This window comes from Peromyscus eremicus, unplaced genomic scaffold (genome assembly GCF_949786415.1).
Source record: "Peromyscus eremicus unplaced genomic scaffold, PerEre_H2_v1 PerEre#2#unplaced_300, whole genome shotgun sequence".
NCBI lineage: Eukaryota > Metazoa > Chordata > Mammalia > Rodentia > Cricetidae > Peromyscus > Peromyscus eremicus.
In genome coordinates, this window is record NW_026734536.1 from 21,906 (window position 1) to 310,263 (window position 288,358).

At 38.3% G+C, this 288,358-nt stretch overlaps 2 protein-coding genes across 3 annotated transcripts; both read left to right on the forward strand.

The window, feature by feature from the left end:
• Nucleotides 1–48,990: 48,990 nt before the first annotated feature.
• Tfpi (tissue factor pathway inhibitor) lies at nt 48,991–86,084 on the forward strand. Its single transcript, XM_059252845.1, has 8 exons — nt 48,991–49,131; nt 63,193–63,315; nt 66,845–67,042; nt 68,628–68,666; nt 74,348–74,524; nt 75,073–75,165; nt 84,369–84,548; nt 85,445–86,084. Exons 2-8 carry the CDS (start codon nt 63,195–63,197, stop codon nt 85,534–85,536), a joined length of 900 nt encoding a protein of 299 aa, XP_059108828.1. The 5' UTR covers nt 48,991–49,131; nt 63,193–63,194; the 3' UTR covers nt 85,537–86,084.
• A 7,423-nt stretch (nt 86,085–93,507) lies between these two features.
• Calcrl (calcitonin receptor like receptor) lies at nt 93,508–189,792 on the forward strand. 2 transcript variants are annotated; one of them, XM_059252846.1, is made up of 15 exons: nt 93,508–93,743; nt 112,425–112,492; nt 142,207–142,297; nt 144,729–144,815; nt 146,972–147,113; nt 149,929–150,039; nt 150,269–150,381; nt 151,729–151,820; nt 167,514–167,640; nt 171,398–171,551; nt 172,967–173,027; nt 173,111–173,177; nt 180,556–180,774; nt 181,504–181,545; nt 186,635–189,792. In XM_059252846.1, the coding sequence occupies exons 4-15, from the start codon at nt 144,762–144,764 to the stop codon at nt 186,857–186,859; spliced, it is 1,407 nt and encodes a 468-aa protein (XP_059108829.1). In that variant the 5' UTR covers nt 93,508–93,743; nt 112,425–112,492; nt 142,207–142,297; nt 144,729–144,761; the 3' UTR covers nt 186,860–189,792. The 2 variants fall into 2 exon arrangements, with proteins under 2 accessions (XP_059108829.1, XP_059108830.1); XM_059252847.1 differs by lacking the exon at nt 112,425–112,492.
• Nucleotides 189,793–288,358: the final 98,566 nt, after the last annotated feature.

Below are 288,358 nucleotides of genomic sequence, written 5' to 3' on the forward strand. Positions count from 1 at the left end.
AAAGACTGGGGTAAAAACCTGTGAGCTCAGAGGGTCTGAGCAGCAACTAGCTGCTCTCCTTGCTGGCACCTGTGGAAGGCCTGCGCTTCCACTTCACCAAACAAAAAAAAGCTTGGCCATTCCAAATCCTTCCCTACTACTTCCGGTGCATCTTTCTATCTCTTCCAGATGCCCTCTGGTGCTCTATGATTACTTTCTGTCAACTAGTTGCTAACTCAGCCTCCTGACCCATGGCTAAATTTTATTTAATTAACATAAATGCAAACTGTGTCTCACAGTGTGATCGACTATTCCCCAACCGCCTAGAGATAGGTGAAAATCCGTAGTTAGCCTGCCTGCTTCCCTGGCTGGAGTGGTATGTGTGTTTCTGCAACAGGATTTTGCTATGTCTGGTGGTTAATACTATTTCCTTGGCAGGGTCTAGAATCATCTAGAAAGCAAAACTCTGGGTCTGTATGTATGCCTATTTCTAGATTGAGTTGAGTGATCTGGGAAGACCTACCCTAAATGTGGGGATACCGTCCCATGGCTTGGAGTGGAGCGCTTCTGCTTCCTGCCAGTAGCCTCATGGCCAGCTGCCTCGATTTCCCCACTGTGATCCAAAATAAATCCTTAAGTTGCTTTTGGCAGATATCTGATCACGGCCCTAAAAAAAAAGTAGCTAATACACCATATAACCCAGGCTGGTCTCAGACTTAGCACGCAGCTTAGATACCGAGTAGGCCTGGAACTTATGAACTTCTTGCCTCTGCCTCTGGAAGGATAGCATCTCTAGGCATCTGACACCAAGCTTCCTCCCCAGCTTCCTATTCGGCTCATCATTATTTCTCTGATAACTAAAAAGAGAAGTAGAACGATCATAGCCTGTGGAGAAGGAGTTTACTTCATCAGTAGGCAGGGGCGTTAGTACACCTAAGGGCTCTTGTTAAGGATGAATGTCAGGATGACCCTGACACACAGCATCTTTTTTTTTTTTTTTTAAATAAATAACCTTTTGCACAAGGAACAGTTGAGATTTTTAAGATAACAGATCCTTTTTTGATTTGGGGGAGAGACACCAAATTTGGCTTCTTTGAGGAATATCACCTTTCCTTGCCCTGAATTTTTTATTCGGTCAATAACCACTGCTTGTCGGCTACATCTTTTATTTTGAGTCAGGGTCTTTGCTCCCCTTCCCTTGATCAGAGCTGGATGGGCAAGGCTTTCCCGTGCACAGGACTCGAGGCAGGATCCTGCTGTGTACCCTAGACTGGCTTCAAATTCCAGCTTCCTGAGAGCTGGGATTACAGTTTCATGTCTTGAAGCCTGACTTTATTTATCTTGGAAGAAGAAACATCTCATTATTTGCTGCTATTGACGAAGAAAATTCCATGTTAGTTCAAGGGATATAGTTCAGAGTGTTTGCTTAGCACACAGAAGGCCCTCGGTTGGATTCCCTGCACTATGGTATTCCATGCTTGTGGTCCTAGCACTTGAGAGATAAAAGCAGGGGGGTAATAAGACTGAAGTCACCATCTGCCACATACTAAGTCTGAGGTCATTTGGGCTACATCAAACCTTGTCTCAAAAGACAAAACAAATAAAAAAGTCCAGCCCCCCCCACCCCCCGCAAAAAAAAAAGCTCTCACAAAACTCCACAAACAAACTAACAAGAAGCCTCCCCACCCCAAGACATGAAGAAAGAATCCAGGAAGATGTTAAGGAAGAAGTGAGGGGCTCAGGGAACTGGAACTTTTTTTGTTGGCAGGAGAGTTGGGACAAGGCAGTGGCCCCAGGATCCCTTTCATTTTCTGACTTTTTCAGATTTTTCTCTCCTGTTCCTTTTTTCTTGTTCCAAGTTGCCCATCAGATGCTCTGCAGAAACTGGAAAATCCCCAGAGGGAGTTAAAGCTTTATGGTGTTAACAGAAATCTGAACCACGGGGAAAACAAGCTCTTTGGATGTTTTTGGAGACGGTTCTAAAACTAAACTTGTTACATAATTCTCTCCCAAACCTTCATGGTCTTAGGATCTTGGATGCAGCAAGATAGCAAAGTCATAGGCTTTGACGTGAGCTGAAAATCTGGCTCTATCAGTTACAAACCGTGTCAGACCTTGGACAGGCTGGTTTCTCATTCCCTCGTCTGTGCAACGGGCACTGTGTACTTACAGAACTGTGTGCACAACAAGCTTCACGGGACGCCCAGCATATAACATATTCATTAAACACTAGCCAGTAATTATTGTTGGGAAGGTTCCCTCTTCAGGCAGCAGACATGTTTGATTAAGTCCTGAGTCTTGTAGAAAGCAACACAGTTGGTATTCTTTTGATCAGCTGCTACCTGAAATCTGAAATCTAAGGAAGTGGTGAACTATGGGTAAATAAACATTCCTGAATCTTTAATGGAAAAACTCAGCACCAGGCGAGGCCCAAGGTTTGATTCCTGCCTACAGGCTAGTTGGGAAATGAGATACACCTCCAAATAACAGTGATGGCCGAGCCTGAAGGAATGTAACACTGAAGGAACAATTCAGCACCTTCCCAGTGACGAGTATGCTGGTGAATACATGAGCCCCTCAGAGAGGAGGACTCACAACCCCCCCCAAAAAAAACAAACAAGCAAGCAAACAAACAAACAAACAAACAACCCAGCATGAATGAGGGAGCAGGTGTTGGGCAATGGTATATACACTTCAGTATCAGAAATGAAGTGCTATCTCTTATTTGGGACAATATAGATGTGGCTCCCTGGCCAATGTGAGGCACTAGAATGTGAACATGATCATCAGAAGAAGCTAGCACCAAACTAACTTTATGCGTAAGTAAGAACATAGAAGAATCTGCACATACCTCCCTTGCATTCCTCATGAGCCAGTTTTGAGCTCTAAGGTCTTTAGGGAAATAATGCGAAGCATGTGCCGCTCCTAGGCACCCCCGTTCTCATCTTATGACTGACCCCAACTTCAGTCATGAGACTAATTTAGAATACTATTTATTAAATTTTATGTGTATGTGTGTGTGTGTGTGTGTGTGCCTGAGTGTATGTGTACCGTGTGTGTGTGCAGGAACCTGAGGTGGTCAGAGAGAGGGGTCAGATCCCTTGGAATTGAAGTTACAGATGGTTGTGAGCTGCCATGTGGATGGTGGGAACTGAGCCTGGGTCCTCTGCAAGAACAGTGGATTCTCTTAATTGTGGAGGCATCCCTCCAGTCCTGAGGCTGACTTTTTTTTTTTTTTTGTCTTAGGTTTTAGAGCAGTCTTTTTCTTCCCTGGGTATTTGACCCCTGGCTCATCCTTGGCTTAAGGTTATGACCTTGCTTCCTGGGGCATGAGAATGTGTCCTGTCTCTTCTCTGATGCAGACTCCAGTGCCTGTCTAGCTCCTCAAGACCGGAAGAACTCAGCGGAGAGCACATCTGAACACAATACTGCCACAGAAGAGGGAAATGATGGTAAGATGGAGTATGGCATGGGTGGAAGGACCTTGGTCATGCCTTAGGTGACAGAACTGCCCCTTCAGGAAGTGGCTGGATGATTAAATAGAACAAATGTGGCTGGCTTATGTTAGCAGAGACAAGTTGCATCATGCAAAGATGATTCAGAAGGTCACAGGAGTTGTGACTAATGATGTCAGGGCCCAGGAAGATGGAAGTACAGATAAAATCAATAGAACTGTGTCGCTGATACTGGAAGCACACCTAAATTCCTTATTTTTCAGGCTAATATATAAAGTACTGGGCTCTACCATGGGATCCTCATGTATACTTGATATTGGTTATTCCTCTTCCCCCACGCATGTCTCCAAACCATCTGCCTACCCTTTGCTTGTCCCCTACCACCCACTGCTCTTCCACGTCCCATATTTTCTCTGACCAACTGCCTCCTCCTCTTCCTTTCAGTACAGTGTCTCATGTAGCCCAGACTGCCCTCAAACACACTCTACAGTTTAGGATGACCTTGAACTTTTGATGCTCCTGCCTCAGTTCCCCAGTGCTAGGATTATAGGCAAGGGTCAGCAAACCTGATTTATGCCATGCTGATGATCAAATCCAGGGCTTTGTGCATGTGAGGCTGGCATTCTACCAACTGAACTATATCCCTGGCCCTTAGCTTCCTTAAGACATTTTGCCCCTTCTAATGGTCCCATTTCTAGTTTCATGGCCTTCACACAGACAGACAGACAACAGACAGACAAATGGATGGACACAGTCATACACATACTCACACACAAATGAGATAAAAGGTGATATTTTCTTTCTGGGTCTGTGATTGTTTGTGTAAGATAATTTCTGTTTTCACCCATTCTCTCTCTCTCTCTCTCTCTCTCTCTCTCTCTCTCTCTCTCTCTCTCTCTCTCTCTGTACTCATATGAGACATGTCATGGTATGACTATGGAGGTTAGAGGAGTTGGTTTTCTTCTTTTACCCTGTTAGTCCTGGGGATGGAACTCAGACCACCAGCCTTGGTAGCAAGGCTTTTACCCACTGAGCACTGTCTCCAGCCCTGGTTTCATTTTTCTTTATGGCTGGACAAAATTCCACCTTATTTCATTTTCAGTATACATCCATCTGTTGATGTGCTGGATCTATGCTGGTTCTAGTTCCTGTCTATTGGGAACAGTGCAGCAATAAAGAGGGACATGCAAGTGTCTTTTTGGTAGGACTTGGAGTCCTTTAGCTATATAGTCAGGAGCCGCACAGCTGGGTCGAGTGATAGCTCTAATTTTAGTTTTTTTGAGAACTCACCACACTAACGTCCATTGTGCTTGTACAAATTTGCGATTACACCAGGAATTCATAAAGCTTTCTCTTTCCCCATGTCCTGGCTGGCATTCATTATTATTTATTTTCTTGATGGTCATTCTGACTGGGGTGTAATGGAATCTTAAAACAGTATTAATGTACATTTCTCCGATGGCTAAGGATGTTGGACACTTTTTCAAGTATGCCCTACCCATTATTATTCCTTCTTTTGAGAACTGCTTGTTCATTCATGGGCCCATTTATTGATTAGAAAAAAATTTAAAAATTTTGCAGTTTACGAATTCTAGATGTTAGCCCTTTGCCTGGGGTGTAGCTGGCAGTGATTCTCTCCTGTTCTGCAGCTAGCCTGTTCACTCTGCTGATAGTTTCCCTTAATAGCCTGTATCCCTTTTTGTCCCAGAAAGGCTAACATTTGGAAAGTGGGGAGACTGCTATAAAAATGAACATCTGGTATGAATCATGCTAAATCTCCCAGAATGTTGGTTTTTTTTTTTTAATTAAAAAAATTTTTTTTTTGGTCCCAGCACTTAGGAGGCAGAGGCAGGTAGATCTCTAAGTTCTAGGCCAGTTGGTCTACAGAGTGAGTTTCAAGATAGCCTGAGTTACACAGAGAAACTTTGTCTCAAAATAAATAAACATATATTAAAAATTATGTGTATGGGTATTTTGAACTGTATGTATGTCTGAATGTCTGTGTATCACATGTATGCCTGGTGCCAGAAGAGGGTGTTAGATCCCCTGTAAATGGAGTTACAGAAGGTTGTGAGCTACCCTGTGGGTGCTGGGAATTGAACCCTGGTCCTCTGGAAGAACAGCCAGTGTTCTTAACTGTTGAGCTATCTCCCCAGCACCCATACAAGTTTTAGTCATAGAAGGGTTAATTTTTTTTTTGGTTAAGGGTTAATCTTTCTATCATTTTCTTGTCTACACATTATGCCAAGTTTATATGTTAATCTAAAACCAAATTTAGATTCCAGGACTGTCTGATTCCATAACCAACATAATTGCTGTTTCATGTAATTTTTGTTTTTACATAACCACATTTTTTTCCTGTCTTAGCATTTTGAAAGAGAAATATGAGTTTTGGGAGCATAACAGAGTGGCCTGTGGGGATGGTGTGATTGCACAATAGGCCCAGTCTACGTTCAGGCACATGCCATCTCTCAGTGACTGCGGGACTTAGAGGGAAAAGCATGGTGGACCCTGGGACTGAAGTCAAGACACCTCAGTGTTCCTCCAGGCTTGCTAATCTTTCCCCATGGAAACCACCAGTTCTTTGAGACTTTATCTATCTTTGCTAGCGTGGCTTCACAGAAACTTTTCTCCACTAGATAAAATAATAGAATTATACAAGTTGGAAAATTCCCGAGTGTATGCTGAGCACTAAGTAAAGTCATGTGAAAAGTGCACTGTTAACACTTGTTGACATTAAACCTCTAACCCTCATAAGCTTTCCTAGAAGATAAGTAATATTGACATTCATTTTCAGATAAGAGACCGTGATTGCACAGCTGTATGCAACAGAGCTAGTCCTGATTTTAGTCTGGCTATTTCCAAATCCCATGCTCTGAACTGCAAAGTTAGAGTGCCTCCTTGAGGAGAAATGAAACCAAGGACATTGGACAAGGTGACCAGATCACAATAGCCGTGCTCCGTGCAGACACCACAGAGGACCTCACAACGTTCAGAGTCTAAACTCAAGACGGGCTTAACAAAATAACTTAACAGGTTATTTTGGTTGTCTCTTGCTACATAAGGAATCTCCCTACATTTCATTTGAAGACTACGGTAATTGTTTCTCACAGTTCTGTGGGCTGAGAATTTATGCTAGGCTCAGGCTGTTCCATTCTACATGGGGTAGCCTGGTGGTCATTCCTGTAGCTGCAGATTGCTGATGACAAGGTTGTCCTGTGACCCAGTGATTCTCTATGTGGCTTGCTGGACTTCTTCACAGTATGGTGGTCTCAGGGTGAGATTCCAGGATGGAGAGGACTGGAACAGGGCTTTGTGCAAGCTGTGACAATCTTGCAACTGACACATTATTGTTTCCTCAAGTTCCAACTGGAGTTACCAGATAAAACATATGATGACCAGTTACATTTACATTTTATATCAACAATAAGTAAGTTTGGGTAGAAGTGGGTCTCATGGAATATTTGGGGTGTATTTACACTAAAATGTTATTTTAAGAAGTGAAATTGAAAATAAACAGGATATTCTATAAATCCAATTGCTATCTCTAGTCACAAGAACAATCTGGATTCAGGGACAAAGGGAACAGACTTCCTCTGGTAGGAGTAGTGTGTGTCAGAGAAGGTCCTCTATGGATATCCTACCTTGCCATAAAGAAGAATGAGATCACCTTGTTTTCAGGAAAATGTGGAGAACTACTAAATGGAAGTGTTATCCTAAGTGATCTAAGCCAGGCTCATAAAGACCCAGATCACATGCTTCCTCTTATTTGTGGGATCTGAGTTGAGAAAGTAAAAGAAGCGTGTTATTAGGGATGTGGAAGTGAAAAAAACGGAGAGGGAGAGAGGTATAGAATGACAATAGAGAAGATGAAAATGCTCAAAATACATTGTATGCATATATGGAAAGGTCACAGTGAACCTCCTGCTTTGTGAAACTAAAAGTTTATAAATATGAAGAAGAGCAGCTGTTATTTAGGCAGAATTGCAAGTGAAGATCTAGTTAATGTTATAGTCTTACTTGGCCAGAGAGCCAAGGAGAAAGAGCCCCCCCCCCCCGTTCCCACCCTTGCAGGCCCCTCAGAAGACCACACCCAAGGGAAGACCATTTTAAAATATTGCCCTTGTTTGGCAGAGTGGGCCAGTTGTCCTTTGGCATTTTCTTCAGCTTGACCTTGGAAACAAGGCTGTCACACATATTTGATGTATTTTCATTTGGAAATCCCCCCTCAAGTAACAAACTGTTAGCTCAGCTTTATTGTGTTCCCAAGGTCCTAGTCATCCTGGGACCTGTAATCTGAGATTAGTGTGGCACAGAGGCCTCAGAGAGGAACAGGAGGCAAGAATGCAAAGTTCACCACGGAGTAAGTACTGGGTTGAAGTTGAGGCAGAGAATTCCGGGCCTTGAGGACAAAGGCCAGTGAGTCTTTCTGGCTTGTGCTTGCTGTAAAGTATGCTTCTCTTTAGGTTCCTTGACCGGAGGGGTTTGCTTCCTGTTATTTTGTTTGCCGGTCTTCTGTGTCTCCATGGCCTTTGGGGGGAATTTATTATCTAAAGGAAAGGTCTTTGTTAAGGAAGTTGTCTCGTTTTATTGAAAAAATAGCCTGATTGCTAAATTCCTACGTCTGAGTAGAGTGTTGAGGTAGGGATGTGTCAGAGGTTTCCTGGAACCTGTGATGATGGTTGAGAAAGATTACCCCAAACCTATAAATAAGGCCAGGAGATGATTCCTGGGTCACCCTGAGGCATGGGTTGATGTGTTTGTCTGGTTCATTTTGACACGTATTGGTGATGAAGTAGTTAGACTCCGTGAAGGAGGAAGTCTTGTCTCAGAGGGGTTCAAGTTCAGCCATGCTATTCAACTCAACCTGCCAAAGTTCAGCCATGCTATTCAACCCAACCTGCCAAATCTTCCTTTTTAACTTGCATCACAATTTATGACAGTCAAGTTTTGTTTTCTTCTCACTTTTCCATTTATGGTGTCTAGACTCTTAGCCCTGTGCTTTTTCTTCTTGACAAGTGATTCATAATCTGAAGCACATCAGGGTCTCTGGACGTGGGAGTTGCAGCTAATCGGGTAAAACACAAGAAACTTACACTTTTCCTGTCCTCTGTGCATCTGGCTACTTTCTGTTGCTATAAGAGAATGCCAGAGACTAGGTGCTTGATGAAGAAAATAGGCTGATTCATGTGCAGCTCTATCAGTCCAGTTTCTGGTGAGGATTCCTTTGGCGACATGACAATATGGTGGGCAGCCTGTGAAAGAACGATCTCAAGGCAAGATAAGAATCTAGAAACGGAGGAGGGGGCTAGTCTTGACCTTTTTGGTAACCTACTCTGCGGAAACTAACCAGATTTTCACTAGAGCTACATGAATCTCTTTGACACTGTGTGAAGACAGTGACTTACTGCTACTATAAACCACAGTACAGTCCTTGGTTATTTATTATAGTGATTTCATTGCTGAGATTCCATTCTCTTCCACAAAACCAAATGCTTCTGTGTGTCTCCTGTGTTTCATCTCCATCAAGGACCATTTCTCCACTGCCATCTACTCAGAAGGGCACTGTTCCCAGAGAACCTTACAGGGAGAGATGAACTGGTTGGTGGTGTTCTTGCTGTTTGACTTTTTTTTTCTTGAGACAAGGTTTCTCTGTGTAGCTTTGTGCCTTTCCTGGAAATCACTCTGTAGCCCAGGTTGGCCTCGAACTCACAGAGATCCGCCTGGCTCTGCCTCCCGAGTACTGAGATTAAAGGCGTGAGCCACCACCGCCAGGCACTGTTTGGCTTTTAATGTTCCTTTCTGTATTTGGAATTCCCTCCCCTCCCTCCCTCTCTCCCTCCCTCCCTCTCTCCCTCCCTCCCTGTCTCCCTCCCTCTCTCCCTCCCTCCCTCCCTCCCTCCCTTCTCCCTCTCTTCTCTTTCTCTCTGTCTGTCTTTCTATTTTTTTCTTTCTGACACTCACTGGTGATTCTTGCAAATGCTCCCTCCATATGACCCTAGCTGCAGCGTTCTGAGTCGGTATGAATTCCTCATTAGATGCAGCTACTTGATCTTGAATGCTTCCAGACTTGTGAGCTAAGGAAACTTCACTTCTTTAGGATTTATCCAGTTTCTGGTATTTTATTCTAACAACACAAAATAGACCGAGAGGTACAGCAAACACTGGTAAGAACAATAACAGAATTTGTTTATTGGAAATAGTTTACAAGGATGTTACCTTGCTTTATCTTTGTATAAACCTCTGAAGTCTGCCAAGAAAACTTATGGTCTCTGTATTGTGGAGGGGACACCGGAGCTCAAGGTGGTGACATCATTTAGTCTGGCATCATGTCTGGTCAGTGGCACAGTTTGCACAAAATCAAGAGCTTCCAATTTTGGTGTTTGCTTCTCGTGTGCCAGCCTCCCTAAACTCTTCTCGCTTACAGCACATGGACACACAACATCCTATTCTGGGCCACAGAATCTTGAATGTGAGTCTTCTTGAAAGACTCCTGCTCTGCACTCTAGCAGCAGATTCCAATGACATGGTACCTAGTTATTTGCTCTCCCCCCCCCCCCCCCCGACACATGTCCTCTGGAGGAATGGGGTCCTGCTTGTCAAAATGACTTCAAGCCTTCTGCTGAATCTCAAATGAACCCATACCCGGTTCTTCCTCCTGTCTCCTGTGCTTTGTGCCTTTTCATTTCTTTTCCAGCTGTCTTTAGCCCAGTACATTTCACAACTTCAGAGGACCCCAGGTGTGCTGCTTGTCTTGCTGGTGTCGCCTCCTGGGACACACTGGTGATACAACTGAGACTTGCCCTTTTGACTGGCTTGGAATGCTTTTCTGTGCCAGCCTCTTTCCGCAAAGTGGTTGCTCCCGACTCTGTGTCCTGGCATCTGCAATGTCTTCTTTCTGTCAATGAGTTGCTCTGGCTTAGTTCCTTATCTTTCTATCAGGTCACAGGCATCTGAGCCCTGCCAAAGTGTTCCTGAGATGTGGTAGCTCTTTGCTTTCTGTGTCTTAAGAATCAGGATGAAAACCTTCCTGTCAGAAAGACTTACTTGCATTATGTAAGAGTAACATGGCTTGCAAAGCTGGAGAAATCAAAAGTTCAAGGTAATCCTATACTGCCTGAGATGCAATCTCAACCAGACAACCCACCAACAAAATTTCCTAGAAAATAGATACAGAAACTAAGTGTGTAGTCAAAGAGCTTAGGACAAAGGAATTAGAGAATGTGAGATGAATACTTTATAGGAAGGCAGGAAATGACACAAAGGTACCATGTATTTATGAGGTGCATGATGTGCTATGTCTACACGAATGCTCAGCATCCATGACATCTTACACAGACATGCTTGGGTCCATGTGTCATCTGTCTAAGTTGTTTATATAAAACATGTGGCTGCTCACAACACTCGGGTGAGCAGGCATTGTAGGCGTGGCACACTTGTATACTTGTACACTTGTTTCTGTAACTCTCTGATGGAGGAGGTGTTGTAGGCCTGGCACACTTACACACTTGTTTCTGTGACTCTCTGATGGAGCAGGTATTGTTGTCCTGGCACACTTGCACGGTTGTTTCTGTGACTCTGTGATGGAGGAGGCGTTCTTGGCCTGGCACACTTGCACACTTGATTCTGTGACTCTCTGATGGAGCAGGCATTGTAGGCCTGGCACACTTGTACACTTGTCCCTATAATTCTCTGATGGAGCATCTGTTGGTTCCAGGTACCTTCTGTTAACACTTTTCATTATCTTCAACTCAAGGTTCTCATGTTAGCAGAAAAGCAGAGAGAGAGAGAGAGAGAGAGAGAGAGAGAGAGAGAGAGAGAGAGAGAGAGATTTTGTGCAGGGTCAAGACAGAATGCTCTTCTCGCTTGCACTTTTGTCTAGATTTGTCTCTTTCCCTTAATTCTCTGTTCTTTTTCTGTTTTCAACTCAGCAAGCATTTGATTTATGCGTTTTAACTTGATCCACAGTCCTTTCTGCTCAGTAACCTCCCCAATGGCACACGTGGAGCCTATTTTGCACCAATTTGTTCATCTGATAAGTAGCATCAGGTCTTATCCAGCTGTGTTTTTTTGGGGGGGGCACTTGGATGAGGCATCAGGGTTCCTGAGTCATTGAATCTGTTTAGCCCCCTCTTCCACCATGTTCCCTGAGCCTTAGCACTGTTTAGTACCACTTTTAATGTCACCATTTTGTTGTGGCTGCCCGGGTGTTTGTGTGCTCTCTGACTGGATTCCACTCCACCATTTCCACCCACTTCTGGCCTATTGCTCAGAATGTCAACTTCTCACACTTGTCTCCCTTTGCTCCCTAGGTTCTTGGGTTCCATAGGAAAAGATGTGGAGACTTGGAAGGAACAAGAAACTTGGGGCTGAAGAGTTGGCTCAGCAAGTAAGAGCACTTGCTCTCCCAGGAGGTCACAAATTCTGTTCCTAGTACCCACATGGCAGCTCACAACTGTCTGTAGAGAAAGTTCCAGGAGAGTCAATCATTCCTATTCTGGTCTCTGCAGGCATCATAGTGAGCATGCATACATGCAAGGAAAACACTCACATGGAGAGAGAGAGAGAGAGAGAGAGAGAGAGAGAGAGAGAGAGAGAGAGAGAGAGAGAGAGAACTAACAACTCCAAGAAGAAAAAGGAAGAGACTGGCCCCTCTTTAGCTTTCTGACTCAGGAGAAATCATTGTGTAAAAACCAAAGGCTTGCCTGGAGGGAGACTTGTGTATGTGAAGAAACGTCTGTCTTTAGACTTTTGGGTCCGGGGTGGAGCCCCGGCATAGAGAGACCTGTAGAGCATTTAGAGAGGACAGAGGATACACCACAGACAGATCCACCAGCTGTTGTGAAGGGCTGGCCATCCCACCTACATTCTGACATCACATTCCTCTTCCTCAGTGACCCCACTCACTGTCACATTATAATGTCCAAGAGTGTGCTGAGTGTGAATGTCTGTCTTTATTGTCAACCTGGCTGGCTTTGGAATCACTGCATTCTCCCTCCACATGTATGAAACGTTATAAGGTGTCTGCCAAGGTGTTAACAAGTGTTATCCTGGCCCAGGGGACTAGGATAAAGCTTTCCCTTTCATCCTTGGTTTGTGTGCATAAATTCTTTTCAGCTGTCGTGTGCGTACTCTGCCAAGTTTCCATTTCACTCTCTCAACAACCCAAGGGTCCAAACGACCCACCTATCTCAGGTGAGGGAGACATGGTGACTACTGAAACCGTAGAGTAAATGCTGGCAAAGCCTGGCCTGGCTCAGACAAATCCCGGAAACAGAGGCTGACGAGTGTAAACAGGAGCAAAGACTGTGGAATGCAGGCCGAGAGGGGAAAGCAAATGTCTGTATTTATTTTAGGGGGCAGTCTCTAAGGGGGAAGGCACATCTGTGCATTTCACTTTCCCGGAGTTCAAGTCAGTAATTGAGTTGGTATAAACACAGCATTACTTATGGGGAAAGCGCAGTAAAGAGACTGTGGCCGCTGGGGCTGCAGGGAAAGCAGAGACCTGTGGCGGCTGGGGCTGCGGGGAAAGCAGAGACCCCGAGACGATTAAAGAAGGAATCTCCAAATGGGATTCTCTTAAGACTCTGAGTGATGAATTTGAGAGTCTTAACTTTCCTATTTTCTTCTTGAAGGTGAAGCTAACTAATCAGGTAGTGTTTCTGTCTGGAGAGGGACGGCAGTGGAGTCAACGTAAAATACAGGGCTCCAGGACTGTAGACATAGGCTGTTTCGAGGACAATTAGACCTTTCAACAGAAGGAATGAGACACATTGTGCCAAATGTAGAGTCATTTGGAATGGGTGTGTGAGTTCTGAACTAGTTTTAGTATTCAAGTTTGGTTATTTGCACAAAGGATGACTTTACCTTTCAATGGGCTGTTGTCTTCCTTCGGTATCCACTAGCCAACTGGGAATTCATTTATTTCTAAAACAGTACAGGGCTCTTTGGTTTCACCTACAAAAGTGAATGGGCCTCTGTATTTCAAGGTTGCACATTTTTCTGTTTAGTTTAGGCAGAGATAAGGACTCCAGAGCTGCTGAATACAATAGGCTATTCTTGTAACTCAGATGTAGCTGGGCACTGTGAGTAATCTCTGTTCTTGACCCTACACCCACCTTGAAGCAGAAACTTTGTTATCACATTCCCCCAAACAAACCCATTGCAACAAAGGATTAATGAATAATGACAGTTTTACTGACTGTTTCTTGAGGAGACAGAAAAGGTCTGTATCCTATGGAGATAGTTTTGGTTTATGACAAAGTCTAATAAAACAGTTCATGAGACACACATGCTTTTTTCCCCCAAAGGGAAAGGTTTCACATTCTTTTTATATCTCATTTTATTTTGGCATTCTTAAGCAAAACTGACCTAATTCTCCCATTTATCCCTCTGCCTGGCCAGTGAAGGGCTTTGCCTTTAGGAGGACTGTAGGCTCTAGTGTTTGGGGGAAGGGTCAAGAAATTGCTAATTAACCTGAAATCTGCTAATAAGTCCTGATGAGTGGAGGAATGTCCCCCACCTGTGGCATCCCCTTATCTTGCCAATATTGTGTTTCCTTTGGGCATGGGAACCTCTTTTTACACAATATCTTAAATTTATTCTTTGGTAATTTCATAAAGGTATACAATGTATTTTAATCATATTAATCCCACACTTTCTCTATCCATTCATCCATCCATCCATCCATCCATCCATTCATCCATCCATCATCCAATGTTACAGAACATCCACTACATTCAAGGGAATGTTGAAAATAAGAGATGAACAAAATCGACAAGATTCCTGTGTTCTTGTGATGGGAGAACTGAGTGACTGTCACTTCGTAAGAATATCTATGGGTGACAAATTCTTTGAAAACAATTTTGTTATTAGGTAAATAACAAAGGCCTTCTTAATGACATGACCTTTGCTGACTTAAACTTTTAGGGTTCACAAAGCAAAATTACAGTTAACATTTCCCCCACTTCTCGAAACTCGACTTTTGGGGTCAATGTACTAAAGTACTTCATTCAACTCCTGTGAGAGATAAACAGGAATCTAAAGCAAGATGGCCAAATTTCTTCCATACAGGGACAGACAATACTGATGGTTAGCTTTGTAGGCTATATGAGTTCTGTCAAACTACAGAGTTCTGCTGTCTATCCTACAGAGGTGGTCACTGTGTTTATATATATCTTTACAAAAATGGGGGTAGCCTGCATTGGACCTACTAACTACAGTTTGCTGACCTCTGAACTAGGTTGCATTTTCTCTGAATTTCCTCCAAGTGATACTGGTAGCCATTTTCCTCCATGGGCAAAGCCTCCTTCTGTAAATAATCTTTTACTTTATTATCTTTTTTCTTAAGATAATTCAAATTACAGAAGTCTAATCTGGAAAATTTATATAGGGTATGTGATAGTTAGTTTCCATTGTCATATTGACACAGTATGGAATAACCTAGGAGGAGAGTGTCAATGAGGGACTACTTAGATTGCCGGAACCTTGAGGTAAAACAGACCTTGTCACCCCATAAATTGCCTTTGCCAGAGTGTTTTATCACAGCAACAGGAAGTGAAAGTGGTAGTTTGAATGAGAATAGTCCCCAGAGGCTTGTGGGTTTAAATACTTGATCTCCAGTGGTGGAACTGTTTGGGGAGGATTAGGAGGTGAAGCCTTCCTGGAGAAGGTGTGTCACTGAGAATAAGCTTTGAGGCTTCAGAAACCCACACATTCCAGCTCTCTCTCTCTCTCTCTCTCTCTCTCTCTCTCTCTCTCTCTCTCTCTCTCTCTCTCTCTCTCTCCTTGCAGATAAGGATGTCAGCTCTCAGCTACTGCTCCAATGCCATGCCTGTCTGTTGCCATGCTTTCCACCATGACAGTCATGGACTCACTGTCTGAGTGCATGTAAGTTCATTGTAAGCCCCAATAAACTCTTTTGGTTATAAGTTATTTGTCTTGTGGTATTCTATCATGGCAATAGAAGAGAAACTAAGGCAGAAACTATGACATTGGTGCTGAGAAGTAGGGCCTTTGTTGTGATAAACCCGTGACTTTAAACCTTGTGACTTTTAAACCATTGGAACTGTTTTGTGTCTGGAATGTGGAAGGGTTTGGAACTTTGAGTTAGGAAAACCCTTGCATTCTGGAAGCAAAGCTTAATGGGCTGTTCTGGTGTGAACTTGGAAGACAAAAATGCTGAGAGAAATGTAGGCAGTGGTGGGTGGGTCTAGTTTATTCGATTTCAGAGGGAAACATGGGACTGAGGAACTGAGCAAAGGGTTATTTATGTAATGTTTTGATTAAGTGTCTGTATTTATTCTGCTCATGTCTTGAGATCCTTAGTGAATTTGAATTTAAAGATAATGGACTGATTTGTTTGGCATAGGAAATTTTGGGAGAAGAGGGCATTTGTGCTGAAGAAGCAGCTAAAATTGACAGAGAACATCATTGTAGAGGAGCTTCCTGTACTGCATTGAGACAAGAGGAGAGTGTGTCCTCAGGGTCAGCACAGAATTGATACAGCTCATGTCCAGTAGAGCTGGGCTACACTCCAAGCTGGCTGCAGAGCTTGGCAATGTTGTAAGCATTGTTCACATGGCACCAATTTTTGAGGACATTAAAGATTCAAGACTAAGTGGGCCATGGAGATCAGCTGAGACTAGATTTGTGTGTCAAGCTCCTGAGAGAACAACTCACGAAACCGTGAAGTTGCAATGGTGGCACCAGGATATTGGAGATTCCACAGCCATGGGCTAATCCACCAAGAAGAGCTTCAGGTGTGAAATGGAGTAGGTCTAACCCTGAGAGAGAAGTTGTGTATGCCACAGATGGTAAAGCTGGGGAGGTGGGGCTACCCAAGCCCTCAGGAGAGTGGTTGATTACCTTATCAACTCAAATGCTGGACACAGAATCGCTGGAGTTTGGTTTTCTTTGGTGTGATTGTTTTGTTTCCCTGTTTTTCCTATTTTAGAATAAGAATGTTTACTCTGTGCCATTATTTGTTGGAATTATATAACTTTTCTTTATTTTGTAGGAGCTTATAATTAAGAGACTTTGGACATTTTTTTGTTTGTTTTTTTGTTCTTGTTTTGTTTTTCTTTCTTTTCTTTTTTTAGTTTTTCTAGACAGGGTTTCTTTGTGTGGCCCTGGCTATCCTGGAAGTCACTCTGTACACCAGGCTGGCCTTGAACTCAGAGATCTGCCTGCCTCTGCCTCCCCAGTGCTGGGATTAAAGGTGTGTGCCACCACCACCCATCTGAGACTTCAGACTTTTAAAGTGTTGGAATTTTAAAAGACTAAAGGGACTTTTAAAGTTTGATTGTATTTTATATTATCAGATAAACATGAGGATTTGGGGACAAGGAATGGAAGATTATGGCTTAAAGTTGTGTGTTTCTGTGTCAAGTTGACAAGGGGTGGGGCTGTGGGGACTAGTTTGTCAGCTTGTCACACTAGAATTGCTGGGAAGGGAGTCTCAATGGAGGATTTTGTAGATGAGGTTGGCCTGTGCATATGCCATTGAGACTGTCTTAACTGGGTTAATTGAAGTGGGAAGACACACCCTGGATGTGGGCAATGCCATTTCATGGGCTGAACTGAATGAGAAGGAGATGAAGAATGGTGCATTTGCAAGAAGGTATATAGCTAGAGTTTTCCTGCCTGGCCCACAGTCAGGACAAATCTCTCTCACCTGCCAGTCCCACAGCCACTCAGACCCAACCAAGTAAACACAGAGACTTATATTGCTTACAAACTGTATGGCCATGGCAGGCTTCTTGCTAACTGTTCTTATGTCTTAAATTAAGCCATTTCTATTAATCTATACCTTGCCACATGGCTTGTGGCTTACCGGCATCTTCACATGATGTTTGTCATGGCGGCGGCTGGCAGTGTCTCTTTCTGCCCTCCTGTTCTTTCTTTTCTCCTCTCTGTTAGTCCCGCCTATACTTCCTGCCTAGCCACTGGCCAATCAGTGTTTTATTTTATTACCAATCAGAGCAACACATTTGCCATACAGAACATCCCACAGCAAAGGTATATATTCATTTCTTCTGCTCTTGACTGTGAATGTGATGAGCTGCTTCTGTCTCTCCTGGAATTGCAAGTAAATAACCCCCCCTTTCTTTCTTAAGTTGCTTTTACTATTATTATTTTTTAACCACAACAACAGGAAACAAAACTAATGTAATCTATAAGAAAATGACATGAAAAGATGTGAATAACCCTATCCCCTTAATTATACTCCAAGAGCTCGACATACCTGTAACCCTGCAATTAAGAGAATGAGGCAGGAGGATCACTGTGAGTTGAAGGTCAGCTTGGCTTACACAGCAAATCCCTGCCTAAAAAGTTAAACAAAACCCCCAAATATCCTTCAGGAATAATCACTGTTTACAATTGAGATTTATCCATTTTATGTGTATGTGACTGTAATAAAACACATATTTTATTTTATATATATGTGTGGGTATGTATGTGTGTTTATTCAGGAGAGAAGTGTTCATCTCCTTTCCTGACTTTTTTTCTTCTCTTCCCCCATCTTTCCTTCTGCTTCCATCTTGCCCTTTATCCCTCTTTTCTTTCTTTCTAGCATACATGATGTCATGCTGAAGGACTATTCCACAGTTTTCTTTTCCACCTTTAGTTACGTCATTGTACACCACTTTTGATTTGAGAGGCCCGTCTTCCACAGTGGGTGTACTGTTGCTGCTAACTGTCGTGATGTTGATCATACCTACCTACCACATCCCCGCTCCAACTTTCCCTAAACTACTCCCAATATGTCTTCCTCCTAATGTCATGTCCCATTTTTTTCTTTTAAAATCACCCATTGAGTCTAATGAACACACCTCTATGCCCATGAGCTGGAGCTTGATCCTACCAGAGGCCATACTCCAAAAAAGAAAAGTGACTCACCCTCCCCCCCTTCAGCACCACCAACTGCTAATGGTCCTCAGCTAGGGGTAGGGCCCCATGAGGTCCTCCCCTGTTCATGTTGGAATTTTCAATGGCTTGATCTTGTGCAGGTAACCACAGCTGGTGTGAATTAATGAGTGTAATGACTGCAATGTTTGTGAGACAGTATCTCATGGCATTCTCCCCATTTTTCAGCCTTTACATTCTTTCTGATTGCTCTTCCATGTTCCCCGAGCCTTTGGGGATGGAGGTAGGGATTTGATAGAGATGTTCCATTTATGAGCAAGAACTCATAGTCACTTATTCTCACCATTTTGACCAGTTGTGAGTTGCAAAAAGAAGATCCTTGGACTAAGGTTGAGAGTAGTACTGTAGGGAAAAGGGGCTGGCTAAAGAAACCCACCATGACCCTAGAGCCCAGAACTAGGGAAAGATGGCTCAGATCAGGGCAGAAAGAAACACAGTTTGGCTCAGTCAGATGAGAGCCATCTCTGCCCCTGGCCAACTGACTTGTGAAACCAACCAATCACAGAGCAAACAGTAGAACCCTGGGCCCCAAGTCAACCCCTGGTTGACTCCACCCCCAAGACATTTTGTGTAAACTGCCCTGCCTAGTCAGTTAAAAAAAAAAAAAGGCTGTTCTCTCCACCCTGATAGATGCAGCTACTCTCCTGGACTCCTCCTTCCCAAATAAATCTCTTTCTCAAAAGAGTTTTGGATGTGAAGATCTTCATTCACTGGCATAGAGAAGATCCTTGCTGACACATCCCTCAGTGGACAAAACAAGAGAGAGCTGAAAGAGCAGAGCAAGGAGGTCCCGGACACCTTCAGGGCAGAGCTGTTGTTCTGAGCAGCTCGAGGTGTCTGGGATACCTCGCCCTCCAGGACTGAACTGTCTCCTTGCAGTTCCAGTTGTCAGAGCTGTCCTAAGCAGCTCAAGGTATTGCCTGACTCCCCAGGTAGTCAGGACATCTTTCTCCAGAGTTGTTGCAACCAATTTACTTACATTGTTGGCACCAAAACCTGGGACCAAACCCACAGAGTTGCAACCAATTTACTTACAAGTACTATTTTATGTACATAAATATAATTTTTAAAAAAGGCAGTTTGACAGCATGACCACTTAACAAAATAATAATAATAAGTTCCCCTAGAGTCCATGACCTTCTCAGGTATGGACTTTAGACTAGGTTTCCAATCCCAGGCATGAATTCTCTACTGTGGAGCAGGTCTTACTTCATATCCATTTGTAAAATAGTTGGTGATTCCCATAATAGTCATGCCACTGTTGCAAAATGTGGACACATTTTGCCTGGAAAGTTGATATACTGAATTTTGAAATTTATTTATCTGTAGACTGATGTAGGAGTCTATGTGTTTATATGCCATTCTAATGTAAAGTAAAGCATTAAGATTCTTTACTCTTAAAATACTGAGAAATAAGACATCCTTTTACATAGCCATAACTATATAATCAGTCCCAAGAAATTTGACTTTGAAATATTCTCATTAATATACAGTCTATATTAACATAAAATCTACCCAATAATGCACTTTATACCCATTAATTTAAATCTATGACCTTTCCTCCCCCACTGTCCTTCCTTCTCCACATTTCTGTAATGGGGATCAGATTCAAGGGTCTCACAAATACTAGGTCAATTCTCTACCATGTAGCTCTTTTCCAGCCCTATACAGCTCTGTATTTGCTCTACTTTAATTAAAAATTTAAAAAATGATTTGTTTTTATTTTATGTGCATTGGTGTTTTACCTGCATGTATGTCTGTGTGAGGGTGCCAGATTCCCTGGAATTGGAGAGACAAACAATTGTGAGCTATCATGTGGGTGCTAGGAATTGAACCCAGGTCCTTTGGAAGAACAGCCAGCGCTCTTAACCACTGAGCCATCTCTCCAGCCCCGTGCTCTACTTTAATTAAAAAAAAAAATTTTTTTTCAAGACCGAGTTCTTCTGTGTAACATCCCAGGATGCTCTGGAACTCACTTTGTAGACCAGGCTGGCCTTGAACTCATAGAGATCTGCCTCTGCCTCCTGAGTGCTAAGAGAAAAGAAGTGTGCTGCCATGCCTGGTTTTAAAATGTTTTTCCTTTTTAGACAAAGAAAGTTTTTAATAATCCAGATCAGTGGTTTTACATAATGCATGATTTATGCTTTTCCAGTTATGTATAAAGAAATTTTCTACTCACTCTACATACCACCCACAGATCCCACCTCCTACCACCTACCACCCAGCCCTCTCTCCCAAGCCACCCCATATCCCCACATCCCCCAAATCAAGGTCTCCCATGGAGAGTCAGCAGGACCCAACACACTGAGCCTAGGCAGGTCCGAGCCCCTTCCCACTGTACCAAGGTGCCACACCACAGGCACCAGACTCCCCAAAGCCTGCCCATGCACCAGGGACAGATCCTGATTCCCCTGCCTGGGTACCCCCCAAACAGTTTGAGCCAAACAACCATCTTCCATATCTAGAGGGCCTAATCCAGTCCCATGAGGGCTCCACAGCCACTAGTCTACAGTTCATGGGCTTCCACTAGTGTAGCCGGTCATCTATGAGTCTTCCCATCATGATCTCGATGTCCCCCGCCTGCAGAACCCCTCCTGTCTCCCATTGATTGAATTTCCAGAGCTCAGCATGGTGCCTGGCCATGGATCTCTGCATCTGCCTCCATCAGTCACTGGACAAAGGCTCTTTGATGACAGTCAGGGTATTCACTAGACCGATCACCAGAGTAGACCAGTCCAGGCATCCTCTGGACCACTGCCAGCAGTCCAAGGTGGGGTCATCCTTGTGGATTCCTGAGAGCCTCCCCAGAACCCTGCCTCTTTCTATTCCCATGATGTCCTCATCTATCATGGTGTCTCCCTCCCTGCCCTCCCACTCTGTCCCTATTCCAGCTCAACCCTCCCATTTCCCTATGTTCTCATTCCCCACTCCACGCCCTCTGCCACACACCACCCCCAACTCCTAGTCCACTCATGTAGATCTCATCCACTTCTCCTTTGCTGGGTCATCCATGTGTCCCTCCTAGGGTCTTTCCCTGTTAGCTAGCCTTTCTGGAGCTGTGGGTTGCAGTCTGGCTGTCCCTTCCCTCACATCTAGTATCCACTTATGAGTGAGTACATGCTATGTTTGTCCTTCTGAGTCTGTGTTACCTCACTCAGGATGATATTTTCTAGTTCCATCCATTTGCCTGCAAATTTCATGATATCATTGTTGTTTTTTTTTCCTGCTGAGTAGTACTCCATTGTGTCTATGTGCCACATTTTCTTTATCCATTCTTCAGTTGAGGGGTATCTAGGTTGTTTCCAGGTTCTTGCTATTATGAATAATGCTGATATGAACATAGTTGAGCATGTGTCCTTGTGGTAAGATTGAGCATTCCTTGAGTATATGCCCAAGAGTGGTATAGCTGGGTCTTGAGGAAGACTTATTCCCAATTTTCTGAGAAACCACTATACTGATTTTCAGAGTGGCTGTACAAGTTTGCATTCCCACCAACAGTAGAGGAGTATTCCCCTTGCTCCACATCCTCTCCAACATAAGCTGTCTTCAGTGTTTTTTATCTTAGCCATTCTGACAGGTGTAAGATGGTATCTCAGAGTTGTTTTGATTTGCATTTCCCTGATGACTAATGATATTGAGCAATTCCTTAGATGTCTTTCAGTCATTTGAGATTCTTCTGTTAAGCTCTGTAGCCCATTTTTTAATTGGATTGTTCAGTATTTTGAAGTCTAGCTTTTTGAGTTCTTTATGTATTTTGGAGATCAGCCCTCTGTCAGATGTGGGTTTGGTGAAGATCTTTTCCCATTCTGTAGGCTGTTGTTTTGTCTTACTAATAGTTGTGTATATTTATATTTATCCAATTATCAAATTATGATTAGACCAAGGAAAAGTTTTTTTGTTTTTTGTTTTTTTTCAAGACAGGGTTTCTCTGTGTAGTTTTGGTGCCTGTCCTGGATCTCATTCTGTAGCCCAGGTTGGCCTAGAACTCACAGAGATCCTCCTGCCTCTGCTTCCTGAGTGCTGGGATTAAAGGCTTGTGCCACCACTGCTGGACAAGGAAAAACATTTTTGGCAAAAATTCTAAATAATCATCTTTCTTACCCATGAGACCCAAAATGTCAGTTTGTCCCATTCCTGGTTCTGTTTATTTATTTGTTACGTTGATGTCTTGTCAGTTTCATCACTATTAGATATTTATTTCTCTTTGCAATTAAATAAGCAATCTATGGGTGATATTCTGAGACTGAATCCCTGTTACCCGCCTCTTTTACTTGGATCTAGCACTCATCAGTTATCCTAGCCTGGATCAGTCACTATCATGGTGGTTCTCATAAATCACATCTCTTAAACTCTAACATCTCCAAATAAAGCTGTTTCTAATTTTTCTTATGTAATTGGACAGTCTTCAGGAAATAAAACATTAATTTAGTCACACACACTACATTACTTATCCTAATGGAGGTCTTGGTAAATCACTGGGAATAAAATTTAGAGTCTATTTGACCTATTTACTGAACGATCTGAAGCCATGGGACTTGAGTAGTGCTGGCCTGGAAGAAAGGCTCCTGGGGGCAAAGGCTCCACAGCCTGCTCTTCTTTTAGGATCTTTATAATTCAGTAGGTGTACTGTAAGACTGAGGCAGTTTCTGCAGTGCCCCTTGACCATTCCTAACAGCAACCTTTGAAGTGTCCAAAAGGATGGTGAGGCCCCACACTGATGAATCCACCTGGATTATGGTAATGCCACTAAGGTTACAACCACCATCCAAAGATCATCTTTGGACTACAAACTGCTCAGGACCATTTCAAAGCTGTTAGCTAAGATGGACCTGTTGTGGAATATTTGTTGAAGATGTGTTACATTTGTTTATGCTGTGGAACATTTGTTTAATGATGCAAAGATGTGTTGTATTCTTTAATGTTGCATTTGTTCAACTCTATGAAGCTGTGTTACTTTGCCTGTTTAAAACACCTGATGGTCTAATAGAGAGCTGAATGGCCAATAGCTAGGCAGGAGAAAGGATAGGTAGGGCTGGCATGCAGAGATAATATATAGAAGGAGAAACCTGGGAAGAAAATATTGAGGAGCAAGAAAAGGAGGAGAGGAGGACATCAGGAGCCAGCCACTCAGCTACACAGACAGCCACGGAATAAGAAGTAAAGAAAGGCATATAGAATACAAAAGATAAAAGCCCAGAGGCAAGAGGTAGACGGGATAATTTAAGTTAAAAAAAAGCTGGCTATAAATAAGTTAAGCTAAGGCTGGGCATTCATAAGTAAGACTAAGACTTGTGTGATTTTTTGGAAGCTGGGTGGTGGGCTCCCTAAAGAGCAAAGAGCCAAAAGAGTAAAAAAATGAAACAAAACAAAAACCAAAAACCAAAACAAAACCAACAACATGGTATGGTCGTATAGACTACTCCAATTAGGACTTCAGATAAGCCCTGCACTTTCCCATCAAACCAAGACTGGATAACAGATAGCTCTCCTAGGACTTGATCCTTTTTTTTTCAGAGCTGAGGACTGAACCCAGGGTCTTGCGCTTGCTAGGCAAGTGCTCTACCACTGAGCTAAATCCCCAACCCCCCAGGACTTGATCTTTATCTCAATTTTTTTCAGGGTCCTCTAAAGATGCCGCCACCAGACAACAGGAAATAATTTTAAGAACTTGATGCTCATATTTCCAAGAGGGGGTGGGTGGGTATTTTTTAGTCATTCAGTGGATGTTTGTCATCATTTAGGGAGTTGGTTAAAAGTTGTTATTGGTCATGGTCAAGGAGAAAACTAAGCAAAGGAAATTAGATTTAGGGATCTTGTTCTGAAAAGAAAAAGGGCAGATATAGAAATAATAGGATAAAAGGTAGATTATTGAATCTACTATCAAACTAAAAAAGCAACTACTAGTCTCAAATATTTATGTCGGTATGGACTTTCTTATATTGATATAATTTTGGGGTTATTTTTGTTTTAACGTATATATGTTTCTACTCTTGCTTAAGATACTTTTGTATATTGATGTAGACAAATTTCTAAATGGTCTTAATAAATAAAAAACACGGAGCCAGAAATTTGGGTTAAAGCCCAAGAGGAATAGAACAAACCACACGCTAACCTCACCTCACCAACTCCCCAGCTTCCAAAGAGAGCTTCTTCCTGTATACTCACGTTTCTATGTGTTTTCTGTTCTGTTCTCTCATTGATTCTCTTAGCCCAGCTACATCACTTCCTCTTCCTACACAGCTCTGTCACTTTCTGTCTGTATAGACCTCCAGACCTCTATGTTGGTACTGGGATTAAAGGCATGTGTTACCAAGCTTGGCTCTGTTCCCTAGTGTGGCCTTGAACACACAGAGATTCTATTTGCTAAGTGATAGGATTAAGGGCGTGTGCCATCGCTGCCTGACTTCTTTGTTTACTTATAATGGCTGGCCTTTTTCCTCTGATCTCCAGGCAAACTTTATTTATTAAAGCACAAATAAAATATTGCCACATATTGATGCAAATTTAAGGCTATTTTTGTTATACTGTATTATACTTCTCTTTTCTTATTTAAGGTATTGTACCTATACAGCTCATTTAAAAATGTAATGTAATTTTGGTGCCTGTTTTGGATCTCGCTCTGTAGACCAGCCTGGTCTCAAACACACACAGATCTGCCTGGCTCTGCCTCCTGAGTGCTGGGATTTGTCTTGAAAAACCAAAAAAAAAAAAAAAAAAGTAATGTAAAATTTTAGTCCTTATTTAGGATAATAAAGAAAGAAAGGTTAGCAGTTAGTCATCTACAACAATCAAATTTATAGTCATGCTAGTATGTTTTCATGGTCAAACAGAGATATATTTTAAATAGATGGTCTTCAAACACACAAGAGACTTATAGAATATGGCATTTAAAATTATTTAATAACAAAGCTTTTTATGACAGTGAGACACATCTGCTCCTGGAAGAACCAGTTTACTTCAAAAAAGGATGATGAGCATCAAAGAATCCCCATACAGAGTTTGCTTTCAATGTGGCAAAGCTAACCATTTGGGCAAGAAATTGCCCTTGCCTCAACTGCTGACAGTATACTGTTCAACTGGACAAGCAGGACACAAAAGAAGGTGATTGCAGAACTTTTGCCAGGACAAGGCAGGACAGTCCTTCAAAATTTTCTGCTTCACAAAAAATTCTGTCAGAAATTATAGTCCTGGAGTTTGAAGATGGATGCTTCAACATTGCAGAGGAATCTTTGGCGACTTTCCAGGCAGGCAAATGTCTCTGTCATTTCTATAGTTTTGGAAGTTGCTTGCTCTGCACTTCCTGTTTACTCATGTAATATTATATCATTCTTGGGTTTCTGATGGGGTTGAGGACTAGACAGTTATAGTTACAGTTTTCCTTAGTTATGATAGAAAGTAAATTAGGTACAAAACTTTGGACTCATCAAGAGATAATAGGTAATGGAGTATTTTCTCTGAATTTGCCAAATACAAATGGACTGGACACTGTGAATGTAATTCTTACCTGGTGATTGTTCTTATTGTATATAGTTTCATTTTGTTAGAGTTAATATATTTCCCTTTTATTTACACAATACTTGATAATTGTTCTTATTGTGCACAGTTTTACTGTGTTAGAGTTAAATCACTTCTTTTTTATTTGGACAAAAAAGGGGAAATGTTGTGAGAGATTTTTTTGTGTTGCTGCTCTGAGACTGCCAGTGGAATTGGATCTTGGTTCAGAGGGCAGAATCCACAAATAAGATGGCCAGAGTGGACACTCAGGAGGAAAAGGAGGGGCCTAAGGAGATTCGAGACCTTTTGATTAGAGAAGGTGGAAAAGACAGCAGATGATTGTTTCTCTGTTGCATGGTGGACATCTCAGTTTCATTTTCCAATAGTTAACTCCTGAGTTTTATTTTTTGATAAAACAATAGAAGAAGTTGCAATAATTTAAATAGATCCATATCTATCACCGTGCACAAAACTTAAGTCCAAGTGGATCAAGGACCTCAACATAAATCCAGCTGCTCTGAAACTGCTAGAAGAGAAAGTAGGAAGTAGTCTTGAACACATTGGCATAGGAGACCACTTTCTAAATAGAACACCAGTAGCACAGACATTGAGAGAAACAATCAATCAATGGGACCTCTTGAAACTGAGAAGCTTTTGTAGGGCAAAGGATACGGTCAACAAAGCAAAGCGACAGCCTACAGAATGGGAAAAGATATTCACCAATCCCACATCTGACAGAGGACTGATATCCAGAATATATAAGGAACTCAAGAAATTAGACATCAAAATGCCCAACAGTCCAATTAAGAAATGGGCTATAGAACTAAACAGAGAATTCTCAACAGAGGAAACTCAAATGGCTAAAAGACATTTAAGGAATTGCTCAACATCCCTAATCATCAGGGAAATGCAAATCAAAACAACTCTGAGATACCACCTTATGCCTGTCAGAATGGCTAAGATCAAAAACACTGAAGACACCTTGTGCTGGAGAGGATGTGGAGCTAGGGGAACTCTCCTCCACTGCTGGTGGGAATGCAAGCTTGTACAACCACTTTGGAAATCAATATGGCGCTTTCTTAGAAAATTGGGAATCCATCTCCCCCAAGATCCAGCTATACCACTCTTGGGCATATACCCAAGGAATGCTCAACCACACCACAAGAGCACTTGTTCAGCTATGTTCATATCAGCATTGTTTGTAATAGCCAGAACATGGAAACAACCTAGATGCCCTTCAACTGAAGAATGGATAAACAAAATGTGGTACATATACACAATGGAATACTACTCAGCAGAGAAAAACAATGACATCATGAGGTTTGCAGACAAATGGATGGATTTAGAAAAAATCATCCTGAGTGAGGTATCCCAGACTCAGAAAGACAAACATGGTATGTACTCACTCATAGCAGGATACTAGATGTGGAACAAGAATGACTGGACTGCTACTCACATCACCAGGCAGGCTACCTGGAAAACAGGACCCCAAGAAAGACACAGGGATCGCCCAATGACAGAGAAATGGAATGAGATCTACATGAACAGCCTGGACATGAGTGGGGGTAGTGAAGGGCGAGGGTCGAGGAAAAGAGAGCTTAGGTGAGTGGGAGATCCCAGCTGGATCAACAACAGAGAGGGAGAACAAGGAATAGGAGACCATGGTAAATGAAGACCACATGAGAATAGGAAGAAACAAAGTGCTAGAGAGGCCCACAGAAATCCACAAAGATACCCCCACAACAGACTGCTGGCAATGGTTGAGAGACAGTCCGAACTGACCTACTCGGGTGATGGGATGGCCAAACACCCTAATTGTCGTGCTAGAAACCTCATCCAACTACTGAGGGATCTGGATGCAGAGATCCATGACTAGGCCCCAGGTGGATCTCTGGGAGTCCAATTAGCGAGAATGAGGAGGGTTTATATGAGCGAGAATTGTTGAGACCAAGGTCGGATAAAGCACAGAGACAAATAGCCAAACAAACGGAAACACATGAAATATGAACCAATGGCTGAGGGGTCACCAACTGGATCAGGCCCTCTGAGTGGGTGAGACAGTTGATTGGCCTGATCTGTTTGGGAGGCATCCAGGCAGTGGCACCGGGTCCTGTGCTCATTGCATGAGTCGGCTGTTTGAAACCTGGGGCCTATGCAGGGTCCCTTGGCTCAGCCTGGGAGGAGGGGACTGCACCTACCTGTAGTGGGTAGCCATTCCAGCTTTGTTCTGGAAGTTCCAACCCCCATTGAGACTTCGGCAACTATCACGCCTACAAGGCGGGGCCAAGGGAGGCGCCTGGGGACCCGAGATCTGGATCGGTGAACACTCTCTTGGTTCCAGGACCCTGGATGGTGGAGGTGGACAAAGCAGAGCTCCAGAGAACACCGCTGGACTGTGATACACCTTCCCCAGACCCCGCGACCTACCTATCCCTTAATTTGTAAGTTACGCCATTAAATAAATCTCCTTTTAACTACGTGGAGTGGCCTAAATAAGTTCACCAATATCTGGCGCTCACGTGGGGCAAATTCCAAAAGCCTGGGTGAGTTCGTGGCCGCCAAGGTAGTGGTGGCGCACGCCTTTAATCCCAGCACTCGGGAGGCAGAGCCAGGCGGATCTCTGTGAGTTCGAGGCCAGCCTGGACTACCAAGTGAGTTCCAGGAAAGGCGCAAGGCTACACAGAGAAACCCTGTCTCGAAAAACCAAAAAACAATACAAACAAACAAACAAAAACCTTCCAGAACAAAGCTGGAATGGCTACCCACTACACCTACCTGGACTGAGTCCACCAGGTTGATCTCAGTCTGTGGGGAAGGCTTTGCCCTGGAGGAGATTGGAATGGGGGATGGGCTGGGGGGAAGGTGAGGGGGGCGGGGAGGGGGGGAGAACAAGGGAATCTGTGGCTGATATGTAGAACTGAATTGTATTGCAAAATAAAAATTAAAAAAAAAATAAAAAAATATATATTATGTATGCACATATATAAAAAAAAGAAGAAGTTGCAATAATTTACTCAATCTTTTCAGGCATGACCAGAGGTTAACGAATTTCTTCCAGATCTTTTTAAGTTGATGATTAAAAGCAAACATCCTAAGTCAGAGTGTTTGGAAACAAATTTTTTTATTTTGTGGCATAGATAGTGCTTTGGAATCTTTTTGAAGACACATCAGAGTATGTTTTCATTGTCTTCTCAAACCTTGTCCTCCTAGGCTATAAAATGGAAATAGTAACACCTAAACTTCATAACATAATTGGGAAAAGTGTCAGGTTAAATGGAAGTATCTAATATAGTAACTGACATATAGTATTTGTCTGATAAAGACTAGTTTCATCCTCATTTCTTTAGGTAAAACTATCTCTGCCTTTATGGAGTTTGTAGGATGTATATTAGTTAGCTAGGCCTCCAATAACAAAAGTTGTGGCCACAATCTGCTATAGCTTAAGCAATAAAAATTTACACACAAGTCTAGAGTCTGGAAGTCTAAGATCATGTGGTTTATAGATAGTTGATTTTTTCCCTTGTATTCCCATGGTGACATTAAAAATATTTATATGTATGGATGTTTTGCCTGCATGCATATCTGTGTACCACATGTGTGCCCCTAAAGACCAGAAGAGGGTGTCAAATCCCCTGGAACTGGAGTTACAGACGGTGGTGAGCTACCATGTAGGGACTGAGAATCAAACCTGAGTCTTCTGGAAGAGCAACCAGTGCCTTCTAACTGCCAAACCATCTCTTCATCTCCAAGGAGACATTTTTGATTGCTATATCTTGGGGTACAAGGATACTGTTACCTATGTGGAAGAGGCAGATGTCAGAGATACTGCTATATACACTACAGTGCTCAGGATGGCCCCCACAACACCTGTCCCAAAATGTCAAGAGCCAACATCGAGGAACTATGTTTTATTGTAGACAACTTCCTTCTAAGATGCGTTGGCCATAATTTAGGGCCACCTATAAGAAAAATGAAGACATATGTTATCCTCTTGTTACATTGATGCTCACAAAAAATGTTACTAAAAGTAACAAAGAAAGAGAAATGGATGTTGAATAGCAATAAAGGAAACTTCAGCTGCATCTTAGATCTATGCAAGCAGGCTTGCCCATGAAAGACACCAAGCCTGGATGGTGTGTAAGAGATTGCAAGAGAGCAATGTCAGGGCCACAGAAAAAAGAAACTATAGCAACTATTTCTCAGAAACTGATCAGAATCAGCAGAGAGATAGCCTGGTGGTAAACTGGTGACTGCTTGCTGTCTGTGACTCAAGTGTCTTATTTCCATCCAGCCTAGGGCTCTAACATTGAACATGGCTTAAAAAAGAATCCTGAAAATGGATTGGGAGGTTCAGTGATTGAGTTTAGTCTTAACTAATAAATCAATGAACTGTTTAAGCCAGGCAGGCTCCTTTTTGGGTGTTACTTTCTGGGTTTTGCCTATATCTTTCCTCTTCTTGTTTTTCTTGGGTTGATGAGATTGTCTTCCCAGGGTTTCTGTTACTTATGTGCTCTTAGAACCTGCTGTGCAATTTGTGAGCTCTTGTTTAAAAATGATTAAGGATTTCAACAGGGCTGGGATGAAGTTGCTGGTGTGCTTGTTGCATAAGCCTGAGGATCTGAGTTAAGATTCTCACTACTCACATACAAAACTATAAAAAAAAGTAGGGTGTGCCAGATGTGCCCATAAAGCCAGCACTGGAGAGGCAGAGACAGAGGGATCCCTGGGGTTCCCTGGCCAGCTAGTGTAGCTGAATTAGTGAGTGGTAGGTTCAGTGGGAATCCTTGTCTTAAGAAAAAAAGGTGAACTAAGATACCTGGCATTGATCACTAGCCTCTGCATGCATGTGTGTACATATGTGTGTGCCCATATACACATGTACAACACACACACACACACACACACACACGGGGGGGGGGCTGTGATGGCTAGGACTTTATAGGGAGGCTATGGAGCATGCTCAGAGGGACATGCAAGAGTAGTGACAGTGGAAACTTGTCTCATTGGCATTTAGTAATGATGATTGAAGATGGGGTGCGGGATGGGGAGCACCTGGTTCTGTGGGCTGTTCTAACACACTGACTGGAGACACAAGTGACAACAGGATTGTATCAAGGCACTTGGTGGTAATGTTTCAGATGCCAAGGGATAATAATTGGAAGAACAGCCATAGGGGAAATGGGATCACAACAAGATGACTGTGTGAATGACATTGTACTTCTTACTATTAGCGCTGAAATGAGCATGTAGTCGAGAGTGCTCTCTATACTCAGTAAAACCAGGAAGCTTATGTGGTTTAAATAATGGCTGAGAGGAACAATGCTGTCTTTCTGGATAGGATCACCGCACTCATGAACTCAATTATGGTTGCTTGCAAAAGACCTACACAAGATCAAGCCAGTCAAAATTCCAGCCTAGAACATGGAGAGGTATGTGAACCCCACTGAGATGATAGCGGCAACTGATGGCTTCTGGGGGAGGAGAGTCAGTCTTCTTTAAGGGTGTGGCCCCTGGCAGGTCTACCATGCTCCAGTGGATGGCCCCGTGTCATTGTATATGGGAAACACAAATTAGACTGTAAATTCTCTCTCTCTCTCTAGACATTAAGTTGGTATGTGAGTAGATCTGAGAGGAATTAGGAGTGAGGGGGTGAATATAAGTGAAATATACTGCATGCATGCATGAAATTCACAAAGATTAATAAAAATATCATATTAAAAGAAGAATGTTTCTCAAAATGACTCTGAGATTCCATCTTACACCTGTCAGAATGGCTAAGATAAAAAAACACTGTTGATAGCTTATGTTGGAGAGGATGTGGAGCAAGGGGAACACTCCTTCATTGCTGGTAGGAGTGCAAACTTTTACAGCCACTTTGGAAGTCAGTATGGCAAATTCTCAGAAAATTGGGAATCAATCTACCTCAACACCCAATGATACCACTCTTGGGCATATATACCCAAGCGATGCTCAATCACACCACAAGGACACTTGTCCAACTATGTTCACGGCAGCATTATTCATAGTAGCCAAAACCTGGAAACAACCTGGATGCCCCTGAACTGAAGAATGGATAAAGAAAATGTGGTATATATACACAATGGAGAATTACTCAGCTGTAAAAAAATGACATCATAAAATTTGCAGGCAAATGGATGGAACTAGAAAATATCATCCTTGAGGTAACCCAGACTCAGAAAGTCAAACATGGCATGTACTCATTCATAAGTAGATACTAGATGTAAAGCAAAGGATAATCAGACTAAAACCCACAGCTTCAGAGAAACTAGGAAACAAGGTGGACCCTAAGAGGGACACATGGATCACATTGGGAAGGGCAAACAGAGGAGATCTCCATGAGTAAACTGGGGATGGGGGTGGGAAATAGAGGGCATGGGGGATGAGAACATGAGGGAACAGGATGGTTGAGCTGGGGGAGGGACAGAGTGGGAGAGCAATGAAAGAGATATATTGATAGAGGGAGACATTATGGGATAAGGGCTGCTAGGGAAATTCCCAGGAATTCATAAGGATGACCCCAGATTAGACTCCTAGCAATAGTGAAGAAGGTGCCTGAACTGGCCTACCCCGGTAATCAGATTGGTGAATACCCTAACTGTCATCATAGAGCTTCATCCAGTAACTGATGGAAGCAGATGCAGAGATCCACAACCAAGCACCAGGCCGAGCTCCGGGAGTTCAGTCAAAGAGACAGAAGAGGGATTATACGAGCAAGGGGGGTGAGGGTCAAGATCATGATGGGGAAATCTACAGAGACAACTGAACCAAGCTCCTAGGAACTCATGAACTTTAGACTGACAGCTGTGGAACCTGCATGGAACCAGACTAGGCCCCCTGCATATGTGGTGATATTGTGTTCCCCAATATATTGTGAACACTAATAAACTTATCTGGGGTCAGAGAACAGAACAGGCACTAGATATAGAGGCCAGAAAATGATGGCACACACCTTTAATCCTAGCTTTCCAAAGGCAGAAATCCGTTTGGATCTCTGTGAGTTCAAAGCCACACTAGAAACAGCTAGGCATGGTGACTGACACATGCCTTTAATCCCAGAAAGTGATGGCAGGAAGCAGAAAGATATATAAAGTGTGAAAAGCAGGAACTAGAGGCTGGTTAAGCTTTTAGGCTTTTAGCAGCAGTTCAGCTGAGATCCATTTGGATGAGGATACAGAAGCTTCCAGTCTGAGAAAACAGAATCAGCTGAGGAATTGACGAGGTGAGGAAGCTGTGGCTTGTTCTGCTTCTCTGATCTTTCAGTGTTCACCCCAATACCTGGTTCCAGGTTTGTTTTTATTAATAAGACCTTTTAAGATTCATGCTACAGGAGACAGTTGTGTAGTTTGGTCTGTTTGAGGGGCCCCTGGCAATGGAATCAGAATCTATCCCTAGTGCATGAGCTTGACTTTTTGGATCCCATTCCCTATGGTGGGATGCCTTGCTTAGTCTTGATGCAGGGGTAGGGGATTGGCTTTGCTGACTCTCCATGGAAGCCCTTACCGTTTTTTGGAGGAGGGGATGAGAGGTGAGCCCTGAACGGGGCGGGGAGCGGGGGTGGGGGTGGGGAGGCTGGTGGGGAGAGGGAGGAGGGATGAGAGGGGGATCTGTAGTTGGTATGTAAAAGTGAATAAAATTTTTTTTAAATTAAAAAAAAAGAATGTTTCAAAGGCATGAGATCATAAACATGTACCTTTAGGCATCCTGTCTCAGAACACTGCAGAGAAAGTGGAAAAATTAAGAAACAAACTAAGAAAGATGAAGATCTTAGATATATCAAGAAGGATTCAAAGAGGAGGAAGGAAAAGGAATTCTCATCCTGAGAGCCAGGGAGAGTCCAGTCCCCAGGGAGACAGAGTAGCAGGGCCCTAGTGGGTGTGCAGCTGACAGAGAACACTGAGTGAAGATTTTTGTTTTCTTTTTTCAAGACAGGGTTTCTCTGTGTTGTTTTGGTGCCTGTCCTGCATCTTGCTCTGTAGACCAGGCTGGCCTCAAACTCACAGAGATCTGCCTGGCTCTGCCTCCCGAGTGCTGAGGTTAAAGGTGTGCATCACCACCACCTGGAAAAAGAGGAAATTTTCAGTTCTGTTTGGAGATAGTTTATGCACTAATTGCAGGTGGATACAAAACTAAGCAAATGTGGACCAAGGCAACTGAGAAAAAAATTCAAAAAAGATGTATGATTATAACACACCAAATGACTTAGCTGTAAATCACATTTTTATAGCTAGTGATACAACATTAAATATTAACAAAGATTTCTACTATGACTTTATTGAGAGTATAGAAATACAGTGATAATGGTGTGATCTGTGGATTAATACAGATTAATACAGCCAAACTTTGTTTTTCTGAAGTCAAAAGTTAAAATCTTGAGAAACTGCTTAGAAAACCTGTGAGCATATGACCTAGAAATATGATAAGAAGCAAGAGGAGAAACAAATGCTGGATTTGAAAGTGACTGTGTAAGTGGTTTCTAGGCTGAGGGAGGGGTAGGCTGGGGAGGCTTCTTGTTTTAAACCTCCTGGTATTACTTAGCTCTTCAAAATGCACAATAAAGTCTTTGACAGTAAAAATGAACTAAATATAAATCAGTATGGTAATGAGGTGGTGGCATCACAAACCACTTCTGTCATCAGTTGGCTTCATGGTATGGCGATCACAGGGAATGGCCTAAAGGCTGCAGGCATTGTCAGATGGAATGTGGCTTGTTTTTGAAGTAGTCACAAGCTTATCATGTTCTCTCTGATGGACCAGAAGGTCTGGGAACCGAGAGCCTCCCACTGTCCATTTGAGCGTAAATAAATATGCAAATACTGCACACATATTGGGTTATTCCACACACACACACACACACAGAGTGAGAGCGAGGGAGAGGGAGAGGGAGAGAGAGGGAAGGAGGGAGGGAGGGAGAGAGAGAGAGGCAATGGCTGAAATGGGGGAGAAAGGTAAAAAAAAATTTGTGTGTGTACAAGGAGACCAGAGGACAAACTCAGGTGCTATACACCTTTTTATATTCTATTTATGTAGTGTGTGTGTGTGTGTGTGTGTGTGCGCGCGCGCGTGCTCCATGGTCTGCATTTCTCCTTCTACTGTGTGGGCCCTAGGTATTGAACTTAGGTTGTTAGTCTTGGCAGCAAGCATCTTTACCCAATGAGCCATCTTTCTGACCCTATTCACTTTGGTTTTTGAGGTATTCACTTTGGTTTTTGAGGTAGCATCTCTCACTAGCCTGGAGTTGATGGCTGGGGAACCCTAGGGATCCACTTGTCTCTGTCTGTCTAACTCTGGTATCATAAGCTTATGCCACTATGCTTATCTTTTTGTATTACTATGTTAATATAATATTTTAAATAATTATTGATAATTTTGTATGTATTTTGGTCATATTCCCCACTAATTTCTCTCCATAACTCCTACCAGAGCTACCTCTACATTCCTGTACATCCTCATCCTACCAACTTCATATTCTCTCTCTTTTTTAAACAGTCCAGAGTCCAATTTATGCTGCCCATATACTCATGGGTGTGGGCCATCTATTATCCAGGGTCTACACCATTAAAGAAAACAGACTCCCTTCCCCCAGAAGCCACCAGCTAGTTTCATTACCCTTTTAACATGGGTTCTGAGGATCAAATCCTGTGCTTGCAACTGAACCATTTACACCAGCTTGTAGTCACATTTCCCTGTGGTTGCTTACATTCATTATCCCCAGTTCTTTTCCTTGTGTTCTCTTTGAACCTACTCCAGGAAGCTTTCATTCCTACCACCCTACACAACCCACATCTTTCTAAAATCTTTCCCAATCATAATTTAGTATTCTTAAGTTATTATTATTGTCTTAAAATCTTACTTAATGCACTGGCAACCTTTGGCACAGTTGAATTAGATTTTCTAAGACAACGTTTCCACTGGGAACCCTAAGAGCACGTTTTCCTACTTTTTTCTTAAATCCACTGCTCCTTCCCGTCTTGCTTGTCAATTTCTTCAGACCTCTCTCATCTCAATGCAGAAGTGTTCAGAGCACAGGTACTGGCCAGGATCACTTTTCTGTCTATGATTTCTCATTCCAGGTACTCATAGATCATCGTGCAGCCTTAAATATAATCAATAAACTGACGAAATCTAAATTTCTATCTTTATTTTAGATATTTCTGAGAATGTCAGGTTTATGAATCTTGATCTTCTACTCAGATGTGTCCCAAAGGAAATTTATTAGAACTATAATTAAACCATTTATTAATTTACTAAATCATTGTTTTGCTTGGCAAAACAGCTCTTCTGTAGACTTTTCTCAAGTGAGTGTCTGGCTAGTCCATCCTCCAAAAGATTCAGGCCAAATTTTGATATTTTTCTCATCTTCTTTTTGGCATCTCACATTCCATAGTCAGTTAATAAGCTCTGTTGTCTGTACTACTTGATCGTAGGACCTTCTTGCTGAAGACATCAATCACACACTTTGTGCACAAAACACAGAAAAATCAAGCTGTAACTGAATTGGAGACCTCCTCTCTGCTGGATAGCTTTTATGGTGCTGGTTACGAGGGTAACCAACTGCTTTCTGATTCGATTGGAGGCCTGCACTGTCAGAGGGAACCGGTGGTTGCTACTGTAAACCTGGTTAAGAGCCTGGTACTGTCAGCCTGGTTAAAGCTGGGGAGGTCATGTGCCCTAGAGGGGACCTCATTACCAGTTTTTGCTGTTAGTGAGCCTTCTAATACTCATGTTCACAACAATAGATTAGTGTTTCTCCTCGCCATTGTCAGAGGAGCTTCTTAGAGCTACAGGTGGAGGCTGATGCGGAGGCTCATAACTGGTCAAAGTGCCAAGAAGAAGTGATGCTGGGATGATTGGCTCTGAATAGGACATCGACATCACTCTCCCAGGCTCCAGGAACATGGAAAAAGAGGGATGGGAACAATGCAAGAGCCAGAGGAAAAAGTGGTGTGCTGCAAAAAAGATGTCTGCTGGATGTGCAATGGTTATTGTGTTCAAGGGCTCACTGCAGCTGTGTGTTGGAATACATTGCTGGCTTGTTAGAGGTCTCAGTCTGCCATAGCCTGGCAGCTTTCTCTAAGTTCGGCAATAAGGAAACTCCCTCCTTCCCCAGCAAGGCTTCCTGCTCTCTTCCTAGCCTTATTTGGAGGATGACCCTGAGCCTGGAGTGCTGACCTTATCTGAAAGCTGTCTCTAAACCAGATGCTTTTCTCTAAACCAGATGCCTGACTTATCTTTAGCTTGAACCCTGACAAAGATTCCTGCTAGAAGGCTCCCTTGCTGCACATATGATAACTAAGACTTGTGCTAGGAGCCTTATGATAGGAATGTGCCACTTAATGCAAATTAGAGTTTGTCCTCAGGCTTCTCAATCCTTTATATTCCTTATACTCTGGAGTAAAATTGATCTGATTCACTGAAATCTGTTTCCCAGACGAATGTCTCTGTTTGTGCTCATGGGCTGCATACAAAGCTTCCTGTTGCCCCTTTGGCCAACAGGACCTCCACCACTGTGCTTCCCTGCACAAGATCTGCACGTGGTTGGGCCTGTCAACATTTCGGTATGGTTGGGGGAAGAGTGCACGAGGCCCTGTCTGTTCCTGAGAAAGTTAGTCCATGGTTGCTAGGGAGAAATGGGAGTCATTTTTCTTAGTGGTGTATCCACTGAAAAGCAGCCCATGCACCAGTAAATATCATCCTGCCATGCTTGTATGTAAGCAGATATCATGAAATTCAGTGGGTCACACATACATAAAAAGACATAAAGGTTAAAGGGGGGCTTCTTGTGAAAAAGGGCTTTAGCAGTAGAGGGAGGGGGTATGACAGAGGGTAATAGAAGTGAAAATGAGTAAAAAAAATACTATATATATGTATGAAACTTTCAAAGAGTAAATAAAAAATATGAAAGAAATTAATATGTTTTCATCTTTTTTCTGCTCAAACGCTTTGACTTCAAAGTGGTTGTCAGTTTTTCCTTAATTTTGTGTGTGTGTATGTACATGTGTGTGTGCATGTGTGTGCATGGACAGATGGATGGATGGACAGATGTTCGAGCACGCACATGGAAGACAAGGTCAACCTTTGGTGCTATTCTTCAGGTGTCATGGACTTTTAAAAAATTTTTTTGAGACAGGATCTCTCTCTGGTCTGGGGCTTACCAAGTAGGCTGGGTGGTCTGAGCAGTGAGGCCCAGGGAGCTTCCTGTTTTCACCTCCTCAGTACTAGGATTACAAGCATGGGCCACCATGTTTGATTTTTTTTTTTTTTTTTAACATGGTTTCTGGTCATTGAACTCAGCTCTGCATGCTGGTATAGCTAGCATTTTGCTGACTGAGTCATTTCTTTAGCCCTTTCTTATTTCTGTGAACAGATTTTCTTTATAAAATTTTGAATTCATACATTTAAATTCGTAAGATGTCATGACACCTTATTTCGATGGAGTGAACCTTTAGTGAGTGTAAAATGATACTGTAAAATTTAATATCCTTTTTGGGCTATATAAATCCTATCACATTAGATTATTATCATCAAACATGCTTTCTTTTTAATTTCTTTTGTGTTGCTGTATTGAGATAGCTTCAGCTATGCTGTAGTAACACACAGACCTTCAATTTCTCATCATACAGTGAAGTTCTGTTTCTTATTCATGTGCATCCATGGTGGGATTTGGTCTAACAAATGCTTCTGTGGCAGACAAGGGTAGAAGCTGAAGGATCATCTAGGCCCCAGGTGATTCTCAACCTTCCTAATGCTGTGGTCAACCTTCCTAAGATCACAAAGCACACAAGTGGGAGAACTAGGGTGGTCTCTTGGGGACACTGGATCCTGACTTGGCTTTAGACCCCATTCAGCATTCTAAAGGATGAAGACTTCTTTTCCATGATCTTCAGAGCTCTTTTGGCCCCAAAGCTCTTTGCTGCCCCCTCTCTACTTCTTCCTGTAGTTGCGATCATGTGAAATGTCAGAACTAACCCTTTCTGCTCCTGCAGTGTTAAGATTCAAATTGAGTCCACACTTCCTGGTATTTTACAGAGTCACCCCCACCCCATGCCAGAGCGCTGAGCAAATAGTAGGAACTAGAAAGTATTTTTATTGACTAATATGTAAGATGGGAATGCTAAGAGCAGTGTAAGTAATCGCGGAAGCATGCTCCTCAGTGGATTTCTACAATCCCATGGGTGACTCAGAACGGTAGAGGAGGACAGTGCTGTCACACCTCCTTTACAGTTAGAGGCTTGAACTGCAGACAGAGTAGAGGGATACACTCTCCTGATCCTAATTTTGCGAAGACTTATTCTAGTCAAACACCATGCTAGATGCTGAGATAGAATTAAGGTCTGTAAGACGTGTATCTGAAGTTTGAACCCGGAATTAGTCTGCTTGTAATTATATTTTTCTTTAAAAATTTTTATAACAGGAGCTGGAGAGATGGCTCAGAGGTTAAGAGCACTGACTGCTCTTCCAGAGGTCCTGAGTTCAATTCCCAGCAACCACATGGTGGCTCACAACCATCCGTAATGAGATCTGGTGCCCTCTTCTGGCCTGCAGACATACATGCTGTATACATAATAAATAAATAAATCTTTAAAAAAATTTTTTTATAACAGCCGGGCAGTGGTGGCACACACCTTTAATCCCAGCACTTGGGAGGCAGAGGCAGGTGGATCTCTTTGAGTTCTAGGAAAGGCGCAAAGCTACACAGAAAAACCCTGTCTCAAAAAAAAAAATTATAACTTTTTTTGTGTGCATTCGAGTACGTGTGTGTGTGTGTGTGTGTGTGTGTGTGTGTGTGTGACAGACAGTGAGTGTGGAGGTCAGAAGACAACTTGCAGAAGTTGGTTCTCTCTTTCCACCTTGTGGGTCCTGGGTCTCAGGCTTGGTAACAAGCAAGTCCCTTTACCCGTGGAGCCATCTCTCTGACCTCCTTCTCTCTCTCTCTCTCTCTCTCTCTCTCTCTCTCTCTCTCTCTCTCTCTCTCTCTCTCTCTCTTTTTTAAATAAAGCCAAGTTACACAGTGTTTGCCTTCTTTCAGACATTCCAGTCACTACTTTGCTTAAGAAGTTCTTCCTGGTTTGGCCTTTCTCCCTCCCATTTCAGACATTAAAGAACAAAGTCTTTGTTTCTGGAAGTCTCTACAGATACAACAGCAAAACTGGGTGCTCTGGCTTGTGATAGTTTCCTGCGAGACTACACTTCCCAGCTCCCCTTGTCACTGCAGAAATCATTTCCTGATGGGGTCCCTGCCATGACTGGCGTGGAAACTATCTGATTGAAACCCAGGTCAGTACCATTTAGCAGGTCCTGGGTCAAAAACTTCCAGAGTCTGACTTCATAGTTTATTTTTCTTACACATTTAAACAGTAAAATTTTGGAGAAAAGTCTCCACATGACAGCATCAATGAAGCTTTAGAGATGGCTACACCGAAACTCCTTGTAAAGCACATTTCTACAGCAAAGCACCTGTGACATTTACAGTAAGAATCTCTATTGCTGGGTGTGATAGCACACACCTTTAATCCCAGCATTTGGGAGGCAGAGGCAGGTGGATCTCTGTGAGTTCAAGAGCAGTCTGGTCTACAGAGTGAGTTCCAGGACAGTCAAGGATACACTGAGAAACCCTGTCTGGGGGGGGGGCGGCGCGGGGAGGGGGCGGCGGGGGAGAGCTGTATTGATTGATAAACAGTGCTCAGGGTAAGGGTCAAGGGAGGAAGGATTTAGTCTAGGGTTCTATTGATGGAGGATGCAAATACGAGGGACTTGTTTCATAAAGGTAGGTTCTAGTCACTGAGAGACAAAGCTCAGGATAAGGACCTAAACAGCACTCACAATTTGGGGGGATCAGGTGAAGGCTGGCTCCTTAGAATAATGAAAGATCACCAGGTTGTTAGACAAAATCCACTCCAGCCTTCTGGGCGACCAGGCATCAGTCATTTTCTTCCCTTAAAGGAAAAAATCCCAACTCCGGCACTTTCTAATGTTTTCTGTAAGCTGTGTCTTCTACAGTTTCCTCCCCTGTAAGATGTTACATCTCATCTTCTATGCATTTTGGCCGTCAGCGCAGCACATGAGGGTGATGAAAGTGTCCTGTCCTCCCTCCCCACCGCCATGAATAAACGTTGCGGTTCTACCTAAGGTCGGGTCAGTCTTTTCTTTCTGCCTTCCATGTCTCCTTAGCTGCCTTGAACAATCTAACGTAATGACGCTGAAACCCAGGGTGGGAAATCTGAGCCCATCAGAGGCTCAAACCCACCCATAGACAGACCTCTGGCCTCTCATATAGCCCTCTCCTTTCTCTCAGGGCCACCCGTTCCCACCTTTTATTTTCACTCTCTGTTTCTGCCCTTTCTCTCTCACCTTTCTGTCCCACCCTGACACAGTCGGATCTTCTAGGCAGGAGACCATGGTAGGCAACATAGCAAAACGCTGGGACAAGGGAACCGTGAACCTACTCAGAGGCGTCGTGGTTAGGTCTGGGGTTCTCGCTTTGTTTTTAAGATCTGCTGCATTGAAGGCTCCAGAGATTTTCCATTGGTGGCGAGAAAGTTTGGCTGAGAATTCTAATTCTGGGAATTCTCTACTAGACTACCACTTGATCAACCAAAAGCCTGGAGAACCTCCCTCTGGTCCCATGGTTTCTTAACCCTAGAGTTGTAGAGGTTGGGGATGCTCCCTTACTTTCCAGGTGCATTTGGTCGAGTCAAGATTTAGAGGATGCTCTAAGTGGCTGGATATTGACTCCTGTTTTCACCTTGATCCTGGACCCTGCTATGGGTTCCAAATTCTCCATTCCAAGGCACACACCCTCAGCCTCACTACAGGTTAATCTAAAAAGCTCCATTTGGTAGACCTCGTACCTAGAGTTCATTCCTTCAACTCTCAGCACAAACCTGGCCTCAGCAGACATTGGACAAATGGCCACTGCTGGCCTAGAGTCTTTCGATTTCTAATACCTAAACTGACTTAAAGAATTGCACAAGACAGAATGCTATCATGGTTCGCACCGCCCCCGCCCCCCCCCCCCCCCCCCCCTCCCCTCCCCTCCCCCGCCCCACATAACACACAGTTCTCTTTGATCTTTCTCAAGGCCCTGGCTTACAATCACACTCAAGGCCAGAATGCCCTCCACCTTGGCTGATGACCTAGGCTCACCTTGGAGTAAACAACAACCATCTGGCTTGTGGCCGTCTTGGCTGATGATCTAGCAACTATGTGGCTTGCTGCCATCTTGGCCATTAAAGATAACTGTTAGAGATAACTAAGATATACAAGTTAATGATCAGTCATGCTAAGTACAAATGCAATTTATATGGAGGCAAGTTTGGAGGGACACATTCAAGCAACACATTCCAGGGAACTGTTGACAGTGAAGATTATACTGGATCAACAAATGATCTATAGCAGCTCTATTTTGTAAAATACACTGTTGCTCTCACTTCATCTCTTGATTAATTTCTGCTGATGTTGTTGCTGTAATATTAGTAGGTTTAGTAAACATACGAGATGTTTTTGAACCTCTCTTTGTAGTTCAGTCATCGTTCCTGGTACTGGTAACAAAAAAAGCATAAAAAACAGTCCTTAGCATGGCGAAACAACATGGTCATTCTGGCTCCCACTATAGGTGAGTCTTTTATCCCTGCCGACCTCTGACAAAAGCATTTGGAGTCTGAATTAGCGAGCTGTGGATTAGCATGTAATGTAGTCAGTAAGCAGAGCATCATTTCCGGGTCAGTAGTACTGTGACCTTGTTGCCTCCTCAAGTCATTGACTTCCTCCTCTGTGGGACATCTCTTCCTGATGGGTTTGTCGGCTATCTTCAGGTGCTTTATTTGACCAGTGGTCTCCAGAATGCTGTCCCGGTCAGACGTATCAGAGTGCGAGCCATCTGGAACTCTGTTCATTTTCTGGAAAGACACAGCGTAACCTTGAGAAGCACATCTGGCACTCTCCACTGATTAATGTCTAGCTTTTTCCATTTAACATATACTTTAGGCTGTGACTCCTTTAGGGCAAAAAGCTTTTGGGCAACAGAAAAAGCATTATCTTTTAAAGTGAAAAAGTTTAAAGTTAGCATAGCTAAATGTAACATAGTATGAGGGAGGGATTTAGATAGGTGTATATACTCCCTTTTTATTAAAAAAAATTGCCATTTAAGTATTTGATGGTGTTGTTCCATAATAGCATGACCCTGTAGTTTTTAAGGGATTACAGTAACATGATTGCTATTCCATAAGTTGTAAAATTCCTTAAAGCGTTTGCTAATATAAGCTGGACCATTATCAGATTCTAGTTGTAATGGGAGTCCTAGAAAGAAGAAGGTGCTTGATAAATGATTAATCATATCTGAGGTTGATTTACCCCTGTGAAAAGAAGCAACAAAATGTTAGAAAAAGTATCACCTGTTACATGAACATATTTTGAACGTCCTAATTCTGAGTGCTACCTCTTTGCCAAATGGCAATAGACTTTAACCCCCGAGGATTAATTAAAGAGTTCCACCAGCAGATGGCAGTGGTGTGAAGGAAGAGCCAGCTGGTGAAAAAGTTTTGAGATTTTTGAGCAGTCTGAGAAGAAAAGTATTAGGAGTGGGGAGGAATCCAGCTCATTGGCCTGAACGTTAGTGGGTGTTAATGAACCTGGCAGATTAGAATGAGCATGAATATGAGTTATGAAGAAAGGTTGGGTTCATTGTCTAAAGGGAGAGAAATAGCTGTGAAATAACATTAGTAGTCAGGTGGGTTTAAGTCTTGTAGTTTCTAAAAGAGAAACAGTTTGAGCATAACATGAAGCCTCAGTTAAAATATTCAGTAGCCGGGAGACATCTAATAAGAGCTGATTGATTATGGCGAGTTCAGATTGAGTGTACAACCAGGGGTGGGCACAATTTTTTTTTGTGTGTGTGAATGATGTAGAATTTGTATATAAAACATGCTCTTAGTCCTTTGAAGAGCCATTTTTAAAAGCACTAATAAGCAATATCTATGGGATTTTTAGATGTGTAATATCAGGTAATGTGCATGGGATATCTTAAAAAAAATCTTAAAAAGTGATCTTTGGGATAATGATTGTCCATAGATCCTGAGTAATAAGCTAATGCTACCTGCCAATTATTATTAGTGTGGGACAAATAATAAACCTGCATTTTATTTAGTGGCACAATAATCTCTATAGGCTCTTTACCAGCAAGTTGTTTAAGATGTGTTCTTTCCATCACTATCAAGTCTATAATTTCTTGTAAAGAAGGAGTTACAGACCATTGAGGAGAATTAAGACATCTGTAAATTTCTATACTATTAAGATATAATCCTAATGGGTGATGAGGAGGAAGGAAGGCTAGGTAATCGATAAGGCAGTAAGGGATTAGTTCTATGAGCTACCACTTCAGCAGCATTATTTAATAAACTAACAACTCGCTCTATTTCAAGTTTCCAGGTACTTGTTCCCTATGCAGGAGTCTGCTGTAACAAACAGATAATTACAGTTATCTCACCCTTCTACAGGACTCTGGTACATGGTCCATCCAGTTGTACGATTGCATTCAACCCAGTGCTAATTTTATATTTAACCTTATATTAATTCGTGTTAATCCTGATGTAAAAGGTTTCCTCGAGTAACTATGTCTTAATGTTCCCCACAAAGCTGTACAGTTAATACCTCCTGGCATGTTCTGGATCTTTGTTAACTGTTAAGTTTTATCACGGTCCCCCAGACGGACCTTCTTCTGAGACACTCTAACTGCTGCCCCCTTTCACCCTTCTGTCAGCCTAGAGGCAGTCAATGAAATTCCCCCAAACCCTAGAAGCAGTTTGGGTGACCTCTCCAAGGGGACTAAGGGGCCATGGGCCATCCAACTCATCTCTCTTTTTGCCACTCTGAACGTTGTTATTGGGACTCAACTAAAGCAACTGGCAGCCTCCTTTGCCACGATGAACCTTTCTGTCTCACCCTCTCAAATCGGCTTCACCTCTCTCAGGACCAGGCGCTCAACTCCTTGACTGCTGCAGTACTCCACAATTAAAAAGGACCAGGGCTGACTGCTGGCATGGGATCTGTGCTCACCTCTGTGAACTTCCAGGCCAACACCTCTGTGAACTGGTTTGAGATGGGGCCTAGAGACAGGGACCAGAAAAAATCCAACCACAGCCTCCTATGTGGCTTCTGGTTCTCTCCCCTCTTACTCTTCCCTGGGTCACTGCTTTCCTCTTTATTATCCTCACACTTAAGTTTTCACCCTGCCTTTACAAAGTTTTGCTTACTGAATTCACCCTCTACCTAAACAAAATGTCTTATATAAGCTTTCCCAGTAGCTCTTACCCTACACAGCTCCATTTCTTCCTGATAGGTCTCCAGAAAGATCCTTTAGATGCTGGGGAGAAACCCTGGCTAAATTCTTTACGTGAGTCCTTTATTTTCTCCCATCTCTTCCTTTGTTACTCTGTAGCCCCTTGCCACTTCCGCTAGCTCATTTTGGTGCAGCAGTCCCGGCAATAGAACCAGTCACTGTCACCCTGAGTCAGCTCTGTGCTGACTTTCTCTCAGTGGCCCACTCTGTCTCTCCCACCTCTGCTCCTTCCTACTCCTCAACCTTCCTGGAAAACCTCTCAGTTTTACTCTGTAAACAAAAATCACCTGTTTACAACCCTCTAATATTATTAATAATATTATAAATTAATAATAATTTAATATAGAATACATTAATAATAATTTCTCAAGTCTCTTCAGTAATGCAGAATGACAATTGTATGATCCATTGGAGCTGATCAAGTTAAGACTCTCCCCTTGCAGAAGATCCCCCTCTTCAATGGACCTGGAACCACCCAGTCCAACAAAGACCCTCCTCAGCAGAACAGTTATAACACCCTTGCCCTGTGGGGTTTTTTTTTTTTTTTTTTAATAACCTCTCAGAGGTAGGAATGATAGTTTCCTGCTCAAAGACTACACTTCCCAGCTTCCCTTGTGGACCACAGAAGTCATTTCCGCCCCTATAAGGGGCCGCATCCCATCTTCTTCTGTAGGCATTTGGCCATCTGCACACGTGAGTGATAAAGTGCTTCCTTGCTGTGAATAAACATGGTCCCACCTCAGGTCAGACCAAGCCTCTCTTTCTTTCCTCCTTCTGTCTTTCTACAGCTGCCTTAAATAACCTAATATAATCTAACAGCTTGCATGTGCTTTGAACATTGAGTTATGAGCATGTTTTCAAAGGCTTGAGCATGTGTTTAATTCTTGTATACGAGGGGATACAGTGACGAAACTGCTGACATGACTGCTCCGTGATATGGCTAAGCTTTTTATTGTAGATATGAGAGAGAGAACAGCCAGAGGCATCTGGAGGAGTCCAGAGCAGAGAGAAAAAGATGTAGACAGAACATGGCCAGCAGACTGGACGTGGCCAGAGCTAGGGAAGCGGGAGAGCGGGAGAGAGGAGCGGAGATAGTGAGAGACAGAGAATAGAGCATAGTGAGAGTTCAGGAATAAGAGCTAGTAAACGGATAACAAGAAAGAGTATGGTCAGAATACGAGGTTGTAAGGAGGGTGGGTAGCTGGGATGGGAAGCCAGGAGACTGGTGTGGGGACTTTGAAATGCATAGCAAATACTTATGAGTAGTGACTGAGGGAGCCTGGAGCCTGGCATGGCTTTGATATGCAGCCGCATACAGCTCAATGGAGCCATATGTCCCTCTGCCAGAGGTAAAGGAAATGACAACATTTGGCAGATGGGAACTGGTTTCAAAATTTCCCGAGGTAAAGGAAATGACAACATTTGGCAGATGGGAACTGGTTTCAAAATTTCCAGAGGAATGCTGGCTTATATCTAACCTCCAGAAATCCTCCTATAGTTCAGCTTGAGCTCATTTCTGTATATTTGGACAGCTGAGAGAACTAACAGTCCAGCCGTTTGTTGATGATAAAGGGTGATGTAGTGTCTCTCCTCTGTGGCTGCTTCTCAGCTGGGGAGGGTTGTTGTGGCAGTCTAGGAAGACCGGAATTTGAGTCAAAGGCCAGGATGGGGCGGGGGGCGGGGGTGGGTGGTGGTGGTGGCAGGATCTGGTTAGCTGAGTGAGTGTGGAGAGAGAGAGAGAGAGAGAGAGAGAGAGAGAGAGAGAGAGAGAGAGAGAGAGAGAGAGAGAGAGAGCCCTCACAGTCGCACTGGTTTCACAGTGACTGGCAAGGGATCCCAGAGTACGCATGACCTGTCACAGGTGGATCCAAGTCTCAACCCCCCCAAGTTTACATGAATAGTTTTAAGCTCACAGAAAGAGGTCAAAATTTTAGATATCAGCATGACCACCGTCTGTAATCTGCACTGAAGTCGTCATTGTAGGGAAAGCAGTTAACAGATGTCTGTAAACAGTGGGAGTAGACACACACCTTTGAGCCATCGCGAAACAAACGTGAAAAGTTACCGGCATAATGAAAGCATGAGAGTTTATTTATCTGTAATAAGACAAACTTCTTGGCGGGGAGGAAAACAAAGAGACAGAGATGTCTTTAGCAGAAGGAGAAGCACTTTCAAGTCTATATTTAGAAAACAACCAAAGGAAATTGAAAATTTTGAGCCTGTGACTATGATAGTTAAAAAAGGTTTAGTAGCCAGTGTTTTACCAAGGGTAGATTAACACATCAGAATTCCATTGAGTGAACTTTGATGTCTTAACCTTTGTATCACCTTTAAATTTCATTTTCACATCCCTTAAATCATTTTCCCATACTTGAAATTCATTCCCCAGATCTTTACAACTTGCATAAACTTTAAACTTTTTTTCCTTTTTTTTTTTTTTTTTTTTTGAGACATGTTTTCTCTGTGTAGCCCTAGCTGTCCTGGAACTCCCTTAGGCAGACCTAAACTTTTTCTTATCTGGAAATATCTAATCATTTACCACGAGGCATAGGCACTTGATTACTGAGAAAAGTCACTAAAAAGCAAGCTCCCTTAAATAAAGGAGTAGTAAAAAGCAAATTTTTAGTGATAGCAACAAACTAGCTTGAGTTTGCTTTTACATTGAAATCTGTTTTGTGAGTTTATCTTTCTCAGCATGAAGCGGGTCAGCAAGGCAAACTTGTTTGTGAGCTTGGCTGCCTCAGCTGGAGACCTGAAGTTTAGGAAAGGCAAGGCCTGATTTTAAGTAGGAAATAGCCTTGGGGGGAGGAGCTGGCTAAGGTCAACTTGCTGCTCTCAAACTGATAAAGCTAGGGCCATCAGCACACAGAGATCCCAGAAGGACAAATCTGAGCAGGAAGTATAAACCAGATGTGTCAGTTAAGAATGACGCATTTACCTGCTACCTGGACAGCCAGTATGGTGATGTCAACGGCTTTGTTGGGGGCAAAGGTTGTCAGTGTTTGGCAGCCACACAGGGCAGCCTTAAGTCTTCAGCTGCCACACAGGGCAACATCAGCCTTCAGCCACCAGACCAAGAAGGTCTAAGAGATTTTTCCCGTGGAGGAGGAACTTGGAAAAACTATCTTGGAGAGGCAGAGTTGGGCAGTCAATCCAACAACTTCCATAGTTCAGGCAGGGCCTTGGCGGTGGGGGGAGGCATGGGGCAATTCTTGGCTGCACTTGAAGCAAGCTCCAGGTGGAGTCTGTTGCTACCCATCTCTTCTCCTGTTACCAGAAGCTGGTATTTTTGTCTATCAGGGTCAGTGATCAGGAGTTAAACTTCCGGGTAGGCAGACAGATTGATAACAAACTGGTAACAAAGGTGACCAGTTTCTTCCTGGGTCTCCTAACTTGAGACAAAGGCCTCAAGAATCCCCGCTGGGGAACTGGCTCAGCAAGTTCAAGGCCTGATGAGGATGTGTCACACATATTTTTGGACCAATCAACCATCCTATCTGTCTCCAAAGTGACCAACCCTAAAGTAGGTAGGAAGGCTCTTCAGAGCCTTTAAAACCCCAGGCCTCCAGTAGAGACCTGGGTTTTTCCGGCTGCCGGAGTACCCGTCTCTGCTTCGCGGAGGTATTTTTCTCGGTGTGTCTGCTGCCTGCGTGTGTTTCCTCACCCTCATAGCTACCTTCCTTCAACTGCTGAGTCTGTGAGCGGTGCTTGGGGGCTCTCCGCTGTTATCTGTTGCGCTTCAGATTTTTTTCTGCCTTTTTTTTCTTTAACCGGCAGGAAAACTGAACCCAATCAAGACTTCCAGGCCGTATTACTTCTAGACCGTGTCACTTTGGGGGCTTGCCTCCGGATTTCTTCTGAACACAGTCTAACTTTGGAACCTCGTCCTTGGAACTTTTTGAGGACTATCGACTCACCCAGGTAAGCAATCCAGGAGGGAGATGTGTGCTGGGCAGTCCAGTTGACTCAACCACAAGGCATCCATCCGTCCAGGTGCCTGTCTCAAGTTTCTGTCACACAGTCTCTCTAACGCCTCTAGGCGGGGAGATGCTTATTTAAGAGCCTCAGAAACAGGAACCAGACCCCTGCATTGGCATTCCTGGCCTCCAGCAAGGGCGTTCTCAGAAGAGCTGATTTAGGGAACCTGCCCAACCTCACTGGTTACTATCCCTAGTTCTCATCACAACTTCAGATAGAAGATTGGTCAGACGCAGTGGTACACCGCTAATCCTAGCCCTTGAGAGACAGACAGAAGGATCAAGGTAAGTTGACAGCAGCCTGCTGTATAGTGAGTAGGACGAGCTAGCCATCGTGTGAAGTGATGCTGTGGCTCAGATAGCCCTCCCGCACTGGTTTCTAGTTCTTTGATTGTTCTAAAATATGCCAGAATATTTCAGATACTTATGAATTCTTCCATCTCTAGCAATTCATACTGAATAACTGTACCTTCATTTAAGTTTTTAATCTTTTTAACAAAAAATATTGTTATTCCTTTCCTATGGTTGTTTCTATTTATTTTTTTGCTTGTGGAAGAGGGGGAGTGGGTTGAGACAGGGTTTCTCTGTGTAGCCCTGGCTGTCCTGGAACTTACTCTGTAGACCAGGCTGGCCTCAAACTCAGAGATCGGCCTTCCTCTGCCTCTTGAGTGCTGGGATTAAAGGTGTACGCCTCCGCCTCCGCCGCCTCCGCTTCCGCCGCCGCCGCCGCCGCCACCGCGGCCATTTTTACTTTTTATGTTATGAATAAGAAGTTAGAGCCACAAAGTCTAAAGATTTTAGTATCAAGCCGGGCGGTGGTGGTGCACGCCTTTAATCCCAGCACTCGAGAGGCAGAGGCAGGTGGATCTCTGTGAGTTCGAGGCCAGCCTGGTCTACAAAGCGAGTTCCAGGAGCAAAGCTACACAGAGAAACCCTGTCTCGAAAAACCAAAAAAAAAAAAAAAAAAAAAAAAGATTTTAGTATCTTTATCTCAAGAGCAACCTTCTTTGTTTTATACAACCATTTGTATCAACTACTTTTGTACCTAAAAGAAAAAAATATATTTTAATCAGTGAAATGGTCACAATTTCAAACATGGATATATTATGTCATCAGGGAATTTTATATTGAGCAATTCTCCAGGAAATTACACTTTCCTCTAACTAAAGTCAAATCCAAAAGAAGTTTTGCATTGGATTGGTCAGTCTTTCAGTAAATGGATGACTCAGAGCCAGGAACTATGTTGGGAGGGTTGTCTGTGTGTGTGTGTAGTTTCATTTCTGTTTCGTTTTAAATCACTCCATGTTCTCATATTCATTCTCCAAGTCCAAAATGGTTTGTTTCATTGCTCCCCATATTTAATTTCTGGTCTGGGGAATCTTTAAAAATATGGTCAACTTATGAAGTTATTCTCTCCTTCCACCTTTGCGTTAAGTCCAGTGATTAAAATAGACTTCAGTGTTTGTGCAGCAGAAGCCTCTGCCCGCTGTGCGTGTCCCTGTACCCGCTGTGCGTCTCCCTGTACCCGCTGTGCGTCTCCCTGTACCCGCTGTGCGGTCTCCCTGTACCCGCTGTGTGGTCTCCCTGTACCCGCTGTGTGGTCTCCCTGTACCCGCTGTGTGGTCTCCCTGTACCCGCTGTGTGGTCTCCCTGTACCCGCTGTGCGTCTCCCTGTACCCGCTGTGCGTCTCCCTGTACCCGCTGTGCGGTCTCCCTGTACCCGCTGTGCGGTCTCCCTGTACCCGCTGTGCGGTCTCCCTGTACCCGCTGTGCGGTCTCCCTGTACCCGCTGTGTGGTCTCCCTGTACCCGCTGTGTGGTCTCCCTGTACCCGCTGTGCGTCTCCCTGTACCCGCTGTGCGTCTCCCTGTACCCGCTGTGCGGTCTCCCTGTACCCGCTGTGCGTGTCCCTGTACCCGCTGTGCGTCTCCCTGTACCCGCTGTGCGTCTCCCTGTACCCGCTGTGCGTCTCCCTGTACCCGCTGTGCGGTCTCCCTGTACCCGCTGTGCGTGTCCCTGTACCTGCTGTGCGTGTCCCTCTGTACCCGCTGTGCGTCTCCCTGTACCCGCTGTGCGGTCTCCCTGTACCCGCTGTGCGTCTCCCTGTACCCACTGTGCGTCTCCCTGTACCCGCTGTGCGGTCTCCCTGTACCCGCTGTGCGTCTCCCTGTACCCGCTGTGCGTCTCCCTGTACCCGCTGTGCGTCTCCCTGTACCCGCTGTGCGGTCTCCCTGTACCCGCTGTGCGTCTCCCTGTACCCGCTGTGCGTCTCCCTGTACCCGCTGTGCGTCTCCCTGTACCCGCTGTGCGGTCTCCCTGTACCCGCTGTGCGTGTCCCTGTACCTGCTGTGCGTGTCCCTCTGTACCCGCTGTGCGTCTCCCTGTACCCGCTGTGCGGTCTCCCTGTACCCGCTGTGCGTCTCCCTGTACCCGCTGTGCAGTCTCCCTGTACCCGCTGTGCGTGTCCCTGTACCCGCTGTGCGTCTCCCTGTACCCGCTGTGTGGTCTCCCTGTACCCGCTGTGTGGTCTCCCTGTACCCGCTGTGTGGTCTCCCTGTACCCGCTGTGTGGTCTCCCTGTACCCGCTGTGTGTCTCCCTGTACCCGCTGTGCGTCTCCCTGTACCCACTGTACCGTCTCCCTGTACCCGCTGTACCGTCTCCCTGTACCCGCTGTACCGTCTCCCTGTACCCGCTGTGCGTCTCCCTGTACCCGCTGCAGCGTCTCCCTGTACCCGCTGCACCGTCTCCCTGTACCCGCTGTGTGGTCTCCCTGTACCCGCTGTGTGGTCTCCCTGTACCCGCTGTGCGGTCTCCCTGTACCCGCTGTGCGGTCTCCCTGTACCCGCTGTGCGTCTCCCTGTACCCGCTGTGCGGTCTCCCTGTACCCGCTGTGCATCTCCCTGTACCCGCTGTGCATCTCCCTGTACCCGCTGTGCGTGTCCCTGTACCCGCTGTGCATCTCCCTGTACCCGCTGTGCATCTCCCTGTACCCGCTGTGCGTGTCCCTGTACCCGCTGTGTGTCTCCCTGTACCCGCTGTACCGTCTCCCTGTACCCGCTGTACCGTCTCCCTGTACCCGCTGTGCGTCTCCCTGTACCCGCTGTGCGTCTCCCTGTACCCGCTGTGTGGGCTCCCTGTACCCGCTGTACCGTCTCCCTGTACCCGCTGTGCGTCTCCCTGTACCCGCTGTGTGGGCTCCCTGTACCCGCTGTGCGTCTCCCTGTACCCGCTGTGTGGTCTCCCTGTACCCGCTGTGTGGTCTCCCTGTACCTGCTGTGTGGTCTCCCTGTACCCGCTGTGTGTCTCCCTGTACCCGCTGTACCGTCTCCCTGTACCCGCTGTGCGGTCTCCCTGTACCCGCTGTACCGTCTCCCTGTACCCGCTGTACTGTCTCCCTGTACCCGCTGTACCGTCTCCCTGGACCCGCTGTGCGTGTCCCTGTACCTGCTGCACCGTCTCACTGCCTGAAACATAGTTAAACAAAAGAAGACTCTGGCCTTTGTGAGCTATATGGTATTAATTGTCTCATCACCTTAAATATCCTCCGACTAAAAATGTTTAAAAAGTTGGTTAGTAGCTTGTTCATGAAAGCACAAAACAGCAGTTGTCCGGTTATATTTTGTTCCCCAAAGAAAACAACCATATTAGATACAAGCTTAAATTAATGAGGCTAGTTATTAGCCCCTAGTACCTAAAACACAGAGGCGTGGGTGTGTCAAGGCTGGCCACCTCAGCATGAATTCAGGCTCTTTCCATAACATTCCCTTCATTTACAGTAAATCAATGTGCTTAGAGCCATCTTTCTTAATATCTTATGACAGCTGCTGAGTCACAGGTGTGACATCTATAGAACAAGTTAAAGGTGACTTTGGGTGGTTCTTCCTATATAGTGCACTTAGACGAAGGCACCTTATTTTCAACCCAATAAGATAAAATATATACCTACAGATCTTCCCCCCCTCACCAGTGGTTCTCAACCTGTGAGTTGTGACCCCTTGGGGATTGCATATCAGATATCCTACATATCAGATTTTTACATTACGATTTATAACAGTAGCAAAATTACAGTAATGAAGTAGCAATGAAGTAATTTTATGGTTGGGAGGTTCACCAAAGCACAAGGAGCTATATTAAAGTGTTGCAACATAAGGTAGGTTGAGAACCAGTGCCATACAGATTATCATGTACTGACATCTAACTCAATCACAACTCACCATGATGAGTGTAATCAAAGATTTATTCTTTAGGTATAGGTAGAGGCTAGCCTCTGTGAGCTGATCTGTGATCATATTGATTGTGATGAGTGTCAATTAATTACTGCCTCAATAGCCAACAAAAATGACAAAATTAACATTTAAAAATTTAAAGAAAAATGGCAAAACTATGTCCACATTCTCACAAAACTTATGTATCTTCTCTTATCAAATTATGTATCTCTCTTTCCACATCATTCCCTCCCTCTCCACCAAATAATCTTCAAACATACATTTTGTTGTGAGTATGAGGGCTTTCAAAATTAATATTCTCACCGGGCGGTGGTGGCGCATGCCTTTAATCCCAGTACTCGGGAGGCAGAGCCAGCCGGATCTCTGTGAGTTCGAGGCCAGCCTGGACTACCAAGTGAGTTCCAGGAAGGGAGCAAAGCTACACAGAGAAACCCTGTCCTGGAAAACCAAAAAAAAAAAAAAAAAAAAATTAATATTCTCTTGCTTATTTCCCACATAATCATCTACTTGTTGTCATTACTAATCAACTTCATAGGACATAGCATTCAGTGAATGAAAGTGTCACCATATTTAATACATTTAACAATTTAACATTGTTACAATCTTGAAATCAACATTGCAACAATTTAATATTATTACAATCTTGAAAATTAACACTGCTTAAGTATATAATACTATTTTCTTTGCTGAAATAAATATGAATGTATATTTAGACATTTTTGTAGTATTTAGTTTGTAAGTATACTTTTGGTATTTTGAAGAACTGCAGGTATTTCTGAACAATAAACATTCCGGTGTAGGAAAATGCATGACTTAGTGAATATACTGTAAACCATCTACATGTTTTCTCTTACCCAACACTTTCCAAAGTCCTGCCTATTTTGTCTTTAATTGCTATTTAGTTGATAAAATCCAGCTGTGAGTGTAATTCAAGTGTCTAATGGGAAGGATTACTGAGATTTAAAGGCAAACATTACCTCAAATTGATTGGTTGAGTTCACAAAAGCCTAGAAATCATTTAATGAGGAATGGTTAATACCTTATTTTATGAAGAGAAAACATCAGATCTTCACAGTTTTAAAAGTTCACAACTACTTGTCATTTTGAAAAATCAACTCTCTCTCTCCCCCTCCCTCCCTTTTCTTTTTCTAGAGACAAAATGGTAATGTATTTTTTTTTGTAGTTTCATACAAGTATACAAATGTATTTTTATCAAATCCATTCCCCATGCCCTCCCCTACAACCCTTCCCATAAATCACTGAGTCTAGTTAAGGCTGCCAGTATGCACACGTGTTCTGGGAAAGACTTAGAGTACCATGCCCGAGCTTCCTCCTGTGGAGTGAGCCTTAAAAATCCAATTAGAAAGCTGTTGGTTACCCCCATAACACTCATGCCTCTATTACACAAATAGGTATCTATTGCCAGGCTGATCATTGTTGTATCTCACAAAGCAGCTAGGTAAGACGGCTGATGACCTTTCTCCCTTAGCAGCCTGTAAAAAGGCAGAAGAGCTAGTTCAGAAGGTAAAGCATTTGCTACGCAAGCAAAAAGAAGTTTGAATCTCCTATACCCACATAAAAGCTAGGTGGTCATGGAGCTCTGTCTATAATAACATCCTGTGGGAGGCAGATCAGGGAATCAGCAAGCTGGTGAGACAGACAGATAAACAGTGAGCTCTGGGTTCAGTGAAGATCCTTCCTGGACCTCAAAGGTGGAGAGTGATTAAGGAAACATCCAACATTAACCTCACACTTCTACACACATGCACTTATAAACCCCCACCCGGGCACTCACACATATGAACATGTATATATACATGCATGAAAAACACATAGATATATATATGGAGCTATTTGTCTTCTGTATTCAAACTATTCTCAGAAGGCAACATTTGAAGAGAAATTTGACTATGAAGCTGTGTTTCCATTGTGTTCATGAGATTATGTCAGGACTGGATTCCAGGCATACAGAGGTAATGAGACCCTGGCAGGGGGAAATTGATCAAAAGTTTTTTTTTTCAAGTAAAATAAGTTGATAATGTCTCTTTAGGAAATATATATGTATACACCAAGAAGAAAGAGAAAGGGTAGGGCCAGGGAGATGGAGAGGGAAGATAATATGGGCAAACTAGATAGGAATTATACTATTTATACCTGTGATTTCTACATCTTAGTAGTAATGTGATAAACTTTTCAGCCATGCCCCAAGTTTCACAATGCAAGAATTATCAGAACTTGGAAATCTGTAGCTATGGAAAAAAAAAAACTGGTTTAAGAAAAATAGACTCTCTGACTGGTGATGCGTCGTCACTGGCTCCAGGCAACTGATGGATCAGTGGCCCTCACTTCTGACACAAATTCCTGCTATAGACTGACCTATGTTCTCCTCAGAGTTGTGTGTTGGAGCCTGGCCTCAAGTGTGACGGTATTTGGGAAGACAGGCATTACGAGGCAATTAAAACAAAGTAGAAGTCAGGTTGTGTTTCTCATCCTATGGGGTTGATCGCCTTGTGGTAAGATGAAGGTGCAGAGGTTTATTTTTCTCAGTGTCCCTGTGCACAAACAGAGAAGATGCCAGAGGAAGGCTTAAGAAAGAGGCCGTTTGCAAGCCAGAGGGAGCCCTCTCCGGGAACCAAACTGCCTAGCATTAGCACAGGACACAGCAGCCTATGATGTCGCTGTGTTCAGCTGCTTCAGTGGCTCACTGTGTGGTACTTTGTCATGACAGCCCCAGAGTACTGGTCAGCATCTGTGACTTAGGCTGTAAAGTCCCCTAGTCTTTACCTAGGAAGATGCATTTCAAGCTGTTGTTGTCTGGTTTGGAACGACAGCAAAGGAAAGCCATCCTAAATCGGCCCAATTCCCATCTTCAAAGACTTAATCATCAACGTTGCCGGTCTGTAGTACTTTCTCATTGGGACCGCCAGCTCACAAATAACAACACGGAGGCTTATTATTAATTATTAAAGCTCAGCCTTCGCTTAGGCTTGTCCCACTAGCTCTTATAACTTAAATTAACTCGTATTTATTTATTTATTTATTATTATTAATCTATGTTCTACCACGTGGCTTTTTACCTCTCTCCCATCCTGTGTCTGACTCATGGTGTCTCTCACGCGCCTTAATTACCTTCTTCCTCTCTCTGCCTGGAAGTCATGCCTATTTCTCTGGCCTAGGTATTGGCCATTCAGCTTTTTATTACACCAATAACAGCAATACCTCTTCACAGTGTACAAATATCCCACAACACCTATCTTAAGTATTGAAGGTGTTACGTTTTGTTTTGTTTTATACCCACCAACATAAATTTCATCTATAACATTGTATGCTCAAGTTTCAAAAGAAAAAAAAGGTCCTATGACTTGGTTTGGAATACAGTTCCATTGGAAGACTATGACCGCCTTTTTCAAATCTTCCCTTCTCTTTATAGATTTTTATTTGGCACTCTCACTAAAACAAATCCATTAATTTGCAAACATATCTATAAGAATATTTAAAATTTCCTACACTGTTATATTCAAGGAAAAATTTTGACAATTCATTTTCTTATTTTGAACCAGGATTTATTTCCTGTATAAAACAGTGATGAGATGAGATGAGATTTTTTTTTTTTCCTTAACATGAGCGCAAGACACAAATGAGAAAATCAAGGTGATGCTAAGGGCTTGGTGATGGAAACTGCTGTTTGCGTCACCACTGTTATTTAATTGACAAGCTGTGGCTCTAGCACCTCATGGTAAAGAAGAGCATCTCCAGGACTCCATCTAAACAAACTTGACTCAAATACAGCAAGGTTAAGACAGACAATGCAAAAGCAGATAATGGGTAGGTGCTCACAGGAGGCCCAAACACAGCAGCCTTTGCTCTTTCCAGTCTTCCCTGTAGCTGATTCTTTAATGTGTGAATTTACGGTTTCTGCTTCCAACAAAGTTTACGGAAATATGATACATGGCACATTTCAAGTCTTTCAAAAACATTCTTTTTGTCTGGCTTAGTCTTGTCTGTTTATTCAGGTTTTATCATTGGGCAAACTTCTACACAATTTCCACGTGGAAGAGGCAAATTCCCAGACTTCCTTTCTTTCTTTTATTAATATGGTTATTATAGAACTGGGCTGAAATTTGATTTCTGTCTATATGTGGACCGAGTGATGGGAAATACTTTTCATTAATAAATATAGTTGCTAATAAAGCATAGAGTTTAAATTAGAAGAATAAAACATTTTAGCAATCTTCTGTATTAAAAATGATAACAATAGCCACTGTTTAATTTATATAATTTAATAAATTTTACTTATAGGATTAGCATAGTGGAGAAAGCAGGTTTTATCCTGTTGTAACAGATACAGTTAAGATAATGCTTCAAGAGAAATAAACAGAGATGTAAATAATGTATTTGTTAGTTTTATATTTTCCTGTTAAAATTTGGTGCCTGTTCCATACATCTTAGTTCTTTTAAGAGTGCTGCAGGCAAATGTAGTTTAGGATCCCTTCTGCTTCCGTCACTTCCTAGTCATCTAGGCATTGATATTGGGAAGTAAATGATGTACAGCAAACGTCAGTTCAGTGCGCCTGCCTCGTTAGTTGCACAGCTTTATTGTCAAGATATAGTAACCCAGCAGGTCGGCAATCTCTCCGAAAACATTACATTATGTTTTACAGTTATATATCTTTGGGCTTCTAATACCACTTTTTGAAATGAATGTTTAATCTATATCTTATAACCAGAGTCCTATTTTAGCTTAATTTAAATTTTCTGTCATAGGTGAGCCTGACGCTCACATCTTGCTTACAGCAATGACCCTGTGCACTAGGAATGTGGCTCCCAGGGAGTAAGCAAGGAGATAAATGAGGCCCTGTGTGGCCTCTCTAGTCTGTGGTATGTGGTAAACGTGCCGCTTCTCAGCAATGCTCTCCCCTGGAGAATCACCCAAACATTTACATTCCCACAACGTATTTTTTCAGAAAATACTCTCTTCCTGAGAGTACAAATCTGGTTTGCAGGCTTCTTCCTGAGACCAAGCCGTTCCTCCACTAGGGAATGTGACTTGACAGTCTCATGAAAAAACACTTTTAACAACAATTCATTTCCAGCACCTCGTTATTATGGATGCTTTAGAATTTTCAGTTGAGAATCCTGTTTACGTGAAGTTAATTTCAAAACATGGAAAAGACTGGTCAGGGAAGTCTGTCTCCAACAGCAGTAGCAGCAGCAGCAGCAGCAGCAACAGAAAACAAAAACAAAACCCCCCAAACCCTGAAAATATTGAAAAAAATGAAACAACTATGAGACTAGCTTATATAACTTCTCTCTCCACACAGCGTAGTTTTACACTGTTTTTTTCCTTTCCTCATTTTCCTTGGCATTAGTGTGCTGCTAGCTCACCCAGGAATCGAGACACAGCAAATCAAAAGCCATGTGGCTTAAGAAAACAGACGCCATGGTTTCGTGGGCATGACCCTTGGGCTCAGCCAAATTGTGTGGGTAGAAGTAAGGACCATGAAGAGGAAACAGCATTAGCTGCTGCTGTTGAGAGAAAATTACATGAACGCAGAAGATGTTTTTTTCAGACTGTTCCCACTTCTCTAGTGGTCAGGTTTGTCTCTCATGCCTTTCATTGGTAGACCATAAATAATCAGCCAAAGTAAAATTTCCGTCCTTTTAGATATAGGAAAGTACTCACTAGCTTATATATTTATCATAAAACTTGTTTGTTTATTTGAGCAGGGTCTTACTATGTAACTCTGGCTATTCTGGAACTCACTTTGTAGACCAGGCTGGCCATAGAGATCTGCCTGCTTCTTCTTCCTGAGTGCTGGAATTAAAAACATGTTCCACTATGTCCATCTAGACCATAAAACTTTTTAAAAGACCAATAATGTGTGAAAAATAAAGAAAATACGCACTAGGAAACTCAAATTTACTAGCAGCAAACTTATAATACATGTGCAACCCCCCCTCCTTTTCTTGAGACAAGGTTTTTCTGTGTAACAGTCCTGGCTGTCCTGGAACTTTGTAGACCAGGCTGGCCTCAGACTCACAGAGATCTACCTGTCTCTGCCTCCTGAGTGCTGGGATTAAAGGCATGCACTGCCATGCCCAGCTAATGTGCAAAATTGATGCACAAGACTTTCTAGATAATTTACAGATGACTTAGTAATGCGTGCACTGTAGAAAGCTGAACTAGACCAATGCATGTCTACTAGTTGTACCACGCCTTTTCATGAATAATGTATTAGTGTCCCTGAAATCTCCCCTCCCACTTCCATGCTGATCCCTTAGTCTTGTGGGGAAGGCTCATGATACAGCTATCTCATTTAGAGCTAAGTTCTTTACGGCCTCTTATTATCCTTATCCGGTATGGGTGCCTCTATCAGTCATCATCTACTGCAAAAAGAAGCTTCTCTGACAAGGACTTCCCTTGTTCATTAATCCTGCTTTCAGACTACATCGTTATTTTTTCTTCATTCATTTGGCTTAGTGTACTTAACATGATGGTTTTCCCCTGCATCCATTTTCTTGGGATTGCCTTGATTTCATTCTCCTTTGTAGATGGATAAAACTCCATTATGCATATGTGACATCGTTTCTTTATCTGCTCATACGACATATATCACAAAGTGTGAGGCTTCCAACCTTGCTCTTTTGTGTGATTTCCTTAGCTGTGGTAAATGGCTAGAGTCTCCACATGAATTTTAGGATTTCCCTGTCAGTTCTGACAAAACAAAATCTTTCTGGGGACTGCATAGAAGTTACATGGAATATGTAGATTACATTGAGGAATATTGTCATCTTAATAGTTAATCTTTTGTTCTGGGAGAGATGGGTATATTTTTAACCAATTTAGGTCTTGAACTTACATATATTTTTAGTAGATTAAATACACACCCCTGTATAATAACTGAGACACTTGCAGGTCTCCCTCCTCATTTAACCCTGCTGTATGGTGAAATCAATACAGTTGGGAGGATGTAGATAATACAGAGGAATATGAACACTCAAAAGAACTTCAATTCTCCTATGTTTTCAGAATTCCTTATTCTGTATTACAATCAGGGAGGTTGGTTTGGTGTTGATTCCTGAGTAGCTCTCAAATAACATTTTGAAAGAAAGTTTCTTCAATGAAACATAACATTTAAAAATTCATAAACAATACATATCATCATGTTTACATATGCAGAGCATAAAAGTATATGCACATGTAACAGCATATACAAGTTCTAGATGAAAACACACTGATTTGTTCCAATGGTAGTTTATTTCTGAACAGGAAGAGTCAATGGGATGAAGAAGGAAGAGGTTAGGGTTCTACTTGCATTTTTTTCTATAAGAGTGTTTTCATGTATTTCTGTCATGATTTTCAGTATGTATAATAGTAAATATAGCTATGGCTTCAGTGAAATATTTTTGTCAACATCTGTTACAACAAAACTAAATGACACTGAACTTGAGATCGGAGTGATGTTGAGCAGCTGGTTGAAGTTGAGGTCACAGTGAGGAACATTGGTCAACATTAGGTCATTAAAAAATATTTCTAGGGGCTGGAGAGATGGCTCAGCAATTAACAGCACTGCTGTTCTCCCAGAGGACTGGAATTTAAGTCCCAGCATCCACATGGCAGCTCACAACTGTCTGTAACTTTACTTCCAGTGGATCGAATGTCCTCACACAAACATGCGTGCAGACAAAACACCAATGCATATAAATAAAAATAAATAAATAGTTAAAAATGTTGCTGAATAGATGATTATCTTCCACTTGTAATCAGGTGCAGACTACTACTGGCTCACTGTTTAATGGGGGTGGGGCTATAGAACAGTAGGCAGTGGTCGAAGACCAGGGAGTGGGTGAAGATTCACTGGAAAATACTGAAACTAGTACTGTTAGCATGGCCAGACTATGTTGGAAATGAAATACATGGTCACTATTTATAGTGGACGTTAGAATCAGAGTAGTAAATAAGTTGATAATAGTTAAAATTAATACTGCTTCAAAAGTTCCATTGAGACTGGGCATGGTGGTGCATGCCTTTAAGCCCAGCACTCAGGTACAGAGGCAAAAAGATCTCTGTGAGTCTGGGGCCAGCCTGTTACATATTGAGTTCCAGGCCATTCAGGGTTACATAGTGAGACCCTGTCTCAAAATCAACACACAAACAAGCAAAACTCCGAAACTTCCTACAACACTGAGTACAAATGTATATAAGGGTCCGAAAACTTGCAGAGGGAAGATTGGTCACTCAATGTAACACATGACCAATTTTTTTTTGTAGTTTGTTTTTATATGTTGTATATTTTTAATTACTTTTACTTTTTGAGTAATTATGTAATTGCATAATTTCCCCCTTCCCCTTTCTTCCTTCAAACTCTTCCATACACTGGTGCCCCTTGACTCTTTTGAAGCCATGATTTCTTTTTTTCATTAATTGTTACATGCATAAATGTACATGTATATACACATAAAACCCTCAATACAACCTACTCAGTCTGTATAATGTTATATGAGTTACAAATATCTAACATTGCTGCTAACTAAAATTCAGATATGTTCTAGCACTTTCAATGTGTCATGAGAAACAAGATTACATAGTTTGTCAGTGATTTTAATGATGCTGAAAGCAAAATGGCACTTATTACTTTACTATTAATGTATTAGAAGGCCATCCATGTATTTTTATTTATTTTTTTCTACTTGCCAGTATCCTGATTTGGCACTTTTGGGACTCCAGAACTATGACAGAAATCCTTATACCTTAAAAATTACTCAGTCTTAGGCATTCTGTTATAAAAGTAAAGATTGACTAAAACAATTACGTATACAGTAAATGCTGGTGTTAGAAGGTGTAGCTGTAGAGAGTGCGTTTGCTCTTGACTCTCTGAAGCATCAAAGTCCCACAACCATTGTTTCCTTTCCCCTTGACTGCACAGGGGAAGTCATTTTTTTTTTTTTTTTAAAGCTACATGTTTTTCAACTTCTTTTCCTTTTTAGATCTAGATCTTTCAATCAGTTTGGAACAGGAAATGCCACACTTCCTGCAGGAACTCATTTCCTTCAGGGAGCAAAAGCGTTGGCTCATCACTTCTCCCTAAACTGGGGAAAGGTGAACTGAGGAGTTCAAGACAGGGAGTGGCTGGGATGAGAGATACTGGTACTGTGCGCAGTTACTGTGTGCTTATCTCAGGGAAAACCTGGTTAGGAAATGCGTTATAAAACACATACCACAAGAAACAAGGAGAGGAAGAGGGAAAGAGTAATAAAAAAATTGGAAGTTGTTTTAAGAATGTTAGCAAAAAAAAAAAAATGCTGGGAAAATCAAAACACAATTAGCTCTGACTAAGAAAGAAAAGTAGCTGAGTGTCACGGCAAGTGCGACCTGTTCAGACTGAAACCGTGTTTTTGTCAATTCATTTTAGGTTGCATTTAAAACACCACCCCATTATTCTGCTGTGTCCTCCCCAACCTATATCGAAATCTAGATTACGACTTGAGAGATAGTACCAATCCGACTAACTAGCACTTAGGCATCTCTCATTAGTTGCCTTTGTATTTTCAAGACTAAAAGATGGCCTCCTGTTGAATATTAGCAAATGTACACTGTATGGATGTGATTGTACCTTTATACATTTCAAAGGTGAACTTCGGAATGTGTTGACAACACCACGTGAATATGGATTACATGTGATGTGTTAAGTTCACTTAGACATTTGCAAGATTCCTACTAGCCTACAGACACATCCGCACTGTTTACTTAGGAAGCATGTTTGCGTTCTGTATTTCAGAAATGGCTTACATAATGAAGAAGGAACACGCCTTTTGGCTATCTGTGTGTCTGTTGTTTAGTGTTGTTCCTGAGCTGCTTACTGCTCTGCCCGAGGAAGCTGATGGACATGCAGAAATCACAGGTAAAGTACTGCAAAGTTGATCTGTTTTTTTTTCTTTTAGTTCATTAAAACTCTCAATTTAGTGTAAAATTAATATTTTTCATTTATGCTAGAATTTTTTATTTATTTTTTATTATTTTGTGTGCATGTGTGTTTTGCCTGCTTGTGTGTCTATGAACCATGTGTATGCGGTGTCCTCAAACACCAGAAGACAGCATTAGATCTTTTGGAACTGGAGTTATAGACAGTTGTAAGCCTCCATGGATGTGCTGTGAATTGAACCCTCATCCTCTGGAAGAGCAGCAAGTACTCTTAACTGCTGAGCCATCATTCCAGCCCCCTTAGAATTTTTTTTTTTATAACAAAGTAGTATTTTCCTTAAGACAGTTCTTGTATTAAGTGGGTTAATTATTAGACTATCCAAAATCAAGTCACTGCAGCAAGAGAGACTTTTGTTTGTTTGTTTGTTTTTTAGAGACAGTGTTTCTCTGTGTAGCCCTGGCTGTCCTGGAACTCACTCTGTAGACCAGGCTGGCCTTGAACTCACAGAGATCCACCTGCCTCTGCCTCCTGAGTGCTGGGGTTAAAGGCATGAGCCACCACTGCCTGGCAAGAGAGACATTTTGTGTAAGACAGTAACATCAGAACAAGCTCTGGAATATTGTAAGAAGTAAAGAGCTGAGGGGGATTCTTACCAACACGATTTTATATTGGAGCCAGGAAAAGTAGGAAAAGGAAGAAGAACCGTGATATGAGCTTTAGCCGTCCTCTCCTTCTTACCAGTGTTTTCCAAATAAGAACGTCTGAGAGGAAACTGATGTAGGAATCTGGTTGAGCTGGACATCAAAGGAACTAGTGTGGAAGTGAGTTTCAACTCCATCAACTCTGCCAAAAATGAAAATATCAATAAGTGCAAAAAGAAAAAACTGGAGCAGGCATCATAGAGATTTGTGTATTTGCCCCAAAGTAACATTTTATACAAAACAATTGGTAGAGCTCAAGTTACTGGTAATGGAAAATATGAACAACTCGATACTCCAAATTCTATCTTATTTCTGACATATATACAGAGTTCCACGTATACATTCTCATCTCCAGTGAATTTGTTCAGTGTCTTCCCATTTAATGAAGGCCGAGTAAATACATCTTCTGAGCCTGAAACTGTAGTTGATGGGAGGGAATAATGGTGGCTGAGAGGAAAATCTTAAATTCTCTTAGCTTCGTAGAGGGTTCTCACTGCATAGTCCAGATGGACTCACGAGGTTTTGCTCCTGCCTCAGAGGGCTAGGATTGCAGGCAGGGGTTCTGCACCCAGCTATGGCTTGATTTTATTGTAGACTTGAAGTTTTTTTTTTTTTTAATTTTTTTTTATTTTTTTATTTTTCGAGACAAGGTTTCCCTCTGTAGCTTTGCGCCTTTTCTGGAACTCACTTGGTAGCCCAGGCTGGCCTCGAACTCACAGAGATCTGCCTGGCTCTGCCTCCCGAGTGCTGGGATTAAAGGTGTGCGTCACCACCGCCCGGCGACTTGAAGTTCTTTTGATCAATGAGTTGCAAAGTCTTATCTAGGTTTGCTTTGTTTCTGCTTGTTTTTAAATTAATTTTACAATACCCAGAGGCACACAGCAAGTGGACCCTTAGATAGCAAGTTACCTGCAGACCATAGACTCACGAACAATCTCCAGAAGAGCAATAGCCTAGCAGTCAGGGCACCCCATGACCTTGAGCACCCCATAGTCTACTGAGACTTTTTTTGACATCCAAAGACACAAAGAAGGGAACTAAGATTCAGTACAAGATTTTCATAGGAAAATGATTTCCAACTTTATAAAGTGAATTCTTAGAATGCTATTGAGTGAAAATTACATTATTAAATCTAATTGTTTAACCCAAACACCATATTGGGCATCTCAGTCATACAGTCATGTGATGACAATATTATTCTTATAAAGATTGTGTAATATACCTGTTATAACAGCATGTGAAGGGCAATTCTATCATGAGCTGGTATAAACAGGAGCAACTTTTAGTTAATTTTTGCGATTTTTTTTTGTTGTTGTAAGATGAAGATAGCACCCACATCACAAAGTTGTGATCATCAGATAATTTTATAACAAAGTTCTGGGAAATTGTAATTAGTCAGAAAAATTCCATTATTAGTGTAACAACAGACAGCTTTGAAAAAAGAAAACAACTCTTCTGTGGTACACTCTCACCCTCTTGTGGCAAAATTATCAAATAGCAGGCTGAACTTGGGCTCTGTTGTTTTACACACACACACACACACACACACACACACACACACACACACACACACACACTTGAGATTTCAATAAGCAAGATCTTATATAAATCAGTTAGGGAGCAGAAAGACAAAGTCTGTGCCCAGCTCGCTTTTCCCTTACACTGTCTGGTTACCAGCTCAGAGAGTGGGAGCTAGCGATAGTGGACAGGTCCTCCCAGTCAATTAACCTAATCAGTATTCCCCCACCCAGACCCCGGACCTGCTTAGAAGCCATCTCTCAGGTGACTCTTGATTCTGCAAGTTGATGATTAACTCCAACCACCACAGCTGTCTAACTGTAATTTTATTAGTCCTATAAATGGTTGGGCTGGGGAGAGATTGTAATGTGCTTGTCTAGCAAGACCAGGACCTGAGTTTCATCCCAGAATCTATGTAAAAAATGCTGGGTCTTGATGGTGCATGTTTATAAGCCCAGTAGTGGGAAGCAAGACAAAGGCAGATTCCTGGAACCTACTGTGCAGAGAGCAAGCTGGCCAGCCTAGCCTACCTTTTGAGTGCTTGGCTAGTGAGAGATAGATAGTAGTTGAAGAAGAACAGTCAGGGTGTATGTGCACCTCTTCACACGAGCATACCTGCATATATGTACACAAATAAGTAAGTAGACAAATAAGAAGTAGATAAATAAATGACAACATTCCAATTTCTTTGTTAGAATGTTAACATTATTAAGATATGGCTAGAAAAAGATATTTGTTTAATATAGATAACTGTAATAATAAAATACAAAGGGAAGAAGATATTGGAAAGTAACCTAAATCAAATTTATATAAATATTTTCCAAAAGTTCACATTTTAAAATTGCAAGGAACTTAAAAAATGGATTTATTACTAGATTATCATCTATCTACAAATTTATACTTTGTTTTAAAATATTTTAATATAAAAAGATTGAAGTGATGCCCATTCATATCTTGGTATTGAAAATAATTTTGTAGTTCAAAAGTGTACCGATAGCTTTTAGTTTATCAGAGCACTGCTGCCCTCTAGAGGACTAATTAGTTTATGTCATTTAAAGCTTCTAGCACCTTCTTTAAGGATCATTAATAAATTATCAAAGACATGGAACACATATGCACTCTCAGGTCATTCCTTTCACTGAACTCATAATAATTTATCTTTTCTGTTTCAGTTTTCTTATTTAAAAAACTGAGAATGGAAGTTATACATCTGACAAAATGACAGCAAGGGCATTATCACAGTGCTGGTAGAGAATTACACGTGTGGTATTTTTATTCTTACCGTGTAGGTTCCGAGCGGCCCCCGATGAAACCGAAGCACACGTTTTGTGCCATGAAGATGGATGATGGGCCATGCAAAGCCATGATATGGAGTTATTTTTTCAATATGGCTACTCAACAATGTGAACAATTTATATACGGGGGATGCCTAGGAAACGAAAACCGATTTGACACCCTGGAAGAGTGTAAGGCAACATGCATAAAAGGTAGGTTTCCAGGAAGCCTGTTGGGTTACTGGGTCTAAATGCAGGGTTAGTAATTTTAGAAAAACAGTGCTGTTTCCCAAGAAATCCCATTGTTTACATTTCCAGATTTCCTAGTCAACTGTTGTTTTTGATTTCTTCGTGTCAGTTATCATAAAATTATGACGCCTCGTTTATGATCTTAGAATCTCCCCTACAGTGAAAAGGGAAGGAACCCTGAAGTCGACTGCGGAACTTCATAGGTTCAATGAAATGAGTGCAATTAACTTATGTGGGAGCTGGGTTGGCAGGAAGAGAACTGTTTTTCTATAGACTTGGCTGCGCCCTTAAAAACAATGCTCTCCCAGCACTTTTCTTGGAAGATAATGATCAGAGAGCTGAGTGTTAGGCTCCTAAGATAAGTATATTAACGCATACAAATTTCTGCTGTGTGAGTCAGCTTAGCACTTCTAAGTCTAAGCCTGACCTAGAAAGGAGTCATTCTTATTGGAATTTTTTTTTAAAAGATTTATTTATTTATTATGTATACAGTGTTCTGTCTGCACATATCCCTGCAGGCCAGAAGAGGGCACCAGATCTCATTACAGATGGCTGTGAGCCACCATGTGGTTGCTGGGAATTGAACTCAGGACCTTTGGAAGAGCAAGCAGTGCTCTTAACCTCTGAGCCATCTCTCCAGCCCCTTATTGGAATTTTAATACTGCAAAAAAAAAAAAAATCAAAATTTCATCCTTGCCGTATACACTTTACCTAACCTGGCTTTGGTGTTGATTTTTACTGCTGTAGGACTATAAAACACATGATAACATATTATTAAACTTTACTGGATATTATTACTTTGTAGTCACATCATAATTTTATAACATTTTAACGAGGTTTACAAATTTTATTATTGGTCGTTTTATCTGATGCTAATGCATAGCTGGGGAGCTACAGGCAGCAAGATATTACACATTCCAAAAGCTGCATGGAGTTTTAAAAGGTTTCAACAAAAATAATTGATATAGCCTAATGGTGGTGGTGGTGGCAGTGGTGGCAGCGCATGCCTTTAATCCCAGTACTCGGAGGGCAGAGCCAGGCGAACCTCTGTGAGTTTGAGTCCAGCCTGGTCTACAGAGCAAGTTCCAGGACAGGCACCAAAGCTATAGAGAGAAACCATGTCGTAAAAAAACAAACAAAAAATTGATATATATATATTTGAGGGGGTAGATACATTTAGCCTCACTTAAACATTACTCAATATATACGTGTAGTGAAACATGACATAACACCCTATTACTATGTATAAGTCTACTTTTTCATATATCAAAATAATTTTCAAAAAAGGAAGTGGGAGCTAGAGGTTCAATTCAGTGGTAGATTTTTTGCATAGCATTTATAAGGCCCTATATTTGATATACACCACCACAACAAATAATAATTATAATAATGAAACAAACAAAAATGACTGGCTATAATAAAAGTAAACTTAAGTCACTAAGACGTCTGTATGAGGATAATATTAATGGGATTATGTAATTGTTCTAGTTTAAGTTCATAATATTACATTATAAATGATGGCCGCTAATTCACATACTTTCTTTTACAGGTTATAAAAAGAAGACTGTAAAGACACCATCCGGAGCAGGTGAACTTTCACTTACGTGAAAATTAGTAGCATTTATCTAAGACAGCTGGATATTCAGTTTATATACCTCTGTTGCGGGTTGACTTTGAATCCACATGACATCAGAGATAATGTTTCCTTAAGTGGAAACTTAGACATCACAGACACTGTGAAGTAGGGAGGCTCCACGGGCCATGAGTTTTGTACACAGCTCTCTAGAGTGTTTGTTCTCAACCTGTGGGTCGTGACTCCCTTCAGGGAGGTCGAACAACTCTTTCACAGGGGTGGCATATCAGACATCCTGCATATCAGATATTTACATTATGATTCATAACAGTAGCAAAATTACAGTTATGAAGTAGCAACAAAATAATTTTATGGTTGGGGGTCACCACACCATGCGGAGCTGTGTTAAAGGGTCGCAGCATCAGGAAGTTTGAGAATCGCTGATCCAGAGCCACACAGGCTGTTTTAACAACATGCAGATAAGGATGTAGCCCTTGATTGTCTCATTTTAGTTCTCCAATCCATTGCTAATCTCAGCACTGTGTGCCTTTAGTACATGTCATTGCATGTGTGTATGTTCTTGAGTTGTTATCAGTGTACAAAAGCGAGTAGAGATAGTTAACGGTAATCATTAGTTAGTGTGCATACATTCTTTTTGAAGGAAGATTTTTTTTTTACTAGATCTAACTCTTTTAAAGGACTTGCTATAATAATAGTATCATTGGGTTAAGAGAAACAAGCTCCATTTTTTCCCACCCCTGTTTTGCCATCGATCTTACTATGTAGTCCAAAAGATGTGCCAATCACCAGGTTCAACCTGCTTTAAATAAAGGCCTAAAATGGATTTAACCCAATTACCACTTACGATATTTGCATTAAATAGGAAAATATCCAAAGAAAATCAAGCTGTTTAACTCAAAATACTGAGAAGATAAAGTTATTTAAAGGAAGCAAAGATGCAAAATCCAAGGTGCACTTAAATTTTATACAGTTTTAATTCTCACCTATCTGGGAAACAGTTGAAAATATTTTTTACTAATTGGAAATCTTCAGACATAACTTACCAGAACTCAATTTAAAAATGCATAAAATAGCCGGATTGTCATGGCACATGCTTTTGATCCCAGCACTCGGGAGGCAGAGACAGGTAGCTCTCTGAGGTTGAGGCCAGCCTGGTCTACAGAGCGAGTTCCAGGACAGCCAGAGACCCTGTCTTGAAAGAACAAAACAAACAAAAGGAATAAAATAAACTCAATCACAATTTGTATAACAAATAAAAGTGATTATTTATAATTTTAAAAGTGTATCCCTTCAAATAGTGAATTATCTTGGTAACAATGTTCAGTACTCCAATTAAGTAAAGTCATAGTTATTATTAGTATTCAAGAAAACAGTACATTTATAAAATGAGTTTTGTCTACAAGTGAAAGAAGATATTTTTTGTGAATGGAAATAGCATCATCAAAATATTAAGAGTTCCTTTAAAACACAGAATTAGAGAAAAGTTAAATTCCAGAAAATTTTTATTGTAAGGATAGAATGTAAAAATATATCTTGGAATTCAAGAAACAATCACTTTTAATATTAAATATTAAAAAGATCAATGCTTTGAACATATAAATGTTAAAAGTATTTAGTTGCTTCATTTACTCCATATTAAAAATTCCATCAAATTGAAGTTGATATGCTACCTAGCATTGAAACAGGATTGAAATTGATTTCAATTCCCAAGTTTAATGATAATAACAATATTACAAGATATCAAAAGAAAATCAAAAGATAATGAAGATTCAGGCCACTCTCTCAGAAAGAAAGATTAGTCATAAGTAATTTCTTGGGATGTAGGCATGCATAAAAGTTGGCATTATACTTCTACGGCTTATGAAAGATGCTGTATGGCTTGCATCAATATTCTTATGCAATTATAACTGAGTACCATTTACCACAAATGTGTTGTTGTTGTTGTTTTCTTCTTTTGTGGGGGTCCGCCACCCAGCTCCCAAATAAATCGCACATGAGGCTTATTCTTAATTGTAAATGCCTGGCCTTAGCTTGGCTTGTTTTTTGCCAGCTTTTCTTAAATTATCCCATCTATCCTTTTGCCTCTGGACTTTTTTCCTTTTCTTACTTCTGTATATCTTACTTTCACTCTTACTCCATGGCTGGCTGTGTGGCTGGGTGGCTGGCTCCTAGCATCCTCCTCTCCTTGTTCTCTTGCTCTTTTTTTGTTTCTCCTCCCAGATTTCTCCTTCCATTTATTCTCTCTGCCTGCCAGCCCTGCATCTTTCTCTCTCCTGCCTTGCTATTGGCTGTTCAGCTCTTTATAAGACCATCAGCTGTTTTAGACAGGCAAAGTAACACAGCTTCACAGAGTTAAACAAATGAAACATAAACAAAAGTAATACACCTTAAAATAATATTCTACAACACAAGTTTGTATGCAATTCCAAAAGAATGACACTTTAAGGAATATGGAGAATTACTTTGTTTATAATCCTTCTTTTTTGGTTTTAATTTATAGACCTAAAAATTATTTTACATGTGTGCATTCTCAGTTTTCTCCTAAAATAAATTCATATAATTTGTGGGGGGGTCTCAAGTAAAGAAAGCTTCCATATAGAATTTATTAATAATGATCATTAGCATAAATTATATTACAATTTTGCTTTTAATGTGCAATGTATCTCATTCATTAACTTTTTATGCATAAAATTTGTATATGTTTTTAAAAGATTTATTTACTTATTTATTATGTATACAGTGTTCTGCCTGCATGTATGCCTGTACTGCAGGCCAGAAGGGGGCACCAGAACACATTATAGATGGTTGTGAGCCACCATGTGGTTGCTGGGAATTGAACTCAGGACCTCTGGAAGAGCAGCCAGTGCTCTTAACCTCTGAGCTGTCTCTCCAGCCCCCCAAATTTGTATATTTTTAAGATTACTTAAAATTTCATGAAAAGTTATGTCCTAAAATTAATCAAAGTGAGAATTGAATGTATGTGTTTTCCCCTTAAAATATTAAAATTTACAGAACTGTTTTTCCCATTTCGTATACATGACTCAATTACATATCATAGTGACACTCATGCTAAAGGACAGGAATATGACAGGAAATGATTATACAACATTAGCCATCAAAGAAACACAAATCCAAACTCAAATGAGCTGTCATTTCATTCCTGTTAAATCCATACAGCAATTAGGAAAAACCATATGGATGCTCCTCATCAAAATTTTAAATCAAAAATTGAACTATCATTTAGTATTGTAATCAACCCCACTACTCAGTACATATCAACGAGAAGGGAAATCAATAGGTTGCACATGCCATTCATTGAATTATTATTCTGCAAGATTACTGAATGAACTGAAGTTCGATCTGTGAATAAAGGGATGAAGAAAATGTGTCATATTCCACACAGTGTGAAACTATTCAGCTGTGGAAAAGAAGGAAATCTTGTTACTTGCCACAACATGGCTAGACTTTGTGAGCATCATGCTGAATGCAACTTACAGCATGGTCTCAGTCATGGAGTCTTAGAAGCATCATCTAAGAGTAGAAAGTGGCATTGTTATCACCCAAGACTATGTGGTGGAGAGGTAACTGAGGAGAGTCATCGCATAGAAGGGAACATTCAAAAGATCTACCAGATACATTCATATATATATATATATATATATATATATATATATATATATATATATATACATACATACATACATACATACACACATATGTTTTCAGGGCTGACCATTTGGCATTGGATAGCTAGTTAGTATGCTCTTTCCTGGGGACTATATCTCAGACTCTCAGCTTTCCTCAGTTGCCTGTAGTTCTTTGTGTAGGGTTGAGGACTCACGGTCTTGCCCCCAACCCCTCAGTTCATGTTTAGCATGTCTGTTGTCGTTGTTCTTGTTCAGCTCATGTTGGTGAGACTTTATCCGTGTAGTTTCTGACTTTCTAGGAGCCACAATCTTACAGCAAACTCTCCATTCCCTTGGATCTTGCATTCATTCTGCCCACTTTTCCACAATGATCCCTTAGCCTTAGGTGCAGGATTTGTGTTATAGATGTATCAGTTTGGATTGATCTTCATAAATTTGCATTTCAATTAGGTGTGGGTTTCTGTGTCTCCTGTCTCAAATAGAAGTTTTCTTGGTGCAGGATGAGGATGACACTTATCTGTGAATATTGAGAATGTAGTTAGGGATTATGCAGATTTAGTGGTGATTTTAGGTTCTCATCTAAGATCCATGACTTCATTATCCCTGGGTAGTTGGCCTGGTTTCTGGAATCAGGCATGATTTCTCTCTTGTTTAATGGGGTCTTAAGTACAATTATAGAGTTGTTGGTTACTGTCAAGATATGTGTACCACTACTGCACTCTGTGTCCTTCTGGTCATTTTTATTTATAGTTGTTATAGCTGGGTAGGACTGTTGGTCACCTCACTCCTTTGGAAGCTTGAATGGTGCCTTCTGGTACTATGAGAACTAGTCCTCAGGGAGGAGGCTTTCAGGTCACTTCCAACTTAGGGGACTCTGGGCTCTGTATCTGAAGTGCATGAATGCATACTCTTTTGATAGTAGAGCACTTGTGAGCACCGACTTCCTGAAATATATATATATATATATATATATATATATATATATATATATATATATATATATATATATATATATAAAACAACAAGTTGCTTTAAGACATGGGGGGTATCATAGTTCATTTTGCTACCACAGAAATATAGTTATAGGAGAAAATGGAGGAACTGGAACTTAGTCCAAAATATTCAAGTGCCATAAGACGTTTGAGCATAATACATTTGAAAACTAACTCAATTCTCTTCACAATATGCACGTAGATAGAGATTGCAATGTAGGTCACAATATCACAAATTTTGTGACAGCTGTGTTCAGCCTGCTTTGGAACATGATCAAAGGAAGGGTATTAGACTTTGCAAAGGCCCTTCTAATCCCTGAACATGTATTTCCTTTCTGCTTCTACATTGTTGGTTCAGTCCAACGCTTGGAAGAAGAAGAAAAGAGAGGGTGGGGAGGGCGGGAGAGACCCAACAGTGGAGGATGCCATACTGAGCACAGATATCAATTCCAGCATAAGAATTCAGGAACTCCAAGAATAGCCAAGGCGACTTCCGTACCTCTAGGATCCTTTCCAATGTTTAAAACCTCTATAGCACTCTTAATGAACTAATACAGTACTCCTTCCCTAATGATTCTCAACACTTCAGTAGACCTTTCTTTAATATCAGTGCATTGAACTTAGTAGAATTATTAAAGTAAAACTTACCATAATATTTGTGCTTCTAAAGCAAGGTCATCATATGTCAAATAACCCACTATCCTTTATTTTATTGGTTCATAAAAATGTTGATAATAATTCCCTGTTATCTAATATAAGAAATTTAGAACTGCAATACCAGATAAAAAAATATAAGACTTAGTTTCATCTTCCTTATTCCAAGTACCCAAATGGTTAGATAATGGTTCAGTTTTTAATAAAGTCATTTTATTTGTTTTTAATGAGATAACAATTATCTTCTGGTTTAGCTTTTAAACTTTTAAAATTAGTTTTAAGTTTGTCTTCCAAATAAGTTAATTATAAATGTCATTGAAATAACTAAATGATAATAACAAAAGAAGAATATTTCTTTCTGATGTTTTTTTGCCATTTCTAGAAAAGCCAGATTTCTGCTTCTTAGAAGAGGACCCTGGAATCTGCCGCAGCCTCATTACTAGGTATTTTTATAACAACCAGTCAAAGCAGTGTGAACAATTCAAGTATGGCGGGTGCCTAGGCAACCTCAACAACTTCGAGACTTTGGATGCGTGTAAGAACACCTGTGAGGATCCAGGTGCGTTCACTTCTCATCTCATTTGGGTCTATTAAGAGGGGTCATTTAAAATGAGGACTCTTTGAGAATGTACCCAGATTCTGTTTAAGCTGCACAAACAGATAGGAGGTCTGGAAGAAATTCCCAATTGTGTTAAAAATACATACAGATAATTAGCACATCTCTACAGTTACTCTAAATCTCATAATATTCTCAGATACAATAGTGAACTTTCTTCCCTCAGAGTACTGCAGTATACATTCAGCAAAATGGTAGGACTGCTGAAATCTCTTATTCTTAAAAAATACGAGGGTTAATGGTTACTCATAAAAATAAGAAAAGGAAACCTTATGCATTAACTGTTGCAGGATTTTGGTCACTAGCTACAAAATTGCTAATGGAAATCTTGCACATGTATTTAAAATTCCTTGTTTGCTAATTTAGAACAGCAGGGAACTAAATTGCAACATCTGCTGCTCTTAAGCCAATAGCTGCATTTGCTTGTGTATAAAGATATGAAATTCTGTTTTGTTTTCAGACTGTAATTGCTTATGTTGTTTTTTCCCCAGTGAATGAGTTACAGACGGGTGACTACACACCTGATCTCAATACTGTAAATACCACTTTGACTCCCCAGTCTACCAAAGTGCCCAGCCACTGGGGTAAGAATCTTATTTTTATTATTATTTTATGAATATATTAAGGTAACAATAGAAGTGGATGCATGTTAGAATTATCTTTTTAAAAATAATGATTTTATTATTTGAGGATATGGTAAAATATAGATATTTGATGAATTTCAGGCACTTCATCTCATAAAAGTAATAATTTTTCTTAATGTCTTTTAAAATGTTCTTTAAAGAAGAGCTTCTGTGTATGTAACAGGTAGAAATGTGTACATGACACATTCTTTGCTTGTTTTAATTTAGTCTCATTATTTAGTTTGAATAATCTGTCAACATTTTTCTGTTAGCTTTTTACTTATCCCAGACTTTTAAAAACCAGCTTTTAAATATAAGACTTTCTGTCCACTGAAATTATTCAATGAACAAGTTATCCATGTTCATTGCACAGAATATTCTATGCATTTTTTCCCCAACTGGTATTCACTGGCCTGCTCATCTTCTTGTCTATGGATTCACTACTGTACTGAAGTCTCCCTCCTCTGCCTTTCCTCTGGCTACCCAATCAGATTCATTTAACATGGCTATCACTTAATGTGTTTGCTTTGCTTGAGTTACTATGCTACATGGTTTTGTGTATGATCATTTATCGCCTGCCTCTCTTCCAGCATTTGTCTCAATGTTAAGCATAAGATAGATGATTTACATTTTTTGTTTATTAATTTTGTGATCCACAGTTACAAAAGAAGGAACAAATGGTGGTTGGAAGAATGCTGATTATACTTACCAAGTCTTTTTGAACATCTTCTACATTCACGTACTCACATTTTTTATTTTTAGGATTGGATAGCAGTCTATGTATTTCTTATTACATGTTATCTTTGGGTTTATTTAATAGTTAGATGGTATACTTGATCTTTTTATACTTATAATTAATAAAGTTTTAATATTAACGTTCATGGTTAGCATAGTCTTTTACTACGTCTAACTGGTAAACTTCTCAACTAGGAAAGGAAGACTAATATTGGTTCTGGGTCTTTGGGATAGACTTGACAGTTCTTGGAAAACAACAAATTATTTTCCAAATGCTCATAGCCCATTTTGCTTCTGTACATCATCTCTTAACAGTTGCCTTGGGACTATATCACCTTTATGATATTTTGAAAAAACTCATCTTTGGTTAGACTTCAAAAGCCTACTGCTAACTCAATCTCCAGCACTTGGTCTCTGAATGAGAAAGGGAGCACCTAAGTACTGATCCAGGGCCATACTGCTTCAGGCCGGCCTCCAGGTCCAGGGAGAATGACTAGATATAACAAAGAAGACCTTGTGGCCACTTGAAACTCTCTTCTGACTCTATCTATGACCTAGTGCCGAACTCCACATACACAAAAAGAGTGTATGTTGTCTTGGAAGATATTGATTATATGTAGAGGAATACTGCAATCATGTAAATTTTCTGGGAAGAAACTATCCCCTTACCAACTGAAGAGTTACACACTTAAATGCATATCTCACAAAATCATGAATGCTGTGGACAGTGCCGTAAACCTCATTTCATCAATCAGCACACACAATTTGAAGCAAGTATGGTGGCCTTCAAATGTATTCTCACTGAGAAGCATAGACTATATCTCATCCTACGTATTCCTGCATAGTAAATCTGGTAGCTTGTGCTGACACCCTGGCAAGTTGGCTTTCCATAAATAGAGAGCTTTAGCAGAGCTCACATCAGGCCTTCTACTTCCTGGCAGGAGTGCTGGCAAGAAACAAAAATGTGGCACTTCCTCTGCCAAGATCGCAGCTGTCACCCTACCTACCTGGCAAATCTCTTCACACACAGTTTTGAGTCTAATCAAAGATAATGGTTGTCCCAGACAGCAGAGCCCTGCAGAGAAATGTTTCTCAAACATCAACAGATACTTTTACAAGAGATGAAATGGACAATTTCACTGTGTCAACCAAATTAGTTTAAATGACATTTGTATTGAATAAAATAATAGAAATTTAAGTGTGTGACAATTATAAAGCTACAACAAAAAATAGTTGCAGATTACTACAGACCAAACTACTAACTAGCACTGTTAATTTGTTAAGATTTCTTTTTCTCAAAACAGTAGGAGAATCCATATTGGAATATGAATTTTGTATTGACAGTAAAAAGATAGACTAGGAATAAGAATTGGTTTAGAAAGATCTAAATCTTGGTTCTCGAGTGTCATTTTTCTCTTTAAAGATTGGATGATCTCTGCAGAAATGAAGTGAGAAGGACCCATGATAGAGCCCCCAACTCTACCTTTCACAGCACCACAGGGCTATGTTCCCAGTTTTCAATTATATGAATGCCAGGAGCTTACTCACTGGTATGCATCTGATCACAGAGACAAAGGCCTGGGCTGTGTTTTGTGATTTCTAGAATGAGGCCAGGTTGAACACGCCAACCTAATGATTCCTGCCTTCAGATGTTGGAGAGCTATTTGGCTCACCACTGTTACCCCCAAGGCTGGTTTCCAGCTCTCCTTATTAAGGTTTTTGTTTCAGTCAGGTACCTTCCTCCTGTTCAGACTTGATGAACACTGATTCATACATGTAATGGTGCATGAGGCACATTTAGATTGTTTTAATTGGAGACTGATGGAAAGAAGGGGTTTGGAGATTAGAAATAATGAAGTTTCATAAACTTTGTCTGATAAAATTATTGTAATATTTGCCCAGGAAGTCTAGAAGCATTTTCTACTTAGCTTTAGAGTGATGTCTCATCGTGGGCAAAAACATTGGCTTTATGAGTGGAATCTGAGTTTAACTCCAGTTCTGTAATTTCCTGACTTGTTTTGTACCCTTGAAAAAAAGCATGTGGTTTTTCTCAGCATCCAGTTCTTTCTTTGCTACATGTGGAATGCAACATGTCATAAAATATTTAAAAATACTATAATGGCATGTAAAACTCTTCATCCTGTGTTGCCATTAACAAGAATATTGATTTTAAGACTGGTTTTGGTGATGATGACGCTGACCCAGATTCACCTAAGATACATAGACATAAAAGAAGTAGCTCAAAGATATTGTTAATGCATATTTTATTACAGTTTTAATACAACTAAAGTTGTAACCTTGGATTGAAGAATCTTAATTCATTATAGTTATCTGAATTAACACACAGTGCTTGTAAAATCCCAGCATACTTAACGCAATAAAATTTCATCTTTTGTGCCTCTGGATTTTATTTGTGATCATTGGAGGCTTAAAACACCTGTGTGTCTACCTTTATGACCTGAGGTATAGATTTGTGTGCTTTCTAGTTTAGGTGAAATTTATAAATTTGTGTACCTGGCTGATGGGGATTGTAATAGAATTTGGAAATGGAAGAATGAAAATATGAGGGTGCTTTTGTTCTTTGGAGATGCAATTGCCAGGTAGGAGAAGGCTTCAGTGATGAGTTCTTTTTTATTTTTATTTTTGGTTTTTTCAAGACAGGGTTTTTCTGTGTAGTTTTGGTGCCTGTCCTGAATCTCTGTAGACCAGGCTGGCCTCGAACTCACAGAGATCCGCCTGGCTCTGCCTCCTGAGTGCTGGGATTAAAGGCGTGCGCCACCACCACCCGGCCGGTGATGACTTCTTACAGGCGGTATGGCAGGATAAGCTGAAATTGAAAACATGGGCACCAGTGACACAGCTCACAGGGTAAATGTGCTTGCTGCCAAGTCTTCCCTGGGGGAGGCCACCTTTCTCACTTCTGGATTTCCTCAGTTGTTATAGCTCTATGTATATATTCTAAATCTGTTTTTCCAGTTTTACACTCTACCATTCCGTTTGTTGTGTTCTGTTCTTTAATGAGTCTAGACTTTCTAAAATACTCCTCCAGACAAACTGGAAATATTCTGATTTTTGTGCTCTCGCCCATATTCTATCATTTCTCTGATTGTTAAAATCCCATTCTTCTATTAAAGGTAACCAACATATTCAACAAGCCGAAGACAGTAAATGGTCAGCTGCGCAGACAAAGGTCTATGATACACATGTTTTGTGTCAGCAATCATGGTCTATAGCCTTTCCTATACAAGGTTCTCAATATAACATTTTTAAGTTTATTTACTTCTATTGTATGTGTATGGGAGTTTTGCATGCATGGATGTCTGCATCTCATGTCTGTGTTGCCAGAGGCAGCCAGTATCAGTTCCTGGACCTGAAGTACAGATAAATGGCCATGTGGGTCCTCTGTAAGAGCAGTAGGTGCTCTTAACTGCTGAGCCATCTCTCCAGCCCCTCTTCACAGTAATTTAAGATGAAAATACTAACCCTCGTATGATGGTACTGATTGTAAGTATATTTTTTCCAAACATATATTTCCTAATAAAAACACTTAACTGAAAAAAATATATTCATGAAGAATTTCATAGTTGTTATTGTCTAATGCCTTTTTGTTTTCTGTATTGTTAAGAAAAATTCTTGGGTATAGATACCTTAATGAACTCTGAGTATCGATTAGCCAACCTCTAGACAAAAGCAAACAAATACTTAGTTTCTCTCTTTCCTTTCTAATCTGTATAGGCTTTCCTATCCAGGAAAGATTTCTTACAGTCTGTTCCTATGACCTTTCAGTCTCAAATTTCCTGGCTGCACAACCTCTACATTTTGCCCTCCGACTGAGTGGCCTAGTACACACAGGGAAAGAAAACTAATCCTCAAAGTAATTTCTCAGCAGTCCTTGCCCTCTTTTCCACGTTGAATGAAGTATCAGTTTCTGCTGGTTCAGTGATTGCTTTTCTAGTGAATGGATATGTGTTTTCTGTCAATCAGAGGAGATGGTGGCCTTCCTGTCCATGCCAACCAGAACAAGTTTCAGTCTGCAGCATTTTATTTACCACCTTAGGGAACTGAATTACCTCTAGTCAATTGTTTTTATTGGGTGGTGAGCATTAGAATTTAGGAACATTAAACATATGAAAACAGAGCAGCAGTAAAAATTGGCCATTATCATAGCATCCAGAAGAAAAAAAAATCCCTGTCAATTTGTCAATAAATTTTATTTAACTTGTAAAAAATTCATCTTGGAGCAAATGATTGAAAGACTGTAAGTATCTGCTGGAGGAGTCCAAAAGTCTCAACACAAAATGTTTTCTCTATAGAACTTTAGCCTAGCAAACTTCTGAGCTTACAACCTGATAAAACTATATTTATAGTAAATGTATCACTTATTGCATAGCTTCTCAGTCCTTTGCCTGATGAATAACATATATAATTTTCATTTTTACTTATGTGGGTCTATATGTATGTATGTATGTATGTATGAATTTGTTATCTTGGCATGTAATACAAATTAGCATATTTTACTATTTTTAGGTTACACATTTTCAACCTCTTAAACATGATTGTAATCATGATGAAGCCTATCACTGATAGCATACAATATAGTCAGGTTTTCCTTACTAGTAGCACATAAAATAGTTCATCTTAAAGTCAAAGACATATTAGATTCTGTGATGTTTAGTAGTACAGATGAACTACTATGCATATATTTAAAATGATATATAATTGTATAAAATATAAGCATATATTCACAAGTTATTCAGAATAGTAATAATATGAAGAGTAGTATATAAATATACATTTGTATATACAAATGATTTTGAGAAAAACATTTACCAAATTATTCATAGTAATTTAATTGAGGGAGGGAATTATGCAGGTGTTTTGTTTCATATTTTTTATGTTTCAGTATTATTTAAATTTTTATAAAAATTGTAATAAAATTATGTTTCTCTTTACTACAACTTATAGGAAAAAAAGAAATGACTTGTTATTCAATTCCCCCACCCCCCCAAAAATCTCAGAAAAAAGCAAATTCACAGGTCATGACGTGGTTCATAAATACTAATTTGCTTGATACAGTGAGAAGCTACACAGGAAAGTATGGTGGGAATAAGACATTTCAGTAATGTTTCAGTTCATTAAGCAAGCCCCAAGTTTACTGTATGAATTTTAAAGTAAACTTACGTAAAACATTTTACTTGAAAAGTGGACCCTGGGCCATCACCTTGTGCTTGAGCAGTCACACTAGATAGTAATGTTTTCTAACAACAAAGGAAAGGGAGGTCATATGCCACGAAACCCACCAAAAAGCCCTCTAGATGGAATCCATTCATCTTGTTATTGATGGCGGGATCAAGATAGAATGCATTTGGCTATTAAAGTCCCTTTGGAACATGAGCAGAAACCAGCCAGGTTAGTGTCTTTTTATCCTATCTTAAATTTCTGTCACTAATCATAATCTAGACCAAAGAAATCACACTGTACAACTACTTCAAAATGTGTTTTCTTTTATTGTAGATATCAATGTCTGGAATTTAAATAGGTGAGTCTCTACCTATGTCTAGAGTAAATTTGTTAATTGAACATAGGCAAACTTATCTTTTCATGGAGTACAAAAATATTCCATTTCTCACTTCTGGAAATTTAAGTAGATGCCAGTCAAGGACTCCAAACGTTCAGCAGAAACTGTCTGCTTTACTTTACATATGATTTATGATAAAATAATTAAACGATAGTCAGCATTAAAATCATCTTAAAAACAATGAGTCCACTCGAATATCGTCTGCGTTTTATGTCCTGGAAAAACACGTACCTTATAAAAAGACTTCCAAATTGAAAATGATTTTGTATATTTTAATATTTCACTATGTACAATACAAAGTGCTTAGTGATAAATTTCAAATTATACTCCACTCTGAAAGTAGCATTCTTTCTAGTATTAGGAACACAATTGCTGACGTGATCAAAGGCATGCTGTATTGGATCTGTGTAGACAGGGACTGGTATCAGGATTAACAAAATGAGATAAGTAAACAGCTGCCACTGTTCATTCTTGGGAAGATGCCTCCGAGTGGAGTGAGTTTGTGATAACAGGAGGTGTGTGGTGTGCATCTGCACACTGACCTCAGTTCCTGGAACTGTGCTAGACACTTATGCAGAAGTCACCGTGTACAGGCAGCAGAAATGTGAAGTCTTGGATGGTTAAATCAAGCTTTTTCTGATGCACCTGTGCTCTTAACTGCCTGCTTTCACGTTAGCCCTGCCTTCTGCTGTCCAGTGTTGCATTAAACCCGTTTCCCCTGTCCTCTGAGTTCATTAGTAAATATTTCTGGATTATTAGATGGTCAAAGGAAGAGAGAGGCTAGAGCCTATGTGCCCATTATACCTGTGGCATATACTCTGTGACATGTGTTCTCCTAGAAATGCCTGTTCTGGTTCTAGTTTTCACCTGGGATGTAGGCTTTTGCTTTCTGGTGACATTCTTCCTTCTTATCTCCAGGCTAGGGGCAAATAGTCAAATTAGCTTCTCTTCCTTTTGAAGTATGTTCGATTTTGATTATGAAGCTAAACTTTCATCAGGTCATATGCTAAAGGAGAAGGAGTTACTCTCAGAGAGTGAAAATTTTTCTCTGTCCTGACATAAGGGGCCTTAGGGTGGGCATTGCTATTAAAACATAGTAATTAACATTTGTCAAGAAAGATACAGTTATAGATGTTGATACATTAACATGCATTATCTGCAACTTACTATGGACTGACACATCTTATACAGGAAACAATCAAGTGAAAGTGATGTATACCTTACATATTCTCTATACACAATTCGTTATAAAATATATGTAGTGCTTGCTGGGACAAAACATAAAACAAGTAACAAATTCCTCTGTTTCTCAATTTCATTCAATTGCTTCTAGTCTGCCACTTTTGTTTCTGAACCCGGGTGGTGGCTTTGGAAGTTCAGGAGACAAAGGAGGTGCAGTTGCTAACTATTCAAATCTAAACTGGTGAGTAATGAGAAAACACAGGCTACCCACTGGAGTTGTTGGACACTAGGAGGACCCAGCAGCAGCTTGTCTCTTCTACCTTTAGAATTGCTTTCTCGAGCTCTTCATGACAGAAAGTGCTAGCATCTGGTGGAAACTTTAGAACCCATTCCTATTACACGGTCTTAACTCAGGTTTGTGATGGGGCACATTCATGTTCAAGGATGCACAGTAGCAGAATATAAGCTAATAGTCTAGACACTGTCTGAGCACTGCTTTAGAGATCATAAGGGTTTCTTTCAAGAGCAGTGTTTATGTATTTAGCCAAAGACCTAAATGAAACTAAATATTCTCTATGGGAGCATAAATCTTACATTTTGCATATTACCTTTATAAATTTTCTTATATGTTATTCCATTATCCTCAGTCCCTCTCTAATTTTCCAGGTTCTTAATTACTATGTCAGTTATTATGTCTAGACATTCTGATTTCTACTCATATATCTAGAAGGCAGGAGATGATAAAAATGTGTTTATCAAATTAAGACTTTTCTGTGTTATTTCATCTTAGCTATCTTCTTTTTCAGTCTATTTCCATCTAGGGTTTATGTGCCAAAAGACTGCTGCTTGCTTTCTGCACAACCTGCTTGCCTTTGTTGGCCACTGGATTCTTCAAAGTCATATTTCCTGCCCATGAACATTTATCAAGTCTTCCTCTGCATGTGCTATATGACATCTCACCAGCTGCCGAAGCCACTAAAAGTCTCCCTCCATAGTTCAACTCCATCCAACACCTTACTTGCAGTCTTCATTTATGACTATCAAATAGCTGGACAGCTGAGAAGTACCAGCTTGCCCTTCCTGGGAGAGATCACCAAAGAAATTTAAAAAATGTTACTAAGCTTCAATTATTTTTCACATTAGAGTTATTATTATCACTATTATTGTCATTATTATTCTTGTTGCATATTCTTGGTTTTTGAGTGTTTGTTGGTCCTATTGATAGACAAAGCTATCCATTCCAAACCAGTGATTTACTTTACTATGTAAATATGGAAAATTTATTTCACATATACTAATTGATATGTATTTGTAAATATATAGTTGAAGTTTCAGAAGATGAGTAGGACTTGTTTTGATTGTGTATAACTAATTTGTTCACATAAACACTAACCATAGGCCTTCCTTTTATCAAATGTGCTCTGTTTTGTTCATTGGAGAAAGATTATGGTATTATGACATTTCAATTTGTTTAAGCGAATTCTGGTAATTGAAACTCTAGGGCTTTGTTGTGTATTACTCTTTGTAGGATTCTGCTTTATTCAGAAGACATGCCATAAAGCTATTCTGCAAGGAATACATAATCAGAAGGCTCAGATTCAAGATGCACAGAGCTTACCAAATGTTCTTGAATTTTAAAATTTCTATTTATTTATTTATTTATTTTTAGAATACCACGGCCCTTCCTGGTGTCTTAGTCCGGCAGACAGTGGACTGTGTCAAGCCAACGAGAAGAGGTTCTACTTCAATTCAGCCATTGGGAAATGCCGCCAATTTAAGTACACTGGATGTGGGGGAAACAGTAACAATTTTACTACCAAAAGAGAGTGTGTTAGAGCGTGTAAAAGAGGTATGAAAGATACGCTTCCCATGAAATCACTAATACTTGGAATGATAATTACGTTGAAATTATGAAATACTTTAAGTTATGAAATAACAGATATTTCCTTATTTATAAGAAGTACTGTAATATCTCAGTTGATATTTGTCCTCTCACCAACTAAACTTAGATAACACTAGTACGTAAGCTAGCTATAACTGTCCTTCATACGTATTGCAGAACAGTTATCCATTTCAAATAGATTCAAAATTTTAATTTTTTTCTTTTTGAAAGATTTTTATTTTTTTTATATATGTGTATGTGTGTGCACCTGGATATGGGTATGCCATGTGTATGTGCAGGTGTTTGCAGAGTCTAAATAGGATGGCAGATTCCTTGGAACTGCAGTTACAGGTGTCTATGAGCCGCCTAGAGTGAGCATGGGGAGCTGAAGTCAGTCCTGTGGAAGAGCAGTGCACTCTTAATGGCTGAGTCACCTCTCAGCCCCAGTTTTCTTTCTTAAGTGTTTAAGAGCTAAGAATTTATTTTTAAGAAATATGCTAAAATTCTTGCAAATTCTCTCTTAATACACCAAAACTTTAACATTTTGATTATTTTTCCCCTGAATATAATGATACAATAAAAGAACACAAAGAATATGAAGAGCATAGAAATTAAAGAAAACAATCTGTTACTCTAATAACCACATATTTACCATACCTACCCTTTTATAAAAAAATATTTTTAACTGAATTAAAGTATGCTCACCCAGTTTTGGTGACTCTCACACATGAAAAATGACTTTCTTAAAAATAGATTGTTTTACAGAAATACAGAGACAAATGAAAGACTTTGAGAAAATTTGAGATAAATTCCCATGTGTTGTCTTTTCACTATTATCTTATCATTTGTTGTCCTTATTGTAGGTTTCATCAAAAGAATACCAAAAGAAGGAGTAATTAAAATCCAAAGAAGAAAGAAACCTTCAGTTAAAGTAGTATATGAAGCCATTAATTAGTGTGAAGATATAGCCACATTATTGTTACATTAATTTCACTAAATATTTCTATAACCTATTTTTACTATGACGTCTATTCTTCTACTACAATAATGTTAATGAATATGTTAATAGTTAATTTTCCAGGCCATTCTGTCTGCTAAGGATGTGTTTTCATTAGTGTTTCTTTTCTAATCCAGCCAATGTACTTTTTTAAAGCTATAATTTGTTAACTGGCTACTGTGAATTTTGTCTTGATCCCTTTCAAACTGTTTTCGATTTAATTACAAGTTCTCCTACTCCTAACCACTTGAACCAGTTTTCTCGTTTCCGTTGGTGACCATCTACTGGAAGACATGTTTTCATTTGTTATGATCATGAACATTATGTACCCTTGAAAGTCTAAACCTTCTCAAATGATTTCATTTTTAAAAATGTAAGAAATAAAATATTCCAGCCTGAACAATAAGCTTGACTGTTACACTGGTATTTACTAAAGAACTTGTTACTTATCTTGTTACTTGTTTACAGAGTTGTAAAATCAAATAAAAACCATTGTCCCAGCTTTACTCTGCATTTTTTTTCCTTATTTAGAACTGGTTGATAATCACCTTCAGTTACAAAAGTGCAGTCATACGTTGTGGTTTCTTATTTGTCAAAGAAAGTAGTACACAATGCCTTAAGGATCCATGAAAGGGCAGAAGTGATGAGTGAGTAGCTAAGAGGAGGTATTGTAGGTACTGTCCCACAAGATGTGAACTCATTTCCCAGCACTTATGTTGGGTGGCAGCTAACAGCCGTCTGCAACTCCAGCTCCAGATGCTCCGATGTCCTCTTCCGGTCTCCATAGGCACCCACACACATGTGGCACACACACAGATACACAGGTACACATAAATTAAAAAAAAAACAACTCTAAAAAAGTCTACATAAGCTTTCTATATTTGTATTTCCATCAACCATTCCATCAATTATTGTACACAACTAAACGTATTATTAAATAAAAAATTTATAACTATATATTATATTAATGCTTCCAGTTTAAATTATTTTAGTACACTGGGTCCATCTCCACGTCAGAAGGGGAAGAGGATGCAGAATTAGTCAATTATCTAGAGGGTTTTTATTTTTCTACCAGAAGTTCTTACTTTCTCTTATTTTTATGAAGTTGGCATTTATTTGTTTTCATTCTCTTTGGGTTTCCCATTCTTCCTTAGGTTCTTTGACTTGCACACAGAGGCCATAATTATGTTTCCTGCATCCTCTGTGCAACATAGAATTCCCCACCCTCTCAGGCCCTCAGGTCCAGCCCTTGGATTATTCTAACTACACTGTTTGTTTCTTAGCTAACATTCCCTGGAACATTGAAAAAGGAGGGCTGGAGCAGAGTGGTTCATAGTAATTTGTTTTATAAAAAGGTGACAGAGGAGAGGGGGAGTTGGACAAGAAGGTGAATGAACAGTGAGGAGGAGGGATTTTTACCAAATAAATTCACATTCACATTGATCATTGCTTAATATAGTGAAAAAATAAATATAAAAAGTAAAGTTTAAGCATCAATTTCAATAAACGAATGAGTTTTTATGAAATGCAACATTTTTTTTCTGAACAATCTTGCAGCAAAATAAAGATCAGCTAATCTGATGATAACATATGTACCAAAATCATAAGTAACATGAAGTTTAGTGATCAAATTTTAAAATCATTTTATTAAAATGAAGAATAGGGCCTAAATGCTCTCCATTGCTTCTTCTATTTAACATATACTAACAACCTTAGTTTTATAGCAAATAAAAAGAAAGGATACAGAAATTAGTTGGGAATAGTATACTGTGTCAAATTCTTTACATATGTTAATCATAATTACATAAATCAAAGAAAAGTCCATGGTCCGGGAAGAATGTTTACTAAACCTGGAGGCTGTGATTTCCAGTGGACGTAATGCCCCATTTTTTCACAGTTTTTCAGCCATTTTGGTCTCCAGACAAATAGAAGCACTATAATGCTCTTAGGAAGATGATTAGTTACTGACAATAGGAAAATACCTAGGAAGATGATGACTAGGAGTTGAAATAGTTTTTCATCATTCCCTCAGACTTTTTGTACACACACACTAGGGGAAAGCTTTGCCATTCCCCTGGGCCTGACCCGGGAAAGGCTTTGCTGTTCCTGTGGGTCTGAAGCATTGGGGCCATTGACCTGGTCATGTTCATGTATACAATACACATCAACGCAGGAATTCATCCTCTCCCCACATACACCAAACACTTCACCTTCTACTGGCCAAAGCTCAGGAAACATCAAAGAAGAGGGTGGGAAAAAATATAGTAAGTTAGAGGGTTAGAGAAGTACCATGAAACGCTTTCCTCTGCTCAGAGCAGCTGTGGTTACCTGTGCAAGACCAAGCCAGTTAAATATCCCAGCATGGAGGAGAAAAAGGATCACGATACCCACCCCTAGCTGAGGCACTGCTGACAGTTGATGGTTGCTGGGAGAGAGAAAGTCACTGACATCCCATAACGCAATTCCCATAGCGCAAGGGATGTCCCTTATACTCATGTGCATTTGAGCAGCACTAATCAGACCTAATAATTTACTAAAGGAGAGAGAAAGGCAAAGAGACACACAAAGTTATGAGGATGAAGATGTTTTGGGTGCCTCGAGGGAAGGTGAAGGAATGGAGTGAGGTGGATATGGTGCAATTTAAATTGTATGTGTGTTTCAAATAATAAAGATGTTTACAACAAAATCTCAAGAGCAGAGAATGTCCTATTGGCAAATTTTGTACTCTAGTTGCTGTCTGAATGTTTGACATGGTAGATGATCAGTTGGTTTGTGTTCAGTGGATGGCTGGCTATTCAGAAACCTCTTTCTGGTGATTAAAAGTTTGAAGAGCTGGATCCTGGAGATAATGAATATGCACAAAATATGGTTTTTGTGAAAGGTCAGCTAAATTTTAAGTTGGAGCCATATTATAACCTATATATAGTGAACAAATACGTTTCAAATGTAAAAGAAGCTTATCAAAATGTGCGGCATTTACCGTTATGTTAGGAATTGTTGGAAAATGATATTCCTGATCAGCTGCTTAGGAGTCCATCTACATTGACCCAGTCAGAGGCTTCAGAGCATTGATGTGTGTGTGTGTGTGTGTGTGTGTACGTGTGTATGTAAGAGAGAGAGGACATCATATCTTTTCTAGTTGCTGAGCTTTGTTTCGACACTGAAAACGGAGAGGAGCTGACGCCCACAAGCCACGGTTTATAATTTGAGAACACTAGGTGGCAGGCCAAGACTGCAGATACCCAGTTCCTTCACTATCAAACATTCCATACCTTTCCCCAGGTCTCCAGAGTTCTTCAGAGGATGACATGTTACTTTCTAATTTTGCATTATGTGTATTACAAATTCCTTTATATTTATAAATACTTATATTCTAGAGAAAAGGGTTGTGGTAAATAAAATGGATGAAAATTTGAAGAAAATAGAATAAATTGCAAATTGCTAAAAACTTTCACAAGTTATACTAATGACAATAGTTGAATAATAAAATATATAATAATAATACTATATCGTTTTCTAGTGTTGGAAAACATTAAAACTATTCATTATCTTTGAATATAATGATTAATTTGTTTGCAAATACAAAATCGGTCACTTAAAAAATGTCAAGATGTCAAATACAAATTTAAATACAACTTTCATTTTCACAATTAAGATTAATATTAAAAAAATACAAAGCATTTCACAACACGTCCAGTATAAATTGATATCATGAAATGAGAAAGCATCATTTTCAATGTGATCTAACTCGTTCCAGAAATAGAATTATTTTAAACCTTTCTGGGAAAGGAGATTTTTGTGCCTCAAATGAACCACTCACACACTAATTCTTGTTCTTTATTTACTACTTGTCCATACAGATAGATTCATGGAACAGGAGTGACCGCACATAATTTTTCATCCAAAGAGCAACACTGCTGAGCATGAAAGAGACTGCCTGGAGAACTGAGAAATAAGATCCCTCCACCCAAGAGTGCTGGCAGCCAGAGAACTCACTTCCCCTTGCTTACAGCAGGACTTCCTAAGGTTTCAGATCTAAAATTCGTTCTACTTGTTCTATTTCATGCCTCATTTGCCAGTATGAACCCTTTCTTCTTCCAGGAGATCCTTATGAACACCACCAGGCAGACCATACTAAGTCCCACAGACATTCACATCCACCAAGACATATCAAGAATGAGATGAATAGGTAAATATTTGGTTGATTCTGATGTAATTGGACTCTCTTGAGGAAATACATCATGAAATACTATAAGAAATACTACAGGCTCGTGAAATCACTTTGTGGTTATGTGGATGACATGCACCGACTGCTCACTTCAAATTCCATTTTTGCACTTATAAAAAATCTTATGCAATAAAGCTTATTAAAACATTATTACTTACCTTTAATAAACAATTTGTACAAATGTAATAAAAATCGGCCCTTTAGTTTTAGTAATAGCATATTCACTCTCGGTAGATGTGGTGTTGGGTAGAAATTGTTTTTACCAAATGCAATTAATTATCCTTTGCTTTCGAAAAAGTCCTAACAGCAGTTGCTAGATAAAGTCAACTTTAAAGTTAACTTATTTCCTTAATAAATTGTTTTTTTTTATGTAAGTGTATAAGACTTATCTGTTTCTCAGACAGTGAATTTTTTATAGGGGATGGAGTACATTAGCCTTTTAATTACATCAATGATTTACAGATAAATAATGGATTTTGCGTGATTAAAAATATAAAAAATTGCTAGTTTAGAATGTGATAGCCGAAAGCATTCACAAACTTATTTTTAAATGCTTTCTTCGGCCACCCTTGCACTTTCGCTGGGAATGGTCTATCTATAACATGCTTCATGTCAAAGTATTTTTGTTTTGGTTGTTTTTAAAGAACCATGTTTCAAGGTAGTAGCTACAGAAACTCAAGTGGTCAGTTTAGACAGCAGAAACCTAAATTTGTCACACATGATTTTCATCTAATTTGTCTAACTTGTGGATGTAAGACTTTGATTTAGCATCCTCCTGATTAATTGCTTTGTGAGGCAAGGGCCATTTTGTAGGGTAGCCCATAGCCTTATTTAGAGACTTGTGCGTTCGAGCCCCATAAAGGACCAAAATAGAGGGCCTAAGTCCTGCAGTAAAATTTTGAAGTAGACAAATGTGACTGTTTCTCAGAATGCCTTTCATCTGTGCATCATTCTTCACTTTACAGAAAAGTGGACTGGGAGTGTGCCCCATGGTTTTTGCTCTATGTGGGTACACTAGCAGCATTAGCTACTAATTACAGATAATGTGATTTCTTACATGCTTGTCAACTGTCTTTTAAGTGACCAAAACAGAAGACACTTCTTATTTGCTCTTTATTTCCTAAAACAGAACTACTTTGAGTATTTATCTGAAAATACAAACTCGATCACTACTTATCTAATAATTCTAAGTAGCTGCAGCAGTCTGTTCTGGAAAAAGATCACAATATAAAATACATGTGGAATATTTAAGACTGAATGAATGTACTAACAATAACCCTTTAGCTCAGAATTACCTAATTGATTTCCAGAAACAGTTTTATTTAATTTTGCCGTAGTTATCCAAACATTTGTTGTCATACTAAAACATATATTTGAGAAGTTTCAATCTTTTCACTTGTCCCTACATACCTTGGCATACTCTAGTTTCCCAGAAGTCTTATAGCATCTATCAATATAACGTGTATTAATATAGCATGTATTCATACTTTTACATGTTCCTAAAATAGTAACTCTTGATGATCTGATTATTGGAATGTATGCCTACTTCTCTAAGGAAGACACATATATGATACTAATAAGAGTTATCTAGAATCTCCATGGACCACCGTCATGAGCCTATGCGCCCAACCAATAATTTATTCTTAATACTACAAGTTGTATTAAATTCTCCATATACAACAGCACCTTGTATATCTATCATACAGGAGAATGATCACTGGGTCTGATTCTCCAGGCATCATGTCAGAGAAAGAATTCCTTTACTTACTAAGACTCTGCTATGTTTGAGCAAATCCAATGAATGAGTCAAAAAACGTAAATGCTTTAACATTTACTGGAAATGTGTGTAGCTTTCTCCACATCAGTCTCTGTCTCAGAGGTCAAACATTCTTAGAATGGGATACATGGACAGGAACTGTGATCATTTGAAAGTTAAAATCTAGTTATTTCTTTTACCTTGAACTTTAAGCTGTAAACATCATACCTAAAAATTCCATCAAGATCATCCCAGCGAGTGTGAGCATCTGCACTGGGACAGAATTACTCTCCTTCTTTCCGCCTGGTTCCCTGGGCAGCGTGTGACTTCACATCAGAACTCAGCGGTTTCCACCCAAGAATGTTTTTGTTGCTTTTCTGATTAATGAGTTATTATTTAAGGAGTCAGGAGTGATTTACAGGATTGAATTTTCTTCTCAAGAGCTGGAGGAAACAGCACAACAAAAATATAATTCAACAGTTCCCTAAAGAAAGCAAAACTAAAGTTCTGTACAAAGTAACTCCCCAATTTATCTCATCTGGTTACTCTCTAGCTCCTTAGGATACATTGTATCATTTCAGTTTCATACGTAGCTTTTCCTTTATCAGTGATTGGTTGAGATTGTCAATTATGTCTCTTATTTTTATATGTATATATCCTATTATATATACCTACATAAAATGAAAGATTCTGTAATAAATTTCTTCCACAGATCAACATAGTAATAGTTTAAAAAAGACCACGTTCTTTCAGAGACCTGATATTCTTAGGATCTGTAGCCTGTGTCCTTACTTCCATTATGGATCTGCAGGGAGTATCAGGGCTCCTCAGTGTGCTACCTAGTTGCAGTAGCTGACCTGTTAGTCTGTGCCTCTGAGCTCAATTTGAGATTTCCTTGCTCACTGGAGTAGCTTACCATTGTCTAAACCTTATGAAACACGTTGATCCAAAGTTTAAAAAATGTAAAGAATTCCAGATATTATTTTATTCATCTTTTCCAGTTTGTAGGTGAGAAACTTAATGTAAAGATCATGTAACATTTAGTACTGTCTGGCTTCAGGAGTTATGATTATTGTCATAATAATCTCATAATTTATCATATTATATAAAACCCAACTAACAAATATACCTCAGGTTTACAGTTTTTTCCCTGCTTATACTCAACGATTTCTTAAAATATTTATGATACAATTATGTTTAGAGGTAAGACTTTCAGGAAAAAATTAAAGTTCATTTACTATACAAAATTATTCCATCGTATCATGTTAGAAAATAGCCACATTTTCTCTAAGGTTATTTTGAGATAAAATAATATAATGTTTAGGTTATATACAGTGACATAATTACATCAAATATTTAAAAGTGTGTGCATTGATTTTATACTCTATACACAAATTGGCTTTATGATACATACACATATACTTATGTCATGAGTGAGTAAAAGGAATTTTTAGAAAGGACAGGCTGAAGTTTCTTCATCTCCTTATGCAAAATTGATTGTGGAATTGGATCACGTATCAGTGCTCCAAATTATTGAGTCTGAAGTAATTCTGATGCTCATAATTCCATGTACCTTTGAGAAGAAAGATGTGACAGATAACAGTGTTACTGTTTGTTCTGGGAACTCTAATTTAACACACACACACACCCCTAACTCCTTTGATTCTTTTACACTCAGATCGCCTTCAAATCACAGTCAGCAAGTTCTAACAACTCAGTCTAGGTGAAAGCCAGCCAGCTTTTGCTGGTAACAATGTGTTCATACAGCGAAGGATCTCTGTCTGTTCAGGCTGCTTCTTGCTCTTGTCAGAGTGAGAAGGGAGTTATTGCTGCTTTCCTGGGGTAAGCTATTTGAGAAAGAAAGTAACCTAACACTAATGGCAGGCGGGGCGGGGTGATGTAACAGGAAGCGGTGATGTTTCCCTTCTGCGGCTGATCACTTACAATCTGACAACACTCCCCATCTACTCAGAGCAAGTCCAGCTCTTTCCCGCAGTGAAGTCCTGCCCTAGACCATCAGGCTCGGTTGCTGGAGCTCACCCTGCCTGCAGGACCACATTGCAAGGCTTAGACTTTTCCGCACCTCGTCTGGGGTGGGAAACTCTCTCCTGCGGGATCTCAGAAAATCCAATTCCCTTCTGAGACCGTTTCCCACAGAATTTCCTTAGGAGCTGTGCTGGGGTAAGTGTATTATTCAAAAATATTTATTCTCAGTAAAATTCTCAGGTAGTTTGGCAGTGTTTCTATCAAGAATTTAGTAAGTGGCATTGAAATGATGTTGAAACCGCCTTTTTTTATGCGACATAGGGAACTAGAGAGTCTGACTCCAGAGTGCATGCAGAATCTATTACTAGTGTATAAGAGTATTTACAGTGATATTTAGAAAATAAAATTACCAACTAATAACAACGTGAACGGACTGAAAGGCAAATTTCTGAACAAATATTTTAATCCGGAAACAATACCGTTTACATTAGTTCTACTCTTAACTAAATTCAGTCCCGGCAGCTGGAAAGCATCTGCCCCTCAGGAAGGGTCTTTACATTTTCCACTTAATCAGTATTCTAAGGAAGGAGCGCAGAAGACTCTCGGGGTCCAAGAGTCTTCCTGTGTGGCTGAACACAAAGCAGGACTGAAAGAAAAGCCCCCAGCTTGGACTTCTGTTTGCCTCTCACTTCTATTTACATTGACATCTCTACCTAACCAAAGGGATTCTTGTTGTTCTTTGTTGCCAGATATTTGTAAATACCTTTGTTTTGTTTTGCTTTGTTCTTTTTAAATGTTGTTTGTTTTTCCGAGGGGGTATTCCTGAACTGTTTCCACTGTATTTAGATCATGGGTGTTTTACAAGTAAGGAAAGAAAAACAAAAAACAAAAACAAAAACAAAAAACTCAACAAGACAAAACCCGAGCTGCCCAGTGCTGTTAAGGAAATGTAGCGATTTCTGCCTTATTTCATGGTTTTTCAACTTTGAAGCTTGAGAGTTGTGTAACTTCAGCTGTCTTTCTGCAAACTTGCAGGGAGACTATGGTAGGAGTTCCCAATAGATACAAAAACACAGTGATATGAAAAGTGTATTAACTCGTTAGACAGTTAGCTTTAAACTAGGTATTCAAAGAAGCATTTCTAGAACAACGTTGTGAGGAAACATCTGTAAATGAAACATCTGTAATGCTCTATCCGGCAGTACAGACTGTCCTGAGAATGAAATGCCTAGTTAACAAGTGTTGTTACAGAGGCATTGCAAATTATTGCTAGGGGATGTAAGACATCAGATTTTGGTTCAAATTGTGTTTATTAGCATAATTATTGAATTCTATGTTTTCCTACTTAAATGAAATTCTACAGTACTGAGATGCCTTTCAGTGCTAGCTAGCATTCTGACCCCAGTCACCCGTGGTCTGGCAAACAAACAGTATATTACAAACTCATCCTAAGGAACTCCTCAATGATTTTTGGCTCTGTTCCCATACGTGTTTTTCAATGTAATGGAAATATTAATTCATACACTTGCAATTTTAAAAGCATTGCAGCTGATTTATGTTTTCAGTTTTTTTTTAAATTATTATACCACTGAGTTCTCAGCTGTGTAGAAATGGATAAGGTGTTTTTAAGATATGACTTTTTACAACTACTCATTAAGTAATTGGAGAAAGAAGTGAAGTCAACCCATTAAATAATCTAATGTCATATAGTAACAGAAATTGAAAAGCATTATTCTAAGCCAGATTATTTTCTGAAATTAGGTATTATATTATTAAAATACTGTAAATTAGTAACTCCACAAACTCTTCTGATTTTTGTTCAATTAACACTTCAAGACACATAATCACCTTGTATAATTTATTTAAATATCCTCATCTATATTAACAGCATTGTTTAAAACAATCTTTGTCACCAAAAACCATGACAGAAAAGTGCCAGACAATGAATGTTGGTGGTCATTAGGCACAGACATTATTTGAGTTAATAACTGGAGATTAAAATAAGGATTGATATCATTCTAGAATAAATGTGGCTTTTAAAATGAATAAATAAATGTCTGAGAAGTAAACTATGTTTTTATTATGTTACTTTAACTTTACAGGAGATATTCCTTTTAGCATCATAAAATCAATGTATATGGTCTTAGACAAGTCCTAAATATGTCAAATAAAATACAGAATTCAAAAGTGTCATGTCTCATGTGATCTGAAATATGGTTTACCTAAATTGTTCTGTTTGTAAAGCAGTATATTTAGATGGCTGTTTGCAGCTAGTACAACAATAGCGTGTTACCAGTTTTATCTCTGCTTATATTTTGATAGTAACTATTTATTCAGAATTGTTGGCAAATTTTACAGATAAATTAATACAGTTACCTTTAAAGAATTAAAATAGGTATTCACTGAATAAAATGTAGTTCATGCTTTATCCATGACTTTGATTGACTTCAGTAAAACTGATTCTGCTTTTAGAGGTACGATGATGTCACTTTTCCAGAATTCAGATAAAGCCCAAGTATCTAATTCCCTGTTTTTGTTTGGGATTTAGGAAAGCTTCTAAAGCATTAACATAAGTCATATCTTACAGCGGAGTTAAGGGAAGACAGGGGTCAAGTCTGTAGTACAGCTTAACTCCTGACTCATTCAGAATTCACTCACAATGAAGATGAGTGAATAGCACACAACCCATGAGAGAAGAAACGTCTCTGGGCCCGGTTTGAAAGTCTGGTCTGTGGGTGGACTTTAAACATGAGTTGTTTTTTTTAATGTAATCTTTTTCTACAAAGAACTATACTACAATATTAAATCATTAAAAAATCTTATTTAATATGTGAAAGTATTCCAATGGAATTGTGTAGAGACAAACTTTGCAAAACTACAAAGAAGGTCTGCACCCTGACTAGGGGTGTCAATCTTTTCCCCATTTACTCGTGTGGAAATTCTCTTCCTGCCCCAAATCTTTTACCGACTCCCAGTATCTGTGGTTTATCCATTTCAATTCTTAGGTAACTAGAGAAAGAAGTGGAAACAGCACATTAAATAACTCAATGTTTTTATTGCTTTTAAATTTGTGTGTAACTTTGAATGTATATGATCATAATTGACTATTAAGTGGAACAATAGGTAGAATACAATTAACTGCAAAACTTGGAGAATAAATATGAAGTCATGCTTAAGGAAAAATGAAAAACATGTGAACTATATATCTAATCATACTATAATGTTCATTTGACAGAAAGAAATATATTTTTATATGCTGTTACAATTCTCAGGAAAGCAGAAATTCCTCAATAAATCCAGGTGATTATTTTTTCATGTGTAATTAGTATTAAAATATTTGTCAGTAAATTAGTTTAAGACAAATAATCTCAACACTTTTTAAATTAATTCAGCTTTTAAATTAATGAATTATTTTAGAAAAAAGAAAAAAATTAATTTTAAGGACAAGTTAAACATTTTACTCCCAGCTGGACAGAGGTGGCACACTCCTTTAATCCCAGCACTTGGGAGGCAGAGGCAGGCAGATCTCTGTGAGTTCAAGGACAGCTTGGTCTACATAGTGAGTTCCAGGACAGCCAGGTCTATGCAGAAAAACTCTGTGTAAAAAACCAAAACCAAACCAAACCAAACCAAAATAAAAAAACCCAACTACCACTACTACCACCACCACCACAAAAAACCTAAAACCCAACAACAACAACAAAAATTTTAATCTCTAGTATTATTAAATAAATGTATCACTGGCCATGAACTGAGTTAGGGTCTCCTAGTTTTCTAGAATTATTATCACATGATAAATTTTATTTTTACAGAACACATTTCTTTCATTTTTTCTTCAGTTAGCTTCTTTATGTAACTATATTATGTAACATGAACACATTAATATAACATTTACAAATATGGTCAAAATAGTGTATTAAGGTTTTTAAAAGTAAAGAAGTTTAATCCATACATGGTTTTTAATAAATATGTGGCATTTTCTTGCCTTCTAGTCAATTAAAAGGACAAACTATCAAACTCACCTAAAGTGACATGAGCCAAAGAAACAGAATAATAAATTAACCAATTACTTAATAATCTTATGATATTTGAGTTATAACTTTTTATTTTATTGCTGTCTTTAGGTGGAACCTGTTTTTAAGAGAACTCTTGCTCCCCTTAACACTATACCATTTTTTTTTTAACTAAAAGCAACTACCTTTCTAGAGCACACACAATTTTAAGAAACCTTATCATTATTACTGTATTCAGGCTTAACCTGAGTTAACTGTGTTTAACCTGAGTCCAGTTGTGTTTTGCAGAAAAACTCTAGTAAATCTTCAAGCTGCATTTAGAGTATTAATATAAGCAGGAGGTTGGTTTGCAAGAGTGTTCTTATTACACCTTAGTTCCCTGGAAGACCCTTTATGTGCTCTTGAGTAGATAGGGCTGACTTTAACAATGAAAACTAGTATAAATTTGTCTTATATCCAAACACTAACCTGAGACTGATAGTTATGCAGTTATTTTGTGTATATCTAACTCAATTTAGCCTACCTTCTAAGTATAATTTGAATGAAAAATTGAGACTTTGGCCAAAGAATCAGGGAGGAATGAATACGTTACATTTTTAAATAGGAAATGATAATTAAAGTTGTGAAAAATAATTTCATCAGTACAAAACTGTTATTAATAATTCTTCAGCTATTTTTTTTATTATGAGAGGCAAAAGAGATACCTGTTTAGCTTAATAAATGGAAACCTAATATTAGAATAACAGGTTTAGTATTTAATAAGACAGGCTACCTATGTGCACTCCTTCAAGAACTTAATTTCAATAAAATTTATATTTTAAAGACCTTTGTAAGGACATTCCAAAATGCTTTATTGGCTAAGAGGAGCAACTTATACAATTGCTTTAGAAATTCTGATATGTTATGTCCACACATCCAGCCTAGTAGACTCTATTTAGCCCTGCAACATCCACATGTGAATCTCAAGTTTACCACTTGCTAGTTTTCCTTCATTATCTATAAATATCTATAAATATCACTATGAGTGATATTCATACTGCTTTATAAGGTTTAGTGTAAAGTATGTGAGAAAACACATGGAACATGTTTAGCAGAATATTTGCATACAAGTAGATGCTCAATATATTTCACAGATCATCAGGTCATTTTGAAATACAACCGAAGCCATAATGTGTATCTGTCCAAAAGTTTATTCTTAAAACCAACATTTAGACAATGAAAATACCATCTACTCCTATGAGCAAGCGTAATTTGCAACTGTAGTGCTCAAAGTGATTATCCTTCTGTCCTCATGTAACACGTAGCAGAGCAAAGTCTTGATTACTGTTTCTACATACACTTAGAATTTAGCAAGGCATGAAGCCTTGTCTGTGTAATACCAGCACTTACAGAGCAGAGGCAGGAGGATTACCCCGATTTAGAGGCCAGCTTGGGCTACTGATCAGCTCTAGGATAGCCTGGGCTGCAGAGTGAGATGCTGTCTAAAGTAAGTCAATAAATAAATGTCAAGAACATTTTAGTTGTGAATACTATGACAGCCACAGAAGCTTAAAATAAAAAGGATATTGAGAATGATCCAACAAACTCAATTTATGTAGTTTAAAGTCTTTTTTGGTTATTTGGGTTTTTTGGCTGTCTTGTAGTGGATATTTCTAATTACTTTTTAATGGTAAACACGTTTTCTCATGTATTAAAATCTCTCAAGAATACCTGTACAAGAAGATGGAAAAACACATTTAGATTATGAAAGGATTGAAGACAAGAGTTTGCTTTTGAGTATTTGTGGATTATGACCTTCTTGAGAATGTAAGAGAAACTGAAAACACTTTCTGAAGAGATAATAAACATGCAAATAAACTTCACTCAGAGAGATACCTTTTTTAATGTAATTGCATGGAATTCACAGGACTTCCTGTTTGATGGAGCTTGCTTTCCTGACTTTCCTCTACAGAGGGGCTTTCACATTTGCTTTTTCTGTCCAGATTAAAATCTGCTGTCGTGATGGGGCACTCTGAGGAAGAAATCATTCTTTTTGTTCTTCACATCATGGTTTACTCCCACAGGGAACACCTCTGTTATAACTCATTTGACTATACAGTTATTTCTATTAAGAAAATACTAGGATTAAACTGTGTGGCACTGACAGAGGGATTAAAGAAAGGGAAATTTCACTGTTAAAGTATGAAAGGTTAAAGCTGTTTTAGAATTCCCCAACAAAGATGCATATAATGTGAGTGGTGTAGAATGCGTTAGATTGCCCTTTATTTCAGAGTGATCACCTTTTTATGTTTCATTTACAATCCACAGCTGTCCAAATTAATGCATGGATGCAGGAAATGTCTGACACACCAGGCTCTGATACTTTAGGCAAGACCACACTTACACAACTGACCACTGATCTTGTGACAAAATGAAGAAAGTAGACACATATTGAGTAATGATGACAGCAGCATATATTGAGTTCATATCTCCCTGAATTACTTGTCTGTTGCCCAAAACAGAGGCCCTGTTCCATGTGTCTTTAAAAACCAATATAGGGGACTGGAGAGATGGCTCAGAGGTTAAGAGCACTGGCTGCTCTTCCAGAGGACCTGGGTTCAATCCCCAGTACCCACATGGCAAATCATAAATATCTGTAACTCCAGTTCCAGGTGATCTGACACCCTCACATCAATGCACATAAAATAAAATTAAATAAATTATTAAACAAACAAACAACCCAATATAGGGCTTTCCATGTGATATGGACGTGCTAAGTTGAAAACCAGGTTGACAACTCTTTGTTAATTTTGATGTATTTTATTTGGATGGAATTTTGTTCTTTAAACACTAATATGTACTAACTATGATTAAACTATGTATCATTGTATTATGATCATTTTAAGACTGAAAACGTGGAATATAGCAGAGTAAAATCATTTGTAAAGTATATAACTAAGGAAAATCATGAGAAATTGAAATAACTAAAAATGAGACAAATGTTAAGATAATTAAGGTTTCAACACTGTCCATTGCGTTGCTGAGAATCTTACTATTTGATCAGATCTCATTGGAAAGCCTTCCTCTTCAAATTGCTGAAGTCAAACAGTTTTCAAAGTTTTATTCTTAAGAAAATTGTTTTTTTAAAAATAAAACCAGCATGTCCATATTTAATAACTCATACTTTATCCAACCTAGTTCTAGAAGTATATGCATTAGTTCACAATGCATATAATAAAATTAACAGGGTTTATGTTTGAGTTTGACAAATTTTTAAGAACATTCACTAAATGTATAGTTTTCAAACTGACACTAAAAGTCAAGTGAGTTTACTAAGTGCTGAACTTCAGTGTTTTAAGGATCATGTTTTCCAACTCTTTCATATGACGTGTAACTTCTGAAGTTGCAGACCTGAATACACTTAAGAAACCTACTTAAATGGACTCTTCCTAATTCAGAGATAGTAAACAGCCACCCGATGCTGTGTTTCCTCGGAGGGCTTTGTTAAGTCTAGAGAGAATTTATGCTTTGAGGAAAAGAAGCTAGGCCGGTCCACTCAGAGAAGAGTCAGCTCCACCTAGATTAATTTCAAGTATTGTTCCACATCTGAACAGATACTTTCCAAAAATCTAACAGCATCTCAATCTTAGAACGGGAAAAAATTATTTAAGTATAACATATGAGCTTTTCTATCTGGACATATGTCATAATGTATCCATTCCAAATAGAAAAACTATTTGCAATAAAATTAAATTTGTATAAACACCAAACATCATTTTGTACCATGTTATGGATAGATGTTTATGACAGAACTCAATGAGGGATGTCTTACTGGAGTAAACTGGGAGAGGAAGACTCTTTCCCTGTTCATCACAGATGCATCGCTGCAGCCTCTGGGTGCGAACACTAACCCTACTCCTCCCATTCATGAGTACAGGATTCTTTCCACACACACCTCAGCGTTCCTTATTTCCTTTGTGAAGCTCCCCAGCTCTGGAAAATTGGCTTCATGCTGGTACTTCTAATGTAAATCAGCATGAATTAAAGGGAGATAAGTATGCTATCTAGCTTTCCACATATTTCTTTTAATGAACATAAATGTTCTCCTCCCAGACATCAACAGCCAAAGTTCCTCACCTCCCTGTAGTGTGACTCATCATAGCCATTTTGTGTGAACTCTGCCCAAGTCACTACTTAAAACCAACCTATGCTTGCCCACTACTGTCCTTTCATGCTTTTCAACTATGTAGCACAGCCTGGACTTTTCCTATAGTGTAAGCATCTTGCACCAATGCTTATAATATAAGCATCTTGCACCAAACAATCTGCTGTAGTTTATATAATTGCTATACTTTTTTTGAATCTTGTCTATTCCTCTAACATGTTTCTTTTTTATGTACAAAGGCATTTCACTAACTTTCTAAACTTTTCTAGGAATGTCTGAATGTCATAGATGCTTAAGGTTGCTCGATAAAAGATTAAATGAATGGATTTTATACACTGGACTCTAGGCCACAGAAAACTGCACAGTGACCTCCTGGTTTCAGATGCTGGAGTTTCAGCTCTGAATGTGTTAGAATCTCTGCACATGTCCCAAGAGAAAATGTCCAGAAACCAATGACTCTTTTATTATTCTCAGGTTAATCTAACGTTTATCCCGACACTGTCTTTGTGAGGGGAAATAAACTGGTAAAGTTTCTGTGATGAGCTTGGTGTTCAGGTTTCACTGAATTCCAAGCAATGACCCTTCTTCCAACTAGTATAAATAAGAACAGAGCCCAGTATTTTGACACAAAGTGTTGAAGCCTTTCCACAAGAGGCCCAACAATGGCTGAAACTGGCAGAATTATTGTTGAAACTGGCAAACTTGCCAACTGTTGGCTCCTGACAAAGCCTTACTCCATTACTTACTGCCTTTCTGGACAATGGAGCTAGGTCGTCTACAAAAGCTAAAAGCTTAGCCGTGGAGATGAAAGAAAGTAAATCGAGCATTTAAAAAGATCACATGTGGGAGAATGCAAATTTGGTTTAATAACAAAAAGAAGTTTAGTAGGCATTGAGTTACATCCCTGTCCTCTGTAAGTCATTAAGCTTTTTAATGCCAATCAACAAGTATTTAATAAAAACTGTAAAAAGAATGCTAACTCTCAATGTCCTTCACATGTGCACAGTTTTGTAGGTATATTAAACTTAAAGCCAAAGCACTATTTTATAAACTCAGAATATATATGTACAGAAAGATTCTGATACACACACACACACACACACACACACACACACACACACACACACACACAGAGAGAGAGAGAGAGAGAGAGAGAGAGAGAGAGAGAGAGAGAGATGCTTAAACAAAATCTTGATCTGTCACAATGCTCCATGTTTAACTATCACCAAATGTATCTTTTTAAAAAAGACTTATTTATTTATTTTATGTGCATTGGTGTTTTGCCTGCATGTATGCCTGCATGAGGGTGTCGGGTACCCTGGAACCGGAGTTACAGACAGTTGTGCGCTGTCATATGGGTAATGGGAATTGAACCCAGGTCCTCTGGAGGAGTAGCTAGTGCTCTTAATCACTGAGCCATCTCTCTAGTCGCCCCCAAAGGTATCTTTTGAGTTGATAAAATTCGCAAGTTATAATAATAATAACCATTTTTTTTTTGTAATTTACATTCCCCATCTGCTTGAGCATCATAGACCTAACCATTCATTCGTGAAGAAACATCACAGAGATGTTCACTCTGAGCGCAGATATTTATATAATTCAGAAATACAATAATACTGGGGAGGATAAAGAGTGATGTATTTGTATATGTATATATATATATATATAAATGTATATTCAGAGCATAATGAATGAAATATATATGTATCATAGTTCCTATTTTTTTTTTTTTTTTGGTTTTTCGAGACAGGGTTTCTCTTGTGTAGCTTTGTGCCTTTTCCTGGAACTCGCTTTGGAGACCAGGCTGGCCTCTAACTCACAGAGATCCGCCTGCCTCTGCCTCCCGAGTGCTGGGATCAAAGGCGTGCGCACCACCGCCCGGCTTCATAGTTCCTATTTTACCCTATTCTCTAGTAGCAATAATGACTAATTTTTTAAACCATAAGCAATGAACTGCATTGTACTCATTATACTCTATACTGCTGAAGTACTGCTAAAAATCAAAATTAAAATGACTTCTTGTTGCCCTTCTTTTCTGTCATTTTGTTCTTAAACTTTCTGAATTCATTTGAAGGAGTCATTATTAAGTACTGTATTTATGATTAAATTATTGTCATAAAGAATAGAGAGAATCATGCCTTAACTTTTGAAATTTAATCTTCATTTAATGTGCTTCTAGAATACAAAGATTTCTGTTTGCTTTTATTTTGTAGTTTTCGTGAATAATGTATCCTAAGAGCATAAGTGCTGAAACATACGATAAACAGGACAATGCGATGCTGTGCAGGGCATTTTCTTCATTCCAGGTAGCACATACCAGGAGATAATAAAGTAGTGTGGCATCAATAACATTTTAAAAAAGACAAAATAGCAATAATTTCTAACAGGTGGATTTGATTAAACTGTGCAAAGGGCACTTAAAAAATAAATTACCCATAGGAAAATAAACACTTCAGTGAAATTTCAAATCAAGTACTTTTGAGTGCAAAAAGGATTCATTTCTCAACTGCAGAGCCCACTTCACTTTCTCAAGCTAGCACCCATCTCTTGGGTGACAATTGAGTTTCCCATGTATTCTTGCTCAGAAAAACATTGTGCCAAAATAATGATTCTTTTTCATCTAGATTCAGCAGAGGCAACAAATACTTTTGAGAGCCTCTAACAGAGTACTCCTTATAGGTTGACTATGCTCTATTAAAACGTTTAATACTACATTGCACCTGTGAAATGTGCTGTGCATTTTGAATAGTTCAATAATTACTGCAGTTTGCTCTTCATTGTATAGAGAAACTTTGGTACCGCATAGGGTGGATGGTAAATCACATGGTACAGCATGCTTTGACTCTTCTGTGTACTGGTTTCCCTTTACTCTGTGAAGCATCTCCCTGCGAGTGATTGGCACCAGTGACTGAATAACTGCCTACAAAGTGAAATAGTATCTGAACCAATCAAACAATTGTTATTTATAATATTTTATGAGTCATTTCAAAGAGCTCCTGTTGAGAATTACTCACTTCAGAAAGTTCTAGAAAAGCATGTTTTTTGAGACAGGGTTTCTCTGTATAGCTTTGACTGTCCTGGAACTCACTCTGTAGACCAGGCTGGCCTCAAATCATAGAGATCCACCTGTCTCTGCCTCCCAAGTGCTGGGATTAAAGGTGTGGGCCACCACTCCCCGGATTAGAAAAAGCATTTGAAGCTGGGCGGTGGTGGCTCATGCCTTTAATCCCATCACTTGGGAGGCAGAGCCAGGCGGATCTCTGTGAGTTTGAGGCTATCCTGGGCTACAGAGTGAGTCCCAGGAAAGGCACAAAGCTACACAGGGAAACCCTGTCTCGAAAAACCAAAAAAAAAAAAAAAAAAAAAAAAGCATTTGTATGTATCATAGTTTGGTCAAATATTTTAAAACTCATAAACATTTAACACAACTCAAAGTGTTTCACTTTTGAGGAAATCCAGAGTATCACACTTGCTGCAAGTAGCAATGTGAAAGAAAAGCTTGGAGACTTGTGTAGAAGTTGATGAAAAGTAATGAAAAGAACAAAATTAAAGAGGGAGGCACTACTCAGAACACCTCACCTAAATTAACAGTAATTATTAATGACTAAGTGAAAAGTCTGATATAAAATCAAGTCAGGAATGAAATTTGAAAGTAAGAGGAACTAAAAAAGACAAGAGCAACACTAAATGAACTCGGCAGGTTGAATTTATACATTTAAATGTGTATGTATAGTGTGTGTGTGTGTGTGTGTGTGTGTGTGTGTGTGTGTGCATTTGAGACTGAATGGAGGGAAATATGGAAGGAGGTGTAGTGATAAAAGAGAGGGGGAATGGTATAAATACAATACTCATATATGAGACTCAAAAACTAAATGAATTCATTAAAAAAAGAGAGGAAGATTGAATTAAATGAGCAAAATAACAGGATAAAATAAGAAGCTAGACCAGATAATAAGCTGGCTCAGTAAGACATATTTTATTTGCCACAATCACAATAAAATAAAAATCCATTTAAATGTCATTTAAAATGGGGATATACTAGGTACATGATCATGGATGATAGACCCTGCAAAGTGTACTTTTTTGATTAAGTGTACTTTAATTAATAAGTAAACCTAAAATTGTGTTGGGAAAAAAAAACCTTTGTCTTATGTTTTTGGGTACTTGGAGTTAATGGTTAAGCCTAGAGTTACTACCTGAGATAAGCTCTGAGAAGTGCCTATTAAGTTGTGAAAAGCAAATAGATTTACTGTCTTCTTGTTCTGAGAATTGAACTCAATTGGTCAAGACAATGGCTCCACTTCTATGTGGTGATATCTTAGATCTAAACTGTTGACACGTTCCAGGTTCTTGGGATAGTTTCTGAATAGTCAGTCATCACACTGGAAGGATCAGGGTTGTTTGGTAAAATTTAAGTCCTTTTCACCAAGCCTATCAGACAGTATGAGGTGGTTCAACACAGCCAGAAGTAATGCATAGGTTTCCCAGTGTGCTCTGCAAGTGTTCTCTTTACTGGTGTCCTGCTGATAGTGAGAATATGCTGTATGGATATATTAAGTTCAAGCTCACAATAACAGCACAGGAGGGTAAACAAGACATATGTTTAAATTAAGTGATCATCTTTTAAAAAAAACTACCAAACTCTAAGCATTCACACTGAAATCTGAAAAAAAAAAAAAGATATATGCAAGACTTTCTTTTTTAAGCCTTAGCTCCGAATAAGTAGCATTGTTAGAAATTCTATTTAGAGGTACATTTTCCCTCTACGAATCACTATTAACTTACAAGTATCAGAAACTTGCTATTAATTCAAACTACAGCTTTTCTGCTTTCACTGGACTCAGGAGTAATCATTCATACACACATACACAGGTACACACACAGAAGCAGGCACACAATAGGACATATACATACATGCACACATACACACATGCACTTACATATGCACACACACAAACACACTTGAAAGCATACATTAACTCAAGGGCTTTTCTTTCTTTCTTTTTTTTTACCATTTTAAAAAACAAAAATAAAACATAAGTTAAAACAAAAAACAATAACAAGATTGGACAAGGCAAACCAATAGACGGAAAAGAGCCCCAAGAGAAGTCACAAGAATCAGAGACCCACTCACTCACACACTCAGAAGTCCTATAAAAATACTAAGCTGAGAGCTATAATATATACACAGAGGACCTAGTGTAGAACTCTGTTGGCTTGCTGCTTCAGTCTGTGAGTTCATAGGAGTTTTGTTCAGTTGATTCAGAGAGCCTTGTTCTCCTGGAGTCCTCCATCCCCTCTGGTTCTTACACTCTGTTTCCTCTTCCACAGGGTTCCCTGAGCTCTGAGGGGAGGGATTTGATGGAGACATCCCATTTAGAACTATGTGTTCCAAGGTCTCTCTCTCTCTCTCTCTCTCTCTCTCTCTCTCTCTCTCTCTCTCTCTCTCCATATATATATAATGTCTGACTATGGGTCTCTGTATTTGTTCCCGTCTGCTGCAAGAGGAAGCTTCTCTGATGATGGCTGACTAAGGCACTGATCTATGAGTACAGAAGAATATTATTAGGAGTCATTTTATTGTTACTTTTTTTGGACCAGTAGTACTTGGTTTTACCCTAGGTCTCTGGGATATCTAGTCTTTGGTTCTTTGTCACTCAATAAGTGTTTGATATGGGTTCCATCTCGTGGAGTGGGTCTTAAGTCAAACAGGGGTAATCAGACATTGGTTGGTTAAATTCAAGGATTTTTCATCATGAGTTACCTAAAATTCCATCGCTAGTTTCCTAGAGGACTCAGAAAAAAAGTATGATGTAGATTTTTAAAAACAAAATCAGATGGCTAGAATCAGACAAATAAATCATACTCATTAAATTCCAAGTATACATTTTTTTCATTTAACAATACTTGTGAACTCCCATGAAAATTCTAATATTTTGACCATAAAAGGAAGAAAAAAATTTCAAATTGGATTGTACTATGACAGTCAAAGCCTTCTCTCCTGTATTCTCATCATACTGTGGTGATATTGTGTTCCTCAATAATGTGCACCCTAACAAACTTATCTGGGGTCAGAGAACAGTACAGCCACTAGATAAGGAGGACAGAAAACACTGGCACACACACCTTTAATCCTAGCCTTCTGGAGGCAGAGATCCATCCGGATCTCTGTGAGTTCAAAGCCACACTGGAAACAGCCAGGCATGGTGACACACGCCTTTAATTCCAGGAAGTGATGGCAGGAAGCAGAAAGGTATATAAGGCGTGAGGATCAGGAACTGGAGCCGGTTAAATTTTTAGGCTTTTAGCAGCAGTTCAGCTGAGATCCATTCGGATGAGGGCACAGAAGCTTCCAGTTTGAGGAAACAAGATCAGCTGAGGAATTCAAGAGGTGAGGAGGCTGTGGCTTGTTCTGTTTCTCTGATCTCCCAGCATTCACTCCAATAACTGGCATTGGGTTTGTTTTTATTAATAAGACCTTCTAACAATTCGTGCTACGTCATACACTTTACTTCTATGTTTTGACTTAAAGATTCAAAATGCACAATTCTAGACAGTCTTACTGTGTTGATACTCTACAGAGTTTACTCTCTAAACTTTGTATCTCACTTGCAGATTGTATCTATCATAAATATCCTGTTTAACACCCCTTTATTAGAACCTGGTTTGTCTGAGCATCAAGTTCTTGCCTAACTATTCACACATACAACCCCACCAGGTTCTAGATATTTGGAGATCACTTACTCCTGTTATGACTTTCTAATTAATATATTATTTATCTTTAATGTTTTGATTTTTACTGTATAAAAGTGCAATCATATTTTTTGTGTCAATTGCTTTTTTTCCCCCACATAGCACTGTGCTTTTTGAGGTAAATCACTCTTAGAGTGTGTTGTGTGATATATTATTTAACACTACTTCAGTATTCCGTTGCATGAATGTGTCAGAATGCATTTATCCTTTCTCCTGCTGAGGAATGTTAGAATTGCTTCCAACATTTGACCTTTACAAGCAAGGAAGTTATAAACAGTTCCCCTACATATCTCCTTATACACCTGTATGAATTTCCTTATAGAAAAGATTTATAAGACGTATTTCCAAGCAATCCATAGTGCTGACCCAATTTAAATTCTCAACAATAGTAAATGAGATATTTATTGCACCACAGCCTTTCCAAAACTGTGAATTGCTGTGAAACTTTCTAATTTCGCCAGTCTGGAGGGTGTAACGCAATATCATATTGTGGTTTTGATTTACATCTCTCTGGTCATGCATCATGGTGAATTTGCATGTAAAAAGAATAAAAATTTTCCTTTCAAACATTTGTTTCAAATTAGGTAATTGAAGTAGTCGATTTGGAGGAACTGTGACTAATCTACTTTTTGTGCATCATCTATCTATCTATCTATCTATCTATCTATCTATCTATCTATCTATCTATCATCTATCTATCTATTGTATTTGTCTGTCTGTCTGTCTATCATCTATCAATCATCTTTCTACTATCTATCTATCCATGTATCATTTGTCAATCATTGGCCTATGTATCATCTATCCTCTCTCTATATATTTAAATTCTATTAAATATTGAAAGTAAGTTATGGAGCTTACAAATCATCTGAATATGATGTATCTCTTTCCCCACTGTTGTAATATTAACTTCTTATGCATTAAAACATTATAGAAGGCACTGAGTTTGTGTCTTTCACATAAGTCATAATATGGCAACTACATAATTATCTTTATAACCATCAGTTGAGTTTATCTCATTTATTTCTTTAAGGCTTTGATTTCTACTTAATACAGTTAGGTGTAGGTTTATTTCTCTTTAGCTTAATTATTGACTATAGCAACCTTTCATGAAGAAAGCTTATTTGCTTATATGTACATACTCTATTTCTTTTCTACGTTCTCAAGATTTAGTTCATTTTAATTTAATTATCCAATCAATTTAGACATTCTGCTACTGAACAAAAGCAGTTGTTTCTTTCATTTTTATCTAGATATCTTATATTTCCATGAGGTTTGTATAATAATACTTTTTATGCTTCACATTGGATATTCATCTACTTTTACCACATTATTTGGCACTATATGTTTTAATGTCTCTCTTATAAAATGAAAGTACCTGGTATCTCATACACTATAATTTTGTTAATATGTGCAAGATATTTATCAACCAAAATTAACTTCATATTATTTTTCATTGGATTCCCTGTCTCCCTCTTGCACTTAAAAGCAACCTTGTGATTATACTTGGCTCACATAGATAATCTAGGAAAAAAAAAATCTCTTCATTCCAAGGGTCATTTAACACAGCCTTACTTTCATATGCATCTTTAATTCTCCTGATTTGTGTGCTATAACATATTCACAGTTTCCAAAGATTAGATCAGGGCATCTTCAATGTTCCCACAACAGTTGTTGACTATGTGAACTGATGGATTAGTTCAATTAGATCATTTCACAATGCATACATATGTAAATATTATGTTGTACTGTAGAAAGACAAACATGGTATGTACTCACTTACAAGTGGATAATAGATGTAAAGCAAAGGATAAGCAGACAACAACCCACAGCTCCAGAGAAGCTAGCTAACAAGGAGGACCCTAAGAGGGACACATGGATGGCTTTGGGAAGGGGAAACAAAGGAGATCTCCATGAGTAAATTCAGGATGAGGGGGGCAATTAACTCCGTATTTAATTTTATGATAACCAGTGTAATTGGTTTCATGACCTGATTACCCAAGGGTTTAAAATATTCTTCCATGGCCACTTTGACTGGGATTAAAAAAAATGAAAAATTTAGAATTATACTGAGAAAAAACACTGATGTCCCTCAGCTGTTTCTATTTCCAGTGGCATCTACTAACAAGTTGGGAAAATATTCAAAATAAACTTCAACTTTGAACCTGCTGAATTCCATATGAGTGCCAATAAAGCCTGAGGCTGAAGAGTTTTTATTTTTTTCAAAAGCATTTTTAGAAAAATCCTGATTCTAGATTTAGACAGCTTTGGTTCACATCTAAATAAACCTATTTAATATAACCAGATCCTAATCCTAATAATAGCAATATTAGATTACAATTATATATAGAAATTATGGAAACATGATACATTTTTCTTAATTATAGAGTAATACTACAAGATAACTAAAATAAGTTTTTGTTCACAAAATACTTTATTGCTTTAAAAAAGAGACAGCTGACCCAAGCCAGTGGGAGCTCATGGACTCTGGGGAACATGCATGGAACCAAACTAGGCCCTTTGAATGTGGGTGACAGTTATGTGGCTAGATTTGTTTGGGGAGCCCCTGGCAATGGGACCAGGATTTATCACAGGTGCATGAAATGGCTTTTTGGAACACATTCCCTAGGGTGAGATATCTTGCTCAGCCTTGACACAGCGGGGAGGGGCTTGATTGTGCCTCAATTTGGTATGCCAGACTTTGTTGACTCCCCAAGGGAGTCCTTACCCTCTCTGAAGAGTGGGTGGGGGGTGAGATTAGGGGAGGTGGGGGCGCGGGGGAAGGGAAGGGAGGGAAAACTGGTATTGGTATGTAAAATGAAAAAAAAAACCTTTCTTTTTAAAATAAATAAATTAAAAAAAAATAAGCGAAATGAAAATAGTCTTTCTTAATATGTTTGAATGCTCACATTAGCCTTTGTCTTGACTTTATAGAAATCCTTGACAATGACTTAGATGGTCATTAAAGCATAACAGTAGTAGATCATAGGACAAAATCAACAAAAGTTTCTCAGATCACAATGAGCAGTAAAGACATCACAAAACACAAATTTGACATCTTGAAGTTCAGTAAATTTTAATACAGTGTGAATGTAAAGCAATGAAAACTATGTTATGATTTCATCTTACTTTCAACATTCACTCAACCTGGAAAGATGTATATAAGCCAACATATGTATTTGTTTTATTTAATACTACTAGATTCATTTATTACTAGCACTCTGTGTAAAAAGAGTTCAAGTTCAATTTTGACCCAGCAAGCCTTGGTGTTCTTCTTTGACCAGGTCTGTGACTCCCCCTTGCTTTTAACATTTCCACTCTGATGGTGCTAACCCTCAGAACCAGCCAACTCATTCTCGTGCTGGAACTGTTGATCAAGCCATCATTTGAGGACTAACATTTCCCTAGGGCAGTCACTGCAGCCACCCTCCCCTTACAAAGTCCCTGCTTCTATGCCACCTCCTCAGAGACTTTTCAGACTGTCACAGTCTCCTTTTATTTCCTTTATCTGCTTTTTTTCTTTGTCACACCTATGACTGCTGGACATTTACATAGCTAATTATTGGTAAGCTTTCACCTTAATAATTCCAGAAGGCCAGGGACTACGGTATCTTCAAGTTACAGAGCAAAGCTACACTTAAGCAGACTCCACCTCCTTCTAGTGCTAAGATCTCAAGCAATAGGAAACATCTGCATTCATGTTTTGTCCCCCAGTGACCCCATTATAAGGATATGTTGCCATGCTACAAAGCAAAACTTTTTTTTTTTTAACTTCCAGGCTAGCTTAATGGTAACTTAAATGTGACAGATATATCTCCTCCAAACCTCCAAACTTCCCTTTCAAACATACCATTTAAAATTGTGATTTTAACAGAGAAACACACTAGTTAGCGTATTAAATTAAGTTCTGTAAAATTCCACTTTCTACTCATGTTACCAAATTCACAGGAATGTTCTTTTGTCATCCAGGGCCCTATGATGATACACCAACAACTTGTGCTACCAACTGTCAAAACTTTGGATGGTCTAACACTCAGGTATTGCATATATTTCAACAAGATATTCAAAGTAACATGTTGGATTGCCAATAAAGTCAAGGATATTAAGAATGCGTTAATTATAGGAACAAAACTTTACAGAGTAGTGTACAGCTAACTTTTAAATAAAAAAGAAATCTTCGGTGGCAACCCAATAAATTACTGATAGGGGTAGAATTATGCACACCTGTCAATTCAAAATTATTTTCTCAAGACATTGGGGAGTAGAATTAACTCTATAATTGTGTTTCTTTGGCCAGATGACTAGGAATAATAAGTTAATTTTGAATGTGTCCTATCAGGTTTTTTATTCTAGTGATTTAATGAGGTAAGCCATGCATATATATGTTTATCACATACTCTAGAGATGGTTTTTAAGTGTTATAATGTGGCAAGGTTATTCATTTGAACACACTGTCTTCTTTGTATAGAGTTCTTTGTTTTATTAGCCACATAATTACTGTTACATTATGTGTGTATAAATGGGGTGAGATAAAAGTTTCTTATATTTAGAAAGTAGAAGATACTTTTTTTAAATAAATAAAAGAACAAGAATGTAGGGGGATGAGTTGTTTCAATATTTTGCAGTATTCCAGGTACTATTTTTAGGGATTTCCTAGAAAAGATTGTGAACTTTATTCTGTCAAAAAACAGCCAAGGGCATTGGTGCTTCTAGAAAGACAGATGTGTCCAGTCATTATAGGGCTATGGCAAAGAAAATAATTATGCTTCTATTGATACACGTGATAGTCCCCTCCCCACAATGTTTAATTAGATTTCCTTACCCTAACTTATTTTTGGGCTGAAAGGTTTTTAATATTTCAATGATTTTTCCTACTAAGGTATAATAATACTAATGAAAATAAACTGTACTAATTTGTGTTATCTTAAACTCAAAGCTTCATGAGATGGTTCCTTTTTTTCTGTTTTTAAGCTGTAGACTTTAAAAAAGAATTCCCAAGTTATGCTGTTAGACCCCAAAATAGACCATCTATAATAGTTCTTTGTCCCAGTGCCTGTCTTTGGGAACTCATCATTGTTCAGCCCTCTTATGTGTCAGTTTCCTCTGCGCATTACATTTCAGATGACTCACTGTTCCTCACAGCAAGGTTTTAATACTCCAAATGCCTACATATATGTGACAGCTGCCCTTTTCTTCCTGACATTTCCCAAGTGATGTTCTGCCAAATCACTTCTTATAACACTCCCATTTGCTTCATATAGATAGGGAGGGACGAATCTATAACAAAAGATTTTTTTTTTTAATAGGAAAGAACTGGCTTTGGCTGTTCTTTTTGGCTGTTTGGTGTGTGTATCCATCATAATTTGATGTCAAAGAAGATTATATAATATTTTAGAATATCATTCCAACGTGCAAATTGTAGTGTATATTTAGTAGTTTGGAAGAGCTGCAATAAAAGGTTTAGATTTAAACGGCTGTCTCTTCAGTTGATTCATCTCATATGACTTATTGAGCATGAATCAGACTCTCTCTCTCTCTCTCTCTCTCTCTCTCTCTCTCTCTCTCTCTCTCGCTCGCTCTCTCTCTCGTGTGTGTGTGTGTGTGTGTGTGTGTGTGTGTGTATGTGAAGCTATTTGGTGCCTTTGTAATTATTTTTATTTCTAACAATTAAGTTTAAAGTGCAAATACGTTTAAATTCCAGCAAGAAATGGGTTCACAAAATCATTCCCATGATGTAACACCTAACTAGAAGTAGCAACGGCCTTCCATTACATCTGTTAGAATCAATAGTGGTTTAGTTTTGGTCTAATAAAACAGCCTAGAGCTGAGACTGAGGAGAGATGATGCCTGTTCTTAGCACAGTGTCACTGTTATGGAACATATCACAGTTCACTAACTCCTCCTGGTGCCTATGTTCTAAATCTGTACAGTGAGGAGGTTTTACTGCAAAATTTTCAAGTCCACTCCAGCTCTGAGAGTCTGGGATATCTGATTAAATTACTTTGACCTAAAGAGAAGCTGAGAAAAAAACACCGTATACATATCTTTCTAACTAATAAGAAGACTGTAACAGTTTAGCTCTTCTAATTTCAAGCATTTTGGAATGATTAATTTACACAATCACTGGACACACTCTAAAACTTGACTGATAGGAGACAGGAGGGAAAGAAGAGCATCTCTGACTAGATTGCACTTTGAGAAGTATCTAATTCCATCACTGATGGATGTTTAGTAATCTTGCTCAAAACTTTCTGACTCCAAAATAGTAAAGATACCAGCTTTCTGATACATTTCTAAATATTTCATAGGTACATTTCACATTTAAATCTTTGTCTAATTTGAATTGAACATAAGATATTTCCCCCCAAATTAAAGACAATTGTTTCACACACCTTTTGTTAGTTTATCCTGACCATATTGACGAAGGATTCAGTTTAATGATTATTACTAAACTAAATAACCAAAAGTTTGGATTGTAGGTTCCATTTGACTTACCGGTTTTAACTTGAAGACAAGAATTATTTGTTAATTCCATTATACTTAATGTTATTTTGAAGATAAACAGCATTTTAATCAATCTTGGTCTTGGATATATGAATATAAATATTGGCTCTTAACAAATATTTTATTATTATATTGTTTTCTATCTTGACATTAATCTTTCTGTCAAAGCAGGTTAGATATCTCCTATCAATGATATTAATCTTGACCTAATATTTCCTTCTAAAATTGCCATTCTAGAGTGAACCACCATGTGGGTGCTAGGAATTGAACCCGGGTCACTCTGGAAGAGCAGTCAGAGCTCTTAACCACTGAGTCATCTCTCCAGCCCCCAATAAAGTATAGTTTTGTGCTATTTATTTGTTTATTTTGACACTAGGTGTTGGACCGAGGACCTCACACATGGTAGGAACAGGCTATACAAGAGCTGCACACCTGCCTATCTACAATTCATGGAGATCTGTCAGAGTTATACCTCCCTCAGCTGTTCTTCACTTTCAGCCAGCTTACTCTGCTCTGACATCTTTATAGCTTTTAAAAATTGTCTAATTTTTGTCAACTTCATCTCCTCAGTTGTAGGTGCCTTTGGCATGTTACTTTAATGTATAGAGTCCTACTAATATGTTTAGAAATATTGCTTATATTCCTACTGGTAAGTAAAGACACATACAACACATTTACATTCTGTGTTCTGTTCAAATGAGCAAGTTTCTACTTTAAACATTTGAGAAATGTCTAGATCCTATGAAGAAACAAAAGGCATGTTTATAAAGGAGGCAGAGCTGTTGACTATAGTTTTTACAGGAAGTTCCTGCTGTGGCGAAAAGCTCTTTACTTTCTCAGACTACTATAGATATCTCACAAAGGAAAACCAAACACAAATATTTGCAGCCTTTTATGTGCTGGATCTCAAACCTTCCTGCCAATGAAAAACAGACCTTGGATGTAAAGGAAAGTAAAACTATGATCCAGTCAGCCTGCAGATGCAATTGCCAACCCCTAGCTCCTGGTTCACATTTATAGTGGTTGTTTGGGAAGGTCCAATTTCTTTGCAATCAGGCCATTTTAATGTTCTCTTCTATTATTATCATCTGGGCTTCTACCCTTTTTTCTTTTAGATTTTTTTCTTATGTGTATGAGTTCATGTATGTGCAGTGTGCATGCCTGGTGCCTAGGAAGCTCGGAAGAGAGTATTGGACCCACTGGAACTTGAATTACAGATAGGACCCATCATGTGGTTCTGGGAACTGAACACAGGTCCTCTGAAGAAGCAATAAGTGCTCTTAACCATGAAGCTGTCTGTCTAGCTCCCTAGGATTCTGTCTTTGATATGGTCAAATTCGTCTATATACAGTTATTTGAACTTAGGTTTAATAGTAAAGAGAGTAGCACCAATTCCCTCTAAAACAGGCGGACATTTCATGAGACTTTTCTAGTCTTGTTTAAATTTCCAATACAACACAAAAGTTATCCAGGTCTAACATTCACATTTCATTTATTCTGGGAGGGATTCCAAAAGACAGCATCTCTGGGTTCTGGTGTTATTTTCTTTTGTTGTTGTTGTTTTGTTCTTTAATTTTGCCATGCTGCTTTGAGTAATGTGACTCTCTTAGTTTATTTATATATTAGTTTTCAAGAAAATTTTATAGTTTTACAATAGTTTAAAAATCCAATTGATTCTATAAAATAAATGCACTTCATTTCAGATATAAGAAAAATTTAACTTCAGTCCAAAAAGAATTTTTTCTTTAGTATTTGTCAAGAATCATGTGTGACAAACATATTAATTTAAAATCTTTCTTAAAGCTTTAGTTGGTAGCATATAACTGTTATTCCAGCACTTGGATGGCAGGGTCAGGAGAATCAAAACTCACAGGCAGTCTAGGCTATGCAAGGAGACCTTGTTACAATCAGTCAGTCAATCAATCAACCGATTGATCAAACAAACAAACAAACAAACAAACAAGACAAACCACTCTGTTTCCCACTCTTATGTAGATGTCTATGCATCCATATGTTGGTATGTAGGACAGAGGACAACATTGAGTGTTGTTCCTTTTAGTTTTGTTTTTTTGAGAAAGGGTTTCTCTGTGTGTAGCAATGGTTGTCCTGGAACTTGCCCTGTAGACCAGGCTGGCCTCAAACTCACAGAGATCCGCCTGCCTCTGCCTCCCGAGTGCTAGGATTAAAGGCGAGTGCCACCACCGCCCAGCTGAGTGTTGTTCCTTAAGAGGCCTCTATCTTGTTTTCTGAGATAGGATCTTTCCTTAGCCAGGGGTTTACCCTACAAGGGTGATGATTAGCTGGCCAGTGATGCCCTTCCCTAGCACTGCAGCACCATGCCTGTCTTTCACATGTCGGCTCTGGAGATCAAATTCAGGTTACCATGCTTTGACGACATACACTTTACATGTCTACCTGAGCTATCTCTTAGTCCCCAAATGGGTCTCGTTTAAGAGAAAGAATAGATATTCATCATTACTCAAAATATATTTAGATAGATCAAAATCTGTCAAGTCAAGTTAGCAGACTGAAGGACGGATCATAATCTCTTCATATGGAGACTTTGTTATGGCCAGTAGCAGCTCTTTATCAATGAGTAAATGGAATTTAATATAACATTACAAAATGTTCTTTTAGATTCCTTAGAGAATAATAGCACTTTACCCCCAGTAGTTGATTAGTTATCATCCCATGGATGGTACATTGGGAAACTTGACTTGCTAGAAAAGTCAGAATCAAAATGTTAGGCCAGCCCTACAGAGTAATGACTTTGATTTATGACATATCTGACCTTTCAGCCTCACTCAGAGTTCCTCTTTCTATTTCAACACTTTAGTTTTTGTTTGCCTCTTTTTCATATATGTTATTATAATGATGTTAACTAGATTTAATCAGTAAAGAATTAGGCTCTCATATATTTAGTTGTATTTATTACTAACTATCTTATTACTAAAATAATATACAAATGAGAAATACAGAGTCAGGCCTGGGCCTATAATATTAGCTATTCTACTTGGGAGGATGGGGCAGGAGACTTGCAAGCTTAAGGCCCATGTGACTTATCATGACTCCATCCCAGAATAAAAGAAGGAAGAGAAAAACTGAAGATAGAGTTCAGTGGTAGGACTCTTGCCCAGTACACACAAAGCCTTAGGTTTAACCCTAGTAAAACAAAACAAAACAAAACAAAACAAAACAAAACAAAAAAGTAGGAAACAGGAGACATTCTCTGTCTTTTATATGGTATAGCAGCTCTATGTCATTCAAAATTTGTAGATATTTATAATCAGAAATGATTAGGACAGAAATGTTTCATGTAGCCATTATTTATAAGTTAACCATCATTAAATTTTATATCATGGGTATTTTATAAATTGACAGATACAATTGTATGTATTTGGCATGTATAAAGTGATATTTTGAAGTATATTTGTATGGTATAGGACTGCTAAATCCAGCCAATTTACATATGAATCCTTTACATATTTTCCATTTTATTTGTTTATTTATTTTAGGAGAATATTGTCAGCATTTCTCAAGGTTTCCTTACATTGCCATTACTACCATCAACTTGCTGTGTGATCAATGCATCTTTTGAACTTATTCCTTGTCTGTAACTAATTTTGTGCCCTTTGACCCATATCTCTGCAATCACCAATTCTATCAACTCCATAAAGTCCTTGGGGACCACAATGTACTGTCCAGGTGTGTAAGATCAACTATTTTAAGTTTCATAAGAGTGGGGCCATGTGGTATTTCTCATCCTGTGCCTGGGTTATTTCTCTCAGTATAATGTCCTCTGAGTTCATCGATGTTTTTTCAAAATAATGACTTCCTTCTTCTTTTATGGCTGAATGATGCATCATGTGTGTATAGCACATTTCTTCAGCCAATCACCAGTTGAAGATACTTAATTTATAAACACTGTTGCAGACTTCGTGTTCATAAGATATCTGCACTAGTGTTATAGTTGGGTTATAGAAGAGTTCTATTTTTATTGTTTTAAAGAAATTTCATTTTCCATAATGTCCATATTAGTTTTATTGCCACCGCAATGGGAAAGTGTTTCTTTTTCTCCATGCTGACACATCATTTGTCATCTCTCTTAACTATTCTAACAAGAGGGAGGTGGTAACATGGGGGCAGGATTAGAGAGACACTGATTAAAGAATAAAAATGACATGTAGCTAGGGAATGGTCACAGTATGGGGACTGTAGTTGATGGCCTGTTTTCTTGACATACCAACCACTCAAATTTTTTTCAGCCAATACTTGTTTAAAAAAAAAATCACAGTTTAATGAAATAATGTCAAAGACACAGCCAGTTTCTTGCCACAGACATTATTAGAGGCTGAAACAGCAAGCAAGGTGCCTCTATTCACTTCAGATCTGTATTTTTTCCTCAGTTTATTCAGAAGGGTTTGTTTCCCTTTTGTTTCTCAACATTTTCAAGGCATTCTGCTTTTGTTATTATTTTATTTTGTTTGGTACTCATGGTCTACTGTGATATTTGCTTACCCATGGGCACACTTTTTTTGTTATTTTTCTATTTTTTATTATTAAGAATTTTTTTTTATTCATTTCACATACCAACCACAGATATCCTCTCACCTCTCCTCCTGCTTCCCCCCAGCCTTCCCCCTCAAGGCCACTCCCCCATCCCCTCTCCAAAAAGGTATGGCCTCAAATGAGGAGTCAGCAAGCCCAACACATGCAGCTGAGGCAGGTCCAAGCCCCCCCCCCCCCCCCATCAAGGCTGTGCAAGGTGTCCCACCATAGGCAATGGGCTTCACAAGACCAGTTCATGCACCAGGGATAGATCCTATTCCCACTGTCAGGGGCCCCTCAAATAGACCAACTGTTTCACCCATGCAGAGGGCCCAGTCCAGTCCCATGGAGGCTCCACAGCTGTTGGTCCAAAGTTCATGAGTTCCCACTGGCTTGGTTCAGTTGTGTCTGTAAATTTCCTCATGATGGTCTTGATGCCCCTTGTTCACAGAATCTCTCTTCCCTTTCTTTGACTGGACTTCTGGAGCTTGGTCTGGTGCTTGGCCGTGGCTCTCTGCATCTGTTTCCATCAGTTACTGGATGAAGGCATTCACAAATCTGATCAACGTGGTAGGCCAGCTCAGGCGCCCCCTCTACCACTACTGTAGTCTAAGCTAGGGTCATCCCTGTGGATTCCTGGGAACTTCCTTCACACCAGGTTTCTCCCTACTCATGATGTCTCTGTCTATCAAGATATCTCCCTCGCTCTGCCCCTGTTCCAGCTCTACCACCCCATTCCCCCATACTCTCATTCCCTATCCCCTACCCTCCATTGCTTACCCCTCCCCCGCCCCCACCAGTTTACTCAGGAAATCTTATCTATTTCCCCTTTCCAGGGCGATCCATGTGTTCCTCTTTGGGTCCTCCTTGTTACCTAGCTTCTCTGGAGCTGTGTGTTACAGTCTGGTTATCCTTTGCTTTATATCTGGTATCCACTTATGAGTGAGTACATGCCATGTTTGTCTTTCTGAGGATGGGTTACCTCACTCAGGGTGATATTTTCTAGTTTCATCCATTTGACATGGTCACACTTTTAAGAATTGACTTGAGACATGCTCACTGTTCTCTAGGGTACCACTGAAATTCTCCTTTTGTTTGAAAAGTTCAATGACATATGTGTTAGATTAAGCCCCTGGTCAACTTCCTAACATTTAGAAGACATTTATCTACATTGGTCTGGAGTGGAATTCTCTCCTCTCCTGTATCCCATATTCCATCAGCTAATGAGCTCACACTCAGATGATGCAATGCATCAAAATCTCTTCTTGATATGTTGCCATTAGGAATCTTGCAACTTCATTCATTGCCCCAGGCCTGTGATTTGTGGCATTAACCAAAGAATATTTCAACAAGAGATTTGTAACTAAATCAACCGGTTAATCAATACAACAAAAAGAACATTTGACATTTCATGTTTTCTAGGAGGTTCAATTACTAAATGTACGGAGACAAAAGTATGAAAGTAGTAGATTGCCTTGTTAGCTGCAGGCAGAGGGCATCTTTTGCTAATTTCACATATGTGCTTTGACCTAGGGTATTTTATATTGATAAAAGAGTTTTCCCATTCTCTTATTGGTAGATTGCTGATGATTATGGACTTTTTCAATAGAGAATAGATTTCAAATGAGCCCCTTTTGACTTGGCTGTGGTTTACGTGAAGAAATTAGCAGTAGGCTTAAAATGTGACCATATTTACAATCTTGTTATTTAAAAATTACTATTATGTAAAACAGTTGACTAATATTGAGAAACCCAGAAAACTTTGTGAGTAAAAATGTATTAATTGACTTTGGTAAGCAACTATAATTATACGGCTTTCCCATACTCAAAGCATGGTGGGAAAATTTCCTTCTTAATGGGTCCCAGAGGGTCAGCCCCATATGTAGCCTGATAAACTGGACAAAGGGGTGGTTAACATTCTGAGTTGGATGGAGCAGGACCATGCAAGGCTCCATCATGCTACTCAGAAGAGCTGAACAAGTTAAAAATGTTAATTTTTCTTTGTAATGTTCCATTTGTCTTGGCTGTAGATAACAGAAACCATGGAAACCGAAAGCAATGGCAAGAAGGGACTACTGTTTCTTAGTTTGTGATAAAAAAGATAGCTTATAGCAAAATTTGCATAGAAATCATATAAACACTTATAACACTATTCTCTCAACTTAGATATAACATTTTCTATTCTTCCTGCTGGATTGAAGCAAATAATTATATGCAATATTAAATTTTCATTGTAGTAATAGCTAACATTTATTGAGTGCTTATACTTTGCTAGAAAATGTTTTCAGCTGACTACATGCTGATCTTTCATTTTGTGATCACGTAAATACTATGTAGAACATAGATAGCATTATAACTCATGTTTTATTTATGTGAGCATTGAGCTTAGAAGAGCTAGATAGCTTCTCCAAGATATGACTTTGGTAAGCAACTATACTTATACAGCTTTGGCATACTCAGAGCATGGTGGGAAAATTTCCTACTTACAAAGATATGTACATAAGTTTATATGATTAATCAGCATAATCTAGCCTCAGTCATTATCTATGTTATATTTGGTGCAAATTTCCAGTCTTTGCAAATAGCTGACTCCAGCTTCCTCCAGATCTAGGTGTTGGCAAAGCAACTCTGAATTATCCCCACTGGCAGGCACTGCATAGCTACTCAAACACAAATTACAGTTTTCTCTGCGTGTGTCCATTTCTCACCATCAACACACAAAGCTAGAGCCTGAACAAAAGGAGTATTGAGAGGTCAGGCCATTAATAACTAAGAACTGCTGATGGTATAATAATTTATACTGTTGTCTGGAGTGTTCCAAACCCACTCTTGTCTTTTTAATATGTTAATAAGAATGATTTAAATATTACTAGAGTTTCCTCCTAGGTGAGGATGGGCAAGTGCCGTCAAACTAACTGGTAAAAAGAATAACCATCACAGCAGAGCAGCAGTTAGATAAGCACTGTACTTTTTTGTCCAGGATATCACACTACATACGTGGCTGGCCCACTGGGGCCCGTTAATGTGGTAGGAGCTGCCTTGCTTAGCAGGACAGCAGTCACAGCCGTCACCGCTTGTGTTTGAATTTACTTTATTTTACATGATCCCCAAGGCATAAGAGTAGCAATGCTGTCAATCAATTTCATTGCAGTATTTTGGTATAATTGTTCCACGTTCTGTGTTATTAGTTACTTTGATCCTATTATATATTAATCATGAATTAAACTTTATCAAAGTTGTGTATATGTGGGGGAAAAATCTACTGGCCATTTTGGAATGCACCCCAGGCAGATCGGAGAACTATTGCAATTCAATATTTACTGTCTTTACTTTGCCTTTAGTACCAGATTACAAATTTCAGAGATCCAAGGACACTTATCACATATATTAGCTATACTCATACTAATTGATAGAAAATAATCAATAAGAACAGTTATATGTTGAATTACTGAAACTTAACAAGTAACAAATACTTTGAGGCATCACAGACTTTGAAAACCAAAAGCTACTCTCAATACTTAATTTACCCATTTTATTTTACATTAAGCCGGAGGATATGGAGGCTTGAGTCAAACAAATCCTTATCTTTGGATACCCGAATTATTAAGAGAAGGCATATTTAGAAAACAGAAAGAAGAAGAGAAGTTACACTTTTAAATAGTTCAGAAAAGCGGGCCAACAAATGAAGCTGCGTGGCTACAGTCCAATAATCTACTGTGCTGCGGGTGAGGGGATTCTAGTAAGAAAAGCACAGTTTCTCATTAAAGGAAAAAGCCATCCCACCTATCTCTTTAGCATGGCTTAAGGGGATCCCACCTCCCTAGGGTGGGCGGTTCCTTGACCAGGTGATTGACCCACCCCAAGCAGGAAGTTAGGTCTCTACCAAGACCAGGATACTACTCTCTTGAGTAGAGGAGGTTCCCCACCCCCTTTCTTTCTTTCTTTCTTTTCTTTTCTGGTTTTTTTTTTTTTTTTTTTTTTTGAGTTTTTCATGACAAGGTTTCTTTGTGTAGCCCTGGTTGTCCTAGATCTCACTCTGTAGACCAGCCTGGCGTTGAACTCGAAGAGATCCACCTGCCTCTGCCTCCCCGGTGCTGGGATTAAAGGCATGTGGGTCTTTATTGCTACTCTACCATATATGAGTGAGAGTCAACTTAATAGTAATAACAATGTTTTTCTTTCTCCTTCTTTTCTTCCTCTTCCTCCCTTCATCCCTCTCTCCTTTCCTCCCTCCCTCCCTGCCCCTCCTTCCTTTCTTTCTTTCCTCCTTTTCTTCTTTCTTCCTTCCCAGTAGGTATGTATGTGTGTGAGTAAACATGGCAGTATTAGGACTGAAATCCTGTTTGCATGTGGAACCTGTGTTCTACCAACTTACCCACATCCCTTTATATACATGCTTTTAGTTTTGTATGGATATTACATAATACCAAACTATTGTAGCTGAGTTTGTCTCTATTGTATTGAGAATACCTGTGCTGGAGTCTGGGGAGACAGCTCTCACTGGGTAGGAGCACTTGATGTCCATGCAAAAGACGTGAGTTCTAATCCTCAGCACCCATATAAAGAGCTAGGTATGGCTGCACAGACCTGGAATCCCAGCAGGATGAGGAGTGGAGACAGGAGGATCACTGGGGCTTGCTGGTTCCAGGTTAGTGAAAGGTCAGGGGTCAAAGGAATAAGGCAAAAAATGATAGAGTACACACGTGCACATATATCATACACACAAAAATGTTACCTTGAAAAATCATTTTCTTAAAGTTCTTTTGGTGCAATACTCTCAGTACTTGTAGGGCTATCCAAGTCTAAGAAATGGAGGGCACTATTTCCAGAGGGAAAGAAAAAAAAATAGTCAAGTTTGAACTATAAAGGATCTTCTTTCTGCTCTTTATATTTTTTATCAGTAATTAAAGTTGATTGTTATTTCACAACCTCCTTTCTTTTATCAAATACCAGAAGAAAAATCAATATGTTATTAATTTAGTGTTTTCTCTAGAAATCTCTAGGATGCTACATTAGGAAAAAAGATATTACTTAACTTTATCACACAAAAATTATACAATCACAAAGATTGAAATTCCATATCTACAGTGCTATCATCCCCAAAGTGAAAATATTTAGACTACCGATGCCCTCAGGGGCCATGGATCGTTAGCCTGTCCCCCTGTAAGCCCCTGGCTCCACCTCAGCTCTCTGCCTATAAAACCTTTTCCTATGAGCTATGGGACTGATATTCTTTTCTCAATCAGCACACTTTAATCTTAGCTAAAATTTCATATTTGCCTCTGTGAGGGTCTTACTTGGTTTAGTTAATCCTTTATTCCACTGTCTCCAACATCTCTGTGTGTTCCATGAATCCCATGAGCTCCTTTTATTTTTTTCAACAACTAGTGTTTCAAAAGGAGGGAGCAGACAGAAAGTTATTGCCTTATTTCCATACGCCCAAACTGACCACAACTGCTATCCTGCCCTGCTCTGTCCTAGTTTTAGAAGCTGCTCAGCTAGTCCTTCCCAGTGCTGCTTGGCATCCCATTTTCTCCAGTCTTTGGAGAAATCTAAATGTCTTTTGCATAGTCAAACTCTCTCATTCACATAGATCCTTGTTATAATTGTAAAATGTTGATGTCAGTTCTTTCAAAAAATAAAACTGCACTCCACAGGTCCTCCCACACCTACCACTAAATCTCTTTCTTCTCCTTTTCAAAAGTCAGACTCTTCAGAAGGATTCTCCATTCATATTGTTTTCTTCCCGCACACACAACCCAGCTGCATCTGACTTTTGATGATCCCCGAACCAAATCATTTCTCCTTACTGGAAACAGATGTTTGCAGGTGTTACAGGGCACAGACCAGAGTCTTTGGCAAGTTATCCAACCCTAAGCTCAGTGTGTTCTTTAGGACTCTACCTGCCTTCACAGGCCCTCTCCTAGCCCCTCTCCTTTGCCCTCTGCCCCCATCCTCCTTATGATAGAAGCTATTTGCTTTTGTCTTTCTCAACCATTCTGCAGATGGCTAGTGAAATACCACTTCCTCTGGGAAATCATCCCTTGAGCCACCATATGAGGTCATCTCCTTCCTTCATAGGACTTATCTTCATTTGTAACTTTAAATTTGTGCAAATGTTTAACTCCTGTCTCTACAGAATAATTTGTAAGAAATTCTATCTCATCTGTTTTCATTTCTCATTGTATTACTCATATCCAGTCCTCTATTAGGTGCCTACTGGTATCTCAATAAATATTTGTTGAGTGAATATATCAACCTTCAGTAGAAAATAAAGCATCATGCAATAATGTGTGGATTCTGCTTTGGAACTTCACTGTGTTGCTGTCCTCAGTGTAGACAATCATTCAAATGTGCGACTTTCAAGTCAAATATGGCTGCCAATTCTCTGTTGCTTGAAGTTATTTAAGCTTCCTAGTACTTGAGAAGGAAAATGTCAGAAAATATGTATTTTCTTAAGGACGCTGTATCCCAGCATCTCCTTCATTGTCCCAGAGAGACATCTTTACTCTCCACCAAGGTTATTCCCTGAGTCAAAACAAGCAAGCCCTGGAGGCTGCCTCAGAGGAGGGAGGAAAGGAGTACTTGTTTTGTAAACACTTTCCCAGGGAGATCAAGGCAATTATCCATCATTATTTGGCAAACAGGGTCAATTAAAGGCATTCACATGTAAAATATCCCTTCACAAAACCACTCTCAGCCTTGGGAGAAAGAAAGTGATGTAAGAAAGAGAAAAGATTTTAGACCTTTGAGCAAGAACAGTTGCCAGCATCAAGTAATTTACTTATAAATCCTATAAACATGATTGCCACTTCTTTATAACAAATAAATTTAATACTTCCACAAAATTACTTTAATTACTATCTAGACTGCAGAGAAGAGAAAATGGGATAAAAACGATAAGAGAAAAACTGCTGTGTTATTTTCCTTGGTCTTTGGAGTCTTCAGTTATTACAGGAATATAATTACCTCCTGTGTGTTGATTAAATTACTTCATTTCTTTTAATAAAAGGTAACTGGTTGCTATATGAAAATTATATATGCATATCAATAAGATAATAAAAAAATCTGGATTATCCCAAGAGTTAAAACAAAAACCATTGCAGAAAGCAGTTTATTTTTTTCCCCCTCTGTACAGAGGAAAATGGAGCCCACCAAAAGAAAGATGGTGCCACATACTGACTCTATAATTGTCTTTTAACAGAGACTAGAACAACACACGAAGGTAGGATCATTAAGAAATCATTTGTACCACTCTCAAAAAGCCTTGGGACCACATCTGTCGTCTATTCTAGACGCCATTCTGTCTCCACTGTAATCCCTGGTTTTTTGTTTTTTTTTTGTTTTTTTTTTTAACACACAACTTGTTACTTAGATGCATGTCTATGCTAACGACAGCTGTAATGTCAAAGCTCCACATATTTAATCTAGACTTTGTCTCAGATCTCAGTCCTTACTTTATGCCCAATGATTAATTTTCTAATTCTTTTATTTTAAAATTAGATTTTTCTACTATAATATGGAAGCCAATATCAGTACAAGTAATAGCAAAAATGTACTACTAAAATTTGAATGTACACTCCAGATGATTAATAAAAACAGTCCATTAAAATTTTCATACTCTTCCCATTTGATTGCCATGATTTATTTATTTATTTATTTTTCCTTTTATTGAAAATAGATTTTTTTCCTCGAATAATATAGCCTGATTATGATTTCCCCTCTCTCTACTCCTCCCAGTTCCTCCTCCCCTCCCCTCTCATTTGGATCCACCCCTTTCTGTCTCTCATTAGAAAACAAACGCGTTGCCATGATTTATTATGTCTACTAAGGTTTTATGTTCTTCAAAGATATGAGGAAATAATTTCTTCAGCAAGTTTATTGCTTTTCTTTATTATTTTAAAACCTAACAAAGTGAAACATTTTAGTAAGTCATGCATATGTATAAATGTAAATACGCACACAAAAAATACATCGTAAAAGTCAGCAAACGACATCCTTTTTCAAACAATACTTTCAGTACCAATGATAGCATGGCGATACTGACTTTGAAAAGAGTAGATAAAAACTGACAAATTAATTGTGAATAAAGCTTAGGCTCCCAATACTTCTCCCTGTTTCAGAGCTCCGCTTCTTCCTTCTCCTTACTGGTCCCTTACATCTTGTAAAATCAGAATCCTTCAAGATTTTTCTTGACAAGACTTTTCCACATAAAGTGTGTTTAAAATGTGAATTGAGGGGGCTGGAGAGATGGCTCAGAGGTTAAGGGCACTGACTGCTCTTCCAGAGGTCCTGAGTTCAATTCCCAGCAACCACATGGTGGCTCACAACCATCTGTAATGAGATCTGGCACCCTCTTCTGGCCTGCAGGCAGAACGCTGTATACATAATAATAAATAAATAATTCTTTAAAAAAAAAAATAAAATAAAATGTGAATTGATTATTCTGTTTTATTATGTTTTCCTAGAAATAATCTTCACAAATTAATCAAATGCCCTATGTATAATATTATAGAACAAGAAATTATCTGAAACGTTCTGGAATTTAAAAAGTCATCTAAGATGACAGATAAAGTGATGGTTTTTATTCTTATCAGGTGCCCTCTGCCCCTGAATGGGATGATTGTTGGGTCTGGTGGTAAGTTTCGACAAGACATTCCATGAACGAGGTGATAAATCCTCTCTGCTTCATAGCCACTCACTGGCATTATTTTATAGGAACACATACAGCATTAAAATGTCTAAGATGACGAAAGCACACACACATACATAACGCACACACACACACACACACACACACACACACCTGCATACAGATACATATAGATCTTAAATAGTACAAGTTAGAACATAAAAACAAAATATTAAGTTATTCCCCAGTTCTCAACCTCAAAGGAACCCAATAGACATTCTTTTACACATAAGTGTTACAGGCTTTCCCCCCACTTTGAACTATTTACCTTGCATCTCTTTACATCAATTTCTCTAGAACTAACACCTCCCATTATCTGCAGACCACATTATCTGACACCTCCAATATCACTGACATCTCTCTTTATCTAGGAGTGGATTAAGCTAACAAAAACAAGAGCTGATAGTGTAGACCCAGAGGCCTCTTTCAGCCTGTTGTGAAGAAGCATGGAAGACTTCCTCTCCTTAATAATACTATCCTCAGGCAAAGAGAAAGAGAGGGAGGGAGGGAGGGAGGGAGAGAGGGAGGGAGAGAGGGAGAGAGACTCACACAGAAAGAGACACACACACAGAGACAGAGAGACAGAAAGAGACACAGAGACACACAGAGAGAGACGGAGAGACAGAGAGACATGACATTACTCTTTATTACTGCTCTTAGAGGAGAGGTCTAGTATGTGTTTTCAAAGGCATCAGCAGACAAAGCCAAAAGTAGCTGGGTTATACACACACAGCAAAGTCATTTGATTAGAAACAAAGGACTTGGACCCAATTTTCTTCCTCATTCATTCTTGAATGTCTTAAATCCCACTGTCTTCAGTGGCCCCCAAAGTTTACTTTACAAAAAGCTGAGAGAGTTGGCATTGTTAAATATTCATATATAATTTAACTGAACATTACAAGTCTGGTAACTTGTGACCAGTTGCAGAGTGATCCAGGACCTCTCGTCTTTGCTCTAGGGAGAGACCACCACTTCCTACGCAGGCAGCATTTCCCAGGCACTGTGTGCAGTGGGTGATTGTGAAGGTTATTACCTGCGATCCCCCACAGGACTTACGATGCATATGCTATTCCCATCTTACAACTGCAGAGGCCCCTGGCTGCTGCCTTTGACTCCAGCTAGCAAACATCACTGCAGGTGTCCAGAACCCTAGCCCTTCTACAGGGAACCTGCCGTGCTGCTCACTCTAGTGTTTGCTTGCTATCCCCCCTTTCAAGACTTCTAGTATTATTTTTAATTGGTTTTTAATGCCCAATTGCCATACCGTTTGGATAACCATTTTGGCTCCGGCCCCCAAACCCCTCATAGAGTCTTCCTGCCGCAGTCACCACTAAAATATCGGTTAGATAGTGTTTATCTTGTACTTCTTTCTATCTATTTCCTTTTGAGGTTGCCATTGTTTTGCAGCCCAGGCAGAATTTTGTCAAGGAAACTGTGTGCGAGGCAGACAGACACGTAGCTAGTGACCAAGCTCCATTGCCGTTAGAGAAACGTATCCCCCCAAAGCAGCAGAGTCATTTCGAAACGGCTGAGACAGAGTCAGTATAGTGTGGCTATGTTTATTGATTTTCAGAAACAACAAAAGACATCCAGAAAGTGAAGAAGAGACTCACCAGGTTTATCCAGAAGGACTCAGCACTTGAAAACCAATTCTGTAAATTTGTATTTGTTCGTTTGTTTATTGAAGATATATTTTCTAGACTGCTCTTCATCTCCGGAGTTTAAGAGCTCAGTCCCATTAAAATAGGGCACTGTTTTCTTTTTCTTGTAGGATATTTAAATGTTTACAAGCAGGTTTATCTTCTGTTTTGATTTTTTTTTTCACTTGGAAGACTCTACTGGGGTGTGTAGACTTTTCACTAGAAGGCTTCCTTGACTGAAAGTGTGACATTGGTGAAGGTGCATCTGTCTCTTCGGTATAGTTTTTATTTTGGTTAGAACACACTATGGGAAGATTCCCAGAGCCCGGGTGGGGGCTGCGAGGTTAGGAAACATTTCACTGTTGTTAAGGCCTATTAAACCCTGTCAAGCGTGACAGGGCATTTTTTTTTTTTCTTTAACACATCCTGGTCCACTTAGAGCTGAGAGTCAGAAAAAAGTGCTTGGCACAACAAATTAGCAGGAAAGAAATCTATTTTAAAAGTCTTTTGGGAACATGTTTGTGCAACAGGAAAAAACATACAATTGGGTTGATAATAGCAGCTCGTAAAGGTTAGAGCCACTGGAATGGGTTTGCCGTCTTTTTCACAGGGAACGTGTTGTTCTTCGGTGGCAGTTCTCACTTGAGCACACCTTAATTCAGCAAGGAGCCCCTTCCTGAAGACTTCTTTTACACTGGAAAATCTATTTTTAAATCACAACCCAGACATAGTCCCAGGAGTTGATAATTAAATTAAGCAGTGTTTCGGATGTGCAAAATTACAAGCGCTCACAGAGTGTCATGAGAGCCTGTCTGGTGATGCCTGAGCTTCATATCCAGGTGTCCATGGTGAATTCCCCTGCATCTCCAGTCACGTTGCCTGGCTCACTCCTGCATCCTCATCTTTGTGTTTCTGGGTCTTTAGCCCTAGAAAGCTGAACTCTTTATCCTCTGCTCATACACATCTTTGCTGACTTTGAATTCATTAGACACTAATGTTTGGGAAAGTGATCTAAATTTGTACACACATTTATTATAATATATAGTCTTCTCCCTTCATACTAAAGACAACTCATTCCTGACCAAATGTCTGGACGTGATGATGGGTGAGAACTTCCTGTTTCATGAACTCTCTTGCTAATCTCTACAACCATGAGACAACATTCTCGGAATCATAAAGTGTCTGAGCTGGGCTCAGGATCCCCCCGCCGCTCCCCAACTTTTCTTAGCTGTAGTCTTTGAATCAGCCAGGGATTCCTACTCTGATATCCAATATCTAATTCTGGTAACGACCTATACTTTTAAGTTGCTAAGGTCTCAGATCACCAAAAATGAAAGTCTTCTGACATCAAGACACATTCTGTGTCTTCGTCATGGTGAGCTGTTATAACAAATTAACACGGGCTGAATTCTAGAAGTCACAAAACTGAAACCTGGCTCCCTGGCTGGGTTGTAAATGAAGATTCCCTCTCTGGTTATTCTCTTATGATGTCATTTATGGTACAGAAAAATTCACATGTGCATGTATACACAATGTACACTTTCCTCCTACTTTTCCCTCTTTGTATGAGTCATTAATCCCTCTGTGAGACTCTACTCTCGTGATTCCATCTCAACTTATCCTCTCCAAAGGCTCCATTTCCCAAACCTACCACATTGAAAATCAGCATTAATGCAAATCCTGGGGTCGAGAGATATATAAACCTTCTACCCGAAGCCTTGTATTCTCAATACTATCTTCTTGTCTGCTCCCACGATAATTTATTCAGCTCACTTTCTTGGAATGCTATGTTGTAGACTTCTAATATAAATTAGAAGGCTCTTCAGCAACCTGCCTTTTCTCTATTCTAGTTTCCAGAAGAAAACTTTAGTCATGTCTTTTTGAATTTTTTGAGAATTTCATATATAAGTACTGTATTGACATAACTTCTGGCCTCTCTCTTTACCCCACCTACACTTCCCCATGACAACCCCTCCTTTTCAAAGAAGAGTTCATGACCTCTTCTTTACTATTGATAAATACACACACACACACACACACACACACACACACACACACACACACACACCCCACTGAGTCCATTTAGTGTTGCTTATTTGTACATGTTTTTAAGACTGACTACTTGGGACTACATAACCCAGCAGAGAGCTCATCCTTGGATAAAAATGATTCTCTGTCTCTCTGTTTCTCTGTCTCTCTGTCTCTGTCTGTCTCTGTCTGTCTGTCTGTCTCTCTCTCATTGATTCCCCCTATAGTTCTTTATGTAAGGCTAAACCTTATGAAGTTTCTCAGTGGGCACGTCCACAGTGCAGCTGCAACACCTAGGGCTCAGGGAAAATCATAGAAAAAGGGGCAGAAAGTTAGTAGGAACTCCTGTCACATTATTCTAACATTTAATGATTCTACAATTGTTATTTTCTGCAAAAGGGTTGGAAAACATGTGAGAAACATGTTAGTTTTCTCGAGATCGCACACATGTTAGACATCATCGTCTCCGGAATTTGCCACAACTAGAGCAACTTTGCACTGCTCAGAGCAGTCTGGCTGCCTCCATCAGCAAAGCAGAGTGGACATTCATATCAAAGTCTGTGCTAAAGGAAAAATGAAGTTGCAGAGTTTGCGGGAAAATGGATGGACTGCAAATGTGAAATATTGAGTGAGGTCATGTAATCTCAGAAAGAAAAAAAACTACATATTCTCTCTCACATGCAGTTTGTAGCTAATAACATATTTATATATGTACACAAATGTACTTGTGGGCACAGCACACCATGGAGGAAAGAGAACAGGAAAGGATAAATACAAGGGGCTGGGGAAGGACGGATGCAGTCACAGACAAGAGTTATGACATGATAGAAAGCTAATTGTTTTCCTAGTTCTAATTGTGTTATAGATGTTTCGGTTTTGGTGTTGAATAAGTACTTAAAATATAGTCGATAGAGTTAATAATTATGTATGATTATATGTATATATATTTTAAAATTCTAAAGTTGTAAAAAATACAATCTGGGGAATAAGGTAAGCAATAATAAATCCTATCTATCAAAGAAAAATTTCCTACCTTATACTGTGATCTGCTCCATCAATTCAATGTAACTGGTTATTTTTCGTTAACATTTATTAATGAAATAAAATAGAATATTTTGTATGTAAATTGAAATGCAAGCTCTGAAATGTAATTTTGAAGATGCTGTATTTTTCTTTACAAATCAGAATAGTTCAATCCATGTAAAATACTGGAAATTTTTTGCTGAACACAAAATAACATACCAAATTGAAGGAAAAAAATCAGTTTTTCCATACGGCAATCTGGGATATGATGTATGTAAGTGAAGCAAGGTTATTTGTTTTGTCTGGATGATTGTGTTTTCTTTTACAACATTTCTATATTTTATTATTATATACATTATATTTCTAACAAAAGATGAGAAAGATAGAGACATAGATAGGAAGGTGGACGAGAGAGAGGAAGAGGGGTAGGGAGGGAGGGAGAGAGAGACGGACAGAGAGACAGAGAGAGAGAGAGAGATAGACACAGAGAGACAGAGAGATGTTATAATCAACTTTTCCCCTTAGACACATGTCTTTTGACATTAACTTTTAAAGAACAGCTTAAGATATAAATAACATAACACAGTTTACTCATTTATAGTGTACAATTTAATGGTTTCGATGCAGTCAGTATTGTATAACTGTCACACAATCTGATTTGAGAACATTTTATCAATCAAAGGATGCATGTACCAATTAGCAATCACTTCTATGGCCATTCTCTCTATCCTAGGCAAATAATAATGGAATTTACAGCTTCTTAGATTAGCCTAGTCTAGATGTTTCACACACATATTGTCAGAAATAAGTACCTTTTTGACTGGCTTGTACAGATATTTAGTTGTAATCAGCCTTGATATTCTGTGCCCATGAATGCTCCTAGCTTGTTGTTCTTAATAGCTGGAAAGTGAAAACTATTCAGATGTCTGTCAGTGGACCCATGGATAAACATCCATGTACAAGTGTTGAGATCTATGTTTTCATTTCTCTTGAGTACATACCTAGACATAAAATTGTGGCCATATGGTAACGTTAGGTTTAACCTGTATTACTGCTGAAATGTTTTTCCAAAGTGACTACACCATTTTACATCCCAACCAGCAATGTATAAGGGTTACATTTCTCCACATCTCTTCTTATACTTCTTATTACTTGTCTTTCTTTTTATCCTAAGTATAATAACAGAGTGGGTAAGAAGCTGTATCTTATTGTGGTTTTTAATTGCGTTTTCATGATGACTAATGATATTGAGTTTTTTCCCAAGTGCTCATTGGTCATCTGTCAGATCCCTTGGCCATTTTTATAAGTTGAAGTGTTTTTTAATTTATTATTATTGAGAAGAAAAGTTCTTTCTGTATTAAAGATAAACACCCCTTATCAAACATGTGATTTGCAAATTTATCCCTTTGTATTGGGTTGTCTTTTCATTTTCTTTTCCTTCATGCATGTATGTGTGCATGCATGTGTGAGTGTGTGTGTGTGTGTGTGTGTGTGTGTGTGTGTAAGTGTGTGAGAGTGTGAATGTGTATATACATTGGATCTAGGACTTTGCTCATTCTGGGTTAGTGTTCTACCACTGAGATTCCCCCAGCCTCTCATTTCCACGACAACATCATTTGTACACAAGTGTATATAATTTTGATGTAGTCCAATCTTTTTTTTGTTATTGTGGCTTGTATTTTGATGTCATATCTATAAAAGTGTTTCCTAAGGCAGGGTGACAAAATGGCCTTGTATAGTTTCTCCTGAGAGTTAGCTTTACTTTTTGAGGCGAATATAAACATATTCTACAGGTATACTTTAAGTATTGATCATCTGAGCATATATACTACCTCTTAACAATCACTTTATAGATCCATTGGATTTAAAAGTGTTAGTAATGAATTATAAGCTTGGCATAGCATATACTAGGCAAGGAATGATAACTTTTTAAAGATGATTTTTAGGGTAAAACATATTTTACTTTTACTTTGGTAAAAGAATTCTTAAGTATCTAGGTTATATGGTGGAAAGAAATGCAGTTGTCTCATTTTGTAGGCATTTCATGCTATTTCAACCATAGAGTGAAAAGTGAAGCTTTCTTATCTTGAAATTAGTGAACTTTCCACTACAACAGCATTTCTCAAAACGTTTACAAAACAAAACAACCTTAAAATTAAAATTTTGTATTCACACTGATGAGGAGTTTCAGAATTGTAGTTAACTTTGATTATGACCAGATTCAAAGGCTCCGTTGATGTCATAGGCTTCTTTACAGTGTACAGTGCTTAGCTGACTGTCCTGCTTGGCTCCATATTCTACATATGGTAAATGGATGCATAAGAATATACTGATACCATGCCCTGCCTGCTTTGCAGCTACAGTTGAAAGATGTGCTCTTCTGATGACCCTACTAGAAGGGAGGATTCTGACTATATATCCATGGCTCATCCAACCTAAACCAGAGGTTTTACTAGCCTGATCAGAGTTTAGTCACATCTTACTTCAATTAAGTCTTTCCACATTAGATGTGGAGAGTGTTCCATCAAGTACAGAGATGCATTTTTTAAAAGGCTCCCTCCCTCCTTTTACTAATTGGGCTGATATTGGCCACTTGCCTTTTCAAATAAAACGAGTGTGGCTAAAATTACCGGAAAATGGCTAATTATGCCCACAATGGGAAAATTATTCCCATGAGTAAATACTCTAGAGTGTAAAATGAAATATCAAACCCAACCACAAAAGAATCTGTCTTAATAGTTATTCAGCTGCCCAGTCTGGAATGCTCATTAGATAAGCAAGTCAGCACAGAGCCACTGAGGTTCTGTGGCTTGTATTCTAGAGTGCTAGCAAAGGCCATTCCAACCCACCTTGAAGTCAAGTTAGGAGGCTTCATGTAGCCATCTTTTTTCAAAACTTAAAATGTCATATTTTTTCATGATGCCACTATTTGAATACACTGTATACAAAAATTTCGCTAGAACTTCAGTTTCTACACGCTCACTATTATTCAGGCAAATGGTCCATTTTCATTGTCAGATTCAAACTTAGACTCTTGGACTGTTAGCTATTGGAGATCCAAGGAGAATATCCCTAAGACACTAAAAACAAGTAGACAAAAACAGTGTCAGGAGAATGGTTTTAAGACTTTAGGATATAGTTCTTTAAAAAGATTTATTTATATTTTAGTAATTTGCATGTATGTATGTATGTCTGTGTGAATTTATGTTTAGCACATGCATACAGATGCCCAAGGAGGCTAGAGGGCCATTGGATACCCAGGTATAGAGCAATAGGTGATTATGAGCTGCCTAATGTGGGTGCTGGTTTGGTTTCCAGTACCCACATCAGGCAGCTCACAATCTTTGCAACTATTCCTTTTGGAAATAATAATATTATTAATTTTTGATTAATACAATGGATTTTGATCATATTTAGCTCTCTTCTTAAATCTCCTTTCAGATCCACCCCTATCTCCCTCCCATCCAACTTCATTCTCTCTGTCTTTCTCCCCGTCTCGCTGACTCCTTCCTTTCCTCTCTCTCTCTCTCCCACTCCCTCCCCCCTCTACCTATTGAGCCCAGTTGATGTTTCTCAAATGCTCTTGGCTGTGAGGCCAACCCTTGGAGTGAGGGCAACCTAACAAGGTTACCCCTTTAAAGAAGCTGACAATTGCCAAGAGCTGCAGAGATAGAAGTGGGACTTCCCACTCAACTCCTTGACTCCATTCTGGGATTTTATTAGATGTTGGTCTTGTCCATGCTTTCACAACCACTGGGAGTTCATATGGCAGACTACTTTGTTTCCTAGTAGTCATTCACCTCTTCTGGCTCATACAGTCTTTTTGCCTGCTATTCCTTGACAATACTTGATGCTGAGCAGTAGGGGGGGTGTGATATAAATATTCCATTTAGGGCTGAGTATTTCAGTTCTCTCATTCTCTGCTCATTGACTAATTGTGGGTCTGTGTATTAATTGCCATTCATTGCAAAAAGAAATTTCCCTGATGAGGACTGAGAGTTGTACTAATCTATGGCTATGATAAGAACTTTTGTGGGGCAGTTTATTACTGTGTCCATTTAGCAGAATAATAGTATTATGTTCTTTCCTGGGGCCTATGAGAGCCAGCCATGGAATTTTGGCTCCCTTTGGTAACAGGCGTGAGTTCCCTTTTATGAAGAGGTCTTTAGACCCAATCAACAAATGGTTGGTTACTTCCATGATTTTCATGCCACTATTGTACCAGTGGGCATGTCTTGTCAGGCCATTCATTATTGTAGCACACAGGGTCGCAGCTAGAAAGATGGATGATTACATTTCTCTTATGCTAATGTGCTTCCTAGAACTAAGAAAGTTAGATAGCGGGCCTGGAGAGATAGCTCAGTGGTTAAGAGCACTGGCTGTTTTTCCAGAGGACCTGGGTTCAATTCCCAGCACCCACATGGCCACTCACAACTGTCTGTAATTCCAGTTCCAGGGGATCAGACACTTTCACACAGACATACATACAGGCAAAACACAAAAATGCACATGGAATAAAAATAAATAAATTATTAAAAAAAAAAAGTCGGGTGGTGGTGGCGCACGCCTTTAATCCCAGCACTCCGGAGGCAGAGCCAGGCGGATCTCTGTGAGTTTGAGGCCAGCCTGGGCTACAAAGCGAGTTCCAGGAAAGGTGCAAAGCTACACAGAGAAACCCTGTCTCAAAAAACAAAAACAAAACAAAACAACAGCAACAACGAAAAGTTAGATAGCAGGAGTGAAGCTTCCATGTGTACAGATTGATTTCTCTATGCTCTGTCACTCAAGCACATGTTATCTTCAACAATAAGGTCTTCCTGTCAGATCTGGAGGGTAACCAAGAGCAATGACAATAGGCTGTCACATTTTTTGGCGGGATCCTTTGAGATCCCAGTAACTCTTTATATTTGATTTGCCTTAAAACTGTGCGGGTTATTCTGGGCCACATTTGGCTGTAGCATTAAAATCTTAGACTGTAATTTCTCTGTCAATGACTATATTGTATGTGAAACAAATTGGTAAATTGTAATGATAATTCTACTGTAAGATTTATGTTTTGTCAAAAATAAGCAGTGAGAAGAAAAGGAAAAACAATCATGTTTTGAGACATTTATATTAAAACTTTCCCTCTGTAGTAGATATATATATTTTTTTTAGACTGCAAGAAAGGAATTCTAACCTGAAAGAGTTTATCCTTTGAGTTGACTAAGGAGAAATGACTTATCTGATATGCCACAAGAAAGGGAATACACGTGCTAGCTAGGACATATCTAATCTTTCATAAATCCTACGTCTAGGATATTAAAGCATGTAGATATGTGTGGGAAATGAAGCTTCTGTTGGCTGGCTTTGTAGCGACTGGATAAAAAAAAAACAGAGAAAAGAATATGGTTTTGGTCCTAAAATAACTCAGGATATTTCAGAAGCAGAGGAATAGAAATTGGAAGCTATTTTTTTCTTAATCTTAGAGTGAACATACTCTTTCAATATTAGGATTAGTCAACTCAACTAAAAATTAAGACATCATAACAAAATAAACATAAAGTATATATATATATGTTAATAATAATAAGCTGAGAAAAGAATAAGCAGACTTGCAGGTAGCATACAAACATTTGCATCATTGTGTCCTGACAAATTAATATTTATTAGCCTATACCAATTTATACTTTTTTTAGAACAAAATTTATTGCTATGCTGCAATAAGCCAATAGCAGTGTCCTTTTCAAAATTCATTAACTTTATAGAGAACAGTCTTAAAAATTGCATTTAACAGTATGAGACACAGTTTAAGTTGATTTTCAGTTACATTTGCAATAGTGCTATCCACTTGCCCACCCATGGTCTATCTATGACTCATCTAAAGAGCCTATGGTGAAAGGGGTGATTCTTCCATTGCTCTCACTCATTGCCTGTGACTATTATCAGGGAAACTTGGAAAAGACCTTATAAGAGCAGGTGACAGCGATGAATTGAATCACCCATAGACTGGATATCGTTGAGTCTTGTGTGTGATTGATGATTATCTCACAAATTTACTGCTATAATCTTGACAAACATAGGTGATCCACCTGCCCCACTGACTGGGAATGCAGTACTCAGTGTAACATGCAACCTTGTTCCCAAGAGCAAGTTTTCCAGATCACATAGTAATGGAGTGATGATGGAAAGCTTTAAAAGTGAAGCTATTTGCATTGAGAATATTTCTTCAGTTATTGTGGCCAAGATAGATCTCACAAAGATGCATTTTTAGAACTCTAATTTGGTAATCTAGTAGATAACCACAAAAACAAGAGCAGTGTTGGGTAAAATGTTTCTCAATGTGCTATGTTTGAGAAATCTCCAAACATGATTTTGAAGCACTTTGCCTTGAAAATTTTAGCCCCTGTACATAATAAAGGAAATTGAATCTTGACACATGTGTAAATCATCAAAGCATTGTTTTGTTAAACCAATCTTTTTTCCAAACAGAATATTATTTATGTATATTCTAATTTGCATGTATCTGTACATACGTACAGAAGAATATGAACTGGTCTTCTTTTAAACATAGCTTCCGGTGTTTTAAATTTTGCTTAATCTTGATGCATTCCCAAGTTAGTAGACTATTTCTTATTCGACATTCTGGCATCTGCAGTTTTGAAGACTATATAGCTTTCATGATCTTATTTTGTAAGGAAGTAGAGATGATCATATAAGTATTTTACAAAAGAATTTCATTGTCAGTATAAATCAATGGTTCTCAGCCTTCCTAATGTTGGGATCTTTTAATACAGTTTCTCATGTTGTGATGACCTCCAACCATAAAATTATTTTGTTGCTACTTCATAACTGTAATTTTGCTACTGTTATGAATCGTAATGTAAATATCTAATGTGCAACCTGAAAGGGTTTGTGACCCATAGGTTGAGGACTGCTGGTATAGATTCACAATCAAAAACCTTCTAAAATAAGAAGTAACAATTGCTACTTATGATCAATATTCTTGATATTAACTTTGGTATTTTCTAAAAGTATTTTATCAGTTAATTAATTAATTAATTAATTAATGTATTCAGTAAATATTTATGACCGTCTAGTCAGGAAAGTGCACTGATGACTGAGATGTGACTTCTGTCTTTGAAAAACCATACTAGCAAATGAAAGGAAATCGAAAACTTAAAGGAATAATAATACATTGCAATAAGAGATAGTTCAAAAGAAGATTAACCTTTATCCCAGAGGACTTTTGGCAAATCTAGTTGTATTTAAAATTTATATAAATCAAAAATTCATTTGGATTGTTCAATGTTCCAACTATCCTAGATAAATGAAAATTAATATCATGTTTGAAAACAAAATATAAACAAATATGAAACAACATCTAAAACAATACTATTCTATGTTTTATTAGAATTTACTTTCTTTCAACCTTTCTGGTATTGCAGACAATCAATTCAAATTCAAATATAAATAATATATAACTATAGACATGTGAGGCCGGTACCTAGATTTTTGTGTTGACGTGACTATAGTTGCTTGTGCATATCATGCATGTGTGTATGCATGTGCACAAGTAGGGATAAAATTGGCAAGCCTTCCAAATAAATTTGCTACAATCTGACCCTATACTGAAAGACAAGCTGGAGATAAAAGCGAATGAATTGAAAAAAATTAGAGTAACCAATCATAAAAAATTAGCTCATTAGATGCAAAACCTTAAGCCAGCTAGTCATGTATTCAGCTTTGTAACCTTTATTCAGTGTTCTGTATTTATTTATTTATTAATTTTTGTGTTTTTGTGGCAGGGCCAAGCACTTGCATGGCATATGTGTGGAGGTCGCAGGATTATTAGCAGTAGTTTATTCTTGCTTTCCTTTCTGTGGGTCATCAGGTCATGTGGGTACTCAGGTCATCAGGTCATGTGGGTACTCAGGTCATCAGGCTTGGTGGCAAGCACCTTTTCCTTCTGAGCCATATTTCTGGCCCTCTTTTATTTATTTATTTTTTTAGAAAATGATTCATTAATACTTAATTACATCAGATACTATGTAACCACCAAAAATAGAGGTTACAAATATAATTTTTACTGTTTTAGATATTAAACAAAAATAAATCATTTTCCCCATGGTTTGAATAATAAATGTTTCAAAATTAATCATTATTAACAACATGATACTTAAAAAAGGTAAAAGTGAGATACAGCTGCCCAAGTATAGAGAGATAAGAGATTTTATGAGCAGAATCTGTAAAGTTATGCTCATGATAATCTAACAAATCAATATTGACGTCTTTGCTTCTTTGTAATAACAGCAGCGCAGCATGGTTGGAAGCAGGTCATAGTCAGAACTGCCGGGGCTCCATGACTCATTAACTCGCTAACAATCCCAGGAAACCTGGAGTGCTCTGTACTGTCCCCAGGTCCAGATGAAATGAGTTACTTAATGAAGAATTTCAAATTGCTACAGTTTTGCGTTCCTTAACCAGGCATCTTAATAAGTTATTATAGCCGTGCTAAGAAGAGCTTAGAAAACTACATGGACCTTTTACCCCTCTTTAATTCACATGCATGTATCCCTCTCATTACAAGAAAATTGCTTTCTTCTGTTTCTTTTTTTGTTTTTTTAAATTGATTTTTGGATGATTGAAGTTTCAGAAAACCATACCCATTGTTTTAAAGTAGAATGATTGAAAGTACTTATAAAATTACATAAAAATAATACAGAAACATCTACTAAAGTTATAAATACCTTAGGAAAATACATTAACAAATCAATGAAGAAATAAAATGTAGATGCTAATTTTCAAAATAATTTTGTTTGTTTGTTTATTTATTTTTTTGTTTTGAGACGGAGTCTCATGGCATAGCTCTGCTTGGCTTCAAACTCCCCATGTTGCCAGGCTTGCCTTGAACTCACAGAAATCTGCCTGCCTCTGTCCTGGGATTAAAGGTGTGTACCACCAGGCCTGGTAATATTTTCTTCGAAAATATAATCACTTTAAAAATTATTTACTTATAGGAAAAATGTACATTTCTAGGCCAACTGTGTTCTTATTATATAATCTATTGTCTAAACTGAAAATTTACATTCAGTGACTAAATTGTCTTATAGTAACTCAAGCATAATATAAACAAAGAATCAATAAACAAAGTCAGGATAAAGACTGTCCTGTATTATCCTGTACAGTACCATTTCTGTAGTTCATTAAAAATTAGAGTAGCTCAAGAATGTATAATTTTAGTAGAGGTATTACCTAGAAAATTTCAGTTTATTATGGAAATAATTTTGTCTTATTAACATCATATTTAATTATTTTAAATCAATCCATATTTTAGGTCATGACCCTTGTAATTAAGAAGTTCTTGAAGACAATGTCGAATATGATCCAGGAGAAAATGTGATTTGAGTCTGGAGACAATTGTGCATGTAAGTATTTGGAAATTAGATTTTCCAGGGGTGAAATGTAACTAACAACTAAAATAACAACTTGCTAATTACTGAATTACAGAAACTTGGATTGGTACTTTCCAGTCTAGCACACTATTTTTTTTTTTTTAAGATATGAGAATAATACAGTCCTTCCTGATTTTCAGATATACTTTTCTTAAGATCTTAAAAAGCAAGTCCAGGGTAGCTGATTAATAGAACAGAAACAATATTCAGAAGATTGCTCATGGTTGAAAAAAGCGTCTTCAGCTAGGTAGGTGCATCAGTGGGGGTGAATAATGGAGCAAATTCAATCTAACAACCGATGGGGTCTCAATGCATGTCATAAAAAACACAAAACATGGGGCCATGTGGAAAAGGGCCTCCTAATTTTATTCTGAAAATTGTATATAATGAATGTCATGCCTTGCTTTCTAACAGAATTCAATTCAAGTTCATTGTTCAGTGGCAAATATCTACTGAAGATCTTCTTTATTTCCTATGAAAAATCATGGTTATATTCTAATTTAAGCGTGTATCATGTTCCGTGGCTATATCATGATAACCCAGACGTTTAACATTAGTGTGTTAGAGTATATTATTAGGAAATGAGCTTTAGGGGCTTCAGCCCAGCAGGGTCTGCCTCACTATTCAGCTGGCAGATGATGTTGGAGAGGCCATTTTCACCAGCACAGAATGTGATTTAACATTAGAAATACACTAATTTTGCTAATAATGTTCATAGCCTTATTTCAATAATGTAGATGACTTTGGGAGTCTTTTTATTTCCTGATTTAAAAGAATTAATTTCTGTGTTAACTACTTTTTTTTTGTCATTTTAACAAAATACCTGTCAGGAAACAATCTTAAAGGAAGAAGGTTTATTTTTTTCCTCATGGTTTGTCAAAGAAGTAGTGACAGTAGGGATTTGAACCATTTGTCTCTACAGGGCAAGGAGCAGACAGCAATGGATGCTCCCATTTAGCCCGCTTGGTCTTTTTTATTTAGTTCATGATCCCAGGTCACAAAATACTGCTGCCCACAGTTAATGTAGAGCTTCCCACATCAATTAACCCATCCAGATAATTCCTCACAGACATACCTAGAGGCTAACTTAAAAAAAAAGAATTATTTATTCATTCATTCATTCATTCATTCATTTATTCATTCATTTTACATCCCAGCTGCAGTTTCCTCTCACTCCTTCTCCACATCCCCTCTCTGTTCTCACCCCACAATCCACTCCTCCTCAGTTTCTGTTTAGGAAAGGGCAGGTCTCCCACGAGTATCAACAAAATATGGCATATCAAGTTGCAGTAAGACTAAGCACCCCCCCATGTAATAAGGGCTGGGCAATGAGACCCAGTGTAAGGAGTAGGGTTCCAAAAGCCAATAAAGAGTCAGAGATAGCCCCTTCTCCCACTGTTAGGAGTCCCACAAGAAGACCAACCTACAAAACTATAACAAATGCAGAGTGCCTAGGTCGGTCCCATGCGGGCTTCCTGGTTGTTGCTTCAGTTCCCAGAGGCTAACTTAATGTGGGTAATTCCTCACAGGTGTGCCTGGAGGCTAGGCGATTCAAAGCCCGTCCATTGATAATTAGATAATTAGTATTAACACAAATTTAATCACAATTTTCTACAGTGAAGAGTTCTTTTCCTTCCTTCCTTCCTTCCTTCCTTCCTTCCTTCCTTCCTTCCTTCCTTTCTTCCTTCCTTCCTTCCTCCCTCTCTCCCTCCTTCCCTCCCTTCTTCTTCCTTCCTTCCTTCCTTCCTTCCTTCCTTCCTTCCTTTCTTTCTTTCTTTCTTTCTTTCTTTCTTTCTTTCTTTCTTTCTTTCTTTCTTTCTTTCTATCTTTCTCTTTCTGGGGAAACCAGTCCTGGCTGTCCTGGAACTCACTCTGTAGACCAGCCTGGCCTCAAACTCACAGAGATCTACCTGCTTCTGCCTCCTGAGTTAACTACCTGGCTTAAAACTTCATTTTTATGTTGTTCGAATGTTAATTTTCAAGAAATTGGCCTGAGAATAATTTTCTTCCTTAAATTGAAGTCATGAAGTTACAGGTAAGTTTAATACTTACAAGAAATAAAGATAAATTATATGTATATAATAAAATGTAAAAGATAGTCACATAAAGCTGATTATGTTTGTAGTTAAATAATTTTATTCCAATTTTGGTAAAGGCAAAGAAAGCAAGATACTTTATAATTACACAAAATACATATACAAGATGTTTTCTTTATTTGTAAGTGAAGTTAAACTAGAATATATTTCACTAAACTCTGTTATACTTTAAGCCATAATATTCTCAATATTTGTATGACTACTAATCAAATCCTTAGAATTAGTGTAGAATTATAACAGATATTTTCTTTTGAAGCATATATTGATTTCATGAGTATTGAATTGCATTTATTTCATTTTTATTACAGTTTGAACACACAACACATTTCATTTGAACACTAATGATGGAGAAAAAGCATATGCTGTATTTTCTGTTTCTCTTGCCTTTTAATATGGTAAGCATTCATCCCACTTATTTATCTCATTAATTATGACTATGCTTCACTTACAATATATTCATCTAATTGATAAAAGTTAATTAATACAAGTTAAAGTAGTTATTGAATAAGTTGATTTTATTTTTATATCCAAGTAACACAGCAATAATCCACTTCTCTTTACTATTTTTTGTACTTTGAATTTTTATAACCAATATGGACTGTTGGGTTTTTGGAAGGAGGTTGGAAGATCAGTGGATTCAAATGTACAAAACTTTTGTTAAAGTGGTAAAGTTAGGAAAACACTGGGATAATGCTTTATAATAGTACAATTACACACAGCACATAAAATACATTTAGAGAGACACATGGATTTAGTTATTTGTTGGAAAAAATCCATATTCTAGTCTTAAAATTTTTTCCACTAATTGATTGTCATATATCGATTGAAAAAATCTAGGAGACATGTACTGTATTTGTGTACTGTATTACATGTACTTATTCATTCATTAATTCACTCATTCAAATGGATCTTGATGCTGAATTTGGAGCAAGTGTGTCTCCATGTGTGTATTCACTTCCATGTGCTTCTCTGCATATGTGGGTTAGAGATGTGAAGCCAGAAGTAAAGGCAGAGGATTATCAAGGCCAAAAGAGCTGCATGCTTCATGGTTTCACTTATTTGTAGTTACGTGACCCTTCATCTGGCTTTCTGCATCAAATTAAAGACATCAGTGCTGCTCTTCTTTCTTTATATGGATGAAAAACCCAAAGACATAATCTCATCTAATTCTGTGCCAGCAAAGTATTTTCCTGTGGTGTTTCCTAGCAAAGCCCTCAAAAAGATTCAAACGAAGGGATTAAAACACAGCACTGAGGGCTGGAGAGATGGCTCAGCGGTTAAGAGCACTGGCTGCTCTTCCAGAGGTCCTGAGTTCAATTCCCAGCAACCACATGGTGGCTCATGACCACCTGTAACGAGATCTGGTGCCCTCTTCTGGCCTGAAGGAATATACGCAGCCAGAACACTGTATACATAATAAATAAATAAATATTTAAAAAAAAAAAAAACACAGCACTGAAAACCTCAATGAGCAATATTCCATTTCTGTGAGTCCATGCACTGGAAAACATCCCCAAGTCTAGAAGGAGTCCAGTGTCTACACTTAGGAGATGCTATCTTGGGTAACTGACTAGACTTCGGTGGACAGAACCATTTCTTCAGCACCCTCAGTCAAGTGTGCCAGCAAGCTACATGGGCCAACCTGAGTTCCCTGCAGGCAATACTGGAGCATTTTACCCATCAAGTTAGTGTAATATAAGGCCCTGTGACCCTTTCTCTTGAGTTCATCCATGGACAGTGTGTAAATATATTTGAAATTATCATTACTTTGCTTATTTTCTACAAACCTTTTCAGAAACATGGCTTTAATGTTTGTTTGTTTGTTTGTTTGTTTTTCTAATATTGTCTTAGGATAGGATGGTAGCTCAATTTACAGTGCTGGCCTACATGAGGCACTAGGTTCAACCCCCAACATTGAAAAGTAAAATCAAATAACTTAAAAATAGTCTCAATGTTCCAGAATTTCATTTATTATGTCCCAGGGTAACTTCTGTATAAATCTCTATCGGGAAACTCAAACCTACCAGAAAATAACAGCCAATATTAGTGCTAATCAGGTAATGTGGTGCCATCCAGTGAGGAAATTATTATTTTGATGTTACAAATGTACAAAATTTGATTATTTTCCATGTTATCGGTACTCCCTGATATCTAGATGCTATTTTCTACTGTTTTACAATATGAAAGAGAGTCTCGGTAGTAGTGATGGATACTTTACTGGCATTCACAGAGCAATTAAAAACACTGGGGGACTGTAAATACAGCTGCTGGCGTTCCAGAACAAGTGTGTAGGCTGTGCTGTAGCCGGCCGACTGCCACAGGCTTCGGAGAGTCAATGGTGCTTCTCAGCGCTGTCGTCGGCAGCAGCCCGAAGGCTATTTCAAACTGGACACAGTAAGAGTTTCAGACCTAAAGAAAGTGGCGAACACTACACACGGGGTTTTCCTCATAAGAGTCATTTAGCAAGCAAGCACCTCTCTGCTTTTGCTGTTTTCCACCGGGTCTCTAGGGCTTCCACCCCTCTGAAGGCATTGTTGTTTTCCTCCCTTAGACTCTCGTTACAGCGGAGCCAGACGAAGGAAACCTGTTTGGCTTTAACCAAACAGAGCTGGGAGTCACTAGAAACAAGATCATGACCGCTCAATACGAGTGTTACCAAAAGATTATGCAAGACCCTGTTCAACAGGCTGAAGGTAATCGCTACTAATTCCAAACGCACTTAGCACATATTTAAAAGAACTATCTATGTGGGCTCTTCACATCCATTAACTAAAAATTAATTAGTCGCTTATTTTCTAGTTGTGTACAAATTTCATTATATATTTGTGAAGTGTGTTTTATGACATGATTCAACTCAGTAAAATTTAACAAAACATTTCGTACACTGAATTTTCCAGAATTATCCCTTAGAAGGTGTAAGAATACTCAAAATATTAATCGATACTAGAATTAAAACAAGACAAGTCAATAATCATTGACCTTCGGTTCATGTAATTTGTAAATTTATCTTTTTAAAAAACACCTTGCTTGATAGAACTTGTATTTAAATAATACACATATGTTCATAGTAAATTTGGTAGCAAAGCTATCAAAGTCTTCCTTAAGAAAACCATTTGGGGCTGGAGAGATGGCTCAGTGGTTAAGAGCACTGGCTGCTCTTCCTGAGGTTCTGAGTTCAATTCCCAGCAACCACATGGTGGCTCACAATCATCTGTAATGAGATCTGGTGCCCTCTTCTGCCCTGCAGACAGAATATTGTATACATAATAAAGAAGTCAAAAAAAAAAAAAAAAAAGAAAAAAGAAAACCATTTGCCGTTAGTACCATTCATGAAGGACCTTCCACGCACCAGATCTCTGCTTTGATTCTGGATGTAGAAGATGAGCAACAAAAGTAGAGTTTCTATGCATATCCAAGCCCAAAAGAACTCCCTGGTTTAATCTGGGAAGCCCAACGCAGAGTTAGTTTCAATGACAGAGTACAAAACAGTGAGCCAAAGCAAAACGTGGACCCTTTACATAATTCTGTTTTTTAAACTGTCAGAGAAAAGAGAGATTTCAAAACATTTAGAAAAAGAACCATTTATAATATACTTGTATGTAACCAAATAAGAAAGCAAAATGTGAGTATCTGTAATCAAAAAGAAATTTGCTTTTAAAAGTGAGAAAAACCCTTTTCACACTTAGCACCTTTAAACTTAATTGAAATGAACATTAATTTACTAATATTTTAAGAACTGTTTATGTGCTGGAGCTGCACATTTGTTATAGCAGTCAGCAAAGTATGTTTTAAATTTTTCCAAGCAATTGTAAACTATCTGATTTAGGACATCAATAAGATTGAATTATAAAATAATTAAAACATCTGTATGCCAATTCTATGTCAACTGACATAATTTTATTCCATATCATTGCTTTGTAATTATTGAATTAACCCCTTGAAAGTGATCTAGATAAAGGTTTAAGTACTAAAAGTTAATGCTGAACATTAGAAAATCTTTTTGATTTCATAATAAAACAATTCTGTGATAAAATAGTTCAGGATCACTGCTTATTTTAACTCAGAACTTCACAATGCATTTTTCAATTTGTAAAAAAAAATACACTAAAGGTAGACTAAATAACTATATATTTTTTTAAATCTGAAATCCATTTGAACAAAGACATCTATCTCACTCTGACTCCATAGAACACAGTGGAAAAAAAAAAAGACATTGTGATGCATCATGTTGCCCATGTAGAAGTGTATTATACACAGTCTTGCAGTGGGAACTTGGACGGTTTAATATGAGTCCTGAACCAGTAAGAATGTTTCTTGATAGATCACAAAATTTATTTTACTAGCTATATATGATTGTGAACATTTTAAAATTTATTTAAGATCACAGGAAAGAAAGCTGTGGTTGTCCTATTTGACTTTTCAAAGTTTGCAATTACTTACAGTTTTAGGCCACCAGAATTATTATGGCTCCATTGGGGTTAAAATGATCATAAGGCGGTTGTACAGATATGCTATTATTAATAGATATTTTATGCAGCAGTCAGCGTTCTACTGAATTCTGACAAATTCTAGATTGTTATAGATTTTTAATTAGATATTTTTACAACATTATTGTAATATGAAAGATATATTATACAAGCTTCTTTATCTTCACATTGATGAAAAATAAGATGATTATATTTAAAATGTGAAAATAGTAATACTGACTAGAAGGTTTTTACTTCAGAAAATGCTCAAAAAACTTTCCTTAAGAATACAGTTTCCTGGGGCCTATGCAGGGTCCCTTGGCTCGGCCTGGGAGGAGGGGACTGGACCTACCTGGACTGAGTCTACCAGGTTGATCTCAGTCTGTGGGGAAGGCTTTGCCCTGGAGGAGATGGAAATGGGGGCCGGGCTGGGGGGAAGGTGAGGAGGGCAGGAGGGAGGAGAACAAGGGTTCTGTGGCTGATATGTAGAACTGAATTGTATTGCAAAATAAAAATTAAAAAGAAAAAGAATACAGTTTCTAGGTGGGCGATGATGGCGGCACAGGCCTTTAATTCTAGCACTAAGTAGATCAAGGCAGGTGAATCTCTGTAAGTTTGAGGGCAGCCTGGTCTACAAAGCAAGTTCCAGGACAGCCAGGGCTGTTACACAAAGAAACGCTGTCTCGAAAAACAAAAACAAAAACAAAAAAAAAATTAACAGGGACACTAATTAACAACTATCTCATAGTTAGATAAAATAGTCAAAGATACCCTGATTTATTGAACAATTGCTTTTGAAGAAATTGAATCTAATATTTATGCAGAGTCATTTCTAAATTTGGTTTGGATATTATTAATAATAGTTCTTAATGGTTACTGTAATGATTACTTAGTGACGAAATCAAGCAATTGTTGTGGGCTTTATACATCTTCATTTCCAGGAGACTTCTTTATACCAAGGCACTGAGAAACCTTCCTTAAGAGTTTGTTTCCCTGGGTAGCTCCAGAGACTTAGTACCCTTTGTTTTCATTTCTCTCTAAGGCCTTTACTGCAACAGAACCTGGGATGGATGGCTATGCTGGAATGACGTTGCAGCGGGAACTGAATCGATGCAGTATTGCCCTGATTACTTTCAGGACTTTGATCCTTCAGGTATATGCTGGGATTTAATTACAGATCTTATTGCAATCTGTTTAGTGAACACTGTGTTTATTAAATGCATTCGGAACCTATCACAAACGTAGTCTAGAAACTTTGTAGTATATAAATATCTTGATGTTTAATGTTCTATTTCTGAATTCATTTGACCAAAGAAAAAATTTGAACAGAAGCCGTAGGTTTATTAAACTCTTTTTAAATTTTTTCCTTTTTAATATTAAAGAAAAGGTTACAAAGATCTGTGACCAAGATGGAAACTGGTTTAGACATCCAGACAGTAACAGAACATGGACAAATTACACTCTGTGTAATAACAGCACACATGAAAAAGTGAAGGTATGTGACAATTGTGAGTTGAAAATTTGGTTTACATTTTTAAAAACAGTTCAAAAATTACTGGGGAAAATTAGTCAATGTTCCATTCCACACTAAAACCATTTCCTAACATCATTTGAGAAGAACAATGAAAAAAAATCTGTGGAAAAGCTGCTAGTAATTGTGTCCTTGCACTGGGGAAGTAATCCTGTTAGATAACAGTGTACTTACAAGTCAGTGCCTCAGTATAGGGGTTTCAGATTTTCCAAAGAAAATATAACTTAAAAGTGTAATATAAGGGAAAGCTTTCATTTCTAGTGGAATTCTAGAATTACCTCAAAAACTGTCGGCAGGCAAATGGGATAAGCTCAGTGGGTTTTAAACCTCCACCTCCTCCTCAGTAGAAGGTGCTCATCCTAACTGGCTGTGGAGTCTTTCAGTCTTGTTCCTGCTTTGAAACTTAGAATTAAAGCAATGGTGAAGAACAGTACTCACAGAGTAAAGCTTGAGTGAAATACTTTTATGTATTTTCAGTTTGTGTGTGTGTATGATTAAAAGTGTGAACACTGATATGTGTTTCCTGTTTTGGCAATTTATCTGCCCCATGGCCATGACAAGAAATCCCTGTGCTAAACAGGATAAGTGTACTTTCTTCTAGTGACTTTCAGAAGACCAGTAGAGTGCAATCACTCAATAACTGCAGGCTACCACTGGATTTATATATCATGTACGCTCTCCCTCTCAGAGCTGTTTAAGTTATAGACCAAAACCAAATCCCAAACCAAAACCAAAACACAACCCAACCAACCTAACCAACCAACCAACTAACCAACCAGCCAACCAACCAACCCACCCTCTATAAATATTAAAAGCAAGTAGAAAAAGAAAGAAAATGAAAACTAAGAAGAAAATGTTAAAACACATTTCTATAGATCAAAGGATTTTTAAACTTTCCATATTAAATTAAGATCTGTCTCTGAGCCTCAGATTCGTGAAAAGAAATAGAAAAACTCAATAGGTAAAGAAAGCCTTATTAGGCGTTTAATTCTGAACAAACCAAATCTTGGGTATCAAGTGATTTTAAATAAAAAATTGCTGATTTTATTATAGTATAAAATAGATCAGTAAATGCATTACTTCAAAGATTTAATATGTGACTTTATGATTTCTTAAAAAGGATACATGACTCATAAGTATTTGATGTACTTCATTAACATGTTTTCAAGGATTTATTGGGTTTCAAGCAAGTGATTATAAATCTATCAACATTTTTTAAAAAAATAAAATCTAGTAATTTGTATCTCATCTAATACACAAATAGATTTCAGATACAGAATTCATTCTATTTTTTTTATCACACAATTATAGACTGCACTGAATTTATTCTACCTAACTATAATTGGACATGGATTATCTATTGCATCCCTGCTCATATCTCTCATCATATTTTTTTATTTCAAGTAAGTATATTTAACTTTTTTTTAAATTTGAGAACTGTGGTAAATTCAGGTTATGTGTGTATTGAACTCATGTGCTGAAAAAATATACAAACTATATGTATATTTTTTGTATATTTGTATATTATTGTGTATAAACAATATTAAGTTTAATATTTAAAATAAATTGTGATTTTATTTTAGTTTCATGAAATAGGCAAGTTACTAATGAAATATCTCAATCTTAATTTTATAAAATTAGTAGGCATATAAAAATAAAACATATGCTTTGATCATGTTGGTTTAGAGGGCTGGTCTTGTTTTCTTGGTGTCCTCCATCCCCTATGACTCTTACATTCTTTATACCTCCCCATCCCTAGGGTTTCCTGAGCCCTGAGGGGAGGGATTTAATGAAGATATCCCATTTAGGACTGACCGTTCTAAGGTCTCTCATTCTCTTCATAATGTCTGGCTGTGGGTCTCTATATTTATTCCCATCTGCTGCAGGCAGAAGCTTCTCTGATGATGGCTGAGCAAGGCAATGATCTATGAGTATAACAGAGTCGCATTAGGAGTTATTTTATTGCTTTTTTTTTTTTTTTTTTTTTTTTTTTTTAGAACAGTAGTACTTGGTTTTGCCCTAGGTCTCTGGGCTATCTGGTCTTATGTTTTCAGTGTCAGGTATGGGATCCATCTCATGGAGTGGGCCTTAAGTCAAATCAGACATTGGTTGGTTACCCCCAGAATTTTTGTGCTATCACTGACCTAGCATATTGTATGTACAGGCAGGAATACCACTGTGGATCATATGGATGTGTTGATGTTTGCATTTCTCTTTTGGTAGCATGCAGAGTGCTTTCCTGTACCAAAGATGCAGGAACATAGGGAGGAAGGCTCTATGTAGTCACTAGCTTGACTTGTCTATGTTCAGTGAGTTGTTTAAGTGTTGTCTTCAGCAATGGGCCTTTCTGTCAGTTTGTGGAGAGCAATCCATAGTCTTGGCAACAACCTGGGTTGTTTCTGGTTCCCATGGGACTCCTTTGGCCAACAACTCGATTCAATGGAGCTGAATCCTGTCACTGGAAGCTTAATTTGTTGTCAAGAGATGGCTAGATAGGACTGTCTCCCTGATTCTTTGGCAATTTGATTTGGATTGCCTTCATGTATATATATATATTTTGGGAAATTTCTACTCTATTAGGTTTCCTTACTAGCCCTCAAATGACCCTTAATTTTTAACTGTCTCTCCCCATATTCCCTTCTTCTTCCCCCTCTTCCATCCTCCCTCCCCACTTGATCCTCCCATTCCAGCCCCCCCCCCCAATTTGGCCATGACTGTCTATTTTATTTTCCTTTTCTAATGAGATTTATCTTCCCACCAGTCCCTTACTCTATACCCACTCTCTGTGATTCTATGAATTGTCGCTTGGTTATCATTGACTTAACAGCTAATATCCACCTATAAGTGAATACATACCATATTTGTCTTTCTGAGTCCAGGGTACTTCACTCAGGATGACTTTTTTCTAGTTCCCTCTTTTTACCTTTTACCTGCAAATTTTATGATTTCATTTCTTTCAATGACTGAGTAGTACTCCATTGTGTAAATGTACCACATTTTCTTTAGCTATTCTGTTGAAAGACAACTAGGCTGTTTCCAATTTCTGGCTATTACCAATTCAGCTGCAATGAACATGGTTGAGCAAGTGTCTCTGTAGGAAGATGAAGCATCCTTTGGGTATATGTCCTACAGTGGTGTAACTGGATCTTGAGGTAGATAGATTCCCATCTTCCTGAGGAACCACCACACTCATTTCCATAGTAGCTGAACTTTTCATGCATATATGGGTGCTGTGTATGATGGGCATGTCTGGTGTGCATAGGGTTCAGAAGAGGCATTGGATCCCCACAAATTGGAGTTACAGACACTTATGAACCAGTATGTGGGTCTGGGAATTTAACCTGGGTCCTCTGCAAGACTAGCCAATGTTCTTCACCACTGATCTAACTCTCTAGCCCATTTTTACAGTAAATTTTTAGTTTTATTATGCAAATATTTTATCTTTTTTAAAGCCTTGACATTTCTTGGTCAAAGATACATGTTTTTGTGTTTCATGAACTATATCAATCCAAAAGTCTCCTAGAAGCAACATTTTTAGATCATGTTCATAACATCCAACACTTACAAACTTAAGACCGGTTTCTTACAAAGTGATCTTGACTGACAATATCTCCAGAAACTCAGTTACATTCATCAGAAATTCAGCAGTAATTTGAGAGTCCATTCTTTTTTTATTCCTTCTTTTTTTTTAAATTTTATTTTATAATTTAATTTAATTTTACATATCAGCCACGGATTCCCTTGTCCTCCCCCCTCCCGCTGGCCCCCCTTCCCCCTAGCCCACCCTCCATTTCCATCTCCTTCAGGGCAAAGACTCCCCTGGGGATTGAGTTCAACCTGGTAGATTCAGTTCAGGCAGGTCCAGTCCCCTCCTCCCAGGCTGAGCTAAGTGTTCCTGCATAAGCCCCAGGTTCCAAACAGCCAGCTCATGCACTGAGGACAGGTCCCGGTCCCACTGCCTGAATGCCTCCCAAACAGTTCAAGCTAATCAATTGTCTTACTTAATCCAGTTTGCATCATCTCTTTTTCAGCAGAGACTCACTGTGTAGCCATTGCTGGCTTGAATGTAGACTAGGCTAGTTTCAAACTCAGAGATCTGCCTACCTCCACCTCCCAAATGCTGGCATTAAAGATGTGCTCCATCACACCCAGCTGCTAGTTAGCAGCTTTTAAATCAGCTCCCTTTATTCACCTGTAGATAATCTTAAAACAATTGTATCAAATACAGACCTCATTTGTCATTCTCTGCTTAAAAATATTAGATTGCTTTTTACTGTACTTTATATAAACACAAAACTATCAATGAGTCTTGCCTATCATCTTCTCCACCTCCTAACTTGATTAAATGTTTCATAACTTGATTATTTCCTCAGCGGACTCTTCCTGAATTCCTTACTGAAACTGTAACTAATTACAGTGGACATGGTGTAAAAATTTGAAAGCATTTGAGAGATAATAATCTCTTTAAATTAAAAACCATTCCAGCTGAGACTCTTCAGATTAAACTGTCTCTATTTTTCATGTAACAAGCCAAAACATCCCGGGACATTAAATTTCTAAAGGCGATAAAGTTAATAGCAATTACATTGCATTCCAAAACCAGTAGTAAGAAAGAAAACAATGGTCTCCTGGAATTCTACGTCATGTGCCTTCATGCAATTCTGATTTAGCAAAGATATCAGTAAAATATCCACCAAGTAAAAAGCAAAATTAATACTCCTTCCCCATGTGAAAAAAATCCAAGAGTTAATAAAATAAAGCTCACTGGGCATATGAGGTAAGTGGGCCTGCCAAGGCAAACAATACTGAAGCCAAACTGGACCAGGGAAAGTATAGCATCAGTCTGAATCTCTAATCAGACTGCTCATTCATTCAGTTCTCAAAGGAGAAAACTCTTTCATAATAAATGGGTTATCAAGGAGGTTGAGGAATTAAAGCAAACAATATCTATTTTGATTATATCATAAAAGGACAAAGAATGTTAAGTCATAAAGTATTGATGTACAGTGAGAGAAGCATAAAACATCATGAGTACAAATAACTATAATTAGAAATAGAGTTTGTACAGTAACAAAGAGGAGAAAATATATGGCTTAATTGAAAAACCTCTTAATAGCTAAACAAAATGTAGTGAACATCTAGTTATCAATAGACCTCATTGTCACTCAAAGTTTTCAAGGAGAAATCATGCACTATAATCAATCAAGAATGTTGACATGGTTGGTCAGAGAAATGGCTAATTCAGTAAAGTGCTCTCTAGATAAGCACAAGGACTTGAGTTTGGATCTTCAGCATCCATGTAAAGAGCTGGAAGCAGGAAACTGGTGTCTGTAATTCCAGTGCTGGAGAGGTAGGGAAAGGACCCTTTGATCCTGCTGGCCAGAATTCTAGCCAAATTGGCAAGCTCCAGGTTCAATAGGACATACTGTTTTAAAAGTAATCGAGAGAGTGATTGAAGAAGATGTCTGGTGTCAACCAGTGGCCTCCACATGCATACACACATATACTTGTGCATGTTCCCACACATGTACGACATGCTAAACCCATTCATACACACACAAAAATATTATATAGTCGTTTTTTCCTTTTTTGGGTTTATAGCTGGGCCTGAAGACTTATAATGTTCTTTCAAAGCTTAAGAATCTTTGAATGGAGAAGTAATTTGAATTAGAATGAGTTGTCTTTAAGTTAAAATATATAACATCAAAGAAACTGGTACTTGTGAAAGTATTTTGCATACAAAAGAAATTTATGTTGGCAAACTATCATTGATATGAATTTATGGCTTAGAGTTTTGATGATGTCTCTATTTACATATGTTTTATTCTAAAAACAAAAGCCATTCAACTAATATTTAAAGGTTAAGACTTAAAACCTCCAAACTATTTTTCTATGGAAACCACCTTTTCAAAGATGAACTCATATTTCTCGGAAATACCTTAGTTTCAAAGAAACAATAGACAGATACAAACCTCATTTCCCAAAAGGCCAGAAATTTCATATTGTCCCAAATACTGTCCTCATGTCCATTATATTAAGTCATAAAAGATTAAAATATACAGTGTTAGAAACATAACCCCTTGAGTCCAAATAATTAGGAATAGAGTTGGAATAATAAGAAAGGAGAAGAAGCCAGTGGTGGTGGCACATGCCTTTTACCCAGTACCTGGGAGGCAGAGGTAGGATCTCTGAGTTTGAGGCCAGCTTGGTCTACAGAGAGAGTTCCACAACTGCTAGGACCACACAGAGGAAACCCTGTCACAGACAAAAAGAAATTATGTGGCTTAGCTAAAAAAAAATTCTAGGAAAAAGAAATTAAATGTCCATATATATAAAATACAAGTGTTTGTTATTTGCTAACATTTGTGCTCTTAAAAGTAATTATATAGTGCCACACAATTGAAACCTTCTTAAATTTAATGAGTTACTCATCAATTTAAGAAATTTAGTTCTTGGCCGCTACAAAAAATATTAAAGGACTGCAAATAATTACCTTGCTTGTACCTAATGTTTATACTAAAATTACAATAAGCTGTTTACTATACTGAACGTTATAAAAGAAAGCATCAAGCATCTTTTAATTGTGTTAGTATGACAGGCACACATTTGAATCTGGACACAATTTTAACAAATGGGGCAAGACAGTGGGTTTTTTTGTTGTTGTTTTTTTGTTTTTCCAGGACAGGGTTTCTCTGTGTAGCTTTTCACCTTTCCTGGATCTCGCTCTGTAGTTCAGGCTGGCCTCGAACTCACAGCGATCCGCCTGCCTCTTGCCTCCCGAGTGCTGGGATTAAAGGTGTGCACTATCACCGCCTGGCGCAAGACAGTGTTTAAAAGCATGGGCTATATTTTAATCTCGATATCAATACTTATTAATAGTGTGTGCTTTGCCTAATTTTGGTTTTAAGTAAGCTCGATGTTTTCTTTGTCTAAAGTGGGCCATCATGTTTTAAATGGACTGTTGTGTAATAACACTTTTCCAGGTGCCTCATTTGGTCTAAACTTCTTCCGGGTATTTGGGCTGGTTTCTGCCTTTTCCAGGCAGCTGGTCTTCCCTCAGAGTCTTCTTTGCTGCTTGTCTTCTCTGAAGTTTGGTTTCAATTTTTCTGAGAGAAACTCTCAACTTTCATTGCTTACTCAGTCATGGAGGGAGTCTAGTGAATATGGTCCTCAGGGACTTCCTGAGGCCATTTTGAGTTGCTTACCTTTCTTCCTGAGGAGCTTCCCTCAAGATGGAATGTTTCCTTCTTGTAGGAAGCTTCTACACATCATCGACTCACACAGTATCTAGCATTTATGAACTGCTCAGAAAACGGTGAGATACCAATTCACTGAGGAACATAGGCTAACTCCATTTGTGTAGTTACCCAGCATTATCCCCATGTTAATAGTCAGTTTTTAAATGTATTAATGTAGAGCTATAAAGAACTATAGGAACATATGGGAAGAAAGAAAGATACATCTGACTCATGAATCAGAGATTTGTGATATGATGGTATCATTGAAAAGTTTTTGTTTTGATGAACAGAATTTCAGCAGGTAGAAATTGTAAACTAGAAGCCATAAAGATATTATTTAGGCTAACTCTTAACTTTCTTTATTTCCCAGTAAAGAACTAACTTTCCGAAGTCCTTCTCAATTTATAATCTTTCTGCTTGACTTAGTTATTTTATTTGACTTGGATATTCTTGAATTACAGATAGTTTGAACAGAAAGAAACAAAACAATGAACCATTTCCTTTGTTATTATACAGGCCTTAAGTGAAATACAGCAAATGCTCAAGTCAGAACTCACACGGCATTTTGAATACCCTTTTTAATGTGTAGACATTATTACAGGACAGATGTATCAGAGCATTGAGCAATTTCTCTTGTTTCTCTGATGCTCTTTCACATGCTTGTCATGCAGATGACATTACCACCTACATGACTGTTTTGTGCTTAGGGCTGTTATAATATCAGTTTTATCACTGAGATACAATGCTGGGTAGTATCTTATTACAACCAAATGTTCCCAGTTGTGGATGTTGCTATCACTTTTCATTAAAATTCCATTAAAAGTTCTCAGTTTAGCTACTTAGTCCCAGTAATTATACTATAAGGTCCTTAGAACAAAAGTTAAAAAGCAAAACTTTTAGTTTTATATGTGCCATATTTAGAAGGTTAATTGTCATAATGTCCATGTAAATGAAAGCAAATACGGAATGAATGGTTTGGTGAATGGAATAATGATTTCAGAAAAAAATAACTATGGTTAGAATTGTGCTGAGACATGAGAAAGCATCCCCACAAATAAATAATACCTGATCAAAATAATATAAAACATCACAAAATTAGCTTCAGGAGAGCAGAAACCATTTCTGTTTTGTTTCTTCACACATCTTAGGCCTTGGAATAGTATCTTGCATCAAATTAGCACTCTATGAACTTTTGAAGAATTAAGACATAACGGCTTTGTAGTTTCCATCCAGGACTTGTCCATATCTTACCTCTAACCTCCAACAAATTCCTTGAGGTTTTCCAGGCTTCATTGTCTCCATCAAGAAAGAAAGCAATTAGATCAGGACTCTGAATTCTGATCTGTAGAAGTATCCAAGTAAAATAAGATGGCAGACTGCAGATAAATCAAAGAAAGTCTGAGCACCTCAGAAATTCCTACATTTAAATGCTGCATGAAGCATGTTCATAGGCTGTCAGGGATGATAGAAATTACTAATTTCATGCCAAGTAACCTGGAAACAATTTCTAGAGGAGCTGATGCTTCAGATAAAATCTTTGTGTGTGTGAAAAATCCATCTACATATTCCTTCTGCCTCTCAACCTGGTCTCTCTTATTGCAGTCTTCTTCAGTTAGTCTTTGGTACAGGAAACTCTTTTTCCCCACTCTGGTAGTCAAGGGTCACTGGTCCGCCCTCATAAAAACCAAGAACGATACAAAATGTTGATTTAGGGTACTGTTTGTTATTTTTTGCTTAGAAAGGGAAGACAACGGTCTACTACTCATCCATGCTTTAAATTAGAAACAGAGAACATGAAATGCTGTTCACAAGATAGATTTGTTTTATATTAGAGCCAATTAAAGTAAAGAATCAGAGCAGGAGGTTAAAGGAAAGAGAACAGAAAGGGTGGGGGAGACACAGAGCCATAACTTTGGGTTTGCCAAGCCCTCAGAGGCAATGACTTACTCATAATAATCCTTGGAAAAACAAAGCAGAACCCTTTTGATAAAAAATAAATAAACTTTACTGGGATTAGTTACAAATTATGTTTTAATTACTGTACAAAACTGAAAGCATAGCAAATGTGCATCTTCCTTTCAACTCAGATAAAAGGCTTCATCTGCTTGCACATAAAAGGGAGTGTGCAGCATCTATCTGGCTTGTCAGGGAAGGCATGGTTCATTTTCTTTTCTACTTTTTTCAGTTTGTTTTGACTTCTTGAAAGGACATCTTTGTTTGTTAAAATTTCTTTGCTGAAATTTTAGATGCTAATTCTAACTTCTTTTAAAGCAAGTTGCATATTTTCAAGCATGTAGAAATTATCTTTCTAGGTTATTGACATAAGTCTCGAATAAAATGCAGCAAGAAAAAAATCCCGTTGTTAAGTCAAGCATTCTCAATTTAGTGAGATAGTCTCATAGTGCTTATGCATAAACTTTGTACTTATGTGTTTCAAGACAAATGACCCAAACTCTCACCTTGTTTCCATGTCAAATCTGAGTATCTTCAGTTAGTGTTATGAACATCCATTTTATTTCTCTTGAATTAAAGCAGGTATAGTTTTTCCTTATAGCTATAATTTTTTTCAGACATTATATACAATTTGACCTTTAAGGTAGCTAAGAATCAAAGGAATCCTACATTGAGTATTGCTCTACAAATCTGTCTGATAAACTTGTCTGGGAAACCAGAGTGATCACTTAAAAGTGGCTCATTTAAAATCTTGCTTTTGATCTGTCAGTACTTTGACAAGGGTTGAATTTACAATCATCTAGAGTTGCCCAATAGCATGCTTATCAAAACCCACTTACCACATCCTTGCTTTTCAAACTTTTGTGAACCATTTGTTTTTTTCAAGTTTTATGTCCTTAGGTTCCGAAGTATGTTATGTCATATGTATGCATCCTAGGCTTCCGCTAGTTTAACACTGCATATTGTTTACCTAAATATGCTTTTCTTAGTCTTGTTTGTCAAATCATACTCAGTCTATCTCCAAGCTGTAGTTTAATCAGTGTATTAAAAACTGTGTTCCTCATACTGAAAGCTGTGTGAGTTAAAACCATTTCCATTACATAATATGAGTTGTAGTTGGAAAAAAAATCTTAAAAATATATACTGAATTATGTAAGAAAATTGCATTTCCATATTAGAGTATTAGATTTGGATAAGGGCAATGTAGGGCAAGAAGTAATGGAATTTGCTCAGTAAAAACCATTTCTACTCTAAGACAACTGGTGTTAGTGGCTGATTGAGGAGAGTATCATATATAGAAATGAAAGTAAGTAAGGCATTACAGAATTGGGATTCTTTTAAGAAATAATTGTATAATTTGAAGCTACATATATATGTTAAAGATAAATGTTTATTGATGTTTTATAACTATTAACTTATTCATAAGTATATTTTATGTAGTTTCTTGAAAAAATTAAACCAAAAGTGCTATTTAAATATGTCTAAATTAAAATGGTATAGAATGACACAAAATTATTTTAACTAAACTGGTAAACTATTGTTTGGCATAAAACTATACAGTATTTAAATGTATTAAAATCCGTAGTATAAAGAGAACATATAGTAAGAGTCATTTAATCCACACACAGATGTGACTATATATGAGAACTCAAAGTAAACCCCCCCTCAGAATTGTATCATCCTTTTAGTTGTTAGGAAATACAAAGACATTGAGTGAATAGGAACTGTACTGCTACACTTGCTGGTGGGGTAGTCAGATGTTAAAAACTGAGATCTTAAAGAAGATGAGAATAATTAGAAAAGTAGACTACATACACACACATATACCATATATGTGTATATATATGTGTGTATATATATATATATCCATTAGAAAGCAAAAAAATACACATAACAATTGACTGTAATGCTACAGAATAAAGAAAATATTTTGCAGTTAATCTCTTCTTAATTTTCCCCATCTGTAGAAAGGTACAATGTTAGGTTATGCTGTCACCTTCTGGTCTTCTTCCTCCTCAAAACACCAAGTTCATCACTTTAACTCAGGGCATCTTCTCTACTTAAAATCCATGTCCCCACTATCCTCTCTTGACTGGGTCTGTCCTGAGAATGCCTTTCACTCTGATCATAGCCTTTGCATTTTTTAAAAAAAGAGCACAAGTATTAAGAAGGACGTCACATATCTGTTTGCTCCCCACTGTGATAAAAATAACTTATTAGGGTCTTGATCTGAGCAGTTCACAACTGTTTCCCCAGAATCTAGAAACACTGGCCAGCAGATAACTATAAACAACAAATAGTAACTAATTGAATAATAAAGTAAACAAACCCTCATTGCTTCCTCAAGACTTTACTGTTCAATAGGTCATCTATTAGATGTCTGACCTTGAACAACCTTCTTCAGTTTTATTAAAAGATAATGATATCTTAAGTGGTTGTTAAGATAATGACTCTAGCTTGCCTGAGATATATTAAAGACTCAATAAATGGTGGCTGCTGTCTTACAAATTTTACCTCTAAACAAAACTGTTTGTTTTTGGAGTGTAAGAAACACAAACATTCAGAAGATTGTTTTCTCTTCTCATGGTTTCCTGCCCACTAGGAGACAAGGGAAAGCACTGTATGACATAGTTCACAGATAGGAAGATCTCAGCTGGCCACATGAAAACACAGCTGCTCCCTACACAGCCCTGACTCACCTGTGGCGTTGAAGAGGCAGCCCTAAAGGGCAAGGATGGGGAAGGAAAGAGCGTGATGGCAGAGGGCCAACTCCAGGCAGGGGTTTTTATTGAGCATTCTATGAAAATAAACACACATCTTTTAATGTGTCTAGATGATCACAAGTAGCTGTCATTAGAGATTATTTATACTCTTGTCACAAATAATCAGATATTTGATCAGTGCAAATCAGTTCAATAGACAAATGGTCAAAATATAGACCCTCTTTTTTGGTGTATTAATTGTTTTCTGCCTATTATTTCTGCTAGTGTTTGATTTCTCTGCCTATTATCTCTGCTAGTGTTTGATTTGGAATGAACTGCCCTTTCAAATACATGGCCAGTGATTTATTGGGAAGTGATCTGAGCACTCAGTTATTTAGTTGGATGAACCAGAATAAGAAAGTAATCTATAGACAGGGCTACAGTTATATCACTGTGCTCCATTCTTCTATACTTTATGCTGCTCATCATTAAACTGAGAAAAGTAGCTTAAAAAATTTCTCTTCTCACAGCAAACCCAAATGGAAAATTAAGGCAAGATCCTTGACCACATTATCTGCAGAATTTTGAAGATTCGACAGCAGAATTGGGGTCAACATGATAGTAAACATAGTGGTTTGGAGATACATGTAGAGAGAGTGGAATTCCATTGGAAAAGAATTTAGGTGTTTGATCAATTGAGTTTTCATCATATTGAAATTATCTTCTGATTGTTGAATTCCTGCGATTGTAACAAAAACGTGATAGGTTTTTAATTCTTTTGTTGGGCCACATAAAACATGTTTGTTTCACTATTGAAGCAGTTTAAAATCACTGAGATAGAATTTGATGCTCTCTTACTATTGTGTCAGGAAACTATTGACTGCATAATTAAAATGAACCATGTGCTAATGACGCTAAAGATAATAATTAACATTTATGAGTGTTCCCCATAGGTTGTACTAAACACATGTCATGGTTTATCATACTTAATCTTCAAGGCAATCATATAAGGATCCCTCTAGTATAGCTAAGGAGTCTGAGAATTAGAGATGTTAGAAACTTGTTCAAATGCATGTTGTGAGGAAGGGCTCAGGCTTCCAAAGCCCAGTCAGGACCGCGTGTGCTGACTTGATGTCATCTGTTGAAAATTGTTCCAAAAGAGAGCTTCAGTGGCCCATATTAGAATGGTGTTATTGGCATACTTGTACCAGTTGCCTGTGCAACTCTGCTTACCAAACATTAAATCCTGAGATGATTTTCTAAAATAATTATCAGAAAAGAATACAAAATGGAGACAATACAGACTCATTAATCACATTTTTTATTCTGTGATTATGCTAAAATGGAAAGGGTAGTTAGTTAAAGAAAGCAGGAAGATTTTTTTGCAAAGCATTTCCAAGGATAACTAGTTGCTTTTAATATTTGAGTAAAGTAATAATTTGGAGTAGGTAAAAAATTGGACATAGATTAATAATTTAAAAATATCTCTAACCAGGCATGATGGTGCATGTCTTTTTTTTCTTTCTTTTTCTTTATTCTTCTCTCATAAAATACATCCTCCCCATCCTCCTCTCTCCCCTCTCCCCCAGATCCACTGCTCCTCCATTTCCTTTCAGAAAAGAGGCCTCCCTGTGATATCAATCAGATAATAAATTCCAGCACTTTAGAGGCAGAGGCAGAGGCAGAGGCATGTGAATATCTGTGAGTTTGAGGCCACCCTGAGCTACATGACAAGATTGAAGCCAGCTAGGACTACATAGGGAGACCTCATCTCAAAAAAAAAAAAAAAAAAAAAAAAAAAAAAGTCGTTAGCTGTGGAAGAGGATTTGTCCAGCACATACAAAGCCTTGAGTTGCAGTCCTCAGAACAAATTTTATATGTATATATCTCAAAATTTTATCATGTTTCTTTAAGTAAATCATCTGTTTAATAATTCGATTTAAAAATTTTACGTACAAGTTGATTTTTATCTGTGCCAATCTACTTACATGTGTTAATGTGTGTGCTTCGAAGGAAACAATAGGAATCACTGTCTAAATCTGAGACATTTTTATCACTAGACCTTGATGGAATCCATATGTCAGATAGCATCTGTCTGCATTGTTTAATCTGTACAGTTCCTAGAGGCAGAAATGGAGGAAACTAAAGCAACAGACCAGCGTTTTAGACAGTGCGGTATGTTTTCACAACATAGAGTGAACTGATTTGGCAGTGGTCTAGTTTATTCTAACAGTCTTGACAGCTCAGCTGAACATCAGGATTGCTAAAACAGAGATCAGTGGCTTGAGTTATGTAGGCTTGATACTCAGTTACATCTTCAGAAGACAATATATACCAGCTGCTCATTGCTAACTTTTCACCATTTAAGACAGATTGGGGAAGGGGCAGTCAATGAAAAGGAAATTTCTGAGGGGAACAGACATGTGGGTTAGTATAGGAAAGGGCAGGATGTTCACATGTACAAAGGGAAGTCTAAACATTTTTAGCTATGGTTAACACTTTAAATTCTTCCAATCTTTTCCCATGAGCAGATCATTAATATCAAGTTACAATTATCTTTTAACATCATATTTTTATTTATTTTTGAATTTCATACATGTATACCATATATTAACTGATATCATTATAAATGTTGTTATTATATTCCTCAGATCCTATCTTTCAACTTTCATTTACTACTGCATTCAAGTGTTACCATTTTTAGTTTTAATTTTAATTAACTAATCAGTTGGCAGTACCAGAGACTAAACCCATGGCTCTGTGCATGCTAGGTGGGTCTCTACCACTGAAATATTTTCCTAGCACAGTGATTTTTTAAATTCTATGTTGAAATAGAATCTTATTAAGTTTTTAAACCTGGTCTGGAACTCCCCCTGTAGCCCAGGCTAGCCTTAAACTTTTTGTCCTCCTGCCTTGACCTCCCAAATAGTTAAGATTTTAGGCCTCTGTCACCAGGTCTGGCATGTATTGCTATTTTATAATAGATTTCTTTAATGCTTTCAACCAATTACTTTAAAATACTTCAAATTTGCCCTTTTAGCAAAGCTTTCTAATCTTTAATCATAATTTGAAAATTATGATTTTTTTTTAAAAGAGGGGGTATGGGTCTTATCCAATGACTTAGATTAGGTATTCAGCAGAAAAAGGCAAACTAGCCCCCAAAAGAGAAGTATTTTTTTGCTGATAGCTCATTTACTTAAAATCTGAAACCCAAAGAAGCACCTATGTGCATTACTAAGTAGTTCCTTCCTACACAATGCTTGGCACTCCATAGAAACAGTGGAAATCTCCAGCAGACAGTTGTCTGTTCATGACTTCTGTCATAGGAGAGATACATTATGGAAATAAACTGCACGTAACGTTAGTTACTGTAAGAAGAGTATCTTTCAGTAGTCCTGTCCTATTCATCTGTTGTCTTCATCGTCACTGTAAGAAGAGTATCTTTAAGTAGTCCTGTCTTTTTCATCCATTGTCTGCATTGTCATTACTGTGTAATTTTATTGAAAATAGGCCTATCTTTCAGTGTTGAATTTCTTTAAATTACGAGAATCATACTACTCTTAAAAATTCTTGGAAATTTCTGTTTTCTGTGGAATATCTTCAACACTCTGTAGATCAAACTTTATCCGAACCTTCCTCTCATGCTACTATGCACTATGAATCAAGTCACGTTCACTGACTCTAGTATGAAACAAGGAGTTGCAATTCTTTGTATTTTGATGGATTGCAGATGATTGCAAACACCTGCTGTTAAATGACTGCTTCATCTACACTCAATGGTTATCTTAAGAGCTGTCTCATCCTTACTCTTTTATAAATCTTCACTAATAGCATCCAGCATGTATTGGCAACCTGTACACATTAGTTTGGGTTATACTGACTTCCTCATTCTTTGAAACAGTAGAGATATATATATATATAGAATCACAGAGCTACATACATCTCAGAAGGAAAACAGTCTAAACTTTGTATTTTTAAACATAGAAAACATTGATACCCATCCTAATTCCAAATTTTGACGTTCTGTTTCTTAATGTAAAGGGAAGTGACAAAATTATACTAAATCTTTAATTTTCAAAGTAGAAGTCTTGGAACTATGTAGAATGGTTTCTCAAGAAAGACTATTTGATTAGTTTCAGTAAAATACATATGAGGTTTTATTTTCTGTGATGAAATGATGTATCATGCATTCCTACACACGTGCTTAACTTTGCACATGTGCTTCTGAGGGAATTTGTGCTGGAATTTTCCCTTGAATGTGGGCAAGGTAGTCATGTAAAAAAAAATCTAGCCGGGCAGTGGTGGCGCACGCCTTTAATCCCAGCACTCGGGAGGCAGAGGCAGGCGGATCTCTGTGAGTTCGAGGCCAGCCTGGTCTCCAAAGCGAGTTCCAGGAAAGGCGCAAAGCTACACAGAGAAACCCTGTCTCGAAAAACCGAGAAAAAAAAAAAAAAAAAAAATCTAAGCTTGACTGTGGATTACATCTGAAAAGCTGCTTCACTCAACTGTAATGACACCTTTTCTGAAATCTACTCTATATGAACGACACAGGGCCAGTTCCCCTTTGTTTTATACAAATGATAAAAGGTCAACTTCTTTTTATATCTTGAGGGTATTTGAGGCAACCAGAAAAATAATCAACAATTCTGAACAATCATCAATGATTTCTAATTTTCGTCAATGCAGCTAGTCTAAATACAATTATATTTTCTATGACTGATTAATATGAATATAGTCATTACCATCCCAACAAAATATACTTGTATGTAAGCAAAGCAGACCATGTAGTGTAACTAGAGGCATTTTATCTGCGTGAAAGTCTCAGATAAATTGAAGTGTTCAAGTTCATTATCAACATGTTTTTTTTGACTATGTAACTTCCCTGAATCTCAATTTCTGCCTTTGCACAATGAATTAAAATACTAATTGTGTTTGAATTAAGCAGAAGAAATTAATGCAGAGGTTTTTTACAGACAAGTTCCCCATCCTTATATATGGTCACCCCTACTAAAGCAACTCATTTTTATCTGGGTTTTTCCTCAACTAACATTTTTATCAAGTGAAAATTGGGGATAAACAATGTTTTTTTTCAAAATTAGAGCAACCTCTATCAGTTGAAAGTATACTTTATTTAAATTACATTTAATTAAAAATGTAGAAACATTTTATGATATCAACACAGTGTATTTCTTTTGCCTTGTAGGAGCCTGAGTTGCCAACGGATCACCTTGCATAAAAATCTGTTCTTTTCATTTGTTTGTAATTCGATTGTAACAATCATTCACCTCACTGCTGTGGCTAATAACCAGCCCTTAGTGGCCACAAATCCTGTAAGTAAAGCATGGTCATACCTTTGAGAATTAGTGGGAAGAGACATGGGTTGGGAGTGGCTTCTGATATGGAATATATGTGTCATTAAATAAATATATATAGCTGGGCGGTGGTGGCACACGCCTTTAATCCTAGCACTTGGGAGGCAGAGGCAGGCGGATCTGTGTGAGTTTGATGCCAGCCTGGACTACAGAGTGAGTTCCAGGAAAGGCGCAAAGCTACACAGAGAAACCCTGTCTCAGAAAACCAATATGTATGTGTGTGTGTGTGTGTGTGTGTGTGTGTGTGTGTGTAAACTTTGGGGTTTGACATGCAAAAAGTCTATCTTAGCAATATTACAGTCTAGGAAGGTAAATTTCCTTCAATATTTCCATGGCTTCAGTTCATGTCGTGGCTGTGGAGTCCTGGTACTGCTGGCCCATAGACGATGAATACACAACATTTGCTCAAGTCAATTTAAATAGCAATCAAAGCAACTGAGTACTTGCATGAAAGGAAACTATATATGTAATGGGAACTTTAAATTATATTTTGGCATCAGGCTTACATTAAAAATTAATAAAACCTGGCTCTGCCTCCTGAGTGCTGGGATTAAAGGCGTGCACCACCTCAGGAGGCAGAGCCAGGCGGATCTCTGTGATTTTGAGGCCAGCCTGGGTTACAGAGTGAGTTCCAGAAAAGGCGCAAAGCTATACAGAGAAACCCTGTCTCGAAAAACAACAACAAAAAACAACAATAACAACAACAACAAAAACCAAAAAAAATTAATAAGACCAGGAAGATAAGGACTTACATACTTTGTATGTAATGTTAAACTCCATTAAAATAAAACCATTGTCTCAATATACACTAATAAAACTTTTTCCTATAAGCCATATTTTAAAAATATATGCTAAAATTTTTACGTATATAAATTATCTGTGATATGTTTATATATACTATGCTTGGAGCCAGATACATATTGTGGGGATTTATTAAGGTAACTCCACATACTTAAAAAGGAGGTTTATTTCAGGGTAACTTACAGCCAGTAGAGGGGTTGGTTACAGGGTCTGGGAGAGGTGAAGTGCAGTCCAGCAGTGTTCTCTGGAGAACTCTGCTCAGTCTACCATCCAGCATCTAGGATGACAAGGAACTAAGAGACCCAGCACATCCAGATCTCGGGGCTTCAGGGCTCCTGTCTTGGCCCTGCCCCAAGGGCAGGTCATAGCTAGGTGTGGCAGTTACCAGAAGCCTCACTAGGGGCAGTACTTCCAGGTCAAAGCTGGAACAACTACCCACTACAGATATATATATATCTGAAATATTCATACTTTTAGACTCATCTACTTTAACATTGTAGCAAAACTCCAATTTTGGATATAGATGTGTATGTATGTGTCTGTGTTTGTGTGGTATCTCTGTGTGTATGTATAGTATGTGTGGTGTATGTGTATATGTGTCACGTGTGTATGTGGGATGTGTGTGTGTGTGTGTATACGGTATGAGGTGTATGGTGTGTGTGAATATATGGTGTACATGTGTGGTATGTGTGTATGTGTGATGTTTGTGTATATGGTGTGTATGCATGTGTGGTGTGTGTGTATGTGGTATGTATGTATATGTGTGCATCTGTGGTGTGTGCTTGCATGGTGTATATGTGTGTGGTATGTGTCAATATATGGTGTACATGTGTGTTGTATGTGTAGTGTGTGGTGTGTGTGTGTGGCATATGTATAAGTGATGTGTGTGCGTGTGTGTGTGTGTGTGTGTGTGTGTGTGTGTGTGTGGTATGCATGTGTTTTGTGTATGTGTGTATGTGTCTCTGTGTGTTTGTGCTCTTGGGAACATTAAGTTGTGTTTTCTGGATTATATTATCTAGTTACTGGAATCAGAGAAGGGAAGGAATTTTCAACAAATGGGTCAATAAATAACACTCTTGTATGTGTTTTATGTGTGTTTTTAGGGTAATTTACAAAGTTCTAAAGTTTCTCCCATTGTTTGCACATGTGCATCCGGGTGATTTAATCTTTCTTATGTTTCTCTCTAAAGTCACTGGGGTAGGAAACAGACCAGGATATAATTAGCAATATAAAACATTGGCTGGCATTCTTCCATTTCAGAATGAATTTCTCTAGGAATGAGGGGATCCGTTTTGTAACATAGTAAGAGTTTCTAATCTTACATTTATGCATAAGGGTATGCATTTAATAGAGAAAGTATAAGTTAAAGTACAGTGAATTTATTATTTGGCAAAAAGTATTTTCTGATTATGTTAACAGTGCCCTCCACAGAAATATTTTTCTGAAATATATCCTAAATGCTTTCCCTTATAATAATTTATATTAATTTTACTTTAAATTAATTTTTTTTTTTTTGCTTTTCAAAACATGGTTTTTCTGTGTAGCTCTGGCTGTCCTGGAACTCACTCTGTAGACCAGGCTGGTCTCGAACTCAGATCTGTCTACCTCTGTCTCCCAAGTGCTGGGATTAAAGTAACATCAAAATCAAATTTAGTTAGAAAAGAATGTAATACCTATATAAACACTGAAAATTAAATGTATCATAAATATACTGAAATCATCTTTAAAAATTATTTTATCTTTGAGAGACTTGAATATCATTTTGTAAAACACATACTGCATTATTTATAATTTTGTAAATAATTTTTAACACATATTAAATGAAGAAATGACATTGCAAATACCCTTTAGGAAGGTGTTATTACATGTATATAATCATAAAAATAAAATTATAGATTTTTGTTTAGGATGCAGCTCTGATTAATGTTATATGAATATTTGCAAATAATCTCACTTTCCTAGTACAAATTTTTTATCTATACAATGTGTATAGATATGCCATTTACAATGCATGCCTCACAGAAACATTCAGGGATTTGGTAATATGTATAAAAGATAACTTTACAAATGCTTTAGGATGATATTTATGCAAATGCTATTTGTTCTAGTTCATGATAACTGTAAGCTTATTTCCCAGTGCTTTAGGTTTGTAATATGATATTTGTTTCAGAAAATTATAATAACCGCTAAATATGTACTGACTTTTAGACTGGAAATTGAAGATTGTCACATATTGCTACACATTCACTCACTTTGATAAAAGAATCTTTATCTCTCAGCTCCTTTGTGTTTCCTTTATCTGATGTTTGAAACTTTCTTCTTCCCTCTATAAGAGAAGAGAGGGTGGGAACCCAAGGAAAAGAGGAAGCAAAGTCACAGTTCTTTATCTTTATCCTGACATGAAAATCTCATATTTTATATGTGGATAATGTGTAGATTCATTGGAGAATTACTTAGTAAGTTTTATTTATGCCTGTGGAATGAAGGGAACAAAACTTGCCAAGTACTTGCACATGTTTAATTAAGTGCAGATAAGACTATCTAAGTTTTTCTAACCAAAAGCAACAACCACAATCAAACAGATGTGCACTTGCATATGTGTGGACAGTTTATATTCATTATACAATAACCAGAACACATTAGAAAAACAGACACCCTTTAAGCAAAGGGATACTTTGGACTTACAGAATTGTTTGGAATATCACATGATTCTTATGAACTGATAGAGTTCATGGTTAATAACTGTAGAGCCATCGTGGGGTGAGTGTTCAAAAGAGCATTATACAACCCACACTCCCTAGTTTGCACAGTTTTGTGTGAGGGGGAGAAAAATCCCACGGTTTCTGAAATAAACTAGACAACTGCTTCACATGTGGATTTCATAAACTAAGAAAGCACTCTTTCCCCCTCCTAGGTGAGCTGCAAAGTGTCTCAGTTCATTCATCTTTACCTGATGGGCTGTAACTACTTCTGGATGCTCTGTGAAGGCATTTACCTGCACACACTCATTGTGGTGGCCGTGTTTGCAGAGAAGCAGCACTTGATGTGGTATTATTTTCTTGGCTGGGGTAGGTGCCACTGTGATCAACTTCAGAGTCATCTGATTAAGAAGGCTTTTAGCTTTCAGGCAATGTGACTTATTACCAATCGTTCTTAACATGTAAATTGATACTTTCCTCATTGTGACAAATGGAAATATGTAAAGCAAAGTGTCACAAACTCATTCTCTCATTTTAATTAATAATATGATACCTTTTTAACATTTGATATTGCAATGACAAGCTTGTCCGAGCTGAATGCATAGTGTCTAAAACAATAGAACTGAAATTATGGATTAAAGATCTCGTCTCTGCCCTCTACTGAATTTCCTTTGCCATGTGTAAAATGAGGACATTGGTGCTTTGAAATTTCACCAAAAACCCTTCGAGGTTCTCTTCCCTCCCTCCCTCCCTCCCTCCCTCCCTCCCTTCCTTCCTTCCTTCCTTCCTTCCTTCCTTCCTTCCTTCCTTCCTTCCTTCCTTCCTATTTGTCTCTTTGTTTTTGAGACCAGATCTTCTTGGCTTAGAATTTGCCAAGTAGATCAGGAAGGGTGTGAATTTGCAGAGATTCACCTCTTCTGCCTTCTGTTGGGATTGAAGATGTGTGTCACCACATCCAGCCCTGTTGAGATCTTCTTAAACTGTCATTTTGTAGTTAAATTAGGGGTGTCAATAATTGAATTAAAGTTTGCAAAAGATCTGCTTCTTTCACTTAATCCCTTGGCATTGTGTTACTCACCAGAACTAACAGTGAAACATACTGCCATGTTTCTTAAGGTCATTGGAATAATGTATATTAACATAATATGTAGGAAATTGATTTAATAGGACTAGTTTCCAGAGACAAAACAGACATTTTATTTTTTTTTTATTATCTACCTAGATGGAGACGTAGATATTGAGATATATTTAAAGAGGTATGTTTGTTCACATACCAAATTGTCAGCACGTCCTGATTGTCTCTATAAAACATTTCACTTCAGTTTTTTCAAGATCTTATTTGAAAGCTTCAAAACACGCAGAAATCTTGGTATAAGAAACATATTTTTCTCTTTTTCTGCAAAACATGGCTTACTGTGAATCTGTCTCTTACAGTAGGAATAATTATCAGTCTCAAAATTTCCAACAATTAATATTAAATATTAGCCAATTTCACCCCACAGAAATTCTAGGAATACAGAAATTCTCTCAAGGATTGTGACTTAGGCAGCATATTATGGTTTTGATCTCTGGAATCTTACTGATTCAGAATGGTATGTGATTTTCAAGCCTGATAGTTGGACCACATCTACTGATTGACTATACACACGCGATTACACAGTAAACAGAGGTGGCTAACTATTGGTTGCTACTGAAGTGTCTCTGAATTTCACATTCACGACTTCTTTGAGAAGCCTCATCTGTAAAGAAGGGCGTCTATTCATTTGCTTTTGCCTCACTTGTAGGGTTTCCGCTGCTTCCTGCCTGCATCCATGCCATTGCCAGAAGCTTGTATTACAACGACAAGTAAGATATCTTCCGCTTGTGACTTCTATTAGAGCTAAGAGAAGTGAAAACTTTCTATGTAATGTCTTCACTTTATCCCCTAGTTGCTGGATCAGCTCCGATACCCATCTCCTCTACATTATCCATGGTCCGATTTGTGCTGCTTTGCTGGTATGTAACTAAAATTCTGTTTCTCACTGTTGCTCCTGTTTCCTGACTCTCCTCTCCAACCTTATTAGTCAGAGCTGATGTGCTGCTTAATTGACTAGGGCTCAATGAAGGTGTTCTATTTATGATATGAGCAGGAAAGGTAAATTGCTAATTTGCAAGTGATGGAGACGCATCAAGGATCAAGTGTGGGGAGTTGCTTTTGCAGTTGAACTTGAAGTGATGTCAAAGCAGTTCAAAAGGAATTAGACAAATGCTAAGAGTGATGCAGCAAGCACTCTGGCTCTGGCTGGTGGGAAACAGCTGGTGCCTAAACCACAGCCAGGCAGGGAGGAGGAAGAAGAAGAAGCAAATACTCTGACTTTTCTCTCTTCTTGTCTCTAACTTCTTAGTTCCTCTTGCTAGCCAAATACGGTAAATGTCAGAGCGTCAGAGAGTCTGAGTGATGATACCCTGAGTTCTGCCTTCTCAGGCAAGTTGCAGAGCAGAGGATTGCTCTGATAAAAAAACACAGCACACCTATGCAAGAGTAATGGGCCATTGAGGAAACAACTTTATTTAGAAAAAGTATCGCTTGATGTATTCTGTAATTATAATACTCATCACTTAATATGCGTGTAGCAATTGGACATTTTTGAATGTGGTTGTGTTACCAGAAAATTTGTAGAGCCCCATCACAACTGGGATTTCCTCTTTGAAGTTCTTAGTCTTCTTATTTAAATTTAGAAACATACACACACGCACACAAACAAAAAACCCCAAGGACACTGTTATTACAGTTTAAGAGAAAAACAGCAGGGTGGACAGGCTGTAAATTTTCCCAGCCAGAGGAAGAGAGAAGAGGAAGAGAGAAAGACATGCCATTTGTAAGCTGCCACATGGCAGAAGATGGGTGGGAGCTTCAGAGAAAGAGTGAGAAATCCCAGGGCATCAAAAAAGCATGGTAAGTTTTAGAAGAAGAGATAGAAAGTACAAGAAAAATTTATGCTCCTCTGACTAACTCAGATAAGTAGGCATCTCCACAGTCTTCTATGAGGAAGCCTGACAAGCATTTTTTTTTTTTTAAAAAAAATAATAAGTAGATTATCTCATTAAGGGGATAATTATTCATCTCACCTCTTTAGCATAGCTTAAGATGAATCAGTTTTTCTGAGGGGTGGTATCATGCCCAGGTGATTGACAGATCCAGTTAGACCAGTTCTTAAGGTACGTTATATCTTCATGCAGGGACAGAGGCAGACTCAATTTTGTCCTGGAGGAAGTAGCTCTCCCTAATAAGCCTTAAAGAGCCCTAGTACCCATTCTCATTGGCTTCCAAGACTACTATAATATTCCCAGGTTAAGAGACCCTAAAATCATTTAGGAAATAGGCTGAAATTGAGGAATAGATACAACCTATTTCACCATGAAAATCTAGAGATCCAATTCTAAAGCTGTTCATCAGAAGGGATTAGTGTCCGGACTAGATTTTGGTTCACATGGTCATATATAGTCTCGAGGCAAGGGTGCTCATTTTGAAAGAGTTAAGAATCCAGAGCTCCTTTCTGGCATTCCTAACCATAAATCCAAGAACATATGCTGCATCTGGCCAAGGATGAGAATGGAATTGTGCATTTTGGGGATCTTTGCCCCTAAGCTGCCTGGGCAGTTTTATCTTCTGTCTTAAGATAGAAGAGATCCTAAGTGGTACTGTGGAGCTGGCGTTAGGTTTCATGTAAGAAGAAACAAAAATTTCTTAGAACAAGTTAAATGCTTCTGACCCTTGCTTTCAGATTATTTTTCACACAAAAATTCTTCTATTATTTTACTATTGTTTTTCAACTTTAATTTAGTTTATATGGTTGCCTTAGAACACTGTTGATGTAATTCACAAATGTCATTGTCAAGCTGTTCTCAAGAGTATATCATAACTGAGGCTCCTGGTAACTAATTTTGCTGTTTGTGTGTAGACCCTACTTGCTCATATTGTATAACAGGTAGACATACTAATCTCTCCATACTTTAAAATTCTCAGTTACAAAATATAGATTAATAATGGAGACTATTTTATACCAATAGCAAATTGACAGTAAGATAAATTTAAATAACAATTCCATTTACACCATCTGTACACACTGACAAAAATATCTACTAATAAATTTAACTAAGGAAATGAAAGATTTTGACAAGGAAATTTATTAAAAAAGGAAATAATATCAGATATATACATAAATGAAAAGATGTCTCATGGACTGAAAAGATTAATACTATTAAAATGCCTAATGCATTGTCTCAAGCAATCCACAGGTTTGGACACAGCACCTATCAAAATGTTAATGGCATTCTACATGGAGCTGGAAAAACAGTTGTAAAGTCATATGGACTCATAAAAGATACAGAATTTACAAAACAATTCTAAGCAAAAATAACAGAGAAGGCATCTCAATACTAAACTTCAAAACATAGTATAAATCCATGATAATAAAAGCAGAATATGACTGACATGAAACACACAAATTACCTATGGAACAAATTAGAATATAGATACCAACCCACATGTTCATGAACAAGCTATTTTAAACCAAAATACTGAAAATATCAACTGGTTAAAAAACAGTCACCATGGAGAAGTGGTGCTTGGCTCGCTCACTTTATTTTAAACCTCTCCATGACTTTGCTTTCTCTTCTGTAATGACGGGATAGTAGGAATTCCTCAAAGAGTCTTTTAAGGAGTAAATGACATGTTCTGGCATGTGACTAGCAGAATGCCTAGATTATGATAAAATGCGTAAAAGAATTCTTTCAACAATTCTTCACTTGTCATTTCTGCATGATACCATGATTCAGTTTGGAACAGAGCTCACAGAAATTAAGACACGTTGTGCAGGCTACCCATGAACACACCCAAGTCAATATTTTATTGCATGTGATCAGAGTGTGCAGCAGTAGTTTGCAATTAAAACTCTTAAAGTCAGAAGTGCTAATGAAGAAAAAGTACCTACAAAATGGAAAATGTAACAACAGCTAACTCAGTCTCCAGAAAAGTCTGTCTACACTAGCTTTGGGAGAGAAGAGCGGGGATGTAATCTCAGTAAAAAACGATACATAGCTCATCACACTGCTCAGTCAAAGGAAGTAAATATGTGCTCTGTCTTCATAAAACATTTGACACTTACCAAGTGACCTAAGACAAAACTAGGACACTGTTTCTTATCCAATTTAAATTGTTCTGTCCTTGTTTTAACTCTGGGGTCCCTCATTGGCCCTTTAAATTCCAGGAGTCTAGGCAGGGCTCTAGTCTTTGTACAGTTTCAATAAATAAGTCATTTAAACCACAATCCATCTTTCTTGCTCGGACTCTCTCACACTCCCCCGCCCTGAGCAGGAGGGTGCATCTCCAGCACTTTCAATATACTGCTGAGAGACGATGCATTTAATTTGAGATCTTGGAGATGTTTAGGCCACTTGAGGGCATAGGTAAGGAATTACTGGCCATCCTTGCGTGAAAGTCTTCCAACAGTACTCCTTCAGCCACTGTACTGATTCTTTCTGCTTCTTTCTGTGACTCTGGGCACTATGGTGATAGGAAGATATGTGGTGATATTTTGTGTATGCTCTAGCAAATAAAGCTTGCCTGAAGATCAGAGGGCAAAGCCAGCCACTAGTTAGCCATAGAGGCCAGGCAGTGGTGGCACACACCTTTAATCCCAGCACTTGGGATTTTATGCCTTTGCTCCCAGTATTTGGAAAGCACACATGCCTTTAATCCCAGCACTAGGGAGGTTGAGACAGAAAGTGATATGGCTGGGCAGAGAAAGGAATATAAAGTGGGAGGAGACAGGTGCCCCCACACCCCCCGCTTTTTTTTTTTTTTTTTGGCTGAGGAGTTGGTGAGGTGAGAGGTGGCTGTGGCTTGTTCCTTTGTCTCTCTGATCTTTCAGCATTTACCTGAGATCTGGCTCTGGTTAAGGACCATTTAGGATTTGTGCTGCAAAGACATCTTGTGGCTATTGAACATTATGGGTGTTCTAGTAAAAACAGGTTTCTCAGCAGGCATTAATATCTGTACCTCTTCATCTTCCCCAGGGATGGGTGCCATAATCAACTGAGTGCTCAGCCCTATATATGTATATACACAGAGCAACACTTACAAATACACTTACATATTTATATGCGTGTCTAAATACACACACACACACACACACACACACACACACACACACACACCCCAATGATAAAGAGAAAGAGGCTATGAGTATGAGAAGGTGTGGGGATGGGGGTTTACTGTAGCTAGAGTTTTCCTGCCTGGCCCACAGTCAGGACAAATCTCTCTCACCTGCCAGTCCCACAGCCACTCAGACCCAACCAAGTAAACACAGAGACTTATATTGCTTACAAACTGTATGGCCGTGGCAGGCTTCTTGCTAACTGTTCTTACAGCTTAAATTAATCCATTTCCATTAATCTATACCTTGCCACATGGCTCGTGGCTTACCAGCATCTTCACATGCTGTTTGTCATCGTGGCGGCTGGCAGTGTCTCTCTGACTCAGCCTTCCACTTCCCAGCTTTATTCTCCTCCTTGTCCCGCCTACACTTCCTACCTAGCCAATGGCCAATCAGTGTTTTATTTATTGACTAATTAGTAACACATTTGCCATACAGAACATCCCACAGCAGTTTACCTGAGGGGAGTTTCAGGAAGGAGAAGGTGAGTGGGGGAATGATGAAAATGAAGAACTCATGTATAAAATTCTCAAAAACATAAATAAATAAAAAACCACCAGGAATCTTTTAACCACGTCTGTCCCAAGTCAGATGAAGTTCAGATAAGTTCATCTAAAATTTAAAATTCTTCTTCTGCTTTTGCTTAAAATACTTACTGATGTGGGAAACTGCATGGAGCATAGTATCCAGTTCACCCTGCTCCAGCTATATATAGAGAGAAGCTTACATAGACATTGGCTTCCTCATCAGTTCTAGTTTCATGTTTTAAATAAGCATGATGGCTTTAAAGAATCCCTTTGTATCTGGCTATTCTTTCTTGGGGGATGGGTCTAAACTGCCACATTTCTACTATTTATTAATTAGTGTTTTTTGAATATTAGGATTTTAAAATACTTTATATTTTATACCTATAACTTATAAATAGTGGATAAAAGAATCATTACCCAGCTTTTTCCAGGAAGCAGTAGTAATTTTTATTTTTGAAGACTTCCGTGTATGTGTAAGAGGGAAATCGGTTTAGAGGGGGTGGGAGTGCAGCTGGCACACTGACCTCCACCATCTTCATCCCCACCTGTCAAATGGCATTCTCAATTTATCTTCGTCGCATTCCAGTGTCTATAAACGTGTGCTTCTCACAGATGTCTTCTCATTAGGGGGCTGCTTTAAAGCCTATGTCACATGGAATTCTCCTAATAGTGGAGTAGTTTTATGCTTAGTATTTTCATGACCCATGTTAAAAATTAATAAACATATTATTTATTCATTTTTTGCCTCAACAGATGGGTTACCTTTGTTTGAATTTTTATTTATTTATTTATTATTTGTTTGTTTGTTTGTTTTCCAAGACAGAGTTTCTTTGTGCAACAGCCCTGGCTGTCCTGGAACTTACTTTGTAGACCAGACTGGCCTTGAACTCACAGTGATCTGATTGTCTCTGCTTTTTGAGCCCTGGGATTAAAGGTGTGCACCACCACCACCCAGCTTTGAGTTTATTAAGGTGTATAGGCATAAACTCCATACTTGTTTGTTGTTTAAAAATTTATGATCAGGTTACTAAACAAAGGACAGATGCAATAGAAGTCAAGATGAGAGAAAAAAGAAAGAAATTAACAATTTGCCCAATATGACATTTCTGGACATAATCCCCTTAAAAGCATGACGAATTGTCAATGGGAAATGGGTGAAGTTTAGTTTGTATTTCCGTCAATATAGTGGTCAGTGTTAACTGTCTACTTGACGGGACCTAGAGAGACCTATAGGCCTCTGAGTATGCTTGTAGGTGATTTTCTTAATTACTTTAATTGATGTGGGAAGATACGTTTTAATCATGGGTAGGACCATTTCATAGCCAGGTAATCCTGGATGGTATAAATGAAGCAAGTGAGATGAGCACCAGCATGCATTCCTTGCTCCTGATTCTTGGCTTAATATAGAACTGGCCCAACTGCTTCAGATTCCTGCTACCTCCACTTCCGAACTTTGTAACAGACTGTCCCTTGAACGGTGTGCTAAAATAGACTCTTACACACTTTGTCCGAGTATTTTATCACAGGAAGAGGAGAAGGAACTAAAACAGTCAATATAAAAGGAGAGAAAGTAGAGTTTGGAGAAAGAGAAAGTGGATGAAAGGGATGGGAGGGTACAGACAAATTGAAATTAATGTTTCATAAGACAGATTCCTAATTACTGAGTCAAATTCCATTTTCAGAGTTCTGGGAATTAATCTCTTCAAAGACAATGTAATCTCTTGGGGGAACGTTGCTACAGCACATAAATTGTAGTTGCAGAAAGTTATTTATAGAAGTTGTTATGGAAAACCAAAGATTCTTTCTCTAGCATCATCTAGGTTGATTATCAGCTGGTTCAGTTGTGTGACCATTTCTTTATAAGTATAAAGAAAATTACAGTCCTATTTCAGGTACTTGTTATAAGAAATATTTATATAAAAAGATGTTGTGAAGATTATTACAAAAAGGAAGACAAAACAAATACATAAAAACAGTTATTATGGCAGAATACATGCCTGGAGAGTCGACAGTATGGGCACTGAGGAAAAGGTGATTTTAAAAAAATCAACAAATGTTGAGGCTGGGGAGTTGGCTCAGCGATTAAGAACACTTGCTGCTCTTCCAGAGGACCTGTATTTAGTTCCCAGCCTGCACGTGGGGCAGCTCACAACTGCCTGTATTTCCAGCTCCAGGGATCTGACTTCTTCCCAGGGCCTCATTGGGTACATACACATATACATGTGTGCTCACACACACACATAACACACAAATAAATCCTAAAAAAATGAACATTTTCTTAAGAATAGTTCCTTCTGCTAAAAGTGTTTATGACCTTGATTTGGAATCATAGACAAGCCTTAAATATTATGTAGAAAATGCTAAGAAAATAACTGAAATATTTCTGTAATGAATGTGATCCATAATAATTCTACAATTCTACTATAATTTTATTTTTCTAAAAGTTAATTTCATCAAAATTCATGTACCTGTAAACTGAAGAGCATCACTCTAGAAATACACACTAATTAACATGTGTATTATTATACAAAATGTGCTTTCAGTCTTTGTACATGAAATAGTCCAGGTTTTAGAAAACTGGAGTTCTTGTAAGGCTTCTTAATACTAAACACGAATGGACTTTTAGATGCTCTTTTATTTTCCTTTTAGGTAAACCTCTTTTTCCTATTAAATATTGTACGCGTTCTCATCACCAAGTTGAAAGTTACTCACCAAGCGGAGTCCAATCTTTACATGAAAGCTGTGAGAGCTACCCTCATCTTGGTGCCACTCCTGGGCATTGAATTCGTGCTTTTTCCGTGGCGGCCTGAAGGGAGGGTTGCCGAGGAGGTGTATGACTATGTCATGCACATCCTGATGCACTATCAGGTAAGGCGCTCCTGCTGCTCAAGAGGGCAAGCTTGACAAGTTTGGTACTTAGTTTGCATGTAGATTTGGTTTTACTCTTAATGCTTCTGTAACAAGTGGATTATAAATACATAAAGTCTTTCGGATTCTTGTGCCTCCTCTTGGGCTCTTTTCCTTTTGTTGCTTTGTTTTGTCCAACTTCGGTGTGATAGTTTTTGCTTTACCTTATTTTATTTTGTTATAGTTAAGAAAAAAATGAAGTGGTGAAAACCTGGCCATGAGGGTAAAGGTTAACAACTGAACTGTCACGTGTATCTGCTGGGAGTGTGAAAATCAGTTATTTTTCATGGAGTGACACTGGGTATAGCCACCACTCCAGGACAGGCCTCATGTTCAGGAGGAGTTGACCAACATATAATGCACTCCCTAGATTTTTGTTTTTTGTTTGTTTGTTTTTTTATGTGTGCTTTTATTTGGTTACAGTTTGGCGGTTTTGTTTTTTTTTTTCTTTTTGGGTGTGTGTGTTTTTTTTTGTTTTTCTTGGTTTTGAGGGGGTTTGCTTTTATATTGAGTATTTGTTTTTTGAGAAAGAACTTAAAGTTGGGTGAGCAGGGAGGGGGAGAAGATTTGGAAGGACTTGGGGGAGGGGAAGAATATGACCAAAATATTTTAAATTTAAAATTGTTTTAAATAATAAAGAAAAGAATAAAAAACAGATCCAGATAATTCTGTTTTTTGTTTTTTAAACAGGGTCTTTTGGTGTCTACAATTTTCTGCTTTTTTAATGGAGAGGTATGCTTATTGATTTTACTACCTTTATAATTTATATAGTTTTTCTTTTAAAACAAAATGGGATTATAAACTCCTCTCAAAACAATTATTATTATTATTATTATTATTATTATTATTATTATTATTATTGAGACAGGGTTTCTCTGTGTAGCTCTGGCTGTCCTTGAACTTGTTCTGTAGATCAGCCTGGCCTTGAACTCAGATCTGCCTATTTCTACTTCCTGAGGCTTGGGATTAAGGGCATGTGCCATCACTGCCCAAGCCCAAAACATCTATTTCAAATACCAATTTTATCATAGAAAAAAAATAATGTAAAGTTACTTTTTGTAGGTACAAATTTTCATCTCAAAACACAGGTAATATTAGAGTTGAGAAATAGAGAAAAGTTAGTCTTACTTCAAAATATTCCAATGAGTAGGCAGCCCTTTGACCTACCATTAGGAGATACTAAGTCTGGATGTTGCCCTGGGGACAGTGATGGGGGCAATAGTTAACTTCATAGAGCACACATTGTCACGAGAAACAGCCCACTAATTTCCCTCTTTCTCTTTTTCAGTAGGCTCAACTCTGTAATCTTTTGAAAGGTTTTACCATAGACACAAAAGATGAAAACAAATAACGTTGGAGATTCATAGGTTTTTACCTGAGGCCTTCCTACTTGAGCGGCTTCAGTAATCTAACTGGGTCCATATTCTATACACATGGATAGTGTTACTGCTCAGTTGTTTTGAGCATTATTGTCTTTGCTTTTTATTTGTTTCTGGTCTGTTGGCCAATTTTCATCTAGAGCATGCTAGCAAAACTGAGCACAGCACAGAAATCCAGACAGCAACCCAGTGAGAAATGGTCACTGGATAACCAAGAAACTCACCAGGAAACCTCAGATGGGGAACACATGGACCAGTTGGCATAATTTATGAGGATATTTCCTACAAAATAAAGGATTGGAAATTATGTACATCTCACGAGAAACTATAAAGTACTTTTTTCTCATTTAAGTAAACTTTTACTTTTTTCTCTTTAGATGTGATTAAACAAATCATTTAAAGTAAAAATTAAAGTGTATGTAATTGAAACTATAGCCGTTACATTGTATTTATTTATAACACTGTGTATAACTGTGGGATAGAACAGTGCACTGTTAAATGTGGCTATTGATCCATAACTATTTCTGTGGCTCTTCTATATTATACATGGGAGTGACTGTTTTCCTCTAATCGATAACACTTGTAGATAGAGAATGCACTGAGAAAGGACCGATAAATCACTTTTTTTTGTTTGTTTTTTGTTTTTGACAGGGAAACTCACACAGCCTTTGTTGTGTATATATGTATGCAGATGCACTGACTTAGGCAATCTTGTATGTTGCTGATGTTGGCTATAACAATTAAGTATTCATGAGAACGATATGAACACATGCCAAAGAGCATGTATGAAATATGGAAGACGGGCTTTTTATCTATAGACACAGATTAGTGTGGTTTAAAATATTTAAGTCATAGTCACTAGGAAAGTAAGCGATGCAGTAGTGGACTAGAGGAGGAGACGATGGAGAATGGACAAGACAGGGCCTTTAGATTCTGGAGACACTTCTTTCTCCCTAGCAGTTATATTTTTAGGAAAGATTTGGAACCGAAGAAAGTGTATTTGTCCTTATAAAATGGAAATAAAAGCAAGTTATTTACACTAATGTCAAAAAGGTGAATGTAAACTGAGGAATGTAAAGTTTTAAATCATGCCCAACCTCACCACATCCTTAGAATAGTATAGCTTCTTTGCTCTGTTGGTCAAATAACTCACTGTTTCAATGAAAAGCCATGTAGAAATGGGAGCATTAATCATACTGCAATCTAAATTTCAAATTGGCGCTTTCCTCCCAAAACCGTGTCCGGGGAATATTGAAGTGAATGCCTTGCACTCCTGTTGTCCTTTATCTGTATAAACAAAGAGACACAGTGCCTTGTTCTTCTGCCATGCCTTAAATTGAGAAAATTTTGGCATTGGAAAACTTTAATAATAAGAAAACCTTTGAACTAGGTGGTTGCCAGATCCCGCAGTTCATCACAACATCTGTAACATCTGTCCTGTTTCCTTCTGCTTGGGAGATACAATCCCTGTTTAAGTGTGATCTCATCCCTCATCTTAAGAAATGCCTTATTCCCTCCCGTTTTGTCTCTTTGCCTCTTAGTTTATTTCCCACTCTTGTAACATGAAGAAATAGCTGCCAGATTCAGTTTGTGTGGTTCCAAGTATGTCATGTTTTTGTTAAAACCAGTTGCTTGGTTTTAGTTTCCTTCTTGCCCTTCGCAGTAGGTCAAGTGGCTTGCTTTTGCCTACTCTCTGCACTTGCACTTGACTCTCACTGATAATTTTTCAGCAAACATCTATCTTCCTCTTAGCATTTCTTGCTAGTTAACAGTAGTTGAAAAGTGGCCAGGCCACTTCCAGCACCATCCCACTCAAATAAAAATATGTCCTGGTAACATAAACAAGGGACTATTGTCATCAGAAGGGCATATGTATCAACCATACATTATATGTATTTTTATCAACTAAACAAAAAAATCATTGAGAAGCCTTAACATTCAGTAAAGAAAACTGGGTAGTTTTTCTTTATCTCTATCATATATATATATATATATATATATATATATATATATATATAGAGAGAGAGAGAGAGAGAGAGAGAGAGAGAGAGACATGGTTTTTCTGTGTAGCTTTGCACCTTTCCTGGAACTCACTCTGTAGCCCAGGCTGGCCTTGAACTCACAGAGATCTACCTGCCTCTGCCTCCCAAGTGCTGGGGATTAAAGGCGTGCGCCACTATCGCCTGACCTCTATCATAGTTTTAAAAGTTGATTTAGATTAATGAGTATTATGTTATTAATTATTATTGATCCTTATGGTGTATAAATGAGCATATACTATGCTAATCATTGGATTTAGCTGCCTGCATAAAACTCATACACAAACCACTTAAACCATATCCATATCCTTTATAGCACCCAGCTACATATTTTTTATTTTTTCCCACTTAAACTTACTGAATGTCTAATTTAGCAGTCTGTTAAATAAACATGATCTTATATTAGAGAAAGAAGTTAAAAATTAACATTTTTTATCACACATGTTTGCAAAGACCCTGGGTCTTTATTAAATTCATTTTTAGCTTTGGTAAATAATAATTCACACTTCAGGATATTGTCTTTTCATGATTTTTCTGTTGATTTAAGAAAAAATCACTAAGAAGAAATAAGTTGATAACCATCACCATAGATTCCTCAAGGTCAAACATCTAACAGCTCAAACTAATTTTGACTGCTGGAATTTGGTTAGTTTTTCTTTTAGAACTATCAGTCCTAGGGCCTCAAGATGGGTGTCTTCTTGTTGAGGTCTTTTAACATTAGTGTGGACTATTTTATGGGAAGCTACATCCCACTCCCATTCAACTTGAATCTATGTAGGTCCAGCATCTGATCAGTCTAGCATTCATAATAAACAAGAAAAATATGTATAAACATGAGAATAAAATAATTCCCACCAAATAGTTACATAATTGTTTAAAAGCATTTTTCATATCTCTAAATATTTACTTAACACATACCATTTAAAGCCATTACAGATTGGGTGGTGGTGTCACAGGCCTTTAATTCCAGCACTTGAGAGGCAGAGGCAGGCAGATAGATCTCAGTGAGTTCCAGGCCAGCCTGGTCTACAAAGTGAGTTCTAGGACAGCCAGGACTGTTACACAGAGAAACCCTGTCTCAAAAAACCAAAAAACCAAAAAAAACAAAAACAAAAAAACCAAAACAAAACGAAACAAAACTCATTACAGTTATAATTTGCTTGCATTTTTAAAGATATTACATGCATAAACATTACTAAGCTACTTTAATTTAAATATCTTATTTGTTGATTTACAATTACTAAACCACAGGAGAAGCAAATGCAACTTTATTAAAAATAAATACATACATTATCCTGTAATTCTTTTATTACCACAATACTTACAGGAATATACATTAGCTTTTGTTATCAGATACAAAAGAATTGTCCTGAAAGTCCAAAAGTTGCTGAACTTCTTAATAATATATTGTATAACTGAGCTTATAGTATTTATATAGTGTTTGAATTACAAAGACATTAAATGGACATGCCTGTAATTAATTTTGAATTATGTTTAAGAAATGGATGGCTACGTATTTGACCATCCCTTTTCCTTTAATACTAAAACATGAAATAAGACAGGAAACTTTGTTTTCATCTTAAGTAATAGCATATAAGAGACTTGAAAGTACCCCCAAAGCTTCCTATAGATCAGTATTGCTTGTAGAATGTTTAGAGTTTGAAGAGGGAACAAGAAAAGAAATAGGACAGACTTTATAAAATATTTAATATAGATTTTACATGAATATGTTGAACAGAAAGTTAATTATGTATCCTTAACATCTGAGGATGTTAAGAGTATATGGATTGCTGCAAAATTTTTTAGATGCTTAGATTCCTGGGGAGGGGCACATAAATGTAGATGGAATTTTCTTGTGCCACAGATGCTTCCAAATAATCACTCAGAAACTTAATATTAATTGTAAATGTTGGCTGATAGCTCAGCCTTGTTACTAACTCTTACATTTAAATTAACTCATATTTCTTATCCATGCTTTGCCACATGGCTTGGTACCTTTTCTCAGTACAGCACACCCATCTCGTTTCTCTCTGCATCTCCTTCCTTCTTCCCAGTCCTTAGTCTGGTTGTCCCACCTATACTTCCTGCATGGCTACCTGCCAATCAGCTTTTTATCAACCAGGAGAGCAACACATTTCACAGTGTACAGGATTATCTCACAGCACATTAAAAACTATCCAAAAATCAAATGACAGTCTGTGAAAAACTATTCAAACAATGAACACTTGGGCAAACATATATCGTGCCATAGAGCAAATATTTCATGACCTAGAAGTGGTCAGCCTCTAGGTTGCAGAGGCTGATCTGATAGTATAAAGGTGATGGCATCTGTGCTTCGAATAGAACATTTTCATCTCACCTAATGGGTTGTTCTTGCTGTTTCTGTTTCTTGTTGATTGATAGGTTCAAGCAATTCTGAGAAGAAATTGGAACCAATATAAGATCCAATTTGGAAATGGCTTTTCCCACTCTGATGCTCTCCGCAGTGCATCCTACACAGTGTCAACAATCAGTGATGTCCCAGGGTACAGTCACGACTGTCCCACTGAACACTTAAATGGAAAAAGCATCCAGGATATTGAAAGTGTTGCCTTAAAACCAGAAAAAATGTATGATCTAGTCATGTGAAAATAGAGAGATCTCATCTGTTTTGTGCCACTTGAACCTGTGGTTTTAAAGCCAGAAGGTTTAATAGTAAATGGATTTCTTGAATGCCACAAAGAAAGTCCTCAAGTGAAATGAGACTTGTGTTGATAAATTTAACAACCCTCTCTCTACGGGGGAAAAGCCTCAACTGATGATGCTGGCCAGTAAATACTCCCACTGTGACTGATTTCAAGTTACCAACCTGACGTCACTGAATGTGGAATTGGAAAGAAGATAAGCACAATCAACTCTCGGGAGCTGACATGCCTCGGAACCCGCACAACACAGCAGGCACTCAACCCATGGGTGACTGTGCACCTTCACACCCACACCAACCAGAGCTCTGCTCTTTCCACCCGAGGAGACCTCACTCAATCTTTCAGACATGAGAAGACATTTTGATTTTTTGTTTGTTGTAAAACTCTTTGTCCTATTGTCATTTGGTGGCAGTGAACAGTTTGCCCAGAAAAGACTCCAGCCCTCTTTAGAACGCCTCTAATGGACTGTCATCTCATATTCTTTAAGAAAAGCGACTGAGCAGAATTCCTATGGGTTTCTCAGTTGCTGCTACATACAGTTGTATCCTGTGGCACATCCGTTTTGACACTTGGTGAGCAAATTCTACAGTTTGCAATCATTTTCTGAATCACTAGGGAAATATATTGGTGGAAGCTGCAAACACTTTGCCAGCTACTTAAAAAAAAAAAAAAAACCTTATTGCAGGCATAGGAGGAAATCAGTTTTCCTGAATCTGTAAATAGAAACTCTGGCCTTTCCATTTCTACTGTGTAGACAAGTGATCAATCATTTTACATGAAGAGAATCAATGAAGGATTTCTTTTTATCTTCTAAACCTGAGAGAGAGAGAGAGAGAGAGAGAGAGAGAGAGAGAGAGAGAGAGAGAGAGAGAGAGAGAGGAGAGATTGCTGTGAAAATGAACCTGTAAATACCCTGCCATTTTATTTTATTGTTTCAGTTCAAAACACAACCTAGGTAACTTTTAAAGCAGATAGATAACGTAGCATCATATGCAGCTTAGTAGCTGATACTGTATCTGGGCTGATTCTATGGTGAAGTAGAGTCCTGAATTCTATATTTGGTAAATATTTTAAGGACAACCAGATACCAGCATCAGAAGTTTCAGAACCAAGAACAAACCCTAGAAATAGCAGTGATAAGATATGAAATATTTATTTAAAAATGCAAAGCCATAATTTCACAAACACATTGTCTTTGGTGTGCTGACATATTTCTTCTTTGATGTTGATGACAACTCACTGAAATCAGGAAATTTTTAACAACTATAGCAAGAAAAGCTAGTCTGCTACATGTGTGGACTTTAATTCACTAAAATGTAACTTTACTGACTATTACTAAATGAAGACATATGGTTTTGAAAAAGACCCAGGTTATTTTTTAAATGAACCATAGAGGAATTTTATCTATATAATATACTCTGTTTCAGTATTTCAGTAAACTACTATGGTGATAATCCAAGCCAGGGAAAGCCTTGAACTTATTGAGGAAGAACTGTCAGGTATTTAGATAAGAATTAAATTAAGACAGAAGAAAGCCTTGTTCATGAGGTAAAGCGACATCTAAATGGATTTAATTTTTCTAATATTACTTTGTTCTGGGCTTTCTGAAGAACAAGATTGACTTCAGTTAGTACAAGTCAGTTTGGTGAAAGTCATATATGTGTGTTTTGAAGTATGTTAGTCAGGTTACAATGGATGAAAGTAATGATTTAGTCATCACTAATAGTGTCTTATGCTTCAATAGTTGTTTAAAATCATCAAGGAAAATAATTCAAATTATCAAGAACTGACATGTTAGATGATCTGGTATACAGATTTGTAATTTACCTATACAGGAAACGGTGTTACTAAGGTAGTTTCAATTTTGTGGATTTCATAGCAAGCCAGCATTAAGAAGGAATGCAGATTGTTCTGAACTTTCAGTTGCCAAAACTGTATAAAACTTCCTCTTACTACACTCAAATGTTAGCTATTTATTATTCAGAGGCCTAGATTCATATTTTTGCTGACAGTGTTCACGTAGTTCTGCATTCTTCCAAACTGTCAAGTATTAACGATAAACGATAGTACAGAATGCGAGTTACTAGAGAACATGTTTAAAAGGTATTATAATTTTCAGTTTTATTATTCTTTTATCATATTGAGTGTCGTTGAGATTTCTTTAATGCCAGCATCCACTGTGGTGTAATCCTCAGCTACACCAGTCTGAGATCAGTCAGTATTAGTTCTGCAATGCTATTTTTGAAACTAGACTTCTTGAAAGCTGAAGCTCCACTGAAAACTTTCTGTATTGCTTGCAGAAGAAAAAAAAATCTGACAGTTTCATAAGAAAACGTCTCTGGTGCCTAGAAACTAATTTGGAGAATTTCTAGCGTTTTGAAAGTTAGATCTATCATTTTCTACAATTATTTGTTAAAGTCATGGCTGACATTTTTAGAAGTGACTTTGTATTTTTTTTAACTGATAAATCATCCATCCTGGAGTTTTGTGTTTGTTTAAATATAACAAACTGTATAGAGCTTAATAGTACTCACAGTGTTGTACTACTCACTGCTTAGATGTTTTAATGTGAATGTTGTAATTTCCTTTGTGTTTTAATTTGCTCACAGAAACATTATTCAAGATGTTCCAGTCACTTAAAAGAACTTATGCTATATCTACTTAAAAATCTCTATTTAGATTTTATGAGAGTATTAAAGTTGCAAGTTAACACTGATGTTCACTCATCTTCATTGGAGTACAGAGTAATTGAATTTCTCACAAAATTTTTGCAAAAGTTAATGAAATATTTTGCAAAATAAATGGTGATGTTTTTAGTCCTCTCTTTAAAGACTTCAATAAACTAGTAAGTGAATTTAATAAATTAATTAAAAAAGATATGAATTTGTTTTCTATGTTAAGACTCTAACACGCACAGGTTCTTATGCTATAATAAAAGGAAATTTCCTGTCATATAGGAATGTTTTTAGGGAATTTTTCTCCTTTCTGCACTATATTTCAATGTGTGGGTTTGTGTTAAATACTAGAAATAAAATAATGAAATTTTTTTTAAAAAAAGAGAAAACAAGGTCATAACCTCATACAAATAAAAACTTAAATGTGTCAAAGATTTTGTTTAACTCAATCACTAATGATGGAACCAGTAATATGTCATAATTATTCAAAGGAGAATTTAAAACACCATATGTGCTTGAGAATATAAAAATACAAGCAAATATACAAAATATTATGTTTAAGAATGCTAATCAAATGTATTTACTGATAAAAGTAAGCAAAACTGTAAATACTACACACCCAGAAGAGATAGGCATTAAAATATTATGCTAATACTGATATAGAATTAAAAATAACACAAGGCTCACATAAAGGAAAATGCTTACATTTAGCAAAATTACTCCCCATAGTATTTTGAACTATTCAGTTGGAAAAGGTTAAAATATAACAGAACCAACTAGGCAGATCACATACTGCTCAACCCATTTTGAAACTATTACCTCTGAAGTTAATCATTTGTAAAAATAAATCTCTGAGTGTGATGTCTAATAACAAATGCTAATGCATACACAAAGTGAAGTTAACATTGTTATAGCTGAGATTATATTATTACATTATAAAACAAATTTAAGTCTACCAACTGTTCCAAACATACCCTATTCCGGAAGCACACTGGGGATGTTAGAGTATGAGATGAAATTCCTCCAGACAGATTCTACCATTTACATGGTCTCTGACAATCTGTTACAGATATGCTTTAATTAAAAAATTTAATCAGTACACACAGTGATAGGTTTATTTTTCAAATAAAATTTTAATTCTCCTCCCCCATATCCTTACCCACATTCCTGCCTTACCCCAGCCCTTGTACCCTTCTAGCTTCCTTTCTGCTCTCACGTCACAATTGTCCCCCTTCCTGGACACTCTTTTTTCTCTCCCAACTTCCTTGTTAGTGTCTTAGTCTATAGACACACTCACACCTATTTATGCACACACAGGTAGACATTAAAAGCTAAGATTTGTGTATAAAAGAGATTATGTGGTTTTGTTTATAATCTTTTTTTTTTTTTGTTTGTTTGTTTTTCGAGACAGGGTTTCTCTGTGTAGCTTTGCACCTTTCCTGGAACTCGCTTTGGAGACCAGGCTGGCCTCGAACTCACAGAGATCCGCCTGGCTCTGCCTCCCGAGTGCTGGGATTAAAGGCGTGCACCACCACCGCCCCGCTTTGTTTATAATCTTGGTTACCTACTCGATGTAATACTTTCCAGGTCCATCAATCTCCTTTCATTAATTTTCTTTTCCTTACAGCAGAATAAAATTCAGTCGTACGTATATACTACATTTTCTTCATTCACTTATCTATCGGTGGACATCTAGGTTGGTTCCATTTCCTTGCTTACTAATAATGTGTTAAGGAACATGGATGCATGAGTTCCTCTGTGATAAGATATAAAGCCTTTTGGCTATGTATCAGGAGTGATATAGCTGGATAATGGGGACTTTCTGTATTTAATGATTGAAGAGTACTCCACACTGAGTTTCACAATGCTGTACTATGACAGTGCACTCCCATGACAGGAACAGTTCCTTGTAAGCAGGAAAATCTTTGCACGATGTTGCTTTGCTTTGAATCTACAAAAACTACAATTCAAATTACACGAACAAATTTACAACGTGGTTTAAAAAAGTTGTTGAATTAAATCTGGTTTCATCTCTCTTATAATTACAAAATGGAATGGTTTATGTTCCAACTGGAGACCATTTCAAAATCCCTCAGTTGACCAGAAACAACCCCTCCCTTGGATCAAAATTAACATGCTAGTTTCCAAAAGTTTTGTAAACATTTACCTCAGCTTACAGCATGCAGGAGCAAAGGGTGGAAACAAACAGCAAAGGCCTAGTCACTTGTGTCTCATTTTGTCCCATGGGGAGCATGTGCACTACTTGTATATGTGTGGTCCTGAGTTTCCATCTGCTGAGTGCCAAGAGCTCCAGAAGCTGCGTGCTTCTGGCTGCACATCCAGGCTACCAAAGGAATATATACTCAGTGAACAAAGAATTCATTGCCACCCAGGAACCCAGGGATTCCCTTCTTTTTCTTTGCTCTGCTTCCTTTTTTTTGTTGTTTTTCTTTATGCACATCATCATCATCATCATCATCATCATCATTTTATTTTTGTTACAAAATACAATGCCTGGTGATCCAGGTCTATATGCTCTGGTCATTTTTATAGACTGCAGTTCGTTTATGTTCTGTAATTGACACATGCTCCCTAAATTCAGGCTAACATATGTTCTAGTTCATTTAAGAATTTAGGTGTGTTTTCTTTCAGCCCTGACATCTGTCCTGGTTCAGCATTTGTAGTTCTAGCATTAGAACCATGGGAAGAAAAATGGAGAGAGGCTTTGGCTTTGTTTTTGCATTTACTATTCTCAACTTTGGGCTTGCTTTGGCTTGGTATTTCTTCCTGTGATGAGAAGTGATCAGAATCAAGGAAACAGGTCTCCCTAGAGCATAAGTCTGAACTTGTGAGCATATCCTAGACCACTAGACTCCAAATGTTCCAACCCAGTGGCTTTTGCTCATAGAGATACGATATGAAGTTTTAGCTGAAATTTCCTTCCTGCTGATGGGTCATACATCTTCTCTGACAACGCTTAGTTTTCAGGAATGACCTGAGAATGAGCAAAGGGACTTTCCAAAGGCCAGAGGGTAGCTTATTCCCGAACTAGCATACTTATGTACAATTCTCCAAGGATTTTGAACTTTCTAAGAATTCTAAATTTGAAACTAATTTTCCTGGGTGTTAAAATTATTTGCAAAGGGGAAAATAGGAACTTATTGAATTGCCTTGTAGTTTTATTTACATGCTTGACACATAACACATATGTAATACGTAGGCTTATATTTAGACTCTTGCCTGAGATATCAATACTAAGGAAGAGCCTTAGTACGTATGTTAGATAATAGTAACTTGGTTTTCACAAAGCATATGTATTCCCATACTTACTGCTACTAATCCTTTGTCCCAAGTTGAAAAGAATATTAAATAGTTAAATATTCTCTTATTTAAGTCATAGGTTTTTCCATGCTACTAATATATATTGAATTATATAATATATTAATTATAATAATATGTTACATATATTAAACCTGACATGTTGTTTTCAACAGGTCAAACATAATAATTCTTAGTGGTAATATCAAACCAGCTACTTTTTTACTATTTTATCATTCTGTTTTTCAAATATTACGCCCATGAATCTTGATGAAGTCTTTAAAGTAACTAATTACATGTGATTTGTTAAATAAAATTACAAGAGAGTCCCTGCAGAAATCATGAGTTTCTTCCATGGTCGCATTTTAAAGTGTAGCTACACTGCTCTTTCAAAGATCATTTCAGATTCTTTTCTCACATGGAAACAATAAATATATGTTTCACTCTTAAGCTTTAAATTAAATGTTGACGTTTATATGTCCTATTTTTTTTAATTACCTGGAAGAAGATTTGCCTTACCCAAAGTGTAAATGATCCTTCACTCTCCTGTTCAGTAACTGTGTAAGACTTTTCCTCTCTGCCTTTACCCTACTATCCACAGGTGGGTATCACACATGACTTACAAAAGCAGATGTAAAATTCAACTCTTTCTCCTATGAAAATGCATCTAGGTTTGTTACACATTAGACGGTTTGCCCTGGCTTCCACCGTTCTTAAATTGGCCTTCACATATCTGTCTCCTGCAGCAAACACTAATGGAAAGCTCTCAGCATGCTATATAACAAAAACAAATGGGTTGATTCCTGCTAGAACTGATTTTTCAGACACTCAGAAGGTCCCCTGAGGTCTCCCTGGAGCACAGTCTGGTTGCTGTTCACCTCATCACGGTTGGTTTCTGGCTCCCTTACAGCTGTGTTGTCTTCAAATGCTGGTTATCCTCTCCTGTATCCTCACCATTCAGCCCTTGTGTTACCTCCTTCCTTGGCTTATACTGCCGGTTTCATGTGATGAGACCTTCACACACAGTACACAGTAGGTACTTAATAAAGAGCTTTTTTTTTTCTCATCTAGCAAAACTCTATCTATATCTGTAGAGGAAATGCAATCCTTAAGTGGTAACTAATAGTGAGCTTTTGAAGGCCTTAGTTCATGTTACACTGTCACCAAATTATTAAGTTAAGACTAGCTAGTGCTCACTTCAGGTTCTAATCAGTACATATAGACAAGAGAGAAAATAGAAGAAAATATAATAAAGGGCTCTGAAGGACTTCTTACTTCCCCCTTAGTAACCAGAGTTTGAAGAAAGTATCTGAAAAACAAAAGGATCTGGAAGAATAAAACTGTGGTTTTAAAACAGCTTCTGGAAGAAGGAATTGACAAAAGGTAGAAAAAAAAAAAACCTGCTACTATACAAAGCCACAAAGTATGGGCACATCCTTTTCCTCACAGTCTATTCTCCCTTTGTTTTTGTGTTGAAAGTAATTCATTCCTTTCTACTCTGTTATTTCCTGTTTGAAGAGTCTGTCCACAGTAACTGAAATGGAAAGAAACCCTTTTCTGTCCCATTCACTCATCTGATACTACCATTCAGCTATCACACATGGCAGCCAGGTCTGCTTGGCTCCTTGCCTCTTTGGAGCTGTAGCCAGCAAGGTCAGAGCGCAGAACCAGAATCTGGAACAGGGTGGAAGTGATGGCCCTGAACTGCCCTTTGATCTTGATGTGTTTTTGTGATCTTCAACTCTCCGTTTCCTCAAATTGGGGGTTGGTTGTAACAATCAAAAGGAATGTCTTGAAATATGCCATTTCTGAGAGGTTGTAAGGAATTCAGAGGTATTGACGGATGCATAAATCAACAAGCAAAGATTTGCACATCACATAGAGATTTAAAACTAGAGTGAATAAGACTTTGTTTTTTTTAAATTAAGAATTTTTTTATTCATTTTACATACCAATCACAGATGCCCCTCTTCCCTCCTCCTGCCCCTCTAGCCTTCCTCCCAAGCCCCCATTCCCTCCTACAAGAAGGTAAGGCCTCCCAAGCAGATCAAGCTACACAACTGTCTCGCTTATGCAGAGGGCCTAGTCCAGTCCCGTGGAGGCTCCACAGGTGTTGGTCTAAATTTCATGAGTTCCCACTAGTTTGATTTGGTTGTCTCTGTAGGTTTCCCCATATACCTGCCCAAATATGTTCATAGCAGCATTATTCGTAATAGCCAGAACCTGGAAACAACCTAGAGGCCATTCAACCAAAGAATGGGTTAAGAAAATGTGGTACATATACACAATGGAATACTACTCAGCAGTAAAACAATGATATCATGAATTTTGCAGGCAAATGGATGGAACTAGAAAATATCATCCTGAGTGAGGTAACCCAGACTCAGAAGGACAAGCATAGCATGTACTCATTTATAAGTGGATGCTAGATGTGAGGGAAGGGATGGCCAGACTGCAACCCATAGCTCCAGAGAAACTAGCTAACCAGGAGGACCCAAAGAGGAACACATGGATCATCCTGGAAAGGGGAAATAGATGAGATCTCCATGAGTAAACTGGGGATGAGGTGGGCAATGGAGGGTAGGGGATGGGGGACGAGAACATAAAGGAATGGGATGATTGAGTTGGAGCAGGGAAGGAGTAGGAGAACAATGAAAGAGATACCATGATAGAGGGAGACTTCATGGGGATAGGGAGAAACCTGGTGCTAGGGAAGTTCCCAGGAATCCATAAGGAAGACTCCAGCTTAGACTGGGAGAGGGTGCATGAACAGGCTTACCCCAGTGATCAGATCGGTGAATACCCGAACTATCATCATAGAGCCTTTCTCCAGTAACTGATGGAAGCAGATGCAGAGATCTAGAGCCAAACACCAGGCCAAGCTCCATGAGTATAGTTGAAGAGAGAGAATAAGACTTTGAAAATGGATGCAGGAAACTGTAGGACTGATAGTGATTTCCAATGAAGTGCTTAATCAGCTGTGATATAACTCTCATAGGTACCCCACAGTGAGAGAGGTGCCCCCAGGGCCGGGGAGAGCAGTTTATTCTGTTTCTTCCAGAAAACACTTGATTCACATCCTGCCTCTTCTGTTGTATCAGAGTGAATCACATTTATCAGATTGCAAGAGAAGCATCTTTTACATGAGCTAAAAACTATGTTTCCTGAGAGGGTACCCCCACCCCATAGGGACTAATAGATAGAAACCAGAGTCCATGAACTTGGATGCAAAGAAAACTCACATTGCTGTTTTCCTTTAACTGGTTAAAATTTAGGATTTCTTCCCAGTGAGTATAGTCATAAACTAATCAACTGCAGTTGTATTAGTATTGGTTAATTTATCATTTGTACAATCACAGACGCAGTGCTGTTAGAGTGATCACAGACATCCATCCAGAAAACTTTTGACCATCAGCATGTCAAAACAATAGCAGTCATTAAACTGGTCCATGTAACTGTGTTACAAAGGAGCAGGGATGGTGTTGTAACAAATTGGTTCTTCATGTAACTATGTTACAAAGGAGCAGGGATGGTGTTGTAGCAAATTGGTTCTTACTATTTCAATATAACTTATTTGCTATTTTGGTCATATAAAAATAGGATCCTGGCAAAAGTGCCTGGGCTAACCCACACTGCCAAAGAGGAGGGATCAAGATAAGAAAACAGTGAAGAGCCTCAGTTCAGAAGAGCAATAAGGTTGGCCAGCAGGAGCATGCCTCAGAATTTCCCAGACAACTTGGTAGGAAACCGACTGCTGATTTTGTCAGTCTAGGTGAACCTGAGAACTTGGAGTTAGAGTGTTCTCAGATGCCATTAGTGTACCTGATCCAGTTATATCTTGAATGCTATTGCAACAGCATTGCTCAAAAGAATAAGCAAGACCTGGAGTTGTTTCACTGTTATTGTCATCTAAACAAGGGTTAATGAGGCAAGATTTGGAGATCATACATATACAAGAATGCTAAAATTGCTTACATTTTCTAAGGGGGCAAGAAATTTGCAGAGAGGCCCACGCCTTGAGAGACTGGTCTCTTCTCATGATGACAACAATATAAATAAATAGAAATAGTAGCAAATTTATAAAGAATATACATATTTTACATCAATCCAGGACATAAATATAGAAGGATTTAGGATACCCTATTTAAGATGTCAATCCAGAGGAAATAAGGCACTGTCTCTAAGTGTACTGTGCATGTGAAGTCTCATTTCTGACTGATGGGTGATCCATTGTGACATCAGAGATCCATTCTATTCCTCTTGTTCTTATCAGGGACACCAGAAATCTATCTAAGGTAGAAAAATCTTGAGTTCCATCATGTAAATATTAATGTAAATTGATGAACAGTGAACTTATCTTTACATCTATACTCAATATCAATTCTGAAGTTTATTTTCCCACTCATAATTCAGTTAGTTCTGCTTCAAATTGGATTCGTCTTTCTTTGCCTCTTGGGCATATCTATTTCTTCTTGGCCCAAAGTATATGAGAAAATCATGTGGTGATAAACTCTTGACTTACGGTTTTTTTCCCTCCAGTGCCTGGATTTTTAATTAGCATTAGCTCCTGAATTATGGTGTTGAATGTTAATAGATTACATTATAAAATTGTCAATATTTCCTAGAAAAAGGAAGAAACAAAACATGAAGGTGAAAGTAGAATAATCAGTGTGACAGGGAATCACTATATATGGTATTCTCTAATAAATTCTACAAGTTCATATGCTGGTAAGAATTCTAGCATCATCCAGTTTTTCTGGATCAATGTGTACTTTTTTATGTAGCCATGCCATTTAAGCTTAGCTATATAATAAATGAAGAAGAAGCCTAGTGTGGTGATGCATGTCTATAAGCCAAGCACTCTGGAGGTTCACAAGTTCAAGTACAACCAAGGTAGTGTAAGACCACATCTCAAAAGGGGAATATTTGACTGAATGTAGAGAGCCCTAAAATAAGAAAAATATGAGGAGAAAGCATTAATATATTAGGTGAAAGGCAATTGAATATGTAAAATATATTCTCAGGACACTGGGCAGCTGTTAGAGCAGTAGTTCTCAACCTTTCTAATGTTGTGACCCTTTAATACAGTTCTTCATGTGCGATGACCTCCAATCATAAAATTATTTTTGTTGCTTCTTCATAACTAATTTTACTACTGTTATGAATCATAATGTAAATACCTGTGTTTTTTGATGGTCTTAGGAGACCACTGTGAAAGGGACGTTCAATCCCCAAAGGGGTCACAACCCACAGGTTGAGAACTGCTGTGGTAGAGATCAGAGCATAGCTATGTTGCTAAATATATAGGAAAATCAACAATCAAAGTAGATTTAGAAAATTTAGGTTTAACTACAGACATTCAGGTTTAACTACAGACATTCAGAACTGGAGAATCCTGAGTACAAAACCACTTTAATTTCTCCAAGGATAATGCCTAAATCACCTCACTGTTAAGCCTGCCATTTGACTTGCTCATGCATTTCTTAGGCAACAAAAACAGGAGCAGGGAATGACTGAACAGTCAGCCTGATGCTAAACTATGAAAAGGAAATGATGGTTTAGCTTTCCATTCTAGTACATCCAAAAAAACAAAAACCCCTGGAAACTATAATGCTAGAGTGTGCACACCGTGTAAAACCTAATCCTCAACAATGGGAAGACCCAGAAGACACGCCCTTCACTAATCCTATAAGATGCAAAATAGTGAGGGGGCACCAGTGAATCTGAGGAGCCTCGTTTTCGCCCTTTTCCTTGTGTTAGAGGAAAATGGTCAGAGATACTGCTGTTCAGATGGATGAATTAAATAGGCTTAATTGGGCCAGCAGGTAGCAGAGACCAGGTGGCAGCACTTTTGCCAACGGCAAAGTGATCATAATTATCGTAATGGGCAGCACAGATGAAGAAATGGCCATAATGGCCTGATCCGTAATAGTCAGCACAGGCAAAGTGCATTTATGGTGACATGACTCATATGGGCCTTTGGCACTTGCTAACCAGTCATTGTGTTTCCAGGCATGAAACAGGTAAGAAGCCTACTGCATTTCTGTTTGGTCTGTATGAGCAGAAAAATCCTCAAACAAATAAAAGGAAGGCTACACTGGATTGTGGCAAAAGGGATTCTTGGCCTGTGAATCAATTTCCATACTTGAGCTAGTTTGCTGACCCAGAACCCCTGAATGAAGTGATGGCCAGGTTCCCCTGAGGAAGGACCTTGATAAAATACTGTAGCTAGAGTTTTCCTGCCTGGCCCACAGTCAGGACAAATCTCTGACACCCGCCAGTCCCACAGCCACTCAGACCCAACCAAGTAAATACAGAGACTTATATTGGTTACAAACTGTATGGCCGTGGCAGGCTTCTTGCTAACTGTTCTTACAGCTTAAATTAATCCATTTCCATAAATCTATACCTTGCCACATGGCTCGTGGCTTACCGGGATCTTCACATGTGGCTTGTCATGGTGGCGGCTGGCAGTGTCTCTCTGACTCAGCCTTCCTGTTCCCAGAATTCTCTTCTCTGCTTGTCCCACCTATCCTTCCTGCCTGGCTACTGGCCAATCAGTGTTTTATTTACTAACCAATCAGAGCAACACATTTGACATACAGAACATCCCACAGCAAAATACCTACAAGTTCTACTGTTAGCCTTTCTTCAGTCCTTCCCCAGAGGGACCTATGGCTTTTTACAAGAGTAATCACACACTGGGGGATAGGAAACAGTCAGAATTTCCAGGGTCCACTGGTTTTGAACTGACACTGATTCTGAGAACCCAAGAAACAATTCTTAAACTCCAGTTAGAGCAGAGACTTATAGAGGTTGGGTGATGAATGGAGTGTTGGCTGAAGTCTTGACTCACAGTAGGTCCTGTAGGTCCCTGAACTCATCCTGTAGTTATTTCTCCAGTCCCAGAATGTTTAACTTACATGTATATACATATGTACACACACATATACATACACACACATATGGTGATATTTTATTTGTACTGAAATGTGATTTTATTTGTATGTTAATAAATAAAGTTGCCTGGGGGTCAGAGCTAATAGCAAGCCATAGCAGAAGCTGGGCGATGGTGGTGCACTCCTTTAATCCTAGCACTTGGGAGGCAGAGCTAGGCAGATCTTTGTATGTTCAAAGATACAGCCAGCATGGAGACACACGCCTTTAATCTCAATAGCAATCATAGAAGACCTGGAGGTCTGTATAAATGGGCAGTGACGAGGAGGTCATGTGTTTGGGTTTACAACCAATGAGAAGGCAGAATAGAAAGTCAATAAAAAGGACAAACACACAGGAAGTAGGTCTCTTGCGGAGGAGGACAGCAGTGGCAGTGAAGGGTAAGGTTTTTAGCTCTTAGCTTTTGCTCTGACTTCTTGGGCTTTTTAACTTTGCAATTGGCTCTGTGTTTCTTATTTAACAAGATGGTTACACCTACACACACACACACACACACACACACACACACACACACACGTTAGCAGAATTCTCACATTCTTGGTTACTTGACCTGTGGAATGAGGGCTATTATGGTTGAAAAGGCTAAATGGAAGCTCTTAGAGTTGCCTCTGCCAAGGAAAATAGTGACTAAAAAACAGTATCACATCCCTGGAGGAATTGGAGAAATTAGTGCCACCATCAAGGACTTGAAAGATATAAGGGTGGTTGTTCCTAACACATCTCCTTTTAACTGTCTTCTCCTGCCCATCATGAGTTAATCCTAACGCTGACCCACCAAGTCATAAAGTAGGATGTGCACAGCAGCAATCTGTTATCAAATGGAAGTGGTATGTACATGATCAGGCCTGAGCAGGCCCTGAAGTCACAAGCAAGTTACATGAAAAAGTTTCCCAAATGCCTATGATTTCTATTCCCATTACAATGCCATCTGCTGCCAAGCATGCACCTATAGCCTCGTGGTGTATATCCTATGATCAGCTGACTGAGGAAGAGAAGATTAGGGTCTTATTTACTGATGGTTCTGCACGTAATAAAGGCACCACCTAGCAGTGGAAAGATGCAGCATTACAATCCTTTTCTGGGAAAATGCCTAAAGACATGGGTGAAGGGAAATCTTCACAGTGGGCAGAGCTTTCGGTATGGTTGTACATTTTGTTTGGAAGAAGAAATGGCCAGATGTGCAATTGTTCATTGATTAATGGGCTGTAGCCAATGGATTGGCTGAATGTTCAAGGATTTGGGAAAAGCATGATTGGAAAATTGGTGAGAAAGTCATTTGAGGAAGAAGGATGTGAATAAACCGCTCTAAACGGGTGAAGGATGTGAAGATACCTGTATCCCATGTAAACGCTTATCAGGTGACTTCAGCTGAGAATGAATTAATAATCAGGTAGATATAGTGACCCATTCTGTGGACAGCTAACCTCTTTTCCCAGCCATTCCTGTCATTGCCCAATGGGCTCATGAGCAATGTTGCCATGGTGGCAAAGATGGAGGCTTTTCTTGGACTTGGAAACATGGACTTCCACTCACTAAGGCTGACCTAGATAAAGCTGCTGCTGAATGCCAACAGCAGGGACTAAAACTGAGCCTCAGATATGGCACCATTTCCTGGGGTGACCAGCCAGCAACCTGCTGGCAGGTTGACTACACTAGACCACTTCCATTGCAGAAAGAACAACACTTTGTCTTACTCTGGTTATGGATTTGCCTTTCTTGCATGTAGTGCTTCTGCCAAAACCACCGTACATGGACTTTCAGAATGTCTTATCCACCATCTTACACACGATAATGCTTCTGATCAAGGAACTCACTTTTTAGCCAGAGAATTGTGACAAGTGGGCCCATGATGATGGAATCCACTGGACTTACCATGTTCTCCACCATCCTGAAGCAGCTGGCCTGATAGAAAGATAGAATGGCTTTTAAAGACACAGTAACAACACCAATTAGGTGCTGCTTCCACCTAATCAGCCTGGAAGGCTAGGGCAGGGTTCTCCAGAAGGTGGTATATGCTTGGAATCAGCATCCAATATATGGTATGGTTTCTCCCATAGCCAGAATCCACAGGTCCAAAAATCCAGGAGTGGAAAACAGAATAGTTCCACTCATTATCCCTCTTAGTCACCCACTAGGAAAATTTTTGCTTCCTGTTCCTGTGACCTTAAGTTCTGCTGGCCTAGAAGTTTTGGTTCCAGAGATGGTTGTATTGTGGAGGCTCATGCCAGGAGACACACCAAACATTCCACTGAACTGGAAGTTAAGACTCCCCCCTGGCCACTTTGGGTTTCTGATGCCCTTAAGCCAACAGGCTAAGAGAGGAATAACAGTGTTAGGAGGGGTGATTGATCCAGATTACTGAGAGGAAATTGGATTGCTTCTCCATAATGGAGGTAAAGATTATGTCTGGAGTGCGGGAGATCCTTTAGGGGGTCTCTTGGTGCTACTATGTCCTGTGATTAAAGTCAATGGGAAATTACAACAACCTAATCCAGGCAGGATGACAAAGAGCACAGATCTGTCAGGAATGAAGGTATGGGTCACTCCTCCAGCAAAGAGTCAAGACCTACTGAGGTGCCTGCTAAAGGTGGAGGAAATACAGAATAGGTAGTAGAGGAAGGTAATTGTAAATACCTTCTGATTCAAAATGTTCTGACCCATACACATAATTTTGGTGATGATCAATTCAGGTCAATTAGCACATGATCAGCTTAATCTCTATTTCTTTCTGGTGAGTACATTCAATGTGTTTTCTTCTAGCTATTTTGATATGTACAATGCATTTTCGCTTATTGTGAGGTCGTAAAACACCAGACCTCATTTCTCTTGCTAACTTCAATCTTAGACCTGTTGACAATCTCCATCAGAACAGGTTACTTTTTATTGACCCGATCTTTCTGCTGAGTTTTGTGTGACCTAAAATTGTAATTTGTATTCCATTTATTTGTTGCATTTACTATTGAGAGAAAATTAAGTTTAAAATTACACAATATGTGTATATACACACACACATTCACTTAAACACATTATACATCCTTTCCTGTAAGATAATGGACAGAGAGAAATGCCATGTTTCAAAAACATGTAGACGTTTTGTATCAAATTCATCCTTGTCATCATGATCTTATTTTCACAAATCATTAGAAACAGTAATAGTCAAATCAAACATAATAAACACTTACATCCAAATATTTTGAAGGTGTAGCTTTTTAATGGAGCCCATGTACCAGGGTTTTGAGAGTTTATTTAATAAATTAATTGCAGCTCCTTTTTACTGAAGTCACTTCCTGATAAACAGCCAACATTAGAGAATAAATAAATATAAGGCAGTTTTTGACTTCCAGGCTTCTTGGCTAGTCACAATCGGCATGTTGTTACATTGGCTTGGTGACAATAGTTATAATTACCTTCTACTAAGTGTGTGAACTCAATCCAGCTTTGAACGTCACAAGTTTGTAGTTTTGTTAGAGTAAAAATGAAGATCAGCATTGAAGATGGAGCCAAGAGAAAATACGTTTTCCAACCCCTCTCCCTCTCGGTTTCTTGTTTCATCGAATTGGAATGACTCCCAACTTTAAAGCAATCACAGAATGAACTGCACTTTCCTGGCCACTGTTTGTTCAGCAAGTCAAACAAACACATCTGCAGCTAGAAAGCATCCTTCCCTGTGTATGTGCCGTAAAACAGTGTGACGCTTTTGTGTGTGAACACCGTAACGTTTGCACCATTATAAATCTACATACATTAGCGGTTTCTGAGACATGCTTACATAATGCGATAATGATTATGTGCCTTGAATTATAATTTTCCAAAAATCAAATTGATTTTCACATCACTTTATTTCAAAAAATATTAATTCAAATATAAATGAAACTACATTATGTATTACTGATGTAAGTGGCTGATAATCTAAATAATTCTTCAAGCTATGGAATTTATAAGGACTGTCATCAAAAAGCTAGTGTGCAGTGATGAAGAAGAAGATGAGGGAGAAGCTGAAAAATTTGAGGCTCTCAACACTGAGTTTCAAAAATACAAGAGAATGTGGAGATTGAGTGGTGGAGGGTTTTGTTTCAATCGACGGGTGGAAAAACAAAACCCACTTGGATCCTGTGACTAAAGTTCTCACCAGGGACTCAGCTAATATAGGACAGATAAGAGAAGACAAGTGAAATCAATTTTCCTTCAAGAGAATATTTTGCAAGACTTTGATTATGAAAAGACTGAGAAAGGGAGGTGATGAGAAAGAATAGAGTTTCATGCCCAAGGGCCTGGAAAGAAGACGGTTTAAGTCATACAAAGAAAGGGACAGTCAGAGAACATTTAAAGGAAAACAGATGGCTGAAGTTTGAGCATCGATAGCAGTCACAAAAGAGGACTTATTCATGCTCCTTGAAACCAATGCGTGTATGTGTATATATTTACAGTGCACCTTGTGCTGGCGATGCTTCCACGTGCCTGCCTCTGACTTGACTTGGAAAAGGAGTGGCCATTTAAGAGAAAGAAGAACACCTGAAGTCAAACAATGTCAAATATATTATTTAACAGTTAAGAACCGATGTGTATCTTAGTATCACTCATTTAGTGCTACTTATAATCTAGATAGGATATTAAGTTTTCTGAAAGTATTTTTTTAAATCTTCATAACACAATTTTAGATAAGTATAAATGCTTCCATCTTGCAAATTAGAAAACTGAGACTCAGAACTTTTGTAACTTACCCAAGTTCATGACACTAGGAAAAAGCAGAGTTAGCATTTGTCTCAGATGTGACCCAGTGGAGCCACTAAGATGTTCTTTTCAATAAAAGTCGTGGGACTGTTCTGCTTTAAAGGCAAAATTAGAGTTACTTTTTTATTTACACTTTTTTAAAAGCTTAATTAAAATCATATTCCATTACTTTATCCTGCCCTTCTCTCCCTCTAACTCCTCCTATGTCCCCTCCTTTTATGTACTCTCACTTTCTCTCAAATTGATGGCCTCATTTTCTTTGATTTCATTGTCATGCACACATATACGCATGTATGCATGTATGTGTGTGTGGTGTGTGCGTATGTGATGTCACTAGGCTGACAATGTTCCCCAAAAGAGCCAGAAACTATCTAACAAAAATTCCTAGTAGCTGGCATGAAAAACCACATTCTAATTGTTGGTTAAGATAGACCAAGTGACTCCCAAAACAATATAGGTAATTACTGATGCCTTTGATTGCCTCTCAGAGGTTGAAGGTAAGTTCCTATTGCCTAAGACACTGCACACTTCGGATGCAGGTCTCAGGAGATTCAAGCTGTATTTAACAAGAAAGCCTCCCTCCCATGGTCTAGTTTTTATAGTACTGGAAGATGTAGTCCAGCTGCCAAGAGAGGAAACCAATCAATAGTTCTACCAAGCTGTGACGACTATGAACCACACAATGGCCAGCATGGCAAGATATCCCGAAACATGCAGCAGTGGTACTCACAAACTGTCTAATTAGATGTAAGGCCCACTCAACAGTGGGGAAATAATTCCTGGTGCCAGTAGCATGAATCTTAAAAGGTCTTATTAATAGAATTAAACCTGGAACCAGGTATTGGGGTGAATGCTGGAAGGTCAGAGAAGCAGAACAAGCCACAGCTTCCTCACCTTGCCAATTCCTCAGCTTATCCTGTTTCCTCAGACTGGAAGCTTCTGTGTCCTCATTCAAAATGGATCTCAGCTGAACTGTGCTGCTCAAAAGCCTAAAAGCTTAACCAGCTCTAGTTCCTGGTTTTCACACCTTATTTACTTTTCTGCTTTCTGCCTTCACTTCCAGGGATTAGAAGCGTAAGTCACCATTCCTGGCTGTTTCCAGTGTGGCCTTGAACTCACAGAGATCCGAACGGATCTCTGCCTCCCAAGTGATAGGATTAAAGGTGTGTGTGCCACCATTTTCTGGCCTCTGTGGCTGTTCTGTTCTCTGACTCCAGATAAGTTTATTAGGGTGCACAATATTTTGGGGAACACAAAACCAACACAGGTGCCAGAAACCTAGTCAACCTCCTGGGGCTAGTGAGGAGAACCTTCTACCACCACTTCACGAGGCCAGCAAAATTTCTAAGTACATTCTAAGCACTGGAATTCCTTGGCAACTCATATCTAAGTACCATGCTGGGTTAAAATTAAAATAAATTTATTATTATTATTATTATTATTATTATTAATGAATAAAATTAATTAGTAAATTCTATAGATGAAATGATAATGTTTAGTGTACATCTACCACGTGCTTCCCTAAACAGTTTTCATCATGGCTTCCCTGAGAGTACATTCATTATAGGCCTTGTCATTATATTAGCAAGAATTTCAAAATTTGGATTCAGATACAAGTTCTATATATTATTTTCTCTTCAGATGTAGCAATATGATAATAATAAGAGCTGCTATTATGTATAAGTGGTACATCTACATACCAGGACTGTTGTAAGTACTTTGCATGCATTAACTCTATCCATAATCACAATGATGTCATGAAAAGAGTGTAATATTATGGTTATTTTATCAATAATTAAAAGAAGACAGTGTAGTTTCAGAAGTTGTTACATTAAGAACAATGATAGAGAATGCAACAGGGCAGTATCTCTGGACCCTGTGCAGTTAATCAGGCCTTCTGATATTGAACAAGTCAAAACTCGAGTTACTGCACCCATTGTGGTTTTAGTAACTTATATAGATGTGAGCTAGAAAAATGTTCACCATGTAAAAAAAATCAGAAATTATAAAAAAAAACAAGGAGCCACGTTTCTTGTTGGACTTTACAAAACTTGACATGCATTTGTATACTTAAATTAAATGTACCTATAGTCTTATATTTACATTTTATGTTTTTAGGGGATATAGGAGAATAAAAGAAATTGAAAACATGAAAACAAAGAGCAGTTATATTAAAAACACAGATAATAATATTTTCTCGAGTTTCTAGATTTGACTTGCTTTATTTTGCTTTTTTTTTTTCTTTCTAAGACAGTCTGCCATGTTGCCTAGGTTGGTCTAGAACTCCAGGTCCAATAGATCCTCTAGTCTGAATTCCTATCTAGGTAGAACTGTATGTAGTCACATTCCATCACACTCAGGCATGTTGTCACATCTAGCACTGAAATCCTAAGGAACTAGAAGAGTGTCTAATTCTAGACATTTGAAGTGCGATCCAACCTAAGCAGGAATATCAGACAAATACAAGGGAAAGAGAAGGCAAGCTTTGCTCCCCTGTTATCACGTCAAGAACTGTAATTCTCGAAAATTAGAATAAAATGGATCATTCTTGAATTTTTAAAAATACTCTAAAGGTAATGAGATATGGTTTATGCTTCATTATAATCAACTTTTATAAGTTTTAGTCAGTTGATGTTCATTCCTTATAATAATTATATAAAATTTTGAATCTACCATTTTATGGGTACATAAGTAACTACATTAAGAAGTTTTACAATTCTTGAAAAGCTGTTTGCATAAATACACGCTGGTAGAATAAAGCCATGACAGACAGCATTTGGATTTTTGTCCAAGGTTCATATACTACAAACAAGTACTAGACAAAGCACCACATGGAAACCCGTTGAACTTTCCCAAGTTCAGTGTCACTGGCAAGTTCTACTCCTATCATTACTTCATAGACTAAAAATTAAAGTTCTCCCATTTTTTTTTCAGTTACTAAAGTGCATTAAAGTGTACTCCCAGGTCAGGAGAGATGGCTCAATGGTTAAGAGTACTAGCTGCTCTTCCAAAGGACCTAAATTCCATTCCCAGCACCCACAGGGTGGCTCACATCATTTATAACTTCAGTTCCAGAGAATTTGATGATCTCTTCTGGATCCACAGGCACCAGGAATGTAGGTGATGCACAAACATACACACAGGTAAAATACCCATACACATAAAATACAAAATAAATAAAAGTTACACAGTATTTTTTCATACCCTGGCCTTGGCACATGATCAATAACTTAAATTGCAGAAGGTATAGTATCCTTATTTTAGCTGTCTGCACTTTAAGGGAAAGTATTTCTCAATGGACAATGATATTTAAATTGTTTTTCATACAATATATTTTGATCATGTTTTGCCCTTCTCCCAGCTCTTCCCAAATCCTCTCCTTCTCCCTACCTACCCAACTTCAGTCCTACGCACCCAACTTGAGTAGGTTCTCTCTCTCTTTCTGTGAAAAACGAAACAAAGAAAAAATGAAAATCAAAAGAAACAAACAAAACCCAGTAAGACCAGGCAGAATCCAGCACTGCAAACGGCAATTGGTCAGTTTTCTCCAGTGGAATGTCACAGGGTGTACCAACCCGACTTCAGGGTTTTCCCAGGAGTAGTTGGCTGATACACGATCAGCTCCATGTTTGTGTGTGCGTGCTTTTTGTTTCATTTTTGGCAAATTTATGGTTTATAGCTACAAGGGTCGTATGTGAAAAATATCACCATCTGTGAGATAAATTGATGATTTATTAAGACATACCTTTTAAGGAGTTAATAATTTTCTTTCATGGGGAAAAAATTTTGAGATTTCCCTATAGGCAATTCACTTAATTAACTAAGTCTCCATGAGCAAGAACAAATGTCACTCTTATAAACTCTGTGCCCACCACCACCTCTTGTCTGGGGCGTTATAGTTAGCAAAAAGGCAAATGAAATTAAGGCTTAGTGTAACCATTACACATTTCCCCCTTTCACTATTCTGAGACAACATTAGACAAATTGAAAACCAGGAATTCCTAAGTGCTCATATTCCTTTAAATGTATGAGGTGGAGCATTTAAGGGTTTATGACATTAGTTTTATATCATGATTTCTCCGTCCCTGTTAGGCTGACAGAATTTGGGAAAATAAATGCCCCCAATTTTGTTTTTCGGCCTGGTGTTCTTTGTTCGCTGTTGCCTGTGTAAGGTCAGGAGTGGGAGACAGCAAGCCAAGGGTGCAGGAAGTGGGGGAACAGAGAAGAGCGCTGAAGGAGAGGTAAGTCTCCAGGAGCCAGCCGCTTTCCGCCAGGGAAGCTCGCAGGCAGTTAGGATTTCTTTTGCTGTCTCAGGAAAAATGGAGGATTTTTCTACACACAGCTTACTGACTAACTCATCATAAGCTAGACCACATGCCTCAGGACAATCTTTCAAACAATCTTGTTCCTCCCCATCTTTAGCATTTATCTAGATTCCTAGCTACAACTAAAGGGAGATCATATTAAAGATTAGTATGATATTTAGATAATTCCTTTTTGCAACACTCTAAGGTAAATTTTCGTAAGAAGTCAGAAAACCAGGGGTATTTTTAAATGCACCTGTTCCTTTAAGACTTGTAGAGCATTTGTTTCCTTCCCTGGAATGTGTTTGCTAGCTCCTTTCTTCCTTCTTCATGATGCCCATAAACAGGATTGATTTTGTTTCCTTTGAGTTTGGAGAGCTAAGACACCTTGCAAAGACTCGCAGCTGGCCAGTTATTTTCTAGCTTAATGAATATTCATCACCATTTGAAAAGACACGATGGCAAGGGAAACTCAGTTCTAGTAAATAGCAGCGTCTGTCCTGTTCTAAATAGCTGCTTTCCTGTTTTTAGACATTGATACATCAGTAGGGAACTAAAGAGAGAAAAATCCCCTGCAAAGGAGAGGGACCAAGCAGGATTGGAGGAATCCGAAATGATTTGATTGAAGGAGTTAAGTAATCTAAAAACTTTACACATTGAAACCTGGGCACTCTAAAATCACAGGTAACTCAAAAAACAACCTTATGCTTCAGACCACCTTGTATGCCTCTTACCCCCAAGGGGATTCTGAAGTAGACTAACACACAATCCACTTCGAAGGTCAGCACATGAAGATACTAGACAATCACAGTTCTAATTCTTGAAACTGGATGTGTCTTTTCCAACACTTCCATGGTTGTGTTGTTATTGGCTCTGCTGAGGATTTGCTTCTGGTAATTTATGACTACTGATATGAGATGGGGAAATTTTTTTTATCCCCCTCTCCCATGCTTATTTTACCTAACACCAGAAAGACTTTCTGTTGCCTCTATTGTTGAATTCAGAAAAAAAGAAGTAAAAGAAAAAAATTTTAATAAAAAGTGTTCCTGTCATGTCAGATTAGGCACAGTGTCACACAAAACAAAGCAGAGAAGCAAAACAACCACCCAAAGCAGGTGCTCACAAGCATTTTGTTTCTTTGCCTTTTTTTTTTTTTTTTTTTTTTTGCCATTTGACTTTTTGTTTGTTTGTTTTTGTTTTCCTTTCAAAAAATCCTCTCTAGACCTTGGAACCCTCAGTCCTAAATGGGATGTCTCCATCCAATCCTCTCCTCAGGGTCCTGGAACGCTGTGGAAGAGGAGGCAGAAAGATCTATCTTATGACTTTCAGTTTAGTGTTTTTATGGCTGAGTGTGCAAACCAATGGGTCTCTGACTCTTGGGCTCTTTTTCTTCTGTTTGTTTTGTCCAATTCCAACGTGTTAGTTTTTGTTTTGTCCTATTATATTTAATTTTATTTCAAATAATTTTGTCTAGAATGTAGGTTCACCTAAATTATACAAAATATAATACATAGTAAAAGAAGAAGTTTTACTAAAAATGTAAGCATGTCATTTTAATGAATTATATACACGAGAAAAATGTGTTTGGTTATCAATATAAATGATTGTTGTTTCACCTGGAAAGCCATTATAGCCAAGAATCAATATTTTCTTTTATGTTCTTAACACATTTCTTCAAAGCAAAGTACGCAATTATACAGTGGTTGTTTAGAGTCTATGGGGCTGCCGAGTACACACACACACACACACACACACACACACACACACACACACACTACACTTTTTAGACTTTCCTGAATACTACAACAACAAACTATTTTTGTTCAGACACTTTATACTGGAGAGAGCTATTTTTACAGTGAATCACATCCTGGTCTTCAAAAACAATGGGATAAAACTGGGTACTCAATACAAGGGTGATATTTCCACTGTGAACAGGAAGTGTGTGTGTGTGTGTGTGTGTGTGTGTGTGTGTGTGTGTATGTTTGATTAGTATTTTTCTACAAAGTTCTCAAGGGTTGATTGAGTTTACTAAATGTTTGTTGTTTATTTTATCACATGAGTATTTTGCTTTCATTTTAAATTAAGTTTTTAATTGTTTTCAAACATAAATTAACTTTTATTTGTTTTTTTTTTTTTCTGGGTTCTTTGGACAATAACCTATTCATGTTTGTACTTTTTTTCTGAAAATTTAATCTTTTGTTACCAAATTAAGAATTAGTACACCGACTGACTATAGTATTCTTACTTTTCTTTCTGATCACCATAGTAATTGCTCTTCAGAGGTTAGCTAAGTGTGCCTTTACCAAAGGAAAACAACTTTGTGAATCAAATAGTCCAGGGCAGCTTGCAGACAGATGGTGACTCCTGCTGCTTTTGAGCTTTGGCCCCAGAAGTGAGCACACAGCGAGCTCCTCATTTGTTTGTGTTTTCTCTAAGTGGGGCAGTAGTGTCCAGATGCATATCCTTACGGATTGCCCTTTAAAAACATATGAAGAAGTCTTGCCAAATCAAAGCTTCCAAAGTGATGCTGATTGTAGTTTATGACTTATCTGTTCTAAATGTCTGTAGAATTTTTCTCTTCTCTTTATTGCCAACAAAAACAATTAAAAATGACTATGAACATTGTTCTTGGGAAGAACATTTTGCTTTCCTCTGGTCTGATATATTTACTTCCATTTAAATGTATTTTGAAGTGATAAATATATGTTTTGAATTTAAAAATACATTTTTATTGTGGAAAATCATAAGAATTAAGTTTAAAACATTTTCATCATAGTTTGATTTTTTTAAATCAATATTTAGCTACTAGGAGTAGAAACTGTAAAACATGACATGCAGAATATGCATGTATACATATACATAGGGACTTGTACACATAAACACACATATCCTTAATTTACTAATGAAATTGTAGGAATTTAGAAGTGAATTGTTATTAAACCTGAAAAACCTCTTTTTGAAATAAAAGAAAATTTTTATTTTGATTTGAAAACTTTAAGTACATGGTCATTTTCTAGATAATTTCTAAATGGACTAGAGATTTGGTTAAAATGAAAATATCAGAAACAAATTTTGGTATATAGTACTTATTTTTTTTTTTAACAATCTAAGAACTCTTTTTATAACACCCTCCCATGTATCATCTTGCTTTAAGACAGGCCTTTGAAATACAGATCTGAAAACAGACAATTGATTTTGAAGTTCTGTGGTAGGCAGTTAATTAGTTAACACAGTATTTCTCAAGGCTTCCAACTATGACATGGCGTATGGATTCTATTAGATCAAGTCAAATGAACCAAGGATTGCACACAGCCTATCTTCAGTAATTAATTATCCTAATTGAGCTACATTAACTTTCTGTCTTTGTACCAATAAGTTGTTGACATGTTGTTTTTGTTGGTACAATATATGGCAGTTAAATTTAAGACAGGAAAATATAAAGACATTAATAATAATTAGACAGCATAGATTGCGACTCAGATAATAAAGTAAATATCCAATTTGTTTGTAGTCCTGGGGAAACACATAATTAGTTTGAGGGCTAAGGGGAAAACATTTTTATAAGTAAAAAAGAAAAAAACATTTTCATTTGATAGAGGTTTTCCATGCATAGGGCATCACGATAAAAGAGGGAGGGAGGGAAATACTTGAAATGTTGTTTTTAACTGTGGCTTTACGACTGGCCTTACACAAATATGTATAGATGGCAGAGACGTTTAGTTCTATTCACTGCTAGTTTTTTTTTTTTTTTTTTGACAGGCTAGGGGATATTTTATTCTAAAAATAAGACCCCAGCTCAGAAAAACTTTCTACCACTTCAGGAGAAAAAGATTTGTATTAATTTGTCTATAATGACCACTTTGGTTATAGTAGTCAGAAGCACCATTTGATAGCAGAGTTGTGATCTATGGTGGAACGTAAAACACACTGCATCTACGTGGGATAAGAGCTTACAGTGCATTCAACAAAACATTCTTGACAGCCCATTGGACTGTCCTAAACATACACTCTGGTGGTTCAAGAATGTTAAGGAAAGACATGAACTAAAAGTATAATGGAAGGTGTTTTTTTTTGTTTTTGTTTTTTGTTTTTTGTTTTTTCGAGACAGGGTTTCTCTGTGTAGCTTTGCGCCTTTCCTGGGTCTCACTCTGTAGACCAGGCTGGCCTTGAACTCACAGAGATCTACCTGCCTCTGCCTCCCAAGTGCTGGGATTAAAGGCATGCGCCACTACCGCCCGGCTGGAAGGTCTTAAAAGAAGACAAAGAAAGACATATTTTAAAATGCAAATGCATCAGTGGGGAGAAGGATGAGGGCTAGAGATCACAGAACTCTGAGATCATCCTCACTTCAGAAACCACACTTACGACCTTGAGCAGTAAAAGATGTCAAAAGTTGTTTCCCAGCAAGGGATTTCTTTAGCCATGTGAGGTCTCACATTCATGTGAACACACAGCCACCTTTAACCAGGAGGAAGGGTATGGATATATCAGAATTAATCTCATAGTTCCTCCCAAAAGTTGTGGTGCATTTAGACTCAATCTGCCATCTAGTTCTGGCCCCTGCTCATCTCTTTTTACTTTGGATTTGTCTTTGGCCTTTGTTTTCTAGGATGCAGTCTTTGTGGCTTGACCTCTTGTCAATCTGAGTTCCTTGTGTTTTTCTAGGCCAAGATATCTAAGAGAAATCTTAGCTCTGTTTTTTTTTTCTTTTTTCTAGTAGGTTCTTGATAGACAATATTCTCCTCAGGAGGAATCTAGCTATGAGATAATGAGAACAAGTCACCATTTCTATAGTCTTTTATCTGACATATTGGCTGTTATCACTGGTACAAAGAAAATATATGAACATCTTTCAGCTCCTGCATTTCTCTATTACTAAATGCTGCACCCACCCTACAGGGCTCTGCCTATCAGGCACACACTCCTCACAGGCCATTTTTAGCCCAGTCCTCTAGCTCGAACTACACTTTGCTGCCCTCTTCTGACCCACAGCTCTTATGGCTTGTTTTGTTTTGTTAACTTTATTTATTTAGTGTGTTTGTGCATGTGTGTGCTTGAATGTAGAAGTCAGAGGACAGCTTATGGGCATCAGTTCTCTCTATGTGAATCCCAAGGATGGGACTCAGGTTGTCAGCTTTGGCGGCAAGCACTTTTACCGGGCCATAAGGACCATAGAGATGGCCCTTAAAAAATATTAACACTTATTTCATTATAGTTTTAATCTGGCACGAACCAATGGATTTTCAGGATCTCTATGGAGCCATCTCTTTTCAGGTTTTTATTATTTCTATCATTCATGTTCCTGCCCATGAGTAGTGATTGTCATTTTTTTGTGATGTTTAAGAAGGTAGAGTTATACTGAACATGGAGAAGTTGAGCTGGTGCCTATCTAGATAGAGCCATCCCCTCGATTGACTAGTGTTCATGGCACTAGAAGGTACTCTGCACGCTACCACAGGAGAATGGGGAACACCAATCCAGCTACAAACTCTTGAATCTGCAATGATGACCTGCCTGCAAGAGTACTACTGGAACAGTGTCACGAAGCTTGTGGGAGTCACCAACTAATATCTGATTGGGTTGAAGGTCCACTCCCTGAGACTGAACACATCCCCGACACTGCTCCGGTGTCCAAGAACTAGAAACCAGAAAGGCCAGGGACCTAAGGGCAAACAAACAACTACTGTTCCATTAAAGGAACATAACCATAAAGTGAGTCCTAATAACAATCTGCTATACTCATAGATCAGGTTTTGCTTAGTCAAAATGAGATGGAGATCCATATATATATATAAAATTAAATGAGATGGAGATCCAAAATAAAAGCATAGATGATTATGCTAGTTATAAAAATGCTTGTATTTATTATTTTGATGTGTTCGCAAAAAATCTAAAATACTACAACTATAGATATTCATTAGTTTAACAAGTATTTGTTTAGTGTATTAGTAACTTTTAATAAGTAGTAGAATGGATAATGCATGTTCATTTATGTTTATAGGTGACTATTCCTAACTGGGCTAGGGCAGGCACTGACTTGTAGTGGTATTTGCTCTGCCCATGACCTTAGCCTATATGGTCCAAAGGAGGTGTTTTAGTCAGGAGGGAAATCCAAGAAGAGATACAGACAGAAGGGCGGAGTCAAGAGAGACACCAGCTGCTCAAGGAACAAGATGCCACCAGACCAGTAACGCCATGGCCACGTGGCAACATATAGATTAATAGGAATGGGTTAATTTATGATGAAATAGCTAGCTAGCAAGAAGCTTGAGCCATAGGCCATACAGTTTGTAATTAAGCCTCTGAGTGATTATTTTATAAACGGCTGTAGGACCTTGGGTGGGAGAGATTCATCTGGACCTTGGGGTTACACTGAATCGTCAAATTTAGGGTTTGGTAGAATAGATGCATGTGCCCTCAAGTATATGCAAAAGTATATCACTTCAAAAATCAGTGATAGAAGAGTATATATAAACATTTCAGGGGATGTACCCCGGAAGGCAGAATAAGAAAAACTTCCTGAGTACTGTTGTACACCAGCAAAGGAGAGTGGAGGATAGAAATAAATAAATAAATAAAAGGACAGAAGCAAACATTTAAGTGAGATGATGGTAAGCTGAAACACACAAGGACATAACACAGAAAAAAAACCCCATGATTATTCTACAAGAGAAAGATGACAAGGTGGAAAGTGGGTTAAAGAATGTGAAACAGATAATGAAGGAATTTGAATTCTTGGTGACAGTCTTGTATGTAAACCTGGGATGGGCAGTCATTAAATCACTTCCAGGAGAGTAAGAACATGTTCAAAAGTGCACTGTGCGTTTAACTCTCTAAGTCCTGCTTTACTGACAGACAGGAGTAGGGGTATACCAATGGCAGTTGGAAAAGCAGTATAGAGGGAGAATAATTGAGACACTTAAAAAGTTTTGTAAGTCTCAATAACAGAAAATGTTAAAGCAATGTAAAGACAAGAAAGACAGACTACATTTTGACTACAACATAACAAAATTATGTAAAAGCAAAATATTAAGCCAAAGACTCAAATGTCTTGGAAATATACTACATTCAGACACACCCGCACTCCCCATATTCCCAAGAAACACACAATCAAATTTCCTTTCAAATCAAAATAAAAAGTTTGAAAAGTACCTGTCAAGTGTCTCAGTTCAAAATCTCCCTTTCCTTTACCTGCTCAGATACAGGGCTAGGGAATCTGGGTGCTCTCTGTTCCTGCTTCCCTCTCATTGTTCCTGACATCACCCGTGTCAGCCAAAGTGATCTGATTTCCTCTTAAAATCAGTATATATTCCCACTTCTCCCTGTTCAATCTCCACTGATTGAAGTTTGCAAGCTATTTTAGTTTTTACTTTCATTCTAGTGCATATAATTAATTTTCTTCTTTTCCAAACCCTTTATCTGCAGACTAAATTATACCTCAAGACATGGCTCAAAGGACCTGCTGAGTTTTTTTGTTTGTTTTGTTTTGTTTTAAATCTGCTCGGATTTCCTAGCACGTTTCTGTGCAAAATAGTTCTCAAAAACAACAGCAAAATGAGAAAGTAAGAGAGAAAAATGGAAGGAGATGAAGTTACTTTGTAATTCTAAATAATTCTGCAAAATAGCACAAAGGGTTTAATTAAGAAAGACACATCTTTATTGGCAGGTTGGCAGGGAAGTATTGTTGTTTGATTCCTAAGGCCTCATTAGCTAACTACTTTCTGGCGTATAGGATCCCGTATTTCATCTGGCTGCCTGAGTAGAGTGAATGGAATTCAAGTGAGTTACGTAAGATCACCTTGGAAGCAGAAGCATCAAATCATGTGTGCCTTATGAAAACAGCTATTCATAACACATTCAATAAGAGCTCCATTTGAAACTGTGGTGTTTCTGCCCTGATGAAATGCCATTGTGCCTCCTTTGATGAATGGACACAGAAGCACATTCTCATAAGAGAATGAGAAAGCCTTAGGGGTCCATCAGGTTGGACCAATGTGCCATCCAGACGATGTTTTCCTTATTCCTGTGATACTCTCTCTTGCATCCTTGAATAGCATGGGGGATGGAAACTCCATGTGCTAAGACATGTCTCTGCACAGTCCACCTGAAGTTGCAGGCATGGCTCTTTCTTCTCCACTCTTCTCTGTTGTTTAAGGGTATTATAGCACTTTATTTCTTTTTTTTGTTTCAGGTAGTCGTATTCAGTTTTGTTTTGTATTTAAAAAAAAATTAGTTCCTTACACGCTTATCTAAAACTAATCCTTCCTTTCATCTGGATGGAAATTGACTGTGTTGGTGTAAAAACTTAAAAAGTATCATATTTCTAAAAATTCAGCAAATGTTTCGTAGTTTTAAGTCACCAAACTGTTACACAGTACCATTTTGCTTGGGTTGGGAATTTGGCTCAGAGACAAGAGACCTTGTCTAGTAAGCCCAAGGCTCTGGGTTCTGTCCTCAGAGGCAGAAACAAAAGATAGCATCCTTTTGTTTATAGATTTTACAACTATGGTAGACATTTTAGCAGATAAAAGATACAACATCTTCTACAAAATAAAAAAGGTATTTTCTCTTTTGTGTGTTTGTCTGTGTATGTGGCCTGGGAGTGAACCTAGGACTTGAGCCTGCTAAGCATGGCTCTAACTGAGCTAACTCCCCAGCCCGATTTATTTGATCATTTATGGTACACCCAACCCCAAGTTCTGGCACTTTTGCTTAGTATGATCATTGTCTTAGTTAGGTTTCTATTGCTCTGATAAAGACCATGGCCAACACCAGCTTGGGGAGGAAAGGGTTCGTTTCAGCTTAAAGTTGTAGTCTATCAGAAAGGGGAGTCAATGAGGTCATGAACCTAGAGGCAGGAACTGATGCGGAGGCCTTGAGCAATGCTGCTTACTGATGTGCATCTCTTGATCTATTCAACCTTCTTTCTTTTATATCCTAGGACCACCATTCCAGGGGTGGCACTACCCAGAGTGGGCTGGCCACTTCCACATCAATCATCAGTCAAGAAAATGCCCCACAGGCTTGCTTACAGCCTAATCTGATGAGGGCATTTTCTCACTTAGGGTTTCCTCTTCTCAGATAACTCCAGTTTGTGTCAAGTTTACAAAAATATAGTCAACACAGCTGTGTACTTCTTTTGTGATTAGAGGAGTTTAAATAACTCATAGTTTGAAGGATCACACATGTACTTCTGTGACAGAGAGTTAACCTAGTGTGCATAAAGGCCTGAGTTTATCCCAGCACTGAATAAATGAATAACAGTTTGAAAATTTTGCATTCTAATTAATTAAATATAAGCAACAAGTATGGGAATTTTAATAACCACATAAATTAATTATAGCTCATAAATATATAAGAATTAAAATAGACATGTGAATAATGAAAATCCAAAACACATTTATCACCTATGGCGAATGGACAAAGAGAAACAAATTAGGAGAGAGAGAGATTTGTCTTTAATACTTAAAGATTAGACACAAATCTGAAAGTAAATAGAGATAAACGTAAAGATTTGAAAATACTAAATATTATGCAGTAAAATTTATCACCTTGTAGTCATGGAAATGACATACATCATTTAAATATTTTTCTATCATCCTAATATTCTTGATGAAAACAGCCAACTATTCTTTCTGCTTTTTGTAACAAACACAGGCAGAAAAGTAAGCTACCCTAAATTTCATAGCAAATGCTCTAGGCATAGAGGGACATGACTAAAATCCTTGCATTCTAGGGGCTGAAACCATAATTTTAAGTCTAGCCTGGGCCAAATAGCAAGTTTCAAAGCAACTGTCTCTGCTTCAAACAATAACAAAAAGTCAAATTGGCTTGGAAGCCACACAGGCATTCTGGTTCCTAAGGCCTTGTTCTTAATCATTGCATTAATTCATTCATTTAAGTTTTTCTTTTATCCTTCTGTGTGCTTAAAGCCATTTTTTAAAAAAAATACGAAATCTGAAAATCTGAATGTAAATGTCAAATAAGCTAAAAAATGACAATTTTTTTTTTTTTGGTTTTTCGAGACAAGGTTTCTCTGTGTAGCTTTGCGCCTTTCCTGGAACTCACTTGGTAGCCCAGGCTGGCCTCAAACTCACAGAGATCCGCCTGGCTCTGCCTCCCGAGTGCTGGGATTAAAGGCGTGCGCCACCACCGCCCGGCTGACAATTTTTTTTAATATAGAAGCTTTAGAAAGGAATGTTGATTTGAGAATACATTCTACCAAAGTTTGGAAATGAACATTACAATGACACTCATTCTTGACAAATGTTTCACAGCCACTTAGATACATAAGACATATAAATATCTGTATCTTAGATATGTTTCCAAGAAATGTTTGAGTTCTGATATTGCATGATATATTGTAGATGACAATAGATGTATTGTCATCTTTGGGTCCAGAATAACTCCAGGATTTTTTCACTCTGTGCATCTCTTTTTAGAACAATGCTTTGTAGGTTTTTTTCCCCCAAAGAAAAGATAAAAATGAGGAATGTGATGTTTATATGCTCTAAATCCAGAAGATTGTATTTTTCTGAAGTGTTATAAAGGTTTATTTGTTAATTTTCATGTGTGTGTTCCTAATTGTATGTATGTACATTACATGTGTCAGTTGCCTGCAGAAGCTGGAAGATGGTATTGCATTCTCCTGAACTGGAGTTAAAGGTGCTTGGGAGCCTCCTGATTTAGGTGCTAGGAACTGAATAGGGTCCCCTGGGAAAGAATTAAGGACTCTTAACTGCTGAACCATTTCCCAACCCTCTTTCCAGAAATATTGTAATGATGCTTAAATAGGAAAAAACTGTTCAATCTGACTTTGGAGACAGTGAAAGACACGACAGTATATGACATCTTACTTTCAGGACTCCTGTTTTTCTACGAAACGTTTCTTTCCTCTGCTCTCCCACCAAGTCCAGGCCCCTTAGTGGCCGTGCATGCAGATCAGAATGTAAAGCTTTCCAGAACCTGGAAACAAACTAGATGTCTCTCAACCAAGGAATGGATAAAGAAAATGTGGTACATGTGCACAATGGAGTATTACTGAGTTGTTAAAAACAAGGTCACCAGGAAACTTGAAGGCAAATGGATGGAACTAGAAAGGATCATCCCCAGGGAGGTAACCCAGACCAAGAAAGACAAACATGGTATGTACTTAACTCATAAGTGAAAATTGACTGTAAAATAAAGGAAAACTATGCTACAATCCACAGACCCAGAGAGACTAGATAAGAAGGAGGGTTCATTGGGGTGAGGGGATGCCCAGATCTCCCTGGGAAGGAGAAATAGAAGTGATTTCTCGAGTGGACTGAGGGCAGGTCGGGATGGGAATGTGAGCCATAAGGTTTGGGAGGGGGAGAAAAGGAGAGTGCTGAAAGAGACTACTGAAAAGGGGGAGCATTTTTTGGGTCAGGTAAAAACCTGGCACAAGGGAATCTCCCAGGAATCTACAAGGAGGACTCCAGTTAAGACTCCTTAGCAGACATATAGCCTGAACTGGCCATCTCCTGTGACCAGATTGGTGCCTAGCTCAATTGTCATCAGAGAGGCTTCATCCAGCGACTGATGGAAACAGATACAGGCCCACAGCCAAAAATAAGGCAGAGATCTGGAAATACTACAGAAGAGGGAGAGGAAGGATTGTAGGAGCCAGAGAGGTCAGGGACATCACAAGAAAACTCGGAATCAACTAACCTGGGCTCATAGGAGCTCACAGAGACTGAAGCGACAACCAGGGAGCCTGCATGGGACTGACCTAGGCACTCTGTATATATGTTACAGTTGTGTAGCTTGGTCCTCTTGTGGGACTCCTAACAGTGGGAACAGGGGCAGTCTCTGAGTCTTTGAACCGACAACCAGGGAGCCTGCATGGGACTGACCTAGGCACTCTGTATATATGTTACAGTTGTGTAGCTTGGTCCTCTTGTGGGATTCCTAACAGTGGGAACAGGGGCAGTCTCTGAGTCTTTTACAGGCTTTTGGGACTCTGCTTGTACTGTATCACCTTGCCTAGCCTTAATACACAGAGAGGTACTTCTTTTTTTATTTTTTTTGGTTTTTCGAGACAGGGGTTTCTCTGTGTAGCTTTGCGCCTTTCCTGGAACTCGCTTGGTAGCCCAGGCTGGCCTCGAACTCACAGAAATCTGCCTGGCTCTGCCTCCCGAGTGCTGGGATTAAAGGCATGCACCACCACCGCCCGGTGAGAGGTACTTCTTACTGCAACTTGATATACCGTGTTTTGTTGATACTCATAGGAGACCTGTCCTTTCCTAAACAGAAAAGGAGGGCAAGTGCATTGGGGGGTGAAGGGTTGGGGGTGGGTGGGTAGGGACTGGGAGGATAGGAGGGAGGGGAACCTGCAGTTGGGATGTAAAATAAATAAATAAATAAATAAATAAATAAATAAATAAATAAATAAATAAATAAACAAACAAACAAATAAATAAATAAATAGCTACATTCAAACTCAACAGAAGAAATAAGTAAAACTTTCAGCTACTGCTGTACCATTCCTATCTGCTGCCTGCCATGATTATCATGGATTAACCCTCTGAGACTATAAGCAATCCTCCAATTAAATGCTTTCTTGTGAGTGTTGCCTTGGTCATGTTATATTGTCACAGCAATTTAACACTAAGGTGTCCGCATTGATGTAGGGCTCCATCTTTCAGACTTGTATGTAGAAAGTTTCACTAGTAGAACACTCTCAGTTCTGGGTTATCTACCATAATTCACTTCCTTTAGATAGCATAGTTTTTCATTTAATACTTTTTTTGTTGAAAATAATCTCAAAAATGTTCTTTCTTGCACCTTTTCCAGATTTTTTTATTATGGATGGTGGGATGTCAATTCAACCAGTGACTCTGTTATCTCCGGAAGCAGGAAGTTGTCATTATAGACTTGAAGTATTTAGAAAATACTCATCTATGGTATGGACCCAGTAGGTATGTATGTACACTCAGTGTTTGTTAAGCAGAAGTTTGTAGAATTTGCCACATGATTTAATAGCCATGTTATAATCTTGGATATAATTTTTTCATATGCTTTATTACTATGGGTTTGCAGGTTTAGTTTTAAATATTTAAATTACTTGCCAATACCTCATAGACAGGATTATATAGGGTATTTGAGAGCTAGTGATGACTGTCTTAGTTAGGGTTTCTATTGCTGTGAAAAGACACCATGACCACAGCAACTCTTATAAAGGAAAACCTTTAATTGGGGTAGCTTGCTTATAGTTTAGAGGTTCAGTCCATTATCATCATGGTGGGACATGGCAGTACGCAGGCTGGAGAAGTAACTGAGAGTCCTACATCTTTCAGGCAACAGGAAGTGGTCTGAATGTCACACGGAGTGGGGCTTGAGCATATACGTTTGAGAATATAGGAGACCTCAAAGCCTGCACCCATAGTTACACACTTCCTCCAACAAGGCCACACTTTCTAATAGTACCACTCCCTTTGAGGGCCATTTTCTTTCAAACCACCATAATGATGTTTTCCCAAAATATAGTAAGGGCTCCTAAAATGAAGAACATATTGGGCCCAAGGAGCTAGGGAGCACCTTCCTGTTTTCTAAAAATCTTTGGCAAGTTCATCCTTCAATGCACAAACTCATTTTCCATCCTTGGTCTTTAATGCTGGCTAAACTATAGAAGCCATCTGGAAAGAAGAAAAGAAATTTCTGCACCCAGATCACCACACTGACTTTAATATGACCAAAGAATACTGCTAACAAATATCATCTATCTTAACTTTATACAACATTGAAATTCTAATTTTTTTGCTTTAAATTCCTACACTTGATGTTTAAGAGGGAAGGGGGTTTAAATTATCATCAACCCGATGCACTGAGCTACAGTAATTTCTTGGATTTGCTTTATTTTTGTGTCACTCACATGTTTTTGCTTGCAAATGGTTAAAATGTCATCTAAAATAATATAATAAGTAGAGATAATGGCTGAAGTTTAGGGAATAACACTTCAGATGACACCCCATTTAAAAATACTGAAGTTATATTAGGGAACGTCATATATCAACCAAATCATAAGAAGTATTTTATTAACTATAGTAGATAAATGCCATTTTCCCTACACTGTAAATTTTTAATGGTTTCAGGCTGTTCATAACAGTCTCTTTGTCTATAAAAGGAGTGGGTTGAGTCATTGAGTCATTTGGTTCTTCATAGTTCACTATTCCACAGAGAGATGATTTCTGCTGAAAACAGTGTACGTGCATTAGCGCACTTCAACTTGCCCCTTGACCTTCCCTCAGTGAACACACACGAGGCCTGGGATTCACTCAAGAAAATATGGCATAAAGTCTCTTTTTCTGTTAAAGAACTTTTCTCCTTGGGAAAGTAGTTAAATGGGAAAACAATTAAGAGTTACATATAGCCCACTGAGGATTATATAATGTAGTACATAATCCAAAAAAGGGAATTATATATGTATACATATATGTATGTATGTGTGTGTGTGTGTATATGTGAAAATGTCTACATCAGAACAAGTTTTAAAGACTAACCATGTGAGAAAACACTTTGTTAATATTCAAATATTCAAATGTGAGCAAGTCAATCATAATTAAGGTGAAAAGCAGAGAAACAGATTAGCTTCAGCTGGACTATAAAGAGATGTCTTAGCAAACTAAATTCCTTCCTAGTGATATTCAGGAAGGTAGGAGACAGAATCATGGGAATAAGAAAAATTGTACGTATATCAGCAAGACTGGATTTGCTGTAGTAGTAACACTGTATTTAGATATTACAATTTCATTTTATTTGTGATAAATAATTCATGTCAAGACTCCTCCACCTTTTCCACAAGCCAAGTTGAGTGAACATGAAACACTGTCTTTCAAGTTCTTAAGGGTGGTCATGATTTCTGGACTGCTATCGAGGAAAGCATATAATCTCTGATTTATTCTTTACTCAAGGATCATCATTTACTGTTTTTGTTTGTTTGTTTGTTTTTTGTTTTTTGCTTGAGCTATAGTAGCTTTCACTCAATGGTCAGGAAGTCCTGTGGGTATTGTGTCCGATGCTATGTGTCTTCTAACAACTAGTTACCATGAGGAAATATCAACATGTCGCTTCATATACCAACTGGCTCAACTGTGAGATGGACTTAATCAAATCAAGACTTACCTCATGTCATCAACCAATATTCTCTCTAACATGAACTCCCTAATGGTTTAGGTCCCCAACAATGAAGGTCAAAGCCATTATTCTGTTAACCCTATGAAGGTCTAATTCAACAGTTCTCAACCTTCCTAACGCTGCTACCCTTTAATACAGTTCCTCATGTTGTGGTGATCCCCGACTATAAAATTATTTTTGTTGCTACTTCATAACTGTAATTTTGCTGCTTTATGAATCATAATATAAATATCTGTGTTTTCCAGTGGGCTTAGGAGACTCCCTTGAAAGGGTCATTTGACCTCTGGTCTAACACATGGCAGTTCTAAAATCTAACCATTACTTTCTTCGAGAAAAGGTCATTGATTATTAATAGAACTTACATGTGCCTCAAGATTCATCTCAAGATGACCAGTCTAACCTGTATCCAAGGGATTCTATGTCTCTGAAGGGACACATGAATACAAAATGGTTACGTTCTTAAAGTTGAGTACGAGACTGTATCTAAGTTAATGACTCAGTTAATATCCTGTTTAGATATGAGATTTTAAAAACCAGCGATACTTCAGTTTACCCACCATGGGTTTAAATACTAGAAAGTGAACAATTATCCAATGCTCTGGAAAAAATCAGTTTCATTGCCAACCAATTTGTCTGTGCCTGTAGTAGCTTTCTCATCTGTTTCTTAATGGTACAAAGTACTTAAGTACTACCTTAAGTACCTCCACTTAGTCTTTATTCTATCTACCATCTCTGCTGACAGCCATCATTTTCAAGCCAGAACTTTTATAGTCAAATTTTATAAAGAATTTATACAAAAACATTCAAGATTTTTCATATATTACCAAAATGACAAATTTATTCTAATATTTCCACTGTCAGACTTAGATACTTTCATATATATATAATATATAAAAATAATAAGTATATGTAGCTAGAGTTTTCCTGCCTGGCCCACAGTCAGGACAAATCTCTCTCACCTGCCAGTCCCACAGCCACTCAGACCCGACCAAGTAAACACAGAGACTTATATTGATTACAAACTGTATGGCCGTGGCAGGCTTCTTGCTAACTATTCTTACAGCTTAAATCAACCCATTTCCATTCATCTATACCTTGCCACAAGGCTCGTGGCTTACCGGCATCTTCACATGCTGTTTCTCATTGTGGCGGCTGGCAGTGTCTCTCTGACTCAGCCTTCCACTTCCCAGCTTTATTCTCCTCCTTGTCCTGCCTACATTTCCTGCCTAGCCAATGGCCAATCAGTGTTTTATTTATTGACTAATTAGCAACACATTTGCCATACACAACATCCCACAGCACTTCCCCCTTTTTTTTTCAAAAAGGAAGGTTTTAACCTTAACAAAGTAAAATTACATATAATTTGGGAATTTGGGCATAGCTTCTCTTACTACTTCCTGCTGGAGGGGGGGCGTTGTATCTTATGGGGACACAAAGAAAATTTTAGGATCATGGAGTAGTCCGTGAGGCTGTATCATCTGAGCCAGTTGCCTTGAAACCATTCTGGATGTTGGATCATCTGGGCCATGGTGTCATAGGAGACCTTTTAGGGGGTCTTGGCTGGTCAAACCTGATGTATCTTTTTTTTTTCTTTTTTTTTTTTTGTTTTTGTTTTTGTTTTTGTTTTTGTTTTTGTTTTTTTCGAGACAGGGTTTCTCTGTGTAGCTTTGCGCCTTTTCCTGGAACTCACTTGGTAGCCCAGGCTGGCCTCGAACTCACAGAGATCCACCTGGCTCTGCCTCCCGAGTGCTGGGATTAAAGGCGTGCGCCACCACCGCCCGACTCAAACCTGATGTATCTTAATCTGGAACAAATCCATAGCCTCTGGCTTTCTGTAGGAACAAAAGCAGAGACTCTTTTCCCAAGCAACATATCCTTATATCCAAATTTTGAAGTCAAGGTACCTTTAAAATATACATTTTGGCATAACTCAACAGCTTTTACAACCAAATGTTTTTCTGCAGTTAAAAATCCCAAAGACAACACAATCCAGATTCTCTGTGTAATATTCATCTTTACGTGGCTTATTTTTTATATTAATTTTACTGTCTCTTTAAAGTCTTTATTTTTTAAAACTATGTATTTGTTTATATAACTGTATGTATCACCCTTTTTGTCTCTTTCAAGCCTATGTATTTTTTACACATATTGTTAACTACTACATCTGAATCTGTCTTATTGTGAATATATTGTTTTAAACTGCAGCAGCTGTGGCTGCTGGCTCCACCCACCTCAGCTTCCCAACATGGCGGTGGTTTACCGCCAGCTCTGGGAGCTATCATAGGTCTATGCTTTTAGCCAAGCAGGGTGTAGCCCAGAAACTTCTTTTTTTTTGTTTTATACTAGCAAAGGCTAAATCTACCACGCAGCTTAATGTGTCACTTGCAGAGGCCTCATTCCCGCCATACTGCAGGTAGAGCACACAAGCTAGGAACCCACAAGTAGCTCAAACCGGCAGCTGCTGCTCATTTGAGAGAGACAATGAGGAAGCTGTTTTTAGCTCCATTTTAGAATCTTTTTTTTAGTTTTTAGGTGGAAACTCGTGCCCCACGTTGGGCGCCATTTGTAGCTAGAGTTTTCCTGCCTGGCCCACAGTCAGGACAAATCTCTCTCACCTGCCAGTCCCACAGCCACTCAGACCCGACCAAGTAAACACAGAGACTTATATTGATTACAAACTGTATGGCTGTGGCAGGCTTCTTGCTAACTGTTCTTACAGCTTAAATCAACCCATTTCCATTCATCTATACCTTGCCACAAGGCTCATGGCTTACCGGCATCTTCACATGCTGTTTCTCATCGTGGCGGCTGGCAGTGTCTCTCTGACTCAGCCTTCCACTTTTCAGCTTTATTCTCCTCCTTGTCCCGCCTACACTTCCTGCCTAGCCAATGGCCAATCAGTGTTTTATTTATTGACTAATTAGCAACACATTTGCCATACACAACATCCCACAGCAAGTATATATGTAAATAATTTTGAAATTATTGGAACTTTTTTTGGTTAGATTTGATGCAAGTGTTGTGCTTTACTTCTTTGGTCTAATATCCTTAGAAAATTTCTCACAAATATCGCCAATATTTATGCCAATAAAAACCAAGGATTTCTTTAATTACAGAAATTGGTGCCGTTTACCACTCAACTTTCACATAAAACTGGCAATCCTGTGAATGTGAGTCATGACTTTTCATCTACCGCACCAAGTTTGGGACTTGATTTTATCTATACCCATGAGAGTCCTAGAGAAAAATAATTCAGGACAACTCTAGAAGCTCTGTCTGACAGTCATTAAAATAAGGTAATGTTCTTATTGGATGCTTTATTTAATAAAACATTATATCAAAGCAGTCACTGTAACGTTCTACTTTCCCATGTTATAATCACTTATGATTAAGTGCGACAGGCCTCTTGTTTCTTGTTTGTTTCACATTCCGTACCAGGCAACTCACTATGCAAAGTAACTTGAATGACTGCTTGTCCACTGCCTAAGTGTGATTATCAGCCTCCAGCTTTCCACCAGCAATGAGCCAATCACTGCATCTAAATCCAATTAGGTCAAATTACAAATCCAAGGTAGCAATCTATGTCGATGTTCCTTGTTTCCAGAGACCAAGCTTACGATCTGTCAGTACATCCAAATGGTGTAACTTATACCAGGAAAGCAAAAGGGGGAGAATAGCTTTCATCCAAGAAAGAAGAAGCTGTTACTAAGTGAGAGCTGAGCTGCTGGAGAGCTGCGATTCCCCCTGCTTCTCTCAGAGGACTATTGGCACTCTTCATCTTCTAAACAAATTAGTGACTCTCAGTAAGACATTGGGCCTCCTCTCCCACTGATGCTGGGAAAACTGGGAGAGCTTCACCCATGCTCTAAGGCCTCAGATGCTCAGTCATTTGCTTATGCTTCCCGAGCCTCCAGACACCAGAGTGAATGTTGAAATGAAATAGTTCTTATTGCCTCCTTCCAGTTTCCAACCAAACATCATCACATACTAGTGTGACATGGGAGTGAGCTATGGATGTTATTTGGTCCCAATGACTGTAATGGACTAGGAGATGCAAGAGAGGCAAGAGACTGCTAAGCTCACAAAGCAAGAATAATGCCATATCATTGTTTCTAATGTATCAAAATGTTGTCCACGAATTGATAAGGGTCTCTAGGTTGGTTGCTCCAACATTGATTTTCTTTACATGATCACTTGCTTTCTTTTTGTCTTTAGATATGACCAAAGGAACAGTATTTTTCTCTAGAAGGTAATTAGGCACCTTTACTTGTAACTGGAGGAATGAAGAAGGTGGGAAAGAGATGTATCCCCACTCCAGGCAAACAAACTCAAGACAAAAAGTCCAGAGTGACAGTGCACATCTGTAACCCCCGTGTTGTGGGTGGGAGGTAGGTCTTGCAGGTCAACCAGTCTAGCCAAAATGGCAAGTTCTATGCTCAATGAGAGACCCTATGTCAAAGGATGAAGAAACACAGTATCAACCTCTGATCTCTACACATACACATACACATACACATACACATACACATACACATACACATACACATACAGGGCAGCAAACCACAGTCTCACAAGGGAGCACATGCATATCATCCCTCCACAATAACAGCAAGAAATAGCTTTTTAGAAGAGGTAATGCTTCTTCATTTGTTTCTCTTTGTCCCAGAGATTGGGTTATCTTAGGAAAGTGGCATGAAATCTTGAGCTTATACAAGATATTAAGTTTTTAAAAGAAAACTCTTTAAATTTGGTTGAAACCTATAAGTTATGACTTTTAGACAGCATGTACTCATTGCTATAGCCAACGAACATAAAGCTTTCTGAACTTTCTCCTTCATGATCACTGTGTATCTCATTCATTCCAAGTAATTTTAACCTGTAATTTGTTCTTTATCTGACAAAACAAGAAGACATAACAACACATTTACTGGGCTCTGGCTCTACTATGTTGTGTTAAAACAATGGAAATAGAATTTAGATAATACATAATTACATTATGGCTGTCATTTCTTAAGTTTACAAGATATGTAGTTTTGTTTGTGAACTCAGTTAATCAATATTTTGGGAAAAGTAGGAGACATAAGAAAGAGGACTGGATGAGTCAAATTTGGGTATGTTTAAATGGTCACACCCATTCCTGTGAAAGTAGGTCAGTTTGAAACTGTTGCAAAAAAAAAATCCAGACCACCCAGATATCTGTGTGAAATTTTATTGAGTTGGACATAGCAGGATGGTAAGGGAGAAGAGAGCAAGGGACTTTAGTTACTGTGGGTCTTACGTTATCCAGAGCAAAGAAGTTTGTTTTTGAAAAGCAATAACTGGTTAGATATTGTAGTTTTTTTCACCTTTGCTATTTATTTTCGAATGGTAACATTTTGGGGACTAGGGTAGAAAAGTTTCTATTTCTACTAGTGCTTATATACTGAGGTTATTGTTTTGGACTAGATGACCCTAAATTTATTTCTGTGTTTATCTTTTCTTTCACATTTGACATTATACATTGGAATCTGCTTATTCAGATACTATCTATGTAGATCATTATTTCAGGTTCATTATTATTCTTTGGAATTTCCTCTTTTAGAAAAATGATGTTATATAAGTATCGTGCACTTCCAGGTATACACTACCATGCTGGTTTTGTGTGGTGCTGGAGATTGAATCCCCACTTAATGTAATGTTAAGCAAGCATTCTACCAACTAAGCTAGGTCCCCAGCCCCTGGTTATTTATTCATTCATTATTTATTTAAAGATTCAGCAATGATACTGTTAACCCCTTACTAACTGGTCCACATCAACAAAGAGTTTGACACCAACCAAATGTTTTGCTCATTTTATATACATTCATATATATATATTAGAATGTCTGTATAAAAATGGATTGGTATATTTGTTGAATAAATTTTGAGCAGTGCCATTATATTAAAAAAAAGAAAAATGATGTTAGGAATGAATAGATTTGCAAAGGAGTCAGGCTTATCAAGGACTTAGTGTATCTCAACAAATACTTCATGCTGATATCCTAAAACTGAGGATAATATATTCCTAAGAGCTCAAAGACGGTGAAAGTGAAAAAGGGAGGACTAAACATTCAAAAATTGGTTTTTGTAGAAAAGTGATAATTAAAGTGGAAATCAAGTGGTATGTAAGTTGTGAGAAGATAGAAAGCACAACTAATTGTAGACTATTAAGAGATTTCAGTAAGATGAGGTATTTACACAGAATGGTGTTTTGAAGCATGGCTGAAAGATAACATGGCTTTTTTGAGGGTTAAGAACCCCTAAAGCATTTTGATTTTTGGAAGAACACATGGAGGTGGGAGAGAAAACTGTCCAAGGGAAAAAGAGGAACTGGAATTGAGCAGGAGAGAGTAGAGAATGGATATGATCGAAACACATTCTATGTGTATGCAATCTTCAAACACTAAAAGTGGTAGTGAAGTTTGTACTCTCGGATGTTTAGAGGTGTGTGTAAGTTATGACTTGAAACTACTCAACTAGTGCCCTGTTTGACTAAAGTCTTACGATGTTCTACTTTACATTATTTTGTTTTCTTAAAAAGGAACTATTAGTCAATCTTATTAATATTATTTAATGGCAGATGTTAGTTATTACATTCATTTTGAAAGTACGAAGAGACATCTTAGTGCTGCTGTACATGCATATCTCTAGTGGAATGATTCTTTTCCTGTTTTCTGTATTTTTGAGAATTTCATGCTTGAGTATTGTATTTACAACATTTCTACTCCTTCTTTCCCCCTAACTCTTCTTGTATCTCTCCAACTCCCTCTCAAACTCCCGACCTCTTCTACAGTTATTACTGTTACTTATATATGGTACCTACTGTATACATTTAGTGTTCCTCCTATGTGTATTTGTTTAGGGTTTCATTGCTGTTGTGGAATATTTGTTTAACTATGCAAAGGTGTGTTGCATTTGTTTATATTGTGGAATATTTGTTTAACTTTGTAAAGATGTGTTGCATTTGTTTAATTATGTAAAGATGTGTTGTTATTTTACCTTGCCCACATAAGGCACCTGATTGGTTTAATAAAAAGCTGAATGGCCAGTACTTTCCTGGGCAGGGAAAGTAAGTAGAAGGAGGAATTCAGGCTCAGGGAGAAAGAAAAGGAGATGCCAGGGAGACGCCAGGGGCCAGCCAGCCAGACAGACATGGAGGAAGCAGGAAAGTAGGACATACAGAATGAAAGAAAGGTAAAAAGCCCTGAGGCTAAATGTAGATGAATAGAAACAGGTTAAATTAAGTTAAAAGAGGCAGTGGGACAAGCCTAAGCTAAGGCCGAGCATTCATAATTCCTAATAAGTCTCCATTTCTTTATTTGGGAGCTGGTTGGAGGCTCAAAAAAAAAATGCCAACTCTAGACTGCTCTGTATTCATTAATCTATTAGGGGCTTTGACCCTGGAGAAAAGTGATTGACCCTTCTTCAGTAGTCATTGATTGCCTGTAGCTCTCATCGAATTGTGAAATTCCCTTATCCATGTTGGCATATGAAATTGTGTAGTCATTGTGAGGCCTTGCTTAGGCAACTAAATGCTGATGTTTCATGAATGCGCCATACTCGCCACATTGTCATCATGTCTAGAAAACACTGTGTCCCACCAGGGTTTCGGGGACTCTTGCTGCTGCAGTCTTTCTGCCCTTCTTCCGTTATGCTCTCTCAATGACAGACGTACAAACTCGGTCTGGTCATTCCATCATCACTTATTATCTTCATTTTAACCATCTGGTTTCCTGGGATAAAGGTCAAGAGTCCATCACAACACAGATTCTGCACGCATCCACTGTTAACAAGCTTCCAGAGTATTCACATTCATAGAGCAAAGGAAGATGCTGGTCAGCAGGGTCTGCGGCAAGAGGGACAGGGGATACCGTTTGGTGAGTCTAGAGTCCTGGCCATGCAACAGAGAAGGCTTCTGGAGAACTGTTTTACAGAAAGAGCAATTTTAAATGCTGTGATGTGTATTTGAAATTTGGTAAAGGGGTAGGTTTCATGTTATGTGTTTTTTCCCTCAATAAAAGGTCATATTTACTCCTTGGTCTCTTATATAACTTTATGTGAAGCATTCTTTATACATTTGTCATGTTTTGTATGTTTCTTACAATTTCCAGTGTCCTAAATCAGGTTTAATGAAATTTTAAATTTGCTTTTAGCTTTAACTTTACATTTCCTTTAACAAATATATAACTCTATTTCTTCCTTGTTTAATAAGAGCAATTAAAAAAACTTATTTATTTCTTTTTTCCTCTTTTTTTTTCTTATTAAATTTACTCATGATACTTTTTTTCTGGAAAGGACTTCATTAATGTAAGATTTTGTAGCATCTCTTTTACGATGCTTATTATGAAGTCATGTTTGTATAATTTTTTTGTTTTTGTTGTTTTTGAGGCAGGCTCTTGTTTATTACAATGAATTTTAATTATAATATTACTAGAATTCACTACTTAGCTGAGAATGACCTTGAATTTTAGATCCTGCTGCCTCTATCTCCCAAGGTCTGAGATTTTTGGTGGGTGACACCATGCCTGGTTTTATGCAGTGTTGGGGACTGAAGCAAGAGCTCTGTGTATTCTAGGCAAACATTCCATTATCTGAGCCCCATTCTCAGCCTGTTGTATGACTTGTTTGTTTGATTTTAAACATCACATAATAGTGTAGCTAGAGTTTTCCTGCCTGGCCCACAGTCAGGACAAATCTTTGTCATCCACCAGTCCCACAGCTGCTCAGACCCAACCAAGTAAACACAGAGACTTATATTGCTTACAAACTGTATGGCCGTACCAGGCTTCTTGCTAACTGTTCTTACAGCTTAAATTAATCCATTTCTATAAATCTATACCTTGCCACATGGCTCGTGGCTTACTGGCATCTTCACATGCTGTTTGTCATCATGGCGGCTGGCAGTGTCTCTGACTCAGCCTTCCACTTCCCAGAATTTTTCTCCTCCTTGTCCTGCCTATACTTCCTCCTGCCTGACTACTGGCCAATCAGTGTTTTATTTACCAACCAATCAGAGCAACACATTTGCCATATAGAACATCCCACAGCACTTCCCCTTTTCTTCAGTTGTCTCATTTGTCCAGTGTTCTTCAGATTCCTTAACCTTCATTCTCCTAAAAGACAAAAACAAAAACCTTTCCCCAAGACTAATTTTGGGGATGCTCCTTTTTGGCAAGTTATTATCTGATTAAATGAAAAGGCATATGTTACTGGTATAAGTTAGTTTAAATTGGATGTTCATGATGGTTGATGAACTATCACCTCCTCTAATTAAGAGGTCTCTCTTGTTCAAATTGAACCTTTATCAATTTTGATGGTACCCACAGCTTATCTTCTCCTGTAGAAACAAAAGCAAAACCTCATCCCCAACGTAACACATATCCTGGTTTCCATTCTGAGGTCAGCACATCCTTAAAGTATATAGGCTGATTTAATTCTGTAGTTTTTTCTATTATCCAATGTCTCTCTGCAGCTGTTGTTCCTTTCTCATTGGCACTGAGAAAATTCAAAGTTAATAGAGCATTATGCAGTCTATTTCTGGTTTTTTTTGTTACCCCCTCTGTTTATTTAGCATATCCTTTAGAGTTCTGTTTGATCTTTCTATAACTGCTTGACCTGTAGGATTATGTGGTATGCATGTAATGTGCTTTATATTGTAATAAGCAAAAAACTGTTTCATTTTAACAGAGACATATGATGGAGCATTGTCAGTTTTAATTTGTGCAGGTATACCCATGATGGCCATAACTTCTAGCAAATGAGTGATTACAGAATCAGCTTTTTCAGAACTCAAAGCAGTTGCCCATTGAAATCCTAAATAAGTATCAATGGTATGGTGTACATATTTCAATTTTCCAAATTCTGCAAAGTGAAACATGTCCATCTGCCAGAGTTCATTCCTCTGAGTACCCAATGGTCATATAGAGTACTAACTAATTCTAGAAAAAGGCTTCAATTAGCTGCATATATATGTCTTTGTGTTCGAGTCTCTTATCAGTTTTCTGCAGGAAATCACGGCCAGGCCTAACATCAACTGAAGTCTCCAGGAAGAAGATGGGGCCCCACAACAACAATTCCACATGGACAATAATAATTTCACTAAGCTGACAAACATCATCTACGGATCAGCTTTGGACTACAAAGTGCTCAGAGCAATTTTGAGATGACTAGCTGAGATGATCCAGTCTCAAAGACTACTTGAATAAGGACTTGAGATAAACCCTGAACTTTGGCATTATACACAGACTGGATAATGAAGGATATAGTTACCTTTCCTAGAATTTGACAATTAACCTACAATTTTTCTTTCAGGATAAAGATAACTTTGCCCATACCCAGCAGGAAGCAATTTTAAGAATATGACACCCACATTCCCAAAGAGGTGGTGTGGGGCAGGTGGTTTTTTCGTCTTTTTAATGGGTTTTGGGTCTGGGATAATTTTTATTGTTTAGGGGGGTTGGTTACAAGTTGTTGTCAAGGGTTAGGAAAAAGGCTAAGCAAAGGAGATTAGATTTAAGGTTCTTGTTTAAAAGAAAAGAAAAAGACAATTACTAGTTTTAAATACTTTACATTGGATTGAATTGTTTTATATTGTATACAAATTATATATATTGAAATTGATATTGTTAGAAAATGCTATATGTATATTTCTAATTGTACTTATACCATTCATTTAACAATGTAATGCAACTTTCTGATCCTTGATCCAACTATTAGGATATAAAGAAATGAAAGTTAGTAGTTAGACATTATAATAGAACTTGTAGTCATATTAGATATGTCTTAAAAATTGAGCAGATATATTTTAGATAGACAGGTCATCTTCAAACCCTTCAGAGATCTACAGAATATGGCATTTAAAATGTTTTAATAACTTAGAAAATTTTTCTTTTTTGTTATGACTGTGAGACATGTCAGCTCCTGGCAGTACCAATCTACTTCAGAGAAAATATGGGCATTGAAGAAACTGCATATGGAGTTAACTTTCATTGTGGCAAAAGTTAGCCACTGGACAACAAAGTATCCTTGAATCAACAGGACAAAATGGACAGACAGGACAAGAAACAAAGGACTACCGATTCTTGCCAAAACAAGTGTGGTTATGGCTTTATCAAAAGGCATCTTCTGAGGCCAGGACAATATGGCACCATCCCTGAAGTGGCCTTCACAATCCGGAAAAGGTACAGTGCCCTTTTCTTCAAAGGCAGCTGAACAGGCAGTGTGCTGATACCTTCTGATGTGCAATGGAACAGCAGCTGAAACAGTTATTCTTGAAGAGTAACTAAGCTCACACCTCTCAATAGTAGAATGGCATTTAATAGAGGGATGTGGAGAAGAACGGGATGCTGAGATGAAGCCATATATACACAGCCAAGAAGAATGGACAGCTGAATTAAAAAAACATCAACAATTTCCAGAATTTAAAATCCTGAATCATGACATGACACTAGTGGAATTCAGGTATTTCTGGTATATAGACTGCTCTCACCCAATGTGAGGTTCAACTGTTGACCTTGTGTACATCTTACTTCACAAATGAGTCTGTCAGATACACTAAGCCTATAAGATGATGCCCCAACACTGCGGAGAAACCTCAGATGACTGTCCAGGCAGCTGGCTGTTTCTGTCAACTCACAAATTTTTGGAAGTTGCTTGCATGCACTTCCTATTTTTATTTTTGTTAGCTAATATTATTTCCTTCTTGGGTCTCTGAGGGAGTTGAAGATTAGTTAGTTATAGTTGAAGACTAGTTAGGATAGAAAGTGAATTAGATACATTTTGGACTTACCAAAATAGGATAGATAATGAAATTATTTTCTCTGAATTTGTCAAATACAAATGGACTAGATATTGTTTAGGTATTTATTACTTGTATATATTGTATATAGTTATTGTACTTTTATATATAGTTTTTCTTTTGTTAGTTATAACCTTTTTCTTTTTTCCCTTTTTTTTAAAAATAGAAAAAGGGAAACATGGTGGTATTTTATTTGTACTGAAATGTGATTTTAATTGTATGTTAATAAATAAAGTTGTCCAGGGGTCAGAGCTATTAGAGCCATAGCAAGAGCATGGCGGTGGTGGTGCATGCCTTTAATCGCAGCACTTGGTAGGCAGAGCTAGGTAGATCTCTGTGTGTTCAGGGATACAGCCAGCATTGGAGACACACGCCTTTAATCTCAATCCCAACCATAGAAGACATGGAAGTCACTACAGACAGGCAGTGACGAGGCAGTCATGTGTTTGGGTTTACAACCAATGAGAAGGCAGAACAGAAAGACTATATAAAGACAAACAGACAGGAAGTAGGTCTCTTTGGGAGAGGTCTCTTGGCTGAAGAGGCTAGCTGCAGCAGGCTGGTAAGGCTCTTAGCTCTGATCTCTTGGCTTTCCTCTTTGCATTGGTTCTGTATTTCTTATTTAATAAGATGGTTGGTTACATCTACATAATAGCGTGTGTCTATTTCACAAAATGAATATTTGTCTGGCATTGAATTTAGCTCTCATGTATTCTAAAGTTTGAGTAGAAAATTGTTTCCTTGCGTTTTACTTCTTGAGTTTATAGGAGAGCTTGAACCATTTCTTTACTGAAGTACATATTCAAAGTTGGGAAAAACAAGAATATTAAAGTGTTATAACCATTATTAAAAATATTATCACTGAACCTCAGGAAAGAAATCTCAGAGATGTAAAAGTCTAGTGACAGGATCCACGTGTACCCCTTTTCCTGATGTCCCTTCTGTTCCTCTGCCCATTAATATGCCTCCACATTAAAAGAGAAAAGAATGGCTTTGGTGAGAAAAGTGCAATGTAGCCAGTTAGTGGCACAATCAAGAGGAACAACCCTGCCCTAGCTCAAGGAAACAAATGTGACAAAAGATAAGAAAATTCAATGAGAAGAAGTAGGAAGGAACAAAACAGTCTAAGCAACAGACTAGCACTTAAGTAAACATACTTATTAGGAGGAAGCAGGCACAGCTCTTGAGAGGTGATTAATCAAATTAGAGGCCATCTAGATTTCCAAATTTGCAAAGGACCGTTTGTAGAGCAAATATGAAACAGCAGCAGCATTATGGATAAGTTTATTCTCTCTTCACGTCACTGCACCCTCTTCAATGTTAACCAACATTACGCACACCACCTTTTAAGGCTACACTTTGCACAAGAGTGTTAACCAAAACATTTGCCTGAAGTAAATCCCAGAAACAGCTTCCCTTGAACATTCACACTATGACACGCAGCATGCATAAAAGCTGGAGAGGTTTCCTCAGTTAGAAATGTTTGCTCTCTAACCCACATTCAGCCAAGTGTACACAAGGCACCTGTTGTCTTCTCTCAGTCTGGGCTCAAATATTCTCTCCCACATCATCTTAGCCCCTGGTCCAGAAATCACCTTCTTCAGAAATTTCTCCTTCTCCCTCTCTCTTTTTCTTTTTGGTTTTTTTTTTTTTTTTTTTTTTTTTGAGACAGGGTTTCTCTGTGTAGCTTTGGAGTCTGTCCTGGAACTCTGTAGACCAGGCTGGCCTCAAACTCACAGAGATCTGCCTTTCCCTGTCTCCCCAGTGCTGGGATTAAAGGAGTGCGTCACTACCACCCGGCTTCCCTTTCTCTTTGAGCTACTGTTTTTAACACCTTGCATGAACTGCATCAAGGTGAATGAAACAAAATCCCTTCATAGCATAGCCTTCCTTGTGCTTGCTTATTACTTCATGCATTTCTGTCTGATCTTACCTATAAGAAAGTCGCCTTTACACCAATCACCAGTGACTACCTTGCTTCAAACGATTATGCCCACATTTGATCCCTTCGGTCTGTTCCCTTCTCTGTGAGTCCTCCATGTCTCACAGTTCCTTGGTTTCCAAGGTTATATTTTTTACTAACTTGGATTTTTTTTGGTTTGGCTTTTTGTTGTTTTGTTTTGTCCCATGATATATCTCTGGATTTATTTTCCTGTGCCCCAGAATTACTTGAAGACTCATGATTGTCTCCTCTATCTTTTACCCCAGTCTGTTATTTTAATCCTTCCTAATTTTAACTCAAACCTGAATCCTGTTTTAGTGACTTTCCAAGTATACTGTGAGAAACCATTGTACATCTCTGATTTATATTGTAATATAATTTTAACAGCACAGACATCTCTGAAAATGTCATGCTTTATTAGAAGGAACATAATTCCCACAGAATAGAAAAGGTGTATGGGTCACCACTGCCATATCTCAGATACCATATACCAAGGAGTGTGGTCCTGTAGAAATGACTGCTAACCAAGACAAGGCTCCTGAGTGTGTAGAAGCAATAAAATCATGTATACTATGAAAGGTCTGAGGTAAATGATCTAGCTCTAGGTGAACATCTCGGTTACCCATGTGATTAATAATTTACTTTGACAACTTTATTGCATTGAATGTCCTCAATTCTTGCACTAGAAAGATACACGAAGTCCAATTAATTCTCATTTAATTAATACTATATATTATATGTAGCCATTATTAATTGAATGCCTACATAGGAAAATGCATATTAATAAAATGATTCATAATATTGCAGCATAGTACTTGCATGGCATCTAAGGCAAAATATATTGGGGGCTGTTTGGTTTCCAGTGGTAGGAAGCAAACCTGGAGTTTCTTGAATGCTTAGAGGAGTGCCTTATCACTGAGCTACATGTTTAGCCTAAAATGTGGTCATTATTACTATCTCAGATGTGGTCATTATTACTCTTTCTAAGCTTGTTTTTCCTAAAGGAAAAAAGAAACATTAAATATTTTAAAGACCTTACTTATTCGTATTATATGTAAATGTGTGTTTGGCCTGCAAGTATGCCTGTGTAACATGTGTGTGTAGTGCCATCAGAGGCCACAATAAGGAATTGGATTCTCCTGGAATTGAAATTACAGATGGTTTTGAGCTGCCGTGTGGGTCCTACAGTCTAACCCAGGTCTTCTAGATGTTGGTGACTGTGACCACTGGACTGTATCTCCTGTCCCTACTGATGTAATTTTAACTCACATTTCTATACGTATGACCCAAGTCTCTGCCATGGAATATACCAAAAAATGTCTATAGGATCCAAGAGCAACTAACCTTAAGAGTGAACAAATGTCTATGCTGTGCATCCTGGGAAGTTCAACAGAACAGCCCTAAGGCTGTGGGAGTGGGTTGGAAAGACCTTTCTAAACTGAAGCTACTAAGGCATCAAAAGTGTAAGTAGCCAAAAGACATGAGACAGAGGTAAATAATGGAATAGGAAAGCTGAGTCATAACAAAAAAAGGTTTGAGAATATAAAGTTGTGTTTTAAATAATCTCAAAAAGCTACTAGTTCAAAGGTCTATGTATAACTCTCCTTTAAACAACAAGCTCTTTTGTGTCTACTTTTTGTATTCACAATTTATATGTATATTTCTTATAAGACTACAATCTCCTAAACTACCTCAAACTGAACTTCTTCCAATGTGTCCACCACCATCACAAAACAGAGAGATAAAAGACATTGTCTGTCACTGTTGATTAATTCTTGGCATCAGGGCATAGAGTTGCAAGCTAGTGCTTCATTTGTATAACTTTGGGAGAAAACCTAAACTACCTAAGAAACAATAATAGAGATTTCCACAAAATACGCTATCCATCATCACTACATAATGTTCTTCTAACACATTTCTTTAATTTAAAGAAGGAAGATAAAAAAACAGCTAGCTATCATAGTTTCCTTTTTCAAAACAACACAAAAGCATGCACACCTAACCTTGATTCTATAAAGTGTGAAGAAGGTATAGTCTGCTTTCTCTTTTCACTTTAGAAAAGCATTGAAGCTCTTTATAAATTCAAGAGAAGCAAAACTCTGAAGACAATTGTGCAGCAAGAACACACTGCTTCAAGACACCAGAAAAGCAGAGCACCGTATGCACAACCAATGTTCTTTTGAAAGCCTTGCAGTCATCACACTGGAATGAACAAAATTTCTAATTACAATTTGGCTTGATATATCTTACACCAGATTGAATCTTTCCCCTAATGATCTCTGTATACAGACTCAGATACACATAATAAAATAATCACAGATGAACATCTACTGTTTATATACTTGATAATCAAGGAACACATGGTTCTTATATTGAATACTAATTCTGTTGTATACATCTGTGATAGCCTGTTCCATAATACAACTGGGTGGGCCCAGCCAATGATACACTAGATTGTAATCATGTTATCTGGATGCCTGCATTCACTGGGCCAGTGTTTTTCTTTTCCCATGAGAACCTTCTGTTCTCATAAAGTACCAAATAACTTATCTCTCCTGACTGAAAAGCAAATCATCTACAATGCAGGATTCAAGAAGATGGGGGACACCAAGCTTGTATCTCCTAGAAATAAACTCTCCCATGCTTTGTGCTGGCGCCTGCTCTGTGGTTCTTTGGCCATCCTGTCCTCCGTGAATTACTAGTACCTCCATAAATCTTTCTGAAACTTCATGCCTGAACATCCTAAAATGGATAGTGTAACTTCAGCGTCTAAAAGGGATGTCTTCCGAGCACAATGTGTATAACTAGGCCCAACACAGTATCTATGTTCTGCTACAATTGTTTCCTCTGCCAGTCTCCACACGCTAGCTGGGCGAATGATACATTCCTTTCATGTTTCCAGGCTCTTCCCCACCTCAGGGAAAGTTTGCTCAAAGCTTTTCTATGCTTTTAAAAGTTACCTCTGCTTCCAAACCCCTCCCTTTAGAAGTCCATTCCTCCAACATACAAAGCTCATTCTTACTCATTATCCATTTATCTTACAGGTAAATCTGTAAGACATGAGGTTTGGAGTAGTGCTTCATACATGTTTAAAAGGACCATTATTTATTTATTTTTTAATTTGGAAAACCTCAGTCCCTCAAAGCACAGTGCATGGCAGGCATACCCAACAAGTTGGAATATTTGTGACATAAAAGAAATAGGATAAAGGGAGAAGTTTTGTTTTTTTTTTCTCTAAGGAAGGACATATTGCTTTGTCTCACTCAAGGCAACTGTCAGTTGTACAGGTTAGGAATAATTCTGCATGTGGTTTAACTTCTGAAGCAAAATGTTTTGACGGTGATAGAAATCTCATTAAAGATATAGATAAATCTGTTGAACCAATAACTATCAGAAAACAATCAAAACTTCAGAGCTGTTTAAACATAGACGAGAGTAAAATAATTATAGGTAAAAAAGAAAAATGGTAGTATGCTAATTTTACCATGAATTTGGAAGTTACTCTATTTCACAGATATAGCTTGTTTGTAATGATTTCTTACCTGCCCTGTATTTTCACAGTTGACGTGAACTAAAGGTAAAATTTCTGACATAACCACGTGGCTTTCAAATTTGCAGAAACTGAAGTTACTCTATCATTGACAACTAGTATGGTAGTTAGTAAGAAGGATTTGGAATTCTGTAAGAGACAATTTTCCAACCAAGGAACAGATGAAAGACCTCAAAATGTTTGCCAGTGAATGTTTTAGTGACTTTAAATGTCAACCTAGAAGGTAATACACAGAAGATGTTGGGGTAAAATCAATTTTAAACAAAATGTAGGTTGGAGGGTCAAACACTGTACCATGCTTAGTTCCATGGTGACAGTGGTAGGCAGGGAAATGCAGTAACTGGATAGGTGTTTGATGAAGCATGCCTTGATTAGCACAGACAGAAACTTAAGTAGTAAGTGGAAAGATCATAAGTAAGCTGCCATCACACATGGGCTGTTGTTCTTCTTTGAAAAGCATATTTGTCATTCAGTGGGATAATAATTTTTATTAATTTAAAATATTATTTTCAAAATAAAATAAAATATTATTTTCATTCAATATACTTTAATCATATTCTTTCCCCTCTTTCAACTTCTCTAAGATCCTACTCACCTCCCTATCCACCAAACATCATAGTTCGTTTCTCTGTGTCTCTTACAAAAACCCCCAAACAAAACAAATACAAAATAAATCAAAACAAACAAGTAAAACCAGTAAGACAAAAAATACCAAACCAAACAAAAAGTGCACACACAAAAAACATGGAGTCTCGTTTTTGTTGGTTAGCTACTCCTGGACATGGCATCTGCCCTGGAGTGTTGTTGATATGCCCAGTGATGCTCCATTGGAGAAAACTGATTTTCCCTTTTCCAGTAGATATCAACTGAAAACAGCTTCTTGGTTAGGAATAAGACTTTGTATTCACTTTGCCTTTTCAGTGCTAAGATTTTTGTCTGGTTTGAACCTGCTCAGGTCTTGTGCATGTTGTCAGTCTCTCTGAGTTCCTATGTGTATGGTATGTGTATCTGTTTTGTTGTATCATGGTGACATTGTTTCCATCTAGTAAACTACAATCTTTTCATCTCCCTTTCTGCACATATCTCTTAATCCTGAGGAGAGCTGTTTGATAAAGACATCCCATTTAAGACTGAATGCTCCGAAGTCTCTCACTCTCTGAATATTGTCCACTTGTGGATCTCTGTGCTAATTCTCACTTACTGTAAAAAGAACTTCTCTGATGAGGGTTGAGTTATGCACTGATTTACAGTCTAGCAATATGTCAATAACACTCATTTAATAGCTATGTTCTGTTAGCAGAGTCATAGTAGTAGCTTTTCCCTAGGACCTGTGACCTAACGTATCTCATAGTCTCAGGTTGTTGGCCACTTTAGCCGTGTCAGGTGTGGGTTCCATCTCATGGAGTGGACCTTAAATCCAAGCTAAACACAGTGGGTTACTCCTTTAACATTTGTGCCACTATTGCAGGCGGCAGGTCACTGTTGTAGGTCACAGGGTTTGTAGATGGTTGATACTGATGACTGTCTTTTTCCTCCAGTAGCCTGCAAAGTACCTTCTAGCACCATGAATGATAGTCAGCCGGGGTGAAGCATCTAGTTGGGCACCAGCTCAATTTCTCCATTTTCAATAATATAAATAAGTGGGTGTCTTCAGCAATACGGCTTACCATCAGGTTGTGGAAATAACCAGTAACCTTGACACTAGCCTATAATGTTGGCATGTGTGGGGGAAGGGAAAACTATGGAACCCCTATGACCAGTGTTTCTATAATATGTAACTCATTCCTGGTACTGGAGGTTTTACTAGATGGCATTAGTTGTCTAGTTGAGGCATAGTCTTTCCCATGACATGGTGACTCCATTTAAATTCCTTTCATATGTGTATATAATCTAGGAAGCTTCCACAATGATAAATTTCCATATACTTTTCAAAAGGCCCTTGGTGTTATTCATCCATTCCCATAGACTTGTATAATAAAAACATTAAAACATGGAAGAAAGAAACTGAAGAAGACCCTAGATAACAGAATGATATCTCATGCTCAGGGGCAGTAGAATTAATACTGTGAAAATTCTATTCTATAAAAAGCAATCCACAGATTCAGTGTGATCACCTTAAAAATGCTCACACAATTCTTCACAGAAATTGTAGCAAACAAACAAACTTCAACTTCATATGGAAACAGACACATATACACACAATAAATAAATAAATAAACAAACAAACAAACAAACAAACAAATAAATAAATAAATAAATAAATACCTAGGATAGCTAAAACAGTGCTGGGGAAAAAACAAAACAAAAGAAAACACTGGAAGGACCATCATCCAAAATTTCAAGTCGTATTACAAAGCTGTGGTATTTAAAATAGCACTGTTTTGGCATAAAAACAGACACATTGATCAATGAAATAGAATTTAAGACCCCAGACATAATTTCACATAACAGTGGATGCCTTATTTTTTTTCTACATAGCCATTAAGTATACACATTGGAGAAAAGACAACATCTTTAATAAATGGTACTGGCTAAACGATGGCTTCACATAGAAGAATGAAAATAAATCCATATCTATCACTCTTCACAAACTCACCTTTAAATGGATTGAGGACCATATACCCAGAGTTAGATAAAAGAGAAAGCAAGAGAAATGGGCTTGAATTCACAAGCACAGGAAAGGACTCTTCATGATGATCATAACACTTTCTACAGTTTTTTTCTTTCTATCAAAAAAATGTGGCATGACTCATGTTCATTAGGATTCTGCAACCACTAAGACCATGCAGGTTAAATAAGGGTTAAGCCACTAATGATCAGAGAAATGAAATGTCAAGGAGACACCACCTCATTCAAGAAGGGCAGCACCATGAAAACTGATAACAAGTACTGCTGAGGAGATGGAAAAACAGGATCCTTGAATATTGTTGGAAAGCATGTATATGAGTGTATCCATAGAAAGTTGTGTGAAGTTTCCTCAAAAAAACTAAAAATTGAACTATCAGATGGCCTACCAAGTGGGCATGTATTCAGAAGAAGTAAAATCATTAAGTGGAAAGACATTTTCACCAGGTTTAATGCAGCATTACTCACCATAGGTATGAAATGGGAAAAATTAAGTGCCCATTATATAATAAATGGAAAAAGAAAGTATACCACATCTACTCATGGACTGTGGGGCGTTTACCCAACCACCCCCACAGTTCCCCAGAGTTTTCTTGAGTACGAGCAGCAGGAAATATTAGATAGAAGGATTTATTGCGGAGAATATCGCGGAGATAAACAGATAGAAAATAAAGGATAGCCTCGAGAGGGCCTGGAACCTATTCCAACGGGCCCCGACTGTCTTTGCCCCAGGGTTTTTATAGAGATGCCAAGGGGTGGAGCAAAAGACCTCCTCCCCCAGCACAGCCAAGTGCAGACCATCTCAGACACCTGCACTCAGGCCCATGGTCCTAATCATCCTCTATTCGGACCTGCTGGGTAAAGCCACGAGGAACCCGAGAACGGGCTCCCACAATGGACTACTATGCAGCCATAAGAGAGCAGCAACCTCAATATCCTGTCATGTGTGAGAAGATGGACAGAACTGGGGATCATTGTGCTAAATGAGTTAAATCTGACACAGAGAGACAGGACTCAACATTTCTCCCATATGTATGATATTGGACATTGTTCTTGGAGAAGTTTAAAGGAGAATGGTAGTTATTGGAGGCAATGAAGTATGAGAAGGAGAGGAGAGGGTGGGATATAGGGGATGTTTAGGACAACAAAACTAGTCTGTAAATTACTCTAATGGTAACTAGGCGACATCACACAATTTTCAAAAATACATAAAGCTATACAAGAGTAGACCATAAAAAAATGAATTAACTTCAGTTAATACAATGTGTCAGTACTGGTTCATTAATTTCAAGAAACGTGACTCACTGTTAACAATCAGGGACCTTGCAAACAGGGAGAAAGGCAGTACATGCGAACTCTGTATGATTCACTTAATTTCCTGTAAGTCAAAACTAATCAGAGTTTGTTGGTTAAAATATTAATCAATGCAGTAATAACAGTTGTAACCAGGATCACTGAAAACTTATCAACTAGTACATAGCTCTCAATGTAGAACAGGCCATGTTAAAAAAAAACTATATTTCAGTCTTATCCATGTGAATTGTTGCATAAAAATCATTTTTGTAAGCAACAACAAAAACTATTTTTGTAAGCAATAGAACAAAGAGAAATTTGTGACTCACTTAACAAAACATAATCTACTATGTCAAAATAAACTTTATTAGAAAGTAGCTATATGCACAAAACAAATTATCCTAAAAGCCTGTAAATAACTGTTTTTATTTATCTTAAAGTATTATTCAAAAGGTACATCTGATTAGAGACACTGAGAACAGGATACCACCATGTTCTTGTGGGTCAACTGCATAAAGTGATGACTGAACATCTTAGTTCTGTTGCTGCTTCTTTAGCTCTAATCCAAACCAAATTCAGGTATTTCTCTCTTTTCATAGTTCTGGGGGGATGGGGGTAACAAGGACAGGTGAGAGGAAATAGCTTTCTAGTAAGCTGAAGTTTTGTCTCTTAAATTTAATGGATGTGTCATGGATGCCATAACATCTGGTTGGCTTCTAGTAGAGCAGGACAATTCAGATTTAAGGGTAGGGAGGGAGGAAAGACCATTCATTTCCATTCCATCAAACTGTGAAACGCAGCTGTGTTTCAGCAAAGTCTAATGATTACATTGGGGGAAAACACCCCATCAGATGTTCAGACTTATGCTGTCCTCACACGTATCAGGTCTTCAGGGCTTCCAAAAGGTGGAAAACCAAAATCAGTCCACTTTCCACCTTAAACAACAGTAAAATTTCAACAATTGGGGAAATTAAAACTGATTTTATTTTTCTCATCTTCAGACATTTTTATCTTAATCTTACAAATTCACTAAGATCCTTTAATTTTTGTTTCATATCAGAAAGGAAAAATTAGCCAAAATGTTCACTAATTATTCCTTTCCTCAGAGGTAATAAACAATAAAAGCTATAATGATTAAATCCAGAGTATCTTTGTTTCCTATTTCTTTGAAGAGACAAACCAAATTAAGGGAAATCAAAAAGCACACCATGGGCCCATATTTAAGTGAAGTGCATTAATTAGTTGAAATAGGAAAGCATGAGTTACACACTTTGAAAAGTAATATAAAGTATGTGTAGTTCTTGGATTGTGATTAATTTTTAATGCCACTTTTCATGGAAATATTTAATGGGAACAATGGCTATTGCAAGCAGAGGTAGCAGATGTGTATGCTACTGCAGGTCTTTTGGGATCCTGAAATATGAATCAGGAGGGGTGAGGTCATCTTGGGAACAGAGCTGGGTGTGTGTGCTTCCTGCTTGGGTGTGTGGTCGTGGGGTGACTTGTTCTAGTCAGTTCGTTCAGTATAAAAGTTTCATGTCATCATTATCAGAATAAAGTTCCCCCAGAGAGGTCCACAGTCTAATCTCTGCACATACACAGCAATAGAAATTAAAGATTGTAGATGACATTAGCATGCTGACTTTGTATCCTTGACATGAGGAGATTTTTCTAGATCACTCAGTCAGAGTTTATAAAAGTATGGATCCTTTACTATCAAAAAGGAAGCAAAGTCAATGTAAAAATGATACAATGTGAGAAATGGCTCAAATGACCACTGTTAGATTTCAAGATAGAAAGAGTCTCAGTTCAAAAAATGTGAATAGTTTCTAGCACTTGGAAAGGTGTGGTAAAACTCTCCCTAAGAAGTACCAGGACACTGCTTTCCCACTTCATTCCTGTTCCAGCTCAACCATCCCATTCCCTTATGTTCTCATGTCCCATCCCCTACCTTCCATTGCCCACCCTTCACCCCCAGTTCACTCATGGAGTTCTCATCTATTTCCCCTTCCCAGGGCAATCCATGCATCCCTCTTTGGATCTTCCTTGTTAGCTAGCTTCTCTGAAATTGTGGGTTGTAAGCAATAAGAGAGATACCATGATGGAGCTAGATATCATTGGGGTAGAGAGAAACCTGATGCTAGGGAAGTTCCCAGGAATCCTCAAGGATTGACCCCAAGGATGACCCCAGCTTGGACTACTAGAAATAGTGGGGAGGGTGCCTGAACTGAACTAGCTTGCCCCAGTGATCAGATCGGTGAATACCCTAACTGTCATCATAGAACTTTTCTCCAACGACTGATGGAGGCAGATGCAGAGATCCACAGCCAAACACCAGGCGGAGCTCTAGGAGTCCACTAGGAGAGAGAGAAGAGGGAGGGATTCTATGAGCAAATGCATCAGGATCATGATGGAGAAACCTGCAGAGACGACAAACCAAACTAGTGGGAACTCATGAAAGTTGGATCAATGATTGTGGAGCCTGCATGGAACTGGACTAGGCCCTCTGTATGGCGAGACAATTGTGTAGCTTGATCTGCTTGGGAGGTCCTCTGGTGGTAGGATCAGAATCCATCCCTGGTGCATGAGCAGGCTTTATGGAGCATACTACATATGATGGGACACCTCGTGCAGCCTTGAGGCAGGGGGAAGGGCTTGGACTTGCCTCTACTGGATGTGCCTCCCCATGGGATGCCTTGTCTTCTTGTGGGGTGGGGGTAGGGTTGGGGGAAGAGACTGGGAAGGTGGGAGGAGGGAAGAGGGGATCCTTGATTGGTGTGTAAATGAATGAAAAAATTTTTTTAAAATAAAAAAAAAAGTAGTACCAGGACAAATTCAACAATGCTGATTTCTTAGTTTTAACCAGTGAGACTCATATCAGACTTCTGACCCCTTGAGCTGCAAAATAAGTCTATGTAGCTTTAACCTACAAATGTAGCAGTCTGCGACAGAAGCAACAGGAAACTGATAGCATTTCCTTAATCTCTATAATAGATATCTTCTTTAGAAAACCTTTTATTCCATGTACATATGGAATGGAAATCTTAGGGGACTGAAGAGACCTCTCAGTGGGTACAGGGCTTGCTACACAAGCTAGGTATGACTACATCTTCCTCTTACTCCCATGCTAAGTTGGGGCAGAGACAAAAGGATTCCAGGAGCTTGCTGGCCAACAAATCTAGAAACAATGGGTTCCATGTTTAATGAAAAAATCTTGTCTCAAAACATAAAGTGGAGAGCAATACAGGAAGAAATCTGATATTGATCTCTCGGTTTTACATGCACCTGAACACCCATGCACATGTCTACATGCATGCATGTGTGTGTGTGCATACACACACACACACACACACACACACAATCTATTTGACTCTGTTTTACACCATTTTCCATGTTTAGTTACACAAAGTACTGGAGTACATTTTATCATATGAGATAATAACTGTTGTTTGTTGTAAGTGTTTAATCACAGATACTAGAATGGGGAATAAAGAAAAGAATCATATTGTCTTACAATAAAATCACCAGCCCAAAATGTGCCACACTTCACAGACATGAATAAGCTAGCTATATTGGTTTCTAAGTCTACCATGGTCAATTATCATTGACTTGGCAGCTTAAAGTAGAAGTTTTTGTCTTTTATAGCTCTGACAAATCAGAACTCCAAAATGAACGTGTTGGTAGGATTGCATTCCCTTTGCCAGCTCTTGCAGGGAATCCTTCCTCACTAGGGAGTTCCAAACGTTCTTGGCTGGAGGCTGCAAATTCCAGTCTCTGTTTTCACATGGACTTCTGTGCATACTATCTCCTTCTCATGAATTATAAATCACTTGTCATTAGATTTAATGCCCATGATAATTTATGAAATCTCATCTTGAGACTCTTCTGAATAAAAGCCAAGTAGGCATTTCTTCATTAGGACCACCATTCAGTCTACTGCACTGTTTTACAACCCTTAAATCCGTAGGGTTTGCTTTTACAGAAACAGAGGAAGTCCACGATCATTAATATAGTCTTCAGTTTTCATAACCTCTTGGCTTGCACAAATGATAAATGGGGACAATAATTCATTTAGTGAGGATTTAGAAAAGTGACTTTCATAGGCTGTTGAATGAACTGTAAATGCATAAAAACCAATAGCAAAATGCTTTCAGATATGATATGAATTCTCTATAAAAGAGCAATTCTATCCTAGGCCTGTAACTAAGAAAAACCCTCAGGAAACATTGAATATACACAGGAACTCTCTTTTGTCCACCAACACTAGTAAGAACAGCCCCTAAAATGAGCAAGTGTATATGTACTGGAAAGAGTGCATGAGCACTACATGGAGTTAAACACATACACATGCTCAATAATCACATTTAGACCTTGAAACATAACCATAATTAAGTAACAATTTTATCAAAACACTACTTCAAGAGAAAAAGTGGGCTTTCTGAGTATGGAGCTATACCTAGGTAACTTCTGTAATGCTGCCAATGCCTTAGAGGCTGGGGCATGGTAACAGGTGTTTCCTTTATATGTATTCATCAAAGCAATCTTATACATAAAGCATATACATAGAATACTTGTGAAGGCATATGTATAACACAAACACAGTTGGTAATTCTTTATGTATGTTTTGTTTTTTCGTGAAATTTTAATCTTATAATTACCTTAGTAATGAATCAAATAAATTGAAAGGGAGACTGAACACTCCCCTTGGAGAGTCGCTGAATAGAACAGGGGGAAAAGGCAAGCCACTACAGAAAGGTGTAGAGGTGAGGGAAATTCTATCCAGAGTGTTTCTGTAGTGTCAATAGGAAGGGAAACCATGCTTGATTTCAGTTAGTGTCCTAACAATCTGTCTATGATGGTTGAAGAGTCAAAATGAAAAGAAATGGAATGGTGCCTCAGTGCTGCGTGCTACAAACACAGAGCGGGGTTGGTGTAGCACAGAACAAAATGGGGGGGGGGGTTTGTGGGAAGAAACAACACCCAGGGCCGCTGCTTCCTTCCTGTTAACCACAGTTCCTGCCAGTACAGCAACATAGACTCCAGCCTAGTACTAGCTAGGAAAAATCGTGCTGATGAAAAGCATAAAGAAAGATGCACATATTATATGCTAGCTTTAAGAGAATCAAAGAGCCTGCACCTTTGCTATCAATGAATGGAGGGAATAGAGAGAGGAGAGTTCCAACTGAGGAAGAAGGAAGTTCTTGTGGCCATATGGAAAGAGTAAAGATTATCAAATAAAAATGTAAAAAAGGCTCCTGCCCTTTCCATTCTTACAAAAGTGAAATGTGCTGCTGTCTTCAGCCTTCCAGTAAGCACTAACAACATTAGGAAACGTTAATGCAATACATTAGCTCACTTGGGAACAGAGGTGTCAATTTGACTTTGGTGGATATCACAGAGGCATTCATCTGCAATGGAAATGAGTATAAAATTAGTTTTAAGTTGATCTATAAATCCAGGCTCAGACAAATTGGGCCAGTGAACTTAATTATCCCTGCAGAATTAAATATTCCAGTTTCCACAGTACCCGGAAGCACTGGGAACAATCAGGATTTTTGCCCCCCAGGTCTAACCCAGAAGAAGAGAAAACCATACTTAAAACAGAGCCATCGTAGGGAAAGAAAGGCTTAGAGATGTGTGGTCATGTATTTTGTTTATTGAAATATGCATTCTTCTAATGTTTTTCTCTTTGGGAATATATTTCCACTGTCTTTTGAGTTTTGTGCACGGTGACAGATGTGGATCTATTTGCAGCCTTCTACATGTTGACATCCAGTTATGCCAGCACCATTTGTTGAAGATGCTTTCTTTTTTTCATTGTACAGTTTTGGCTTCTTTGTCAAAAATTATATGTTCATAGGTGTGCGGATTAATGTCAGGGTCTTCAATTCGATTCCATTGGTCCACATGTCGGTTTTTATGCCAGTACCAAGCTGTTTTTATTACTGTAGCTCTATAGTAGAGCTTGAGGTCAGGGATCGTGATGCCTCCAGAGGTTGTTTTATTGTACAGGATTCTTTTTAAAATACAAAATCTTTAATGGAAGGGCCAATCAGTGATATATGCTTACATGTTCAAGAAACATTCATTGGCCTTAACTGCCAGGAACCTACGAAGATGCAAAATACGAAAAGAAAAATAAGGTATGCTATCTATGTGTGGCTTGGATGGTATCTGAGGAAAGGTATTAGAAATGAGCCTGTCCCGAGGGCCACCACAACACTGCCTCACCTCTTATTCCTCTCTCTATTCTGCTTTCCCTATAAAAAGACTGAAGCTGATCCCAGAACCCCGACTCTCTCATTTCTTTTACTTACTTTCTTTAATTCCAAATCACAAAGCCACATGAATGAATACAGCTTATCCCTTAGGATTTATTTTCTCTCATTACCTCAGCATATTTTTGAAACCATGTTTATATAAAGGCCATAAGAACAAAATATAAGCTTCTTAAAGGGAAAAAGATTTCTCTCTTTTTTTTGCCTCAATCTCAGATGAAAAATACTTAAACTAGTTCCAAGAAATAGACTCTGAAACCTCAGGCACCTTAATTAACTAAAATGATTTAACTAACATCAACAAGCTCCCATGGGATGCAGACTTTCCAAAGTCCTTATTTTTATAAAATAATATCTTATTCTTTCAAACTTCATGTAGCACAGTATTCATTAGTATTCCTTATATCTCTTTTCTCAGACTATGGGTTGTGCTATCTCCACATCCTCCTTAAGGTTTTTAGCCTCTCCCCCCCACAGCCCCTTTCTTATTTCCATGTTTCTACAGGCTTTCATTTTAAGCAAACAAGCCTAAAAAGTATAATCTTTCCAATTCCATCCATTTTCCTTCCAATTTCATATTTCATTATAGCTGAGAAGATAAATGTGAGGAATACTAATGGTGGCAAGGTTTAAGCATGGCTAAAAATAGGGAGGAAGGGGAAGATGAGGGATGAGGAGGACTAATCAAAACTAAGTGTGTAAGAGGAAGCCACGTTAGAGCTCATCACTGAGTCCCCCAGTCTTTTCCCAACTGTAGATCATCTGCTACAGCCTCCCGTTCTTCTCTCCCTCCGAACCCAAAGAATCATGCAGTCTTCCCTACAGCATTCTTCCACCACACCATCCACTTTCTCAGCCACCAGTTCCCTCAGGCACTTCTAGGGAAACCTACAGCCACAGCAGTTAGGTGGGTAATCTTTACTCTCCTTTAATTTGAATTGTGTTTATTCAAGACATTTTTATTACTCATTCATCTGTTGTCAGGCATGTTGGCTGACTCCATTTTCTAGCTATTGTCAATAGGGCAGCAATAGGTCAGTAGCTGTCTATACAGTAGGATATAGAGTCCTTTGGGTAAATACCCAGGAGTAGTCTAGTAGAGTCACATGGTACTTCCATTTCTAGTCTTTTGAGAAACCTACAGACTGGTTTCCAAAGTGATTTTTACTAGTTTGCACTCTTTTTATTTTATTTTATTTTACAATATAATTTAATTCTACATATCAGCCACAGATTACCTTGTTCTGCCCCTTCCCGCCTCCTCCTCTTCCCTCCAGCCCACCCCCCATTCCCATCTCCTCCAGGGCAAAGACTCCCCTGAGGATTGAGATCAACCTGGTAGACTCAGTCCAGGCAGGTCCAGTCCCCTCCTCCCAGGCTGAGCCAACACCAGTAGCTCAGTCACTGAGAGAAACAATCAATGGGACCTCTTGAAACTGAGAAGCTTTTGTAGAGCAAAGGATATGGTCAACAAGGCAAAGCGACAGCTTACAGAATGGGAAAAGGTCTTCACCAAGCCCACATCTGACAGAAGACTGATATCCAGAATATATAAGGAACTCAAGAAATTAGACATCAAAATGCCCAACAGTCCAATTAAGAAATGGGCTATAGAACTAAACAGAGAATTCTCAACAGAGGAAACTCAAATGGCTGAAAGACATTTAAGGAATTGCTCAACATCCCTAATTATCAGGGAAATGCAAATCAAAACAACTCTGAGATACCACCTTATGCCTGTCAGAATGGCTAAGGTCAAAAACACTGAAGACACCTTATGCTGGAGAGGATGTGGAGCTAAGGGAACTCTCTTCCACTGCTGGTGAGAATGCAAGATTGTACAACCACTTTGGAAATCAATATGGCACTTTCTCAGAAAATTGGGAGTCAATCTCCCCCAAGATCCAGCTATGCCACTCTTGGGCATATACCCAAGGAATGCTCAATCATACCACAAGGGCACTTGCTCAGCTATGTTCATATCAGCATTGTTTGTAATAGCCAGAACCTGGAAACAACCTAGTTTGCACTCTTACCTGTAGCACAAATCTTAAATGGTCATATTAAAAACAAACTCAGAGCCAGATATTGGGGTGAATGCTGGAAGATCAGAGAAGCAGAACAAGCCATAGCTACCTCACTTTGCTAATTCCTGAGCTGATCCTGTTTCCTCAAACTGGAAACCTCTGAGTCCTCATCCAGAATGAATCTCAGCTGAACTGTTGCTCAAAAGCCTGAAATCTTAACCAGCCTAGTTCCTGGTTTTCACGCCTTATATACTGTTCTGCTTTCTGCCATTACTTCCTGGGATTAAAGGCGTGAGTCACCATGCCTGGCTATTTCCAGTGTGGCCTTGAACTCACAGAGATCCATGCCTCCAGAAGGCTAGGATTAAAGGTGTGAGTGATACAATATCACCACACTTACCAACTAGAAGGGTTTTCCTTTGCCCACATCCATGTCAGCATTTGTTGTCACCTGTGATCTTGATGATGGCCATTCTGAGTATGGTGAGATCGAGTCCTAATATGGTTTTAGTTTGCTTTCCCCTGTAGGCCTAGGGTAATAATTAAAAAAAATCTTATTCACTACTTGCATTTCTTTTTTTTTTTGATAACTCTGTTCAATTCCATAATCCATTTTAAACTCATACTTTATATACTACCAGGATGATCTTATTAATACAGGAAAATTGAACCTTGAGGACAGTCTATAAGCCACTTAATGTCTCTCTGAGAAAAAAAATTATGAATGAAATATGGTGATATAAGAGAAATTAATATTTCTCGAGGCTAACCCAACCTGTAAACAAATGAGTCATATATATATTTTGAGCTCATCTAAATTTTACTATCTTTGTGGAAAATAATCACATCCAGATTGTTACTGTCTATTAATACTAAACACATTATTTTATGTGTTATATTAAATATATTTTATATAGTTTCTTGACTTCTACTTAGATAGAAGTATTTCATTTTTCCACCTTAATATTCTAGAAATATTTTATTTCTCTTTTTAGAATGGTGGTTAAGCAAAATTTTCACACACACTTATTTTTTTTATAAAAATATAGGAAATGTCCAACTTCTCATTAAATAAGGCATGTGAGACCTTTAAACTCATAGGTTCATTCTCAGCTATCCATACGTCTCATACAGTATTCTCAGACTCAAACCCAGATTGTACTAATTATTATCTCTGCCTTAATGTCAGAGGTCAACATTACCTTAAGTTTTCTGTAGGATTTAAAGTTTATTTTGAAGTTTCTGCTCTTTATCATCGTATCTTCAGTCTTTTCATCTTCGCTCACTTCACTGGTCTGCAGATTATGTAGTTCTTTACAGTAAGACTTGAGGGAAATGATTTTGGAAATGTGTTTTCCTCTCTTTCTCTCTTACCTGAATACCAGCACATGAGTGCTTTTGGACCTATATTATCACTGAATATTATCCTGCAGGGTCATAGTAATGTCTTGTGTTAGACATTAAGTAATTATAAAAATACCATTTTATCATTTATGAGAATTTACTTTAAAAAGAAAGTTGTTGATAAGTAAACAGCATGATCAAATATCCCTGGAGTCCTGAGACAACCAAGTCTTGACACTATATTAGAAAAATCACCAAAACCATGCCATAAAACTATTCTTGTCAGCAAATACATCTAGAAGTATTCTCTTTAGCTCATAAATTTAATAGAAGAGCAGAAACTTACTTTAGCTGAACATTTTAATTATAACCTGCAAGATATGTTACTAGGAGATGAACACGATAATCATTCTTTTAAAAAAATTAACAGTCTTCATTCTCAGAATTCATTAGGAGGAAGTAGCCGTAGTTAGGTAATACCAAACATGAAATTACCTTCACTCAAATATTCATCATGAACTTCCCTTCAGAAGTGTAATGAACAGAAATAAATCACCAACAACAATGTAACCCGTGAAAAGATTTATGCACAAGAAACAAAAATTTAAAAAGTCACATATACACTGACAACAGCCTTATAAAAATGTGGTGAAGAATATTCGTGTAAAGTATCACGACACAGGATGGAGTGCTGGCATGGTGGGTAAAGTGCTAGCCAAGCGAGCATGAGAACCACTTGCCTCTGCGTTTCCAGAACCCACATCAAGATGGGCACTGTAGTTCTGTCTGTAATCTCTGTGTTCCACTGGAGCTGGTGGTGGAACTAAGAGAATGCCTGGAAGCTTGTGTGTCAGGTAGCAAGGTACAATCAAGTGGCAAATAACAAAGGTGGAAGGTGAGAGCCAACACCCCAGGCTGTTCTTTGACCTCCACATGTATGCTCCACACATACAAGAACACACAAACACACCACAAGTACAGTGCTAAATAAACTGTCACCACACATTTTAAATCCATTCATAAATAATTGACTACTGAATACAACTCTGAAACAATTTTCTTCTGTTATATTTAAAAACTTAAGTCATGTACTTTGATCTGTTGTGGGGAATATAATAAAAACCAGCATATTCCATACATGCTACAGATAATGAGACAGACAATTTAAATACTGTGAATGATGACGTCAACAGGGCTTGCATAAGCTGCTATGTTACTATGTGACCAATTCTGTGTAAGAAGCTTTTGTGTTTATTCTTTCAAGTAATAATCACGAGAAGAGGGCGTGAAGAAATTATAATTTTGAAGATGAAGTAGCTTATCTAGTTGCATAGGTGTCAGGGGTTAGATAATTAGGGTTTGAGCAGCAAATAACTTCAGTGCCTTGGTTGTTCTTTCTATGCTATGTGGTTCCTGGCTCATGAACATTTTCAGCTTTTCACCTTGTCTTTTATTGCTGCTGCAGGGTTGTTATACTTATTTTTCTTCACAAAATGAGAAAATTAAAAAATAGTAAGCCTAGTCACTTGTATAGTAAAAGAACCTTTTGGACATACGAAGAATAAAGAAACTGGCTCTTAGTGCTGATCGATTAAAGTTAAGAAATTAGAGAAGGTGTGCCCCTGATCAGTATATCTACAGCATTATTCCTTCAAGTGTGTCTATGGAACTTCTTCTCCTATGTAATGAGCCAAACTTCCAAAGTCCTTGAAGAGTGATAAACACTTGAACCATTCTATTGAATAAAAAAGATTGTTCTCACTAATATAATCCAGTCTCACAAAGTCAGCTGGAAGGCTAGAAAATGCTAATCCTCAAATAAGTGTGTGTGTGTGTGTGTGTGTGTGTGTGTGTGTGTGTAAAACAATAGTAATTAAAGATTAAGAGGCCATGAATTTGAGGAACAGGTAGACACTGGAGGAGTTGGAGTGATGTCAGGGAGAAAAGATAATGCAAACACAATATTCATGTATGAAATTCTCAAAAAATAAACAAAATAAAAAAGAATGTCTTTACTTTTGTGTTCTTCTCTTTATTCCTTCTGTCTCCCTGTTTCCTTCCCTTTCACTTTGCAGAGTTCAATGCTTCATCACCCCACCCTCAGCTCTACCCTGGGGTATTCTTATAATATAAATCCTGGGGTGATTCTCCAGAACCATGTCTGCCTGCATACTGCCATGCTTCCCACCATGATGATGATGGACTAAACCTCTAAACTGTAAGTCAGCCCCAGTTAAATGCTTTCTTTTATGAGTTGCATTGGTGTCTCCTCACAGCAATAGAAACCCTAATTAAGACAAATTCTCAAATGTAACCTAAATGCCTTCTTAAGTCAGAAAATGTGCATGAAATTTACACTGGAATCTGTAGGTAGAACATGTGTACAGCACAGCATAGGGAACATTAGCCCCATTTTTATTTATTTAATTTTTTACAAATTCTGTGTACACTTTGTTCCTTATACAAAAAAATTCTATTCATTGAAGTTAGGCAAAGAAGAATCTGAGGGGCAAGAGCTTTACCTTTGATGTAATATCAGCTCCCTCTGAGTGACCTTCCTGACATCCCTCAATACAGAAGGAATCAAGACCTCTCAGCTGTGTGAATGACTTCTACCATGGAAACCCTAATTTAATATTTAGTGAGATCTACCAATTTCTTAATTATATCACATGTGATCTACTAATATTATTTATTAGAAATGTCATTGTTAACATTGTCCAGGATGTCGAGGCACATAGAATAACAGCATAGCCATTGTTTCTGCAGCAGCTATTTCCTGGCTTTTCAGATAGACCTGCGTTGTAATCACGCAGGAGACATCTTCCCAGTGTCTTGGCTACTCTTCTCTTTTTTTGAAGCATAATGTCACAGTAAGTACAGAGGCCTGGACTTAGCAACACTTCCTGCAAATACAGGAAGTGCTGTTTCATCCCAAGTGCTTCAGAGTGAAGGCTGTGGGAATCCCTTCCGGAATCAGCAGCGGCAGCTTTGGGTGACACTCTGCAAGCCCCTCCCTTTCTGCATCAGTTTCTTAGTGAAGGAGTTTCAGACCAGTGCCAACTGCATTACAGAGTGCTGGCCACAGAAACACAGGAAGGTGATCTAAAAATCATCCTTTAAATGTGTCTTCTTATTCTTCATATTCCCATACACTGAACACACAGACAAATAGCAATAACATATATTAAAAGTAAATCCTATCTTAGCAGTGTTTTTAGGTACAAATATTATTATAGGAAACATTGCAATTCTTCCTCATCGACAACCTTGTCCCCCAAAGAAGAAAAACTTAAAAGCAAATTTGTTTAAGCCATTATAATATGATTGACTGAAACAGTTATTGATAACTAAAGCTCTCATTATAAAATATAATTTAGTACATTTTAAATATAAAATATAATTTTAAATTAAGTTTCAAATGATTTTTCCCTTAATTTCAAACGATATGACCTTTGACCTATTTTTAGGTTTCATTTCAGTAACTTAATAAGGATGAGTATATAACTCATAGCATCTCTATATTATTATTATTATTATTATTATTATTATTATTATTTGTGTGTGTGTGTGTGTGTGTGTGTGTACAATATGATGCATGTGAGTGTGGACATGCAATAGAAGGCATGTGGTGATCAGAGGACTTTTAGGAACTGGATTCTCTCCTTCTACCTTGGGTGTCAGGAATCGAACTCAAGCGATCAAGCCTGCATGGCATGCGCTTTCACACACTGAGCCACCTCCCAGGTCTGGTGCATCGGTCTTCAAATGTGTTTTAAGCTGCACTTAAAATTTTCTTGCTTTTATATGACTCTGGCTCATCTGCATAAAAAATGTATCTAAAACTTTAGAACAATTGCCAAGAGAATACTGAGTATAAATAAGCTAGAATTATCTGAAACAGTATTAGGGCTTCCTAGCTATATCTGTATCAATATCTGTGTGTATAGACAGAAAGAGTTGATGATAAAATTTTATTTGCATAACAGAATGGCTGGGAATTGCCGTTGCAAAACTGGAGAAGTGAGAATGTCAGTGGCTTAATTCATAACTCAAGAACAAACTCGAAACCTGGAGGGGAGAGAAACTGATCATGTAGTCCCAATCATAGGCCAAAAGGCAAGAGAAGCTGAATGTCCCATCACAAGCAGAGATCAAATACACTGCTCTACTCAATGATCAGTGTCTTGCTTGACCGTCATCAGAAAAGCGTCCTCCTGCAATAAATAAATGGGAACAAATGCCGAGATCCACATCTGGACATTGTGTAGACAGTGAGAGACTTTGGAACACTCAGCCCTAAATGGGATGTCTCCATCCAATCCCTCCTCTCAGGGCTCAGGGAACCCTGTGGAAGAGGAGACAGAAAGACTGTAAGAGCCAATGGGGATGAAAGACGTCAAGGAAACAGTCTTCTAAACACAACAGGACTGATACACATATGGACTCATAGAGCCTGTAGCAGCATGCCCAGGCCTGAACAGGTCTAAACTGGATGGAATCCCAGCACTGAGAGGTGAAGTAGATACAAGCCCTCATCCCTAACCCAGAAGCTGTTGCCAGCTGATAACTGACATCAAGGGAAAAATTAGTTTTCACTAACTGACTTTCGCTGGGTGTACAAACCGTGGCCCCACGTCCAGCCAACACAAAAAGAGCTCAGTGATATTTTTGGAGGTTTCTTTTTCCTTCTTCACAATGATTTGTCTGGACACTTCTGTTTTTAACCTTGAAGATCTTTTGCTTATATATACGGTTTCCTACTTTGTTTCTCTGGGTTTTCTGTACATGCAAATGTCTAGGTCTCATTGTGTATTTCTTGTGCTTTTTCTTTGGCCTTTTTTTCTTTCCTGTTTGTTTTGTCCTTTTCTGGTTTGTTTGCTTTTATTTCATCTTATCTTATTTCTTTTTATTATTACTATTTTTAAATGTTTGCTTGTTTTCTAGTGAGAGAAAGAAAAAGAGTGGATTTCGGGGTGTGGGGATCTGGAAAGAGTTAGGGAAAGGGAAGCCATAGTCAGAATATATTATATAAAAAGTCAATCTCAACAAAAATAAATAAATACATAAATAAAACAAAAAACCAAACAAATACACAAAAAAGAGAGAATACCCTTCTTATCCTTTTTGTTCTGTTCAAGTAGTCACCCACTGAATAATGGCCACTCACAAATATGTGAGTGATCTTCACTCAGGTTATAGATTAGGATGATAATCTGTTCCAAAAACTCCTCACAGATGCACACAGGGAAAAAGTTTTATCAGATACCTGGACATCCCTTTAACCTACTAAGATGGTAGATAAAATTAATCATAAAAGAAGACAGGGTAAAAATATAAGGCATAACTAAGGAATATTACTTAGGTAACTCCATTGGTTTCTAATACCAAAGATTTTTCTATTCAATGTATTCATTTTAGATTGTTAAAAGGGTTTGTGGACTGGAGTAAATCTTTTCTATTTGGTTGGAAGATAGCTCCTGTCATAGAAAGTAAAAGTAAAATTTTTCCTGAGAACTGAATAATGATGGGACATATAAATAACACAGAGTCAGTCACAATAAATACTTGAAATATAATCTTAAAGTTATTTCTGTGACTTATTTGGTAAATAATAATGGACTTCAAGCACAATGTTCATGGTAACTCCAACTATTGAACCAAGGTCTTTGTGATGACTAATCTGATTGTCAACTTGGTTTTGTTGTTAAATACCTAGGAGATTAATCAAATATACTTCTGGGTGTGTCTGGGAAGGCATTTCCAGAGACAATAGATCATAAGACTTCTGACCACTGATGGATCCAAAACCTGAATATGCTATTGGAGGTGCTGGCACTGTAGAAAATAGGGCCTGGTTGGAGGAAGTCAGTCACATGGGCTCATGTCCTGGAGGCAATAACTTGCTCTGGCCCTTCTGCTGCTTATCTTCTCTGCTTCATATCTGCCACATGTGAGCAGCTCCACCACACCCTCCTCACTGAGATCACAAGCAAAACAAGCCTTTCGTCCTTTGAAGTTGTTTATACCAGACACACTTCCACAAAGATTCAAACACTAACAAAATGTTAGTGAGATACAAGTTGGAATAAACGTATCTTGAATGTTGTAATCTCCCAAAAAGTATCTACTTAATATAAGGATAAGTACATGGATGTTTGAATGAGTGGACAGATTAATAATCAATGACATGTTATTTAATAAATCAGGACATATTCATTCTCAATGATCTCACAGGAAAGCAGAGGTAATGAATAAACCTGACACTAAAAGTTAGTAAGAGAAAATTGTATAGTAGCTTTGCAAAGAATGAGGCTGAACTGTTCCTAAGAACATCATTGAAGAGAGTTTCTGTAGGTGGAAAATGTGGGTTAATGCTTGAATATTCAGTAATGCCAGAACGTATTTCTGGTCCCTTTAAGCAGCGTTATTTTGTTTTTCACTGATAGTTAATCATTTCTAAAATCTTCAGTGACATTTTATTTTATCTACAATTTTATATTTGAACATGCCAGATATCCCTGGTTATAATGGCTGATTCAGGTCAGAGATTTTGTTCTTCAATACCAGTAAAAAGAGTAATATCCATGCTTACTTCTGTGGAAGAATTAAGTTGCTCATCCGGATGGCTCCATTTCTTCCTTTACATTTTTGGCAGTGTTTCAGATTCTCCTGACATCTCTCACTGACCCCAAAGCTTCAGACTTAGGATGAGGGTTACAACAACTAAGAACTTCCACACGGGGCTTGCCTTCTATTTCTAGGGGAATTAGATAATAAATAAAGTTATCAGCAAAATTTTTTCCATTGCTAACATGTAATCTAATTTTAAGTAATGAGCTAGAGTGGTGCGTTAGCATAGCAAACGAAATCTAAAACTCTATAACCTGAAAATAGCATTTTACCTCGGTAGCCATTCCCTCCAGAAAATATAAACATAGTCAAAACAAACTCAGGAAATATTCTATAAAATTCCTGACCAACACTCTCACAGCTGTCAAGACCATCAAATCAAGAAAACTCATAATTTAGAGGCTCCCAGCACTACTTAGTGATTATTTTAATTTTGTAAGGATGTTTATGACTTTAATAAGGTGTTAGCTGATAAGTATTTTTTTTTTGTCACAGATCCTGAATTCTGAGTAAAAAATAGTTTAAATTCTTTATGTGATTTGAAAGAAAATGGCCTCCATAGGCTCATAGGGAGTGGCACTCTTAGGTGGTATGGTCTTGTTGGAGTAGGTAGGACTTTGTTGGAGGAAGTGTCACTAGGGGTGGGCTTTGAGGTCTTAGATGCTCAAGCCAGGCCCAGTGGTTCTTGTTACATGTGGATCCAGATGTAGAACTCTCAGCTATCTCTCCAGTACCATGTCTGCCTGCATGTTATTATACTTTCTGCCATGATGATAATGGACTAAACCCTTGAACTGTAAGCCAGCCCCAATTGTATGTTTTCCTTTATAAGAGTTGCCATGATCATGGCATCTCTTCACAGCAATAAAACCCTAAGACATTCTTTTTACATATTTTAATGTTAATAATCCATTCAAATACTCTCAGTAGTTACATCTTTGGATTTAGGAGCACACTTAGAGTAGTGAACACAGCATCTGGAATTATTGCTTAATCTTAAAAATATTTCTTGGGGCTGGAGAGATGGTTCAGTAGTTAAGAACACTGGCTGCTCTTCCAGATCATCAGGATTCGATTCTCAGCACCCACATGGCAACTAACAACTGTCTGTAACTCCAGTTCTAGGGTATTCCATGCCCTCTTCTGGCCTCTGCTAGAGCTGCATGCTTGTGGTACTCAGACATTTTTGAGGGTAATATTATGTATTAGATAAGTAATAAAAAGTCTTTTAAAATTTTCACTTAATCAGTCCATTAATTTAAATGGTCAGTTTCTACAGGGACATTGTTTAAATTTTAATGTCAAAATACATTGTTTATAATTACCAAGACAACTAAATTACTCAAATAAATATTCTGGAAGAGCTTCCTAAAGATATTTCTTAGGGATGGGAACACCCAGGGAACTGAAGGAATTCCAACTCTGTTGTGTGGCAATGGTCAGAGAAGAAAACTGAGAAGACACCTGATCCACTGGAAGAGTGATAAAGAGTCTACATGGGGGGAACTAAAGAGAGAACTCCCAGGAAAGCAGAGGCGAGTTCCAGAGGACTAAGAAAGGAAGACTAAGTTGTACTTGTTTCTGTCCAAGTACCTTCCAGCACTTTTTCAGTTTCTGTTTAGCTGATCCCACGATGACCTGAACTTAGGAACTCCTTTCTATTCCCCCTGTGCAGATGGGAGTGAGACCCGTGACACAGAAGGAAGGCAAATCATACTGTCTCAGAGCACAGGGAGCGTGAAAGTCATGTCATCCAACTTTCTCACTCTGTAAATGAGACAAGTGAGGACAAGGGTGACATAGACCCTGGCTCACAGAACCAGATTATTTCACCTTCTCATAAACAAAAGTCAGAATGGACCCACATCCTTCCATCTTAGCGTTCTTCCTCTGAGTTCTTTAAAAGACCTTAGACGAAATCAACGGATGTTTGCAGATTCAATTTTAGTTCCCCTGTGAATTTTTCACTAACTAATTTGCAGCCCCTGTTGAACTCTGCTATTTAAAATGGGTGTGAATAGTGCCATGTTCTCACTGCTGGTGGAAAAAAAAAAGAATAAATAGCAGTACTCAGCAGTGAGATTCATTAATTAAAGGGAAACTGAGACAGAGAATCGAATGTAGTTTACCAGTAAGTCAGACTCTCTCATTCAAAGCAACATTTGTCCTACAATTGAAGTGCATTATTATTATTATTATTTTTTGTTTTTGTTTTTTTGAGACAGGGTTTCTCTGTGTAGCTTTGCGCCTTTCCTGGGACTCACTTGGTAGCCCAGGCTGGCCTCGAACTCACAGAGATCCGCCTGGCTCTGCCTCCCGAGTGCTGGGATTAAAGGCGTGCGCCACCACCGCCCGGCCTGAAGTGCATTATTAATGATTTTCTTTTGTCTTCGAAAAACTTGGAAAAGAAAAGGGGGAATTCTCTTAGCTACACAAAATGATATGAACGGGGCAAAGAATTTTCTTAAACTATTTTAAACAAATAATATCAAAGAGGAAACTGTAGAAACTAGAACACTACAGGGGAGTCTCCAGCTGTGGTATTTCCTACTATTGTCGTGATTTTCTGGTCAGCTCCTGAGTGACTTCAGACTGGCCACTGTGTTATGCTGGCCTGCATCCACTAGACCTTTGTGGAACAGACTATATTCCGAATAAGTTTTCCCTAAGAAAATTTATTAGAAAAGATTTGTGGTTTTTAAACTTTTTTTTTTTAACGAGTAGGTTTTTGTTTGTTTTTATTTTGTATGTTCGTTAGGAAATGAGAGTAATTTTATATTTATTTTTTTCAATAACACTGGCCGAGAGAGTAATTTGGTTCAGAATAGCATGAATCTGTGAGACTTTTGGATGAATGAAATGTACAAACTGACTGACACAGTCCTACAGACAAACCCTAGTCAACACGTATAAGCAAGAATTAGAAGACTAGGCTTTTGACTGTCCTTCCTTCACCTACTTCCCAGTTCTTCCTTTGGTCTTCCTCGTTGTCCTTCTCATAACTGTTTTATCACATTTTCAGTTAAAAATATATTAAAAAAATTAGTTCTTGTTTCCCAAAACTAGGAGCAGAAATTGCTAATTTCCTTTGATTTACTATTAAGACTCTTCCAAAGAATTTTATTTCCTGCAAAACGTGTTTGTCACGCCCTCCATATATTTTTCTCACTGGCTCTCTAGGCAGCATGAGCCCCATCTCACCTTACATGAGACAATCTTTACACCTTAACTTCATATCTACAATGTGGGCTCTTATGTAGAGCTTGTATGACTATCCATATGATTTAGTCTAGAAATATCATTTTATAGGAATCTTTGATTGTATACAATTGATTGAATGTTCTGTACCCCTATTCACTTACAATTAATGACATAGTGGTCCTGTAATGAACTTATAATATTTTGGAAACATGAAACCAAAGGCAATTATTGAAAACAAAACATCCATGTAGGGGGTAAAATGGTTTAGATCAGGTGAGGTTAAAAAAAAGCAGAATTTTATGTTCAATGCAGTATAAAACATTTGCTATTATCATCCTAACAACTCTGTGAATTTCACCAAGAACTGGCTAGGTGTGAAAGCTAGACTATGGTTTGAAGGAAGGAAAAGGAAAATAGTGAGCAAAACAGAGGGCAAAGGTAAATTATTAGTGTCTTCTCCAATAAGTAGTCTCACCTTTAGGATACTTTCTTGGGATGTTTTTCAGAGTAACGCTCTAAAATATTTTCAAGACTTGAATGAAAACAGAGAGGATATTTTCTGTTTGAGAGCTCCGATATCCTTACATGTTGGATATATCTCCCTAAAATCACAGTAGTGGGACTGAGACATTTGGGGTATTTTGTGTATTCTGTCTTGCTATATGGCTGATCCCACATGTGAGGATCACTTCAGTCTGACAATGGTCACTATTTTGGTGTACCCACTAGCTATTCTAAATGTACAATTTAACAACACTGGTAGGTTTTGTTTCACAAATTATTCTGACAATGTCAGTCCTAGACATATAAACCCTCTGCTTAGTGTTTGTATTTTACTCCCATTAAAGCAAATCCTCAGTCCCAGTCCTCACTGAGGATGAGGTAAAATAAATTTGGCACTGCTGCGTGCAGTCTGACTTATGCAATTTCAAAATTCACCCTCATAAATTGGGCAACAAGAACAAGAAGTTATGAATCATAGTGAGCTTGAAAAGTTGTATATAAATTGGAAATCAGACCCCCAAAAGGAGGCTGTGAACCAAAGCCAAACCACAAATACATAATTCTGCTTACCAAAGGGAAATCAAAACGTCTGTTCTTGTTTTGAGGGTCACTGAAAAATCAATAAGGAGCCAGCGCAGGGCTCATCTAGACAAACCAAATTTAACTTATTTCAGTTTGTTGTTTTGAATCTCGGTTTTCAGACATTTGTGTTTCATTTTTAAGAGATTAGCTTTTAAATGTCTTATTCGAAAATATACAGAAAAAGTACAAGAGTCCAAACACTCCATTATCTCTTCATACCATTCTAAATAATTTTAAAAATGTGCTGTCTTTCTCCTCAGTAAATACTGTGTGATGGCATACAGTCATGCACTTCATGTTATTTATACATAGTTCACATGTGATCTTTGTGAACCTTGCAGATGTTATAAATACAATGCATCATTACTGCTAAATATTTTATTATGTATTTCCTAAAAGAAAGGAAATTTTCTCACATAATCAGGACACATTACCAATGCGCCTTATGACTGTTTACTCATGCTAAGAAGTGTACTTGGTGGTTTCCTTGAAAAAGAAAATAATCAAGACACTGAGATTAGTATAGTACCATCATCTAGTTCTGCCACATTTTGATAATAATTCTAATAGCTTTATTTATGTCAAAAGTCTTTTCCACTATCCATAATCCTGATTGAAGAGCACAGATTGTGTTTTCTTGTCACGCCTCCCTTACTTTAAATCTGACAGAATGACTCTACAATCCTTCTTGTTTGTAGCCTTGAAACTAAAGTATCAGCCAGTTATTTTGTGGAATTTAGACTTTGCCACATGCCAACAGGATTAGATTCTACTTATTTGCTGAAACTGATGTCATGGTCTTATCTATACCTTGGTGTTGACATTCATTCACTTTAAGATGACTTTGATCAGATTTCCCAGGTATAAGTTACACTAGCATTTAGGCAGTCCTAATGGAGATTCTAAAAAGGTCAAGAATATCATAATAGAGGTAATTTAAATGAATATATATACACTCTGCAGCAGAGTTGCAATCAGAAGACAGCCCTGAAATCTGAGGGGAGGGGTGTTTGTTCTCAGGATTCAGAGAACTATCAGCTTTTGAAGAATATATCATTCTAAATTATTTGTATTTTCCAAAAAGGAACTTAGCCTATGTCTGCTTAATTCTGCTTTAAATTATAATCCAATTCTCTTCATAAAGGTTCAATTCTGACTTTGTATCTTGAATTGGACATTTAAAGAACAAAGGGTCTTCTAAATTTAAGTACTTAAAGAACAAGTTCTTTATTTAGGAATAAAGTTCCTTCAGTGTAATACCCTTTCTTAAATTGTTTCTTTAATTTTTTGAGATTATAATATAATTATATCATTTCCCCTTTCTCTTTCCTCCCACAAAATGCTTCCCTATACTCTTCCTTGCTTTTTTTCAAATTCATGGCTCGTTTATTCATTAATTTTCATTACACATACATATGTATATACATATATATTCCTAAATACATAAATACAACCAGGCTAATCTGTGTAATGTTACTTGTATATGTTTTCAAGGTTGATCATTTGGTATCAAATAACCAATTCCTATGCTCTTCCCTGGAGAAGACTATTCCTCCCACTCCCAGCGTTTCTTAGTTGCCTGTAGTTCTTTCTGTAGGGTTGAGGCCTCCTGAGCTTTTCCCTGTCCGTTTTAGCTTATCTGTTGGTGTCCTTGTTCAGCTCATCTTTAGGCAGTCATGTTGGTGAGACTTTATGAGTGTAGCTTCTGTCATTCCTAGGAGACACGACTTCACAGCAAAATCCCCGATTCTTTGGCTCTTACAATTTTTCTGCCCTCTGTTCCTCGATGGTCCCTGAGCTTAGGTGAGGGAGCTGTTTTGTAGATATTGTCTTTCGGGACTGGGCACTACAGCTCTGCATTTTGATTGGTTGTGGCTTTCTGTAATGGTTTCCATCTGTTGTAAAGAGAAACATCTGAGTTTCTTTTTATTCATTCATCAATTAAACTATTATGATGTCTTCAAGGGTTTTGCATTCTGTGTACTCCAATGATGGGCAACACCTGCACCTAATAAGATGCAAGAAAGTGGACCAAGCAGACAGCTTAAACAAGTCTCAAATTATCCTGTTACTCAGTGAATAAGTTTACTTGGAGTAGACACGCAGCAATCACTAAATGACGGTAACAATTACAGTTTTCTAATCTGTGTGTAACAATTAATTCCATGTACACATGATTAACTCAGCCCATCACCTCCCTCACTTGAGAACCACGTTCCACCAACTCTATCATCTGATTTGCAATTATTCATTTTGTTGCTGTCTTGCACAGCCCACCTGATTCTGCTTGAGTATTGCCGCTTCCTCTCCCCCACTTATTTTGCTGCTATTCTCAGGTGGCTTCAATCTTGAGTTGCTTTTCTTTTCTTTTCTTTTCTAAATAGATCCTTCTCAAGTTAACTGACTACTTTAACAACTGGCTGTCCTTTGAGTCTAATATTCATTTTTCTTTGCCTTTCACCAGTGGTGCTTTTCTTTTGCTCTTTTGTTTTCATTTCCTCTTCCATTTTCAAGTGTCCTTCAATACTCATCTGTTCTAATGCATTCTGTCTGTGCAGATATCAGGACAATGCTGAAGAACATTTGACATGCCAATGTCTTTCAGTGATTTCACACTCTGCCTATCATATGCATTCCCCACACAGAGACTCCAATTGTAGCTTGTATTTCAACTGCATTTCATTTTTAATTATGTGTGTAGTGTATGTGTGTATGTTCACTTGGATGCAGATGCCCACAGAGGACTTAAAAGGATGTTCCTTCCTGGGCTGGATAACGGGTAGTGTGAGCTGCCCTATGTGTGTGCTAGTCATAATTTGAAGAGATAAAAAAACCCTTTATTTTAAAGATTTACTTTAGATGATCTGATGTGTATGTAATTAACACAGCATTAGCTAAGGTAGGCAGAAAATGAATTTCAATATAAACATAGCTTTGCATGAAATATGAAGTCATGTTCATTCTTAATGAGCTCTTACCATGGCCCTTACAATTAAAAAAAAACTTCATTATCCTAGATTGTAGTCATTTTTCTCTTTGGGGTTATTAGGTTCAGGGCAAACTTTCTCTTAGGGCTACTATTTGTTTCCTGCACTGGGAGAGCGATGCAACTAAAGTTCACTATCATCATGCAACCTCGCAAACCTTTTCTATCTGCTGCAAACCAACAGGCTGCTTTTCTGTAATGTTTCCAGAAGGTTGGCATGGAGAAGTGAAAACCAGGGAGGACACCAATTGTTACTAATTATGTGCAGTATAAAATGCCTGTTGCAGCAAGGTTTTTTTTGTATCCGAGACTCTCCATTGCATGATCCATGGTAGGTGCCCCTGGTTGCAATTCATAGATTCAACAGATGAACACACCAGAATGTTCAAACACTGAAATATGCATCCAGGTCCCCTCCAGGCCTCAGATCTTCTTAAAATCCTTGCTATTATACAAAGATAGGACTTATGTATGCTGTCATCAGAAACCCAAACAATTGACATAGAAAATGCAAGGATCAAGTCCTGAAAATCTCTGAAGGTAAGTTTCATGAGGAGTGTTCATTTACTTCAGTAGATCATTAATGAGGTTTGCTGTGCCCACAACACAGACATTCTGATGCTGGGACAGTCATTCACTCAAAAGTAATTCGCCATATCACATTCCATTTGATTATCATGTATATTCTATTGTTAAGAGAAAGATTTAATAAACCCTCTAAATTGCCACATTTCACATTGATGTACAGAAAAAAACTATAGACATCACAAAGTTACTCTCATACTATATATTTTTTCTGCATATAAAATTTCTACTGGTTTTGTTTTTAGAAATCTTAACTATCTCCCATTAAACTTCTGTTAGAATGTACAACAACCAGTAAGGCTACAATACTTGGAGAACAAAACATTAGTAACATTTAAATGAGCTTATGGAGGAAATCATATTGAATTGCTATGAGAAACTGATGACTAGACACGTATTTATTAAGGTGAATGAAGAAAAAAATAATTTAAATTTTAAAGGTAATTTTTAAATTGAGCTATTCCTCAAAAGATGTTTAATAGAATAAAATTGTTCTTACATAGAGTTGAAAAAGCACTAATTTAAACATTATATTTATAACCACAATGTAGAATTATGAACTAGATTAATTTTTAAAAACATAGGTTTAGAATATTTAATCTACATGCATATTCTTAAACTATAAAAGCAAGCCTTATATAAGATGCTTAATCTACTGTATAATAACAACTGTAGAACAATATGGGTTCTGTGTTTGATCTATAATAATTTAGGAAAATACAAGTCTAGTGCACCTTGTATCATTGTTAAAGAAATCCTACTAAAATATGTTGCAAAAGTAGCCAGAGATAAATGTCTAGATTGCTGAGGTTTAAAATTTTCATGATATATCTTGTAACCATTTGGTAATTTTACTTGTGCCTCATGTTTTTTGTTTTGTCTTTTTTCTTTTTTAATCATTCTCTTCATTCTGGAAAGTTGCCTGTGTGATGCCAAGCACAGTTAGAAAACCATTAGTTACTATGCAACAACACAGAAGTAGGCAAAGTAGTAAAACTATTTTGTAAAAGCAATTATCAACAACATAGCCAATTAAAAGCTACACCCGATGATGTGGGAGCAAGTATCGTTTAATCTTTTCCTCTCATTGAGCAGTTGCCTGTGGAAAATGACTACTATTCATAGAGATCAAGGACTATAAATCACAAAACTAGGAAATTCACCTTCACACCATTAAAGCAATATGGCTTTGTAATAATCTTTTGAGAACGAATGACCCAGCAGAATTCAAATCACAAACAACTGAAAGCCTTAACACTTTGTCATTGTCTTCCTGCACAATTTGCAGATAAGACTTCAGCTGGCAGCTTTAACAAATGATTACAGTCATCTCCTTACAGTGATTCCCTCTGGTTCTCCAAAGACAGTGAGAAAAGTGGCTACTGATGGATTCTAGGCAGGGGCGGTCATTATGGTCTTCAGTTTTGCACTGAGGTGTCCATCAGGCTCCATTAGGTAATTCCAAACATATGGACACACAAATCATCCTGGTTAAACTCAGTGGATCTGCAGAAAAAAATCAACAAAGTCATGAATATGGAAAGAGGACTTGTAGGGAGTTGAGGATGTAGGGATGGGAAGGAGAATAGAGAAAATAATACTGAAAATTTAAATTTAATTGGAAATGCTGTAGAAAGGCTGCTGCATGGCATACAAGTACTTATAAAACAACAGCCATTTTGTTAGTAGCACCATCAATAGATGCTAGCCTGACTTGAGGTAGCCAGGTGATATAGAAACTTGTGACTACAACTAGAACTTGTATGTGATCACAGTTACTGGTCAGCTCCAAAGTAAGATGTAATTCTGCTACTGACAGGCACTGATTTGGGAACATAATTACACAGTGATTCCCAAAGAAAGCCCTTCTTTATCTGCTGTATATAGAGACAAGATCCACACTGGACACAAAGTGGAAATGTCTGGTGTAGGGCACATGTTGTGTGATGAAATCATGTGTTCATCACAGTTGACATTTGAAGTCCAGGTATGAATGTTTAATGGAGTATGCAGCTTTGATATTTTATCACTCTTCACACACACACACACACACACACACACACACACACACACACGCACATTGCTCAATATGTGTTAGGACAACTCTCTGCTGTAAAAAGAGCAGCGATAACTATCTTGTTTTCTTGACTTCTTTATCTGCTGCTTATTTGGAAATAGCCACAGGGTTTAGCACAAGTCTCAGAGCCGTGATTCTCTACCTGTGATATTAAAGACACTGCCTTCCTTTGTGCTTAGATTACAGGAGGATTTCTGAAAGCTGCAGAGACCCTATCCACATACTACAAACCCTGTAATGATTTGAAAACAGAATCTGCTGTGTCTGATTCTTTTTTTTAAACAGTTTAAAAGTCCATAATTGGTATTTTTTATTTAATAGATCTCACTGATAATTTCCCCCTAATTATTTAAAACTCAAAATGGCTTTCTTGGGGTAAAGCAAATAATTTTCAAGAAGAAATTAAACACAATGGAAAAGAAATCATTGCATGCATTGACGTCCATGATCTGCTACCGTTCCCTACAACATCTCCTGACAGGTCTTGAACTGTAATGAGAAGTTTTGTTTACTAGCAGGTAAGTGATTTTATTCTGGCAGGATGTATGGATTTTTGTAAAAAAAAAAAAAAAAAAGGAAATAAAAAAGGGTAAATAGATGCATAATTGACAGATTATTTGAGGTCAAAGGTTCATTGCTGATTTTCATATCTTATCCATGAGGCCTCTGGGACCAGCTTCATACAGAGAGCCCTGGACATCATTAGCAGCTGGTGTGTAAATAGAAGTTAAGTGAGAGATGTTTTCTTTCCCTCTTGGTTACATAAGCATCTAAAAAGATAATCTTCATATATCCTCATTTTTATCTTAATTTCTTACTTCAGTTTGTTGAAGATAAAAGGTTTTCATTTATTTGCCCTGTTGCTAGGTAACTGGTGAAAGAAGAGGAAATATGAACAAAATGAGGGCCTCAGAGGAGAGGGAACAGGGCTAATTTTTCCCGTTAATTCTAAAACCTAAAAATACAAGACAAAAAAATATCTAAGTTCAAGGGGAAGGTCAAAATGTTATCCTGAGTTTGTTACAACAGAAAGATGCCTGGGTAAAATCAGATAATTTGAAATTGGAAGTATAAATCATTTCTAAGATAACATTAGTAACAATGTTCATAAATATACATTAGTCAGTAAATGGCTAGTGTTATTGACTGTATTACTAATAGTACTGATTATTCACAGGTATGTGTGGATTCACTGGTCCTTCCCTTACCACTCTGGATCTATTTGTTGACTTCTTGAATTTGTATTTTGATACTTTTGGAGTTGGGATGGACATGTGGTGGGGGTGTGTGTTGGAGGAATTGGACAAGAGGGAGCATAGGGAAGACATGATTTTAACAAGTCATTGTATCCATGTGTAAAATTATCAAAGAGTACATAAAGTATATTTTAAAAATAATTCATATTTTCATCCTTTTCTGTCTACCATGAGGTAGACTTACTTCCACAAAGAAGAGCAGGGGATGATCAAATCTTTTTACCTGGCTTACAATAAAAATGTGGGAAATAGAAGCTTGACTTCAATTTGTTTCAGGGTTATGCTGATCATCAGAGCTGATCCCAGAAAAATTGAGTAAAAAGCAGTGTTTCTCCCTGGCTATGTAACATCCTTGCCTTTTGCTCCTAGAATTTTCTCTGTCTTTCTCCTGTCATAGCATGTAATTGATCCATCTGATACCTATAAAATAAACTATAATATAAATATAATATAAAATAAATATTTGTGCTTCATTATCACCTATAAATTCTCCCTGTAGTCCTAGTTCTCAAATCAGAAGAGCCCTAGTGTTTTTAAAAATGTTAGTCATGAGTAAGTACCTGCACATGTGTTTCCTGGAACGAAGGGTCAAATGTCACTACACAATGAAGCTGGCCACTTCAAAGCTGACATTATCACAAACATCAGCAGAAGAACATGGCAAATGCAGCCTGTGACACTAATTGATAGAAAAAGTCAGACAAAAATAGTTGAAATTGGATCTGATCAAAAACTAGTATCTATTGAAGTATAATTTCTGAATTTGACGCTCTATAAATATGAAGGAAAATACTCCTGTTCTTAGGAAATGTACAATAAAGTGTTGGGAGGTGTAGGCATTGCCTCTAGACCTTATCTCAACTGGGCTGTGTGAAAAGAAAGACCAATAAGAATGTCCAAAAAGATACCCCCACAATAGACTGCTGGCAATGGTCAAGAGACAGCCCGAACTGACCTACTCTGGTGATGGGATGGCCAAACACCCTAATTGTCGTGCTAGAAACCCCATCCAAAGACTGAGGGATCTGGATGCAGAGATCCATGGCTAGGCCCCAGGTGGAGCTCCAGGAGTCTAATTAGCGAGAAAGAAGAGGGTTTATATGAGCGAGAATTGTTGAGACCAAGGTTGGAAAAAGCACAGGGACAAATAGCCAAACGAATGGAAACACATGAACTATGAACCAATGGCTGAGGGGTCCCCAACTGGATCAGGCCCTCTGAATGGGTGAGACAGTTGATTGGCTTGATCTGTTTGGGAGGCATCCAGGCAGTGGGACCAGGTCCTGTGCTCATTGCATGAGTTGGCTGTTTGAAACCTGGGGCTTATGCAGGGTCGCTTGGCTCGGCCTGGGAGGAGGGGACTGGACCTGTCTGAACTGAATCTACCAGGTTGAATTCAATCCCCAGGGGAGTCTTTGCCCTGGAGGAGATGGGAATAGAGGGTGGGCTAGGGGGAAGAGGGGCCAGCAGGAGGGGGGAGAACAGGGGAATCCGTGGCTGATATGTAGAACCGAATTGTATTGTAAAATAAAATAAAATAAAATAAAATGAAATAAAATAAAATAAAATAAAAAGATATGTGGGTGGGGAGTGAGAACCAAGTAAACTTTTATTTTTATTTTTATTTTTAAAATAAATAAACCTTTTGAACCTGCAATATATATATATATATAATGGGATTCAAAAGAAAGCTTAAGGAACGTATCAAAATATTTTTATATGAAAATAAAGTAATAAAATCATATTTCTGTAAATGAAAAAAAAAGAATGTCCAAAAAGAATGCCATGGCAGATGTAAAGCAAATGTCACAACATCCAAATAACAGATTGATCCATGGGGGACATAGAATCAACTGTAATTACATTGCAAGTTTCCACAGAATTGAATCTTTCAAGATAAGAAAGTTAACAAACAATAAACTCCACCAAAATAGCCTTATAATAAATCAAGCAATAATAAAGCAATAAAGGGGTTAACTAACAAATATGATATAAAATTCTGTTTGGACCATAACCAGACTTGAACATTAGTCATAATTTGTAAAGAATTTATCACAATAGTGTAACAAATACAAAAGGGAAGAGGAAAGTTTATGCCTCCAAAGTTCTCAATCTAGAAACTGTAGAAACTAAACACTACATGAGGCAAAACTTCATTTGAATATCAGTTTCTTATAAGGGGAGTGATCTTTCCTAGGTAATTTTCCTTACTACCACTATTAAATTGAGGTTAAAAAAACTTATTTATTGAAATTCCAGTAGAGCATGGAGAATGAATACATACAGTTTTGGAGTGACATGGGTCTGAACTCAAATCCCAGCAGAGTCACTTACTAATGAATCGGACAAGTATCTGTCCTCTCATACATTCTGTGTATGTGCAGGTACCCATGAAGGACAGAGGAAGGTGTCAGATCCCCTGGAGCTGGAGTCACAGGTGGTTGTGAGGCACCTGACATGGTGTTGGGTCTGAACTTGAGTCTTTTGAGAGATTGGCAAGAGCTCTTCACCAGTGAACCATCTCTCCAGATACCAGTATTTATTTTAAAATTGTTAAACTGAATTACAGAGACTGTAACTTTGAAATCTCCGAGTTCCAATGAAAACATCAAACACTTAAGAGAGAAGAGAGCTAATTATGCATTCTTGGTAATTTCAAAAGCTTGACTTTAAGTATAAACAAGGAAAGCAGATGTGTATACAACACAAACATTTAACCCATAATCCATAATACGGGATAATAATAATGTGGTAAAAGTTGTTTGCTTGTCCCAAAGTGATAAGATTAAACAAAATAGAGGAGAATGGGAAAAAAACTCAGAGATGGTCAGAGTTGAGGCAATGACCAGCCCCTGAGAAGTTGAGACATCAAAGGTCCTCAGACTAGGTCTCTTCATAGAGTCCCAAACAAAAAGAATCACAGGCAGCCCAGCATCCCAAATTGCTCCAAACACTCTTCAGAGGCCACCATATACACTGTAACTCCAGAGCAGCAGAACAAATGGATTCAGAGATATTCGGGGGTGGATGGACCATAAACTGTCACACTCACTAGGATAACAAGGCAACAGTGATCGAAATTTGGTGCTTCCCCTCTCTGACGTCCAGCAATATTATATAGCACCTGAGAGGACTGTTACACATCAAGAGGTCGGAGGCTGGAAGAGGATTAAATGATCCCACGGAGGCATTTGCTCTGGATCGCTGTTGAGAAGACAGAGGAAGACTAGAGAGACCTCAGACGGCCTTAGAGCTAGTGTGAAAAGCTTTGGGCCAATGACACTCACGGCAAAAACAGAATCCCAGAATCAAGCAAAATCAAGAAAGAAAACCCAGAGCACTGACTGGATGCTCCCTCCCTAGGAGTAGACGTGAGGTGAAATGAACTCTTCCTTACAAACTGAAGACCGACTTTGAATCAGTTGCAATCTAATTGGGACATGACGAACTGGTTACAACTTAGTTGCCTGAAGGCAAAAAGCAAATCATTTCTGAAGAAAGAAAATGTAACCCAAAAGCATAAAACCGTGGCTAACATTTTCCATACACATTTCAGCAGAAAACAAGCACAAATAGGTGGAAGGGAAAAAAATAATTGACCATAATAGAAGTGAAAAGAAAATGAACTGATTAAAAATAAATATCAAGTAGTATAATTAAGGGTAAAAAAAAAAACAAAAAACGAGATAGCTAAATGTAAACTTTAAATTACCTCATAATGAGGAACATCAGCCAAAAACTAAAAACTACATAAAAAAAGAATCAAACTGCAATTCTGGCATTAAAAATAAAAACAAATTCACTAATCACTAAATAAATACAGTTTTTAAAAGGTTGGTTGAATCTGAAGAGAGAAGGTATAAAATAGAAGGTAGCTCAGGAAGAAAAATTAATGGATGTGAAAAACAAAAGATGAGCTATAAAGCTAAATGTACAATTGTGTAAGTAGATAGCATATGGAAAGACCAATCAACAGCTGTTTGGAATCTATGAAAGAGAGAAAGAGTTTGAAGGAAGAAATACCTAAACAAAAACAGGATTCAAATTATTAAAACTTTAAAAACTTCAGAAATATTCTTACTTTAAAAAGACTTAATAAAAGATAAATAAACGTGGGCAAACAGGCTACAGGAAGGGAACGGATGCCTGGTTATGAGGAAAATATACTTAGAAAATAAAAATCCACAATTACAGCAAGTGTCACTTGAATATATTATCTATTGAAACAGTTTAGAAATCAAGATCCTGCTTGGACATTCTATCAGATGCACTTAAAAGAAATACTGGGTAAAAAGTAGGGACAGGAAGACTATATCAAACAAATAGCACTAAAAATAGATAAAATGACATAGTACCAGTAATATTTTATGAGAGAGAATCTAAGGAAATTTGTTTTATAATGAAAGTTGCTGAGTTACAATGGAAACATAGGCCACCCTAACAAAGCACACATTCTTGGTCAGTAGAGGAACTCAAGCTTTGACTTTAATATGATTCTAAGTATTAAAGGTACAAAGAGAGGTGCTTAAGGGCCATTGGAAGGGTCTTAACATCTAAGCAACGAGTTTAGGGTGCACTTAAACAAACAGTGTATGTAGACTGGGCCTGATGAAATATTCGCCAATTTTAGAGAGCGCATGTTCTTCTTCACATCCTAGGTTCCTTGTGGAGGTTGATTTGCTACCTACAAACCATTTAAAACAGTGACTCCCAACTGATGCCTGTTCAGTAAGTCTTATGTAGAATGGCTGTTATTAGCACTGTTGTTTGACTGATATCCTCTGGCATAATGCTGCCTACAGGAAACTGTTCTAGTCCCCATGAATGCTTACTGTACTGTACTGCACTTTTGGATTTTTACATACATAATGAGGTTACTTTAATTAGGCATTTCCATATGTTCTAAAATGTGATGAGCAAAGCATAACAGAGACACTTAATGTAGTTCCAGCTCTAGTTACGGTTTGAAGAGAGTATTTAATAAAATGTTCTTTCTAAAAATTTAACTTCTTATTGACTTTTTGTGGATTTCACATCATGCATCTTGACCCCAGTTGTCTCCCGGTCCCTTCTCATCTGCCCTCTATCCTTATAACACCCCTCAAGATAAAACAAAATAAAATTTAAAGACAAGAAAAAAGAAAAAAAAAAGAATCTCATCATGGAAGCTGTAGAGTAACACAGAAATCACACAGTATACTCTTTAGTCCATATATCTTACTTGCAAGTGTTCATTGCACTGAGTCCTTGGTCTGGTTTGAGACCTCTGGTTTCTGTTACTATATCGATACTGGGCGGTCACTGGGATTCCTCTTGGACATCCTGTTGTTGTCCTGTGTCATGAAGATCCTGCAACTTTGGGTCTTCGGGACCGGGCCTTCACATGATCCAGCAGATCATAGACGAGGTGGATGTTGGGATGGGCTGACTCATAGCCCTGGCTCGGGGCCTGGGTAGTTGCTGGGTTGGTCAGCCTGCCAGCTCTCCCTCATCCTCACCTGAACAGGGTGAGCTCTCTAGCATGCCCTGGGTAGCTCACCCTACGCAGTAAGCAGGAAGGGGTGGGGATGGTTCTCCTGCTCTCATGGCCTTGGGGCCGGCTCGTCTATACTTATACCACCAGGGCCAGCTCTACTGTGTTGCCTAGGTAAAGGTGCAGGACCTGCTCTTCCAGGTGCTGCAGCAGGAAAGGTACTAGCCAGATCACCAGTTCTCATGATCTCAGGGCCAGCTCTTTGTAATGGGTAGCCATTCCAGCTTTGATCTGGAAGTTCCAACCCCCATTGAGACTTCGGCAACTGTCACGCCTAGAAGGCGGGGCCAAGGGAGGCGCCTGGAGACCCGAGTTCTGGATGGCGAGCGGCTCTCTCTCGGTTCCGGGACCCTGGATGGTGGAGGTGGGCCAAGCAGAGCTCCAGAGAACACGGCTGGACTGCGATACACCTTCCCCAGACCCCGCGACCTACCTATCCCTTAATTTGTAAGTTACGCCATTAAATAAATCTCCTTTTAACTACGTGGAGTGGCCTTAATAATTTCACCAACAGCTCTTCCACCTGCCACAGGTGGTGAGGGGCTGGAGAGTGGAGGGCATTTACCCCTAGCTCATGCCACTATTTGCTCACTGTAATAGAGCTTGACTACCTGGCACCCATGGCACCTGGCAGGCCTGTGTTGTCTCCTCCCTGCCCAGGGTGAAGAGCCCCAGACAAGCATGTGGATTTTGTTTCCCATTCAGTCTTCCAAAATAGTTAATTCTTAAAATAAAGTCTTCATATTATTATGGAAAGATAAGACCAAACGAATACCTTCTAACCCTACGCCTGGTTGTCTGTCTTTTGAAATCTCATATACTCTTATAGACACACACTGAAGGGAAATATATGTACAGATAATGGAAAGGCTTATCCCAGGCAAATATAGTCACAACCATTGAATATTTCAGTATTAAAAAACATTTTTGTAGTTTTTTTTCCTAGTCTCAAACTCTTACATTCTTTCTTCTCCTGTTCCTTGATGTTTCCTAGGTCTTAACAAGGGTGATGGAAGTGTCCTATCTAAGGCTGAACAGTCAACTTTCACTTATTCTTGGAACTTGAGTGGCTATGTAATTCTGCACTCATCACCATTCATCCCATTCATCACTAAGAGAAGATTCTGGGCCTCACACAGCCAATGCAATTATGACTTCATAGCAGATGTAACTACTTGCAATGGGCCTAAATAATACTGGGCTTGTCAACAGACAATCAGGGATTTCCTCCCAGAGACTCTACCCCTACTTCCTAAACTATTGGCTACTGGAAGAAGGGTAGCCACTGTCTCCAGTTGTATACCCACTAATGAACCCCGTGGCACCAGTGGATAATGCCATACCTGTAGCCACATAGAAGGACCCGATTAAACTCTGGTTTGACAAAAACAACACAAAATAAATCAATATGAGAAAGGGACTTATAGGGTGTGGGTGGTAGGGTAGAAAGGAAAAAAGCAAGTGTAGAAGCTGAGAGTCATCATATGTCTGAATACAGTCCAAGAATGGAATCATGCAAGGGGAATTCTGAGTGCTCATGAGAAAACTTGAAGAAACCAAGACAGTCTTGTGACCTCAGTTTCTTTGAACACATGGACTCGTTCTTGGAATGTGCTTTTGCACCCCTCCCAAGGTATAGTGGATAGGCGTGCGTTTACTTTAGATTATTCATTACAACTGGCTGTTGTTATTTGTTTATATGCTTCTATGGAAAAACATGTTTTTGCCACATGTGGCTTGTCCTTGTGATTGTATACAGCTTGAACTCATGTATTTATGTGATTTTTACTAACCCTCAAAGTATAAATTGTCTGATTCTCTGAATAAAGCTGGCTATTGCATGAAATTTTACCCATTTCCACCACCAAGGAGAGTGGTGAACAAGTGGCATCCAAACAGGAACCTGAGGTCAGCTATGAGATAAGTGAGTGGGTCTCTCACAGAAGGACATGAGCGAGAATAATGGGGCAGAAACAAGGGAAGGCTTTGCCTTGTGTTGAGCTTGTACATCATTTTCTCAAGAGAGGTGGAGTACAAGTATCAGGATCATAACTGTTAGATTGCTTGCAAATCGTTTATGATTATAATCCATGGTTTCCAAAGGAAGGAACTTCAGATGAAGAAGTACGGGGCAGAGTAAAAAAGAATATTGAAAAGGCACATAAACAAGGGGGAAAAGATCCTAGTTTGATTTTGGGTCACTTGGGCATTAATTTGAACTGTTATCAAAATACTTAAGGAAGAAAAGAAGGGTGTTGTAATAGGACTTTCCCAAATAATGACATGGAGACTGATAATTAAGTATGAAAGCTTGGCCTTAGCTTAGGCTTGTTCTCAACTAGCTCTTAAAACCTAAATTAATCCATTTATATTAATCTTTGTTCTACCATGTGGCTTGTTACCTCCCCTCCATACTGTATGTCCGATTGCTCTGCATCTCCTACTCTCAGATTCTTTGCTGAGTTTCTTCTGATCTCTGCCTGGAAGTCCTGCCTATCCTCTTCTGCCTAGCTATTGGCCATTCAGCCCTTTACTAAACCAATCAGAAGGTTCCTTGACAGAGATACATCTTCACAGTGTACAAAAAGATTATCCCACAACGGGATGTTAATCATGAGGAAGAGATAGCTAAGTCCTTGAATGAATATAAACTGGATAATCCAATCTTAAAGTTGATAAAAGAGGCAAAAAGGAGATTTTCCCCATTCAGGCAAAACTGAAAGTCAAAACAGTGGTGACAACTACTCCAGTGATGGTTCCCTCAGCTCTCTTACTCGAGCCTCCTTTAAATATATATCCTCTATTGCCTGAAAATGACTCTCAAGCATGGGGTGAGGAATTTGATAATCAATCTAATCTTGAATCCTCTCTCTTTTTTTTTTTTGGTGAGGATTTAGGAGAGCCCATGAAAAAGTTAACTTTACAACATAGGCAAGCTAGGGCACATCAGGGAGAAGGAATTTATTAATACCTAATTATGCACTAACTGATCTGTATAAAACTCTAGAAGGAAAGATGGCATTGGACAGTCCTTGTATATTATCTTGAGAGGCAAGAAAAGAAGTATAGCTACTTATATCCAGACTGAAAGAGGAATTTGTGTATCATGTGGATCCTTCATTGCCTTTAAACTTACTTATTTTCCCCACTAAATTGTCTCCTACAGGTATAGCACCTTTGGAATGGATTTATTCGTATCACAAGGGCCATAAAACACTAACTTCTCAGCTTACTCTTTTTGCTCAATTAGTAAATCAGGGGAAGACCTGATATGAACAGTAAGTAATATGCAGTTGATTCTTGTTGTATTATATTACCCTTAAAAAACAATCAGTTATTAAGAGTGTTACAGAACTCCATAGAGTTTCAGGTTTCATTTGCAGATTACTGTGGAAGCTATGGGATTTTCTCATATGAACTGAATTTGTGGCTACAAAAATTGCCCAACTTTCTCCCATTTCACAGGGCAGATACTTATTTTATTGATGGTCATCTACAGGAAGGATTCATGGCTCAAATATTCATCATTCTTTAGTACTTCTTTTTCTTCAACCCAACAAGTGGGACTAGCTGTTTTGATTCATTTGTTAAGTTAATTCATAAACCCTTAAATATCGTTTCAGATTCTGCTTATGTTGTAGGATTATTTCCAGCAGTAGACTCATACTTGTGCACACTCTGGCCTCCCTGGTTTTATTGCAGAAGGAAATAAGCAAGCTGATGTACTAACCTGCCTTCTTTTTACTTCTCCAGAAGAAAATTGGGAAGGAGGTATGTGCTGTGGGGTGTTCTGTATGTTAAATATGTTGCTCTGATTGGTTAATAAATAAAACACTGATTGGGACAGGAGAGAGAATTCTGGGAAGTGGAAGGCTGAGGCAGAGAGACGCTGCCAGCCACCACCATAAAAAGCAAGATGTAAGGTACCAGTAAGCCACAAGCCATGTGGTAACTTATACACTAATAGATATGGGTTAATTTAAGATATAAGAACTAGATAACAATAAGCCTGCTGCGGCCATACAGTTTGTAAGCAATGTAAGTCTCTGTGTGTTTACTTGGTTGGGTCTAAGCGGCTATGGGACTGGTGGGTGAGAAAAATTTGTCCTGACCATGGGCCAGGCAGGACTGGAGAAAACTCCAGCTACAAGTATGCATCTGTTATTTCAGACAGATCCATTGAAACATATGAATTCCTCTTTGGCTCTTCCAGCCCCAGACCATCAAGGACAATGGCGGAGGGCGAGGAGAGTGGAAATCACCAGAACGATAACAAATCTCCAGCTAAAAGGAAAAACGAGGTATTGACCCTCAGATATTGACCATCAGAAGTCAAGTCTTCCCACTTGGGGCCAATTAAGGACTTTACCAAGGGAGAAGATATTCTACGAAACACACAGAGCCCTATGTCACCTTAGAATCTCTTTCTGGCAGTGTTAGCTGCTTTGACCTGAGTGCCTCTGAATATGTGTTACGTTCCTCATCCTCCTTTGCTTGAACTTATAGATGGGATGGATCCAGCTCCTGTTATCTTTACTCATGACTCTGTGTTTATGCCTGGACCTTGGGATCGTATTAGATGCATTCATTCATCTGAAGAAGGACTGCACTGAGTTTTTCTTTGGAATTTAAATCACTTCTTATTTGCATAGGATATCATAACATTTGTGTTCCTATTAAAGGAAAATATGTGCTTATGTTCCACAAGACACCACAATTACTAATCATATGGGTTTATTTTCAAGCAATTGTGTATATTTTTCTGGTCAATATAATAATGTAACCAATAGTATGGACATAGTTTGGATCCTTGTTCTAGGGACAGAGTATTACACACAATGCTTTCATTGTTCTAATATTATTCATTATGTTTGTAATTTGTTTATAGGATATTCATGCATCAAGTGACAATTATATTTATCTATACAATGTCTCAAATCAGAACCACTCTAGATATCTTGCTATTAGAAAATAAAAAAGGGGCAATGTTGGAACATGGTCCAAGGATGGAATCACGTTAGGGGATTCCTGAGTGCTTGTGAGAAAACTTCAAGAAACCAAGACTAGAAAGAGTCTTGTGACCTGAGTTTCTTCAAAACCATGGAATTGTTCTTGGAATGTGCTCTCATGTCCCTCCTGGGTGTAGTGGATAGAAGTGAGGTTACTTTAGATTATTAATTACAACTGGCTATTGTTATTTGTTTTTATACCTCTATGGAAAAAATGTGGTTTTTTCCACAGGCAGCTTGTCCTTGTGATTGTATATAGTTTGAACTTGTTAGACCTTGCTCATGTGATTTCTCTTAACCCTCAGAGTATAAATTGTCTGATTCTCTGAATAAAGTTGGTTATTGCATGAGACTTTAGTTCACTTCATTTTTAGGTTCCATTCTCCCAGACTCCACCACCAATGACAATGATAAACAGTAATACACTATATACATGTGTAAAATTGCTAAGGAAGATGTTTAATAAAAGTTACAAAACTAAGTAAAATGTAATGGAAAAGAAATGATATAGAAAACTAAAGACACAAAGCCATGTCCGGACATGTAGGAATGATTGTAGGATCAATTCTTTATATTTGAACAAGAATTTTCTTCTCTGAAATTCAGTCCACTAGAAAAAGAAAAGAAAAATGAGCAAAATCTCTCTCATTTCTCTTATATTTTTCAGGGAGGTTGAGAAAAGAATTCATGATATAAAATACCAAATTATTGATGTGATTAAGAATCCCAGCACTAAAAGGCATAGGAAGGTGGATCTCTGTGGGTTTGATGCCAGTCTGATCTACATAGTAAGTTCCAGGACAGCCAGGGCTACAAAGTGAGACTCTGTCTCAGGAAAAGAAAAAGAATCATAGAGATATCCTCTAAGAATAAAAGTCAAGATCTCAACGTCCCCTGCCCACAGAATCCCTCCTCTCTCTCATTGGTTGGATTCCCAGAGCTCAGCCTGGCGCCCGGTCATGGATCTCTGCATCTGCTTCCATTAGTCACGGGATGAAGGCTCTATGATGACAGTTAGGGTATTCACTAGACCGGTCACCAGAGTAGACCAGTCCAGGCACCCTATGGACCATTGCCAGTAGTTCAAGGTGGGGTCATTCTGGTGGATTCCTGAGAGCTTCCCTGTCACCCTGCCTCTTCCTATTCCCATGATGTCTTCATTTATCATGGTATCTCTTTCCTTGTTCTCCCACTCTGTCCCTGTTCCAGCTTGACCCTCCCATTTCCTTTTTTTTTTTTTTTTTTTTTTTTTGGTTTTTCGAGACAGGGTTTCTCTGTGTAGCTTTGCGCCTTTCCTGGAACTCACTTGGTAGCCCAGGCCGGCCTCGAACTCACAGAGATCCACCTGCTCTGCCTCCCAAGTGCTGGGATTAAAGGCGTGCGCCACCACCGCCCGGCCTCCCATTTCCTTATGTTCTCATCCTCCATTCTTTGCCCTCCATTACCGCCCCGCCCCCACTCCCAGGTTGCTCATGTAGATCTCATCTATTTCTCCTTCACTGGGCTATTTATGTGTCTCTTTTAGGGTCCCTCCTTGTTAGCTAGCTTCTCTGGAGCTGTGGGTTGTAGTCTGGTTATCCTTTGCCTTACATCTAATATCCACTTATGAGTGAGTACATACTATGTTTGTCCTTCTGAGTCTGGGTTACCTCACTCAGGATGTTATTTTCTAGTTCCATCCATTTGCCTGCAAATGTCATGATATCATTGTTTGTTTGTTTGTTTGTTTTTGTTTGTTTGTTTTTTGCTGCTGAGTAATACTCCATTGTGCATATGTGCCACATTTTCTTTACCCATTCTTCAGATGGGAAAGCGTGCAAAGATGGTTTCCAGCCACACTAGTGGAAACCCATGAACTGTGGACTAATAGCTACGGAGCCCCCATAAGACTAGACTAGGTCCTCTGGTTATGGGAGACAGTTGTTTAGCTCAAACTGTTGGGGGGGCAGGCAGGGGGATTGGGATCTGTCCCTGGTATGTGGGTGGGCTTTTTGAAGCCCAGTACCTAGGGTGTGACACATTACACAACCTTGGTGCAGGGGGGAGGGGCTTGGACCTGCCTCAGCTGAGTGTGCCAGGCTCTGCTGACTTCCTATGGGAGACCTTGATTTGGAGAATGTGGAGATGGGGGGTGGTTAGTGGGGGAAGGCTTGGGGGTGGAAAGAGGAAAGAGAGGGGATCTGTGGTTGGTATGTAAAGTGAATAGAAAATTTCTTAATAAAAAATGAAAAAAAGAATAAAAGTCAATATAGACACTTCTTCAGGGAATATTCTATGTAAGCATGAATTTACATGAATAAACAATTGTTTTCGTTTTGCATGGTATTTTAAATTCTGATGAAGAAGGACTGGTAGGTGATATTTGCAGAAATTGAGTCAGTAGCATATTAAAGGAGATATCATTATTAAAGTGAGATAAACTTTCAGCTCATAGATCTGACAAGCATGCTACTTTCACTATGAAAGCTAGAGTCTTCTGTGAAATGCACTGGTTGCCATGGATCTCCATTGTAATCTCCATTTAGCTTCCTTGTGAACAAAGCCAGCCCATTTCTTCAGCTGTGATTATAGACAACCTGCTTCAGATTACTCATTCTTTATCTGAACTCTTCACAATATAAAAAAAAAAATTTAAACTTTCCTTGTTGTCTTGGTTTAAGAAATAGATAGCTTAGATAAATGAGGTTTTTGAAAGTTTCCAGAGCTCAATTCTCATTCTAAGCCATTCTATTAATGTAATTTTAATATTTAAAAATTTCCATAACAGTGCCTTTTTGAAAAGCAATAATAATGGATTAACATAATCATCACATTAGCTTGCAAGTAACCTCATTCATGTAATTTTGTATTTTAGTTATGTGTATGGGTTTGCATGGGGGTTTGTGCACTTGAATGTAAGTGTCCACGGAGGCCAGAGCATCTGATGCCCTAGAGCTGGAGTACTGGCAGTTAGTTGTGAGGCAACTGATCTGGGTACTAGGACCAAATTCAGGTCTTCTGCAAGAGCTGCTGTATATGCTCATAACCACTCAACCATCTCTCCAGCCTTTCTCGTGGTTGTTTATATCAGCATTGCATTTTTCTTTGCCTGTTATTGATAAGATACTCTCATTATCACTCACTCCATTGTTCGTTGAAACAAAAAAGTCATTTCAAATTAACAGCTGTCATAAATTAGTTTATTCATATAAAATTTCACCATTGTCATCATTCTCCTGGTCATAATGATAAATCAATACCACTTATTTTAATGCATATCTGCAGCAGAACTTGATGCTATTCAATAATTTCACTTTTGTTCTTTTTCTCTGAGAATGAAATCCCTGGTTTTTGTTAAACATATGATCAGATGCATGGAATAAAAATGACATTTTATAGCCTGTCTGCTAGACGTGGCATGTGATTAACTCCTAGCTAGTGGGATGTGAATGGAAATGGTGTGTACAACATCAAATCACAGCCAGAACATGAAAAGCTTTTTCTTCTGGCAGTACATAGGCTTGGTGATGAGCAGTCTTGACCATGGGGATGACAATGACACCCATGTTAAACCTAACTCACACAAACTTGTCAGAGGTGAGTTGGATTCTAGGATATTTTCCAGGCCACTGACTATATACTATGGGTATATTTTTTTAAAAAAATTTAAAAACTTATTTTACATCCTGAACTTCCCTCCTCTCCTCCCAGTACCTCCCCCAATCCTCGCTCTGTTCCCACCCCCCAATCCACTCCTCCTCCATCATCTTCTATCAACTAATGGAAACAGATGCAGACCCACCACCAAACACTAGGTGGAGTTTGGAAAATCCAGCAGAAGAGGAGAATAAAGGATTGTAGGAGCCAGAGGGGTTAAGGACACCACAAGAAAACTCACAGGATCAACTATCTTGGGTTCACAGGGGCTCACAGAGACTGAACCGACAACCAGGAAGCCTGCAGGGGACTGACCTAGACACTCTGCATATATATTACAGTTGTGTAGCTTGGTCCTCTTGTGGGGTTCTTAACAGTGGGAGCAGGGGCTGTCTCAGACTCTTTTGCCATGAGTATCTTAAAACTGGATGTGATTTGGAGTATTTGCCATAAAAATTTGCAAAATGGCTCAAATCAGGGCTCTGCTTTTTTTTTTTTCTTTCTGTGAGTCACTTGACCTGTATATCCACAGCAACAACGTATAGGTAGAACAAAAATGACTCCTTGGACTTAATCCATTGTAGGAGTGAGATATAAATTGTAAGCTTTTCAAGCCATTTGTGGTGGTTTGAATAAGACTGGCTCCCATGGGCTCATGTACTTGAATGCTTAGTCACCAGGGAGTGGAACTATTTGAAAGGGTTACAAGGATTAGGAGGTATGGCCTTGTAGGAGGAAGTGTGTCACTGGGAGTTGAAGTTTCCTAGGTTCATGCCAGCCTGGGCTATCTCTGCCTCTCTCTGCCTAGGGATCAGGATGCAGCTCTGAGCTACTGCTCCAGCACCTGCCTGCATGCTGCCTTGCTCCTTGCCATGATGATAATGAACTAAATCTCTGAAACTATAAGCAAGCCCCCAATTAAATGCTTTCTTTCATAAGAGTTGCCTTGGTCATAGCAATAGAACAATGACTACAACATCATTCCATTTGAACATTTTCTTAGAGTTGTTGCTGAGAAAGAACAGTAAAGCTGGGCAGTGGTGGCACATGCCTTTAATCCCAGCACTCTGGAGGCAGAGGCAGGCAGATCTCTGTGAGTTCGAGGCCAGCCTGATCTACAGAGCGAGATCCAGAATAGGCTCCAAAGCTACACAGAGAAACCCTGTCTCGAAAAACCAAAAAATGTAATTTGTGTAATTTAGCAAGAAAATTAATTTGAGATCTTTCTAGAACACTAAACAAAAATAAACCACAAGGTGGATATGTAATTGTAGCCATAAGAAAGATAAGATAGAATAAGTTCAAGAGAAACAAATTACTTGCACTGAAATGTTACTACAATGGAATACCTAAGGATAGGTAATATTTTATTTTTTGTTTTAATTTTAGTTTGAAATGCTGTCTTATTTATTTATTGAGATTA

Bases quoted from the DNA above. Each gene is read 5' to 3' on its own strand.
- Tfpi (XM_059252845.1), top strand. From the start codon at position 63,195: ATGGCTTACATAATGAAGAAGGAACACGCCTTTTGGCTATCTGTGTGT. The intron at 68,667-74,347 runs GTGAACTTTCAC...TGCCATTTCTAG, and splicing joins AAAGACACCATCCGGAGCAG to AAAAGCCAGATTTCTGCTTC. The intron at 84,549-85,444 runs GTATGAAAGATA...TCCTTATTGTAG, and splicing joins TGTTAGAGCGTGTAAAAGAG to GTTTCATCAAAAGAATACCA.
- Calcrl (XM_059252846.1), top strand. From the start codon at position 144,762: ATGATGGAGAAAAAGCATATGCTGTATTTTCTGTTTCTCTTGCCTTTT. The intron at 150,382-151,728 runs GTATGTGACAAT...ACACAATTATAG, and splicing joins GCACACATGAAAAAGTGAAG to ACTGCACTGAATTTATTCTA. The intron at 167,641-171,397 runs GTAAGTAAAGCA...TCCCCCTCCTAG, and splicing joins CCTTAGTGGCCACAAATCCT to GTGAGCTGCAAAGTGTCTCA.